General features: G+C 38.0%; 1 protein-coding gene and 1 long non-coding RNA gene across 2 annotated transcripts; one reads left to right on the plus strand and one right to left on the minus strand.

Moving 5' to 3' along the window:
• The first annotated feature begins 31,161 nt into the window (after nt 1-31,161).
• Nucleotides 31,162-213,422, plus strand: cntfr (ciliary neurotrophic factor receptor). The gene is made up of 9 exons (XM_084401446.1): nt 31,162-31,367; nt 93,536-93,617; nt 127,541-127,774; nt 162,939-163,056; nt 167,920-168,086; nt 170,559-170,722; nt 202,601-202,790; nt 207,054-207,171; nt 212,246-213,422. Coding segments are annotated over exons 2-9 (1,074 nt in total). The 5' UTR covers nt 31,162-31,367; the 3' UTR covers nt 212,247-213,422.
• A 36,801-nt stretch (nt 213,423-250,223) lies between these two features.
• Nucleotides 250,224-250,935, minus strand: LOC311284646. Its single transcript, XR_014626255.1, has 3 exons — nt 250,863-250,935; nt 250,613-250,783; nt 250,224-250,315 (listed from the first exon to the last, which is right to left on the minus strand). It is a non-coding gene; the product is annotated as an uncharacterized lncRNA (long non-coding RNA).
• Nucleotides 250,936-271,307: the final 20,372 nt, after the last annotated feature.

Below are 271,307 nucleotides of genomic sequence, written 5' to 3' on the forward strand. Positions count from 1 at the left end.
GCCCGCCACCTCCCCAGCTCCTCCTTGTTGTGTATAACGTGGCATTTGTGTTCTGTTATCGTTGCTGCTCTGTTCATATGGGGGAATAGTCAGCTCTCCCAGTCCTAAACTGTGTGAGCGTTCCCTAATGCTGCTGCTATTTCATGGTGCTCATGAAAGGTCAGAGGACTCCCTGAACAGAGCCATACCGCCAAATTTAATTCAGAATTATCAACTTGAATTGCAATTTATTCAATAAAAATTTACTAAATCATTTTTATTGTCATGTATGTCCTTGACTTAATGGACCTGACAGAACTTTCATTTGTGACTTTTGAGCAATTGGTGGCGCTATATAGTTTGAGTGTCAGAGCCCAATAAGTATGACAAATTTCACCAAGAGTTTACTGTTTTTTTCCATGTGGAGTTAAACAGGAAGTAAATAGTACGTAAATATTTACAGTACTCTTGAATTCTGTGCTCTCACCTGTAGATTCATCTAGACGCTCATTGCTTCGTTCCTGAGGCTAAATTAGTGTGTTGTTGTTTATCTAAAATATTCTGATAATGAACACTTTTTATTGCACAAATCCTTGATCCTCAGTGCGAACATAAAACTGCAGCAATTTATTATTCATAACCATATGCGGCAAAACCTGCTGGCCTCTTAAAATCTAAGGCCCTTTCAGCATCTCAAGAGGAACTATTTTATTATCTTTGCATTGCAAGCTTGGAGGTCTCTGCAAAAGGGAAACTGCAGTGATTTAACACTGTGCCCCCAAACAGTCTGGAAAAATGCTTTCCAAGATATTTGTTCACCACATAAGAGTGAAAACAAATGTAATTCAATTTGGAAAGAGATAACAGGTTGATTTATAATTGTTCCTAACACTGGGTCACACTGGTAATTCGCTCAGTCTTAAAAACTGAATAATGGCTTCAAAGAGAATGAAACATCTAAAGAGCATGATTATGTTTTTAGACAATGAATAATCTTAGGATAAATTGTTCTCCAAGAAAATCCTTGGCATAACAATGTTGTCCTGTTCTCCGATTGGTTACTCTTGTCCACAGCAGCCCAACTGAATGTTAAAAAGTTAAAAATGTGATTTTAAACACAGTGGGCTGTGTTTTCCAAAGGCCAAGAGAGGCCAGTGTTATAAGCAGGCGCTACAAAAAGGCGCCTCACATGACTGCCTAATCCTCAACATGCATACAAAAAAATGTGTGTTGCTCCTCAAGGCAATTATGCATATGCATGAATGCCCAAGGCAAAATGTAGCTTTCTTCCATGTAGAACAGCCAATGAATGTGGACCAGATTTTCTCAAATAGTGATGTTTTTATTTTATTTTTTGATCTCCAGTGGTTGCTGGATAACGAATGAATAATACTCATTGTGAAAAATTTTAGCGCTGCCCCTTGACATTTAACACGCTGTTGTATTTGAATATGCTGGAATAGTCAGAACTGTTCATACTTTTAATTCCAGTGGTACTGGTGGATTTCTGCGGGAAATTCGAGCATGTCTTTGGGTTATTACGTCGCTGTCACATGTCAGTGTTTGTTTGGACTTTCAGTTTGAGTTTTGATTGGTTCCTGTTCTCCTTTGTTCTTTCCCCACCACTCCTTTGTATCCATGGTTACTTCCATTATCAGTTCAGTTTTGTCTCCTGTTTAGTCATCATTGTCATTTGTATCACCTGTGTTCTGTTAATCATCTATGTTTGTATTTAAGTTCCATCTGTTCAGTCAGTCTTTGTCCGATCTACGTCGTATTAAGTATGTGTGAACCTTCTGCCTGTCTTCTATGTACCTGTGTGATTTATGTTGTGAGTAAAAGTTTGCATTGGAACTTTTGACTCTTCTTTGTCTTCTTATGCCTGCACCACACTGTGATAGTCACATCTGTACACATAAAGAAGGTGTCTCGGCTAGTAGGTTATATTGCGTGTGAGGATGTTGGAGGTGGAGATTTATAGCCTTTTCTCACAGCACTTGATATAATTAAACTTATCAATTTGATGGCGGATCCAGAAAGGTTCAAATGACAAGAGACTTTGGACTTCGGAGTGGCTACAGAAAAAAAGAGACTGCAACCGGCCCATGTGAAAACAAGGATAAATATCGGAAGGGCATTAAATGTAGTCACGCAATGCTGATGTTGTTAACATTAACAATTTGAGAACAAAGTATAATTTGCACGGTTTGACGTGATATGATAAACGATCGTTAGATTTAATCAGCGCGATTTACTGCGATTTTTTATTTTTATTTTTTATTTTTTTTTTTATTAGTTGGTCAGAACAAAAGTGGATGTTATTTACTTGTTCAGATTACATTTTCTGGTGAAAATTCTTATGTTGGTCATACTTCCAAAAAGTAGAATCTGTGATTGCGAATGACAGGATCCACGCCGGCGCAGTGACTGACAGCCGCACATTCTCCTCAAAACACTGGATTCATCCGCGCTGTGCCGTGCCGACGCACAACCCACGTAAAGTTGATCATTCCGCGAATAATTGCACTTGCAAGTTTCGGACAGCGATGGCGACAAAGAGGAAAAACTACGGACTGCAGCTTTAAGTAAATACAACCTCAGATGAACAAAACACATGACATATTACACCGTTATTATTTATTTAACAAAAATAAAGCCAAAATAGAGAAGCCACAAACTAAGTACACGCTATGATTCAGCTGCTTGTAGAGCCACTTGAGGCAGCAATAACTTGAAGTAATAATTTTCTATATGACTTTCTTAGTATCTCACATGAGCCCCTTTCACACAGAGATTCCGGAAAATACACGGATAAAGTGACACGGGATTTGACCCGGGTTCATTTGATTTTGGTTCATTCACACTGCCAGTGATTTTCCGGAATCAGAGAGTGCGTTCACACACAACACGTAAAAATCCTGTAAAGACACGTGACATACGTGACATGTAATGTCTCAGCAGTGTCTTAAGTTTGCTTATGAGCTGCAATTTCTCTCATGAGAAACCACACTTGATCATAAACTTGCGCATTTACGTACCGTTTCACAGCTGGCGAACGATCCCGGCTTCACTGACGATGGCGTCATCACTACGACACGCCATTATTACGGCTTTTGTTCACACAGCGTGCGTTCCGGGACTGAACACGGTAATGTTACTAGGTCCTCAACCCGGCATCGATGCCGGCATCATTCCCGGGTCGTGTTTGCATTCACACAGAAGGCGTTCTGGCAATATCATCGCGCTGTGTGAAAGGGGCTATGGAGGAATGGAGGAATTTTGGCTCTTCTTTACAATGTTGTTTCAGTTCATTGAGGTTTGCAGGCATTTGTTTATGCACTGCTCTCTTCAGGTCCTGCCACAGCATTTCAATTGGGTAGAGGTTTGGACTTTGCAACACCTTGATTCTTGTCCTTTTCAGCGATTCTGTTGTAGATTTGCTGGTGTGCTTGTGATAATTTTCCTGTTGAATGACTCAATTTCGGCCAAGCTTTAGTTGTCGGACAGATGGCCTCAAATTTGACTCTAGAATATTTTGGTATACAGAGGAGTTTGTGGTCGACTCAATGACTGCAAGTTGCCCAGGTCCTGTGGCTGCAAAACAAGCCCAAATCATCACCCCTCCACCAGCGTGATGGACAGTTGGTGTGAGTTGTTTAGTTTTCGCCTAACTTGGCACTGTGCATTATGGCCTAAGCCGTGCTGCCATGTTCTTTTTAGAGAGAACACGCTTTCTCATGGCAACCCTTCCAAACATGCCATACTTGTCCAGTCTTTTTCTAATTGTACTGCCATGAACTTTACCATTTAACATGCCAACTGAGGCCTGTAGAGTCTGAGATGTAGCTCTTGGGTTTTTAGCAGTTTCTCTGAGCATTGCACAGTCTGACCTCGGGGTGAATTTGCTGGGCCGTCCATTCTTGGGAAGATTGGCAGCTGTCTAGAATGTTTTCCACTTGTGAATAATCTTCCTCACTGTAGAATGATGGACTTCATATTGTTTGCAAAATGGCTCTATAACCCTTCCCAAATTGGTGGCACCAACAATTGCTTCTCTAAGATCATTGCTGATGTCCTTCCTCCTTGGCATTGTGTCAACACACACCTGATCAGCAAAACTTCTGCTTTTATTGAGCTGATCAAACTTTCTGATGATCAATTAATCAAAGGCTTTTGATTAGCAGCGTATGACTGCTACTTACCCACTTAATTCCTATGGAAACAGTAAGAGTCTTGCGTTTGTTACCCATGGCTTCTCCATTTTAGCCTAGTTTCTGTTAAATGAATAACGACACAGTGTAATATGTAATGTTTTGTTGTTCTGAGGTTATATTTACCTAATTTTAAGACCTGCCAAGGACCAGATTATTTGTTTTTGTATTATGTCCTGATATGTAAAGCCATAGAATTCATTAGGGTGTCCTTTCTTTTTTCACATGACTAGTTAGGGTTTGGGATAGTTTTGTCTAAAGTACTGGTACTTTGGTACCAGGTTGATATTGAAATTGTGAAATTGTCCTTCTGCAGTCTTGCTTCAGTATACCAAGTTCTGTGAAGTGGAACTCTGTCAAGTTTAACTTTCTTACAAGAGAGATGTCATTTTTAGACAGAAATTACCAAGACTCAGAACCCAGAAACTTTTTTTCCCCAAAGTGCCATCCAGCCTGCTGAGAAAAACAACATCTCCAATGGAGAATAAGGTTACTAAGAGCTGTATTTAAGGCCAGAGGGACTAACATGCCTTCATCCATCAGAGCAATGCACAGGTGTCACACTGGAGATGGTCAGTATGTACCTTCATCTCCCACCTCCTCTGGTTCACTCTGTCCTTTTCTCACTCTGATGATGTGTTCTTCTCCTGTGTTCTGCTGTTCTTCAGCAGCGGGACATTGCAGGAAAAAAAGTGATAACAGCTAGAGAAATGGAAACTCAGAAATACCTTTCAACTGAGTTTTTCTGTTGTTGTTGTTTTTAATAGTCTTTTATTAGTGAAAAATCCAGCAAACACTGAGTGAAATGAGCTCAGATTAAAAGTATGTTCTATATTAGGCTTATTCCAAATGTTTAGAAATTCACATTGTATTTCATTAAATTAAATAATAAAAGGGTAAAGGACAGTGATGTTTTTTCAATGTAAGTATCAGTTTATTAAAAAAGTAGAATGCTTTATAACACAAAACATTGTTACACTGTTTGTCACAAATATAATGTTAACATATTGTAACATAGTGTAACCTTGCAATAATAATTACAATAGAAGTCTGTATGCATATTTCCACAGCTTTAATATTGCACAGATCATATAACCTCACATTTAGCCACAAGTGTCACGTCTTATTTAAAAGTTTGGATTGTTAAATAACTGGCCAAACATATTTCTACAATTCTTTTGATTACAGCAATAATTAATCTGGTTACAATCATATGCACAAAATGTACAATGAATTAAATGTGCAAAAAAAATACTTGATTACATTTTGTTAAACAAACAAAAAACATTCCTCATATATTTATTGTTAATTACAGACCCCATAATTCACCCAAGTTGCAGTGCACAGATTAATGTGACTATACTGAGAATAAAACATGCATTTACACGCTCTGTCATTCTGTATTAACTGCTGTTGCACTGTCTAGGGTTATTTGTGACTACAAAATATTTGTATTTGAAAGATATCACATTCAAATGCAGGTGGCTGTACAATCAATACCAGTCTGAGCCATGGAGAATCATTTTTAATTTAAGAAAGAAAAAAATATATATCTGTCACTTTTTCAATGCAAGTGTATATTATCTTCTTAAAGTTATTGAAAACAGATAAAAGTTTAAACCCAAGGGCATTGTTTGTTACGGACCCATGGAGACAGAAAATGTATGACCGCTTTCAAATTTAATCAATCTTCTTATATTTCTGCATCCTCTTATCTCTAAAAGCGTTTCCCTTGAATTAAACTGAAAATGAGTTCATGGCAGTTTTACAACAGAGTTCTTTCTAGGCCACATAATGGTGTTTAAAAAGATTTGAGGTGCCAACTGTCTGCACTTAAGCCTGAATATAGACCGAAATTTCACTTTAGCTCAATTGAACGCTTTCCCATTCTTTGTAAATAAATAGCATCCAGATGGGATGTATTTTCTTCCTTTAAAAAAATGGGGTTTATAAATCTCTGACCTCAATATCCATTGATGTATAGGAGAAAAGCAACTTGAGTGAATGATTTTGCTTTTTGACTTTTACTTTAACAGAGCATTTTAATTAACTAATCATGCAGTTTATATGTATTAAGATAGATTTACTCTGTCAGTCATCATGTTTCGAGGTGCCAAAACCCACAAAACTCTAAATTTCAATTAATCCCAGAGCACATACAGTAGAAGTGGCCACAGCTAAACCTGGCAAGAGACCTGCCTTACTTTCCCAGCCAAAAATGCTCATAACGGCCTCTAACCCTACACTTAGTTTAATTGAAAAATTAGAGAGCAGTTCTGTTTTTCAAATGCATTCAAATAATGTTCTTCCTTATGAGTTCCCTTTGTACGACCACTGCTTGCACACATGGTTTTACTAGTAAAACATGGCTAACAGAGGATAGCACATGACTCTTATTGAGGGTTTGGTGGGACATTTAAGATGTGCATGTGTAGGATCCTGACCTCCGTCCCTGCCACCCACAACCAAAGCATCATTGCATTTAAGGAGGTCTGTAATATCCGGGAAATTTTTCGGGTACCAAAAGCTATCCGTTAGCACTTGGATTCATGTGATTGGTAGATGCGTGACTGGAGTGCTGACGGATGGATGGATGGATGAATGAATGGACTGACAGACAGACAAACAAATAAATATTTTTTAAATAAGTTTTCTCAACCAATTTTTTCTTAAAAAGAGATTTTTCTTTCATTTAAAGCGTAATTCTCGCCAAAATGCAACCTAGGGTCTTTTTGTTAAAGGGATAGTTCACCCAAAAATGAAAATTCTGTCAGTAATTACTCACCCTCATGTTGTTCCAACCGCGTAAGACCTTCGTTCATCTTCGGAACACAAATTAAGATATTTTTGATGAAATACGAGTGCTGGATCACTTCTCCATAGGCTGCTAGGTGGCCCAAACTTGCTGGCCCAGAAAAGTTATTAAAGAGATCGTTAATATAGTCCAAGTGACTACAGTGGTTCAATCTTAAGTATATCAAGCGACGAGAATACTTTTTGTGCGCAAAAACAAACAAAAATAACGACTTTATTCCACTATTCATTTCCTTCTCTCTGGGCCTCGTAGTGTTTTTGCGCTGCGCGTCTGTGTTATACGTCATCACGCACCACACACATGACCAGCATCGGCCAATAGTGAGCCTACGTGGTGACGTGTAACACAGACGCGCTGCGCAAAAACACTACGCGAACCAACTAGAGGTCCAGAGAGAAGGAAATGAATAGTGGAATAAAGTTGTTATTTTTGTTTGTTTTTGCACACAAAAAGTATTCTCGTCGCTTGATATACTTAAGATTGAACCACTGTAGTCACTTGGACTATATTAACGATCTCTTTAATAACTTTTCTGGGCCAGCAAGTTTGGGCCACCTAGCAGCCTATGGAGAAGTGATCCAGCACTCAGATTTCATCAAAAATATCTTAATTTGTGTTCCGAAGATGAACGAAGGTCTTACGCGGTTGGAACAACATGAGGGTGAGTAATTACTGACAGAATTTTCATTTTTGGGTGAACTATCCCTTTAATCTACCTGAGGATAATTAGGATGGAAACGCCACTTTTAAGTTTGACCGTATTTTCATTTTCGGTCAAATTGCCTTTTTAATGGGAGTGTTTGGGGCACGACAATGATAGCATCAAAAATCGCTTTTTTTAAAACACTAAGAAGGCTCGACACAACGTGAAACTCTACTCGAAGTATCACCAGAGGCTCTACACATGAACTCCAGCATTGAGAACTTTGTTTGTGTACACAGAGTTCCATTTTGTCCGTCAAAAATAGTCGATCTCCGAATGCAACGTAACAGGGAGGAGAGTAAAGATGGAAAGCTCCTAAAGCGTATTTCCATATAAATTCACGGATAATTTGTTGTTTTGTCGTTAGTGAAAATCAATATTGACCTTGTATTTGACAAAGGATCCTCATATAAGAAACAATACTAAAATTCAAAGTCAGTTCATTTGCATTCGGAGATGCCGGCGGACGGAAACAACAACAGCTACAGTGAGTTGTTCAAAATCTTTCTTTTTAGTAAACTCTGTGTACACAAACAATGTTCTCCATGCTCGAATTCATGTGTAGAGCCTCTGGTGATACTTCCAGCAAAGTTTCATGTTGTGTCGAGCCTTCTTAGTGTTTTAAAAATAGCGATTTTGATGCTATCATAGTCGTGCCCCTATTACTCCCATTCAAAAGGCAATTTGACCGAAAACACAAATACGGCCAAACTTAAAAGTGGCGTTTCCATCCTAATTATGCTTTAATTATGCTACGAAAGTTTGCCTCGGGTAGATTAACAAAAAGACCCCAGGTTGCATTCTGGCGAGAGTTATGCTTTAAAAAGAAGTGTACATCATACATTTTTTCTATTGATTATTGAATATATTAATTACATTTTAACATTTTGGAAAAGCATTCTTCCCCCATGGTCCATAAAATGAAAGTAGATTAAAAAAACAACAAAAACATTTTTTTTTAAATAATAATTATAATAATGGCAATGTTATCAAAAATATATTTAATTCCATTGCTATTACATGTCAGGCACTGAACTGAAATGTAGAACACATTCTCAATTCAATTCTCAATGACACACAACCCTGCTTCAAAACAACCTTGTTGCATGGAGTCAATGCTACCCAAATATTCACAGTCACAAGACAAATTCAAGTCAAAGAAGTCTGAGATTGGATTCATATGCTTTGCAAACTTTAGGAAGGGAAGTCAGTCTACTTATAAAAAATATGGCTCAAGTCTTTGGTAGATCTGATCTTCAAGAGCAGTTTGTATGCATTTATCTCTCCTGCCTGTCCGCCCCCTGCTTTTCAGTTGAGGTTAGGCCTGTGTTTTATCTCGGACCAAACTTTAAATATTTTCAGACACAAGTCTCTTCCTTACCCGTCTTCCTTTCGGCAAACGCATGCCACAGAATGTGTGAAGTTCAGCAGTTGCAGACTTCAAGTTTATATATTTGTATTCCACTAACCTCTTCAAAGATAAATTCTGTCCACATCCGCTTCTGATATTTCCTCATTGTTTGGATGAAATGCATGACCATCCGAGATCCTAGTTCATCTTAAGGAAAAACACTGCAGCCCAGTTGGTGTCACCAATAGAAGAACTGCTCCAACTAAATGTATTCCATTTACGTCAAACAGCCAAGCGTGAAGTTGTGTGCTTTAATCATGATGACAGAAAAAAGGTCTGAGAATTCTCCCTTTTTGGCTGCCTGAGATGAAGACATGCAATTAAAACAATGGAGAAAGCCAATTAGTGAGCAGACACCTTCCAGGGTGTGATGACCTTCAGAATTGTACCGAGCAAGAACAATGTACTGAAATGTTCAGAGCACAAAAAAAAAAAAAAAAAAAGCGCATCACTATTACTGTTGCTCATAGTTAGCATTATAGTATTGAAAAACCCTAGTAACCATCTAGCAACACCCTGGTAATCACCTCAAATATTCCAGCGAACCCTCAAAAAAAAATCTTAGCAACAATTTACAATCCACAATGCCTCAGTAACCACTATCAACATTATCAACTTTACCAACATCCTAGTAACCACCCTTAAAATCCTAGCAACACCCTAGCCACCATCCGAACACGCAGTGACCACCTAGTACCACGCTACCAACCCCCTAGCAACTACCCAGGGCTGCGTTTCTTAAAAGCATTGTGAGCCAAGTTGATTGTAGAGACCACTGGTGGCAATGGTTTCATAATCTACTTAGGTTTACAATGCTTTTGGGAAACGCAGTCCAAGAAATCCAACCGACCACTGAGAAAAACCATTGCAACCACTTAGCATTATAGTATAAAAACACTTAGCATTATAGTATAAAAACCCTAGCAAGTACCTAACCTCAGTAAGCCCCCTGGATATTCTACCTTCCAGAAAATGCAACACCTTAGCATTCACCCAGATGACTGTAGCCACCAGCTAGAATATCCTAGCATCTAATAGTGCATCAGTGACCACTACCCAGATAATCCTAGCAACTATCCAGGAGTTTCTAATGACCCTGAATACCTTGATTAGCTGGTTCAAGTGTGTTTAATTGTGGTTGGAGCTTGCTGGAAGGTGTCACTCCAGGATCAGGATTGGACAACACTGGGCTAGTACCACCCTGCCAACAACCTAGCAACTACCCAGAAAATCCTAGCAACCACATTGAACACCGTAGCAAACACCTAGATCACTCTAGCAACTGGCAAGGAATACTTTAGCAACCATTTTGAAAATCTTAGCAGCTACCCAGGAAATCTTTCTACACTACACCCTATCAATCATCCATAACAATCTAATGACCATCTAGCCACACATTTCCAATGGTCTATCAATTTACCCTCCACTGGGAGTTTGATTTACAGGCAATCTGACCAATCATGATGCCAAATACACCATTTTGTCCAACAAACAAACCATACATTATTAGAGTTAGTAGGTTAAAGTCAGCGGACTTGAACTTGAAAAATGGTGTGTATGTTGAAACAACATACCTTCTGATGTTCATTCATATTTATTTTGTGCTATAAGAGTGAAGAGTAAGAGATGATCGGTTCACATGGTGCTTGAATTGAGGTGCTACAGCGACCTGTCACGACACATTAAAGAGACACAAAATGGTATTTATTGTTTGAATTTCATAAAAAAATGAAAATTGAACAGCTGAGATTTTGTTTCATACCAAAAGTAAACCTGCTCACTCTTGTCTTTCAGTGCGTTGTCAGTGTCCTCTTTGCTCCACAATGTAATTTTCACTGCTGTGTGGCCTGAGAGTGCCATGGCTTGTCGGACAACAGTCGCTAAAGGGGGGTGGGTCTATGCGAAGGATCAATTACCCAGAAATTATCCTACTAACTGTGTGGCAATGCCCCAGAATGCATTCAGTCAGAACAGAAAGAATACGCAAGAATCACCTGGTTGAACACCCAGAATACCACACCATTGTGGCAGTTTTGCACTGGCAAGCATCACTTGCATTTTCTTCAGAAAAGATCAAAATCTGTTTGATCAATTACAATTGCTATTCTTGGCTTTGTGACAACTCTTTGTAAAATGTCTGTGTAATTAACAAAAACCTTAAACAATACCCTGTGAAAGTCGTGAGACAGCTACTCTTTTTACCTTGGCTAATGAATGTCAGCCTATATGGTTAATTATTTTTCCCAATCTAATTGGAAACTTAATTGACAAAGGATTAGCCATGGGAAGGAAATAATTGCCTTAGCGGATACATACAGAAGTTAGTCTGAAAGCAATTCTGTTCTGTGTCAGCCCCCTGACAAAGATTTATTTCATATTCTGTGTTAACAAGAATTTAATCTTTTACAGCAGCTTCTCAAGATGGGCTCACCGCTATTAAAAATACTCGTCAAAACTTGATTATTTCCACTAAAGCAGATCAAGGGAAAGATATCACCACGTTCAGACATATCGCAAGCCAGAAATGCTCTGAAATGTTCTTCAAAGTTCTTAGAATGATCTATAACGTCAAAAGTGGTGTGATGTTTCATAATGTGTCTGTACATTCACATAAATGATTTGCAGATTATAAAAGCATACAGTACGTGTAGCACATATGGAAAGCAGACTGTGCTGCCCTACCATATGCGTATGTAGGCCACCCTTTGTGTCCTGTGACTGGTTTGAAATGCACTTAAAGTGTCAACTAACCCTGAAAGAAGTGATTACTAAAGAAAGTTTCATTGCTTGGTCTGGTTGCACTTTCCATAGGGTTGTGTGAGCGGTTGTTTTATCTAGAGGTCCACCTGGGATGTTGCAGCTCATTTGGATGAATCTTGGGAACGTCGTGTTTGGCCCACATAAAGAGTCTCTTGTTCCTCCATAGTTTCCTCACTGTTCTTTTGAAATACGATCTCATCATCACATGCCTTAATGTGTCTCATGTATATCTTCATTTGACTGTGGAACTTCACATTTAGCAATTCTTCAACAGTCTTTTCACAGGTTGCCTAACTTCAATGAGCCACTTTGTAACTTCCAGGTTTAGCCTTCAAAAATATACAGTATATAAACCTGAAACCTGCAGAGTGTTAAAGTCCTGGTGCTACCGGTTAATCTTTGTACATGTTATATAATTCACTACTAGCAGCAGGAGAGTTAAATACACATTCATCTGTTTGGTTTGGGATCTGATTTTTTCGTATTTGTTGGGGCTCGGACTTTGATAAGATAATATTGTTTCTTCCCCAAATAAATAATGTGGTGATCGGTTACAATTACATTAATTCTTGCTATCGCAAGTTTGTGAAATCCTGAAAGGACTGATCCATATGGAACATTTCTTTTCTAATTCTGTCCTTGCAACCCTAGACCTCTAGCTTGATTTCAGCCTGTTCTCACTGCATTTGGTCATCTCTGATGGTCTCAAAAACCTCATCTAGGCACTTTTGAGATTCTAGCAGACTGAAGTCTGCCACTTTAGTGACCTCCTCTCGAATCTGGTCAAATGGTCTCAGAAAATGCTGGTTTCTCTTCTTATGCTCTTTCATTTCTTCCCGATTTACAGGCTTTGACTCAACAAGATGCTCAATGGCGGTTGTGTTTTGATTCGCAAAAATTTCAAGGTTGAAATCTTCCTTGATTGAATCTATGTTCAACACCTAGCTAACAGGAAATCTGAAAAGCTGAATTTCAACAAAAGCTTCTCCCTTTGCACAAAAGGATTCAGCTCACTCTTCAGCAAAGTCAGGCATTAGAATCATGCATGACTTTGCTGAAGAGTGAGCTGTATCTTTTTCATTAAATGCCAAATGGTACTTTTAGGCAACAAACATTTAAGATGTTCCTAATAAATTACATATATTTATTTGAGTTTGCCAACAAATTGTAGAGCAAAAAACTTGTATTTGTTTATTCAAAGTCATCCCTTCACATTTGACCATTGTATTGCATCTCATATGCATCATGTGAAGAAATTAGTTTGTTAACCAATAATATTTAACGCATTAAACACCTTTTTTACCTAGAGCTACTGTGTATATCACTCCCCCATAGAGGCCAAACGTTAACCTTAGTTTATGTGACGTGGAATAAATCTTGTAGTGGATATATCGACAATATCTTGACAATATTTGCAATATAGCATAGGCTCTTGTATTATATATTGCTTATATAAAAAAGTGTGTCTAAATTGAATCTAATATCATAAATGTACAGTAACTTGACATGTTGTTAATGTGAATATGTTGTTAGTATTGATACTTTGGCTTCAAAGAATACTTTCTACTGTTCAGAATTATTTGCTTTAAAAGAGATAGATCAAAATGCTTATAGAATGCCAACTGACTAAGTAGCATATCCTGACATTTTGCTCTCCTTTGTATAAACTGTCCTTATCAGAATTGAAAGGTTAACATTCAGAGTCAAAACTGTCACATTGTAAATGCACTTACCTGGTAGCCAGAAAGTCAATAAATTTGCTGAAGACATTTGCATACATTAATCTTTCTCTCTCATCATCCAAGGACATGGTGCATAAACATAATTTTGAGTGATTTCCACTGGGTAAAACCTCATTGTCTCTGTCTGACATTGTAGGAGTGAGGTTTTGTTGTTGTTTATTGTTGTCGTTTCTTTGCTCTCCTTGAAATGAACAAGAGCAGCGTCTGTCACATACAGAGCGCATGGATGCCAAGAGAAGCTTTTTGCCGTGTTTGGATGCAAGATTTCTCCAATGATTTGCCTTTTATAGTAGGGCAGAAACGTAAAGTTGACATAAACCAGACTTAAAGATTTGGTAGTACTTTTCTTAGCAACTGGGCATGTGATTCGAATGGATGATAACATGCGCAAAACATTGAGGAACTGAGCCATATGTAGGAACCAGAATGCAGAGACTTTTTGAGGCTTTTGTGCTCTTGCGATTGGGCCAATAAGCAGCCTAGTAACAGCACAGCAATGCACCGAAATGCACTCAGATCAGCCTAGCAACTGCATAGCAATGCCATAGTCATTAGCATAATTTCTTCAGAAAATGTGCAAGTCGTCTAGTCTCTTTAAAACTTTCAGGTGGCACAGATGGACATGGGGTTTATGAAGCAAATTATTACGCTCAAACTGGACAATCCTAACACATTTCGGATGGTTTTGATACACCTGAAAGATATTTATATGGTATTTGATAATATTCTCCCTGTAAAAAACGGCTTCAGTACCCAGCTCTGTTTAACTAGATTGGAATTTGTTATGATCACTCAATTCATAGACAGACGTTATTGAGCCATCACCAGATGGTGCAGGGAATCAAGGTGAAGTGGACGCGTGCCCAGCCATATCCAGGCAAGTCTGTTCTAGCCTTCGGGCATAATATGGCTCATATAAAGGGGAAGCTGAATAAAGTCCTGTCCATGGATGAAACCTAATCCGTGACTAAATTATGGCCTGCCATCGGTGACTATCCATTGAACACATTTTTGCTCTGAGCTCTCGTTTAATCTTTGTCTGGGAAACAAGCCTCAAAGTAAGATGAACTACCTCATTTTGGAGATAGTGTTGTATCTAAAAGTTTTGATCTTGATCCAAGGTCACTAAAATGTCCCTTTATTTAGATAAAGTTGTTTTTCCCTGAGAATGAATGCAGCGTTTCCCACACCAGTGCTGAGATTACCCATCAATCATCACTATCTTAATATACGATGTATGCTTTGTTCTATATATATGATGGAATATCATGCTGTCAAGATTCAAGGCTAGGGAATTAGTTTGAGTGTTTTCTAGCCAGACTTTCCAATAGTTTGCCCAACAACTAAACTAGAGGTCTCAAACTGACTTCAAATTGGTCTCAAGGTCAAATTGACTTAGATAGTTTTAAGTATTACGTTGTGCCCTTAAATCCAGCCTGCAAAGAATTATTTACTTTAGTTTGCTTTGGATTTTAATGAAACACAGTAGTCCAGGGTTCTGCAACTCTGTTTCTTGGCAAGATTTTTGAATGTTTCTGAAAGAAGTGTCTTATGCTCACCTTTTATTTGATCAAAAATACAGTAAAAACAGATGATGTGATTTAAAGGATATGTTTTCTATGTGAATATATTATAAAATATAATTTATTCCTGTTATCAAAGCTGAATTTTCAGCAACATCACTCCAGTCTTCAGTGTCACATGATCCTTCAGAAATCAGTATAATATGATGATTTGATGCTTGTGAGAAAGTGAACCTCACTTCTCACTGTTACGCACTCCCGCATTGACTGTGAATGGCGTTACACGCGAGAGCGGGAGAGACTCTGGACATTTGCACACGCACACGCACACACATACACCCGCACGCTCCTTTATAAACATGATGCCTTGCTTAGGCTAATTGTGTTATTTTGTGAAGGTGTATGGATGGCTAATGAACACAGTTGTGTTTAAAGAGAAGGCTGGCGCGGGGCTATGCGCCATTAACGCATTCGCGTTGATTTGTTTGTAGAGCGGTTAGTCCGCGATTTCATTCACAACACTCAAATCTAATTTGTCACTGCTTATAACTTCCTACTTTACCACCTCCATGACATGTAGTGCGGTACCCACTAGTTCATGTCCCATTTACTCCCTGTTTCTGTCTAAAATCCTAGTTAATTCATACATATTACAACTCACGCATTTCCTGCATCCCGGTCCGGTTCGACTGCTCCTATGCGGATGCGCGCGCCGCTGTAGGGGCGGTATTTATCCCTGTCACAGGGCAGAGGGTGCAGAGCATTGTTCACAGGGGTGTTTGTTTGTAATAATGTTTTGTATGTATATGTGTGGTGTGAATAGGTGGTGTAAATGTTGTATAAAATGGTAGTGATATGATGATAATATTTTGTTTTCATGTAATGTTTATTTTCTACTTAGCTTATAGCTTATTTATGGCCTTAGGCTAAAGATAATACCCTGATTGTTGGTATGGTCCAATTGGCCCTGAATGGGCCAATTTGGCTTAATGCTTTGGCCTATTTAAGAGGGCCTCATTCTGCATTAGGGAGAGTGAGGGTGAGTACTAGCTTGCTGTGAGGCTATGTACAAAGTGTTTGCTACTGTTGTTGAAAACTTGAAGCATTGTGCTATTTTGATTTATTTTTGATTATTTTGGTTTCTTGACTTCTGAGTTAAAATCGAAATAAACTTTATTATATTTTTGGAACAATTGAGCTCTGGTAACGTATTTTCCACCTCCACCATCTAAAGCCAGTGAGCCTACACATCCCAATGCATTGGGGTGACGCTCGGTGCCTCACAATGCTCAAGAAACATTTCTAATTATTAGCAATGTTGAAAACAGTTGTGCTGCTTCAAATTTTTATGGCAACCGTGATACATGTATTAAATTAATAGAAAATTATTCAGATGTATTCAGAATGTATTCAGAATGTATTTACATCCTTGGTAAATAAAATAATAAATTAAGGCAAGGCAAGTTTATTTATATAGCACATTTCAGTGCTTTACAGAAAGGAATTTAAATAATCACAAAATAAAAGCAAGGAAAATTAAAACAGTTGAAACACAATGAATTAAAAGAGTAAAAAGATGATACATAGATAAACTTCTCATCTGGAAAACCACCAGTGTATCATATTTTTCACAACTCCCAGTTTTACTGTGAGATTTTCCCATGGTGATTATACTGTGTCTGTGGTGATCTTTCGGCGCGCCTAAGAAATCTATTGGACGTCTCCGATGGACCCGATTTTCCCCTTAAATCGGACAAGAGCTCTAGGACTGACTCACGGGGTAACCTCGGGTTCACTGCCCCATCAGGCCGCACCCCAAAAACCCATTTGTTTGTAAGCTCTAGGAATGGATTCAATCCAGTCCGCACATAACAGAACCTCGAGTTTAATCACGTCAGACTCACCACAGACCCAGGCCATCAGCATGGTTTCATCTCTCTTACTCAATTCTCAGTGCCATTTAAGTTCAGTTTAGAATAAAAAGGTAATTCAGTAAATATACAGCTAAACAGAAGTGTTTTGAGTCTGGATTTGAATGTTACTACTGTAGGAGCACATCTGATCTCTTCTGGAAGCTGGTTCCAGCTGTGGCTGGCATAGTAGCTAAAAGCGGACTCGCCACGCTTAGAGTGAACCCTTGGTATTTATGATCTGAGTGATCTGTTAGGTTTATATTTAGTGTGCATATCTGCAATGCACTGAGGTCCTAGGCCATTGATTGATTTATATACCAGTAATAATACTTTAAAATCGATCCTAAATATTAAACAATATTAAACAATATTACTGACCCCAAACTTTTTGAACGGTAGTGTACTTTATTATTTTTTTGGACATGTTGCACAACTACTCCAGCCACTTTATTTTGCCTGACTGAAAAAAAAAGATTATTATTTTTTTTTGTAAATTTATCAACATGTATTAAAATACATGTGCATTTAAGTTTACATTACGGCCCAACAAAGCCACCCTTGAAAGTCAAATCTGTAATAAAAAGTCAATTAGATTCCCCTTATTTATTATGTAAGGGATAATAATGTACAGTGTCTCAAGTCCATCCATCTCTTCAGTCCCAGGCTGTGTCCGAAATCACCCCTATACCCTTAAATAGGGCACAATTTGAGGGAATCAGCCATTTTTAGTGGTGTCCGAAACCATAGTTGACGTTATTGAGTGCACCCATTCAATCCCATAATGCACCGCAATAATGAGTATACAACCGATGGATGCTCAACGGCTATAGAGAATACCCATAATGCACTGTGAGAGTCGCATGCCGAATGAATTCCCACGTCTCGCCAGAAGATGGCTGTCACAGCTGAATCATCCATCCATCCATTTTCTTAATTGTTTAATTTAGGTTTATACATGCTAGTTTCCATGACAGAGTTCAAGATATATCTTTTCATCTTACTACTGGAGCGCAAAAGCCCTTCCGCCACATTCAGTGTCCGAATTCACTCACTCATTTTCATTCACTCCTTCAAGTGAACTATATTAGTGGAGTAATATAGGGAATAGTGAATGAGGGTATAGGGAGCCTACCACTCGTTCCCAATCCCCAGAATACTAACCACCTGCCCCTGCCATTTCCAATTAAGGACTCGTATGTATACCAGTGCTGCACCTGAAATCGCATACTTCTCTACTAGGTGAAAAACTGTATGTGACTAAGGCTATGTTTACACGGAAACGATCTGAAGAGAAAACGCAAAAGTGGCGTTGCGTTATCACTTTTTATTCTGCGTTTAGACGAGCGTTATGGGGGGGGAATCTGTGTGCATATGGTGACGCAAAAGTGTGTGAAATTCGATGTAGTATGCACTCCAGGCGGCTAGGTGGCAATGTGAGCGTGTACGCGATGAGAGCCACCGTGAGCAGATCGGTGCCTTCACTGTCTAGCAGACTTTTGCGTTTTTACCCTTTAGACGGGAACGCGACGGTGGAGCGTTTTTAAGATTTCCACTCTGGAGGGTGGTTTCACTTTTTTGCGTTTTTAAGCCCCAAAAACGCTGATAAAGGCACATCTGATAAAATTATTTTTACGTTTTCACCCGCGAGCGTTCTCGTGTAAACAGGGCCTAAAGAAGTATGACCGAAATCACAGTACTCATAAATGAGTATGCAAAAGTACTCGGATGACCTACTTCTTCTGGCAGGATTCTGAGGTGTGCATACGATGAAGACTTTACTATCCCATGAGGCCACAGGAGAGGATTTGTGAATGGCAGTGAAGCGACGTAACTGACGCTGGTAAATCACATGATAATGACAACATGGCGGATGTAGTATGTCCATATTACATTTATTCTACATACACATACTTTTTTAGCAGTCGTGAAGTAATTCCTTATTCAAAATAAGTACCTACTCAAGAGAGTATGCGATTTCGGACACAGCCTAGCTCTCACACTCCCATTATTGTCTGGTCTTGTCGCTCACCCCTGAGAAGGACTTACAAGACAACCTGCCTGTTCGCTATTCATCCGTTCACCCAGCTCCCGCAGCAGAATCCTCTCCAGCCCGATTACCTGTGGAAAAGATACAAAGACTTTATATTCGCAATTTACTATTACGCAAAGTTTTGAAAACGGGTTTCAAAGTGCGAATCTCTGAAGATGATGATGTCATGCTCATGCGTATTACGTGTTCAGTCTATAGTGTTTCATCGCCATCTAATGGCCTGGCAGCAGAATACAGGGTTTTTTATTAGTTTTCACGGATCCGTGTGAAAGGGATCATTTTGACAATGTCTTGTTGTCGTTTTGTCTGTACGCGGAAAACTCAAAGGAAAAACTTCTCCATTTTAAGCATACACTGTAAACCCGAATAAGTTGGCAAAACTCAAAAAAATGAAGGCAATCAGTTGCCTCAAATTTTTTAAGTTACAAAATTCAAAGTTTAAGTAAATAGAACTGGCAGATTTACTTATACATTTTAATTGTTCTTAACTTAAAATGTTTAAGTACACTAATTTATACATTTAACTTAAAACTTTAATGCAATCTCAATGTGAACACTTTTATTAGTATAAACTTAGCTAGCTTTAACAAGCTAGTTTGCTAACATACTAATTTGTTAACATGTGAACAATAGTATGTTATACAGCAGCACTTGCTGTATGAGTGCAGAAATATAAAGGTTTTATTTGCTCTCAAATCAAGCTGCATGTCACCATGATGGTAACTATCCTAAAACCAACATTAACAGAAATTCTTCTAAATTAGCATAACAAAACATTAATCACTACTAAATCTCCCACTTAACATTAATCTTGCACAAAAAAACCCATTATATAACACTTAATTTTAGCATTTACTCTCCCAGCCGAAATAGACATCCCAGCCGTTTCAGTTAAACTTAAGTTCGTCTAAATTAAAAGAAATCATTTCATAAAACTCAAAACAATGAAAACAGTTCAGTTTACTTAAAATATATCAGTTCTGTGAACTTGAAAGAAAAATAAAGTGCTAAATACTCATAAAAGTTAATCTGACTGAACTAATTAGTTTAATTTAAGTTTGTCCTACTCAAACCAATTAATTATTTTGAGCGTTAGGGTTTACAGTGTATCGTTGTTGTGTAAACACCCTTAAAATAAGATCAACTTTAGTTAAAGGGTTCTTCTGTGGAACATAAAAGAATATACTTTGACAAAAGTGTTTTAAGTCAATGGTAACCAAATCCAGAATCATTTCAATCGACCACTGAGACACAAGATGCCGCCGGTTGCTTTGTATGAAAGTGTGTGTCGGTCGTGTGGAATGAAAGACTCAGATGAGTCACCAATCGGGGTTAAGTATTCCAGAGCCATGTAAAAAAGAAACTATAACATTTCTGTCATAAATCCAGTTACTGTTACTACAGCAAAACCATGATCATTTGTATTTGTAATTATTTAAAAGCTTGTATTTTATGTTGGTGGATGGTACAGTGTTCTCTGCTCTTGTCTGCGTCTCCGTTGTCGTTTATAATGCTGAGGATATCTAACTGTATGAGATGTCTGACCTCTTCCATAGTGCTTTAAAGCAGAATATTCTGTGGAGAATTGGGTCAGATACAGATTGTGATCTCTGTCGCCTTGTTGACTTGTGCAAATGATCTGCTCTGCAATATCCTGTATCCTGCAGTTCTCGAGGAATACAATCTCAGGCATCAGTAGATCACTGAACATGCAGAGCAGGATGCCGACTATGAGTCGTTACGTAACTCTGAAAAGGGCTGTCATGCATCGATAGCTGTTAACTTTCAGAATGTACATGTATGGCTGCAAAATCCATTCGACGAAATTGATGAAGTACACCACCTGTCTAATGGCCCTCAGGTTAGCCTTTGGGATCCCTGAAGTAGACAAACACCTCTCAGTGGGAATTCTCTTAACATGCCAGTCTTCAAAGTTCCTGAACTACATGGAAAAAAAATATTGTTTTCCCTCGTGGTGAAGATTTTTTATGATGCAACACTGCTGAAACACCAGTACGAGTTTAAAGGTGCACCCTATCAAAGTTGTGGATAAGTGTGTTTGCTGACTGATGCTCTTGTCATAACAAGCCGACAACATGAACAGAAATGCGGTGTGATGTGCCCTGTGCGATTACACAAGCTTTTTTTACTGAAGAGTTCAAAGCGTTCACCTTGAAATCGACACGAGGTTTGACAGACAACGCATACTATAAAAGTGACAAAGTGTCAAAATGACGGTTTCATCAGAAAGTTTAGTTGCGATGTTCTTTAGTGAAGTGTCATAGTTCATTCAGTGTTGGCGGTGTTGGTTTAGAAGAAAGTAAATGATCCTTGCACATGATTATTATTATTATTTTTTAAATTCATGTCCCCTCCCCATAATCCCCCTCCCTCTTGCAGCATCTCTTCTCTTCTCTCATGATGTGTTTACTCGCGTGAGGGGCGGGACAGTGACCTGTCACTCACATGAGATCCACCAATAGCGAACCACAACTATCCAATCAATTCCCCACGGACAAAAATCAAATCCCGCCGTACATTTATTATTGTTTAAGAAGCAGTTTCACTCTGATATACGTCATAATAGAGAAGAAAAGACTATCACAACTTCCATTTCATGCAATTTAAAAACACATATATCCATGTCACCATTATATTGTGTTTAGTTCACTTTTAGTTTGCATTTCTTCAGTTCCTGTTTTCCTTGTGTTATCCATTACTGTGGTCACCGTCACAATGAGTTAATCTAGATCAGCTGTGTAACCTTCATTATCTCGTTTGTGCTTGCCTTATAAGTTGTACCCGTTCCTTCACTGCTTGTCCTATCACCGTTATATTTAGTTGTGTTTGCCATTGCCTTTCAGAGGTATTGGAATTAAACTTTGAGTTTTCTGAACTGGATCTGTCTGTCTTTGTCTTCCCGCCTGAAACGCAACGTGACAATCCACATCTATTTAGAAAACAGATAATGTAAATTTCCATTTCATGCCGACTTTAATCCTAACCGTGCCACAAAACTAGTCCCAAAAGAGTTCACCCCAAAAAACGAATTTTGTTATGAAGAGATCCAATTGCTTTATATGATGAACAAATATGATTTAGGCTTTATTTACATCCAAACGATGATTGACACATACAGAACATTAGATATGTTAAACACGGAAGCTCAAATGTGCTTGCGTGATATCTGATATGCAATAACCAATGACGTTTGTTCTAGCGTGTGACTCACTCACGAGCTTCCGTATGGTGTTTAACATATGTAATGAAAAATGTGTGTGTTTATATTTTTAGGTGAAGCATCCCTTTAAATTTCATTGCATTACATATAAGTATCAAACCAAGTGGCATTTGCAAACAAACAATGCTCAAACTTTGATAAGAACTACCTTTTTTATACACTATTATTTCAAACCAATTGGTCTCAAAGTAATTAAAAGTCGGTTCTCCTCAAGTTCGCGGAGGTGACTTGGCAGAATATAAATGTCACAATTATATTCAGTTTAGTTTGGTTTTCTGTCCTTGTGTTCATCTCCTGTCTGCATGTCTGACGTGTTGCTATGGTTTCTGATTTAATTGTATTACCCTGTTCAGCTGAGTTCACCTCGTTAACCTGTGTATTTAAGTTCCTGTGTTTGAATCTTCATTTGTCCGGTATCGTCCATGTTACGTGGTCGTACTACTTTGCCTACCTGCCTTTATCTAAGTTTGTTCTTTGAATTTTACTATTAAAGACTAATTAGTATCTTTTTATCTTTTATTGTCGTGCTTTGTACTTCCACGAGTGTGACAATAACAACCACTGTAGTTCATTATATTAACAATGAACTGTGACCAAAGTCCTTTTAGGCAAGTCGTGCCACTCGGCCGCCATCTTGGCAACGCCTCCGGGCAGCTATTTCGGACTAACAAGACCAGGCTCCTATCTAAATGAATGGGCAGAGAGTCAGAACTGCACTTTAACTGGTCACCGGGACATAAAAACTGCATGTATAGAAACAGCAGTAAAATATGATAAAAATCGCTGAAAAAGTTTGATGACTTTGCCCCCAAAATAAGGTTTAAAACGCCTTTTTCCCCACAGGTTATACTTTTACTACGCATGCGCAAGAGTTTACGACACCAACTTCATTTACGTCTCTATCCAGAATGCCGGTGTTGTGCAATATTCAATGTCAATATTGTTCTCCATTATTTAAATATAAGCAGGTTTGCACTTTATCAGTAATAACAATGTATTGTATAGATCAGTTGTTTTAACTATTCATTCAAATTAATCGGTTCAAAGGAGTCATTAGTTCACGAATTGGACGTGTCATACGGTTGTGTGATTATCCCAGCAGTTAGGACATGGACATCCCACAAGGTTAGTGTCAACACAGAAAACATAACTGTTTCACTGGAACAATCACTGGATAGGTTTTTTCGTTTATTTAGAGAGTAATTTTATGTCAGCTGAATGTGCGGAACGCATTTCAGAGAAGATCAGGCAACGTATTTTAGCACAATTCACACCCAGCGGTAATTCAGGAAAAATCTCTGAATGCGCCACATGAAACTTTGGTCTTCCGACCTTTTACCATCATGTTGTTTTATTTTGATTAATATGCATGCGGGAGAGAGAGCAAGACAGCGCTTAATTTGGAGACGGTGAAGTCTTGTTTACACTTTCGCCTGGCTCCGAAGAGAGAGAGAGAGAGAGAGAGAGAGAGTGCGCGACCGGGGCGCTCTCTCTCTCTCTGCTTGTTCTTTCAGTTAAATATGCGCCCTGTCACAAGTGCAGCAGTTCATCTACATTACTCACCGATCAAATAAGACATATTTTGTGTCTTTTACTTAGAATGTAAGGTAACATATTTGTGGTCGATATAAAATGCTTTAACTACGCTGGTAGTCCGGTGCCTTCGCGTTGTTATCACCCTCTTCCATGTGGATTCCATCTGATCTTGCACACACCACAACTCGCTGTCGCCAAATCGTCTCCGCTGTCGCAAAACCTCAACTGTGCGCATGCGTCAGTGGAACCAGACGATAGGCTTAAATGTTTCCCGGCTTGACTGTTAAAAGCATATGATTGGCTTTCCAGCGGGAGGGGCGGGACATGTGCATACAACCGCCATCTTTGCCGTTACAGGTTTTCCTTATATAGTTGTATTGAGGTTTGAGGAAGTGGCATGTCTCTTATATAAATTGTCTCTGACTGTGACACTCTAGTTTAGAGTCCATTTCTCACTATTAACTAGTTCCTTATTAGCATGCAAATGACTAAGATCAGTAGCGAACCGTGACTTTTGAACCTTGGCCCTCTCACCCCCTTCCCTCGTCATAAACTCAGCCTAGCTTACCATGTTCTCTTCTATAATACTGCATGTTACCTTTGACAAGAAATACCACAATCATACATCAGAGTGAGCGTAAGAATTATCACCAAAATCATCATTACCAATCACAGAGCTGAAAGCATTAGGCGGAAAGATCCTAATATGGAGAAAGCGGACGTCTACACTACACAATCTCGGCAGATTTGAGGAGTTTGTTTCCTCAGAAAGATTTAGATGTTTATTGTCAAATTATAAATTCCCAAAATAACATTAGAACTGATTTTATTAAAAAAGTTTTTCCTTTTTAAACTATTATTTAAAAGTTTGTAAATATTATTTTACAATAGTTTAGGCCTTCTCTGAGGGCCCTGCGGTTTTCCTCTAACTAGGATATTGGCTGTTTAATAGACTTATAAAGCACATATTAATGTCTTATTCTGCATGACCATATTCTACATCCCTAATACTACCTTACTAACTATTAATAAGCCGTAATTAGGAGTTTCTTGAGGCAAAAGTTGTAGTTAACAGTTAATAAAGAGAATTTGACCCTAATCTAAAGTGTGACAAGCTCCACAAAGTTTACAAAGACTACTCTTGAGTTTTTTATGTTTCTTATTTTGGAACCAAACTAATTTCATTTTGTATTATTTATTTCTTTTTATTATTGAAAATTGTACTTGTGCTAAATTGCCACTATAAATGCCACTTGTTTTTGTATTTTGTTAAAATCTTAATTCAGGGCTCCAGACTAACTTTTCTACTGGTTGCACTGGTGCTACCAACTTTCTCAGTTGGTCGCACCAGCATATGATTTGGTCGCACCTTTTTTTTCTTTCTACATGCCATGGGATTAATCAATGCATGCTGATGAATAGTGGTCTTAATCTGCATATCCTAGTTTTGCACTGATGTAAAAAGACTGGACCTCATGTTAGCAAAATGTTTTAATCTTTTAACTATTAAACTTTTAAAAAACTATTAAAAAAACATGTATGTTCTTTAATGTTTGATTATAATTTTACTGTCTTCACATAGGGATGGGAATTGATAAGATTTTATCAATATCAATGCCACTGACGATTCTGATTATCGATCCGATTCTTAAACGATTCTCTTATTGATTCTTGATAGCACTGTGTGGAAAAATATAGTCATATGCTTTTAAAAAAAACAAGTGGTTTTATTTATTTTAAAGCTTAAGCTTGAGTAAGCAAACTGTACTTTTTATGTAATTTATGTAATAAATAGAACCTTATTGTAAAGTGTTACTGATTAGTTATACACCGATTCAGACGTCTCCTGAGTTCACTGTTGGAAAGATCAGTTGTTTTAACCATTCATTAAAATGAATCGGTTCAAAGGAGTCATTAGTTCGCGCATTGGACGTGTCATTCGCGTTGTGTGATTATCCCAGCAGTTAGGACATGGACATCCAAGATTTGTGTCAACACAGAAAACATTTCATCACTGGATAGTTTTTTTCGTTTAATAAAAGTGTTGTTTTATGTCAGCTGAATGTCCGGAACGCTTTTCAGAGAAGATAAGGCAACTTATTTAGCACAATTCACACCCAGCGGTAATTAAAAAAAAAAAAAAAAGAAATCTCCAAATGCTCCACATGAAACTTTGGTCTTCCGACCTTTTACCACCGTGTCGATTTATTTTGATTAATATGTGCGAGGGAGAGAGAGCAAGACAGCGCTTAGTTTGGAGACGTTGAAGTCTTGTTTACACTTTCGCCTGGCTCCGAAGAGAGAGAAAGTGCGCGCGCGCGCGACCGGGTCTCTCTCTTTCTGCTCGTTCTTTCAGTTAAACATGCGCCCTGTCACAAGCGTTTATATACTGTCTATGGTCACAAGCGCAGCAGTTCATCTACATTACTCACCGATCAAATAAGACTTTGGCGGGACAAAAATTCACTTTGGCGGGCGCTAAAACAAGTTCAATCCAGGAAAATGCATGCGTGAATTTAACTGAGTAGTACATGACCATGCACTCGCACAAATGCGACCACATAAAATTTTAACTCGCACATTCTAAAAAAATGGTCGCATATTGTATCTTAAGTGTCCAAAAAACTGTACGCTTTGGGGCCACTGTACTATATATCTGAGCAAAACCATATTCCTTTCTAGCCCTGAGCATTTCACTTTGGTTGTGTTAAGAAGTAATTACAATTTTAGGTTTCCTTAATAAAAGTAGTTGTCTGTTGTGTAATCACACATCCCCATATTTGCTGGCCATTCCGGGCGTCTGAAATACGCCTCAGGGAATATATCTGCCTGTGATCTTACTCTTCTCTGAAGTTCTTATAAGTAACAAACAGCCTCAGACAGCTTTCAGTCCACTCAGTGTCCATGAACCTGAGGCAAGTCTCTACAGGATTCCTCGCTAATATTAGCATTTTCATATCACAAATACAATATGCTATGATGAGACATGCATAAAAAATAGCACTAATCAAACGAGCACTCAGACACACTGAGGGGAAGGTTAGAGCATTCACGTCCAGTTACACGTGTTCAGTGTTTCACTGAGAGGTTTTGTGTAGCTAGAGAGTAGGCCTACATTTGAAATTCTGTCTGCAAATATTACAATGGTTTCATTGCTGTCGGTTACATTTTAACGGGCAAGCATTCAGTCATTGTAAGTTAATGTAAAAAGGCTGAAATTATCGATGAATCAAAGTTTGAATGGAGTTTGCATGTTGAATGGTTTGGGCTGAACTAACTGCAGCAGTTTAATACTTCGGGTTGGAGGTTTAGAGCAAACCCTAATCTGGATGTACAGTGTAATTGAAAGCGGTGTAATTACCTCCAGGGAAGTTCGCCAACATCTATTATCAACTGAACAAAAAATAACTATTGTGATTATTATAATCTCTTACTCTTTTGTCATTTCTCACCAAACTTGCTATAATTAGCATATCCTGAAAGTAGAGATCTGAGGCTGGGCGAACAAAGACCCAGTTCGTGAATCGCTTGTACTTAATCGACCAGATGCGGTGCAGTTTTGACACAGGCTCCTTTTAGAACTCACAAACATCAACACACAACAAGGATTCACAACTAATCAGCGAGAATACCTTTAACTCTGTACCATTAAAGTCAGAAACCAGTAAGTATATTGGTAACACTTTATTTCCATCCATCCATCCATGAAATGTTGAATTTTCCATATCCATCCTTCCATCCATCCATGAAATGTAACATTTTCCATATCCATCCATCCATGAAGTGTTGAATTTTAAATATCTATCCATCCATCATCCATGAAATGTTGAATTTTCCATATCCATCCATCCATCCATCCATCCATCCATGAAATGTTGAATTTTCCATATCCATCCATCCTTCCATCCTTCCATCCATCCATGAAATGTAACATTTTCCATATCCATCCATCCATGAAGTGTTGAATTTTAAATATCTATCCATCCATCATCCATGAAATGTTGAATTTTCCATATCCATCCATCCATGAAGTGTTGCATTTTAAATATCTATCCATCCATCCATCCATCCATCCATCCATCCATGAAATGTTGAATTTTCCATATCTATCCATCCTTCCATCCATCCATGAAATGTAACATTTTCCATATCCATCCATCCATGAAGTGTTGAATTTTAAATATCTATCCATCCATCCATGAAATGTTGAATTTCCCATATCTATCCATCCTTCCATCCATCCATGAAATGTTGCATTTTCCATATCCATCCATCCATCCATCCATCCATCCATCCATGAAATGTTGAATTTTCCATATCCATCCATCCATGAAGTGTTGCATTTTAAATATCTATCCATCCATCCATCCATCCATCCATCCATCCATCCATGAAATGTTGAATTTTCCATATCTATCCATCCTTCCATCCATCCATGAAATGTAACATTTTCCATATCCATCCATCCATGAAGTGTTGAATTTTAAATATCTATCCATCCATCCATGAAATGTTGAATTTCCCATATCTATCCATCCTTCCATCCATCCATGAAATGTTGCATTTTCCATATCCATCCATCCATCCATCCATCCATCCATGAAATGTTGAATTTTCCATATCCATCCATCCATCCATCCATCCATGAAATGTTGAATTTTCCATATCTATCCATCCTTCCATCCATCCATGAAATGTAAAATTTTCCATATCCATCCATCCATGAAGTGTTGAATTTTCCATATCTATCCATCCATCCATCCATCCACAAAATGTTGAATTTTCCATATCCATCCATCCATCCATGAAATGTTGAATTTTCCATATCTATCCATCCTTCCATCCATGAAATGTTGAATTTTCCATATCCATCCATCCATCCATGAAATGTTGCATTTTCCATATCTATCCATCCATCCATCCACCCATCCATCCATGAAATGTTGAATTTTCCATATCCATCCATCCATCCATGAAATGTTGAATTTTAAATATCTATCCATCCATCCATCCATGAAATGTTGAATTTTCCATATCTATCCATCCTTCCATCCATCCATGAAATGTTGAATTTTCCATATCCATCCATCCTTCCATCCATCCATGAAGTGTTGAATTTTAAATATCTATCCATCCATCCATCCATGAAATGTTGAATTTTCCATATCTATCCATCCTTCCATCCTTCCATGAAATGTAACATTTTCCATATCCATCCATCCATCCATGAAATGTTGAATTTTCCATATCCATCCATCTATCCATCCATCCTTCCATCCATCCATCCTTGAATTGTTGAATTTTCCATATCTATCCATATATGAATAAATGTACTGCTGATCTGTTAAGCATCCTCTAATGTTCATCAATGACTTAAGCTGCATTCCAAATGAAACACTATGCACTATGTACTCATCTGTGTAGTGTATGAATTTTATTAGGTTATTTTGTCACTTAACATCAGAGTCTGATGCCCCTCCCCGTACACTATGTAATTAAAGCTGCGCCAGTTGAGTGACAGTCCACACTTGTTTTTTTTATTTTTTATTTAGTGCATCATCCGGGTATTTAAAGTTCACTTTTTCGGAATTTTCAGTGTGAACACACTACTCACACTACTTAAAAACATCATAGAATAGTGCATAAGTATGCGAATTGGGACGCATTTTTGGCATTAAATATAAAGTAACTGACCCCCAATTTCTATCATTTTATGATATTTCAGTATTTGAGCTGCTGAATCCAAAACTGGTTTGGCCTCTGAACCAAAACAACAGTAATTCCTGTTATCACTTAACAGTATCACTGTACTTCAGCTCATCTTCTAACTTTACACTGTGACGGAATGATCCTGCAGTGCATTGTGGGTAGTCTCCCCCACTGACTGAATGGTGAACAGACTGATAGGAGGGCTAGTAGTGACTTTGCTTTTCTGTGGAGCAGCTCATGTTTAATGCACAGCCCCGCTGAGCTCTGAGTATTGATTTGTAAATGCACGCCGTGTGTTTATCCGGCTAAGATTCTCACCATTGTTTCAGGAGGCACATTTGCATAGAAGCAAGAGCCCAGGAGAGAGAGAGAGAGGGGGGAGCATAAACTGGTGATGAGCTGTAGTTCAAATGTGGTTTAAAGGAATAAAAAATAAAAAAAAACCGAGAGGGGAGAAAAGAGAGAGACAGAAGAAGGAAGTGAGGTAAAAGGTTTAGAGGCTAATGATTGTGATTGGTGGAAATATTCATTCATTCATTCGGTCATTCCTTTTTGTTTTCTATTGTTTACTATTTGGTGTATGGGTGGTCTGTTTGTTATGTCTGGTATAGTTGTTTATATTTGGTGTATGCTGATTGTTGTGTTTCATGTGCAGTGTTTGTTATGCTGAATTTGGGGTTTGTTGTTTTTATGTTTGGTGTTCTGCATGTCGAGTATGCTTTGTTTGTTGTGTTTGGGGTACACTGTTTTTTAAACTGTGTTTAGGGTTATATTTGGTGTTTGTTTTTAGTTATTTGCTTCATCTTAAGGACCCTTTGCTTTTTAGTTTGAAGATAGAAGCATCAAACGGCCAAAGGGGATCTTTACAAACATTTAAAACATTATCTTTAGAAACATTTACATTTATTATAACTATATGTTTACAACAAGCAATTCATCTTAAACAACCCAGATAGGAGGCGTCAGTCGGGAAGTATTTAGCATTTTAAAATGCCATAACCACAAACCTATGCCTAAAATGTTCCTAGTAAATGCCAAGTGGAAGGAAATATGGCTAATGAGATCTCTTTTGCATCTCAATAGTTTCTCCTGGACAATGATGTGATTAAGGAGAGATCAAATTGAGACTTTTGCTGATTTTCCTCCTGTAAAAAAAAAAAGAAAAAAAGAAAAACAATTCAGCCAGGATCTCAACAGCTGAGCTCTGTCTCTTTTTAATCAAATTGTTCCTTCATGTTTGTCTATTTGTGTCTCCTACACAAATTGTAGGTGAAAACTTTTAAGATAAAGTGTACAATTAAATAACGCATAACCAAAAACCCCATCAAGTCTCCTGAGCTTATAGAAATTCCCTTTGGGTGGTTGCATTTGTGTTTTTGTCTGGGTATTGCAAGCATATGTCATTGCGCGCGTGTGTGTGTCTCTGGCAGCGCACACTTCCTGCAACAGTGGCTAGGGGGTGCATGTGGACAGAAGAAGCCACACTAATATATTCCTCACTGGCTGCTGTGAGCTGGTCACATGGGGAGCCAGTGCGAGTTTAAAAGTGCTTTGGTTTCCCTTCAGCCAGTGCAGTGTGAGCCTTTGCTTGAGACGCACACACATACACACACACTACTACACGCCTTTGCCTACAGAACAGCAACTTTCTGTACTGGAGCTTCTCTGATATACACACACACATTTTCACATCTGTGTGCAGCTATAGAGGACAAGACACAGACATTAAGGAGCAGAGGAAGATAAGGCTAGAGACGGAAGCAAACGCTTTTAAGTAAGTACCTTGATTGTATCTCTTCTTTATAAACTGTCAGTCATTTTTTAATGGGAGAGTTTTGTTGCATGCGGTGCAATTTGATTTTGTGCTTTGAAGGACAAGAAAGACATGCAAAGATGGACAGATTGTTTTGTTAGCTATTTTGGAGCTGGCTGGGATCAACAAATGATTGGCAAATGTCACCTAATGGATTATTTCCTGGTCGCTTGAGGTTGAACCTGGTTGTCACAGCGTTCTAGCCTCAGCGTCCCCGGCTCTCTGCACGTGTTAGAAGGATGCGAGCGTGTTAGACAGCCGCGCACCATACGAGAAATGTGATTCATGCAGCCTCACTCCGGGAAGAGGAGGCAAACAAAGTGCATGGACAGAGAGGGAGACGGGGGTGAGGATCAGGGTACGGAGGGAATGGGAGAGAAAGACAGGCGACCGAGTGAAAGTGGAGAGGCTTTGAAAAGCCCTGACACTAGGCAGACAATTAGCCCCGGCTTCTGTTATCTGTGCCTTTTCTGTAGCCGCTGCCCTGAAGGCGCGGGTCAAGGGAAGAGCTGACCCAGTGTCAACACTCCTGCATGGAAGCCATTATCAGGACCTGATTGATTAGTTTTAGCGGAAATCTCCTCATCTCCTCCTCCTTCGCCTGCTTGGGCTGCCGCTTTTTTTTGTTCTTTGGCTGGGGTTTGTATCTTGCTGGTTTCCCTGGGTTTACTTTCTTCATCTGTCTCTTGGACTTTCGTTATGGGCAAATCTCATGGAAACTTGTCTGGGTAACTTTTAGTTTAAAAAAAAAAAATCAACACAAATATTTTGAATGAAGAACCATTTTGCATTATTATAAATTTTTTTTTAAATGTATTTATTTTATTCATTATTATTGCTCCTGGACAATTTAAATTGTCATGTGTGGCAATTTTTTGCTTGAGGGTCTGTCGATCTATTTTGGATTTACATGTGTATATATATAAGTATAAGCAATGGCTCACTATATATTATATAATTCTTGATGACTCTACAGTCATATATACAAAAAGTTTGCAATGCATTTTTTTATGAAAAAAAAGTGTCACAAAGCAAAAAGTCTTACAATCAAAAGATACATTTAATTTAGCAAAATCGAATGTCTTATTACTGACGTTGAAATATGACCTGGACACATTCTTGACAAGTTCCATGAGATTCACCCTTCTTCTGCACATCTACTGCTCGTTTTGACTTATTGGGAAGCGACATCCATTTATTGGTGGGCTAAAACTCTTTATCTGTAACACAGGAACATGCTGCGGGGGTAAACCTCTTTCTCTTTGGTTTTAAAGACTCTGCCCTCCTCACATTAGCTCAAAGGGGGGTCAGCTTAAATCCGGCAGGGTTGACACTGCCTTAATGACGCCCTGTTTCATGCCTTATTGAAAGCGGTGACTGAATGGCTGCCGGACACCTACTTTTCTTTTTAAACGAGGGTCTCTGCTTTCTCTGTGCAGCGTTTCAGTTCGTAAAGCCTTCACTAAAGGGGCTCTCGCTGTCATCTGAGCAGCCTATAGCTTGGCACCTGGTTTTAGTTTGACTCCATCCACACCAACACAGTAAAAGAGCAACACGTGCTGGTCCGGGGATATAGTGTGGATGTAAAAAAAAACCTTGCGGGCTCAATAAAAGAGCTAAAGTGAGGTGCAAGCGCTACATTATAGGCTTAATTGAACTAATACTGTCCTATTGGCATATTGAGGTCTTGGAGAAGCAGTACATCTTTAGGTCTGGATTCACGGTTGGGATTCCTCTCGCGGGGTGTGATTCGAGACCCCATGCTCGCGTTCTTCGCTCTAATCTCTCCGTCTTGCCCCGGAGCAGTGTTTATGATTCAAACAGAAGAAAAGTAAAATAACACCAGCATAATATTTCCCTTAACATCCTTACCCCTTGGATAAACATCCTTAAACAGATGTCAGAAAGCAGGCTGATCACAGACAACGGGGGCTGCCGATGCTTTCTTCCCCAACATACACAAATTCTACAAATTAGAAGCTGGTACTTGAGGAATCCGCCAAGAAAACACTTCCCAGTCCGTGCTGCTGCTCCTGTGTTTGAAGCCAGGACCACACTGAGATGAAATAGTCTGTAATTTTTATGAACTGAATTGTTAAACTGCTGTGGTGCGTTGGTAATTCAATGCTTATTCAATTATGATTTGATTGATTTATCAATTTCATTTGACTGGGATTTTTAAGCATGGTCTTTTATGCAGTAAATAAGAATTTTCAAGATGATCAGCTATGTTATTTTCTTGACTCTTCCAATTTAGCCCTTCACTGAGCTAACTAATGTGATGTTGCCATCATTTGATAGAGAGAATGTGGATGGTGATTGGCGACAAACCCATGCGCTGCATTAGTATTCATTAAAATGCATTTAATTGCAAGAAATCTTGTTTTGACTTCCACATCAGAGACATTTATATTCATATCACTTTATACAGAGATTGGACTAGATTTGCATTTCCTGAAAGAGATAATGCTTTTGCAAGGCAGTAAAGCCCAAAGTACATTTTGGTTTTCACCCAAAGGCACGTGAATTGTGATTTTCTAAATGTGTGTATATGTGCATTCGGCACATGAGCCTTGAATTTTTTTGTTGTTGCACTAATTAGTTGGTCCACATGGTGGCGACGATGACTCGACCATTATTTTACATTTGAAAAAGTAACAGAAGAGACGGAACAACAACGAACTACTGGAGAACGCAACAACAATAGATGCCCACGACACACCCAAATAAAGAAATACACGCAACTCTAGTTGTGTACATACATTTGTATCACTTATAACTTCTAGAGGGAAATAACGCAGACACTGGAAAAAAGTTACACTTTTCAGTGCGCACGTGTCGACCACCTGTGCTATCAGATTGGAAGGCTATGCGTTCGGCTGAACGCATACTCTGAACATTAGCGAACCAAGTATACTTTGGTCTTAAAATTTAGTTTTACATAAAATTAGGTTTATGAATGAAAATGAAACGATGAGATGTTTTCTGCTGGCTGTGGAATATAATTAATTCACAGTGACACCATCTTTGCAAGTGAAGGTGACGATATATAAATGCAAGAAAAAAAGACCAATCACAATTCCCTATGCAAATACATGTAGAAAAGGGACCAATAGGAACATGATATGCAAATCAGTTGCATTAAAATTGCACATCTTAGGGTACGTTTACACAACAACGATATGCTTAAAACGGAGAAGTTTTTCCTTTGAGTTTTCCACGTACAAACGAAACCATTGTCCAAACGGACCCCGTTCACACGGATCCTCGAAAACGACTAAAAACGCTGTATTCTGCTGCCAGGCCATTAGATGGCGATGAAACACTATAGACTGAACACATAATACGCATGTACATGACATCATAGTATTCAGAAATTCACGTTTTTGTTGTTTACATGGAGACTGTTTTCAAAAACAGTTTTTGGGGGTGGTGTGGCGCAATGGATAAGACACATGCCTTTGGTGTGAGAGACCCGGGTTCGAATCCACTGTGAGACACCAATGTGTCCCTGAGCAAGACACTTAACCCCTAGTTGCTCCAGAGGCGTGCGACCTCTGACATATATAGCAATTGTAAGTCGCTTTGGATAAAAGCGTCAGCTAAATGAATAAATGTAAATGTAAATGTAAAAACGTGCACTTTGAAACCCGTTTTCAAAACTTTGCGTTTTCAGGCACCCAAAACACCGTTGTCGTGTAAATGAATGGCCAAAACGCATAAAAAGTTGTACTTTTTTAGTTGAATACGGTGTTGTGTAAACAGCCCCTAAGCCTGAAATGATCTACAACACAAAGTTTGGATTGAGTGATTAAGTAGTTCAGATTGAAATGGTATCAGAAACATTATAATTATGGTTCTGAGTTAAGACCAATGTGCATACAGGTTATTTTAATCATAAAAGTGTCTTTGCACCTTGATGCTCTGATTTGTTGTGTCTGCCTTGGTATGGAAATTGTATATTATGTGCTATAGATGGATGCATCTGCATGCCAACCTCAGATCAAACTATCCCTGCTAGTATGGACGGTCTAATACATTGACTGCACCCCACCCTGATGCTCCTCCCCCCAAAGGAGTCTTCTAGATTTGCCTCTACTTTAAACTAATGAATCCCCAGGCTGCATGAAATCTATTATTCAGCCTTTTTTACCCTGTTCACAAAACATCCTCTATTACCCAGTTTTGCTTTTCACTATACGTGGATCATAACTAACCCGGTTAACTCAAGCATATGAGGCTATACGTCTACACAAATCCAGATACATTTGAAAGCACATCTTTTTCACTTATGTTCGGCCTTCAGTCCACACAGAGACTGCGTTTTTGTCCTTTGAAAACTGAGCTTTTGGTTTTTTTTCAGTTTTCAACATTTTAGTCTTGATGAGGAACATGCTAGTGTGGACATAAACGTCATTTTCAAAAGTATCCGAATTAATGTAGATGTATCTTAACAGGAAGAGAGCCATTGAGGAGAGGACCAAGGTTAAGACCTTGGTCCTCTCCTCAATGGCTCTCTTCCTGTTCAGTGGCAATGAAGATATTTTCATGGGGTATCATGACAAATCCAGTACCTCCATCCCAAACTCTATTTAAAGAGACATCTAGACCCTTGCTAATTAAACACTGAATATACATTTGTTATTTACAGGCTGAAGGCCAGAAGTGTGTCTGCTTGTCTTTGAAAGGTCAATGAGTTTGCCGTTGCCTTGAACGTAACTCTGGTTTCTGAACTTCCGAGTTTAATTTACTGACCACCTCTATCACTTTTGCACCTGTAGATAAAGATTTAAACCAGGCAAAATTGTCCAAGGTCAGGGCACAAGGGTAACCCGTACCTCTAGGCACAGTGAAAAATACCGGATGACCAGGAAATAAAGTAACCTAAATAACAACCCTCGAATACCACCAAGCGAAGAGCAACCCAGAAAAATGCTGGAGCTCTTCTTTGGCCACAACGCAAGCTTTTAATCTATTAACTGCTGATCCTTAAACTCTAATCAATGCAGGCTTTTATATTTCCATTAAACGAGAAAGGGAAATGAATAAATAAATCATGCCGTCAGAGTGCCCAGCCTCCTTCACTTGGAAAACCATCACAGACGGACCTCTTCTTAGCGTGTGCATTGCAAATCGTGTTAGCGCTCTGGGGCAGAGTTATTTACCCAATTTCCCTCCATCCCCTTAGCTTTTTATGGTATGTCTGCATTATTAGTGCCTCTGCTTTTGATAGCAAGCACACTGGTTTATTAAGGGAAGGGGGGTGCAGACTTTTTGGACAAGGGGGGAGGCATTGTGTTGACTGGGAAACGTTAACTGCATTAGCATTCCCTATTTGGCCTCTGATTGGAGTGGACTGGGGAAAATGCCAAGGTACATTTCTCTGTTTACGCCCCTGCATGGGTTACTATGAGTCCTGGCACTTATTCAAGGTTGAGGGCCTCTGGACACGCCACATTTGTGTTGCCTTAGACCTGAATGTCCTACGCAAGCAGCTTGGTTCCTCTTGCGAATTCATCAAACCTCATGCATAACCTGTTGATGGCATGGTGAACCTCATGTGAATGACATTTACGTGTGAGAGTGATAAAGAAACGTGGATAAATGTGAATGTACAGAGGTTGACGTCTGCTAAATTTGTCGAGAAGGATGACACTGTTAAAAAGGAGGCACGACATGAAGCAGAGTTTACGTTGTTTGAGGGTGCCAATTTCTTCAAACACATCTGATCATTCATATATATATATAATGTGTATGTGTGTGTGTGTATATTGCACATTACATTTAGTTTCCTCCTCAACAAGGTTGCAAATTGTGTTTTTAAAATGCTGTTCAAGTACCACCATATGTCTTAACAATGAACAACACTATTAAGCTGTCTTAATGGCAAGAACACACTGTTTAATATTGCATGTCTACCCTTTCGTTCTGCAGCTTTTCAAACGGCAAACCTGAGCGATTAGATATTGTGAAATCCGTTTAAAATAATCTCCTCTTCTTATTCTTAACTTAACGTGCCAAGCTAACTTGTATTGTCACCTGCAAGCATGATTAGATTTAGAGTGTTTAAAAGGCTTTTAATTGAAAACGGTGGCTTTATTAACAGTGCTGTGAAGCCCCGCAGGTGGACTCAATCTGCCCTGTAATCCTAGCAGTCTGGGTGTGATACGATTGTTTTCACTAAGCATACTGAATTAGCTGTGCTCCCCGCTGCCCACAGCTGCTAGCGCCTGCATCTAGGAGCTGTTTCCTTCAAGAGAAATACTTTCATCTCATTAATGTGGCTTAATAGTTGCGGCTGCTATGGAAAATTGCATAGATTCCTTGAATGACCTTTTAAAGGAGTCGTATCAAATTTTCCTTGATCCATTGAGGTGAAGAAGTTCATTGTACTGTGAAAACATACTGTGACTTTAAAAAAAAAAAAAAAAAAAAAATCCATTCCAAAAGACTATTAGTTTATTTGCAAGTTGTAAAGGTTTATTATTAGAGGTCATTGATTTAAAAAAAGAAAAAAAAAGGGCTTATTATTATTATTATTATTAATATTATTATATAAAAACAGCTCATTTCATAAAAAATTTAAATAAAAAATAAAAATGCAATATTAGTTATTCTATTAAGTTGACGTTCTCTCAGTTGGTAAGGTTAGGGTTAGGGTTAGGGTTAGGGTTAGAGTTAGGGCTGCACGATTATGACAAAAATCATAATTGCCGATTATTCCCTTGAAATTGTAATTGCGATTATTAATTACGATTATCACAATTTACATTGAATATATATATATATATATAAATATATATATATAGGCATATTATTATACATGTTTACTTAAAAATTGTGAACACACACATACACACACTGTCCCCCTTTACTTAACCTAGACATAAATTGTAAGAATATGACTAATAGTAAAGACTACTAAAAAATAAATATTAGGCCTATGCTAAGCTATTAAATATCAGTCCCAAACTGGCTTTTGTTAATACAATGTTGGTATGAGCCACTACAGTCTTTTAAACATATTAAAAAATAACACAAAGTGAAAATAAAGTGGCATTTTGGGGTTAATATTGAAACGACAGTTACCATGGTGAAAACACAATACTAACAAGAACTGTTAATGAAACATAGAAACTGCTCCTGGTGAATAGAATGAAAATCATACCTGCATGCAAATCCTCCTCAGCTAACACACGACGTACCAGTAACGTGATTTATTGGTATTTTACTTTTATTTCATGACTTACTAATTTACAACGTAACAACGTTGCATGCTCGTAGTTTCCTTTGCACTTTATATACAGTGAAGCGATACACGGCGCGCGCCTCCGCCTTTGCGCGTGCAATTGAAGAGTGTGCGCTACGAGTACAGTATAACGGCTGACAGGACAGGAACGTCCGTTTTTCTGAGGTGAAATACTTTTTATTTCAGAGTATACATATACGTCACTGCCTGGTAGTTCCCATTGTGCTGGGTTTTCTGAAGTAGTTGTGATTCGCCTCTCATAACATAACATGCTCTAAACACGCGCACGCAGAGTTTTTTTTTTTTTTTTTTTTTTCGTAATCGCGGCTTTGAACGATTACGTAATCGTGGCATCCGTAATCGTAATCGCGATTAGAAATTCGATTAATTGTGCAGCCCTAGTTAGAGTTACCCTCCGTAACACTTCAGAGGTTCAGAAACCCTTGTTATTAGTGACACCGGTGGCCGTTTAGTGAACTGCAGCCACTCACTGCAAAGTTATTTTTCGTTCTTTGTAAGAAGTAAGAGAGGCTCTCGGGAGCGCGCATAACCATCACATTTTAGATTTTCCTGGCAAAAACGTCCCGAGTTTTTTTTTTGTTTCAAGCTCACACATTGGCATAAATAGTGATTAGTAATACATGACAATTCTTACATACCACCTTTAAGATGTTGTTAGCTGTTTGCATATTAGTTCCATCATAAGTTTGTTATTTAATGTTTTAGTAGCCTACCTTCATAAAGAGTTGCTTGACACACAAAAATGCGCAGATATATATTGAACTGAATTGCTCTGAATCGGAAACAAGCAATTATTTCAACTTTTCAGGCTTGGCACAAGTATAATCAATGGCATCAAAACACAGCATATGGATGATGTACAGTACTGCCGATATGTCTGTCATGTCAGGATGTCTCTGAGAGAGCCGAGGTGTCCAGGTGGCTTAACTGCCTACTTAATGAGCACCAAATGACTATATCTCATCACCAGATGGCAAATGTTATAAGAACGTCATTTACTTTGAATCTGTCTTTGCTGCGTTTTTTTAGAAATAATTGGACTGTGATTACAGTGAAATGTCATGCTGAGTACCCTAACATCATCAGGCTGACGATATTTGAAAAAACGAGGACCCCCTGCTGTTTGCTCATTAGGGGTTTTATCTAACTAGCATGGCGCTATAGGGCCAGAATGATTTTTTAAAAGACAAAAAATGTGCATATAAAATAATTGTAAATCTGTCTTCATTCTGTGATCAGTTGTTTAATATTACGTAGTACAATAATATACATCAATGACAGGGTGCCATGATGCACATCTTATGCATTATTCCTTGTTGTGCGAGCCAGAGAGCAGATATTAACATTCTATTAGGTTGTTTGATGATGAATCGCAAACTCTGTAGTGACACACACCTTCACTTAGAGGTTTAATACAGTCCGTTCAGTAAAACATACACTTGGCCTTGGTCCCACCAGCCATTTTTTAAAATTATATATCACTATTTTACACATTTCAGAGTAGTAGGAAAGTTAAACCTATGAAAACCAATGCGGATATGGAAAAATATATAGGAACCAAAAATGCTCAGATTATAGTAAAGGCCCACACAAAGAACTATAACTATATTAGTGTTCACACCAACATATATTGTTCAGTTAATTGTAAGTGCACGCTGCAGTTTTGTCGTTTGTCTCTTTAAATTCTCATGCGTCATTTTAAAGCAGGATGGATTCTGATTGGCTGTTCATTTTTTTTTTTATCGTTCAGTAGCTGAAAAAAATCCTTTCCCACTATATTGTTTCTCTGTGCCGTCATCGTTATAGTTTTGGTGTGGACTCTGCTGCATTCTTAGAATGATTTTTAGAACCATATCTTTATTGTTATAGTTAATCGTCCTTGGTGTGAACGGCCCTGAATTTGTTAATTAATTCATTTAAATATTAGTTTTGTAAAGAAATGTAAATGTAGGCACAATTTTAGTGCCCTTTCGAGGGAACATCAATGCCACATCATGGTTTTCACCATGTTTTGTCCCATTCACACAGATATGTTTTCTATAAAACTAACTTTGCATATTTAGGCATAACCTAAACATTTTTAGATCAAAAGGTGTTTAAGATTGTGAGAAACAAACTCACTCAAGTGTGTTCACACTTTTGACTGGTTGTGTTTTTTTTTTTTTTTTTTTATCAAAAGATAGAAGTTTTTTAAGGTTTAAATCACATTAATAAAACAATCAATTTGAAGTATTAATTTAAAATTAAAATTAGCAACATAATTCATAAATTAAAGAAAATAATAGAATAGAAGGCAGTACAATAGAAATACAGAAAGACACATTTTAGAAAAATAAATAGTTTTTGAGTGTTTCAGATGTGTTTTAAAGCTGGTTGAAAATGTGTAAATATTATTTAAATATTACACTAATACTAACAAAATATGTAAATATCAGAAAGTGTTGCATATATTTTTTATTTTATTTTTTTATGTAAATTTCCTTGTTCTGAAAAAAGATCCACCCAGATCCACCAATCAGAAAAAAAAAAAAAAAAAAAAAAGTTCAGCAACGACTGCCCACTTTAATGAAGCAATGCAAGTGACAAAATAATTAAGTTGGTCTATTTGTACTCTCAAAAAATAAATAAAAAATAATAATAATATTTTTTGCAGAAAGACTGTTGAGCTGGATGTTCATCATCTTTTAAAATAGTTACTGTGTCTTTCACTGCAAACTCTATTAATTCTTAGCCTCTTTGAACTTTGGACTGAACAAAATAAATGATTATTTACTGTTTCATCTCATCTTAATCACCATAATGAAGTAGGGCAGTATGATTGGAAGTAGTTAATCTGCTTAGAGAAATGCTCTCCTCTACGTCTCTATAGTCATAATTATTCCTCGTTCATTCCGTTGGGAGGCAGTTTCCTTAAGACGTTCATTAATTATGACACAAACCATAACTCTTATCTCGTAAATAGTTCCCCCACACGTTCACGCTGATTTCCTGTTTCTAAAATGAGCTTAACACAGGTGGCGGTGCGAATCCGGGGTGAATTTATAGCCGTCTTGCAAAACCTGCACTTGTCCTTTTTATGTCTCCCAAAATAATAAGGCATCCTGATTAAGTAGCGAGTGGTGAAGATAGCGAGGAACAAATGCGCTAATGGCCGCTGGAAATAAAACAGTTGACAAGGCTGCATGTAATTTAAGCGGTTTGACGGCTTAGGTGCTAGTGTTGTGGGAAATATAACAGCGGATAATTTACCTGGGACAGAGTGAAGCCAAGATTTAAACCTTGTGTAAACAGTTAGAAGTGTCTTTGAACAAAACCCATCAGTCTTTTTCCTCTAGATAAAGACGCAAAGACAGTTACAAGTCCTTCAGGGGAAGTTTCATACACAACCATTCAAATGACACAACTAATTAATTCGTATTTTTGGCCAGCTTTATATACAGCCAAAATACATTTTCAGAATCAGATTTGTCTTGATTAAAATGTGGTCATCATTTACTCAATCGACTTCCACAGTATTTTTTTCCCTTCTTTTGAAATCAGTGGCTACCGTCACCTGTCTGGTTACCAACGTTCTTCAAAATATCTTATTTTATGTTCAAAAGCAGAAAGAAACTTGATTTGGAACAACATCCTTTTTTTATCCCTTTAATATTAAGGTCATAAGGCTGTTTTTTCTTGCTTATTTTCCCATAAACCTCATTGAAAACTCACATAAAGCAAAATGTGTACCAACTTAAAAACAGTTTACATGCACAATTACAACGTGGTTACTAGTACCAGTTTGCAATGATTCTTTAATTGATACATTGCAAATATTCTGGATTTAAAGAAAGTCCTGATTCATTTAAATCCCATTCATGTCCATTCATCCCATAAATATAATTTCATCACGACTTGACAAGTCCGCCTGTTCAAAGCTAGTGACAAATGAACCTTGATGTGGAATGGCACACAAATATATAAACAAGGAATCATGCTAACGTTAAAGGAACAGCTGGTTAGCATGCTACATTTGGAAAAACCTGTAGTAACGTAATTGTCAAGAGCTTGATTTTCCCCACTCAACGTCTCGGGCTCTCAGGTAATCAACCGCACATTCAACACATGCGAGTTATGATGCAAAAACTGATTAGACTAATTAAGACTAACAACTGCTCTATGAACGAATGTTTCATTCCAGTCCCTCGTCTGATTTGTTATGGTAATGCTCACATTTAGGCTGTGTTTCAAAAACTAGTGAACTGCATAGGCAGCATTTGAAGTCGTCACAGGTACCAGGTCCAACCCCAATGTAAATGCAGTTTCAAAAGGTAGGGAACTGAAAATAAATAAATAAAATGATTGGATCAGTCCACAAATTAGAATATGCAGGATGTATTCCATATGATGTTTGTCCAATTTGCATTGAAATCATAAACACAGCTATTCTAAATCAGTTTTTGAGGTAAAAAAACAAACAATAATTGCCTTTTATAGTGTGATAAGATGCATTCATTTATTACATTTTACAATCATTTACTCTACCGGTCAAAAGTTTGGAGTTTTATTCATTATTATTTTTACTTTTATTCAGCAAGGACACATTAAGTTGATCAAAAGTTGACAGTAAAGATATTCATAATGTTACTAAATATTTCTATTTCAAATAAAAGTTGTTCTTTTGAACATTTCAATCCATCAAAGAGTCACTGTTTCTAGAGAAATATTAATCAGCACAACTGTTTTCAGTATTGATAATAATAATAAATGTTTCTTGAGCATCAAATCATCATATTAGAATGATTTCTGAAGGATCATGTGACACTGAAGACACACGAAGCCGGAGCTTTCCCAATCCGATGTTTTCTTTTCCCCCTCGTTCTAAAAAAAAATCCCGTAAACACAGCTTCGTCTCAAGAAATATCTGCGTACACACGAAACCACTGAAACCGATTCAAAACGATGTAGTATACATGCCAGACCAGTATGTGGCGCTGTAATTCTGCCACAGAGATACACTAAAAGTGGAGAAGAAAACTAAAACTGAAAACGTTTTCTTTAATGTTCTTAGGCCTACAGACAGTACAGAGAAATTTAACGTCGGAGCCGAATTTGAGCGAACGCCGTTTTACCGGTTATGTGTTTATCGAATAATAATCAAATAATTCCCAGCGATCATCGAATATTATTTTTACTTGAAATGCCCATCCCTACAAAATATGAAATGTCTTAATCAGGCAACAGACAAGCATCATAGCATAAGAAATACATATAAAGAAGTAAAATAAAGCAAAAAAAAATTAATAAAAATACATTCAAGTAAATAATAAATAAAGAAATAAAAGAGGCTCAGTAGCTTCTGCAGAACGGATTGGCTGTTTACACACGATTTTTACTCGAGATTTATTTTCCAAAAATAGTGGTTTCAGTCTCCCACAGCGGCGGATCCGTCTGGACGAAACGCTGATACGATAAAAAAAATTTACGTATACAGCCAAACGCGTCTCCGTGTGGACAGGGCTTAAATTACATTTGACTATGTATGCAAATAGTAAACTGTTACTTTCAATTGTAATAATATTTCACAATATTACAGGTTTTACTTTATTTTTGATTAAAAAAAATGCAGCCTTGGTGAGCAGAAGAGACTTCTTTCAAAAACATGAATTTTATATAGACTATATATTCATTACATAATAGTATATTAAAGTATTGTATATAATATTAATAATACAACATTTTCTGGTCAAATTATTATTTCCTTATGGATAATTCCAAAACTCAATTGAGGATGTCGTATGAAGGTATACGTGTACTTCATTCAACACCAAAAAATGTTTTAATTAATAAAACAGATTCATTTCCACCCTGAATCGACATTTGTTTCTCATTTTGGCAAGAGCTATGTGTGTTTATATTCAGAGCTTAGAGTATTAGTTTAGTAACATGCTAAGACTTAGTAAAGTCAATTGTGAGTGGATTAGTGTGTGTGTGTGTGTGTGTGTGTGTGTTGCATATCAGTCCCTTTATGAGGTTCAGTTGGGATGTTGCCTATAGGCAACAGACATCAAGGCTTTCTAAGTTTTGGAACAGAGTCCTCAAATTGTGCTAAGCTGACATATTAATATGCATTTTTGGCACTTAGATTGTCTACATGATACACCTGTTATGCATTACTTAAAGCATCAACGCTTCACTACCAAAATCAGCTTAAAACAAAGTTTAGGGCATGTAAATGACAAGTTTGGCCTAGTTAACATTGCGACGCTCTTAGCATGGAGGATGAGAGACGGAGGAGGTGCAGACGTCGTACTTTGCTCTTAAACCTGCTTCACCTCTAGGGTACTGGAAAGACATCAACACGGTTTTGAAGATGGGATTGAGGGATTTTGTTATCCTCTGACAGATTTGTTTGATATCAAATTTTGCTGCATGGTCTAATCAGATAGATAAACTCACAGCTGTTGAAATATGCATCATATATTGATTTGTTTTTTTTTTTAAATATAGATGGAGTTTTTGGGAGCGTGCTCATTAATCCTGCTACTTATACAACTAGGGCTGCTCTATCTATCTATCTATCTATCTATCTATCTATCTATCTATCTATCTATCTATCTATCTATCTATCTATCTATCTATCTCTATCTATCTATCTATCTATCTGTCTGTCTGTCATCTATCTGTCTGTCTATCTATCTATCTGTCTGTCTGTCTGTCTATCTATCTATCTATCTATCTGTCTGTCATCTATCTGTCTGTCTATCTATCTATCTGTCTGTCTGTCATCTATCTGTCTGTCTGTCTGTCTGTCTGTCTATCTATCTATCTATCTATCTATCTATCTATCTATCTATCTATCTATCTATCTATCTATCTATCTATCTATCTATCTATCTATCTATCTATCTATCTATCTATCTATCTATCTGTCTGTCTGTCTGTCTGTCTGTCATCTATCTGTCTGTCTATCTATCTATCTATCTATCTATCTATCTATCTATCTATCTATCTGTCTATCTGTCTGTCTGTCTGTCTGTCTGTCTGTCTGTCTGTCATCTATCTATCTATCTATCTATCTATCTATCTATCTATCTGTCTGTCTGTCTGTCTGTCTGTCTGTCTGTCTGTCTGTCATCTATCTGTCTGTCTATCTATCTATATATCTATCTATCTGTCTGTCATCTATCTGTCTGTCTATCTGTCTGTCTGTCTGACTGTCTGTCTATCTATCTATCTATCTATCTATCTATCTATCTATCTATCTATCTATCTATCTATCTATCTATCTATCTATCTATCTATCTATCTATCTATCTGTCTGTCTGTCTGTCTGTCTGTCTGTCTGTCTGTCTGTCTGTCTGTCTATCTATCTATCTGTCTGTCTGTCTGTCATCTATCTGTCTATCTATCTATCTATCTATCTATCTATCTATCTATCTATCTATCTATCTATCTATCTATCTGTCTGTCTGTCTGTCTGTCTGTCTGTCTGTCTGTCTGTCTGTCATCTATCTATCTATCTATCTATCTATCTATCTATCTATCTATCTATCTATCTATCTATCTATCTATCTATCTATCTATCTATCTATCTATCTATCTATCTATCTATCTATCTATCTATCTATCTATCTATCTATCTATCTATCTATCTATCAAAAACGTTAAACCTTCATAAAGTGCTGCTTACTTTAGCTTACCTTTAACAATTCTGGTGTTGCTCCTGAAACCTCAATCCCCATTTTCTTCTGCTCCTGTGTCAAAGGAGGCACTTTGAACTTCAGTTGCATCCAATGCAGGAACCTTCCGTTACCGACGGCAAAGCCAAACATGTTTACCGCTTTCCACATCTCACATGTGAACTCTTGAAGCAAGGTTAGATGTTCTCAGCAGAGCAGGAGGCAGCACTGACAAACTATGATAAATTAGTTGTTTACTGACATTTTATGCTGGCTGAGGATGGCGTTTAGGGAGGAGATATGTGTTAATGAGAAGAAAATAAGTCATGGAGGTATGCTCACATTGATAAGACAAAGTCAAAAGAGCACATGAAGGAAGATGATGATTAGGTCACACCACAAACTACTAGAATATGCGAGATATATCCCACATAATGTTTATTCATATGATGTTTATCTTGTCCTAGATTGCATCAGATTTAATGGCTCAATCGGTAAAGTGTGTGTCATTTACAGTTTTATTAGATGCTTTTTAAACTTTTTGTACGATTTTAAAATTCATATTGGATAAATGATGTGTTTTAGTAACGTAAAAATAAGTGATGTATTGATTGTTCAACATTAAGTCATTTTTATATTGCTTGTCATTTTTTTGTGCCAGCTTCCAAGCTCCAAGTCTGAGGTGCAAGTGTAGATCTGGACTTGACCGATTAAAACCACTTTAGAGAATGCAGTGCTAGCAGATTAAATAGCATTTTAATGCACTTTGTAATGATCTTGTATTGGGCACCTCCTCTGCCTACATCTCATATGCCCTTAAAATCCCCTTACTGAGCAGATACTCCGCTGTCTGAGTCTTCATTTGTGCGTCGACCATATAGTGGGTGGGGAGTGCTTTGTCTAGATGAAGGACATTGCTGACAGCCTCATATTTTGCTGTCCTTGTAAACACTGACCAATCGAAAAACACCAGAGCGTGACACCTTTATCAAGCCAGTAGCACAACTACAGAAAACGACTGAAAAACTACCATTTATAGCAGCAAATAAAGGCAGCGCACATATATCACTTAAAGTATAACGACATATAGTCAAAATAGCCGTATTAAAAGAAAACCAATCAGAGTCTCTGTCACGGCGCCAATGTAATTAATGTGCCAGCGTCGGCATAGAGCTGTTACTGAAGATCAGTATTAGCTGTCTCATTAGCATTTTAAATAAGATTGAGATTAGTTACATTGGCAAAATAATGTGGTTACCAGTGCAAGTTTGGGGCCAATTTGGGCATTTTCCCATCTCCATCCAATTAGATCTTTGACACTCACAGTTCTTCTCTATTTCACAGAGAGCAATTAAATGTTGAGTTGAAGCTTTAGAGAATAATGGGGAAAGGAGCACGAAGCTTATTTAGCTTGCTCAAAGAATGACAGTGGAGCTAATGAAGAAGAGAATAAGAGGCGACAGAGATGAGCAGCTAAATAGTTTGGCCTGAAAAAGGTGTCACTTAATATCACCGAACAAGCCCGTTTGGTTCCCATTCCATTTAGCTTATGCTTGGATGCAGAATTAATGGAAAATGCAAAAAAAAAGTGAAAACATGTCGCAAAATATCACATTAAATTAATTTAAACCTGTAGTTGACCCTTTCGCTAAACTCTTTCTGACCAATCATACCTTATCAAGGTATTTATTGTGTTGTAAAGTGTTTTGTATTTATTGAATTCTGATGATTGAATATTGGGTTTTGATGTTCTGTGAAGGTATGAAGGGAATATTGTAAGTTCAGTAAGTTAAACTCGATCGACAGCACTCATGGCATAATGTTGAGTGCCATTAAAGTAATTAAAGTCCACTATGTTCCACTTTCAAATTGTATAATATATATATATATATATATATATATATATATATAAATATATATATATATATATATATATATATATATATATATATATATATATATATATATATATATATATATATATATATGAAGAGTTCAGATGCAAAAGCCTCTAAGTGCCATCTGGAATTTTCTTCTAGAATGATCATTTTTATCAAGCTCGTATATTTAAGTTCAGTAATTTCACTTAAATAGCAATGAAAATTACCTATTAATTGTCATTTAAGTGAAATTACTGAACTTAAATATACAAGCTTGATAAAAATGACCATTCTAGAAGAAATTTTCAGATGGCACTTAAAGGCTTTTGCATCTGAACTCTTCATATATATATATATATATATATATATATATATATATATATATATATGTACTATATAATAAGCCAATGCATTAGTGTTAAATCACTTTCTAATCTTTCCTGTTTGCATAAAAGTGCACAGCATTATCAGCATTAAATGACTGTATATATAAATTTATTGAGCTTTACAGCTCAAATAATGCACAGTTTAAAAAAAATTATTAATGTAAGTGTTTTTATAAAATTACAGATTTCTGCTTTTAAATCATTCAAAAGTTGCTTCACATAACCTTGAATCTTTTTTAAAGCATTTTTTCATAGTTTATCAACATTATGTCACACTTGCTGTTGATTGAGCTTAAAGGAGAACTCCGGTCAATTTTAACATTGAGCTCATTTTTTTGTACATTTGGAGTGCTGTCAATACAGAGAACAACGACAAAAATCGCATAGGTTTAGTACCTATGATCACGCGCGTGAACTCGACAATCGATTACTATGGCCTTCCACCGAAAACAGGATGTAAACAAAGGTATGAGCGCTGGCTGAATTAACTTCATTTTTATTAATATCTCTAACATCTACTGCAGTCAGATCCACTCGTGTTCACTCGGAAGGAATCACTCACATTTTCTGTGCACTTGTAATGACACTTAAAGGATGTTAAGAGCCTAAAAGCAGGTTTAGTACTTGCCCCATTGAAGTCAATAGGGTGCAAATTTTAAAAATAGAATAACTCAGTGTAGGCAACACCGATTTTTGTCGTTGTTCTCTGTATTGACAGCACTCCAAATGTACAAAAAAATGAGCTCAATGTTAAAATTGACCGGAGTTCTCCTTTAATATGTATTGAACGTGGCATATTTCTTTAACTTCACAATACATGCCCATCTAAATATTATGTGACCTACTAGAAAATGTAGCTCCTTTGATGTCACAAATTGCAACTGCTGACCAAAAATGTCAAAATAAATGACCGTATGTTAAAGTCTGTCTCATCCAAAGCAAATCATCAAAGTAGCTAATATCTGGCGTTAGAGATTCGTCTGGTAACATATTAGGTAAATATCACATAGCATCAAAAAAGCTTCAACCTCAGGATCAAACACAGCGCAACTTGGCAACCATTTTACATCATCAGGCTTCTTTTTGAAAGATCTTAACTTTAATCTGAGTCAGAATGTTACTGAGTTAACATACGGCACAGGAAAGGTCAAATGCCCCAGCATCCCTCAGTGCACAGATGTTTAGCGCAATTGCATTTTTCACCCACCGCTGCTGCATAATCTCTGCTGATCATAGACTTGGCATCTACCTGTACACTCATTAATTGATTCCCACCGGTTCGCCTCAACAGCCATGACCTAACTGACATTGCATCGGCCTGTAAATGGTCCTATTAAATCAGGAGATCTCGTAAACTTGCCGAGCAGGGATGTCTTGCTCAGGGCAGGTCAGCATTGGCTATCAATTATATGTCCAGATGACCTTCTCTGGCCTTACAGTGGGATGACTGCTGACCAGACAGTCACACAAGTAAGTGTCTGGTTCAAAGCACACAGGGATTTCCTGTTTAACAAAATGGATTTAGCAATCAGCTTGTGTTTAGCCTTGCACAGGTCATATGTGTATACAACTGATCCCATGGTCTTCCATTATTGATTATGTGGCCTTGAATGATGATGTATGTAATTCCCAACATGTCAGCCTATTGCTAAGCATTAAATGTCTGCGCTACAAACATGACTGATACATAAAATCATGTGTCTTGTTGAGGGACTATTACTTTTCAAGGTGATTGGACTTAAAATTAGTGTCTGGTGGACGATAAAGTGGGCAATCTCATAAACTTGAGCTGGAATGAGCTAGTAAGCAACTTCCCAACAACATCATCTAGTTACACTGCAAAAACCATCTGGAACACCCAAAGCAATGCCTGGCAACTGCCCATAACACAATATAAACCACACAGCAATCCCTTAGTAACCAACTAGAACATCCTAGCAACCGCCTACTTCTCTACCATAATCTGTTATCAGAGGTGACTGTGTCAAAGTAATATCCATATGTTAGAAATGGACAGTAATACAAATATGCATGCAATAGCATATGGTGTGGATGAGTCAAAGCTGGCCTTAGGGATCTGTGTAGAGGACTTGTCTGGTTCGCATGGTCTTTGCTGAGGATCTGCGCCAATGGTTGTCGTGTCGACGAGGTCAATAATTAAACCCTCTGGGTTTTTTTCAGAATTTAGTAGTAGGAAATTACTGGTCAGTTTTTTATTTCGGCTATGACTTTTTTTTTTTCGTCTTTTTTTTTTTAATGTTTCGTTAGGCCGCGAAGAAATATAGAGCTGAGTATCATCAGTGTAACAGTGAAAACTATAGGCATGTTTTCTAATGATATCTTCCAAGAGTGGCATGTACAGGGTGATAAGCAATGGTCCTAGTACTGAGCCTTGTGGTACCCATACTGAACTTGTGATTGATCTGATAACTCTTTGTTTACTGCTACAAATTAATAACAGTCAGATAAGTATGATTCAAACCTACCCAAAACAGCCTAGCAACAATCTAGGACACTAGCAACCACGTACCAAACTATGTCCTTGAAACCACATACCATCCAACACTAACACATGCTAAGCAAGAGCACGTAGATCACCCTAGTTACACAGTAAAAACCACCCATGACACAATATCAACCACATAGAAATCCTCTAGAAACCACATAGAACACTTTAGAAACTACCCAGAACACCACAGCAATCACATAGAAACAATCCAGATTCCATTGCAACCACCTAACAACACCCCACCAACTGCTTAGCAACCACTTACAGTAGTTATACCACAAGAACCATCCAGGACACCCTAGAAAACACATGGCAACAACCCAGAACCATATCAACCACATGACAATCACCTAGCAACCACCTAGAACACCTTATTAATCACATACAAATACGAATGCCTAGAAACCACCCAGCACACCCTAGCAACCTAATACAGTAAGTAAGATCCTGCGTGAAATGCACTGATTGGACCAATAAATCACTTTATTATTTGATTGGTTCAATGGATTTTTTTCTTATTTTTTTCTTATTCAATTCAGTGAATATCACACTAAAAACTCAACTACTTGCCAATCTACTTGCATATTTGGCATTTACCACAAGAGAACACTGTTGTGTGTCACACAGCACTGAGCTGTCAAAAGACAGCGTAAAAGTGTTTGCCAGCCGGTCCATCTGTCTGTTTCAGGTGTCAACCAATCCATTTCTGTTCTGTTGTTGTTTGTGAAATAGTGTCTTTGTCCAAGAAGAAAATAAAAAGATTTCTGAAATGTTTGCAGAAGTGCTCATGCGGAAGAGCGCAGCTGGTGACACCCCGCAAGGTGAGTGTCTGGTTGCGTCTCTGCAGAGCTGAGTATTCCAGAACGCCGGACATATCAGCGCCTCCTCCCAGTCTCTCTGCACTAAGCACTTTCACCTGCTTTACAGTTATATCAGCGACAGTGACACAGTGATATGTGTGGTCCAACATCCATTAAAATGTGTTTACTTCAATGTCAAAAAAAAAAACAAAAAAAAAAGGTAAACCGTGCCCTGGCAGAAATGCGCTCTGAGCTGTTTCTGTCTCTCTCTCTTGCCAAACATGAGCCGGCAGGGACAAATGCATTTCCTGCCCGATGCTCGGTGCATACTGAATGACCGCAGCTGATCGAATAAATAAATAAATAAATAAATAAATGGTATTTTACCAGAGTGACCAACAGATTGGTTAAACATAAAATGCATTATATGTGTACTAAATAGAGGTGTTTGTGTGTTTTGGTCATCCCACCCAACTCTAGTTGCTAGGTAAGACACAATCTTGGACCTTGTTATGTCTTTTGAAACATAAGTATGCAAACATATTTCCAAACCATGTTCTCAAAATATGATGGCATTAACATAAACCGAACTCTGCTGGGTCGTTTCGTTCACGGACCACCAGACAGTGTTGATATTTGCAGCTGGTGGTGAGAGGAAGATTGTCGTTACATGGTTGTCTACAAGCCAGAATCATGTGATGTCATGCTCGCATTTGTTTGGCTGTGTTGCTATGTCTGTTGCCTTGGCAAGTGATGAAAGCACTTAAACAGAGTATTGCGTTTCCTGAAATGAGAGGAATGACAGTGACGGCCGGCTGCTACGAGAGCCGTTCTGTGTGCTCGCTTTGTAACCAGAGCAGACCGCATGTTGCAGACCTTTAACACGTGTTTTTCTGGGATTGATAAGGCTCGGTGTCATTCGTACACATTTTTAAGATGGTTGTGTTTAAGTCACGTTCGTAGATTTTGATTTTGAACCCATAGTCCCAATGAACATTCGCAAACACTTTTGTGTTTTTGTCTCAAGCTGTGGTTAGAGGCACTGTTTTTTGTTACTATGAAGTGGACGCCAATTACATACGTTAATGTGGATTGAACAATTAATTGACACTAATTGTGATCTTGATATATTGATGAACCAAAGGTGTGAACGTTACTATTGTTTCAGCTATCCAACAGTTCATCGTTGTTGAGTTGTTGAATGGGAACGCTGTTGTAACTATGGTCGCAAGGTTTGTTGTTACCAATATAGTTCAATGGAACTTGCGACCATAGTTGGCTAATGGTGCTTTTTGGAAACGCACCCCAAAACTAGATTGTTCTGTTGTTCTGAACTAGTTAGATTGTTCTGGTTTGATCATTTCAACCCAATCTCACGAGAAATCGAGGTGGAGATTTCGTATGAATTTTTAAATAAACTTTTTGTCCATACGTTTCCGTACGATTCACATTGTACAGAAACGTTTTTTTTTTTTTTTTATCATACCTGATTTGCACCTTCATGCTTAATTTTTTTCTAAAAATGTTACTTTTCAACATAAATCTCATCGTACGGAAATGTAGGATTGTTTATTTTTGGTTTGGAAAAAAGTAAGCATGAAGGTGTTGAATTTACGATTTCATTCGCAATAGCAATTCGCCAAAACGTAAAATAGTTAATAGTTACGTGTGATGGATCATTTTACAAGGATTTTAGATATTTGGCTGGAAGATCAGGTGGATGATGAACTAAACCAGATAAACACCACCTTGACCAGCTAGTTTAACCAATTTTATTTCAGCAGGGTTGTTTACAACGAGGGTAAACATAATTTTTGTGACAAAATTGTGTTTTAAAGATTCGCACTTTGCATTGTATCATTTCCATCCATGAGAAAATGGCTAGTTGTTGTTAGCTGGGAAAGTCTGAGAGTCCGTTTAAACTGGTCACACACTGGCCTGCGTGATTCATTTCTTTGACTCCATCTGGCTCTGTTGGTTTACGGTGTTCTAGCATGTAATCTACAACATCCCTGACCAGATAGCCCTTCTGTCCCGAGCTGTGATACACAGTGTAATCCATCCTCTTGCTCTTGTCTCGGTCGCTTTAGTCAGTTTAAGCACTCTCCCCGCTGCCATGACTAATTCCCCCGAATGACACGGCAAAGTTTGCCGGGGGTCTTTGTAGGTCTTTGCCGTGCAGGGGGACGTATCAGAGGAAAAGGAGACAGGGATAATATACACTTGCTTGATTGTATCCTGCTTATCTGCTTTACACCAACCTGCTCTTATAACATGTCCAGAAATGCCACTTAAAAAGTTGAATGTGGAAAAAAAAAAAAAATAATAATAATAATAATAATAATGTTATAGAGTTTTAGAGTCTAGGTAGAGTTTTATTCAATTTTTAATTTCATTTTTATATTGTCCTTTTATTATTTTAAATAATAAAATAAAATGTAAAATAAAACAAAAACAAAACAAAAATAAATTAAAATAAATATTAGGTGATGTTAATGGTGTTTTATTCAATATTTAATTTAATTTTATATTTTAGTTATTTTGATATTATTGTTTATATTTTATATAATGAATCAAATATTAAAATAAATGAATATATTTTAATAAAAATGTATATAAATTAAATAAAAATAACAAAATTAAACAAAACAAATTAAATGTTTTTCTTATTTTATTTATATTGTAATAAAATACAACTAAATATAAAATAAAACTAAACAAAAATAAGTAAATAATAAAATAAATTAGAATTAAACTATACTATTGCTAATGGTGGTGTTTTATTAGATATTTAATTTAATTTTGTATTTAATTTTATTTTTATATTCTTTTATTATTGAAAATAGTCAAATAAAATATAAAATGTAACAAGCAACATAAGTAATTTTGTAGAAATACATAATAAAATAAAATAATGTGATGTTAATGGTGTTTTATTCAATATTTAATTTAATCATTTATTTCATTTTAATATGATTTTTTATATTTTAAATAATGAAACTAAGTTTAAAATAAAATATAAAAAAACTAATATTAAATTAAATGAAAATAACAATATATATATGTGTATATATATATATATATTTTTTTTTTTATATATATATATTCCTATTTTATTTATATTTTAATAAAATATAAAATAAATTGAATTCAATTCAATTAAGTGATAAAACTTCCATCATTAACATCTACTGTAACACAGAGACTGAAAAAAATTCAGACCTGAGACAGTTAAGGAATATGCATTAAGTATTAATAAGCATATGCAATGAGAAATGTTCAGTGTGGTGTGTGTAATTCTGAATATTGAGTCACCATTACAAAGATAGAACCTGTACGTACCGCAGTCCATCACACGTAAGTAAAGAGCTAAAAATACCTCCTGGAAATAATGCAAATACGGTTGGATTTATTTAAGCATAATCATCAGTCTTATGCGGTCATGCTGCGTTGACCATTTGAGTTGTCTTTCGGACCATCTGCTCTGCAGTCTGCTAACGGTTGTAAGTCTGCTGTTGTACACGGCCATCCTACATGTCTCTGTCTCATGTTTAATAGTGGTCACTAATCTTTCTAAGGCTATGGTCATCTCTCTGGCTCTCTTTAGTGGGGTAAGAATCGCTCATGCCACATCAGAGCTTGTGAGATAAGCAGAACATGTCATTGTATGATATCTGATCTCTTGAGCACTTACTGTACATGCGTCTGTCGTAGGAAAAGTGCGTCTGAGATTCAAGCTTAAGTGTTTTGGCCTGGACAGATTAGGATGTAGAATTCTGGCTGCAAGGGCATATTCATACAAATATATGCATTCTTAATAGCAACGGATATTTTTTTTTTTTTTTTTTTTTTTTGATACATGTTTTGTTGAATAATGTAGAAATGTATTATTTTAATGGTAAAGATGTAATGAGAATGTTTATGGCACATTCGGTAAAGAAATCTGATATCTAAGAATTGTTATAGTAAACAAGTAAAGGACATTCATTGTTTTGATTTAAATTTTTAGAAGTTAAAAAAGACAATATAAGGAGTTTAAATATATCTATAATATTTTAAGTATATGATTATACATGTATCTATTATAAATACATATTTTGAATGAATTTAGATTTTTTTATTTATTTTTTTTATTTTTCATTTGATTTGGTTTTATATACTATTTAATATATTGTATTAAATAATATTATACATTATATTTATATAAGATATATTAATATAATATGTACGGTACATTAATTGTTTTGATTATTTTTTATTATATACTTTGTTTTAATTTATATTTTATTGAAAGAAAATAATATACATAAAATATAAGTTATTTTATTTTATGCTATGCTATGCTATGCTTGCTAATATTAGGAGCATTTGTTAATAAAGTAAATTTAAAATACTTTTTTACAATATTTTTTTTTTTACATTTTTAAACCACAGAAGTCTTTATTTATATATATATTTATATATATATATATATATATATATATATATATATATATATATATATATATATATATATATATATATATATATATATATATTATCAGTGCTTTATTATACATTACAGGGTTTGTAAACTTGCATTAGTATACAGTAACAATTTCATTTTGAATGTGCAGGTATAAACATATTAATCAGCCTGTTTAGTAAAAAAATGTCTTGCTTACCATATTACAGCTACATTGGCCTATTTGGCATCATGTTTTAGTATCCTGAGACTTGTGCTGTTAACCCATTTTTACAAGAATCAGCCATAATAAGTATGCTGCCTTCTGGTTATCAAAAAATAATAAAACAATGCAGTTTTAAAATGAGTTTAGGCTTTTCATAAATATTAGCGGTTTCCTCGACCAGGTGAGTGCTGTGATTTTGCCATCGCCCTTTAAACAACAGGTAACACAACCTCTATCCTTCAGGCAGAGCTGGCTCATGGTAGATAAACTGAATCACCAAATGCTAGTCAGACATGCCAGTCTATTTGTGCTGACAGGCTGTTTATTATTCCGTGACCTGTATTAATACCAACCGCGGTCACATTGAGAATCATCAAGGAAAACGGTAACAATTTTAAATCTCTGATTACTAAGCTGTCAGGCGCTGGGACAGAGAACTGGAGACGGATATCAACGCCAGGAGAATATTAATAATAAAGTGGCGTTCAGGGGGCATTGCTATGGGTGTCAAGGAGGCGCTTTGTCTTTCTCGTTCCCTCTTCCCCCCCTCTTTGACCATCTATCTGCCCAATAGTCAGAGCGATCCTGCGTTTATTCTTTTGTCGGTTAATATTACAGGCGCAAGGTCAGGTCTGTTTGTAAGCACGCTCCTGCTGGAGTTTGATATTGATTTTAATCAAAGCTGCGCGGCTTGTCACCTCCTCACCTCAGAAACGTCCTGTGTCAGGGTTCGTATTTCACGCTTGGAAAGTTTTTTTAATTGATTGCAATTAAAACCAGCGGGATGGTGCCGTTGTGTCCTGAGCACTCGTGACTAATTACAAGGTGGAGGAGAGAGAGAGAAAACCTACTTATCCTTTTGATCCCTTATAAATAGAACGTCACATCATAGAAACGTGAATTTGTGCTTTTGGAATTGTATATTTAACACAATTATATATTTTTACAGCTGTATAGTCCGTGCATATTGGTTGGAATTACACAAGCTGGAAACATCAGAAGCTAAACTGTCATGTGTATGTCAATTATTTACACACACACACACACACACGCACACACACACACACACACACACACACTTTAGAATAATTCAAGTTTTTAATGTTTATTTCTTATATGCTCACCAATTGATGCTTTTATTACAATAAAAATGTATAAAAAAAAAAATTGTATACCATTCAAAATTGTGGGGTAAATAAGAGCACAAACAAACAAACAAACAAACAAACAAACAAACAAACAAATAAAGTTTTATTCAGGAGTGATGCATTAACTGATCAAAAGGGACAGTAAATACATTTATAACGTTACAAAATATTCCTTTTTTTTTCTTTTCTTTTTACTTTCTGAATCCTGAAAGAAATGTATCATGGTTTCCACAAACAAACAAACAAACAAACAAACAAACAAACAAACAAACAAATAAATAAATACATACATACATACATACATTTTAATTGCAATATATCATAATATTCCTGTTTTTACTGTATTTTTTTATCAAATCAACACAGCATTGAGCAAACGAGACTTCTTTCAAAAACATTAAAAAAATCATGATTATATATATTATCAATATTATAGAATTGTTAGTAATCAATTCACACATGAATCAATGTATTACAGTTGGATGTTAAAAATAACGTGTGCAGGAATAGCTGTGCAGTGTGTCAGAGAACGTCCACAATGGGCGATTTACATAGACATACAGCAACTAAAAGCGATTGGATTGAACTCAACCCTAAGGGTTCTTTTGTTTTGTCACGCAGCGTCCTGCGATCAATGCGGCCGACGTCAGTAGGTCTGCTCCTCCGATGAGGAATCGAACCAGACACCAGATATGGAGAGATGGAGAGAGAGAGAGAGAGAGAGAGAGGGGGGAAAAGCACTCACTTCCATTATCTCAGTCTACTCCTTTACACAGTAATTCCATTCCCTTGATAACGCATGCTGCCAATTCCCAAGGGACATCCTGGCATGTGTAGGATCCCCAGTGCTTCACCAGATCTCCCATAATGTTAACAATTACAAGACTAGCGCGTCTGGCTGGAACCAGCCTCTCTCTCTCTGCATGCCACCCAGCAGCCTATAGCCTGTGTGTGATTGTCAGAGGAATCAGTCACCAGATATGATACATTTCACATTAGAATGGAATGGAATAGAATAGAATAGAATGGAATGGAATGGAATGGAATGGAATAGAATAGAATAGAATAGAATAGAATAGAATAGAATAGAATAGAATAGAATAGAATAGAATAAAATAACGTAAAATATTTAAATGAAATAAATAAACTGTTTACAATACAAATAAAATGTATACAAAAAATACTTTTCGGGAAACAAATGTGGAAATAAGTTATTATTATTATTATTATTATAATTACACATTCAGTAACGAAATAACATTTTAAATGATCATTGTAGTAAACAAGTGTTACAATTTAATAGATTTTGATTTTAAAATATTGCAGTTTTTGACAACGTTAATGACAGATACGGTTCTATATATTTAAAGTATAAATTTACATTTATAATACAATAATAATAACAAACAATATATCTTTCCGATAATCGTATTTACAAATTGTGTTGTTTTGGTTTGATTATTTTTGCAGATTTTTAAAGACATTTTAATGACAGTTATAATTCTAAATATATGTTTCAAGTCAATTAATATTCACAGTAAATTGAATAAATAATAACAATAATAATATACTGGTAAAAAAAAATAAACTTTCATTTGAATATTTTGGAGATTTGAATGACAGTTAAAATTCGAAACATATATGTTTCAAAAAAATAAATATTCACAGTAAATTATCAATAATAATAATATAGCCTACTGGTAAAAAAATAAATAAAAATTGTTTTCATTTTAATATTTAGCAGATTTTTTCTCCAAGTCAATTTTAGTGACAGTTGAAATTATAAATTTATGTTTAAAAGTAAATACATATTCAGAGTAATTTTACTACCACTACTGATAATAATAATTACAGTACAAAATGTCCAGAGCACTGCTACCAATAACAATACAAAAATGAAACACCTCAGAACTAAAATTTGTAAACAAAAATCCATCTCTTGCTTGCGTCACGGGTCTTGCTCTGTCGTGCTATAGTGATATCCAGTGGAGTCTCAGCAGCCGTGTGTCTTCTGACTGTGGGGGGTTTGAAACGCTCCACGTTTATTGATCAGAAACGTCCCCTCTGTCCACAAGTCTAGACTACAGTCATTTTATTTCCTCTTGGGGGTGAAAAGGAAATATCAATTCAAGGACTGAAATTGGTTTAAAGCTACCATAAAGTTTATTTGCACATATGTACATATGTTCTATATGGTTTTGATGGACATGTATTGATCCAGTGACAGTGACTTGGAAACATATACTACACTTTAAAATGTATAAATATGATAGCATTATAAAAAAAAAAATATATATATATATATATATATATATATATGAAATGAAAGTGCAATGAGTGATTGTAATTTTTTATTTATTTGACTGCTTTTCAAAATACATAATTTCAAACAGCTTAACAGAAAATGCATGTTTGTACTTTATATTATATTATATTATATTATATTATATTATATTATATTATATTATATTATATTATATTGTTTAAAAGTGTGACATTTAGAAAATAGTCACACATTAATTGACAACTCTCTCTCTCTCTCTCTCTCTCTCTCTCTCTCTCTCTCTCTCTCTCTGTAAGAAAAACTCATTGTAAAGGAAATTCTAAGCGATCACCTCCTCTCCGTATTCTCCTCGGAGAACAGCTAGCCTCTGCTCTCTCCCTTTCATCCGCCTCGGCACATCACAAACACCATGAGCAGCAGCAATGTGATCCTATGCATTATTTTTTAAAAATACATACCAGAGAGGAGAGCACACAAGGAAGTCATTTACTTTGAGCGTCTGAGCTGGACTCACTGATGTCTGCTGGACCCCTCAAGTGATTTGCTTTCTCCGATTTCTCTCTCTCTCTTTCACTCTCATTCTTTCTCTCACTCTGTCTCCATTTCGCTTGATTCTTGCCATGTGTGAGCTCTGACACCTTCCTACATGAGAACAGCTGGAGAAAAACTGAAGCCTCGCCTCTCAGATGCTGTGATTTACCGCCACGAGCGCTGGCAAAATTGCAAAACAGCATTCGCGCAACATGTCATGTCATCTATGGAAGATGTGATGACATTCGAATGGAGGTGCCAATGATTGTCTTGCAGGTTTAATCTTGTCATCTTTCACTGGATATGTATTTGATATTATAGAGTCTAGCAGTTTTAGTGGTGCTCGTTCAGGCAAACATCCGTTTCTCTATTGCTCATACTTTGAGTAAGAACTTGAACAAACCTCTAAGCATACGAAATGAAACTTCAGTCCCACAGTGTTTGTGTCACAGACATGATACAATACCTCAAATAAAACAGCTTGTTTATGACTATTGCTTGGCGAACTAGCAAAAGAAAGTCTCATAGACTTACATTGAATTAGGGACATATTTAGAGACCAATCAAACACTTGGAGGTGGGCTGGACTCTTGAGTTTGCCAGTACAACCACCCAGACACCATTGCAACATGCTGAAAAACGTCCAGAGGACCGTAGCAATGTTTTGGGAACCTGTCACAACACCCTAGTATTGTGGAGGTGAGTTTAGCAAGGCAAGTGTAACTGGTCATACTCACTCTGCTCCTAGAGGGATTCGAACCAGCGGTAACCGTTTTTTTTTTAAGGACTCTAAAGACCGTAGCCACCAGTGTGCCTTTTGAGGTAAGGGGAGTGAGGTTACCTGCACAGCTTTTACTTGCTGGCCTCTGTTACACTTATCCCCCCCTAAACCTCATTCACATCCGGGTCACGGCACCAATATAACTGCTCATACTCCACTCCAAGAGGGACTAACATGGACACTAACAAGACACCAGTGGCGTCAAGACAAAAGACAGTCCCACATATTTTCATTCATTCCTGTGCAATTATGCTCAAGTATCACAACAAAGCACATCTATACACACCTTAAATGATCTACTGAAGAGCAGATCAGACCAAGTCTTACCTTGTGATGATCTTGATTTCATTTTATTCAAAAGGCAATCATTCCATTAAGGAGGAGCATCAGTTTCTTAACTTGGAAAAGTCCGTAACAAGCTCCTCCAAATTTAGGCACTTCACAACTGAACGTTCAACAGCCTTCAGCATCAGGTCATTTAATATGTTATCAGTCGTGGTGGTCCATAAGTAATCGTACATTTTATGCAGTGGATATTGGCAATGTCACATGAATCTTGAACTATGTAATCAATTCCAAAAAGCAACAGGTAATGTGTAGCCTACATCAAGATGTTAGGTCTGGCAACTCACCATAGACACGGCTCAATCCGAGGGGCGGGATAAACGGCTGTCTTTCAAATTCCCTCTGCACGCAATAGGATAGCTCTACAACCAACCAGAGCGCTTTCCCACCAGCGGAGCTAGTTGATAGATTAAACTTTTGCCGTATCTGGTCAGCAAAATTTCGAACACATCTTCCTTTTTTAAGAATGACTTAAGTGCCGTTCTTTGTTCTTTTCTCAAAGAAAAGATTAACTCCAAGTGCCAAAGCCAAAGCCGATTCGAAAAACCGTTGTTCACCAGCAGCAGCAGCTCTTCTTTGTTTTCAAGTAGCAGGGAATTCATGCGGAACCGTCACAACTCTGTCGTCATTATGTTAAGCCCGCCCACCGACTCTATACACGATGTGATTGGCCTGACCAGAGTTTGTTTTTTCCAGCTCGAAAGTCAACGGAGAGTTGCTAGACTACCCTGGCTGCAAAATAAAATTTGCTCCCGCTAGGGTGCGTCTAGATTTCTAGGCTAGGTAATGTGTTCAGTCTTTGAAGAGCTGTCAAACCGCTCACATCATTCTCATCTTTTAGCTCAGTGTCTAGAAAGACTTTAGTTTTGATCTGTCTTGGAAGCAATGTGTCACCACTGTGCTTGTCATATTGTTTGGCAAACTTTTCAATCGAACTTGCATTCAAAAAAATTGGGAGATGAGCAATTAAATGCCTGGGCAACATCACTAGAAGCATCGATTAAACTCACTGTTGAAGCGATCAAGTACTTCAAAGTACAGCCTTTTTTCATGATAATCTGGGCTGTCGGTTGTTGGCCTTTGGCCACCGCTTGACCCTACTATACAACCTGCTAATGCTCTGGGCACATTCCTTATTCGAGTAGGCCGTGGGGGAGGAGGGGTAAAGACATCCCCGCTTCTGTGCCAAATGCCCTCGCCTCACTGAATGTGTTCTGCCACTCAGCATCTGACCTCAACATCTCCAGCTGATGTTTCGTACTTTTGATAAGGATTGCAGCTGTTGTGATAGAAATGCCTACTTCTTGAAGTTGTTCAGACAACCCATAAGTCAATTTTAAGTCTTTCTCTAGAACATGCAGGCATTCAACAGTGAGTTGTTCAAGTGCGCTCCAAGTTCAAAACTTTCTGTCCAAGTCGCTTCTGCGCCTGCATGAAAGGCATGCATCTGGTATTGTTGTTTGCACTTGTGTTTGTACTTTGTACAATGCTCAGGAATTTCACTTACAGAATTCACGAGCACAAGATTGAATCGATGTGCGTAACTGGATGTAAACAGCGTATGCCACTTCTTGACGTATAATAGCCTGTACTCCACGCACGTTTCCTCACATAACCCCTGCCCAATGCACATATGGAGGTTAAAACCTTCATTATTAGTCTTTTGTTTCATCCACTAGAAATTGAGAAATATTGTGCTTCCTTAACTTCAGATATTATTTTGTTTTAATTTTTCTCCAGTAACACTAATCATATTGTTCTGAGACTCTGGGGATGAATAGTTTTTGTACCTGTGATCCAATTTGATTTTCAGGTCTTTGCTATTTGATGCAACATTATCCAAAATTTCCAGGAAATGGACCTTATTGTCACCACAATCTTTCTCATTGTGATCAAGGAATGAGTTGCTGTCATCCTAAAAATATTTTGACGTATGCTGTTTTCTTGTACCTACAACAGTCTTTTGGCATCAATTTGACTGTCAATGGACTCCTTACATCCACAGCCCTGAACTCATTCCATGCTAATACAGCATTTCTGTTTCTTGCTGTCATTGTGCTCCAGAAGATTCTTTCGCATATTTTTCCAACATCTGTATCCATGGTTGATGTAAACACGTCAAGCCCTTGTCTGTCCCCAGCAACAGTTGAAACCCCAATGAAATGGCGACATGCAAAATAAAAAATAGCATCCCGTGACACTGAATATTCCACCCAGTCATAGTTTTTATATACACCGGCATTGAAAGTCTTCCGTTTGTAAAGAGGAACTGTGTTGTCTGTTGTATTTGCACTGATGTTAGCTCTTTGCAGGAATGTCGTGACGTCATGGGACTGGTAGTTGATTCATGGGGGACCTTCTCTGAGGTTTCGAAGCTAGTGCTGACTCTCACCTCTCCTGGCATAAGGATTTCGGCGTCACACAAAGGGGATGTTTCGCTGCAGATGGGGTTTAAAAGCTAGCGCTGACAGTCACATCTGAATCGGATGATGTTGTACAGCTGTCGCTTGCAGTCTTTTTCATGAACTATGCATCTAGTAATACTTCTTTTCTTTTCATTTTATTTATTCAGTCCTCATCTATAGCTACTACATATTCACCTCACTTCCAATCTGGCATGCAATGGTGGAGTAATAACACTGTAATCATGCAATACAAATATATTACTTTGCACTGACCTGACCAGGCTGCCAAGGTATGAAAGCCGCCATACCCAATTGACGCCCCTACAACTCTTAACACAATCAAGCTGCTGTATAAATGTATTTAAATTTGGAATGAAAGTCCTTATGCTCATTTGCATTTTAAATTAGTTGAAGTACAACAAATAGATAGATTCTTGTTCTGTAAATTAGTGAAAGCACAGCAAGTACATTCTTGTTCTGTATTAACACACATTCTTTTGGGACTGAGGTGATGCAGATATATTTGAAACTGCCTTGCTGCCACCCTTTGTTCCATCAGGACAGTAATTGTCTTTGTTGTCTTAAGGGACTGCGTTTATCTGTGCTCTTAAAATTCAGTCATTGTCTGATCCCCAGTTGCACTGAAAAATGAGCTGGTATACTAAACTGACATTGTGCCGATGGACGTTCCACTTCAATTTATCTTCAAGAGAAGGGACAGTGAGAGTAGAGTCAGGTTTTAAGCACATTTGGCCAGCGGCTGCATCTAGCTTAGTGTGCAGTGCTTAAGCTGAAAATGTGAAAGAAATCCATTACGGCAAGGTTTAGGAACAGTAAGATGCGTGGCATTGCCGCTGTCAGTTTGAAGAGTCCCTTCAGTCTCTTTTGAGAGGGTTCAAAGACTCCAGCCATGGGTTTCACTAAAACTTTTGATGATATAGACAAAAGGTTAGTGTTCATTAAACCTGTAACTGGAACCAATTAAATGACAAAATGAAAAGGATGATTCTATTTTTCTTTTTTAAGGTGCTCGTGTCATTTTTACAATGTTCATTTGAGCAGCCTGACCAGCCTGATGGAGCAAGATTGGCTTTAGTAATCGTATGAGGTTTAGGCAAGGCTATCTGTTTGTCTGACCAAAGGCCGATTAAGGTTAGTGTTCATGAGGCCTGTTAGGGAAAGGTCATTATCTTTGCAGCTCCACTTTGCAGCACAGAATAGTAACTAGTAAAATGTTGTCACTTCACCATTAAATTTCTTGAGGTAAGTACTTAACATTTAAATAGATACTTGAAAAATGTAAATGTTAGTTTAGTATTATTGTGAGCAGTGTTGGGAGTAACTCATTACAAGTAACTTAAGTTACATAATCAGATTACTTTTTCATGTAACTAGTAAAGTAACACATTACTTTTAAATTCACAAAAAAATATTTGTCATTTTTTTAATAAGTTACTTTGTTTTTCCGTGTATTGACTGACGGCTCTTCTGTGCACATGTTAGGAGAAACCTTGAGTTAAGTGCAGAGGCGTTGTGTGCGCTGTGTGTGAACTAAATGGTTATTGTAGTTCTAGACTAAATGTGAACATTCATTTACTCATCTCACTTGCACAAAAACAGATTATGTGTTCCTCAAAATGAATAAAAACAGTGACATTCAATCTCAGAATATTATGCAGACATGCAATAATTAAACGTTATATTACACAAATACACTTTATGCATTTAATATCACTTTATTAAGCAATGTCTTTGCCTCTGACCTTCGATGATCCAGTTCAACCATAATATATATATAAAAAATGACTTCAGATAAACATCACATTTGTGTTTCTTTTTTTTCCTTTTTTTTTTTGCATTGCATTTGCATTTCCTTCAGCTTGAGGCTTTTTCATTTCAATTTTGGTGTGAAAGCTTTTACATTTGTAAAACCAAAACAAGCAAGTCAAAACCCAGGTTAGAAAAAGTAACACAAAAATAACTTTACACACTACTTTCCATAAAAAGTAACGTAAGTAATGCAATTTTTTTATTACTTTTAAAAGTAACTTTCCCAAACACTGATTGTGAGTTTAAAAAAAATGACACATGTAATAACTATAATAACTCATTAATAACATTACACAATGCTAAACATTAGTAGTTAACTTAAATATGAATATATATTAAATTATGAATCAATATAATTATGATTTAAAGTATTTTTGATGTTTCCAAATAACCTTTAAAAAAACTTTTTTTTTTAATAAAAGACACTGAACACTGAAAACACTGGAATTGAAATTATCAATTAGAAACGGTAATAAAAGTGATGATTTTAGGGAATTTGCTTTAGATAAACATTTCATCAGTGCATAAATCGTAATTTGAATGTGTATCTGCAAGAAAAGAAGTGGATAATACAAATCTTAAATGAGACAAAATTAAAATTTCGAATGAGAAAAATGTCCTCTTTTCTCACATCTTCTCTCTCTCTCTCTCTCTCTCTCTCTCTCTCTCTCTCTCTCTCTCTCTCTCTCTCTCTCTCTCTCTCTCTCTCTCTCTCTCTCTCTCTCTCTCTCTCTGTGTGTGTGTGTGTGTGACTGATACTGGCTCTCTCGGGAGTCTCCGCACTGAACTTGAGCAATTTCAAACATTAATTACTTAAGTGCTGCTCCCTGAGGGCTGGAGTCTCACTCCACTATTTGTTTTTCTTTCCAGTGCATTTTTTTTCTCTTTCTCTCTATGTCACTATCCTTGACTATGATGTTTGGTGCCAGCATGACCACCATGACAGTCCCTTGCTTTCATGGAAATAAGCACTGCTATTAGTAGCCTAATAAAAAAGTATTTACTATAATTTTCTAGTCAGTGTGATTAAGGCAAATATGTTCATATGTTATCAAGAAAGGAGAGAAGAAAGAGAGAAAGAGAGAGAGAGCAAATTATCAGAACATAATGACTAATTATTAGGCAAGTTGGAACTCGATCTACACCCCGCCCTGTCTAAAAAGAGTCCGTTTAAGTGATAGTTGAGCAAAGTAAATGAACATTCTGTCATCACGACCCTCATGCCATTCCAAACCTCTATGACTTATTTCTTCTGAAGATAAATAAACAGTCATACGAGTTTGGAATGCCATCAGAAGTAACAACACATTCTTGTTTGTATTTATGTGATCATGCTGAACATTACGAAATTAGACAAATTCTAGCAAGGACTTTAATACTATTAGGAGCCATAAAAGCCGCATTTTAAAGATAATGCAAAAATATGGCATTTCCTTTGACTGAACAAAAATAGTTACGGGAAACAATCCCGCGTTTGTTGCATTAATAACCAAAAATCAGGTTATGCTGACAGGCTAGTGGCCAGGGAAAGTTGAATACTAATGGATTTGACCATTTCAGTCATGTGGTGGTTAGGGATGATTCACAATCATTCAATTATTTCACTACATTCAATTCATCTTTGCTCTATGAAAACATATGTGCAGTATTGCAGGAAACCACATCATGATGATATCTGAGACTTCTCTGACAACAAAGGACAAATCTCGAAAGAACTTTATGACAGATATGGAAGTCGATTTGAGAGGACAATTTACAATGCCTTAAGCATTGTGGTTGTATCCATCATATCTGTCCAAGATGTCTTCTATTTAGAGAACTGGCATCATAGCAGAAGTAGTTGTGAATGGGGTTCTTTGAGGATATAAGAGGTCAGAAACGTGCTTGTGGAGAGAGAGACTTTCTCTGATGTCCTTTGTCTGGATGTCTCTGATCCTCTGGCAATGTGTCCGGACATTAGTGCCGTCCGTGACCCCCCTCATACTCTCTCGATCCTGTTGCTACGCGTCATTAAACTTGAGAGGCTGCCTGCAAACTGAACACGCGCGGAGGGCATGATGTAGATGGTCGTTTGGCCGAATGTCTGTGTGTGTGTGTGTGTGCTATGAATTTGACTGTGTACTTGACTGTGTGTGTTTGCCTGTGAAGCCGGAAGTAACACGATAAGCATGATAACTAGACATGAGCCGGAGACTTTTAAAGAATAAAGGGGAGAAATTGTAACACTCAACGTAGTGACTGTAGGAAACACCTTTCAAATTAAAAAGGTCAATCGTTTTACGACCTTCAGCTTTAGATTAGCGTGGGCCAGATAGACCCTGCTGGTAGATGTTGTTACTACACCATTTGACAACAAAAAAATATTTCGGATATTTTTTTATTCGATTTGATTTCTTTATGTATTTTTTGCAAGCAGCATTCACTACCGTTCAAAAGTTTAGGTTTTATGGTTTTGAATGAAGTCTCAAATACAGTAAAATCAGTAATATTCTGAAACATTATTACAATTGAAAATAACTGTTTTCTATATGAATGTCCCTTGGTGTCCCTTGTGTAGTCATTAGTCCCAGGCCTGTGCAGGGGAACGGGACCAGGACTAATGACTAGACAAGGGACAACCTGTGAACAATGAAACAATGAACCAATGACAACATGACACATCAGCTTGTCTGGAACACATGGCAGGATCACATGACTATAACAGGTAATCACGTGACAACGGAAAACATGACAAAGACATGAGACATGACCAAAACAAGATATACCTAAACTGTAATTTATTCCTGTGATCAAAGCTGAATTTTCAGCATCATTACTCCAGTCTTCAGTGTCACATGATCCTTCAGAAATCATTCTAATATGCTGATTTGATGCTCAATAAATATTCCTTATTATTGTCCATGTTGAAAAAGTGTGCTGCTTAATATTTTTGTGGAAAAACATAATCATTTTTTAAAGATTCTTTGATGAATAAAAATAACAACATTTATTTTACAATGTAAAAGTCGTTACTGCCACTTTTGATCAATCTAATGCTTCATTGTTAAATAAAAGTTCAGTATTATTTACAGGCTCACTTTTGATCTGAAGTCTATATATCACACAATGCAGATATTTTAAGTTTTTTTTTCTCTAAAATGCTCTTAAAAGTATGAAAAAAATATATATTTTTTTCTAGGTAATATAGGCCTCCTTGGAAAAAACTGACAAATGCATATTTTATGCATAGAATATACATTTTATGGAAATACCAGTAGGAGATTAAGAACAGTAACAGTAGGATTCAAAAAGTAAAAACCCCATTCAGGTTTGTTAAGCCATTTATTAAATACTGAAGAAGTCTTCTTTCAGTCTTAAACTTAGAAATTGTACCTATTTTAATATTTTGCATTGCACTTCCTATAAAGAAAATTAATATATCCGATGTTGCTGAATAAGCGCGTGGTCAATGTTGCAATCTTATTAGTCCTCTGTCACTGACTTATTAAACAATAAATATCAGTGATCTTTTGCTGCATTCCAACAGAAATGCAGAAAACAGCATTATAGTTTTATGTCGGCAGTAAAATAAATAAATAAATCGAAAAGATCTTGGTGGAATAACAAACATGTCTTTGTTTTTTTTTTTAAGCACATGACCCTTAAGTTATACCCATTCATCTCTCTATTCCAAGTGCATTTTCATCTATTTCTCCTTTGTGAACCACAACATGACTGCTGTCTCCCTTTGCCCCACATGCTTGTTCCAGTCATATCTGCACCTCCACCACCAGAACTTCCAAATCCAGAAAACTCTGACCTGCTCCCTGGATGTATTTCTCCTCCCAAACCCTCTTAGCGCTCCCCCTCTCCTCCTCCTGAGGAGGAAAAGCCTTGCTGTCAAGTAAAACACAACTGACACTATCAATAATCGATTCCAAGGCACTGTAAAAACTGTCTTGCCCTGCACACATGATATGATCTGCCGTGTAGATGAGTTGGTGTGGGAAAAGGTGTAAGAGAGGGTGATGTTGCATTGCAATCAGCTATTAAGTCTATGATACAAGGGTAAAATGTATTTGCATTGTGCTGTTTACAAAAGAAAACAGAACTATGGAATATCACATCATTTAAACAGGATAGCCATGAGATCTCTTTGGGGAAAATAGCACATCCATCATTCTGCTAGTTGTCTTTTAACATGAAGATTTAAGTTCCAATTACTCAATTCTAATATTTAGTAAGACATCCTAATAATATTGTCCGCACCCAGAAAGAGCACAACAAACTATGCAGCAACATAAAGTTAAGTCATCCTAATGTAATGACCCTCTCAGTTTGAGCCTTGCTTTCGATTTTATGCCCACTTGATTAAGATATCCTTTCTACCGTACAGTCCGCAGACACTGGACGCCTGCCTCGGCTCACCAGCATCAGCCGTTAGGACAGCTCCACGCGCCGACCAGTAAACAAGTCTGACACACACGTCTGTCAACCAGATAGGGGACGACAGCTCCTTCAAATCGAGACCGAGCTGGCTCGTGAAAAAATGCTGTGCAGTTAAGCAATCCACTTTGTACATCAGCAGTTCCTTTACATCGCATTTGCATTAGGGTTGCCATGAATTAAAAGCGGGGAGTTGATAATATGAAGAGGGTTAAACCAAGGAAGTTTATTATAGCTGGAGAAAGCCATCCATTACCATTCCCATTCATCTCGATGACAGCTGCTCCAGGCACACCGGAAGTACGCGACCTGCTTACTGCCATCTTTGCTCATGGGCAAATCACTCACAGGTGAATTACGATGTGAAAAAGCAGTCGTCGGAGAAATACTCAAGTTCACACTTTAAATAAAATCGATCACTGGCAAAACATCTAGTATAATGTAAGGAAATAGTTGCGACTTATATCTTGCTTGATAAAAAAAGTTTGCAAGTTCTTTCGTTACCAATAGTTGTCGACCATAGTTGGCTAACAGAAACGCACCCCTGGATGGCTAGTTTAGCTAGCTATGAACACTTTCTCTTCTGAGAACCCTGAAATGGGGCAAGGGTTCATAAAGAAAGATGCTTTTATCTTCAAGAATGGTGTAGTGCATGTACCTGCAGAGGCTCTTTGGCCCCTCCAAACCCTCATCCCTTGGGTTGGGTTAAACTGGTTCCCAATGTTCTCTTAAGTGGCTAATATGCTAATTGTCCTTTGATATTCATCCAGGAAGGAGTTAGCTAGATAAATAACTATGTGCAATAAAGATTATGCTTTACCCAGGCAAAATATTAAATCCCTGCCTGGTAAAAAGAAAATATGTGAAATCAAATAAACAGCCTTTGGAATGATTCTGTCACCCCTAATTATCCGTACCAGAGACTTTCCCTCATCCATACAAGGTGGATTGTCCTTGAAAGTTTGCAAAAGCTATTTTCACACCAGAACACTCCACAACCAAGAATAAACGAATAGGTTTTCTGCACTCAAGTGGAGAGGAAATGTTCAATTTCTTATAAAATTGGAAAGTAACCCTTGTCTCCACATTGTACGGTTCAGTTTGCCACGTTTTGTGACTTGGCATCACATCCAACCAGAAATGTCACATCTCGGCGCAACTGCAATATGCAGTATATCTGCGTGAATACAAGAACTCGGTATGCGCAAAAGCGGTACCCTTTCCACCAGATGCCTGGTTTTAATGTCTCATGGCTCGCTCCAGTGTAAAAGGTCATCAGACCCTTCAGCTGAATTCATTTCTGGAAAAGGTCTCGGTTAGGGCCAAACACGGTGGAGGAAATCCAAGGGATAAGGTTAGCACAAAGGCAGCCAAAAGTGGAATGACATATCGTCTGTGTTATTCCTCCTGTTATCCAGAAGTAGATCCATATTTGGTAGGGAATATAATAGAGGTTTGCTTACGAGGACATGAACCCAACCTGTGTCAGAGATCAAGCTTAAAACAGCTTAGGAATTTTTGTCCTGTAAATATGTGCTACTTTATTTTAAGCCGTTTACTTAGAAGCAAGTATTAAAAAGTTAATACTAACTGTGTAAACTTCAGATTACCATAGTAAGCCCATCAAGGACACCAATACCAAATGCTGCTTTTCCCTTCAAAGAACCCTTGCCAGTCTTAATTTAAGTCGGAACAATTTCATCAGCTCTCAGTTGAAGCTGAATGTAATGCAGTACACCTCGCCTTATCTTTGTGCTTTTTGATATTGAACATTTCTTCTACACAGAGGCTTGATCTGATATCTCTGATCCTTGAACCCGGTGTAGTTTGATGCGGCACTGGACAGAACTGAGATAAAAGAATGTCCAGTGCCTTAAACAATAAAACCAGTATCTCTGAAAGCTGTGAAACTACAACTTGTCTTTAGTCTAGCCCACAAGTGTTTAATCTTCCTGTAGAGATTAGTTCCAACACGAATTAAGCACAGTGAACCACATAATAAATGTCTTCAGGATTTACCACCCCACATCCGGATGTCTACTTCTCTTAAATAGTATGTGAAAAGCAGTGTGTGAACTGTGTAGTATGTCCAAAATCATTGCATTCATGAAATAATAGGCGGACAGTACCTGAATGGCCTCATGCTTCCGCCGAGACTCTGATGTGTGCATCCACCAAAAGGCACGTCGACCCATAAGGCCAGGTAAGAAGGCTACACTGTCAAAAAATGAGCAAAAATTATACCTGTAGGGGTACAACAACTTGTCACTTTGACAGTACCCTTACAGTACCTTACATACTCCTTAAAGGTGCATGTTAGTACCTTAGAGTAGTAATATGTACCCTAATGTAGGCTACAACTAGAAAACTTGGAACCTTTTAGGTGTAAATAGGGGTACTGCCCCAGTGACATGCTGTTATACCCCTAAAGGTAATATTTCTGATGTGAAAAAAGAGTGAAGAGAAGCGACTCAATTGTCATAACATGACAGATGTCTGAATTATGTTCATACTACACACATGCATACTTTCGAGAACATACTTTTTAATGGTCCTTCATAAGTCCTTCATTAAATCTAGGACCGATTGTGACAGAATGCAGTTTTGGATGCAACTCTAGAAACTTCCAGGCAGGTGTGTTGGAGCAGGTTGTACACTCCGCAAGTAGGTGACCCACCAGGAAAAGTTGACTGAAGCCCCCTGGTCTAATTATTTTCCTCACAGGGCCGGATCATAGTCTCTCGAGGCCTCTGGGCCTGAGGGCACCTGGGGACAGCTAATGTTGTATGAGCTCTGGGGTCAGCCTGCATTTTATATGCCAAAGGACCCAAAGTATGTGCCCAATTTAGATAGTTTGGCAAAAGTCTGGTCCATAATCTAGTCCTGTTACCGTAGGAGATGTGAATATTTCATGCATTCACAAATTTTATTTAGATTCGCTCACTTATTTCATTGACATATTGTGACCTTTAAACAAACTTATTATGTTACACTTACTACCTGACAGGCTAGTCTGAGATGTACAACTCACCCATTCAGCTGTAGAATAGTGGGGGAGAAACAGGGTATACTGACACCCAATTTAAACTATCACACTTCAGGGATGGTAATTAAAATCACATTATCACAAACAAAACATCTGGAATCCCACCACCTATGAATGCTGGGAGCCTGGATTCGGGATCAGAATTATTTCAAAGTCAAAGATTATATTGTTGAAAGAAGCTGCCACTAACAACACACTACTCTTACTGTCGACAGTTGAAGGTTTTCCTCCTTTGAAGACAATGTTAAAGGTGTAGGTGAAAGTTTATTTTGCAATTGGAAACAGGACCGCTTCACATATCCTGTCTGTTGTGTTGTGCACTGGCGTAAGTCTACTTTCAAAGCTACTGTAAAACAAGACAGCTCCATGAAACAGGATTTTATTCTGTTTTGTACACAAATGGAGTAGTTTTGTGCCATTAAGTTCAAAGGAAAGCAAGCCCAGAGAAGAGAGTGCCATCAATCAGTCTAATGCATCTGGGAGAAAATGTGTATCCAGACAATGCACAAGATGCTAAATTTGATATATAATGGTTGTCTTAGACTTTTGCTTTCTGAGATTCGCGGGGTCTTGTGTGTATGTCATCAGTCTTCCAAGTTTGTCGCAAGTGCTGTCTGCTCTAGGTTATTCTAGAGTAAGTCTTCCTAGTCCTTATTCTCAGAAACCTTGCATATGTTGTTTCTCCTTAATTCGTGCCAGCTGCAAGCATGCGGCTGTTCATATCTGCAAATATTCTGTGCATCCCATTGCATAATTCAGGGTTAATGTGTCGATTGCCATGTCACGCATGCCAGGTGCGCCTAGCCAATTTCAAATTCAACTCAAGCAGTTGTTGTGGACTATTCTGCATTATCTCCTTACCGCAAAATATCCCAATACATTTCAACAAGCAAGCAAATTATGGTGGTTAAAATGTAAGCCACACATTGGAACAAACTGCCTTGCATGTCATTGAAGGCGATCGCTTCACAGCGGAATAGTTTCATCTAGATGGGTTGCTTGTGGATTCTTCTGGCATGGGGGATGCATGGACGGCTGCCTATTTCCTGCCAAGCACGGCGCTGCCATTGGTTCCATGTCTCCCCTTTCCAGAATGTTCTCTGTGACATTACTTCCTAATGAGCGTGTCAATTAGACTTAGGTGAAAGCTCCAGATGGCTGTTGTATGGTCAGGACTGTGTGTTGATACAATAGCAGTCCAGATGCATGGGCTCATGTACAGGAGATGAGAGATGCCAGGACTGCAAGTTGTTTTTATCCCAGTAGATGGATGTCTTGTGTGAAGTGTACCATCGTCACTATCATCTAAGATAGATACATTTAGTAATTAGAAGGGTTGGGAATTGAGAACAAGTCCTTATCCTAGACATGGTTAATGGTTCTTGAACATCTGCATTCTTCTACAGGTAAAATAAATGTTTTAGATGAGTTGTATTTGTTGTCTTGAATGTGATGAGAGAGAAAGACTGGCTGCTGTGAAATAATACAGAGACAATGAAAAGTCATACATCTGCACACATCTTTCTGTTGCATTGGCCTCTCTGGTCTCATGATCATCATGACAAGTGTAGTCCGATTCACGAGCAAATGACTCTTATGAGTCGATTTGTTTTAATAAATGACACTCAATATAATCTGTCTAAAGCATATCAGTCACTCCTAATGAATCAGTCAGGGCTGCGTTTCCCAAAAGCTTCGTAAGCCTAAGTTGATCTCAGAACAATTGCCACCAATGGTCTCTTCGATCAACTTAGGCTTACGATGCTTTTGGGAAACGCGGCCCAAAACAGTTAGTGAATTTCCTGACTCTGTCTCAGTCTTGACTTTTAGTTTTTTCACACAAACTCAAATCTGGTGCTTCCACAAAAGTACTAAATCAATCATTAATGGTATTGTACCGAAAATGGAATCGTTAAACCGAATCGTTAATTTATTTTCGACTCCTACGATTCATATCCCTACCTACTAATTAGTCATTCAGCTGATGTGTTAACCGAATAAACACTTATTATTTATCAAAGGGACAGTCACTAAGGAGTGACCTGAGTTTAAGTATCTTGATCAAGGACATAATGGTGATACAGTTAGAGAGCCAGATAGTTAGCTTCTAAGCTTTAATGTTAATGCAGATGGCACGCAATCATTTTTAACTGCAGATTTTTTTTACAACGATTATGACTTTAGGGAATGTTAATAAGTGTTATAGTCAGGTTGTCTTGGTAATTAAATGGTGGTAGATGCTATTGCACTATTGTGCTGTTAAGTTGACTAATTATCTAAGCAGAGCTCAAACAGACATCAGTGAAATCGCATGAGCAGGTTTCATCTGGCCCGTGATTTGATTTGCCTCTCTGACAGAGCGTAAAGACAATGCTCAAGGAAAATACATTTTGCTGCTTGCCGCTTACTCTAATTTAACAAAGCTAAGAGTTGTTTTTTGTACTCTTCTTCAGAGATATCTCAAATGACCCCAGATTAAACTACAGAACATGGCCTCCGGTTGTCAGAAATAAAACATTAGAAGACATCTGGGCTCAGTGTGTGTGTTGTGGTTTCAATACAATTTCCCATTGCATTTAGTGAAACAGGAGAAGATAACTGAACCAAAACATACATATAAATGGAGAATTTGTTTTAATTGCATTACTTGGAATGCTATGATGACCTCATCTAACACATTTTCAGGGACACGGTGAGACAAGTATAGCACATTAGCCATTATGGTGGTTTACGTAAAACACTGAATTATAGTGCTATTAATTTACACAATATTCTTTTTTTTAGATTATCAGTAGAAACTAAATTCCATTTGAAAGCATTTCCGGAGCTCAAGTGCAATCAATTGAAAATTTTAAACAATTTTTTTTTTACTTTTTTGGTGAAAAAGCTCAGGCAAAGCACTGCTTTTTAAGAGCATCCCATATATTCCGTGCTAGAATTGGTTGAATGGCTCAATAGAGTAATTTATTTATTTCCCCTCTTACTTTTAACTTAATTAGTTTGGTCAAACAGTTTCCTTCCGAAGACCTTTTTTCGCAGTTAATCCCCCTCAGTTATTGTTCCAGACTGCTAGTCCCGACTGAAGTTGCTGGGCTGTTCACGTCTTAAATTAATTCAGTCCCCCATGTCTTTAATCCACTGCTTCCCATGCTCCTTTGTTGCATACATTTATTTAACGCCTACCATTTCACTGGGGCTGGTTAAAGAGCGGTCTAGCCACAGCGGCTCTTTGATTGTTTTGTAAATCTAGAGCGCACAAACATGGGAGGCCGGCCCAATGTGGCTGTAAACACGTTTCTAGCACTCCCCCGTCACGTGCTACCTTCCGTCGCTGGTCATCTTCCCTTGCTTCATTTTGCCCCAGCATTAACTTACAATGACTTGCAGAATATATGCCCTGTAAACCTGTAATTGCTTTCCTCGTCTCTGGTCCCAAGTGGTCCTTTATGCCGAAGGATCCATCTCTCACTCCCATTTAAAGGAGGGTTCCCTTTCATCCGTGCCTGGGATGTGTAATGATAATATGAAACCGGATTTAGCCTCGGTCTCTCTGAGTGCTGTCTTGGCAGCGGCTGCCTCCCTTACTGTTTTTATTGATGATGCTCTCTATGTATCACGGGTCTCATATCACCCATGGGCTGTCCTCTAATATGCCTGAGTGTAAACCAAGCCTCTTGTGAGAGTAAAGGTCATAACTCAAAGGGTTATTTAATAATGCAGCAAAGGGACTTGCATTTACCAAAGCACAGCTATAAGAAACTTTACTAGGCACCATTCTGGGTCATTTCTTTGATGTGAACAATCACGGCTTTTGAGAATCCTGTTTAAAAATATTTTATTTTTGTGTGACATTTTGCATCTATTCTCAGTGAAAAAGAAGTACACTAGCATGCTTTTTAAAAGAGTACACTGAAAAAAATTTGGAGTAGGATTTACTTGAAAAAAGCTTGCTAAGTTTTTTCACTCAGAAAATGCTAGTAAATTTACAAAGTTTGCCAAGTAAAAACCTAAACATATTTATGAGTAGTTTTAATTAGAAATCTTTAAGTTAAATTTACTTGGAATATGGAATTAAGTAAACTTTACTTAACCTAGTTAAACGAAAGTAACAAAGAAAATAAGTAATTTTAACTTGGCTAGTAAAAGGTTGATTAATATCGATTTAGTTGAAATTTCCTTTGCATTACATTTCACTCAAACAATAATATCGAATTATACCAGTCATTTATAGTATGTGCTTTACTTAGATTATCTAAGTAATTTATACTACATTATGTCAGATGTTAAGCCTCATGTGAATGCAAAGACCTCAATACTTGGTAGACAATACACAATGACGGTAACATTTGATGGAACATTTTTGTGTTTGAATGTGTCATTTTGAGCAGAAAATTTACTCGGAATGTCACAAAATGACAACAAAAGCAATGATAAAACAGTGTAAATACAGCTGGAAAACAGTGAAAAATGAACCTCATTAATTATTCAAGGTCCAATGCATGATGGGAACCCCAGTATCAGAAAAGTTGAGTAATTTTTACTTAATTTTATTGAGTTGATATTTACGCTATCATTTCTACTCGCTTGAATTAAGTACTGATATGGAATTTACTTAGTTTTTTTTTTATTTTTGCCTGAACTAACTTTTTCATGTAAATTACATTGTTTTTTTTCAGTAGTATTTACTTCACCAAAAAATCATTTTTTACAGTGTACTTACTACAGAAATAATTTACTTTAATGGAAAATACTTAAGTGTGAACTGAATGTAATGTTTTTAACACATTGCATGTTATTTAAAATTAAATGAAAATGTATTACAGTTAAAATTTATATTGAATGCAACTTCAGAGCGCTTTTTGACCCACAGGTACATTTTTATATGTAATTTCATAATAACATATGTTTAAAGTGTACTGCCGAATGTACAGTCTTGTCAAGCATTTATGGTAAATTAAATATATATTTTAATGTGATTGAAACTTGTATGCCATGGATTTATAATTACACATTTGTAATAAAGTTGCAATTTAGTACATTTAAAAAATTAAACGTAACTTTAAATGTAATATCAAATAACGCTCTACAATTAAAAATGTTGACTTATTGTGCATTTATTGGGGTGCATTGTTCGAAGCTAAATAATCTTTCTTCGTAGTCTTTTATCAAAACAACTTCCGCCTCTTATCCTTTTTGGCTTATGTTGCGAACATCTCTTGCTATTCAACTTCTCTCTTCCGTCCATCTGGCTTCATTCTGGTAGCTCCTCCCAACATTTGTCTCATTTCATGCCTTGCTTTCCCTCAGTAAAATGGGTTGCAAACAGCATGTCATGTCTCTAAACCAAAAGCCATCTTATAAACAATCAGGCTATTTCGAGGCAAGGTTCATTCATGCAAAGCTGTGTACCGTTGCAGCACATTGAACTGATTTGTACGAATTAAAAATGACTCATGTGCCAATAGCAGAAAATCATTTTGTTTTTTTTTGTTTTTTGACAGGCAGACATCTTCAGCTCACAGGGTCTTAATTTGGTGTACATAGTAAAGGCCATTATTGTGTCTGCTCCAATACAATCTTCCATTTAACAAAGGTACTTTGCAAGTGGAGACCTTTCTCTGAAACTTGTCAGAATGATGAATGGTGCGCGACATGATCTGAAAAAGATCAAGGGCTTCGTTTGTCTGAAAGGCAGGGATGCAAAAGGCAGGGGCTTGCTGTCTAATCCTTGAAAAGCCGGCATGAAATCTGGATCTCGATTGGCTTCGCCTGCCTTTATTCTAAATGCATGGAGGAAAGTTGACGGTTCTACCTTTATAATCCACCTCACAGATCACGCAAGCAAGAATTTCCCCTGTCATTCATCAAATATATATATATGCAACAGCTGAGAATTAAAATCTGTTTCTTTGCATAATTAGACTGTACATTAGTTGTTGTATGGGAAAATGTACTTATTTAGCTGCTTAATGAGTTGTATGCTAATCTTCCGTAGTACATTATGGAATTCCACCGTGTAAATAGAACAGGGACATATTAATCTCAAAATTGATTAAAATGTCATTTAAATTCCTCATTTAGGCTTACATCTGAGCCAAGTTCAATCAGCTCTGTGTGAGAGATGTGTGGTTAAAACTTAATGTTGTTGATAGTTCTACCTGTGTTGAAATTGATGTCATAATTTGCTCGAAGTCCCTCAGGATGTCTGTGAAAGAGTAATTAAAGACTGAATTACCCGCAAATCCCTCCTAAAGAATCTTCTTTTCCCTCTGTAATGGCTTTTTGTTTTTTTGTTTGGCATATGATCCATCTCTGATTGATTTTATATCGTTACCAGACCAAATCCAGATATTTAAAGGGTTAGTTCACCCAAAAAAGAAAAATCTCTCATCAATTACTCATCATCATGTCGTGCCAAACCCGTAAGACCTTCATACATCTTCGAAACACAAATTAAGATAATTTAATGAAATTTGAGAGGTTTCTATCCCTCCATTGACAGTTTACGCAATTACAACTTTGATGCTTAAAAAAATGAATAAAGAGATTGTAAAACTCATTTGAATTGAGTGGTTTAGTCCACATTTTCTGAAGAAACACAATTCCTTTATATGATGAACAGCTTTAATGTAGGCTTTTATTCACATATAAACATTCATCAATGCACATATCAGATATGGTAAATTGAAGCTCAAGTATGCTTGCTTGATGTGTGAGAACCAATGAGGTTCGTTCTCATGTTACGCAGCACGTTTGAGCTTCAGCAAAAAAAGAAAGAAAAAAGATTGGTTTGTTCTTGTGCGCCAAGCAAGTACAGTTGAGCTTCTCTTTATATTCCTCCCAGACCAAACTCAATGTGAAAATGTTACAAGGCTCAACAGGCCGAGATATAGTGAAAGTCAGGGTGAGAGACCTGTGCTCACTTGTCTATCTCTTTCTATTCCCTTAGCTCACACCTTTGGATCAATCCAGAATCCACATGACAGGAGCATTCGATCCATCTTAGAGTTCAACGAGCTCTCCTTACATCCCAGGCCTTGATAAAAACATAACTTCCACCCTTATAAAAAGAAAGCAGGCTTCCTTACTTCCTTCACTCCACAGTTTTAGCCTGTACTATATCGATCAGTTGATCAAGTTGAAAAACTTGAACTTTGTTAATTTGAACTTTTTGTTCATAATATTGTATCCTGCTTTTATTAAAAAGTAATAAACTAGATTTTCTGTAGAACTTGTCACCTGAATGCTAAGGTGGGAGTTTGCCAGGGCAATGGTAGGGTGTCCATGGTCATTTCTAGATGCTTTAATTCTTCTCTTTTCTGCCCAATTTCTAAGACTGCATCATGTTTGCTACCTCATTGAGAAGTTGCGATCGGGATTTGCCAAGTGAAATAAAACTAGTTTAGACTATGTCAATAATAATTAGAGGAGTAATCTCTGTTTAGGTGAGAGCACTGCCTTAATACGTTTTCTTTCTCAGCAAATCACTTGCTGTTCATTACAGCGTCTATTTAGAAAGAGTTGTGATTTACCAAATCACATATTGAAAATAAGTCTCGGATTTTATAGGTTTAACACATTTGTGCAATAGGGAGTTAAGTTCAGATGCAAGATTATGATGATGGTGAAGTCAATGAATTATAATAGGGATGTTTTCTCTCCATTACAGTATGTCCACACATCTTGCTGTACTTTTTTAAACCATTAATAATCATTATTTTGGCAGATTATTAACATTCTGCTCTGTAAACTGAAAATATGTAGTTGTTGCCTTAAAGAGCTATCTTTGATCCGACCTGTTATAACTTTCAATAACTAAATGTAATGTTTTTTTTTTTTTTTTTTTTTACTTCAATAAATTCATTCATTCATTGGTAATATTAAGTTAGCTGACAGAACATGATTTACAGTGCGGATAGCATAAAGACGACAAAGAATAAACAGCCAATCAAATAAAAACACTGAGTTCGCTCTGTACCTCTGCACTCACAGAAATTGCAATTCTCTTTATAAATAAATGTTTATAGTTATGCAATACAGTCAAGAGTCACCAGCTTTAAGCCAGGATACGAAGCAAAATGCATGCATTCCCTCTTCCTCCCCCCTCTTCCGCTTTCTGTAGCTGTAAACCATGTTCAGAGGGATCGATACTCTCTCCGATAGAGCAGCTAATGCACTGTGAGCTGATTTTGCTCAACATGACAGCAGCAGCTCTGCTTGTGTGCTGTGTTTATTACTGACCAAACAGGAAGAACGAGGAAAAGGGTTATTCGGATATTCTTGGCTTTCTGACAGTAATGGCTGAAATGTTAGACAATCAGGGTAAACAAATATAACAGAGCTGTTCGGTTATTATAATATTTACATACCTTGTAATCAATGTCATTTCCGCATGGTTGGTAATTGTATCAAAAAAAGCTATTTAAAAATCATTATTCAGAACTAAGTTATTCTGTGAATTGAACATGTTGTACCTTAAGCATCAGTATTTTGCTGTTAATGATATAAGCGATACCTAATCAATGCCTCTTGGATTTCTCTTAGAGAAGGACTAATCCCCACCTCAAACCATCAAAATGCTAATATCCTTTCTGTTTGAAATGCTAGGAGCTTTCGCTCTCTCTAATTTTCCTATTCTGAAAAAGACCTTTCTGAGTAACATGAGAGAGCGAGAGAGATCAATAACTCACTGAAGCTCATTATTTATTATCCTACAGGCTGAAGGCAGCCGAGGAGAGGTGGTGTAAGGATTAGCTAGCATGGCTATCCCTGCCAAACATAGTCAATAGATACACAAAAGTGGCCCCAGAAATAAACTCCATTATCCCCTCCCTATTAGTATGCTATTAGCAATTATAGATTTTGCTGAGTTGCATCCCTCTGGGTTGAATGCAAACATGCCAGGCGCCTTGTCTGAGTTCAATCATAATATGCATGGCAGAACGTGATCACAGGAGCGGTCTGAAACTCCCTAAAGTCAACAGAGCTTTGTGGCAAAAATATCAATATTAATGATATCACTTTTTTAGTGAGATATGTAGTCATTTCAAATTTGGATTCCCCAGAATTGTATGGAATGGTTGTTAATAAATGGGCGACTACACAACCGGCATGACTTTGAGAGCAATGACAATAAGAGTCAGCGGATCAATAACCTAATTCTAAGTTTTTTAGACAGGCCTTCTTCAATATGTGTGAAATGAAATTGTCAATTGCACTCTGGTGAGCCGGAGCTCAGCTGGAGTGGGCATATTAAGTCAAACACCTGTCACTTGGGGAGGCTTTGTACTCAAAAGAGGAAGGTTATTATGCAGCATGACTGAGTCAAAGGGACAGGAGGACTTTGAGACATGAGCCGGGTCTCTTTTTCCTCAGAGGAAGAGCTGTAAGTGTCTATTGAATCAACTTTTAATATGTGCCAGTGACTGACTTTAAGGTTTCTTTGTGCTGAAGTGTTCTTTACTTTCAGAATATATCTGCACTGTAGCCTCCTCTCTTCCGGAAGCAAGACTGCTCAGTAAATGTATATCATGTTTCTGACCCATTGGTCGTTACAGCAACAGTTTCATTGAAGGCAGACATAGTAGTTCACTCTACTGTAACATCCAACACAGCAAAGAGGTTGCTGATGAATATCTTTGTGTGTTGAGTCAGGAGTTGCCCATCAAGGTGAAAAGACCCACAGCAGTTGCACTCAGTGATGCAAGAGAGTTGTCTGTCTCTGTCAGCACAAATCGATGGACTCTGTAAGAGCGAAAAGTGCACACACACCGATTTCCAGGTTGGTGGTGTAATTGTGTTGAATTAGGAGGATGTTGTTTGTGATCCCTGGACTGTGTGAAATGAAATCTGAAATGAAACTCAAAATGACACCCACAGAAGAATTGAACATTCTTCAATTACTGTTCACGAAGACCATACACAATGGCTTGAAAAACAATTTATTTCACTTACGCAAGCTTTGCCTCTGTTCCAAATGGTGACCTCGGCTCTTTTGGCCCACATTTGACTCCACACTGGAATGATGTAATGTTGCATGGACTGTTGGGTATCACCGTGAAGTCAGGACCAGTGCTATCTTCACAATAGGGTGCACTGTTGGTGCACCCAATGTGTAACAGAAGCACTGGTAGTCACTCTTTTGAACCGTAAATTGTTAACTGGGACACCCATTTATCTTGATGACCTCTTGGACACAAAGACAAAAACAAAGGCCACAAGTTTACATCAAGTGCATCATTTTGGTCATGGCCTTTGTCTGAGGCATAATTTGACCAACACTTTTAAATGTTTCACTGAACTTTTATCACCGTTAGTTGAAACAACAAGAGGGACTTTTCATTTGAAAACAAATGGTCCTTTCCTCCATCTTACAAGGCTAAAAAACTTTTCAGAGTGAAGGAAAGTGACCAACCACCTCAGTGGATTATTCTCCCCATGTGTAATTTAGGTATCTGGCAGGGATAGACGATGTGAGCATGGACTGGCTTTAATTGATTGTATGACTAATGAGCACTGAGAGGAGAAGGAAGCTGGGAATAGAATCCTAATCACGCTGTCAGACTGGTGATGAGACGAGCTCCTCACCAGGGTCCTGCCTTACAGCTCACACAAGGCCCCTGGGCACATTTCCAATGGTTTCAGCTAGCTGTAGGACACCAGCCTCAGGGGTGTGCACATTAAGGTGTGCAAACAGAGAGTTCATCAAAAAGAGTCTAATATATACTTGTACAGATTACACCAGAGTGTCTACACAGTCACCTAACATTCTAGCAACAACAATTACTCATTTGTTTCGTGGCACAGTGGTTTTCAACTGATGGGTTGCAGCCCAGGAATAGGATGTAGAGTGGATAGGGTGGCAATAAAGGTAATATGTATGAGCAAATTTATCTGTCACTTGAGGGAAACTTATCAAAATAGGTAGGGGCCAACATGGACAGGTTATGTGAATGACCTACATATTTAAAAACCTTGAGCAAACCTACACAAAGTCGAAGAAAATAAACCCCTGACTGTGGGTTTACTTGCAATAAACGTGGTTTGTGCTGACCCCGATGTTGGGTCACCACTTGACGTCAATGTAAAATTTGGGCCCTGACGCAAAACCAACTGAGAACAACTGATTTAGCTGACACTTTATTTGAAGCTACTTTAGTACACGTATTAGGGACTTGGGTTACATTTGTCAGTTATGGACGCAATGGTAATGGAACCGTGCAGGGTTGGATACGTCAACCATTCACTTACCAGCTCACATCTGTTGTGGAAATTCTTTTCTCAACTTCAAATCAATAATTGTAAGACAGTAGGATTACAAAGGTTAACAAAGATCAGCTTTATTTCTTGCAAGAAATTGGCTGTTCACATACAGAGCGCATCTGATATGAGAAGGCCTCGACTTCTCCTTTTCGCCCAGCTTATATACACGAAACACATCCTGGTTCTCAAAAGATCTCCTTAGTTACCTCAAAAGGCAACATCTTTCGTTCGAGATCTCTGGTCTAACATAACTTATATCTAGACAGAACAATATCATGCCTACATACAAGTTCCTGTTTTTAGCTGCAGCTTTTCACACATTTTGCTTATATCTCTATTTTCTATCAAAGCTGCGCACATACTTTTCACACTTGAATTACAACAATAGGTCACTTGAGTACCCATAGTCTCTTTGCTACCCAAAACATTTTGTTCCTGCAAGCTTATATGATTATATTTCTTTAAATGCTTATGAGTAAAAATAAATGTTCAACGTTAACACAAGTTGCACACATCTGAAAGTAAAAAACACATCTAAATGTAAAATTTCTATCACACATCTTCAGCCACCCCAGCCTGTGTTGTACAGTTGTTTATTGTAATTTTTTTTTTTTTTTCTCGTAAATTAGACCTATACTAAAAGGTTCACTCTGTGGTGTATTCTTGCCTTTCTGATCGTCTGAAAGAAAGAAATACATTGTCCCCGAACTGAGCAAGTGGTGAGGTTTCATGGTTGACATTGGCAAGGCCCATGGACATAAATGATCTGAGAAGGACCAAGCCACTGTGGTATTTTGGTCTGAAGAACTCTCCGAAGCAAATAAATCCTTTGTGAATGGGCAGAAAAATGTCCTGCCTTCAGGACTAACCACCTGTCAGTCTCTCTTTCTCTTATTTCTTTCTCCTCTTCTCATTGAAGCCCAAGAGATCCTCACATTGTGACTTTTCTACATTTCTTGCTTGGTGTGTCACGCCAGAAGAGCATAGTAAACAGTTGGCTGCAGTTTTGGTAGTTTGTCTGAGGAACAGATGTTGCTTTTGCGCAGTGGTGGCAGAGGCAAACCCCCGGTAGCACCACAGGGCATTTCTGACGGCAGTTGCCAGCTGGAACCTTTGAACCCGAACTATCTGAATGGCTGACTCTGTCAAACATCTGTTTCCTTCCCAAGCACTGTTATTTTTGCTTATAGACCTTGCAACATTGACAAATTAACCTTTTTCACCTGTGGCCATGGGTGATGTGGTAAGCATAAATACTATCCAATCACAACAATGATGTGCGATGGAAAGGTGGAGCATTAAAATGCATTCTGCTTTTTCATTGGACATTCGGTTGACTGATAATGAACTGTGATCCATGGATCTTCCAAAAGTATTTGGAGATTGAAAGTGCTGCATTCGTCTCTGATTCTGAGGGGAGAAAGAGAGAAACAGAGTGTCCTTATACCATTAGCCCGGACTCTGCATGACAGATGTCCTCTTTAGACCAGTAAACCAATAGAAAAAGGATAATTACATCACAAGTCACAGATCACTGAGTCACTGTCAAGAGACCTTCTACTGCTCCTGCTAAGCTAAGAGTTTCTAAAGACCAAGACATTTTGGGCCCACAAACATTAGCAGGGGGAATATCTGCAGACCTTTTTCATTCCCAAAAATGAGATTGAAGTTTATGACTTCACTTGATGATATCAAAATTATTTTTATAGTCAGTCTACTCAGTGAGTGGTACGTTCTAGTTATTTAGGTCCTACTGCTCTAAAGAGTGAGATCTCCTCAGTAATATATGTCCAAATCTCCAATACAATGTCCCTTTTTGCTTCTCAGATTTCCTAATTCACTCCTTAAATTATCTTTGAAGTAAGCCTTAACAGTTGCTCTTTTGTTAACTTGTTAGTTAAATGATGTAAACAACACTATCCTTATCCATAACCTCAGAACCTTATAGAGGGTAAAAGCATCCTGTGTGCATTCCGTTGTAGGGTGTCTGCTTATTTAGTCTCTCTGTAATGTCCCAATTGGCTCGGTGCGGTTAGCACACAGGGTGGCCGGGGTAAGGACCAGGGGCCTCATTTATAAAACTGTGCGTATAAACCTTACTAAAAGTGTACGTACGCACAAAAGCCAAAAATGGCGTACGCAAAAAAATATTCAGACTTATAAAACCGTGCGTACGCCAGTACCTGCGCAGAATTCACTTTATAAATCCCAGTCAGCGGAAGATTGTGCGTACATGCGTCTCCACCCGAAATAACCATATATGGAGCTTACAACGCCTAGTTTTACTATGCAGATCCTCATCTACATATCATTTGCATATGATTATTCATCCACGTGATAACTTAAACGTTATCACGTGGATGAATAATCATATGCAAATGATATAAACGGTACAAGAAACATTACATTAATACAAATCAAGTAGTTATCCTTGCCTTGTTTTTGAATAGCCTACATAAATCAAATAGTGTAAAATACATTTCAGAGAAAGTTTTTCTCAATCTTTTCCACTTGCCGAATTGTATTTTTAATTGATTTATATTTTTAATGGAAACAGATAGGCCTTGGGCATTATTTGCACGAAACTATTTTCTCAGACAATCTGGTATTATCATGATAAGCAATTATCTCTGTGGTTAAAACATTAAAACGCAGCACGCCACAGGAAAAGTGTTCAAAAACAATCGCATCCACAACAAATATTTCTATTGATTGAATTGAATATAAAATGTTTTTGTAACTTTTCAGTATGATTTCATGTTTAAGTGTTTAACTCCATAATTTGAATGGCATATTTAATCTAAATGTTTATATCAGAAGTAAAACATAGTTTAAATCATTATTTCATTTATTTAAACTGCGTCAGTTTCACTAAACGGCCCAACGCGCTCGCTGGCGCGGACATAAGAAGGAATGGATATTTGCTTCAAGTGACAGGCTTGGTGAGGGAAATTATATTTGTATTATCTTTCTGTATTATGTTTAATTTTAATTCTAAATTCTAAAAGTGACCAAAAAGACATTTAACTCCAACTCACCATCGGTGTCGCCAAACTGCTCCGTCTCCAAAATGTGCGTACGCATGGGTCAGAGTTTGCGTGCAGGTGCGCATATTTTCACGTCAAGTTTTTCTTCATAAATCCCACCTTTTGCGCAGGAACTGGCGTACGCATGTTTTCAGCCCCGTTTTGTGCGTACGCAAGCTTTATAAATGAGGCCCCAGGCCCGTAGTAGGAAGGGTCTAACATAAAGAGAGTGCTTTTAGCTCCCACATAGCTCGGTTTATAGCTAGCCGAGTCTCACTTCAATAACTCATTTAGAATATGAACTGCATATTTAGTGCAGAGAGGGATTGTGGGTAAATACCAACAGCATGCTGTTTGCAGTGGGGCTTTCTGCTTGCATTTGCACAAGGGCTGATACATGTCATGCAGATGAGTAATGGCAGAGCAGAATGGTGTAAAATCGCACTAAATAATCTGTATCACAGCCTATAAACCAATTCTGTTGATGGCCTGCGTTTTCACATTGGATAATATAGTCATAAAGCACTTCTTTAAAGACACTGACTGATGAATATTCATTGCATAGGTCCATCTGCACTATTTTATCATAAAATTGTTAAAGGTGCCATATGCGTGATAAACTCTTCGTGCTGCATGCTTTAAAATGCAGCTGTGCATAATTTGGCATGAGGGACACAATGGGTTCCTAATTAGATTGCAAAAAGAGAGTGCTAAAAATCTAGTTTAAAACAAATCTGCCAAGTTTTTTGAAATGTGCTCTTTGTATTCATGTTGGTTTCGTATGATTTTGAAAACCATGTACAGTGTGTCAAATTTTTTTTTTTTTTTTTTTATATTTTTCAAGATATTTTTTTCTTACAAATATAATTTATAAATTTCTTTACACTTTTGGGGAGTCACACCCCATGACATTTTATAACCTGTCAAATTGATAGGTTATTGACCTTCACACAGAGGATGTGACGGTTTTACCACATGACTTTGGTCACACCATGGACAGAACTTATTAACTCTTTCCCCACCAGCGTTTTTTATTTTTTATTTTTTTTATTCACTGCAAGCGTTATTGACCATTTTCACAAAAATGTCATGGCACCCAGAATATTTTCTTGTATGAATATCTGAATAAGCAATATATCAAAAGAAAGAACAGACCCTCTGCTTTTAAACAAACAAACAAACAAATAAAACACTTTTTATTCTAGCTTCATGTATTCTTTTTTTTTTTTATCAACACTTGAATATGGGTAAGTTTCATTAAAAAAAGCAACGTTCTGAGCAAAAAGAAAATCGCGATTTTGTCAAAGACTGATGATCAAACAGATGGAGTAGGTCGAGTCCATCACCCCCAAAGCTTCACAGTCCTATAGCTCGTCCTGGGTCGTCATTTCAGTCAGTAGCATTAGGCAGTTTTGATTTATATACTGTTTAACATGGAAAGCCAGCATTTTATCACAAATGGCGGGGAAAGAGTTGATAGTAATAAGCAGTGAGTATTTAAGCTATGAGAAATGTGTTGTATATAATTTGTTTTTCTCTCTCAGAGATGAATGATTTTGCCATGATTATGAGACTTCTTTTCAAGAATTTGAAAATATGACTTTTTTTCATTTTCATAGAAAGACAGTTGCATCAAGCTGAAATTGTTTACTTAATGGATCTTTTTTGAATATAATATAGTAAATACAATAAAAAATTATGACATGTATTTCTAACACTTTTTAAATAAACGTGCACTTTTTCCAACTGGTCTATGTGCAGTCCTGATAGCTTCATGTACATTTTCTCTTACATCACCTTAACAAACTTCCCCATTTGCATTTTAAGTGAACACAGGTGCCAGCCCTGTAGCACTAAAGCACTGATCCAGTATTGATTATTGTTTTTTTTTTTTTTTTTTTTTTTTTTTTTTTTATAACACCAGCACAGCTGCTTGAAGATCACAGCTCCACAGGCTTTGACAGGATTGACATTGTATTTGGCATGCAATTCGGGGTGATGTGACGGGTTTAAATGTCAGGGCTATTTGGCTGTATGTGTGCATGGCCGTGTGCCATGTGCGCTGTAGCATGGGTGCTAATCTGAGAGATCTGTGATACGACTGGATTGATGGAGGGAATTAGTGTCAGGGGGGTCTTGGATGCAAGACTTTAATTACAGGATATGACCTCAGAGTTTGTGTGTGTGTCAGTGGGAAGACTAGAGCCTTTGTGGAAAATTGATTGAGATTTTATCTTTGGATGTTCCGAGACATTTAGGGCTGAGTGATATATTGAATATTCATGATATATTTGTGATAATTTTGCTGGACATATAAAATTCGGCATCATCATGATTATCACAACGATTTAAATGCAAGCTTTTTATTTGGTCATTAAGATTCTTAAAGGCTGTTTCATTAGACTAGTTTCACAATCCTGGTCTTGTGACTATGATTATGACTGAATATGACTATGAACCAAGTTGCTTTAATGGAGTATCAGATTTGAACTGATTTGAAGTAGTAAAAGGGACATTAAGATTGGTAAAATCAAACCATTTTCATGAATCATTGTGTAATATAAATTGTTGCACATCTAAAAATGTTTGCTTTTTCTTTCTTGTGTTTCAATAGCAGTAAAAGCCAAATATGCATTATGCAAAATACACATAGTTGTTTTTTTATTGTGAGGTTATATATATATATATATATATATATATATATATATATATATATATATATATATATATTAAATGTATTATATTTAAACATTATTACAGCACATACCTGGTTCTGAAACTGATTATGCCAGTAGAAAACTTAATTTTGATTAAAAATAAATAAATACATAACTTCATAGATGTAATGGTGAGCTATTTAAGATAAATGCTTTATGTATCATCTTTGCAACTCTAGGGAGACTTCTAGAAAGCATTGATATGCTACTGAAGATTTTTTAGAGTTCACTGCCATTGGCACTGCTATTTGTATTCAACATGTAGACTAATCTCCATATCCTTTAGGCCACATTGATTCATATTGGAGAATGCTTTGGCAAGTGGAGATTTTTCTGAAGGGAAAGTAAAAAAAAAAACAGATAATAAAAAATATTTGCGATTTCCGTTCATCTGTCAGCGAAAGGTTTGGTGGGATTTTCCTGGCTGGTTCTATTTTGTGATACTTCATACCTTCTTTGCAAGTATTCAGTTCAGGCTTTCCAATTTAAATGCAAATTTTACAGGACATCACAAGGATCCTGAGATGGGTGCAAAAAATCATTCAGCACCAACGATAAATTATATATTTTAATTAACCAGTGAGAGAAATGCCTCTATTCAGCAGCAATGGCCATAAATAAGATATGAATAAATAAATAAGACAGGAGATAAAGGCGAGCAAAATGGGTCTCATTGAGCAACATTATTATAAAATCTGCAGAGCCATGGGATGTCATTAAGAGAAGGATCCTGAGCTGTCAGATATCAAATGCATTGTTCACGAGTTTGATGGGCTAAATGCTACTTATGGCCGCCAGAAAAGGAGGAATTCTGAAGAACTGACAGAGAGATACAATTTTAATTTCACTCCTGTCAGTCCCTTTTTTTTTTTTTTTTCTCGAGTGCTGGAATAAATATGAAGTGTCAGTCAACAGACTAAAGTATTTCTCTGCTTTACTCAAGAATCTCAACGGAATAGAGGAAAGCTTTGGTTTTTAAGTAGTGGTAATTGAAAAACCCAAAAGTGCACTTTCAAAATACTGAAAGTCGTTTTTGACATACTTTTAATTTGGGCATACTTACTAAGTTGAATGTGAAAGGGTCATCAACTGTATTCTGTAATGATATTACTCTATAAGTAGTGCTGGGCAGCAATATCTGAGTAATATCTGGACATATTCTTGATTTCAAAGAGTTTATTGTCATTCGAATGTAAATGATGACCTCATACAATGTTTATGATGAATTTTTGATGAACGACACACAGAGACAAACAAACGCAAAGACGTTATTCAGCGAGGATGTACAATATTGACTTTAGTCTAAGACATTGATCAAACAAAGAAAATAGTTTGCTATTTTGTCTTCACACTTGTGTGTATGTGAACCATGTGTTTAGTGAGTGACGAATGCTGGGTAAATACAGCATGTTGATAAAAGACACGCTAAGTATGCAGACGCATGAATCAGAACATAATAAGTAGCTGACAAAAAGCTAAATATCCACAATATTAAACACCCCCATCAATAAAAGCAAATATTATAGGCACATCACTCCCACATACATCTTCGGCACCAGCCAAGACGAGCACGTTCTTGCCAGCAAAAACAATCAAGAACTTTTGCTACAAGTGAGCTAGGTTCTCCGCAATTAGCAAGACAGTGTTGTGATTACAATGTTAAATATATAAATAAAGTGTGTATACATTTCCTTTAGCAAGTTAACCATCCTGATAACGGGGTGTGTTATAATTTCCTGTTTGACTTTAATGAATAACTACCGTTGGGATCATGGGAGACAATTAAAGTGTACAAAAAACCTTCTGCTTGTATTCCATCCATGGCTTTATGTGTGCATTCATTCAGTTTTTTTTTATAGTTCTTTTTTTATTCTTGGTTATGAATATTCCCTGTCTCACTCTGATGAATGCCTCTCTTTGTGCTTGTTTTAACTGTAGGCTCTTTTTAATGTTTTAAATGCTGGTGTGCTTAAGGAGACAAATTGATATCCTGACCCTACAATGTGTTGTCTTTGGTCTGGATTTCAAATGTTTCACTGTGAAATCTTCCCATGGGAAAGAAAATCACAAAAGGGGTCCTTGTTAATATCTCAATTATTTCTCCTGGACAAAACTGAGATTACATTGAGATCAAGTTTTGTTTAAGTCTCCTGCTTCTCAGATTTTCCCAGTAATCTCACATATGTCGCCTCTACGGTTCCAGAAGTGATCTTAGCAATGCCTCAAACTGATTTTCTAAGATATGAAAGTCTTTCATCAAATACAAATTGGTAATTATTAATTATTTTTGCAATTCCATTTGGTTCTGCTTGTAGTGCATACATTACACACTGTAACTTTAAATGAATCTGGAACTCCATTAAAGTGATTTCAGCAAACTTCCACTATTTTGCTTACTTCAACCACATGCCCTCCAAAGACATACTAGCAGCCAATGTCGTTCAAAAACCCATGAACATTTAAAATGATTGATAGGCCTAGAGTTTTTTCAGATTTAAGTTAAAGAAGTGTTCTGTTTTGCTGTTCACAGGATCTAGGGCTGTCACAGAGACAGTTATGATTGATCAGGAGACCTGTTTCAGTGATATATGTCAGGTAGTAGGAAAATCTCATGTGAGCGAATGTGTTTTTTGTGAATTTTGAAATAGCAATAATGATCAAACAACATTTCCCCTGGTTTAAAAAAAAAAAAAAAAAATGTGAATGGAGAGAGTGAGAAAAGATAGAGAGAGAGAGAAAAAAAGAGAAATAGAAGGCCAGATGAAGAGAGACTAAGGAGGTCTTTATGATGGTCAATCCTGGATCCAAACAGTCTGGCATTGTCTTTCCTTCTTCCTATTTCTCATCTAGGTCTGTCTATCCCACAGCCAGTTGGCCAGAGAGAATATCAGTCCCAGAGGGCATTGATTCCACTGATGAGACGCTATAAAGTAGGGAAGAGAAAGAGAGAGAGAGAGAGACGGAGATAGAGAGAAGTGGGGCGGGGAATCAGCAGGCAGATACATTGGAAGAAAGAAAACAAGTGAGAGAGTGAGAGAGAGGGGGAGGGAAGGAGGAAACTGTCCTCCTCATGCTGTCTTGGCATCGGTGCCACCCAGTTTCTCTCGGGCAGGCCAGAAGCCTCACGATCTACCTCTGTGTGTGTCTCTGCAGATGGCCAACATTGTGACGTCCTTCTGCTGTGTGGTGCTTGCAGCCGTGGTGGTGGTTTATGCCCAAAGGCGCAGCCAGCAAGGTAAGTCCACATTTTGGATACTTCCTCCATCTGTTGTGGATCTCCGGTGTCCGTGTTTGGTCAGGAACAAGACAATTTCTTAACAAAATCAGCTACATCTTTTGTAGATTAGGGATCAGTTTGTTCTTTTCTGGTTATGTGTCTTGACTTTCTTTTTACTTGTCACTTTCTTTGCGTCCCTCCTTCAGTCTGTCTGTTGGAGTGGAACAGAGAAGTCACATTGTGAGCAGAGGGTCAGTATCACCTGACTGTGGGGAGGGGTGTGTGTATGTGTCTGTGAATTCTGTTTAACGCATGGCCTGGCTGCTCGGAGACACAGAGGCTAGCCTGTTACTGTGTCAAAAACTAGAGCTCCAGAATAAAGCAATCCTCGGATTGTGTATGAATGTGTCTAAGTTTGGACCAGACATGTTATCTTGCTGACTGTGATGGGTTCTCTCATGCTTGGGTGAATAAGCAATTATGTTGTTTCTGCATTTCAATTCGTGTCATTTTGCAAGACCTTGGGGTGGAAGTGCTACCGAGGCATCCTTGTTATGTTGGAAGCTACTATAAAGCTATTGTCATTTTTTTTCAGTTATTACTCAAGCCAGAATATTATGCTGTTTCCTAACCAGGTGCAACTCAAGTTTCCATCAACAAGTAATTTGTCTGTCCGCAGAGAAGGCCAAAATGCTTCGCAACGCCACACAAGCTCAGCCAATCAGAACATATTTCATGGACCTTGCACACTAGAGAAAACTAAGGGTTTGATGGAAAGGAATGCGTATAATACATTTAAGGAGTTTGGAAAAAGTGACACAGTTTGAAACGAAGAAGGAAGAGCTAATTGGATTAACTGGCTTCACCAGAGTGCGTTGCAGCAAAAGTGTTTCTCAACTTTTGGTCACATGAAATAGAATCATTTTGCAAGACTCTTTGAGTTACCTATCAGTCAGTCACGTTCAACGTTACGTCAGACGTGATCTGACGAATTGGGATCTTGCCTGAGAGCCAAATTACCTTTGAGTGTAAACTGAACGAGCCAATGCACATTGATGTGCGAGATTTGCATCTCACACTTCGCCCCTCATGCTGAATCAGATTCCGAGTTGACAGCCATGCTTTCCTGGGCTGCTGTGCGCTCTGTCTTGATCTGAGCTTTCGTTGCTGGTGTCTGGGGGCGCAGCATGACGTGTAAATCGCCTTGCCCCACACCCCGTGCCTTTCTTGCCGGATGTGCATGAAGAACTTTGGCAGTATGGAAGCATATTTATGCCAACATCTGCATAAAAAGTATTTCCTCTTTCACTACCCTTGATGGTGGGGTGGTCAGGGGGTTTGTGGTGATTCCCCAGATGGAGTGTGCAGTTGCAGTGCCGCAGAGTGCTGCCACCTGGTGGGGTCATCCGCAAACCCATCCAGCACCTGTGAGAGAACAGTAGCTCTGGCTGCTGGGGCTTACAGTGTTGCTGGACTGACCACCTCTGCTCTGCATGCGATGGCCACCCTGCAACTCTACGAGGCCAGAGCACTTATAATGTACGAGGGTAGTTCTGAGCCGGGGTTGATGCAGGAACTGCCCACAGTGACTGACCATGATGAAAGTCAAAGTGCAGGTCCTCGGCCAGACGATGTCCACCTTGGTGATCCAGAAGCGCCCCCTGGCTAAAACTTGCAGAGGTGTGAGATGTGTTCATAATGCGCTCTCAATGCCCATCTCATAAGGTTGCCTTTTCGGCTATACTGTCGATGACTGTGCCCAGCAGTTCTCCGCAGTTCAGAAGCAGGCTGAGGCAATCAAGAGCTTGCCACGTGCTACCAGATCAGTCGTGGGCTGCTCGTCGCACAAGGGCGTCGGCCCTCTGCAGCAAAAACAAAACAAAAACTACTGCTCTACTGTGATGTCGAGCCCTCCGCAGGAAGACAATGCCACCCATCTCAGCCGCCATTATATCCTCCAAGCGGTCGGTGAAACACCACCCTGGAGATGGACGGAGCTTATCTTCCCCAGAGGAAGGCCGGATGGAAAATCTTTTGAGTTAAATTTTTGTTCGGCACGGTACCCAAAGTCTTCTACCTCTGGGTCCCAAGAGGGTGTGGATGGCAGTGTGCGACACTATGTCTTGCCACTCTCATACCCCTCTCCTATCGCCAGCGGGCAGCAGTGTGCGGTTCGAGGATGCTATGCCTTCTCACGCACCTCCTGCCCAACCGTGGAAAAAAACTTTAATGTCTTGATTCTCCCTTGACAAATACCGCTCCTGCACTTTGCGTTCGAGGGTCTGGTATACAAGGTCCTCCCCTTCGGGCACCTCAGCCAGCTGGGGCTTCAGGTCAACTGGGAAAAGAGAAAACTCTCCCCCGTGCAGAGTATCTCTTTTCTCGTTATGGAGCTGGACTCAGTCAGCCTGACAGCACACCTCACAGAGGAACGTGTTTGCTCTATGTTGAACTGCTTGAATTCACTCAAGAGCAGGACAGCGGCCCCACTGCAACTATTTCAGAGGCTCATTGGGCATATGACATCCGCAGCGGCAGTAACGACGCTCGGATTGCTTCATATGAGGCCGCTGCAGCACTTTCTTCACGGCCGAGTCCCGAGATGTGCATGGCACAAAGCCTGTGGTCGGACCCTATTTTTCTACGGGCAGGAGTTCCCCTAGAACAAGTGTCCAGGCATGGTGTTGTTTACATGGATGCCTCCGCCACTTGCTGGGGTGCCACTTACAATGGGCATGCAGTTTTGGGGGTTTGGACGGGACCCCAAATGCATTGGCACATCAACTGCCTCAAGTTGCAAGCAGTACGGCTTGCGCTGGGCCGCTTCAAAACGCTGCTACTAGGCAAGCATGTAATGGTCCGAACGGACAGAACTGCGGCCACTGCTTACATCAATCATCAAGTGTTGCTTCCTCCTGGGCGTTGTCGCACGGCGCCTCGCTGACAGATATATGTAGAGCTGCGGGTTAGGCAACACCCAACACTTTTGCCAGATTTTACAGTCTTTGTCTAGAGCCAGTGTTCTACCGTGTACTCGCCCCAAGTGGCCAGTGAACGCCGGGGACCCAATCGTTGTTTTGCTTGCTGCGCCATTCCCCTCCTATGGACCAGATATGTGCGCTTATCTTGCTCCTCAGTAAAGTTCCCCAGCTGGCGAACCCTGTTGAGTTCCTTCACAACCCTTGGCAGTTAGACGTGGCGGAGCAGCCGACGCCAGGCAACACTCGTAAGGAGCAACACTCGTAAGTACGCCCAATGGTTGACCCCTGTGCTAGGCGCCATATGTTGTGATCCCTACGGTGAACCTATATTTATATTCTTCCATGGTACGGCTCCCCTGTTGGCAAGCCCGTGGCTTTCCCTTGGCAGAGTCCGCTCTACCGTTCCTGCTGGTGTTGACTCCCCTCCCTAACTAAGCTGGAGCTACCTCAAAGAAATTCCATATGTTGCACTGCCCTAATGGCCAGTCCATATGTGTAATTTCCACATGATACCTCCCTACGGGCAGGATGTGGGTTCTATAGCGTCCCTTTCCGCCTGGAAAAGGCACGCTTTCCCAGTGTTATCCAATAATCTCACCGTATGGGTCATGCGGAACAGCAGTGATCGGCTTTCTCTGTGCAAAGCCCTGTCCTATCTTCACCCCAGTAGGTGTGGGGGATCAGGTGGCTTATGCGGAGCGCTGGAAGGAGCAGAAATAGTATTAATTCCCAATTCGTCAGATCACGTCTGATGTAACGTTGAACGTGACTGACTGATAGGGATCATCTCGGTTATGTTTGTACAATTCATGCAGTTACGATTACTGTACCACCGCTGAGCGGCCGGGTCAGGTTTGAGCACCCCTGATGTAGAATCTCAGCATCAAACTGTTCCTCATTTGTACTGTATAATGTACTTCAAGTCACTTATAATAAAAGTGGTTTCTAAATGACTACTTACTAAAAAAGGAATCCTGACCATATGCCAGTCAAAACTGCAGATGTAGCTTCAGTTGGGAACATGGTTTGAGAGTGATAAGGCATCTTCTTGGATGTCTAATGCTGTTGTCATCCCCCCCTCCGGCGGCCCACGTTTTGTTGAAGCGAGTCTCTCACTAAAGCTGATTACATCGCTATAATGCCTAGTCATTGGCATGTGTTTCTTTGGCAGGCTTGTAGCACTGATACGATGATGTCATAGTGGGATGACATCACCACGTCATCCATCAGCAGTGCTGCTTATCTGTTGCCACACTTGTTCTGATTGGTCAGCTGATCATGTTTAATCTAGACAGCAGTCATCACAAACACAAACCAAGTAATGCCATCTAAGCCTTTTGCATACACAGACACACACACGCACACACACTCAAAAGTGAATGCCAGTACACAAAGAGACTTGAGTACAGATGGACAAAAAAAAAAAAAATAATACACAGATGCAGAATTGAGAACAGTTTCATTACAATACACAAATATAGAGAAATGTGTGTTAATGTGATAATTAACTTTCTATTCACATGGTCACACAAGATTTGTGTTTAATGCATCATTAGTGTAGGTATACTTATTGTTGATATCTTTCAAAATTAACCATGACAAATGCAAAGAGTTTGTGACTTCATTAAAATGTTTCTTATTGACTAATTATAACTAAACTGGATTTGACATCTTGGAAAGTCTTTATCAGAATTCTGCAATTCATTTAATATTCATAGATTTAATATCATACCACTTTTTCTCAGCAGTTTTTCTGTCTGCAATTTTTCTGTCTGTTCGGGCAAAGCTTTATGCTGCCCCATATGTCTGTTCTTGTGACAAACTGTCAAAGCACCCTAATTCAGTTGCAGGTGGATCTCTTCTCATGACAGTGCAAATGTGAGTAATTGCATTAGAGTTTTGTAAACCTTCCAAGTTTGGTTAGTAAGCAGGGTCTGTTGCAAACCATAAGTCTTGAAGTTGAAGACCAAACAATGTTCCTAACAAAGATTTCAGGTCCATATAATCCTGTCAATCACAAGGATAAAGGTGTAAACCCTGATTTTGTGGGGGAAGGAAGTTCTGCATCAACATCTTTTGTTAGTCCATGAACAACATTCCAGGCTAACAAACATAGTTTTAACCCCATTTCTAAACAATAACTACCTAACCTAAAAGCAGATTGAAATGATTGGGTAACTAAGGCATGTACAAGGATAGCAGTGCTGTTTGTTGTCAAATAAGGACAAAGACGGTCAATGTTTCGCAAATAAAAATATGCAGCATGATTAATATTATTAATGTGAGCTTCAAAGGATAGGGTGTTATCAAGGACAACACCCATACTTTTAACCTGCATGGATGGCAAAACTATGGACTGGTCAATAGTGAGAGAGAAGCTATCAAATTTTGCCAGAGTAGATTGTGTACCTAGCAGGATCATTTCAGTTTTACCACTATTGAGTTTAAGGAAATTTTATGACAACCAGATTTTAATTTCAGCTAAGCAGCTGCACAGAGAAAGTGGAGGAAAAGCAGAAGTAGGCATGGAAACAGGGGTGAAGCTGGGGATTGTCAGCATAGCAGTGGAAATGAATACGGCACGTCCTAAAAATGTGTCCAAGGAGCAGTAAATAATAAATAAAAGATGGCCCAAGACTGAGCCTTGGGGAACACCAGTGTTAACTTGTAATGGCTTAGATCTGAAGTTGTACAAACTCATTGCGACCAGAAATATACAATCTAAACCAAGACAGGCAGGTTCCCATTACTCCAAGGGAGGCCAGTCTGTCTAGGAGGATGATTGTATCAAAGGCCGCACTCAGATCGAGCAAAATAGGTAAAGTCAGCTGACCAGAAGCCACTGCCGTTTTTAATAATTTTTGTTTTTGTTTTAGTTAACTTTTAGTATAATATAATAACCCTGCAGACAACCAAAGTAAACTTTTGACTTTCTGCACTCTTCTTGTACATCATGCAGTCCAGACCAAAATGTAATTTATTTTGAAAATAGATTCATATTACAATGAGTTTGCACATGTTGTACAGTACCAACACTGGAAAGATCCGTGATGTATTATTTTAAAGTGTTCTGTCATTAATTCTTCGATCACTCTGTTTACATGGAGGGGGCGGGGCTTATCATGAGTGAGCAATTCGCACCAGGAATCAGAGTGATTTAAGAAATTTAAGCGAGAACTCACGCTTAACTCTCAAACAAATTAAACAGTGTTTTGGTTAACAATTTATAATAAAGGTACATGAATAATCATGTACTAATACCTGAATTAACTTAACCTGAATTAAGTTACACTTAACATACACTTAACAGGAATAGGGTTTTATTTTATTTGGACATGTAAACTGCTGAAACAACAACAAATGTGGTGTCAATACACATTTGCAGAGAACAGTGGTAAGATTTTATCTAAATGGTATGTTTAATGGAATGTGAAGTAACTGGAAATGGTTTTAATTTGAAAATGAAAGATTTTGGAATGGTTATTTTAAGAAATTGGCTTGGCATCCACATGATACAATTAAATATATATATATATTTTTTCTTAATCTGACACCTTTGATTTCCAATTCCTTGTAACTGGTTAATAACGGACTGTCTTCGTTAAATACACATTTTAACAGAAATATAAATAAAGGGTAGAAGTGTAAGCAGTATAATTTTGAGCTGAAATAATAGACCGAGTCTAGAGATATTTTTAAGCTAGAACTAAGAATACTACCCAGCCCCATCCTTCCATCAGAAAAGATAGACAAAGCCTTGTTTTATGTCATCAGTCAGTGAGATTGAGTCAAGACAAGCCCATCTCTAACAATTTAATTATTCATGAGACCCTAAGTGAGAATGAGAGCAAATATATTTCTGAACATCCATTGTCCTGGTCAGTTCCAATCTGGCTCAGCGTGGAGAGGCTGTTGAATTCAATCAATCACTTGTTTGTCTCTAGTGGCCTAAAGGGCCTCATAATACACAAGTACCCTGTTTGATGACGGCATCTTGATCAAGTATAGCAATGTGGAATGAATAATGTTGGTGAATAATGTGTCTCATGTGCAGACGTGCTGGATTATAATGGAAAATGGACAGCTTTCAGATATTAGCATTTCGACATGCGTGATTTCAAAACCGGGATTAAGACTTTGTCTTTAGTTGGTAAGCTGTGACTGGATCAGACATTTCTCTGCTGGCGTTCTTTGGTAATGGAGAAATAATGTTGAAGCCGTCTACTAGCCATCTCCCCTAAATAGAAAAAAAGCAGCATCCCTTTGGAGTACAAGTGTGAATTTTATCAACAACTCCAAGTTCGGCTGTGTTAGAGGTGGTGAGAATATGTGCGTATTGCCTCCCTAGAGAATTTGCATGGATTTTGTGGCACAATTGCACATTAATGTTTACTTCAAGAGTGGTGACGTTAAAGCTAGAAAGTGTGAACTGTCTCTCATGCTCATACCTTGAATCAGCAGGGGGTGAAGAGAGAATGAAAGCGAATGCAGAGGCGATTTTCAAAGACGTCCTCGTTCGCAAAAAGAGCGTGTGAAAGAAGTCAGGTGCATGAACTTCTCACACTGTCAACACCCTTCAAAATACATATCTCTTTTACTACCATTTTCAATGTGCTCTAGCTCCGCTTCAAGGATTTATACTAAACACTGCTTACATTGGGTGTTAAATGATAAAGCCTTATTCAGGAAAACCAGCTTCAGCCTTACCATGTGCTTGCTGAACTGTTTACCTTCAAAGATGTGCAAAAATAAACGTCTCACTACAGTGTATAAATCATTCAAACTCTCCACTGTCAATAAAGAACCTTTTCCTGCATCAATCAATGCTCAAGATGTTCTCCTTGGAAATCCCAACACCGAAAGCATAAAATTGGCATGGCTACACACAGCGCTGAGGAAACAGCTGTTTTGTGTGCAGCTACAGATGTAGGCTGTGTACTTCCCTTCCGTAGTTGCACTGTTATCCTCTTTTAATTAAACTGTGGAAATGAGACAACAAAGGAGAATCTTATGAGTCCTGTCTAGGACATGTGTGTGGCATATTTCATTTCACCCTAATATCACAAGAAAAAAACAAGATGATGCTATGTTAAAAGAAAAATGTACAGTATGAAATATGTTTGTAATAATTGTATTTGTTTGTTTGGTTTTTAGTTGTGAAATACAGACATTATTCTTTATATTCTGAATGAATCTCACAAAAACATGTTCCTTAACAGGAGAGTTCACCAAAAATAGTCTACTGGTTGTTAACTCACCCTAATGTCGTTTTTTTTTCTGTGGATAATGAAGATATTTTGAGAAATGTCTTAGTTTTTATTTTATTAAATTTTTTAGATAGTCCATACAATGTAAGTCAATGGACACCAAATCAGTTTAGTTACTAAGAATCTTCATGATTTTTGTAATTTTTTTCAACTACCCCTTTAAAGGAGACCTGATATGTCCTTTTTCAAAGCCTTGATTTTGTTTTTGGGGTCTACTAGAACAGATTTTCATGCCTGAATGTTCAAAAAACTTTTCAAGAAAATTTTTCACATATTTGACAGTTGCGGCTCCTCATTTCTCAGTCTGTCAGTAACACTCTGTTTAGTTCCTGTCTCTATTAAGCCCCTCCTTTCGAAAAGCGCAATGTGCTCTGATTGGTCGGCTGGACCATTGTGTTGTGATTGTGATTTTTTTATTATTTTTTTATTATACATTTCAAATGATAAGCCAAATTTGAGGTCGATGGATGATAGGCGAACGTTCGGATTTCTTGAATTCTATGATTGTTTTACGCTGAAAGATTTGCTAGTTTAGAATTAGGCTGTTGGGTCAAAATTTTGCCTCCTGCCATTTTGGAATAACCTCTGTGTCCGGAGCATGTATAAAATGCCTTAAAATGCAGTTCTGGTTGGCTGCTCACTAGGTTTTGGAACAGGGCTTAAGTGTCCATCCCCTTGGTCATGAGCCAAATAGCATGGCCATTCTAGGATTTTGCGAGCTCGCTAATGGGGAATGTTTACTCGTGGGGGTCAGCATAGATCTTAATATGCATTCGGGCAGTGGGCTGGAAGTCTTAATGGACTCGCGCAATGCATTGCAGCTTCAGCGTTCCACTGTGTGTAAATTCATCTAATTGGCAAGGCAGAGTTGAACTCGGGATCAGACTGCTGGATTTGTGTTTGTTCAAGCGTGGTGTTCTTGTTCAGTACAGTGAACACTGCTTAACAAGAGAGAGTCTTAGTATTATTTCACCTTAGTGAGATCAGGAGAGTTTCCAAGAGATGAGGAGGTTTATTCTTGCAGTTTTCTGTAAATTATCATGTGAAGACTTAAAATCCGTAAGTGTTTCCCCTAGTTATCCTGCTTGTTAGTGTGTGTGTGTGTGTGTGTGTGTGTGTGTGTGTGTGTGTGTGTGTGTAGAAAAAAATCAGCTTTATAACTTTATAACATGGTCTTCAAAGGATATAATTATTTTCATTCACATTGTGGGTATACACTTTAAACTTTATTTAAAATTTAGAGTTCCCTTGGCGAAAGCCATCTAACTGTTCAGCTGGCAAAATGATCAAAGCTCTAACAGATAAAAAAAGCTCTGAAATGTTAATGAACTACATAAAGTAAAGTACACCCAATGCTGGGCTAGCAGTGGTCATGTTTGATTCACACAGCTCTTAATGATTGTGCCTGGAGAATAAAGGGCTACAACTGTGCCTAGATATGACTTGTTTGATTAGACTATACAATGAACTGCTAAATCTTTCCAAGAGGAAAAAAATCTCCTAACTTGTGTATAGATGAAGAGTATCAACTCTATTTTCGTGTTCATTATTCTCCTACCCCCTATAAACTCTTGGCAGCTTCCTTCGGTGAGTCTCTATGCAGCGCTGCACGCCTTGGCATTGGAATGTCTGCCCATTCCTCTTGGCAAAATAGCTTATCTGCCATCATGTTGGATGAAGACAGTTTGTGAACAGCAGTTTTTGAGTCATTGCACACATGCTCAATTGGACTAAAGTCTGGGCTTTTACTGGTTTGAGGCCACACCACTGTAGCTTTTGCCCAGTGTTGTGGGTCATCACCCTGATGGAGGATGTATAATCTTTCAATCCAAGGAGCTCTTGCAGATAGCGACACATTTTCCTTAGAGGATTTTTCCCGTCTTTACGGGTTTTCCAGCTCCTGCCAACGAGTAGCATCACAAAAACACAAAGCTCCCACCAGCATAAATCACTGTGGAGTTTTCCGAATGTGATGTGCTATCTTTGGTTTGTACCACTGAGGTCTCAAAGATCTTATTTTGGTCTCAAAGAACATGTAATCTTCCTCCAAATTGTTGAGACTCTCACATTCCTTTGGAATTCCTTTGCCTCACAGTTGACCAGCCTAGATGCAATATAAATAATATCAAATCAAATATACATTTTAAATAAATGAAATCAAATTTCATAGCCTGCATATTGAAAAGTGCTGGTATCAATCTTGCAACAGCATGACTGAGATCTTGGCAATGAAAGTTTGCTCCAAAGTAAAAGTTCAAATAGTCGCCACACCATCCTGCTGAGATCAAATTCAATCTTTATTGAATGTCTGTGTAATTTTACTATAGCAGCACATCAGAACATCTCCCAAGGCTACTTCACGGACTGTCCAGACAGCTGTTTAAATCACACACGCTTCCACACAGATGTTTTTGTTTGTGAATAGAAACCTAATGTTGGATGAAAGTCTTGCGTAGGACATGAGCAATACATTTCTGGTGTGGATGGAAGGCTTTCCTCTGTTATTTCCCTTTTGTTGGTTGTCTGTGTGTGCGTGCACCTTTAGTGCCAAATGAATGCCTATGTAGGAGATGCAAATGGGGAAATAAAAATATGAGATCTGAATTGCAACAGTGAAAAAGTGTGTGAAGGTGCCCATGCAGCGTTTCCATTACAGTATTGGGACAATCACTTGCATACAAAATAATAATGTTGCGGCAGTCCCTCTCTCCGTAATTGTACGTACAAATAAAACTGTGTGTGTGTGGTCCTGGTAAACCTTACATTATGGCAGTAGAAAATGTACCCACAAAGATGGCAATATCCAAAATCTCTGATCCTTGTGGGGACATTATTTTTTGGTCCCCAAAGTTTTCTGTGATGGGTTGGTTTGGGGTTAGTGGCATAGACAGAGTGTGAGTAAGTTTTCGGCAGAATAATAGCATGTTGGCGAGATTTGGTGTTTGAACTCTTGAGAGCGTCAAATGTTTCTTATTCATGTTTTTGCAGTGTTAAACAATGTAGCCAGTCACAAACATATCTGTTGATTTCTTGAACGCAATGGCCAATCAGACGGGTTTACGTTAGAGTAGAGTTTTTGTCCAAGAGTTCTGCACTCTCGCAAATCCTCTTGTTAACTTAAGAGATTCTTTGTGCAGATTTTCAGTGATTATAGGGAGCGCTCTTTCTAGGCCATCTATTCCATTCAGAATTTTAATAAAACTTTTGTTTTGCTGCATTAGGTAAGGCAGTGGTTATTTATTATTTGTATTGGTTGCCATTGGTATGCTTGATTTTCTGTTCAAATTATAGTTGGTTCAATAACAAAGTTATGCTGGGATGTGTTGGTTGTTACTAGGCAACATATAACTTGAAACCATTTCATGACTTGCTATATAAATGTGTTTTTAAAGAGGAAATGCATCTACTTAGACTTACCCTGGAGTTGGTTCACTCTAAGCCTATGGTCAGGGGATAGATTATAAAGTTTGTACAGTAAAATGTAAATCATTATGTCTATGGAAAGTTCTCATAAAATGTGCTAGTTAGGCAGACTACCTGTTTGTCCAACCAATGGACCAATAGTGTTTTGTCTCCACAGGTGCAGAAAAAAATTCACCTTTAAGTATAAATTGAATATTTTAGATAAAAATGGTAAAATGTTTTGTTTTTTTTTTGTGCCAAAAGCAGCACAAATTAATGTAGAATAGTAAAAGTAGTTGTTGTTTCCCAAATATTCTTACAGTAATAATAATACCGGGCATGTTCATTATCGTGATATATCACATTACCGTATCGGCACGTCTACAACTGATGAATATACTTATGGCTTACTCATAGTTGCCTTTGCACGTTACACTGCGAGAGGAGAAATATATTTTAAGACTAAAAATATTACACAATTCACAATAAGGTGCAAATCTGCCTAAACCTTTTGATCCCATATTGTTAAAGTGTATTACTGCTTTACTGCATGCACACGTACCCAAACAAACCTAACAAAACATTATAAGCAGGTCCCCAGATGCCAAAAAGAAGAGTATTAAAACAGATTTCAGAAATTTAATTCCTAGTGTCCTGAATAATCCACCAGGTATTTTTCAACCCCTGGTTGTGCATTCATTTTCCATATGCGTTTTTGTAATTGCATGATTATCTTTCCTCTGCCCTGCTCGAATATGAGTGTTTTTCCTGCTGTTGTACTCAGAGCACCACTTTAAAATATGCAGATTAACTACCTGTCATATGTCAAGTGGTATTACAGAAATGAAATATATGCAGAAGAGGTCCATATTTACAGTGTTGTACTATAAATCTAAAGTTGCAATTCCAGTACATTTTGTGCATGAAATGAATGAGACGACACTGACTAGCACTTGAACCCGAGCCATACACAAATAGAAATACTGCAAAGCTCTGGGAGTTCTTGCACAAGGAATGCTGCAATTGATTTGCTGTGATATTCTCTGTACTCTATGTTAGCTATCAGAGTAAGAAAAACACCCTCGTGCTCTGTCTGTAACCTTTTCAGCCAAACTGGCAAAAGTGATTCAAGCCTGGAAATTGATTCAAAGGACGGTGGAATTGTATTTCCAAACTCCAGCACCCTGAATGGATGGATACTGCTGCCTTAAACATGCTTGTTGGGCTAAAGAGATTTCTGAGACATTCAGACCTCTAGCAGGTAAAGCCAGTTCAGCTCAACCATTTCAGCAATAAGCCATCTGCTATCAACAAAGCTAAAGTAAAAGAGTTTGAGTTAACCAGCTAGACTTTCTTGGTCAATCAGATTTGCAAGTGATACACTGCTGGTCAACAAGCCTCAACATCTGAAATGTATTTTAAACAGCATTGCTGCGCTAGTCAGAGGACACACAAAAGTAAGAGGACACACGCACTTATCCAGTCGCGTCTGTTTCTGTTTATTTGTAGTCACAGGACAGTATGGTTTAAATCACATTTAGAAAGAATGATCATTTCTACAAATGTGCCACCAAAAATATGACCTGAGGAGCTTTAGCACTCTCTCCAGTGACAGTCCCAATACAGTTATATTTTCAGTCAGAGAAAGCTCTCGAAAAACCGGAGTTGCTTTATTTTATGACATATGCGGTGCTAAATATGGATATCAGACAGTCCGGTATAGAGTCGAGACGTACTGGCAGATAAAATAAAAACATGATTGTGATAGCCTATATGATTTGTCTGATTTATTCAAGCGGTCATATTTACCATGTTTTCTGTGCTAATGGTTAGCGCGCATAGTCTTTTGCATCGCATATAAATATTTTTGCCTTATACAGTGATCAGAATCCACATCGGATCACAAACATGAAAGTGAGTTTTGAGCTAAAATGATTTTAAAAGTCTTTAATGCTGATGTTAGCTGGTATGAAGTCATCCAGCGCTGCCGTCTCCAGACTCAGGTAAACTCCGCCTCTGTTCATAACCACTCCTCAAGGCCGAGATGGCCCGCTTTGGACCAAGGTATTCGGCGGGCCAAAAAACCCTGGCCGTTGGCCCCGAGGAAGCCCCGACGAGGCCCGATCAAGCCCTGGAAGTGATAGTGGAAACGCGGCAAGTGGCCTTGTCGGGCCAGTGATGCATTGTCAGTGAATCTTTAATTTGTTGATCATGTATGCTAGCGTTCAAGTGTTTGGAGTCTGTAAGATGTTTTTGAAATGAAAGATGAAAATTGAGAGATGGAATGGTTACACTTTATTTCGATAGTCCACTTTAGACATTGTAACTAACTTTGCATCTACATGTCAACTAACTCTCAGTTGAGTATTAGTAGACTGTTATGTGTTAAGGCCCTTTCACACCAAGAACGATAGGTGTATTAGCGTCCACACCAACACATGGAATTGTTCTGTTTATAAGCACAAGCTCAGCAATTTTATATTATGCCAGTTTAAATGCTCAAGCTCTTAAAGCATGATGGATTCTGACTGGCTGTCAATGTATTTAACGTTTATCAGCTAAAAAAAAAAACATTCTGAAAGTGATTTCAACTATATTGTTTCTTGGTGCCGTTATCATTATAGCTACTGTATGGTATGAATGATGTTTGTCACGTACTGCTCTGTGACACAAAGGCTGAGGATATAAATGCAGTTTTATTAGGGTAATCCAAATAACAGGCAGAAGGTCAAAACCACAGGGCAAACAATCCAGATAAGCAACAGAGTTCAAGACACAGGCAAACAGGGAAATCAGGGAAGAAAACAGGGAAGAAGATTGTGACCATAAAACAGGAACAGGGTAAAGCACTCAGAATTGCAGTATAACGCTAAACAAGACTGCACAAGTGACTGAGTTAACAAGGGTAATGACACATGGGTGGAAGTGATCAAACAATAATGAGTCTAGGCAATGGGTAATGGGAAGTGTAGTTTATGATGGGAAAGCCAAGGAAACGGGATGAGTGGCCTCTAGTGGAAACAGGAATGCACAGGAAAGAGTTTTGCTTTACAGGAATAGCCATTTCAAATTGTAATACTATTTCACAGTATTGCAGTTTTTACTAAATTTTTTGATCAAATGAATGTAGAATATTTTGGTGAACATAAGAGAGTTCTTTTTAAAACATAATCTTACCAAACCAAAACTTTTGAATGGCAGTGTTCTGCAAAAATTCTGCAAGTGCAATTGGTTTTTATGTGTTTGGAAAATCTGTGAAAAAGATTAAATCCAGCTAACACTGATGGTGTTTTAATGCCATATGCCATAATTTTTCAGCAAAGTGCTTCTGAATTTATGGCTGCCTTGGTGTTATATTACAGCTGTATATTTTTCAACTATTATTGTATGTTTTCTCTGTAAATGAAAGAATTATGAAGGGTGGAAAATGTGTGAAACATTAATAATCTGATCATTTTAATGTATAAATTATTTAAAACTACATACATTTAAAATGTATATCTGAAGCAGTTGAGAAAAAAAAATCTGAGCTAGACCAGGACTAAACCAGCACTAGCCACCATAAACATGGAAATACTATTCCAATCTGGCATTTTCCAGAAGAATGATCTAAATGGTCAGGCTTCCCTGTTTCCCAAACCATCCATTGTGGAAATCTCAACTAAGTAAAGTCTAGCTTGTTCAGCAGTCATTGTGTTCAACTCACGTCGTCTGTTTGGGACGCAGGTTCCTATTCAATTGTAGTCCCAATGATGAACCTTTAGCTAATCTATTAGTTTATTATTAAGGTATGAGTATCAATATAATGGTAGCATTTCCCGTACACTGGGTAGTCTTGAGGTGTGGTCAGTGTTTTAGATTGCTTGCCTGCAATGATCTAATGGGACTCAGGTCTTCCATACTGATGACAGTTGTTCTGGTGTCTTTTGTACTGCATAATGACCTTTCCATTATCTCACAGCATACCAATATTATTTTATACTAATTAACTAATTAATTCATGTCCTGAGGGGATGCTTAAGTAGCTCATTCAATCAGCATACCATTCTCTTGGTTTCTACCCCTGGGACACGATTTACTTCTGGATCCTTCTGACCATGTGACCATACCCATTCCAGCTTACTTGTCCTGTTTTGACCTGTCTTCAACTTGTCACCCATGTCCTCAAGCTCTCTGTCCATGCTTTATAGAACGGGACCTCTTAACATTTGTACGCACCTCCAGCTGTGCTACACCGTCTTGGTCTATTTGGGATTGTTGCTTTTCCAAGACCTTAATGACTTGAAGGTTAATGATGTGTCCATCTTCTTGCCAGGGCAGAGACTCCTTTCCTTCAGCAGGTTCTGCTTGTGGATTCTTCCTTTCAGGGCATTTTTGTTTTTACCAAGGATTTTCTCATATCCCGAAACAGTTTTGCCATGTATCTGTTGCCCTTGGTCTGCCCTCAAAGGTTTAAGCCCTAGGCTTTCTGGTGACATTGCCATTGTTAAAATACTGAGAATATAATAATAATCCAACAACAAAGACTTTTGAGTGTGCAGAAAAACCTTTCTGTGTTTTAATATTTGTGTCTGTTTGATTTTGCCTGTACTGCAAAGATAAATCCTTCATAAAAATCAAGCCTAACAATATATGTATATATTTTTTAATTGCCTCTTGAATGTTATTGCTCAGTGGTTGCTCTTTAATAGAATAAAGTAAAAAACAAATAAAAAATAAACACTTGATAAAATAGTTAAAGGGATAGCACACCCAAAAATGAAAGTTGTTACAATTTACTCATCCTCATGTTGTTCCAAACAAGTATGACTTTTTGTCTTCTTCTTTGGAACAAAAAAGTGAATATTTTGAAAAATGCCTGACTTTTTTCCCATGCCAGTGTTGGATGACAATTACACACAAAAAGTTTGGTGTCAATATATCAAATCTTTCAAGAGATACATCCACAAGATGATCTGACTTTAATTTTGAGAAAAATAGGATAAAGCATCAAGGATGAGTTTGAAAAATTGGGTTTTTCGGAACATTCTAAATGGTGGGAAAATTGATGAAAGTCGAATCAAGGAAAATATTTTGTGTCTAGCCCTCACGGTTCAAAAATTATTAGCGTAAACGTGAGTGTTGGCACTAAAGGGATTGAGTTAGAGTGTATGAGTTACACTCCAAAATTACTGTGATGTTGATGTTCAGACTGTCCTCTATCAGTGTACCAAATTTCATAACTTACCCGTAAGCAGTTCTATAGGCTGCCATAGACTCAAGAGAAGAAGAAGAAGAAGAAGAAGACTAACGATTACAATAGGTGTCTATGCACCTTGGTTGCTTGGCCCCTAATTATTTTAGATTAGTGTAAATTTAAAGCTTGAAGGAACAACAACACAAGCAAACCACGCACAACACCAGTAGCACAATGGTTTAAGAGTCCTAATTCGGATAAATCTCCACCTGCTGCAATGCAAGCGCAGGATGAGTTCAGTGTGGAGTGCACTGTCTCCTGAAGTCCTGAGTGGATCTCATGTTCAGTGATTCAGTGTTTGATTTCAGGTGATGGGGACTTATTATCTGAAACAGTGCAGGTTGGCTGCTTATCCTCTGGGGTGTATCGATCCAGCGAGCTCTCTGGGACAGCTAGACCATTCTATTCTTACTCATGCATTTACTCTATCTCTCTCTCTTCCTCTAGCCCTGTGCGTTCTGCCTTTGTGCTTTCTTCATCCTTGAGAGCATTATGTTACAACATTGACTGTGGAAAGCATCAGTGTGACAGCTCTTACTGTCAAGTCCTGAAGAACAATGCATACATTTAGAGATGCACCGGTCGACCAGCCTTCAATCAGTTTTTTTTTTTTTTTTTGTTATTGGGGTTGGGGTATATGAGGGTTTATATGAATGCGTCTCTGAAGGGAACTGACTGTCTTCAGAAAAGTTTTGATGGCAATTTATTTTCCTCTTCCCTCTGTTTAAATGCATATTAATGCGGTTTTTGCTCCTGTACCTTTAAGACTCTTTCAAGTAAATGACCTCTAGTATGATTGCCTAATTTCTGAAATTTCACTCCACAGCTTTTGATGCTGTTGGCTATTAATGTTGGCTATAAAATTAGGCAAAATTGTAAATGTCTTGATGATTTAATACAAATTTTGGTTTGAATAATAAGTTTGCTAAAGATTGTCATTTGACTAATAAAAGTGTTAAGATAGATGTTTGTAATATCTATAACATTTTAAGTTTTACAGGTTAGAATTTGTTTATTTTTACGTCAATTAATTAATTCATTTTTTTTGTATTTATTATTATTGGTTAATGTTCATTTCTGCATATAGTGTCCTATTTTTAGTGTCATTTTGTGCACAAAAGTTTGTGCACTGTACTATTTTGGTGCATATAAATGAAAATGCTGTAATAACTTTTTTTGTTAAACAGTTATTATTTAGTTTCAACTAGATTTTTACTAGATTTTAGGTTAAATATCTTAAATATATTTTGCTACTGAGTCTGTTTAGTTGAAAATAACCTGAAATTACCCATTTTTTTTTTACATTTCAGAGCAAATATCATGAAAAACCTACTTTTTGTAATGCTTTCCCAACCATATTAACTGCCAATGATAATGAGCAATTTCCTTGTAATGCATTTCTCATCTACTGATCTCAGAAATCGTTTTCGGGGAGAATAGCTTGCGTTTTTCACATTCCTTTGAATGCAACTTTGCAGCTGACTGATATAAGTGCGATTGTGTGGATTGTGTGTGTGTGTGTGTGTGTGTGTGTGTGTGTGTGTGTGTGTGTGTGTGTGTGTGTGTGTGTGTGTGTGTGTGTGTGTGTGTGTTTGGCCGTAAAAGCAAAGGGACACAAAAATGAATAAAACAGTGAAGTTGGCATCTTCTTCTCATGAATTGTTACTTTGATACAGTGGTGTACAGTTGATGCTATTTATGATGTTGTTCACAATGATGGAAACAATCACACCAAGTGTGAAAATACCCTGTGAGTGACTAACTGTTTTTCACACGTTTCCATTGCTTCCGTCTTTGCTGTTGACTCTCTATGAGCTCATTAAGCCGAACACATTAAATGAAGCATTTGTGATCCGTCTGGTGATAGTTTCTATTTCTGCCCTTCATTAATCCTTCAAAAGATGTTGACGGTGACAAAAAACATTCCCCAAACAACTTTGAGCTTTGCGCTCTGTTCACCAAGTATATCATCAAATTAGTTATGCGAGAAAGGCGTAACTCGATGCTGAACTTGATGAAAGTGCTTGACTTTCATTGTCTTATAATGCATTATTGAGGGGAAAAAAATGCTATTTGTGGTCCGTTGAGGATAAAAGCTGCTGACAAGTGGATTCATTGGAGAATTCAATGTGGGTTGCAGCTTGCAGCTTGTGCATGGGGTGTAAACGTGAGCGTTCTTGCAGAGTTGATTCTGAAAGCGTATGCAGGTGTGCTAATGTGTCAGTGACACTCATTGTTTTGTCTTAATTGCATTAATTTATTTAGAAAAAAAAAAACATAAAAAATTCAATAATGACTTGAAACCAGCTTTTCTATTTAATTTCCATATTACAATTCAGCCTAAAGATGTAATATTTGTATAAAGGTACTTTTTATCTTATCTTCTTGTTGAGATAATTACAAATTTACACATGCACATATTCAAACAGATACATTACAACTTTTACCTCACATTTTTGTAGTCATTACATTTAAAAGTTTCTTTGAAAATGGTATGTTATAATGTGAAATGTGATGGATTAAGAGAGGTTTGGTGCTGGTCAGGCTAAAAGACTAGTTTGGCCAAGGCTGGAAAACCAGCTTGAACCAATTGAGAGCACCAAACTTTCTGGAAGAGTGGTTTAAGTCGGGCAAGGCAAGCAGAAACTGTAAAAATAATAAAACTGTAAAAACAAAAAAATACTGTAAAAACGTCCATTTTGTCTGACAAACTTTTTTTTAAGGTTGAGTGGATTATTGAATGTAGAACAAGTTGACATTACTCAAAAATGTAAATACAATTTCAGATAATTAAGTGGCTGTTTATACACGACATCGTTTTCAACTAAAAACGTAAAACTGTTTTTTGCGTTTTGGCCGTTCGTTTACGTCAACGGCGTTTTCGGTGCCTGAAAATGTAAACTTTTGAAAACGTGTTTCAAAGTGCAAGTGTTTGAAAACGGTCTCCATGTAAACAGCAAGAAATGCGAATCTCTGAAGACGATGACGTCATGCACATGCGTGTAATGTGTTCAATCTATAGTGTTTCATCGCCATCTAATGGCCTGGCAACAGAATACAGCTTTTTTAGTCATTTTCGCGGATCCATGTGAACGGGGATCGTTCTGTACTCGGAAAACTCAAAGGAAAAACTTCTCCGTTTTAAGCGTATCGTTATCGTGTAAACGTACCTTTAGTGTGAGTATATCCAAGTTACTATATCCAACTCACAGGCTGCTGAGCATACTGGGGAATTATGATGACACACATTTGTTATTTGGAATTAATAGGTGCTTTTCTGTGAAGTTTTCTTCCATTTCAGTGAGTAAACAACTTCTAGCAGCGACTCTATATAACCCTTTCAGTTTGCTGATATACAAATCAAGAAAGTTCTACATTTTTGAGTTGGTAGAAATTATTATATTATTACAATTTTAAGTTGTTAAGTTGATACTGGTTGCCTCAAGTATTTTTTGAGCTTTCTTAACTTATTTTACAGTGCACAGCCAGAGCATTCTTTCTCTATTCAACTGAGTGCATCTGCTTGTTCAGCTTCAGCTGCCCCTATACCAGTCACTAAGGCATTCAAATTGAGCCCAGTGACCCAAATGATGACAACAAAAGTATGCATGCCATCTGTTTCAGACTCCATTTGATGCATCATGCCCCATTCACTACACCTACAAGCATAGAAACTCAGAGAAGCTCATCAGACTCTGTGTTGATAGTTGTATAATACACCCTCACTGTTTTTGTAACTCACTTTTTCTCATCACTTGCAGTTATAGGTGCGTTCTCCTCTAAAGACACTAAAGAACAGTCCTGTCCCTCAACTTTTCTGTTTTTCATTCCCATCTAGCCATGATAATTCATCAAAGTGAAGCTAGCATTGTGTTCACGTGAGGCCTAGCTTGAAAAGAGGGCATTGGCGTACGCAAAACAGAGAACCCACATATGTCAAATGGCAAAGTCTGGGCATTAATCTTCACGCCTCCATCTGCATGCACTCTCTAAGAGGTGTTTGTTGGAGAAATTGGGTCAGGAAATCCACAGTTGTTAGAATTAACCTTTGTTATCAGATCTCACTCCTCTCACAACTCAGAGTCAACTAAATGCAACTAATAGCTTTTTTTTTTTGTGTGTGCTATGATACCAATGCAAAACAATGAATATTGCTACAGAAACAAAACTGCAACTTTAGAGGTCAATAGCCATTCTCCAGACTGATAGATGATACAGGTTTTGCTAAGTATACACAATTAGCAGTTTCTAAATGAGCCTTCGAAGGTCACATTCCATGTCAAGTGCATATTAATATCTTTTATGTCGTATTTATGAATGTCATCACAATTAATGAACGTCGCTTGAATTATGCTCATCAGGAGATGCATAAAAGAAAATGTCCGTGATGTTTAAACACGCCATCATTCTGAGCCTTTGCTCCTCGAACTGCAATTTAGTTTTGAAATAAAGTACACTTTGAGAGAAATTTTGCAAAGATAATTACGTTTTAATATCACCATAAATGCCACGACTGTATATGTAGTCATAATATTAGTGCAATTACTGTACATGATCTAATGTCTCTGTTTGCATGTGTGGCAGCGGCGGTAAATCTACTGATAGATTGCCCTCTTAGATTCCAAGCTTCTTGTGTGTGTGCTCGGGTTGTGCACGATGAAGCAAACACTGAATTGAAATGGTTGTTTCCAAAAACTAATGCTTGCAATAAGTTTTAATTTCCTGTGTGGGTTAGCAGCTGTCTGGTGGCCCTTAAAACATAAGCTCAAAAATGAAACTCTTAAAATGTAATGATTACTTCCCCAAAAGAAGAGAGAAGTCAATTTAGGGGCTGTTTACACGACACTGTTTTCAACTAAAAACGTACAACTTTGTATGCGTTTTGGCCATTCGTTTACACGACAATGCCGTTTTGGGTGCCTGAAAATGCGAACTTTTGAAAAAATTGGGTTTTAAAGTCTCTGTATAAACAACAAAAACTTGAATCTGTGAAAACGATGACGTCATGCACATGCGTATCACATGTTCAGTCCATAGTGTTTCATCGCAGAATACAGCATTTTTAGTTTCGCCAGAATGGGGATCATTTTGACAATGGTGTCATCTGTACGCGGAAAACTTTAAGCATATTTAAGCACATTTAACCAAGCGTTTTAAGCATATCGTTGTCGTGTAAACGTACCCTTAGACATTTCTGAAAGTGTGAGAGACAATTCTTCCCAATTTTAACGATTGTGATGCCGTAGTGTGTAGTGCGTATCAATAAATGTTACCTATGTGTTGCACTTTGTCTGGGGTGTCCAATCCTGCTCATGGAAGGCCACTATTCTATAGAGTTTAGCTCCCGTCTGAACAATAATCAAGGTCTTCAGGATGAGAAGAAACTTCCAGGCAGGTGTGTTAGAACAAGTTGGAGCTAAACTCTGCAGGACATAGGACCACCAGGAGCAATTTTGGACACCCTTGCATCTGGTAGTCCTCAAATTTTCCTGCTCATGGCACACAGAAAAGATGAGGCAGAAATTGCAATGTCCTCTCATGCGGGACCAATCGAGATCAGAGCTGAAGGTGAGGAACTCAAAACTTAGTCATGCTTTACAGATGATGGGGTTGGACTTTGCTTGCAAAGGTGGCTGCAAGATCCTGCAATCTATCACCTAAAAAACACTATGCCACTGGAAACATTCTCTAGTTGGAGAAAGCAGCCGAATGCTCTTTTCTCAAACAGACCTGTTATTCCAGTGCCACTCACGAACAGGTCCTCCCTTTCCGGACAGATTAGCCCTGAGTGTTATCCAAACAAGACTTGCACGTTGTTTTCCTTGCGAGAGGCAGTGTCTGGTGAGTAGCGTGCCACCTGTGGGAGCAAGGAGAAGGGCCACTAAGCAGGGCAATCACGCCGGGATTACCCTGAGGTAACGGGAGAATTTGGGTGAAGTCACGGCAGCTTTTGGTTGTCCTGCAGTGAGAGGCTCCAACTCAGGGTGTGAGTTTAGGGAGGTGTTGGAGAAAGGAATTGGAGAGATGAATACAACGGAGGAAAAGTAAATGGAAAAGGAGGTGGGATAGATAACGGAAAAGCTCAAGAAAACACAAGAGCATAAGACTGTGTTATGAAAGGTTTTCTCATGGGGAGTAATAGTGTGGAATACAAAGCAGGCTTGTCACAGTAGAGTCTGTTGGGCTGCCAGAATGTGTACCCTTCGCAAACGAGAGCATCCCGTAGCAAACAGTTGCAGTTTCGTGTCTGCTGTCACTCCGCAAGCCTCAACTGCTCTCTCTAGAGAATCTGTAGTAAAGGTATAATAAGGTTTCAATCAAATGGCTTTGCATCAGAGATGAGTTGTAAACTCACAATCAATAGACACCTCAAAAGATGAGAATACTACAGAGAATTTGTCAAAACCATGTTATACATGTATCAGCCAAAACCTCAAATTAACAAGAAATTGTTACCAGATTTTAAAGACCACATACCACTTAGGATATTTTATTACATTTTGGTTTTCTCTCCTTTTTTTGTTGTCTTAATGGAAATATGTTTTAAAGCACTTTTTGTTCAACCCATGGGGAATTACAATAAATTACTATTAAAACTAATTTGAAAAGTAGGGATGTGTTAACATGACAACCATATAGTTGATCAATGTGGTCAACTGTTTAATTTGATCTTTATCTAAGCGAGGAATTAGTAGTGTGTATATATATATATATATATATATATATATATATATATATATATATATATATAGAATGATTTTTTTTCGTTCAACATATGTTTTGTTCTATTTAATATTGCAATGGATTTAGACATTTTTGTTTTTATATTATTAATATCTGGTTTCCAGCATAATTTATAATCTATTATAACACACATACATTTATTTTGATACACTCTTTCTATTCTCTCATTATAATCATCATTTTCGCTTTGTTATTACTTTCTAGATTACTAAATATTATGAACTTTGTTTTAATTAAATGAAATGAAAGTCTATTATAATCAAACCATTTTTTTTAAGACCATCAATTCAATTTCCACTGTATTCAAAAATTTTCCCCGAACAATATACATGTGTATCATCAGCAAAGACAGCTTTTTTTTTTAAATATATATTACAATATCATTCATTTATATACAGTACAAACAATATGGGGCCTAGCACCGAACCTTGAGGAACACCACAAGTGACTTTTATTAGATCCGATTTTGCATTATTTATTTGTACAAACTGATATCTATCATCAAGGTAACCTCTTAACCAAGATAGGGCTTTTCCTCTTATACCATCCTTCCACCATTTTCACTTTATACTCTCTCCTGTTTCATCATTAATAAGCCGTGATCAATAACTTTTTTTTTTTTTTTTAAGTCTAGGAACACCTCCACAGTGTATTCATTACCATCCATTGCAGTGGAAATCTCTTCTACCAGTTCCATCACTGCCATTGAGGCCGACCTATAGGCTCTAAAGCCATATGGATGTTCACTCAGTATTTTGTGTTTATCTGTAAAATTATCAAGCCTGCGCTCAAATCATCATTGTTGCATCATCATTTACACTGCAAACATGCAATGCAATGCTAAACTTGCAGTGTAGACAAGCTGTGAAACTGTCAGGATGTTAAATATTCCTCTGATAAGTCTTTAATTTCATCCCCTTTAAAGCAAAACTTCTACACCATCAAAGCAGTACTTTTGTTACAAATGCACCCTTTTCAACCAAAAAATCAAGACAATCACCATTAGACTTCAGATCGCCTGCTGTGAACAATGCTCTCATTATTATGCATAATGCATTTTTGTGAGGACAATGACAGCGCAATAAAATATTTTGGTTATATTGCCCTCAGTCCTGATGCATCTGATTGGTGCTTAATAAATGTAACCCTAAATCAGCCAAATTGTAGAGGTTGTCCTTGAGATTGACAAATGAAGTAGTGGTTTATACAACCTAGTCACTAATCAACTTTGAAAATCTTTTGTTTTTTCCTTCCCTTGTTTTCCCTTGTTCCCTTTTATGGGGAATATATAGGAATATTCTTGATTGTAGTTCACCATTTCATCCACTGGTCCAGAGAGAGCTGGTAAACACCTTGGTCAAAGGGATTTTTCTAATCAGAAAAAATGATTTGTCTTTCTTTCTGAGACATGCCTCGGCCTGACATGATAAATGATCTAAAAGTGCTACTTTGGCTGGCACACTGGCATCCTCTCAGAAATGCTTTGTGATCCCTTCAGCACCATAGCAAGGTTTTTAAATCAGAGTACATACTTTGCAGTCATCAAATTCCTGTCGCAAGAATTTCCCCTTTTGACATAAACATATCAGCATCTAAAAAAGACCCTTTGCGTCAGGATTGATTGGGGAAATGATAACAACGGCTGAGCAAATGGAGACAAATTACGGCAAGCGTTGTTGGTGCTCTGAGTGCCTGTCAAAACAGACGTAAAAAACGAGCAGCAGGATTCTTTCTGACCCTTACCGGAGCTCATTCCTTCCCTATTCCCTCCTGCTGCCACCCTGCGAGGAGAATGGGAACAGAGAAGGAGCGGTTGTTGGTTTTAGGCCTCAGTGTACTTCCTGTAAACTATGGGAGTGCTTTGTAATGACATCCAGGTATGTTTGCTCTTCATTTTGCACGGCTCATCTGTGATCAGCGCTGGAGGACGTGTGCTGGTGGAGATGGAGTAAGAGAGGGAGGCAGATTTCAATCCTTCCTGATGAGGAGGACAGGGGGCCGCAGACACAGGCCTGCCACGGGATGTTTACATTCCAGCAGCAAGGCCACGCAATTCCCTCATTCAAAGCAGAGCCGAGGTAGAGCGGCGGAATAAATGTGCAAGTAATCTGGGTATAAAGGAGTGTTTTCTCCAAGGGCCTGGGGCCAGTGCAGCAGGTTTGTGCCATCTACTTCATTCTGAGAATGAATTAGATATTAGAAAATAATTGCAGAGTCGCCAGACAGCAAAGTGCTCTTGAAACTTGATTTTATAATCTGTTTATTTCTGCCACAATATATTTTATTGTCCACATCAGTTGTTAGTCTGTGTTTACAAATATTTATAAGCTAGAGGACTTTATAACATGCCATTGGCACTACAGGAATAGCGTCAGTGACTTACCTGAAGACTCCAGAACATGTTCATCAGTCGATTGTGAATGCTTTTTGATTTGGCTTGTTACCATTGAGCATATCACTCTAGAATATCTTGGCCCAAGGTCATCCATCAAATATGAATGAAACCTTGGTTGGTGTATGTCTGTTTTTACACTGTGAATTTACACTGTGCTTATTGAGTTGGACTGCATAATTTTTGGCAAGCACATCTTGAGAAAATCTTAGTTGTACTGCAGTGTTTAGCCTATTTCTTTTTTCTTCCAAGCAATGATCTTCACAGAAGTAAATTAGAGTGCCCTGACATGAGACAATGTAATAAAGCAACAATAAATTAATCACATTTCTCCAGCTATGTCTGCATCAAGCTGAATTTGACACGCTTGGTTTTAGTGACTCGTCAGCGCAAAAATCTCATTGGTCCAAAATCTCAACAAAGATAGCCGTGGAAGTCAGCATTTCCAACTTCCCTCTTGGAAAAAATACAACAGAACATCACTTAACCTCTGACTTTCAACTTGGAAAGTGATTAGGAAATTCACAACTCCAATTTTGTTTTTCCCCAGATGCGCGAGTATATCATGCAAACATAAACATGACAGCACTCAGGTACACAGTGATCATTCACATTTTGGCACACAGAATGTATTCCTGGGCCTGTTTAGCAAAATGTTTGCAGTGATCCTCTGCAATTTGGCTACTGGGGAACAGTGTTGTGCAAGTTACTTCCAAACTGTAATACATTATACATTACTTGTTACTGTTATTTAAAAGTAATTCTTTACCTTACAATATTACTGTCTCAGAATTGTAATGCATTACATTACTCCAGTATTACTTTTGAGTTACTTTCACCAAAATAACTACAGAAGTAGAACTTAACATTCTAAAATGACTAGGGCTGTAACTATATGCGATATGAAACCACGACACTCAGATCCACGAACCTGTGTCACGGTGCGCGGTGTGAGAAGGCAGAATCACGACACACCCCTTCCCACTCCCAAAGTTATCCTTCCCGTCCAGATCCAAAGCTACCACATCTTTAAATTACTATTAGTATTATTTGAAATTAACATTATAAAATAGGTACCTACACCACAAAACTAGTTGAGAATAAATTCTTTAAAATTGGGCAATTCCAGCGTTATGGACGTGACATTTGCAGTAAAACCTTGAAATATAAATTCTCAGAAAATGCATTTAATACCAATATATTGAAACGTCTGTTTATATATCCATAGGCTATAATAAAGGAGTCCAGACATTAGAAAAATATCAGTCTACTCTACACACATGCGTTTTATATTTAATATGAGGGAAATAGACATGCATGCATGCGTGACACAAAAAATCTTTAACTTTTAGGTAGCAAAATATTTTTTAGTTACGGACATGACCGCTCTGAAAGCGGCACTAAAAGACTGCTTTAAAACTTTCACAGAGACCTCAAACAGAAAGCACAAAGCCTTTCTTTAAAGTGAATTTCGTTTTGTATTAATTGTATCTTAATTTTAATCAATGTTTCATCAACCAGTTGCCTGGATTTAATAAATAAGATATATAGTAGACAAGAGATACTCAGGACACGGAGGCGCCGGTAATGCACATACGTCCATCCCGCAAATGTAGGCTACAGTCTTCTTCTACCATATTCTCCCATTAACCGCTTTTCCACTGGCCAGCGCGAGCACAGAGACCGAAATCATGCCTCGCGGCACTCCTGTAAAACCTGCCCTAAACAGGCTTTTACTGGACTATGTCACACAAAGGTACACCAGCAAGAGGGAGATGAATGAAATAAATCGCCATACAAATATATCAGAAGCAGTCATTTAGTCGTTATTTACAAACTTGGACACCACACGCGATTATTGACTGACCACGAACAGCAAATAACTATATAGCATTTTTCATTTGTTAAATTTTGGATTAAAAGTGTGTTGTAACGCAAGCATTACTGAACATGTACCGAGTAAAATATTACTGAAAATGTATTAGTAATGCCTTACACTACTGCGTTACAACAAAAAGTAATAAGTTACTGTAATACATTACTTTTGTAACGCGTTACTCCCAACACTGCTGGGGAATCTTACAGTTGTTAAGCTAACAATAGCTTTGCTATTTTGTTTCCTTATATATAATCTTTCGAGTATCAGCACTTACAATATAATGGCCAATGGAACACCTTTATGATTGGAAGTAAGTGAATATAAATATCCCACATCAACTTTGCATGAAACGCAGCATTAAACATTAAGTATGTTCTGATTGGCTGTTGCATAAATACTTTCAGTGAAGACTTGACACTGGAAACACCCGGTTGATTGGGACACGGTGTAAGACTAGACCAACTCCCTGCATACTTCCCAATCACGATAATCACAGCATAGCATGAACACCACCATAGTAACATATGGTCCAATTGCTGCAATAGTCTTATGCTGCCATAACCATGTTCTTGATAGGCCGTCTTTTAATACTTGCATGATTCCTGAAATTCCCAACCTTGCACCAAATCAATGACATGAACACAGCAAGCGCAGCCCCATATATCTGCACAGCCTGTCAGCAGCAGCTAGATTTCCGCTCCACATGTGGAATGCTAAGGATGTATGTTACTGTGTATTAGCAAATGAGGTTGGGGGGGGTTGCTATTGCTGTGGAGTGCATATCTGAGATTAGGATCCAGTTCAGTCAGGGTTGCCTTTGTGTATTAGGGCTTTGGGTGCGAGTGGGATGGGGTGCTTTAATCTCCTCTGGTGCCGATTTGCATTGGAGCGTTGCCTCATGCTGCTCTCCATCACAAGGGGCTGTTGAGTTGTACATCCTGTTTCATCTCCTCTGGAAGGCTGCTCATGTGTCTGGGGAAACAAAGTGAGACTGAGTTTCTGTCAAAAGTTCCATTGTGCATTGAATTGGGAAAATAATAAGCCATTATTTTAAACAAATCAGAACGATGCAAGGCCCACATCATTACATCCTAGTATCTTTTTTTCTTCTGACTAGTGAGGATATTATGTAAAAAATAACAATGTAAAAAAAAATAACAATCTCTGTAAAATGTAGATATAGTGATGTTATAGAGATTTTAGAGTTGAAGGATATTGTTAGACATGACACTGAGCAGAATAATATGACCAAATGTTAAATAATGTTCTTATAGTTTCACACTGCATATAAACAGTATATATAGAATAACATGACCTGAATCTTGACCTGGAACAAAACGTTGTCCCCCTCTTATCAGTGGCCCTGTATGTGTGTATTATAATATTCATTGTGGGCTGTTTATGCTTTGTTCTCAAAAAATGCATCCATTAAAGATCAATTGATGACCTTTGTATAAAATTCAACTGGTGGGAGTAGAGCAGCGATTTTACATTGACTTTGAACGTGGCTCCAGCAGTGGATCAACCATTGGCTTTGAAGATGGTTTGAGCAATAGTTCCATCTCTAAAATTTGACTGGATAATCGTTCATTTTAGTTAGTATACTTAGTATATACCCATTTAGGGGTTTTCGTAGGTCACAAGCTAAAGCGAAACTTGTGTTGGTCTTCAACTAGATAGTCTTTGAAGCATGTGGTGCATCACGGGAGGTCTGGGAGGAGAGAGAAAAGCAGGAACAGCGCCAGTGGCTAGGAGTAAGCAAGCATCCCCCCTGACAAGTGTAAGAAAATAAACCAAGTAGCCAAACCCACATTCCCAATGTAGAGCGTCTAAGCCCAGGAGCCCAATGATGAAGCTGTCTGATCCATGTAGTATCAATCTGATACTTTTGTAATCCCATTGACCTTTGCAGACTATGGAGCATTTCATGACCTTTGTTTGTGTGAAAATCCCTCTGTGTTACAATATAATATCAGGGAGGGAAAACTTCCATATGCCGCAGTACTACCCAGCCCACCCGCAGCCTGGAGGCTTGAGTGTGATGAGTTCTTGTAAACTCTGGCAGCTCTGAAAGCATGCTGATGCCATGAAACCAAAGATGGAACGAAATATTCATGATTTGGAGGAATCAAATTGGAAATTTTAAGACTCAGGCAATGAAAGCCATTGACCTTTTTGAAAAATGGAGGTAATAAAAGTCTATTTTCAAGCGGGTTTATTCTGGTCAGTGATGGTTTGAAGCAGGTAAAGCTGGTTGGTGAAGTTTTGCTGGTTTAGTTAGTTAAGAACCCTCTTGAGACAGCAGCATACCAGCATCCCACACTGGCCACCAGTATCCCAAACTCGACAACTGTTTTTAGTAGGGACTGTCCTGCATGAAGCTTTTGTTTGCACTGTGTACTTTCACAAAACAATATTCTGAGATAGTGAGTTATAAATTGTAAGTTCCAATGTCTCTGTGAAAGTTTGAGAACAAAGGACACTCATTAACACAGACAGCTTCTGTTTGCCCAGCCAATTAACTGCTTTGTGCTTTTGCCGCATATTTCAGGAGGACAGCTGTTCCTCATCTAGCCAAGGAGTTCTAGTTGTCTGTCCGGTCCTCTATTGGCCAGTCTAGAATTCCCTCCACAAGCAACACTGCATATGTCCTGCTCATAAACCTTTAGCACTTCCATGTGGGTGTAAAGTCCCTCTCCTCTCATCTCTACATGACGCCTCCGCTAACCTCTGCAGCCAGTTTACATCTACATTATTAAGTGTCAGTTTGACAACTGCTTTAAACTCCAGCCATATTTTCCCCCTCCATTCTATTGCTTATGGGACCTTCAAACTCATTGCCCTTGAAACTGCACGTCCACTTGCATGTATTGGAAATTGTTTGGCTTGTGTAGTTGGGTTTGTTTAAAGCAATATGTTTGGAGTTTTTGACATGTTGAGCCATGAGGTTATTGTGGGTAGTGAAAGTTTAAGGGCAACTCCTGGAATCAAACTTGATGCTTTTTGGCACAAATGTTCTATCCTAAAGAGAAAAGGTGGTTATGGTGTAGCATTGAATTGCCAATTCTATGCCAACATGTGGCAAAATGAATCAAACCTAAGATCTGATAAGGCTGTGAAAGAAGTACCTGCTAATTGCATAATGGGAATCAGGCATTCTGAGCTATCGAAAGGGAGCAGATATGAGGAATTGTTCTTGGGCTTTGTTGTGTCGTGCCAATGCGCCAACCGTTCACTCGCCCTATCGCTGCCTTCCCGCAGCTTCAACAGATAAGCAGGCAGGAAACAAGAAATGGATTTATTTGATGCTCCGTAATAGCAAGGTCTGGAAGAAGTGGGCAGACAAGTGAGAGGCAACCCCTTAATGAGAATCCTCAAAGGGAACAAGGCAGAGGGCAAAGCAATGACTTCCATACTAAAGATATTTAGAGAGGAGATATTTCACAAGCTTGCACAACTGAGATTCCTCACAAAGCATCGTCTTCTGAGGGTTTCTCAAAAAAACTGAGCAATAAAATGACCTTTTCAGAAGTTCAGCAGGAATTCAGGCATTTACCCTCCTTGCAATTCTTTTTTTTTTTGTTATCTAACATATGTTTGAGGATGATAATCATGTTTGTTCAATGGACACAATTAAATCGGTTCAAAGAAATTGTGTGTATGGGGGGAGTTGTATTAAATATAAAACATTATGAATGCATGCAATACATTACATTTTAATTGAAAGTGAAGAGAATATAATTACCCCTTTTTTTAAACTGAAAGTGAAGAGAATATAATTACCCCATTTTAAAATTTGAAAAAATAAATAAAAAAATCTATAGAATGGTAATCTGGATGATGAAATCAGCAGACATTCAAGTTAATGGGGACATTCAAGACTGACGAAAGTGATGCCTAACTAATTCAAAAAAGTTATTCTGCTGCCATTCTTTAATAAAAAAAAAAAAAAAAGACAATATAACGTGTCCTGTTTGGGTTTAAAAGTGTGTTTTTGGTTTCTTGGCAGACATCAAATGAACTTATCTGCAGGAAAAGTTTCCCTGTAGCAACATCTAAGCTATCAAAGATATTAATATAATAGAATTACAATTGTGTCATTGCTTATAAGCTTATAAGTTATTATCTGTAAAGATAGAAACATGTTTTCTCTAAGCAGGAAATTTGCAGTCAAATTTGCGACTGCATGTCACGCTATCTACTGAACGTATCCTAATGGGCACGTCTGTGTTATAGCAAACAGTCGCCGCTGTCACCATCCTCCTCTCTTGAACGCAACAGCCTTTCTCTTTTCATTCTTCTCAGCACTGCTGCATCACAGGCTTTGACATCGGAGTAAATGTAAAATTCATGGATCTGGTTTGCCCAGAGCGTGTGGATTAAGCTACAGGGGTAGTTAGTCAGGTCAGTGGAAGAAAGAGAGATTGCTTTTTCCGACCCCTGTGCATTGTCGGAGTCACGACGTCGTAATGAAAGTCAAAGAGTAGCATTGATGTTTTCTCCGAGTTTTGTTTGTTTGCCTGTTTGTGTATTCTGAACCTTCTTTTTTCTTATGTTTCTTTCATTGTTGCAGCTGTCGCATGACGGCGGACATCTATAGGGCATTACTTGTGGTTGCGACATGAAGAAATGTATTTTCTTTTGATGTCAAAGCCCATAACAACATGCCTTAGGGTGTGAAAAAGATTTTGTAGAAAAACAACCACATCTTCCTTTTCTTGTGAAAAGCATGGAAATGACCGGTAACTGATTTTAAGTAGAACAATAAACAGACCTGCTTTTTTCTCACCTCAGGCAAACCAAAAACCAAATGTGTCTGATATTCTTAGCCAAAATACATTCATTCATTCAAAGATTTATTTTTTTTTCCCCACAATCTCATATAATCCAATGTGACAAACACAATCTTTCAAGAGACTCTCCTCACATTTTTTCGCACATGAACACAAACAACATGTCCTGTCCACCAGTGGAAAACACAACGGTCAAAGATGCGTGTACCGTGTAGATAGAAAGACAATGGAAATCAGCACAATAAAATACAAAAACATGATCTGTATTGGTCTTAAAAACATGTTGCTTCACATTTGAGACTAAAATAGATATGTGCAAACCTTAAAATGTATTTAGGAGCATGTGTGCAAATAAAAAAGTCTGCAGGACCTAAAAAAAGTTAAAAAGTTTCATGGTATTTAAGGTCATAAAAAGTCTTGGTAACACTTTACAATAAGGTTCACTAGTTAACATTAGTTAATGTATTAACTAACATGAACTAACTATGAGCAATCCATTTATCACTGTATTTGTCAGTCTTTGTTAACGTTAGTTCAAAATACAGCTGTTCGTTGTTAGTTCATGTTAGTTCACAGTGCATTAACTAATGTTAACAAGATTTTAATAAAGCATTAGTAAATGTTGAAATTAACATTAGCAAAGATTAATAAATGCTGTATACGTGCAGTTCGTTATTAGTTCATGTCAATGTAGTTAACTTATGTTAACTAACGAATCTTATTGTAAAGTGTTACCAAAGTCTTAAATATATTAAATTATATAAGAAACGTCTTAATTATCATTTTTAAGAGGTCTTAAATTTAGGGATGGAAAAACAGGAATGAAGATACAGTCTAATGTGATTATTAAACTTCAAAAGGCTATGATTTTCTTTAAATATGACACATTTCAAAGTAAAAATTCAGCACTGTTGCACATTATACAGATTAATTATGGCAATGTTTAGTTTGTGTTTACATTGTGATATGTTGTAGATGGTTGAAAGAGTGCATATTTGATCTCCCTCATCTTTTTGAATGAACAGCCTGCACCAGTAAAACATAGACATTTCAAAATAAGAGTCCCTCATTAAGGTTTTTTTCCCCTTCATATTTTGATTATGCAATAAAACACTGTAAACTCAATATTGATACATTTCCCTTATAGTTATTTAACTTCAACGTAGGAGCATGTGCTCCTTGGAAAAAGTAAATGTAAAGCCATGTGTTGCAATCATGATGACCTCAGGATGATTCTGTTTCCCCAGGTGCCAGGATCCAGTATGAAAGGATAGGAAGTGATGTCACTATGCAGTGCGGCTCGCTGGACAACGACGCTTCTGTATCGTGGAAGGTGAATGGCACGGACGTGAAGGCCCGTCGCCGAGAAGAAGGACCGCGGCTCATCCTGATGGAGGTGAACATGAGTAGCAACGGCTTATACAGCTGCTTCCAGAACCCTGACGGCCAGCGCCGCGACCAGATCAATCTCCGTGTCGGACGTAAGTAGTGACTGTTTATCCTGATTTCTTCTTCCTCATATTCACTACATCCTTCCCAGAACTTTGAATAACCCTGGACAGTGTTTACCCCGACTCTTCTTTTTGTAAACAAGCACTGCGGTCGTTTCTGCCACTTGCTAGCCGGTCATCTCATAAAGGCCAATAACCTCTTGTTTGGATGTCTCCACTGTGTATTTGAAGAGTGTAATTATTAACAACAAACGTCATTGTTTGACCCTGACCGCTCCTTGGTTCTCCTCCGGCCCCTGATCCCAAGCCTTGTCTTCTCCAGCAAGCAGCTGCTTCTATCTGTGTGGGAGTCACTGGGGTGCAAGTTTTACATCTTATCTACTTGTCGATGGGATTAAATTGTCGTATTGGATCTTTTTTATGAGGATATACAACATGATGTGAGAGAAGATAGTAAGCCTCGTCCAGATGTGCACAATACAACAGGGTCAGGGTAGGACTTCTGAGTGGCCCCCCCAAAAAAATTCAGGCATTCAATCACTCTAAGTTGTATATTAAATATCTGTATATCTGTATATTAAAGGGGTGCTTTATTATGATTTAACTTTTTTTAACTTTAGTTAGTGTGTAATGTTGCTGTTTGAGCATAAACTACATCTGCAAAGTTATGATGCTCAAAGTTCAAAGCAAAGGGAGATACTTTCTTTTACAGAAATCGTTTTTAAGGACTACAACAAACGGGTGGTAGGGACTACAATGAGCTTCTTCATGGGTTAGTGACATCCCTAACCCTAAAATGTACATAAACCCCACCTCTGGGAACACCGTTTATAGATTATCATGACAGAATATGCTAATCAATGATTAGAAGATGGTTAACTACACATCAGCTACATACGTAAATTCATCAACTAACCATTCAGAAATGTCCTGTTGCAGTCTACATGTCACTTCTTCTTGAGTCTCTCCATATTTGTCCGACTCCTGTTTGAACATGAAAGGCTAAAAGTTTTTGAAATGTTCAGTGCGTGTCTGTGATGTAATCTGCCAACACACGAGCTCTTGAAGCTCCGCCCTCTGTGCCGGGAGCAGCAGCTCATTTGCATTTAAAGGGACACACAAAAACACCGCGTTTTTGCTAACCCTCAAAAAGTGACAATTTTAACGTGCTATAAAAAATATCTATGGGTTATTTTGAGATAAAACTTCACATACACGCTCTGGGGACATCGGATACTTATTTTACATCTTGTGAAAAGGACATTATAGGACCCCTTTAAACATCAAATGTGTTCAGATAGGCTGTGCATGAACATTTAGAACAAACGTGGGTGACGTGTTAGACTTTGGTAGATTCTTGGTAGAATTGGTAGATTCTTTTCCGCAACTCCCATATAACCCCACAGCTAAATTATAAACTGCTATGCAGTAGCAAATGTGCAAAGCACTGCAATCAATATGATGTGACGAGATGCTACCCGTAACGCCGCCTGACAGCAATTTCATTGACTAATCAAATTAGTCGAATGAAGAGGGGAAAAGTGGAGATGAGTCCTCTTATGAGAACATGATGAGGAATGCACTTCATCACCCGCCTCTGCATACTTCCTCGGCCGCTGAAAATAACTGAACGAAATGTAAGCGACATCACGTGATTAATACAAATATTAATAAGGAATTTCATTTTACATGCATTACAAATGCAACATTTCATTGAGCATGATTGCGGTTTTTACTTGTCAAAAACTATGGCAAGTTTTTACTTTATTTCCATTTATTCTGTCTGTCTCTGCAAGAAGAAAGTGTGAAATTATCTTAAAGACTTAGCCACATGTCGTTCCAAACCTGTATCACTCTCAAACTAGTTTGGAAAGAAACAATGGTGAGTAAATGATGACAGAACTTAAAATTTGGCGTAAACCATCCCTTTAAGACATTAATCACACATGTCTCCGCTGTTTACTTCTGGTACCGTACTAACATCTGTTCCAGGTGATCTAAACACAAGTGTAGCCGAGACAGATTGCCGTTTACACCTGGTAGTAACATCTTAAATGTGTCTCATGTGATCAGATCTCATAACCACATACTCCACCTACTACGTCAGTGTGTTACTGCATTGTTGATAAAGCAAAAACTGTTAAAAAGTCAGCACATTGTGACACACCACATTTTGAGTGGGCTACAGGGTGTTTTCTGTTGAGCAGATGCCGTTAATTTAAACAAGCAAAGGTGTAAACAATATGTCATTGTGTGGCGTTGCTTCGCAAAAACAGATTGTGACCTTATGTCTGGTGGGCTAGTGGCCGTGTGGTCGCGCTTCCTCTCTCACAGCGGCTGGGTCATGGGCAAGACGGCTCAGCTAACAAGATAAGTTCTGCAGCTAAGTGTCTGAATGAGAATGGCATGGTCCCAATCCCACAGACAGGGAGAGGCTTCCTCCGCAAGTACGTCAAACACTCTGCCTATCTGTGGCAGGAGCGCTTGCCAGGAATTAGAGGGGAAGAATTGGGTCTGGCCATTTACAAGGATTCCTTCAGCTCCTCTAAACAGTCTTTAGTGGTCTGCCATAACCAAAACAGTTTGTGGGTCAACTTTCACTGAGAAACCATAGGAAATAAGTTATGATTTCCTTGATGATTACGCTGGTTTTGTTTGTGAGCGGATGGTTCAAGATAGCTACTGCTTTTTAATTTTTTTTTTTTTTTTATCTCTTTCTTCACCGTTGTGCTAGGGATCCATGCCTACAGTTAAATCCTCATTGTTACAATGCATATTAAATATTAATATGTTCTTATTGTCTGTTATTGTTGCACTGCACAGCATTTCTGCTTTCAGTGTGGGCCTGTAGCTGGAAACAAGAAAATGAAAGACAAGGAGTGAAATCCGTAAACATCACAAACTTGATTGCACCATGGCTCACAAGCACCATGGCTCAACGTCTCAAGCGCATTAACATCAATTATTGTCCACGACTCTGAATAGTCTTTGTGGACCATCTCTTCTTACCCACTAGTACCAGATCCAACACTTTTTAAGTTGCATTGAAAAGGAAGTAGCGACATTTCTTTTTATTAGGGATGCACCGAAATGAAAATTCTGGTCTGAAACCGAAACATCAGGATGCACTTGGCCGAAAAACCAAAACCAAAAATAAATTATAAATTAATAACCAAGTAATTAATTTAACTTATTTAATATCACTCAAATAGCTAAAACTGAGTTGTACAAATATTTAAATTGCACATAAGGCAGTTTTTATATCATATTTTTAATAACAGAATTGTTTCTACTCTGAAATAAACAATTAAACGACAATAAACTGTAATAACTTGTTTTCGTGACATATTTATTCAAACACATTAAATAATGAAGACATCACTAACAGGTTAAGTAAAAATATAATGAATAGAGGACTCTGTTACATATATTTACATATATGTGCATATATTTAGCAAAATGCTCTTCTCTGGAGGTATGGTTTTCTAACTAATAAGTTTATGGAGATTAGCTTTCTTGAGGTAAATGTAACGTTAAGTGACATTGTATAGCCTACAAGCCGATTACATGAGAATAGGATTCATTTCAGAAAGTTGTAATGTATCTTTTAATATACCTTCTGGTGTTCACCTATGTTTATTTTGTGCTGTAACTAGTAGTAAAGAGGAGATGAGATGATCGGTTCACGTGCGCTTGATCCACGGTGCCGCTTGAATTGAGGCGCTACAGCGATCTGTCATGCCGTATTAACTCTTTCCCTGGATATTTCCGGCTTTCCGCGTTTTCACTGTTATATGGTAGGGGCCGCTATGACACATCTTCTGAAAGAGTACTAAATCTCCTGATTAAAAGACATGTGAAGAAGCAGCAGAAACAAGTGATAGTATGTAGGCAAATGCATATGCAAAATAACGTGATCATCAACATTAAACAGTATATAAATCAAAACTGCCTAATGTTACTGAATGAAATGTCGACCCAGGGCGAGCTATAGGACTGTAAAGCTTTGGGGGTGTTGATGGACTCGATCTACTCCTGAGTTTTGATCATCGTTCTGAATCTGATCTGGATGTAGTCTTTGACAAAAACATATTTTTCTCTGCTTTTTGCTCAAAATGTTGCTTTTTTTATTAAACAACCCCACATTCAAGTGTTGATAAAAAAAGATTGCTTTAAGCTAGAATAAAAAATCATTTGTTTTGTTTTTGTTTTTTTGTTGTTCTCTGTTTTTTTCTTTTTATATGTTGCATGTTCAGATATTCATGCAACAAAATAATCTGTGAAAATGTTGTGAAAATGATCATGGGAACATTTTGCAATGATGGTGGGGAAAGAGTTAAAGAGTACCAAAACTGTTAATTTTGTAATCTTCAAAGAATCTTCAAGAATTCAAGGACCTTTAACAAGATCCACAACTACATTTCTTAAATGTGACCCGATTTTCTAGATGTCTTTTTTACATAATGTGCTAGATTGTAAATTGTGTAATGACTGAGTATATGAAACCCCATGATTTTGGAATAAATAATGAGCTCATCTATCATACTTTCATAAAGCTGTCTTGAAACACTCAGTATGATTAATACAGTCCTCTGTAGCATTATTGGTTGGCAGGAAATATGATGCATAAGCATAGCAAAGTTTACTAATAATACTAAACTTTTGTGAGCGTGTTTGCTACTTAAATTTGGTCTTTCATTTACTCCTTCTGAAAGTTGTCTAACCCAAATGTCTCACATTCACCAAATGTATCCATGAATTGAAATCACTGGCAGGTCAAATCCAACAGTTTGCCATTGCACAAAAAAACTAATGACTACCTACCAAGACAAAAACAAAAAAAAACTGTATTGGCCTTCACTGAAGCATAAAATAACACCTAAAGTAATTCCAGCCTAATGAGCATTTTCATAAAAAGTATAAGGGCATGAAAAACATATTCACCAGAAAGTCACCTCTTGTAAAGTTCAATACTTGCATCATCCTTTACCCTGCTGTTGATTTTCTGTTGCTTGTGTTCCGTCTCCATTTAGCTGTAAGAAACAAGAGAAAGCCATTAAAGTGGCATGTTTTGTCTGCCCTGGGAAAAAGCTGCTTTCCTGCAGGATAAAGTGCTGGGTCTACAGTAAGCAACGCTGAGGGTTCAGGCAGGACCACAAAGTATGCGAGGGTAAGCGAGCTGTGCCGTTGTCAGAGATAGCATGCTCGTGTTGGGCTGCTTTGCGGTGGTTGTCAGGGAGGAGGTTTGAGAGAAGACACACTGTATGTCGAGGTCATCTCTTCTTTGCTTGAGTGCTCACGATGCCGTAACTATTAAACTTTTATTATCTTACTGCAAGCAGAGGCAAACAAAAAGCATTAAACTAGTTCCCACAATGCTTGTGTGGCGTGAAACCTGGGGAAGATAACAAGAGATCATCAAAAAGTGATAAGAAGTTATTTTCTGGTATTCCAAAGATAATTTTCATTCATTCACCCTTGTGCCAATACAAACCTTTCTTTCTTCCAAGAAACACAAACAGGGATATTTTGAAGAACATCTGATTTGGTATTTCCATACAGTGAAAGCATATTGTGTCTCTGAAATGAAAGCCAAAGAAACACAATTAAGGCCCGTTCATGTCAAAGACAATAACTGTAATAACCATAATTATAAAGTTTGATTAATTGTTCTGATCCTATGAAAGTAGCGAAGTCCACGCACAGCTATAACAGATGAACAATATCACATTCAGAACGATGTTTTTTTTTTTCAGCTGAGGAACGATAAAAACAATGACAGCCAATCAGAATCCACAAGACATTTTAAAGAACGTGAGAATGTGGATGATAATATAGTTATTAATATAGTTAACTTTTTGTGGTTCTTACGATAGAATAGCATGAAAATGCAGCATTTTAAGATTCATGCATTTCAAAAAAGTGAAAATCAAATGCCTGGCTAACCTTAAACCTTCAAAGTAGTTCCATACCCAGTTTGAATTACTCTCATGCTTGCATATTTGTGCTCAACTAAAATTTCAACTATTAGGCAGATTCTGTGTCATTAGCAAAACATGAAAAATGACTTTCCTCTTCCCCCTAAGGGACAGGAAAAGAAAATTGCTTTCAACTACACACCCCCATTAAAAAAGTCTGAATTACCATGTTCTGATCATTGCTTTGGCCAAAAAAGTTTTTGGTCAATTTCTTTAAGAGATGGCCCCAGTTCTTATTTGTATTTTGTTAAGGCAGAACTCCTTTTCCCTGCCAGCTTTATTGTATGTGATTGATATTTTGTTTACCATTGGCGTCCTCTGGGATTGTGGAGAACGGGTCAGCCAAATGTAGAATACAGTAATTACATCAGAGCGGGAGAGAAAAGCTCTGCGAGACAAACCTAGATAAGACTCGCCAGCATGAGAGGCAAAAATTTGCTTCTGTTTTTAATGGTTTTCCAATCCTAGACTTCCCTCTGCAGAACGTCCTCAATAAAAAGAAAAACAACCTATTTTGACAATAAGTCGTGTAAATTGTGCATCATAATGTGAAAGAAAACTTTTGATGGTCCCTTCTGAACTTGCTGTTGACTATAATTAACTTTCTACATGTCAACTAACTCTGATTAGAGTATTAGTAGACTGTTTGCTTAATATTTGCTAACTCTTTATTTTGACGCTCCTCAACAGACATTATACTGACTGTAAGCAACTTTGAAACTACATGTCAACTTATTCTAACTCGAACCCTACCAGTCTACTAATACTCTACTAATACTCTAATGAGAGTTAGTCGACATGTAGGTGCAATGTTACTTATAGTCAACAGAATGTGTTAAAGGGACCATCAAAATAAAGTGAACCGAAAACGTATATTATTAAAAAATATATTTTTACAGAAGACAAATATTATAACAGTTTGAATTTGCTTAATTATGTGTTATTTTTTGTTGCTATGATCCTACAAAAAAAAAATAATAATCTGGATTCGTGGAGCACATTTCATTATCAGAATTGCTGCTGAAATTGTCCATGCTGATCAATTATCCAGGGCTTTACATTAAGCAGAAGTGAGAGGAAAAGGAAAGAGAATTATAGAGATGTGACGTGCTGAAGTTCTCTGCAGCAGATTTATGCCGTTTAGCAGCTTTTCTCATCCTTTGGGAGGAAGGATTGCTGAACTTTAGCTGTAATTTACAAGCTTCTTTCTCCAGGATTTCCTCTCTAATCAAATTTTCCCCATTCTTTCCATACTGTCTGCATGTTCTCAAGAGAAAGACAGATGCAGGAAGAAAAGGGAAAAAGAAAGAGAACATATTGCTAAATACTTACCCGTTCCAGACTATCTGTATATTTTAGCAAAGCTTTTCCATGTTATTCAGTGGGAATATGGTTACTGTCAAACATATTTTCAAACCTAAGATGGATGTGGGTCTGAAAAGCAAGAAAATCAATAAGTAATTTAAATTTTTTTTGTGGTTCATTTCCACAGTCATAACCTTATTCCCTAGTAACATAAAAGCGTTGTTATTTATAGCTGAAGTAGACAATGTCGATACATTTACATGAAGATTTCTGGATACCTTGGAATTGGAGTTGTGATTGTACTGGGGAATTGTGGTAGTAAGAAGATTAATAGAATAATGCATTGCAGAAGATGTAGCAGAAAAGCTAGTGTAAAATGAAACAAAAAGAAATCGACAACCATCTGCAAAACCTCCACCAAAAACATCTGCATCCACTCAGACCATCAGAATGTTTTCAGGACAGGCTCGAAAACAGTAGCTGAGCTTTAAACATTACATAACACACCCCGTGTGCCACCAAGATGAACCATGTCAGATTAGCGACTGCTTTAAGAGGGTCTGTACGTTCTTAACAGAGAAACATCGGCTCCAATGGACTTATGCCCTCTTTTTTCTTCAAACAAACAACAAGAACTCAGCCCCTCATAACCCACGCATAAGTACCCAGGCTAGATGAAAGAAAAAAAAAAATGACAAAACACAAGAGCTTCTTTCGGATGAGCCTGTTTTATTGCAGAATAACACATCACTATTGATCTTGGCTCGATTGGAATCCTAAAAGGTGGGCGCTCGCTTTTTTCCATCCACCGGCGTCAACATGGAGCGTGTCCCACATTGAGTGAGCTCATCACGCTGAAAACCTGGTGAAGCTGTTTATCTGTGAAGGCTTAACTTCAAAAGACAGCCCACACACATGCATGCAAACGAGAGGTTGGGGTTCTGTGTGTGTGTGTTTATACTGTATTTAGTGGAAGGTTCAGATACCTCAAGCACCTGTCACAGCTGAACATCTAGGAAATGCAAATAAACATACTACAGCAAATCCAAAGCTGATGATGTTATTATTTTTATTTTGTATTACTATATGACATTTCCAGTACAGATTTTTTTGGATTCTGTCTTGAATCAAAACTATTTCATTTCCTAAAGGCATTAACTTGTTCATTTGTTTAGTGCTTTTCAAAAGACTTTTCAGTCAGCTTCACGGGTAACAGACCCTTTCAGTTTCCCCAGTGAGCAAGCCAAAGATGAAAACCAAGCCAAAAAACATATTACTACCTAGCAAACATAAACTTACCAACCCATCCAATAACTCCTATGTACCCACCTTTGTATCTACCTTACCAACTGACCCACCTAGTGTGCCTACTCTGCATAAACCTAAGCTTATTCCCCCACCACCTACCCTACCTGCCAACATACCTACCCTACACATAAGGGGCTTTCACACTGGGTAGTTCTAGGAACTAGCCACCAGGGTGGTTCCCCGATAACTAATTGTTCCCTTAGGAAAATTTTCCTGGTTGCATTCGCACTGCCAGTAGGAACTCTGAAGTGAAGTAGGCCGCGCTTGTTGTTGTGACTTTTATTTTGACGGCGCGGCGGACCTTTATTTTGATGGCGCTGAGAACGCCAGAGCCTGAGCTCACAGTGCTCGCATTCTCTGTGTTCATTAGTTAAGATCTATCTAACAGTCCTGTCTTAATACGTTATTAGATAGAACTGTTATGCATAGAAAGTAGACAATAATGAAGAATTTATTAGCGTATTCCATGTGGTTGATGTCCAGTGTTGCTAGCTGAGCAGAAATACATAATCGTGTTTGGCTTGGTCCCCTCAAAGTTGCGTTGGATTTTCTCCTCAGCGTGAAGGTTAAGAGGCCTATCTATCACTGTTTTCCATGTTCGTAGAGTTAGTTTGTGGAGTAAATATATAGGCTATAATCTGTGTGTTTACACAGCTTTTTTTTTAAATGGCGGATGCTGGTATTTCACGTGCGTTTGGCCGATCAGCGAGTGCAGGTTTAGACCCGACTCTGAAATAGGAGATAAATTAGTTACCCCAAAAGGAGTTCCTAGAACTAAAATCGTTCCTAGTTCCTGCGGTGCGAACACGCCAAAAAACAGGTACTCCTGTCAATAGTTCTAGGAACTATGAAAAGGTTCCTTCGGGGCGAAAGCCTCTATACACATACCTACCCACCGACCTATTTACCCTACCCACTGACCTACCTGCCTGCTTCACACAAACCCCAACCACTAAATAAACTACCTGCTCTACCCCCTCTTACTTTCTACCCACACTATCCACTCACCCACATACCAACCTTACATAGCCTAACCTAATCTAATCCCCCACCCATGCACATGTGTACCTACCCTGCCCACTGAACTACATACTCCACATAAAAGCACCCACCTACCTCTCTGCCCTATACTGCCCATCTACCCTACCCCTCTCCCACATTTTCCTTTCCTAGCCCAACAATCTAACCTACCTACCAAAAGTTAACAATCCACCTATCAACTGACATACCCTATTGTACTGAATGCACCAACCGTCCTACCTAACATCCTATCAACTTAATGGCTCCACCCACCGAACTTCCTTACCAACCCCTCACAAAAAGAGAAACATTATTTGTTCCACAATTGAAAAAGGCAGTTGTACAATTGCAACTTATTCAGCCACAACGAATGGGCACAGGATAACCTTTCTTACACCCAACAGAGCCTTGAGCCAAATGTAACCACTTTGCACAAAAAGATGGCTGGCGGCCCCGTGTTTGATAATGCTTACATTGATCGCTTGTTTACAATAGCATTTTGTCAAGTAATAAGGTCAACCAATGCATTGTTTGAAAGATATGAGACTGCAGATTCGTCTTAGTACAAGCAGCATACAATCGATAACTTTGTGACAGTTTTGCTTTACCTATATTCTGTTGTGGGAATGTAATGTCTGCCAGAATAATGGTGACATTGACCTTTTTTTCCATGGGAAAAATCTAGTATACATTGTCCATAGTAAGGTCCTGACTCTCTATGGTCATTAAAAATCCCAGGATGTCTTTCGAAAAAATAGTAGGGATTTAACCCTGGCATCCTGGCCAAATTTGCCCATTGGCCTCTGTCCATCTTCATGGCCTCCTAATGATCCCCATGATTGGCTTCATCACTCTGTCTCCTCTCCACCAATAAGCTGGTGTGTGTTGGGCGTTCTGGCACAATATGGCTGCCGTCGCATCATCATCCAGGTGGATGCTGCACATTGGTGGTGCTTGAGGAGATTCCCCCCTTCCATATGTAAAGCACTTTAAGTGCAGAGAAAAGCTCTATATAAATGTAACAAATTGTTATTATTAATACCATTATTATTATATATATTATATATTATATATATCCAAATACAAGCAAACTGATAAAAAAAACTCTATAAAACTTCCATTGTTTACATCCTGAAATGTGCTTATCACAAGGGTGTAGTCCTGTTTATTCGATAGATTCTACCACACTATTCAATGAAATATAACTTATCAATGTATTTAGTAGAGTGTCTGGAATGGAATGAGAACAGCCCAGATTTCTGATGAAAACTGGCCACATAATTTTAAGAAAAGAGTGAAAGAGGAGAGGGACTTTTGGTGACGTTTGATTATGCATAGGCAAATATCTGATTATGATTATGCAATATCAAATATCTAATGGAAAAGTACTGTGATGTCATCTAACATGTAGCCTATGCAAAAACATATACACCCATGTGCGGATTTGCATATTCTTAAATAAGTGATAAATTCCTTACAAACATAACTTAAACACCCTGACATTATTCACCCACCTCTATCATGATCATATATTCTATAAGACAGTCTCTTGTCAACATTTTTGCTCTGATTAATTAACAATTTCAGAAAGACTCTGAACAAAAGCCACCTGCTTGCATCTAAATTGACAACAGAATGCGGCTTCCCAGAGGAAACATCTCATTCTGAGCAAGGTATAAGTGCCAGCACTCATTTCCTGTTCCCTGCAGTATGGCACATGCCTTGGGTGTGCCCTCTGCTCAAACTGGGAATTAAACAGCAGTAAAGTGTGTGCAGAGTAAGTTTGATTATAAGATATGGAAGGTCTAACAACTCCCACGCTGTGAAACACTCTTGAAATTCTTTTGAAGTTCAACAAGATAAAAGCAAGCTGTGAGAACTGTTTTCTCTGTGTAGCACTTTCTGTTTTTAAAAATCTTTAAAGACTCCATGAAATGCCTCAGTTGAACAATGGGTCAATAAACAATGAGTATATATGTTTTTTACTGGTATAATGTAAATTCTATTCCAACCATTTGAGGCGGGTCATTTAGAAGACCAACAGTCTTTTAAACATAGCCTATAGAAGCTTCTGTTTACATCATAGTCGTGAACCATGATTTGCTGCTAGCTATAGTTAATTGGAGGCAAGTGGCATTAGGAGGAGGGGCAATCTTATTCTTGAAGGCATTTTATTGGACAGAAACTTTGAATATGCCTTTGAGATCATCAGTATTGTTTTTTATCTGTATACTAGCTTATAGATGACTTCAGAGCTAACAGACAGTCCAAAGGTTCTCTGTAAAATAGTTCCAAAATGCATTTCCCTTTCATTGAATATGGAGTACAGCTGGATTAAATTATGAATAATTCAATTATTCAAGCTGCCCACCAATAAAAAATAAAAAAAAAACATACAGGTGTAGCGGCTAAGGCTCTTAGTGTTATTGCGTTTCCAAAAGGAAAAATGATTTCAGAGCATTTCCACTGGGAATATCTCTCGTCTCACCTCACTGCTTCATCAGAGATGGAATTATGGAACGCTGTGTCACACTCTAGCGACTCGCTATACAAGACCTCATTCACACACAAAAGATTAATCATGTGCGGAATACTAAACCGTTTAACAAATATAGTCTCTACAAATCCTAAATCTGGATTTAGAGCATTTCCAAGGGCCATCGTCGTAATCATAACCTAGTAGTCATTACACTAGTTCTCTCTATCAATTTGAATGCCGTTTGAGTTTAGAGGGCGTGATTTTCATTCCAATAAAAGGGGCCTTCATTTAGAGATGAAAAATAAACAGTGTTCATTATGATTAGGATCTTAGCCAAGTGTATAAATAATGTAGGAATAATGCTGTACGGTCTATCTCTACTCCCCCTAGAGGTCTTTCACCTCATATAATGAGGGCAGTGCTGCGCCCATACTGTGAATTATTAAAACCCAGAGCAATTACAAAAATTACACTACATGCAGTAGAAATGCTATTAACATGAGCTGTATTGGCACTGGCTTCCTCTGATTGTGTTTGAAATGTGCCAAGGTTGAGCAATTTCTGCACTTAAAGTGGCTCGCCAGTTAACTTTTGATTTCTTAGCAGGAATTATTCTTGTTCAATTTTTGGACTTGAACTCATAAACTGCATTTTGCACACCCTCGGTTCTTGTTAATCAGGTCATATGAGGATCTCTGTAGGAGGTATATGTCTAGGTATGTTGTCTAGGTAGGTTTGGAACAGTGCAATACCCGAATCTATGCACACTTTTAAGTGCAAGAAGAGGTCAACTTGATTTTGTCCTTGAATGGTTGCCATTTTCCTATGTCAAGACTTCCACGCTCAGCAGCTAGATTTGCACATTCTGTGGTTTGACCTAACATGTCTGTTTTAATGTGTTGGGGTTAGATTTCCAATGAAAATCTTGGGAGAGGGTTGCAAAACGAGGAAAGAATGTGTCTCTAATTTGTGTACAGTAACGGCATAAGGTTAGAGTTCCCTCTCTTCTGACACACGAACATGCATAAGCTCACTGTATATGGTTACGGAAAGCTTTAACGCAGTACTGGCAATTTTGATGAGTTGCTTTCGACTTGATGCCCAAGCTCTTAAAACGCAAAGTTCAAAGTACAGACACCCTCTTCAGCTTTTTCAGAATTACCTCAACATCCCACTCTGTAGTTAACCTCCTTCAGCTTGTTATTTTTCATGCTAAACGCCAGTATGCAGCTCAGAACAAGCAGTAATAAGTAGTTAGACGTTTCCTGAGTCTGTCTGGCTCCATGTGATCCAACCTCATAAACCAGCATGGAAGTCAAATCAGGTCCGGATGAAAGATGATAAACGCAGAGCCAACATGTAAGTGATCTATCTGAAATCTCGCCGTATCCACAGAGCGCGTGCAGAAATCCACCACGTTACAAGAGCAAGAGTGCTTATTTTCAGAGCGGAGCAGCTGAAACTATTGTTATTTTTAAGGCATTCCATTATGTTACATAATTTTCACAATCATAATCATTAAAACAAAGGCTGCCAATTGTTCCGTTAATCACCTTAACTGCTTATCAATTAGCAGGTAATTAAAAAAGCATTATTTGTGGCAGACAAAAACATTGAACAGACATTACAAAACATAGCTTAGAAATCTATTCATCGTTATTTCTTCATTTAACATCACTGGCCTGCAGTCCACAGCCAATCCATTTGGCCACATTTGGCCAAAAAACGTGTTTTGAGACCCTTTTGTCCTCGTTCCGGATTCTACAGACATGACTAATTATATTTAATGCTTAATCGCTTTTCTAACTAATCACACTTCATTAATTCTACCCTGTTTTACAGCCCTATTTAATCTGTCTATAACTTTCTAAAACATCCAGGTTATAAAATGCTCAAACAAACTCTTTATTTAAAAATCACTGGACTACATAAACAGAAGAGAAGGATACCGTCACGTCAGCTCGGACAAGCATACTATGTGGACAGCTTGGTAGTCATGTGACTTCTACTTGTGTGGAGATCATGTGACTTATGTGTATATTTGCCAGAGTTACTTGAAGATGGTGTTTGGATGAAAACAGAAACGTCTTGTCGTTTCTTTTTATGCAGTCCAGTGATTTGTTTGAACTGCCCTATTATTTTATGTTGACAAAATGTGGTTGGAATGTTTAAATGAAGGAATGTTTTGCCAAAAAAATGAAAAGAAATATGTCCCTGATCATCCATCCATCCAATGTTTTTTTTTTTTTTTTTACAGTATATCTAGAGTTTTTGTGCTTTGAAAGAAATCACACTTTGTCTAAATTTTTTGCATAAAAAACCTTACAAAAAAAAAAAAAAAAAAACCTTTACCTATTGATTGTACACCTCCAGCACAAGCAGACTCTGTGATATTCACAAGTGATTCAGTTGGAGATTTGATTAATTGCCATCAATAAATCCATCAATGCATGCCTGTGCGCTTAAGCTCAGTATACAAGTAAAGCACACACAGTGACTGTGAGTGTTTGTGTGTGTGTGTGTGTGTGTGTGTGTGCTTTAATTACTCTAGATTCAGGCTGTATTTTCATACAGCTAACTGTAAATTAGATCTATGAGGTTACAAGGGATACAAATTGGCTCAGTCTAAACAAACAGAGCTGGCAGGTTTGATTGGCAGCCGAGAACATAATTATGTGAAAGAGAAAAAACGGAAGAGCAATCGGCTGTCCTCTGCACACGAGCAATTCAATTAGTGGCCTTGTAACCAGAAGACAGTCCTAGAGTGTGAAGCCGTGAATGAATATTCATTATGTGAAAGTTCATTACGAAGACAATTATGAGGCAAGGACCTTGAAATAGAGTCTTTGTTTACCCGAATTATCAAATATACTGTATTGAGGGGGGCAGAAATCATCTTAGTTTAAGTAAAAGCAAGTTTTGTTTACTTATTACACCACAAAAATAAAATTGTAAAATGAGCATGTGTTTTGAATGCATGAGAACGGAACGTGTCACACGTTTCAATATTGACGGAAAGAGTAATTGGTGAGACTGACCAGTCAATGCAATGCTGTCGCCGCTTGGAGACAATTTAGAAAGTCACTCAAATCGAATGGAAGTTCACTGAGATTTTATCGCAAATTGCTTCGATTGCCCCCTGTTTGATCCTAATTTAGTTTTGCAGTTTCAAGGAGTTCTGTGACTGAACTCTTAGATGAAGCTTGACTTCATTTTACAGTTTACAAGCTAAGGTTTGACGTGTTAAGTAAATGACAAGTTTAGAAATAAAAGATTGAAGGAGTTTTACAGACTGTAAAGATGGAATTACAAGGCAATGAATATGAAAGAGTTTTATTGTTTAATAATATTATATTTGAAGTTTTGTGTTGTATTGAGTATTCTGCTGGCAAAGAATAGAACATAACGCATACTTGTGTTGTATGAAAAAAAAATATGTTTCACAGAAGAAAGAAAATAACGACACAAGGATGAGTTAGTGTTGACAGATTTTTTCCATCCTGCATGAAATTTAGAAGGAAATTATGGAAGCTTGTTGCCGCCACAGAATAAAAAAATAAAAAAGGTAATTGCGACTTTTTATCTCACAATTCTGACTTCTTTTTCTCACAATTGCGAGTTTACATCAGAATTGCGTGATATAAAGTCACAATTGTGTATAATAAAGTCAGGATTGTGGGAACTTATTTATTTATTTGGGCATATTTATATCTTGCAATTCTGACTTTATAACACAATTGAGAGATATAAAGTCATTATTTTTCTTTAGAATTGGGCTGTATGACTCGTAATTGCGAGTTTATATCTCACAATTCTGAGAAAAGATGTCTGAATTGCGAGATATAAACTCGCAATTGCGTGTTATAAAGTTTCTTGCAAGTGTGAGTTTATATCTCTCAATTCTGACTATAACACAATTGAAATTTTATATCTCGCAATTCTGACTTTATAACACAATTAAGATTGTATATCTCACAATTCTGACTTTATAACACAATTAAGATTGTATATCTCACAATTCTGACTTTATAACACAATTGAAAGTTATATCTCGCAATTCTGACTTTATAACACACAATTAAAATTGTATATCTCACAATTCTGACTTTATAACACAATTTAAATTTTATATCTCGCAATTCTGACTTTATAACACACAATTGCAAGATTATATCTTGCCATTCTGACTTTATAACACGCAAATGCGACTTTATATCACGCAATTCTGACTTTATTTCTCAGAATTGCAAGATATAAAGTCAGAATTGCGTGATATAAAGTAAACTCGCAATTGTGAGATAAAAACTCGCAATCATCTTTTAAAATGTTTTATTCTATGGCGGAAACAAGCTTCCATAGGACATTTAAAATATATATACTGTACATGGATACACAATAGAAAGCCAGAAATGCATGTGTCTGCTTAAATGTGATTTACTTTTGAAGCTTCACACTTTTAGGGTAAATTGTATGGTTGTACGACTGCAATTCTCAATTCTAAATCAGTTCTCTAGGAAGCACTGACATGTTAGTTATATTATATTCAAAAACACATGGCCATTAAATAAGCAAATATTTCTCAGTTTAACCTAATTAAAAATCCTATTTGTCAGACTTAAGTTTATTCAGATATAACCCCTCACTATGCTGTATATTCTGTTTCTCATTAGGGTTTGGCAGTGATCTAGCGAGGGAGTGATGATTATGTGGTCAGATTGTTTTCTCAATAGATCCTTGATGGTACTTTAATGGAGAAATTGTTCCGTGTGCTCATAATGTCTGTGATTAGGGAAATGGCAATAGACCCTTGACAATGGAGGAAGGAGGAAACCATTCAAGTATTGGCAATGTTGATGACATCATCATGCAATATACAAAGCACACACACATGCAAACATTAATCGGTCAGTGACCTTGGTACTTGCTATTTAGCAAATGCTGTTTGTCTGAAGTGACAGTAAAATCTATTAAGAGATGTTTCCCGGGGTTAAGTGGCTGCTCAGTGATAATAAAGCAAAACTGCAATCTCAATAATTATTCACTATGGAATCATGCAATCGTCGATAAACCTGAAACTATTGTGTTGTAAGCTGTCTGTGCTGCCATCCTCCCCTTGACCTTTGGGCAGTAGCAAAAACAGGAATAACTTTGCTTTTAAATCAATTTCTTTATCAGTATTTTTTATATATCAAAACATCCTGTTTTTTTAAGTACATGTAACTTATTTTTATTATTTTATATTCATTTTTAAACACAAATGTAATGAAAATGATTGGATTTCATAGTTAAAAATGAACTTGAATATAATTTATATAATATTATATAACTAAATATATTATGCAGTTGCTGCCCTCGTAATTTGGTCTTGAAAGAATATATATATATATTTTTTTTTTATTATTATTATTGTAAAACAAGACAAAAGTACTGATTGAGAACATGGCAGTCTAACTTTATTGCATGCACTTTATTAGACGACTTTCTTCCGTTCTGCATGCATGTATCTTCAAAGGCTTGACTGGGGCATTTAGTAAAATATGAGCACATGTGGACAGCATACAGTGTATATCATCAGGCAAACGCATGAATGATGAATATTTCATAAGATCTTATGTTACCCCACTCACAGCAATAACCTAGAATACAGAAACAGACTTTATTTTAGATGAAAGATACTAGTAGATAGAAACTTCTGCATGAAATATGACTCACAGTCCCAACGGTTTGTGCTGTGTTTTATCAGTGACAAATTTAAGACCTTAGAAGATTTCATTTAAAACTGGGATGACTTAATTAGTATAATGAAAAGGGAACTAGATTATCTTAGCAACACCAATTGGCAAACAAAATGCATTTGTTGTCTTGAATACAGTTAGGTCACATGAGGACACAACCCTGTTTAATTAAACATGTCTATGTAAAACCGAGCCGCTGCTTTTTCTGTGCTTAGCATGCGAAATCAGCCAATCAGTGGCGATGATGATCATAGGAAACATGAAAAGTATGTTTTCTTTTTGTTTAAGTTCTAAACCAACTTACTTACCATGATTTGGAACGACATTGAGTAAGTAATGCCATCATTTTCTTTATTCACATTTTTTCTTGACCTAAACCATTTCATGTTTGAACACAAGCAGATCTTTGAAGATCTTTGTCGTCTTTCCAAAACGTTTGCGGTCATTGTAGCCAACTATGTGGCAAAACCTGTCCTATCAGACTCAATGCTCGGACAAATCATGACGATTCCTGGCTGTGGCGAACATTCATGTCCTTTGGTAACGCTCCACAAAGGCATGGTGATGTGCGCTGAAAGGCTTCAGTCAGTGGTTGTCTTTTGGTGTCAGAAGAGAAGAAGAGCAACCAGAGGAAGCCACAGCATGGCAGAGCAGCGAGTGAATAAACCCGACTCTGCAGGACAGCATTCATGACTTCATCCCAACAGAACAGTACGCTCCATGTAGAGCTTCTCCAACATGTTGGTGATCATCTCCTTCTGGTTTCGTACCTCATTTCTTTCTGTTTGTTGCTCTTTGAATACATGGCGCCATTGATGTGGCTCTTTCTGAAAGCGAAGCCTTTTAAAAAACTTTTGTTTCTTTTATTTGCCCTTTCTCTCACTGTTTCTTTTCCAACCTAGGTTCATTGGAAAAACGTGCCTCTGTCTACTTCAAAAACGTACCTATACATACAATTCACTGCAGTTTCCAGCTGAAATGAACATGAGCACAGTAAAACACCAACAACTTCACACATATTATGATTACAGGGCAGATTAATAAAGATTTATTCACTATGTTATGAGCTCAAATCACTCTTGCCAAAATGCATTGTTTGTAAACGTAAACATTGTCATTTGCATCACATAACCAGCTCCATTATGGCTTTTCTACCAAAGTAAACTTGCCTCGTAGTTCACCTGGTACAGAAATGCACTTGCGATGTGCTTGGATTAGAGTCCCGTGAAACAAAAGTCATGACAAAAGAGCTCAAGACTTGTAGAAGCAAGTTAAAATGACATGGTTGCTTCTACAATTGTGTGTTTATCTGACATTTGCCTTTGTCAAAACTATTGGTAATAGTGTACAACAGTGATCCCAAGAGTTTTGCCATTCATTTGATACTAATTTCTACCCACCTTAATATAACTTAATATACTGTCATTCTCGACAATGCACCTTTGTAAAAGTGGGGATTTAGAACTCACTAGCTTGAAGAATATATAGACACAGACTGTGGATAGAGATCTATTTAAGACTCAAACTCTCTTTGATACACAAACATACCCTATGTGAGTTTTTCTTGATTTTAACGTTGATTATTTATTGTACGAGCAAGAATGCAATTTTTCCCAAATATCCATACGATCACAAATGTGGCATTGATTTTATACAACAGTTAAAAAAACAAAAAGGATAATACAATGTGATGTGCATTTTAAACCCAGTATTGTCAGTATAATTAACTAATGTTCCGACGAAGGCCTCAGCAGAACTGTTGTGTCTTCAAGCAACACACTGCTGTTTAGTTAGTGAACGAATCTGCAGCTTTGAACCAATTGGGAGAGTCTGGGCTGGGCTGAGTCTGGGCTTAAACTAAAAGGCTGAGTTTAGTTTAATATTTTAAAGTATCACTTCGTTTTTACCATCATTTCATAGTTCTCTGTTGATTTAAACATTATTTATGCCATTGTAATTGCCTCTGAGCAGCATTAAACAGTGTGTATCTAAATCTAAATGCTTGTGCCACTGCAATGCAAAGATGTTTTTTGTTGTTACTGATTTCATTTGATTGAAGTTGTTTTAGTTTAATGTAAATGTTGCCACAGGCACATTTCTCCATTTGACTTTCCAATTGTTTTATACATGTGTCATATTTGCAGTTATATTTAAATTTACCTGCCATCATGACAGACATTTTAAAATTACTTTTATAATTTTTTTGACATCGATTTCATATTTTTGCTTCAAAAACCAAGAAAAAGGTTGCTTAAGTATCGAACCGAAAAGAATGTGGGAGTGATTTTCACACTAGTGACTCTAGAAGGCGTTTTTGAAAGGAAAAGACTTCCATTATCAGGTGGAATTGTGGTTTTTGTAGCTTTGCACGCAATAATTAGCATTGTCACATTCCATCCCCATCCACAGACCAGAGCGGCGTCTTTTGATTCCCCCTGCACCCTCCCTCCATTCCTTGGCCCAAATTAGAATTGTTACACGCATTGAGAAGTTGCTTTTATGTGTGTGGAAAAGTAACAGAAGAAATGTGGTGAGGTAATCCCCTTTGCGCCTCATTCATTTAAGAGATGTCCGGCTACATTTAGTGCTTTCAGACAGACTTTTTCCTCCCATTCTCTGCCTAGTGCACAACACAATGACAAGCATATGCTCTGGAGTTTAAGTTTGAGAGCTCTCTGCATTAAATAAAACTGATCAGTAATAGTAGAAGTGTTTAGTTCAAAGTGTCAAGCTCTGTTAATGTGGGAAAACTGTGCTATTTTATTCATTTAGTAGACCGTTAACCATTGGCCTACCACATTATTAAAATCTGTGAGGTTTCATCTGCACAATGTCATTTTTTTAGTGTTTGGAATGTACACTAACGTACTCTAACATTGAGGTCAGGATGATTTTTGTTTAAATGTTTTTGAAAGAAGTCGTTTTGCTCAACAAAACAGTAATATTGAAATATTATTACAATTTAAATGAACTGTTTTAGTTTATTTCTGTAATTTCCAGTCTTAAGTGTCACATGATCCTTCAGAAATCATTCTAACATGTTGATTTGGTGTTTAAGAAATATTTCTTATTATCAGTGTTGAAAACAGTTTTGTTGCTTAATACAGTATATTTTTTTTAAGTTGTGAGACTGTTCAGGATTCTTTGATGAACAAAGTTCTACAGAACAATTTTGGGGGGCCAGTTGTAACATTATAAAAGTCATTACTGTCAGTTTTGATCAAAAAATGTAAAAATAATGATAACAAAACTCACTTTTGCACAACAGTATACATTTTATATATGAGAATTTGCTCTTTTTAAGATTGTTTTTACACAAAAATAGTCCTCAAACAAATTTTCAATACAAGTTGTCATATTGACAGCATATGTAAAATAATGTTGATTACCACAAATAATAATTTAGTATAATTTAGATAATTTAAGTTTCAACCATCAAAAAAATAAAAATACATTTACAGTAAGGCACTTACACTGGAAGTGAACAAGGCAATGCAAGTAACATTCAAATATGCTGTTACTTAAACATTATATGTGTTAACTTAAGACGAGTGATAAAAATCACTTCACATACAAATTTAGTCTGTCATGGTCAACTCCATGACCATGTAAAACCAGTAACTTTCACATGATTTGTGGACACCAGAAAAGTGTGTAAAAATAAACAAATACCTACGTCTACGTGCATGTCCTTAAAGGATTAGTTCACCCCAAAATGAAAATTTCCTAATAATTTACTCACCCCAATGCCATCCAAGATTTCCATGTCTTTCTTACCTCAGTGGGAGAGAAATTATGTTTTTTGAGGAAAACATTTCTGGATTTTTCTTCTAACAATGGACTTCATTGGTTCCCATCGTTTTTAAGTCCAAATCAATGCAGTTTCAAAAGTCTTTGAAGTGTTTAAACGGGCTGTACGCGATCACAGCTGAAGAAGAGGTTGTTATCTAGCGAAACGATAGGTCATTTAAAAAAAATATATATATAATTTATAGACTTTTTACCTTCAATAGTTCGGATTGAGCTGATCAACAAACGGACAGGGAACTACGTCATCACGTTGAAAGATCACGCCGGCGCCGGCAGAAGTACCGCCCCACTGTTTACAATGCGACCGTACGTAGGAGGATAGTTCAAATAGTATTGTTTGCTATATATATAGTAATAGTATTCAGTGAATATGAATAGTATATGAATAACATTCTGATGAATATGAATAGTAGTTCAAATAGTATTGCCGGCGCCGGCGTGACCTTTCAACGTGATGACGTAGTTCCCTGTCTGTTTGTTGATCAGCTCAATCCGAACTATTGAAGGTAAAAACTCTATAAATGAAAAAAAAAATATTTGAAAATGACCTATCGTGTCGCTAGATAACAACCTCTTCTTCAGCTGTGATCGCCCGTTTAAACACTTCAAAGACTTATGAAACTGCATTGGTTTGGACTTAAAAACGATGGAAACCAATGAAGTCTGTTGTTAGAAGAAAAATCCAGAAATGTTTTCCTCGAAAAACATAATTTCTCTCCCACTGAGGAAAGAAAGACATTGATATCTTGGACGGCATTGAGGTGAGTAAATTATTAGGAAATTTTCATTTTGGGGTGAACTAATCCTTTAATGGGTTTTGTGTCCGTGTACAGGAGCTAAATACTAATTTTGATTATGCTACCTTTCATTATTGCATCTGTTCAATATATTTGAACTTCACACATTTGGGACATTTGCTTGTATCATGTTGATAATCATTAACTCCTGATTAGCTGATTAGCTATTGCACTAATCAAACGCAAACTGGACCAATATCAATAATCTGTTACTGTTCAATAATCTGAATGTGTAATTGCTGCTCTTACATTGACTCCACGTGTGTTTTTGTTTGTTGTCCCAGGAATATGTAATCTCAACAGTGATTTAAGGTCAAACAAACAGCAGTAATGATTTCTGCTGAACTGTTTATCACTTGTTTGCTGTCTGCTTGTTTTTTGTATCTGAAGACTGGCGCCAGTTGCCCAGAATAAGACGTTGCTAAAACACAGGGGCACACAGCGACGAGATCATGCCATCAGATAAGTGTAAAGACAGTACAGGCGGTACGGCCCTGGGCACAGATTGGAAGAGCGCTTTGTAATCTCCTAATCCCATTAATTATTACATACCGTCATTATGGGGACCGACGTAATCCCCCACAAGAATCAATCCTTTCTGAGACACGACAGTGCTGAAATGAAAGCAAGCCCTTCGTTCTTCGTTCGTGATCTAGTTCAAGAACTAATATAAAGCATTGTGTCTTAAAACAACTATTTTCTGAGTTATTCCCATCTCTGAAGCTGTTTCTAGTTGTATCATTCAAGAATCAACATTTTAGGACTGGAAAAACTCTTATTTTTGCTAGTCTGACCTTTTAATAACCTCAAGACTAATAAAGATCAATGAAATAATGTACATAGCCTGAGGACAACATAACTAGAAATTGTAAGTGTTCTGAAAAATAAAGAACAGTTTCAATGGGGCATGTAACTCAATAATCTGAGTCTACTAACATTTATAAGGCACTTCTATCATTTGTTTGACAGTTATTACATATTAAATTTGCCACAAAAACAGTAATTGTGGTCACTGTTGTTGTATCCAAATTAAACTGCTTCACAGATGAGAAACAAAAAATGTAGGCCGAATAAATCATTTATAATAAACAATGCAACGTTCCATATAAAAAGGGAATTGTGGATTTGGATTTCATGGTAACAGATAGGTCATTCATCCTCAAACTTGTATGTCTTTTTCTTCTGTTAAACACAAAAGATATTTAGAAACATTTATTTTTTTCATACAATGAATGTGTTGTTTGGATCCAAATGTCCTTCAAAATATCTCTTTATTACCTGTATAAAGTTAAGAGTAAGAACCCTAACGGTCCAATTTTTTTTTTTTTTACATGAATAAAAACCTTATTGGGTGAATCTATAAAACTTAAATTATGATGTTACAGATGGTTTAGTCTTCTCTCCTGAGCCCCGTTAATTTTAAAACTTTATGGCCCACCTTAATGTGGAAAGCTGTTTTTATTTACTCTAGGATTAAAGGCAACTCTTTGAAAAGAGCTTTGTTACATGGGGAAGGGGTAATTGAAATAGCAATGCAACATTTAATAAAAGAAGCAAAATTTTGCTCAGAATAACAAGTTTGTATTTTATATATTGTGTCCTACTGTCTCTCTTGCTTCCCGGTAAACAATATTAGTTATGTGCCAGACACACAGAAGTGCAGAGGGGAATTTGGTTTGATTCCTGCCGAATCTTCAGTCTGCACAAAATTCTCTCTTGATGTTTCTTTCTCTTTTTCTTTTTTTTTTTTTCTTAAATTGCATTTTCCAATTTGTAAATGGACCAGATGTCTGCAAGTGAATCTGTCCAACTCTTCTGAGATGGAAGCCGACTGTCTGGAGAACCCAGGTGATTTGTTCTCATTGCGGACGTCGTTGCCATTAATTGAGACAGAGGACTCTGTGTCTGGCTAGCCCACAACTCCAGACCCTAATGAGAATTGCATATTTTGCCCAAATCGCATGCTGCCTTGCTGATCCAGACAGTCCTTAGCTTTGCGTGGGGTGAGGCAGACTGCAGTGGATTTAGTGCACTATTTTACCAGCACATGTTTTAAGACAATGAGTTGCTGGTTTAAGCGTTTAAGGCGTTAAAGCGTTGGTTGTTCTTGTATTCGTCTGTTTGACTTCAGGTATTAAAGTTTCAAGTTACCTTATTGCCAAATGTAACAGATACAAAATTGTAGTGTTCACGACGAAATATAAAAATGACACTAATGCGCACTATGCTACGCGATTAACGGTGTTAATTTTTTTTTTTGCATTTATTGTATTTGTTGTGTTTGTTGTAGATATCTTCCCATACAATTGCATGCTGTATGTGTTGACCAACCATTTGGACTGAAACATCCTCTCCTCCTTGAGATCCCCGGCAAACTCTTGAACTCATCAGGATAGAATGCCTGTATTTGTGAGGATAACATGCCTTGAATACAGATACAAGATGCCATAATCCATTCTTAACTTCTTCATATTTCATGTTCAGCTTATGAACGTCACTGGTGGTTGGCTGCCTTGTGTTCAAAAAGAGTTTTAAGCCCTGCTCAGAGATTACTATTTCATAACATTTTCAATAATTTTAGTGGTTATCAGTTGTTTGCTTACTTAAACTCATTTCCATATGCATTAGTCTTAAAAATGGCATATTGTCAGAATCCCTGCAAAGACAGCAACTGTGTTCTTAGTGGACTGTAGGTGCATGGAAGAGAGGATGCTTAACTTAAAAGGAAGTTTGGGTGCAAGGTGGCTGTGGTGGGGGTAAAACTCTCTGAAGTCAATTCATGGTCCAGTGAATCAATGGAATTCATTCTTTCTTACGCCCGGAGCACCCAAAGCAACCCTGGTACACATTCCCAAATGGCCACTGTCTCCCGGCTAAGGGTGTGATTTGTCATTTGGGACGGACCCCAGAATTCTTTGCAATCGAGAATGTAGACTAAGCACAGCATCCTCCGCTTTTTGCCCTTTGTGGGAGGGAATGTTTACATTGGGTCTGAAGCTGGCTTGAAAACCTTTACTTAACTTCATATCCTTTTTACAGAAATTACAGACATCTGTTGAACTGTGACTAATTTTCACTTGGCCCAAGCACGTTCCAAAGTTACAACAGAGTCCCAATATCTAATTATAAGCAGAGGGATAATTTATGCTGTCGTTGCGGTGCAGAAATTAGGTCCCTGATGTGATTCCTGCAGGGATTCTTGGCTTACCCATCAGAAATGTTAATCTGCCTGATATTTTCACAAGAACACCGCAGAAGAAAATGTCAGGAGAAACGGTAAATATTAAGGGGAACCATTCAACTTAACCTGTCATTTTCCTCTCAAAGAAAATTAGACTGAAATTAGAGAGCACTTTATGCTCCTGCTGCCCCCATTAGAACTATTTCCACCCATTTTTTTTTTAACCCTTGTATTTTAACTAGTCATCTGGCAAGTGTTTCTCGGCTGAAGCCATCTTTCTGAGGCAAACCACAACTCTGGGGTTGCCCTTGTAGTAATAGAATATGTATCCCACAGGTCAGAAGCCCTGGAGCAGTCAGACCTATTAAAATCCTGAGTGAAATCAAGGCATTCCATCTTTGGGGAGAAGTGTCCATCTAACAGACTGATAAATTAAGCTGTCAGGCATTGCTTGTGTCATGAATCCGCCTGACAAACACAACCATGAGGTTTGCAACCCATTTGCACGCCAACATTCGTAAGAACCGCCCATCCTTAAATGATTGCCTATAATGACCTTTCTGGGTTTCTTTTTCCACAACGAGATGAACTCTGCCATGCATTTAAAGCCTTGAATCTATTTCCAAACCCAGACTGGTATTTTGGACTAATCCTCTCACTAGGACTTATAATCCATGGTTTAAACTTTTAACTTTTAACAGTTACTAATTAAACACTGAGTGGTAAGTCCTGAGACCAACTTTGTGCCGGGATTAAATTTGCCAGACAGGAACTGAGCCGTCTACAAATACCAATGTGTCGTTGGGCTTTTTTGGCCAAATTACTTTCCTTGCGCGCATATTAGAAGCCATTACTTCACCTCACCTCACTGAAGATACATTTTAAACTCTTAGCAACCTTCTCCGTTATCTAGCGGACTGATGGGCCAAAACAGGATGAAAACAATCCTGCATACCCATGGGTTTCTGAAGCACCCATGTGCTGTTAAATTCCAATTGCTTTTGGGCCTGTCAGAGTAGATTACCTTGGTATTTTAAGCTGATTCACTCTCATCCCTGCTCGACCCACATGGCTTTAGATTGTCTAGGTGTACCAATTTTCAGCTCAATTGCTCAGTCTGCTCGCATAATAAGGAGGCTGCAGCCTCACTGTACACATCTGCAGGTGTCTAGAGTAGATCTAGGAGGCTAAAAATCTATAGGTTTATTGCCCTAAAGCCAGAGTGAGTCTAAGCAAAATCTCTGCTGTCATTTTCAGTGGATCAAACTCAACGGTCCGCGGTTTTCAGTCAAAGAAGGCTTTGCATGAGCAAATTCCTGACTGATCAGAAACAATGGCTAGTGATCAGCAGGGGTAGAGTGAATGTGGGCCAGTGTTTGAGCTTAGTGGTCTCAGGCAGAAACCCAACATCCTCCCCCTCATAACACCCATTTTCTCAGTCTTTAACCCCCAAACCACTGCCCCTCCTAACCCAAACCCTAATAGCTGGAGAAGGCTGAATGACAAAGGGAACAAACAGGCATGTAATGCCGCCCGTTCCTGGCGGATGACACGGGGGACAGGAATGTGAAGGGGCTGGAGGTAGAGGGGGGGGGCGTCAGGAAAAGGCAAGGAGCAAAGAGCCGACTGCCAGAGCCCACTGTCAGATTAGAGCCATTAGCATGACTGTGAAATGACAGGGAGCTCCGTCCACACAATGAACACCATTTATCCCCTGGCTTTCTTTGGAATATTAGACTTGCCGTCCACCATTACCCACCCTACTGTAGACTGGACCAAACTTCCCAGCTGTTCGCACACATTCATAAAAAAAGGGAAACTGAAGCACTGTTCTGAGGGATTTAGAGGGAATATTGGATTTTTTTGAACAGCTTGATGTTTCTTTGAGGTCTGTCCATCCTCACCGCTAGATAATCTTTGACTAATTGGAGAACTGTGAGACATTGGAGATGACATGGTCTGTGAGCTATAGCCTGATGCTTACCTTTAAAATATATATACACGACTTAGCTCTCCCATTCTGACCAACCGGGTTAGGCCAGTCTGTTTGGATTGTTTTTGCAAATTGCCAAGCAGACCAGCTGACCAGTCAGCAAAACCAGTTGAACACAAATTTAACCAGGTTGGTAGTTGATCTAGACTTGCTGACTATCAAATTGGCAAGTGTAGGAGATGTTCTTTTTTATGCTGGTATAAGCTATATTTCTTTAGCTAGTTTGTTTAATGCATATGTCATATTTTGGTGATTGCACCTTTCACTCTAGTTTTAAAGAGGCCCTTATTACCACTTGGAGAATGTTAGATGTTCTCATTCGTGTTAACTTTCACTTTTTTTTTTTTTTTTTTTTTTTTTTTCTTGGCTTTTGACTAATAATTTAGAGTTAGTGCAAACACATTGCCCAGTGCTCTCGATTAATAACACCCCTGTCAAGACCTATCTATTACAAATACAGACACTCTTGTTTCCCAGTAAGGCATGCATGATAATGATTGAACTCTACAAAACACACACACACAGAGAGATACATACAGTAAGAGATATTTAACTTCCCTTGCATTTCAGGGTATTGTTAAGATAGAACTAAGAAAAACTCCCAGGAAGAGACACTTTTCTCATGGAAGTCCACCTTGGCTCAAAGACCACCCAAACACTGCTCAGTTCAGGCTTTACTTTGTCCATGCTGTTGTCTACCAGGGCAATCCATTTACCTCTCCCACCCCTCCTTCATCCATCAGCCCGTCCCTCTTTGTTTTTCAACCACATGCTCAGCAATCATCAGTCTTCCTCCCCGCATTTCTGTCAAATTAGCCCCTCATGATGACCCACTTCAGAGGCTAATTCCCCCTTGATGACTCACGCCCCCTCCCTGTCCCCATCAGATATTTGTCTGCAGTATTGGGTTCTTTAACTTTGTAACTGAATGGAAGGAAGAGACAAAAAAAAATTGCCTGTGGACACAAGCTTCAAGTTTCAGGACACAAAATCACCATAACAATACTAGTTATCATATGATCATACAATATTATACTATAACTTTGTGTGATGAACATGCTAAAATGTAAGTTATTTTTCACTGTTAATCTTTCCATCCAGTGTGCTGTCAGTGAGGTGATCATGAGAACCATATCTGTCTGATTCATGACTACTGAATATTTTGGATTAATTGATTCACTGAAAAGATTTGACTCAAAAGATCAATGCTCACTCAAACACACAAATTAGAGCTAGAGTGAATGCCAAGGTTCTTAGTGCATAACATCTTAAATGTCTGTCTGTTCTTAACATATCATATGCTTTCAGAAGACATCATCATTGCACTATGGGGTCATAGCCCCAATAATACCTCAGTGGCCAGGATATTCTCAATAAATTCTCCTTTTGTGTTCCAAAAAAGAAAGTTATAAAACAAACCCTTTAAGAAGGGGTGTCCAATCCTATTCATGGAGGGCCACCTTCCAGGGGAGTTGAGCGCTAATCTTAATTAAACACACCTGAACAACTAATCTAGGTCTTCAGGATCACTAGAAACTTCCAGGCAGGGATGTTAAAGACTCTAAAGGAAAGTTGCCCTCTGATCGCAGGATTGAACAGCACTGCCTTTCAAGAAGGACACAGCGTGAGAAGTTTTCGTAATGCGTTCTGAATAGCAGATACCCAGGAACCTGTAAACCATGATTACAAATGTTTACTTTTAGGTCTAAAATGTTGACTGGTAAAATTCAGTGGCAGAAGTTTATTTTGTGTGCAAGACTTGAAAATGCAAAGACGGGGTCACAGAATGTAGTCCACTTTGTCAATTCCAACTTGTCCATTTTAAAATACTGCACTGTGAAGTATTCCTTAATCCTAAATCGGGATTCACTCTAGTGCTAGTTCACAGTTCCAACCCCTATCTGAGGAATTCCCTCCGGAGTGAATTACACTGAAGTGGATATGATATTAGACTGGTTGCTTTGGTCACAGAGGGCTAAAAGGGATGGCTGGTGGTAATGTAGATTTCTGGGAATGCTCCAAATGGTCTGAGCAATTGGTCTGGAAAGGTTTGTCTGTTGGTTTCCGTAGCATCACACAGCTCAGCAGTTAACAAGAGACAATTATAGCAACCAGTTTGAAAAGCTGCGGGGACTGTTACATATTAAACTAATTGCTTGTTGTTATATATTTAACCAGTAGCAACTGTATTACTTAATTATTGCTCATAGCTTCGGTTAGCTACAAGTCATGCTAAATTATTCTTTTCATGGGTAAGAAAATAGTCTAAATCTAGTGATTTGAAGCTGTTGAGAGCTGGTTTACATTATTAGACCACCCTGAACGAACACACGTTGAGTGAAAACAACGGCACCTACCCTGACAAAGCCTTTGAGACCAGGCTTTTTTTTAAACAAAGTATATACCGTGTTTTTCTACAGCTTTCACTGTTGTTAACCCCATAGACTGTTAACACTGCACAGTATATTACTCTCAGATTTACTGTCACCGTACCATGGTAGATGTTTGCCTGTGTGATGCTTTGAAATTATTCTGCTAAAGATTGCTGACTGGCCTTTTCCTCTCCCATTTGCTCAGCTCTGTCTATCTCTACGGTGTGTCGAAACATATGGTCAAGAGGAGAAATGTTTTACCAACAAAGCATAGCATGAATAAAGTGCTGCCTCGTTTTGCTCATGAAAGGGGGGCAAAGACAAACCCTGTCGCTAGCGTTCAGTTGATGCAGTACATACTCAGAGGAGATTGATGATTTATTGGCACTTGTGGGAGAACAATTCATTTAGCTGGTCTATAGCAGTGGTCTTCTATAGGCCTCACCCTCACTCCGATTCATGCACCTCTGTCGAGGATTTATGGGGCTTTTTTTATATTGGACTTTCGATTAGGATCCGAGGCATAAGATGAATTTGCATGCATGCACAGACGGAGCAAAGCTGTTCCTTGAAAAGATGCCAGCCAGGCACTTTCCGCACAGGACGAGCACTGTGACTAATTTATGATGATGGTTTTGCCTGTTTGAAGACCCCACCCCCCAAATCCTGATCTTCTAGACAAGATGCAAAAAATAAAGGCTCAATTTAGGTTAACCAAAATATAGAAAAATAATACGATTTGGAATTTGTAGATAAAGGCGAGCGCATCTTTAAAACACATCTTAAATCCTACAAAAAGCAAAAAATTAAATAAAATAAGTCCAAATGAACAAATATCCACGTTAAATGAAAATAACAATTGAAGAAAGTTGACTTCATTGAACAGTGTGGTGTAACATGCATAGATGAATTAAATATTTAGTAATAACTGTTTTATAACATATTTATAATACAGTAATAGAATATGCAAAGAAGATTCTAAAGAATTTATATAAAAAAATATTTATAAATGCTTGCATGGGCCAAGTGTTGCATATGTCGTTGATTTTTACAGGTCAAGTGTTGTATAGAGCACCCATTTGTTAAAGCAAATATTTAAAAATGCTTCGTGTATCACTGCAAAAGCAGCTGCATTAGACAACACATTTTTTTATTAAATAATTATGGCTATGCAAGCTTTCAAACACCCACAGCATGCTTCCAGATTGTGAACTTCTTGTCAGCTGTGTCTGACGGCACATTAGGTGCTGGGCTAGACAACATTAGGTGTTTCCTTTGACTGATCTCCACTTTTTTTTGCCGTTAGAGGTCTTCCATGCAACTCGAGCCCCTGTCCCCCTCCCCGCACTCCTCTCGCCGCTGCTTCCAATTGCCGAGCACATAGCACACATTCCAGACATGTCATGGAGGGGGGCTCAGAGCCAGCTCTGACAGATCAGCAGTTAGTGATGATAGCGGTGGTCGCCTGGGATTCTCTCGCTCGCCTTTCATGTGGCCTGGCGATTTGACATTTATCAAGTGACCCCTGCAACCATGTCTTTCATTGTGCTGGCCTTTTAATGGCCTCAGATTAGGGAGCAGACAGCCGACAATGCAGGGGGCCAATAGCACAGCCTTTCCTTTTGGGGTTTTGTATGACCAGCTGGATTTGTTGAGTGTGTGAAAGAGTTTACCTGATGCGTCTAGGGTCGTAGACTTGGTCAGAATTGCGCGTGATGCTTTCAGCACGTTGAGTGACAAGTAGGATTCGGATTTAAAAGTGGGGTTAAGGAATAAGCAGCCGAGGTCAAAGGCAAATGTTTTCGTCTGTTTCGTTTAAATTGCATCAATATATAAAAACAGGACTCCGGAAGGCAGAGAAGGATTTTTTTTCACCAGTAAGTGTATTTCGTCTGACAGCTAAATTGCACCTCTTCATTGACTTCTGCAATTATCAGCTTTTATTCCAAATAGTACTGAAGTTTCCCTTCTTGTACCAGGAGTTTGGAAGGTATCATTTGCTAGGCCTGTATATGATATGACAGCACTCTTAAGGGTTATGGCTGCATAAAGTGAGGTCTTGCTGACCAAACTGAGATCACAGAGGTTACTGGGCTTATCCCGCCCTAGTTTTTCACATTCTTGCACTCAAATGCAATCCAAATACAAAGGAGAGGCCTGAGAAATACAAGAAAAAGAATTTCTCAGTCATGCACATTAAATCAATCATACACATTATCAATATGTGAGGCAAACAATAATGACAGTTCCACAGTTCCAACTTTGCATAAAGCATTTTTGCTTTGACAGTGTGGTTTTAGGAAGAACTCCCTTAATATTCATTGGAAATGTGACGAAATGGGTAAAAATGAGACGAAATGAGACGAATCTCATAAAAACTGTAAAGAAAATAGCCAGGCCATAACCAGCCATGTAATCAATAGAAATAAATTAGAAATTGTGTTTGCTTTTTTTATTTTTTTTTATTGTGACATTATTTTCTTGATTAGTACTATGAAATAATACAAAGACGTGAAACTCACCGAGTGGTCAGGGGTGTTCACTGATATGCTCACACAAAAATCGCTGCAAAAGATGCTTTCCAACAGGTGTTTTACCATTCGTTGTAAAACTGTGGACCTATTTTTCCAAACGCCTCACACCCGTACATTCTTCCGTTGAGAGCTTGAATAATAGACACTCCAGCCCAGTTTCCGGCGGCGGAGTAATACCGTACCTCACAGCACATCCAATACAAGTCAATGGAGTTGGACAGAAACTACGATAAAACCTGTTGGAAATCATCTTTTGCAGCGATTTTTGTGTGAGCATATCAGTGAACACCCCTGACCACTCGGTGAGTTTCACGTCTTTGTAAACGAAAGTTTAATGCGTTTTAGGAAGGATTGTTCCAGTGCACCTATGCAGCCATTGTGGAGGTGGGGGGGTGCTACCACAGAAACCGAAAATTCTCGGGCCGGCAGCATGTGTCCAAATTTCAATCTTAACTGCTCTATTTCATCAGAAACGATCTGAAAACAGGGCTTTAAGTGTAAAATACCGACCTTGTCCTTTAAATTTTCCAGTAAAAAAAAAAAAAAAAACAGACCTTTCTTTGTGAGAAAACTCTCTCCCTCCAAACTCTGACATTTGAAATAATGTTCCCATTCGTTTCCTACAACGCTAGTGCAATCAAAATGGCTTAAGTGACACTTTTGTGTAGTTTCTCTACATCTCTGGCTCCTTTGGCACTGGTAGCCTAGATCAAATCACTTGTAAGGATGAACGTGGAGATATGTCTTTGTTGTTAATTCAACAACATTCTGTCCTACAAAAAGGGGGGGAACGAAAGAAAAAAGCATAAAGGAAACAATAGAAGTGTTGCTAGGTTGCAAATTCTCTCAGAAAAGCAACCTTCTTTTGTTTTGCCGCTTTCGCCTCTTTGAGATCTTCCACTGTGCGGATGGCCATGCACTTTCTTTTGGGAAGGGTGGGGAAGTGAAAGGGGAGGGTTCCGGTGTTTTTAGTAGCCAGGGATGAGGGTCCGTGAGCTGTCAGTGTGCCCATTTGTCCTGAGGGTGAGGAAGGCCTCCTGCAGGCCGAACTCTATGGAGGAATGCACTTCCTAAGGAGAAACTGTCTAAGCACTGAGTTAGCAGCTCATGGTTGGAATGTCAGGTCAAACACATCATGCTCTGGACCCCTCCTCTCCTCTAACAAGTGTGCTACTATATGTTCCCACACAGATCATTTCCAGCATCTCATTGTTGATATTTTAGTCTAGCAATGAATTATGTAACACCAGTCGGTTAATGTGTGGGTTGTGATTCCTGTTTACTTCTAAACAAAAGAGTAAAACTCAATTGGCAATTGATTCTTCATTGCGAACTAATGAATTGGACAAGATGTTTCACCCAAGTACCAAAATAAAATGTGTTTTCACAGCTGTCTATTTTCTACAATTCTATCCTGCTGTAATAAGCTCATCAAAATAAAATCTATTTGACGAAGGAAAAATGTGAAAGGGTCAACTGAGAGGTTATTGAAGGATGGGTTATTAGGCTATGTAATTTGTATTTGTTTGTACATTTTATCTTGTTTTATAGTAAAGATGTCTAAACATGATTTATGTACCTAAGAAGAAAAGGCTTGTTTTATATCTTGAATGCACGTGTAATTTGTCTTGTAGCACTGGTGGATTTTCTTCATTTGTATTTCACTTATTTATTCTCAAAAAAAAAAATTTTTAAATGTGGTGACAATCGATGGGTGTTCTTGGTGGTTGGTAGACTGTTACTATGTGGTTGCTGATTGGTCCAAATCAAAAGAGCCCACCCTCAAGTCTATCAACATATTCTAGTGTCTTTATTTGGGTTCCTAATTCAATGTACAGGTAAGTTTACTGGACATTTTTGTCCATTTTATCATCTGCCAAGTTGACCATCTAAAGTAATAGTACATAATTTGAGGTTACATTCAAGTCTGTTACACAGAAAAGGACAAAGTTCCAAATGTAGGTTAGGGTAATTTAGCAAGCACCACTTATAAGATTGCACAGAAAAAGTCTTAAAGTCCCTTTCAAATGTTCTTCAGTCAGTGCCTTTTATATTAGGCCTTAAGAGCTCTGCAGGTTCCCATAAGGGCAAAGATACAAAGATCCGCAGCAGAATCCTCCATCAGAAATCTCAAAGCCAGCCTCGTCGCAATCACGTAAGGAAAGAACCTGTGTGAGCTGACTGCTTAGTGCGATGTTTAGCGCAATCAAAGCTCATAGGGAAGCCCAGAGGTGAGCCTTAGAAGCGGTTTTGTTTCTTCTGGGCTCTAGTTTGTCAGGCCCCCGGGGGCCGATGGAGATGAGGAAGGAGAAGGCGGCGCTCGGCAGCCAACGGAGCTTAAATCACTCTCCATTTCACATACAGGAACACATGGGAAGGAGTAATAGTATGCGTAACCCTGGCAACCGGTCCAAGTCATCAGTTTCAATTCTTGCAGTGGTGGGCACGGTCCAGTGGCGCTGTAAGAAAGGACCCTAATCTGGAAGGAGGGCATGGGCGGTTATTACATTTCCTTTCCCACTTGATACTTGGAATGGGGGAGGTTCAAGGGGTTACACAGCCAAAGGAGCAGGGGATATCGTAAAAGCCTCCTGGGACTTGTATTTTGGGCCGCTGATTGATTTCTGAAGGTGTTGTAGCTGAGAAGGTACTTACATTTCCCCCCTTCTGCTTTTTTCACAGTTGTCCCGAAGGAACCGCAAGTGACGTGTCGATCAAACACCTACCCCAAAGGCTTCTACTGCAGTTGGCACCTTCAGCATCCGACGTTCATCCCTACGGACTTCGAAGTCAACGTCCAGTAAGATATTTTCTTGTCTGCCTTTCCTTTTGTTTGCAACTCCATCCGTCACCCCTCGCTTTCCGATCAGCCCCAACTTCCTTCTGCTTGCCTCTCGCTCCGTCTGTCATGTCATGCCCTCTCGTGTTCGGCAGAGGCTTTGAGACGCATTGAGCTCATCTGAATCAGTGATCTATGCGGTCAGACAGTGTCTGCTGAGAGCTGATTAGGCCTGTCTGACTCTGAGTGCTGGAACTCAAGGCAGTATAAGTGGACTCTCATCTGAAAGCCCCTGTGGATAACGCTGCACAGCTCCAGTTCTCTGTCTCTCAACCCCTCTTTCTCTCTCTCCTTCTGTCCACATCTGTCTGGACGACCATAAGGCAGCTTTATCCAAATGGGAAGCCTCTGAATCTACACTTTATGCACTACCTACTAGTTCTAATGATATTACTGATCTTAGTTTTAAGGCGAGACACTACAGGTGAATAGGGTAACAATTTTAAATAATAGATATCACCATGAAACTTCCTCAGTTGATTACTTACACAAGTATATAAAACATGTATTACAAGTTTTTTAAATGTTTATGTTTAATTATGCAAATTAGGCATTGTCTCATTAAATTTGAGTAATTTTGCATATATTTACGGTAGATAGATCTGAACATATGATAAAGCCAGGTGCAAAATTCTTTTTTCATTTTGTTTACACATAATTTCAGGATATATGCTTTCATTACCTAGGAAATCAAAATATACTGTCCATAGCCTTAAAAAATCGATTTTCGCCATATTTTTTTTAATTAAAATGTCACATAAATCAGGCCAGGAATGATTTATTAACAAATCCCTCTGAAAATATCTTCAGAATACTGCTAAGTGTATAACTGGAAAGTCTGGTGTACACAGGTGCTACATAGGCTGAGATGTTTGTACTGGAGAATGACAAAAAAATAATTTTGAGAAAACGGCATTTAAAGATTTAAATAGCTCTAAATGAGATTTCGTCATTAGCTTTAAATCCCCCTTTGGACATTCACGATTGGTTACTGATAGAAAGGAAATGCCCATATTTGGGTTAGCGTTGTGCAGGAGACTCAGAGCTTTACAACGATACCGGTCATGACAGACGGACAGGCCTTGACATTCACTTTTTTGCTCACTAGCCAATGTGGCTAGTGGTTTTCCAAAGTTACTAGCCACACAGCATTTTTACTTGCCACATTTTTGTTGTTGTGAAATTACCTAATAAAAGTTGACTATGGCGTGCTAAAATTTACTTGAACTAGATTTACAACCCTTTTAAATGTAAAACCACTGTACACACCCAAATCAAGACTACATAAATATATAACAATACAGGTCATTATCATTAGCTCTGATAAGGTTGTGTGTAAAGCTCCTTTTTTTTAAATAAAACCATGTATTATGTATTATATGTCGCCACATAGCTCCACCGGCATACAACGTAACTCCAGCAGGGCAGCTAGCTGTCTCTTCGTTTCTGTGTTGTCGGTCACTAGCGCGCAAGCGCAAGGCAACATTGTGTGGAGGTAATACTCATTAGGGCTGTCAAAATTGCTCAAAAATGACGTTTGAATATTCCCTCTAAAAAAACACATATACACGAACACGAACTATTCGAACATCTGGTTGCGCATTTTGTCAATGACGCGCATTACGTCAATAACAGGACAAATGAATACAAAGAGACATAACTACTTGTATAGGTAGTTTATTTAAGTTTAAACATATTTGACAACGTATTACCTACACAAAAACAAGTAAATCAACTAATGGCCAAGACCGCAGACCTCACTCTCGCTCGCTCGCTCACTCGCAGGCACTCTCTCTCTCTCTCTCGCCCTCACCCTCATGCCGCGGTCACACCAAACGCGAATAGAGCGTCTGGCGCGAGTGATTTCAATGTTAAGTCAATGTAAAGACGCGTTTACGCGCGTCTGGAGGTCTTGCGGCGCGAATGAGGCGTCACGGTCTCTGGGCATAACTGTTTAAATGAACAACAACAAAGCAAATGTTGAGTGCTGATCAAGAGTTTTGTGCAAGCAATTTAAGGTCGCGACTCTGATATAGCAGGCTTCATTCAGTGATTGAAACAAATCTTATTAACTTTAATTGAAGTTTTACAGTATATAGAACCGACATTGAAGCTCCGAGCGAGCTGTGCTGTGGTAAACATGGAAACGGTAAATAATCAAACCAGTGGAAGCCTGCAGTGCATGAAACTGCTTTATCTAACCTACCTTATTCATGCAATATCTATTCAGTCAGAACAGTAGCCTACACTTTAGTAATGTTTCTGTTTAACGTTAACGCTTCTTCCTATTACCTGTCCCTGACCCCTCAGGCAGCGCGCCCACTCACAAAGCAGACAGCCGCGCCTCTGCTACCGCGGGCGTTTTTCCACACTCGAATATTCATTTTCACAATACTCATGGGAGTTGTAGTGTCGTAGTGTCACACTTATTTCAGATGCCTTTTGAAAATACTACAATTATTCAACCCGCCAAAGTGGCTAGTTGGAGTGACTATGTTACCCGCCACAAGCAAAATCCACCTGCATTTGGCGGGTTGGCGAGTGTTAAGGTCAAGGCCTGCAGACGGAACTCGGCATGTCGTGTTGGAATGCAACTTCTTGGTAAATTTGGGAGAAACTTACTGCCGCAAGGAAACAAAATGTAATAAAATAAACATCTTAATGTATTTTTTCAACGTTTTCTTTATAGTAGCTTGAAAGAACACATATTGAAGGAGTAAACTAGCCCAAAATCTCAAAACTGACCATTGCATGAAAAATCTGTTTTTGCCTGCCGTGTCTCGCCTTAAATGGCTAAATATATGAATTCAATTATTTAAGGCTTTATAATAGTGTCCTGTATACTGGACATTTGAAACACATAAAATATTATATTGTTCTAATTTAAGAACACAGCTCATCGGAATCGTATGAACATATTTCCATATCTACGCCCATTCAACCATGTGCACGTCTGATCGTGGAAGCTAAGCAAGGTTTGACTTGGTTAATACTTGGATAGGAGACCAACTTGGAATATGTGAACCTGATTTCACCAAGTACAACATGGTCCTGGATCAACATCTTTGTTGATCATGGAACAACATTCCATTCAACCAATCAGATTTTAGGGACAATTTTTCAGTTTATGTCAAGTTTAGGCTTACAATCAGGCTTAGGTGTGTCTACATAAGTGTTATTCACCTATCATTTCCCTCTGATTTTAGGGATAAGTTATGGGCAGAGTTAAGTTTAAGGGTAGGGATAGGGTTAGGAATAAATTTTCGGACAGGAATGTTATTCCAGGATAAAAAAAAAAAAAAAAAGTCAAAATCACAGTGAACATGGGAATAACAGGTAATGTAAGCTAAGTCCTGCAAAGGATAAAATATTCATAAAAGCATAATTAAAAATGGAAGTTAATACCCTAATTAAACATTTCATTATAGTGTTGTAGCTTTTAAAAAAAATAAAAAATAGTTTAGCCAATATTTTTTTTAATAGTTTAGCCAATAGTTTAGATTTGTACTTGCCCTGCCAACATTTTCAATGGTCTCATCACAAGATAATTATTTCAGTTTTAATGGAATATATTTACATTTGTCAGCATGAAAAATTACACTACAGTTCGAAAGTTTGAGGTCAGTAAGATTTTTTTATTTATTTTTTGTGATACTTCAGCAAGGAATAAATTACTTTTTGAAATAAATTGCATGTTCACTCAAAATACTTTGGTAACAATTTATTTTACAGTGTCCTACACTTATAGTTACTTGTAATACCTATTAAATATACATGATTACATGCAACTGACCTTAAACCAAACCCTATTCCTAACTCTAACCCTACAGTAAGTACGTCGTAAATTAATATTACTCAAAACTTACATTAATAACACATGTACAAAGAAATATCTTGTTGAGCTGAGAAATGAATCACTCAAAACATTTTGAAAAATAGTTTTCAGTGGCTAATGTGTCAGATTTTACTAAAAAAAATTAGAAATACCCAACTGGCAATTAAAGTTGACTTTAAAAATAGCATTGACCTTGTTTCACCTCTATTAATAACAACTTAATAATCCATTAAGTGTCATAAATTGTGCAGTTTAGGTCATTATACAAGAACATAATGTCAGGACTAGACATTATCTACATGACAAGTGATTTATGTGAAAATAGGCAGCAAGGTTTGCGAAGTATAACCTCAATAAAGCTTCGTCAAAACCCAATAAATGATTTCTGCAATGCACATGCAGAGCTGATATCAGGAGGTTTAAAGGTCAGCTACAAGGCCTCTGCCCAGACGGTACCCTGGAGGCAAGCAAATGGCAGTGCCTAATTTAACATATCTGCTGCTCTTGTGCCATGCGGTACCACTGCAAAACATCAAAATGGAATAATAATGTTTGTTTCTTCAGGAAATTATGGACATTTATTCCATACAACAATAACTTAGTGTCTAAGTTCTAATTCTGTCATAATTTACTCACCCTCTTAACCTATATTAATTGCTTGCTTGTGCCAAACACAAAAGAAGATATTTTGAAGAATGTGGGTAACTAAACTGTTTCTAGTATGTGTTTATGTATACTATGGAAGTCAGTGGGGAGCAGCAACTGTTTGGTTACCCATATTCTTCAAAACATCTTCGTTTATGTTCAACAGAAGAAAGAATTTCATGCAGGTTTAGAACAACTTGTGGGTGAGTGAATGACATAATAATTTTATCTTGGCTGAACGATCCCTTTAAAAGACTAGTTTACCCAAGAATGTAAAATATGTTGTCTTTTACTGAGTAAACCAAGACTGCTTGAGAAGGTTACATTTTCTTACAATTTTTCAGACACAATCAGAGGCCCTTGGAGGTGACGAGGGATGAAGTTCATAAGAACAGGTGTCACGTCAAGTTTCCAGAACTTTTCTCCAGCTATCCTTACCGGGTCAACGTTACAGCAGTGAACTCGCTGGGTCGAAATTCCACCGCCATCAGCTTTGAGGAGTCTTCAATAGGTACAGTTTATATTACTAGTTCAGCATCTTGTTTGAAAAGCTTCTTTTTGTCATTCGACACAGGAAATGTTGTGTGTCGTTTAACCAACAGAACGCCATCATGAAGTCATTTACAAGTTGTTTTGTTTTGATGGAAACACATTAGAATGCTTGAAAAAAATAAATCATACCCAGAGTTGTTTAGAAAATTGCTATTCGTTATTAACCTTGGAGGATTTACTGGTGATGAGCAAACAGACCTGGACAAAACATCGAGCTCAGACTCTCTGGTATAGCCTACAATCACCTCCTTTACTGAAAGAACAACACCAAAGCAGACCAACAGAAGTGGAGAAAATATCTCTGATATATTGGTTGTTTGTTGGTGGCTTCTGGCAACTAAATAGAATACTTACATGCATGACTACATGTGTGCTTGATAGTAATAAAAATGCTAATGCCGTCTGGATCACTGGATTGACACCGAAAATATTTTCCCTCCGGTTCTAGTGTATATTTTATGGAAAATGGAATGCATTTCATGTGCGACAGCGATTGGATTTCATTTGAAAAAGCAACTTATGATTAGCATACATTTCAGTGACAAGTAGGGAACATATTGATGGAAGTATAAAATAAATAAATTGCCTTACAGTAGACCTAAAACATGCAGATCATTACATTTGGATCACAACTACAAAGAACATGAGAACTAAATGTAATGCTTTTTTTTTTTTTTTTTTTGCTACACTGCAAAAATATATTTTTTTAATCAGTATTTTTGTATGATTATTTTTTTTTTTGTATTAAAAATATTGAAATATATATTGATATATATGACTTATTTTTCCTACCCCATTGCTAAATAGTTTTTTCCTTGTTTTAAGCAAAAATATAACCCGATTTTAGTGAGGGTTTATGCTTAAAACAGGGTAAAAAAAAAATAATAAGAAAGAATATTTGCTTCTAAAGTGAGCAATTTATCTTGTCTACAGGATTTTTAGATATTTCACTGGGGAAATAGATTACTGATTGAGAAAATGAATTTTTTGAAGTCTAGCCCTCCCTCTTAGCATGCCAAGACGTAAAAATAAAAATTAGCATCCGAATAGCTGACATCTAAACAACATCAACAGTGTTTGAAAGTCGTAAAGAGTGTTTCGCTCAAGCCAGGTCAAGGCCTGAGCTATAAATCCTGAACCCACTATGTGTCTGCTATGAATAGTAAAGGGAACGGGGCTCAGAAACATCTCTTTGTCCTCGTGTGTATGTGTTTGTGTGTGAGTGAAGCTAAAACCGCAGAGCAAACAGAATGATCCTTGGATGCCGCAGCTTGAGAAGAAGAGAAAGGCCACTCTGTTGCTCTCTGCTTATTTCCCATAAACCTCAGGATCTCCTGATATTCAGGGGACGAAATGTCACAGTGTGGCTTCTTTAAAAGACGTGTGTGTTATGTCAAACTGATTTTCTGCTCAGAGGGACGAGCTGGGGATCATAAAGAGGAAATCTCAACACTATTCATCATTCATCTCTTTTTCCTTTGTAGTGTTTTGCTAGTGGCATTCGTCACGAGTGCTTCTTTCTGTTTAGCCATTAAAAATGTGTTCTTGTTGTACTGAGCCTTGTCAAAACTCATTTACCATTAGCATCTCAACATTTGAGGCAGTTTCACACTTCCAAACTATGTTAAATGAATAGTTCACAACTTTTCTTACTCTCATGACATTGCTAAACCGATATGATTTATTTAACTTACACGACTTCTAGGAAACACTAAATGAGAAATTTTGCACAATGTTCAAACTGTCCTTTTCCATGAAAGCATAGAAAAAAGACAAAGTACCTTAAAAGTAACCGAAACGTTTTCCAGATACTCATTAGACAAGACATTATATAGACACAATCTAAATTGGAGGTTTTCAGACAGGGTTTTATTCACATCATTCACCTGGTTTATATAAAATGTTATTCCTGAGAACATTGTTTCTTCTTTTTTCTAGATTTTGACAAGTTTTCCTGATAAGAGAAATCCAAAATCCCCTCTGTAAAAAAAAAAAAATAATAAAAATAATGGAGATGTATGCAAATTAATGCATATTTAATTAGATAATTTGCATACTTTAACAATATTTAAAAAAAAAAAATGTCTTAAAGTTAAAATGTGTGTTTCTTTCAGTAAACCATATATCATTGTGTGAGAAAAAGGATAAAATACATTTTTGCATTTTCAAACTAATTCTGTTACGAGATGCCCAAGAAAACATTTGGTGCCATTTGGTTCAATTACGTCAAACCTGGCGAGACGAGTTTTTATGTGACTCATTAGAATATGACCATATGTGAATACGATTTGAGAACTTTTCTCCATCTGTGTTCCACAGAAGAAGAAAATGAAATTCTGATGACAGAATTAATTTGATGGGATTCATTCCTTTCAAATATGATACCTTTGATAGGTCATGAGCTTACATCGACGTCTCTTTGGTCCAACAGTGAAACCTGACCCCCCTGAGAAGGTGGTGGCCAAACCCATAGCCAACAATGCACGAAGACTAGAGGTGACCTGGAACAGTCCCACTACGTGGCCCGATGTGGAGACCTTCCCGCTGAAGTACTTTCTACGCTACCGACCGCTCATCCGAGACCAGTGGCAGCACGTAAGTGTGGACCACCACTGCTGTAGCTTCTTGTCCATCTTCGTTGCATCTTTAACATTTATGCAGAGCACATATGCTGTGTGAACTCTAGATTATTAATGATAGCATTTTCATAAACCCGACCAGCTGGTATTTTGGGCAAGTCGGTCAAACAATGTAGTCTTGCTGGTTAACTAACAAGCTGCAACTAGTTTAAATATTTCAACAAGCCAGTTGTCTGTGGCTCAGCGTCCCACAAGCCAAGCACACCTTACTTGTTAGTGTGCAGAATATAACATATACTGGTGACATACATTTTCTGCAAGGTTTTGAGTAGAGTTGCAGACATGTGTCATTTTTTTTTTACAAGAATACAGCATCCTTTGGGGTCAAAGTGGGCTGGTGTGATTTGGTTCCATTGTCAGGTCTCTGCATGAGTCCAATTGTGTCCCTCATGCTCTACAGAATAAGACCAGACATGTTCTTTGGAAAATGATTTGCTCACTAAGACGTCAATCAGAGTTTTGAAGACAGCTGAGGTGATTCATAACCCATAGTTTAATTTGTTGCTATAGTGCTGAATGAGCGCACATTATACCAGCCAGTCAAATACTATTTCTTAAGAAGCCCCTTGGGATTCTTGTATTTATTCCTCTTACATATCAAGGCTGAAAGTAGATGTTGTGTCATGCTTATTTCCATTAAGCTCTTTAAGTAGATGTGCACATCTTACTCTATAATCTAGTTACTGCCTCGCACAAGAAAATTGAGTGTTTCAGACTACTTCAAATTGTTTAGTTTTTTTTTGTGAGAATTATGAAGTTAAACTACCTGCTCTGGATGAATGGGATGTGCAGTACAGAGGAGTGTTGTCATGATACAGGAATTTCTATCTTCAGCTTGAAAAATGTCAATATTCAGTACAATTTTTGATAGAATGGGGAATATTTCCACAACATTAAAGGCATAAAATCTGAACAGTATCTAAGTTATAATTGTGGGCCCAGGGCATGACATTAACACCCGCCAATCCACCAAATGTGGGTGGATTTCAGCAGCGGCGTTTTATATATAATACAGTATATGTATTTTTCAGTTGTAGTCTTTTAAAATGACATCTGAAAATAATAAACTGAGTCCAATGTAGTTGTCAAAAATATCGATTTCTCGCTCTCTCTCATCTCTCCGACAGCTAGTTACACACAAACCCGCCTCTCCTCACTCACTCGCTTAATTTGCTCCGGATGAATATTGTTGGTTACAGGGCTTGAATTTCGGCTTGAATACGGAATTATGTATTGCGCATAATTTTAATCATTCTTGCATATTTTATGCTCAAACATAAGTGTGCGCACATAAAGCAACCTCTCAGTACTGCATTTAGTTATTGTCCACTGCTTATTGCACTTAAACTGTCAAATACACACAAAATAATGTCAAAATGCCGGTTGGCGAGTATCCACATGAACACAGTCAGTTATGTTTTAAGTGAACGTAAACAGTTGAGAAAGAAAACGCACTTGTAACAGTATAATGGATCCATGTGTCAGGTCTTAAAGTTACAGCAGCCTAATATATCTGATACCAAATTCTAATATTACAAATATCTATATGGGAGGTTTTCCCCGTGGTATCGATGTCAAAATTTTGGCCAGTGAGCAAAAAAAGTTCATGTCAATACCTGATCGTGGCCATTTTAATTATTTTATTTTTTTATCAACTGAAACTCTGCTGTCTGAATTATTGAAATTCCGCAGGCAAAATGTATTGATTTCAATAGGAATTCACACAGGAATTTTTGCTCTCGTCTTCTATCTACCTGTACTTGCAAACACCAGCTAGTGTTGTGTGATCGTAGTCATGGAAGATGTCATACTTCACTACAGAACAAATCTCATCCCTCCTTACACAGAACCCAACTACTAAATTTCCAAAACAACTATTACTCAGTGCCGTACGAATCCTATTTGAGTTCCCTGAGACCACTACTCATCTGAAACAAACCATATCAGCCCGCACACAAGCTCATATCAGCTTGCAGCAAAGACCATATTGAGCTCCATCACGACAAGGTGGAAACCTCATCAGTCTTCTGCAGGGCCGCGTTTCAGCTGTGCCTCATATGTATACTCACGTAGTGCATCACGACGAGAGGGCTTCAGAGAGATGAAAGAGCCAGCTCGGCACGGGGAGCGTGGTGTAGGGAAGCCATTCATTCTGCTGAGGAATGAGAGGATGGCAGCTGGAACAGTCCTCGCTGAGCGATGGGTGCCTCAAAGCTGCCTGGGATCTGACGGCAAAATATGGCATGGAAACAATCAAGCGCTCGCAGCTAGCGGACAATGTCCCTGGGTTTAAAAAGAGGAGCTCTTTAAATATTAATAAACTAACTTCCTGTCGTATTTAGGTGCAGGTATACAAACATAACTCAGATTTTAATATCTCCGCTTTCTGTGTTCTCAGAGTTGTCTAGAAACGCATCTAAAGGCCCCCAATATCCTCACGGCAAAGTCCTTTTGCATTATTCTTTTAGGGGTAAAATGAAGTTTGAAATACCTTTGCAGTGATATACTGTTAGCAAGCATCCCCACACCGTCCAGCCTTTTGAGAGCGACGTTTATATGAATATGTAAATACTGTATGTGCTGTGCTTTCCTCTTAATAGCAATAGAAACACATCAAAACTGACAGCGGTGAGAAAACAGCAGTTAAGAAAGCATCTGATCATAGCGATGTGGATGTTTGCGCCAGCTCTGTGATTCAGTGATCCAGTCAAGTTACATCACATTTATTAATAAAGCAGTTTATACAATAGATTTCTTCAAAGCAACAAGCTTTACATTTAAACAGGAAAAAAGAACACCAGTGTCAGTGTCTCTTTCAACTAAAACTTCATTTTCTGCTACACTGAACAAAATTATAAACGCAACACTTTTGTTTTTGCCCCCATTTTTCATGAGCTGAACTCAAAGATCTAAGACTTTTTCTATGTACACAAAAGGCCTATTTCTCTCAAATATTGTTCACAAATCTGTCTAAATCTGTGTTAGTGAGCACTTCTCATTTGCTGAGATAATCCATCCACCTCACAGGTGTGGCATATCAAGATGCTAATTAGACAGCATGATTATTGCACAGGTGTGCCTTAGGCTGGCCACAATTAAAGGCCACTCTAAAATGTGCAGTTTTATCACACAGCACAATGCCACAGATGTCTCAAGTTTTGAGGGAGCGTGCAATTGGCATGCTGACTGCAGGAATGTCCACCAGAGTTGTTGCCCGTGAATCGAATGTTCATTTCTCTACCATAAGCCGTCTCCAAAGGTGTTTCAGAGGATTTGGCAGTACATCCAACCGGCCTCACAACTGCAGACCACGTGTAACCACACCAGCCCAGGGCCTCCACATCCAGCATCTTCACCTCCAAGATCATCTGAGACCAGCCATCCAGACAGCTACTGCAACAATCGGTTTGTATAACCAAAAATTTCTGCACAAACTGTCAGAAACCGTATCAGGGAAGCTCATCTGCATGCTCGTCGTCCTCATCGGGGTCTCGACCTGACTGCAGTTCGTCATTGTAACCGACTTGAGTGGGCAAATGCTCGCATTCGATGGCGTCTGGCACTTTGGATGAATCCCGGTTTTCACTGTACAGGGCAGATGGAAGACGTTCATGTCTTCGTGAATGCCTCATGTATGGCGTTGTGTAGATGAGCGGTTTGCTGATGTCAACGTTGTGGATCGAGTGGCCCATGGTGGCGGTGGGGTTATGGTATGGGCAGGCGTATGTTATGGACAACGAACACAGGTGCATTTTATTGATGGCATTTTGAATGCAGAGATACCGTGACGAGATCCTGAGGCCCATTATTGTGCCATTCATCCACGACCATCACCTCATGTTGCAGCATGATAATGCACAACTCCATGTTGCAAGATCTGTACACAATTCCTGGAAGCTGAAAACATCCCAGTTCTTGCATGGCCAGCATACTCACCGGACATGTCTCCCATTGAGCATGTTTGGGATGCTCTGGATCGGCACATACGACAGTGTGTTCCAGGTCCTGCCAATATCCAGCAACTTCGCACAGCCATTGAAGAGGAGTGGACCAACATTCCACAGGCCACAGTCAACAACCTGATCAACTCTATGCGAAGGAGATGTGTTGCACTTTGTGAGGCAAATGGTGGTCACACCAGATACTGACTGATTTTTGGACCCCACCAATACAGTAAAACTGCACATTTTAGAGTGGTCTTTTATTGTGGCCAGCCTAAGGCACACCTGTGCAATAATCATGCTGTCTAATCAGCATCTTGATATGCCACACCTGTGAGGTGGATGGATTATCTCGGCAAAGGAGAAGTGCTCACTAACACAGATTCAGACAAATTTGTGAACAATATTTGAGAGAAATAGGCCTTTTGTGTACATAGAAAAAGTCTTAGATCTTTGAGGTCAGCTCATGAAAAATGGGGGCAAAAACAATATTTTGTTCAGTGTATAAAGTGGCTCTCCAGTGTGTTCATGTTTTGTCTGACCTCGACAGACTCAACAGAGGAAATGAACCGGAGAAGATTTACACATCTAAGAAGGTGGAGCCTCTGAGCAGAAAAAAACTCCTAACAAACTTGATTTTGTCATTATTTTGTGTTATCACACCAGCAGGCACACTTTTTTTCTATTCTGTGCAGTGCAACTTTTTTTTTTCTTAACAATCTAGATTGCTATATAAATGAGGGTGACTTGACTTGACTTTGAGATCTACAGGTTTAGGTAGACAGGTAGGTAGGCACAAATTCAAAGTACTTTCATAGACAGTTAATTTTGGATTCATGATATAAATAGTCTGGTAATTAGGACTTAGCATTGTCTTTTTTTCTTTTTCCTTTTTCAGAGGAAAGGACAAAAAATAGTCAGCCATCTGTTCTGAAATCTCACATTATAGGAACACAGTGAGACCTCTAAATTAAGACTCATTTGGATTCTCTAACGACTGCTTTGGCACAGAATAATTTTAATAAATTACAGGAACAGTTCACCCTAAAATGATTCACCCTCATGTCATTCCAAACCTGTATGACTTTCTTCAGTGGAACACAAAAGAAGATATTTTGAAGAATGTTTCCAAAGTATCCAAAAATTCAAGTCATTGGGGTCCAAAACAACATTGGACCCCACTGAATTTCATTGTATGGATCAAACAATTTGTTTCCAAATAGCTTATTTTGTGTTCAACAGAAGAAAGAACTGCATATAGGTTCGGAACGATGTAAAGGTGAGTAAACGATTTAAATAATGACCCATTAAACATATCACAGCTATATTACAAGATCACAAAAACAAACTCTACTTACAAAATATCTAATCTGTACCACAAGTAATAGTTTGGCCTTTATGTATTTATTGAAACCTAACATTAGAAACAATTTTCAAAGCAAAATGTGTGGCCTCACATACGTAATTATATAGTAGAAATGTCATTTTTGTTGAACGGCTAAAATAAATGACTGGACTGAGAAATTCACTGGATCAATGTTTCTGCTTAGTTTTAATGATGGAGCTGAGATGAAGAGGCATATGGCGGAGCTTTAAAAAGCACTGACATTTAACGGACGACTCTAAGAGCAACGGAAGTGTGGAGTAATTATAAGAGAGATATGCATACATTCACACCCACTGAGGGATGATCTTTGAAAGTTTGCATTCCCTCAAAGGTGTTTGGGAAGAGATTATAAGATATTTACTGAAAGTGGGAATATATCGGTGACTTTCTCTTTTGAAATGATCCGTATTTTGAGAGGTGAATTCTTATTGGATGTTCTCTGCCTTTTATTTTGTACAATAATTGTATATGTGAAAATTTTCAAATTCCCTAATGAAGTTCATTTGTAAGTTGCTTTGTATAAAAAATGATGCGTAATTGATGATGCATTGCATGATGCATGATGGTATTCTCGGCAAACCCACAATATTCGAATAAAACAGTGGCAGAAGTTACGGTTATTATTTATTGGTAAATTAAACAAAGGGTTAATGCACTAATCGGAAATTAATTTATAAATCTAAAATGTTAGATTAACCAACTAATCAAAAAGATAATCAATTATTTGATTGAAAAATAATCGTTAGTTGCGGCCTTATAAAAAGCTTCTGCTAAAGGAATAAATGTAAACGTAAATGTGATTTATTTAGAACTAGATGATGTAGTTATAACATCTACCAGCAGGGGCTAAAAAGCTATGCTAACCTGCAAAAAGTTGACTAAGTTTAACCTAAGACTTTAAATATACATGGACGCTGTACTCATATTACTATGAAGGGGAGAGTTCGCAATATAAATTATAAATATAATCCAAATAAAAGAGCCAATCACCTATTCACCCGTCGCCTATCTGCCATTTTGTTCGACAAACGAACCAAACAGTAGAGTTAGTAGATTAACAATGGTGGACTTGAACTTAAAAATGGTGTGTATTGGTGTCTTTCCGCAGTTGAAACAATATAGCTTCTGATGTTCATTCATGTTTATACCTCTTCACTCCCATTTACGTGCAATTTTAATTATTATGATTATTTGCTATGTGGTTATTTTTATCTCCATTTTGTTTGCATACCCCACAGCAAAAATGCTGAACTCGTGTACAGTAGAGTCGGTCTGTTCCTGGCCATAGTTTAATCTACTTGCATCAAGTGTAAATCACACTTATATGGACGTATTGAAAGGTTATTCTGATGCCGCTGTAACTAGCTTTGCCTGTATATACGCTGTACCGAAGTCTTCTTTCCATCTCTGCATGAAGACACGGAGCAGAGACTGTGCAGCGACTTGAGTTGACATTATTTTATTAGAAATATTCAGAATAACGTCACAGAGTTCATTCATGAAGCTGAACAACACACAGCATCCGTATATAGGAGCGAACACATAGTGAGAGTGGTAATAATGCAATTAATGTGTTTACATGCCTGTTTATTGCGATAAAAATAGCCATACGGCACATAATTTATTTATGATCGTTTACTACGATTATGAGCTTAATCATATTTGTTGAATCGAAGTACTGTGTTTACATGAGGTAAAGTTTAATTGCAGTATTACCAAAATCCCATTATAATATCATTATGAGGGTACATGTAAACTGGCTCATTGATATGTGGCCTGAGAGCGCCATGGCGGACGGGTCTTTGCGACGGGTTAATTGGTAAAGTCAGTGCGTCACTGCAGCTGACCTTCGAAGCTCTGGTTAATATAGAAACAGTCAGTGGTCTGAGACGCGTGCTTTTTGTCATGATCCGAGCGTTTAGCATTTTCATTGGTGATTTAACATATGAAATTTAATTCTGCTTGGTGAATAGCTTTGGAGAATATGATGTTCCCCGTTCAAAGAGACAGGAGCTGAAGTAGCTGCCTGAGAGGCGTTTCAAAGATGGCCGCTGAAAGAAATGACTTGCCTGAAAGGGACTTTATTTATACCCAGGGATATTATAGTTAACTAAAACTAAAACTGAAACTAAGGGGGCGTTTACATGACACCGTTTTCAACCAAATACAGAAGTTTTGGGGGCCTGAAAATGCAAACTTTTCAAAAACGCGTTTCAAAGTGCAAGTTTTTGATAATGATACCATTATCATCTCTGTGTAAACTACAAAAATGAGAATTTGGGTAAACTGTGACGTCATATGCATGTGTATTATGTGTTCAGTCTTTAGGCACTTAGTGTTTCTTTGCACAGAGACATCGCCACCTACTGGCCTGGCATGAATAAGCGTTTTTAATAATTTTCACAGATCTGTGTGAACAGGGATCGTTTTGACAACGTTGTCGTCTGTACACAAAAACACAACGGAAAAACGTTTCTGTTTTTAGTACATCGTTGTCGTGTAAACACCCTAAAATACAAAAATATGTTACTTGAAATAAAATAAACGTTAACTGAAATAAAGTAAAATATTTTCACAAAGACTAAATGTATTTTATTTCAACTAGTTTCTCACGGCAACATTTCTCGTTTTAATTTAGTTCAACTTGATGTACTAAAATACAACTAAAGTAAAAATGAATAAAATTTTTTTTTGTTTTTTTTAATTATTAAATTAAAATAAATAAAAAAATATTTATTTTTATTATTATTAAAATGGAAAATATAAAAATAAAATCATTAATCATTAATCAAAACATTAATAAAATCTATAATAGTATCTCAATGACACTAAAATAACACTGGTTACACCTGCGCATTTAGTGCCCAGTTTGCTGGTGGTTAATGTATAAATTGCGGGTTTTGGCATGTTAATACTGTTGTTAATACCTACTGTTGTTAATACCTACTGTTTAGTTAATTTTCCCTTGGGTTAAAGATAAAAAGATAAGATGCAACGTTAAGCTTGCGCATGCATTTCATTAGCACACACATTTCAGAACAGGTGAAATCCTGTTAATTGCAAGTTATTCTGGAGAGAGATGTGAATGATAGATTGAAATAGATGCGAACGGCGAAAAGACACGAGACAGCTGTGAAATGACTGCATATGTTTCACGCTCTGTCTTTTGTCCAGGAAAGCAGCAGCATGGAGCATGAAAAAAAGAAAGGGGGCAGGGGTGGTGGAGGGGAATGGTGTGGTGGGCCATTTTTCTTCTTTGCCCCTTTCATTCCCAGAAATGATGTATTTAAACTGGAGCTTTAACAAGCCGCTGTGGTGCCACTCAGCCAAATGAGAAACAATCTGCTCTCGACCAGTGGGGGCTTCTGGGAGTCGCACAGAATGAATGTGCTGTTTTAGAGGCCAAGCTTCATAGAGCACCATCCAGTTTCAGGTGACTGATATGCGACTGTAGATCTAATGGGGTTTGGCCTACTGTTGCTTCGGGAAATCACAATGATGGACAAGACTAAAGCTAGAGAAGGAGTGCAGAGTGCCGAAACGGAGTAGGTTTAAAAGAACAAATGGAATTTGCATGAGATTTAGATCATTCTTTGACTGAAAATGGGTAGTAGAATAGCTAACCTTTTCACTGTTTGCATAAAGGTGGTCCACATTGTAGTTTATTCTAGCCGAGCGTCGCACACCAAGGTGTTAGGTTTTTGCTGGTTACCATAGCCTTGTTAGCGTATGCTAGTAGATGTCGTAACTACACCATCTGGTTTTTAAAAAAACACAACTTTTTCCATTTAAATCAATTAAAACATGTCTTGTGTAGTCTAGAGGAATGTTTAAAAAGCTGAGCATTCATTCAGAGGGGCTTTATACTGACTCCTGCTGGCATGGATGTAGAATTACTCAAAAGTATTTTGGTTACTGTTTATTAAACTGGGTGGTTAAGGGATCTCAATATCTCAATATCTCCGAACAGAACAAAAAAAAGGCATTTATTAGGTTACTGATATAACTTTAGTCTTCATCTCCTGAGAGTTCTTTCTATTCATCAAAGAATCCTGGGGGAAAATACATCACAGTTTTCACCAAAATATGAAGCAGCACAACTGTTTTCAACATTAATAATAATAATAAGAAATGTTTCTTGCGCATTAAATCATCATATTAGAATGATTTCTGAAGGATCATGTGACACTGAAGACTGCAGTAATGATGCTGAAAATGCAGCTTTGATCACAGGAATAAATTACATTTTAACATATATTCACATAGAAAACAGCTATTTTAAATTGTAATAATATTTCACAATATTACTGTATTTTTGATCAAATACAGTAAAAATTTCAAAAAACATAAAAAAAAAAATCGTAACAACCCTAAACTTTTGAACGGTATTGTATACTGGCATGTCTGCCCATTCATAATTAATAACTAAGTATTATTTCATGGACATGAACAAAATCGTGCTTGCTACTAAACGTAAATCCAGAATATCGTTCAAAGACAGTCCTGGCAAACTTCCTCTGAAACGCCTGGTTTCTTGTAAAGAAAACATTTGCTTTCACACCGCAATCTAACGTGTCCTTGAATGGTGCGAGTAACAGCATTCTCCTCTTTACATCTTCCTGTTTATGTGCAAAAGAATTGTTTTATTTTACATTCACGAATAAATTGCGAAACGATTTTCTTTAATATCTTATTTCATGAAGAAAACTGCAAGCATAAACAACAGCGCGGCCCAATAATTGCCTTGTTCTTATTTGTCCTTTGTTGTTCTCTTTTTGTAATGGAGAGATAGGTTCAAATAACAGTGCACTTATGCTGATTTATTGACTACTAGACCGTGTTTCATAGGACCCATTAGCCATTAGCGTGTGATGTCAGTTAGCAGTCGCAGTTATGATATCAGTCCACGGCTGGAAATGCAAACGCCAGTGAGTCACGGCTTTACTCCGGGGCAAATGAGAAGCCTGCTCGGTTGTGCGAATGTATGTATGCGAGCCATTATGAACTTTCGAAAGCACCTAGCCGAGACGTCAAGACATGGTGAATAGCACTAAGCAGCGGTGTGATCTCCTAAAATGTGTGTGTGTGTGTGTTTGGGGATGTATAAGTCTGGTTAAAGAATGCTCAGTCACGTTGTGGTGCGGCCCAGGGGCCGGCGTTTTGTTTGTCGAGGCGACAGAAGGTGGAACGCTATAATGACCTGTCCCTTCTCACCGTCCCGTCGGCCACAGCTTTCACACCCCTACAGATCTCTGCAGAAGCCAGGGTTTATCGTGCTGGAGTACGTCCCCCGTGACCTAGAAGACACACACATATAGGTTTACTTCATGCCAACGAAAACATCTGCTGAGAACATGACAATGTTTCCTTGTATTAGCATTTCTGTTGTCTGATTCCTTGTGTTATTTGATTTGATCTATCTTGAAACTGATTTTTGTATGCTGTTTGAATCACAGTTTAATGTGTTCTTCAGTGGTGAACCATTCCAACACCTTTCATATTTGAGTTAATTGTGAATATTGCACTACTAAATTAGCTGATAACATAAACGAGAAATGATGAATCTCATGAAACCGGTCCAGGTCACTTTTCACAGCAGAATCAAAAGAAGACAGTAATAATATATACATATATATATATATTTGTGTTGTGCCATAATTTGTTTTTGCAATTAAGCGCATTTCGCATTACTGTAGAATGTAATTGATATATTATTTATGTATGTGTATAAATTGATTAATTATTTATACTACTATTCAAAGGTATATATATATATATATATATATATATATATATATATATATATATATATATATATATATATATATATATATATATATATATATATATATATATATATATGTTTTTGAGTTTCTCACCAAGGCTGCATTTATGCACTGTGATCAAAAATACAGTAAAAACAGTAATACTGTGAATTATTATTAGAATTTAAAATAACTGTTTTCTATTGTAACATACTTTAAAATGTAATTTATTCCTGCAGCATCATTACTCCAGTCTTCAGTGTCACATGATCCTTCAGAAATCATTCTAATATGATGATTTGATGATCAAGAAACATTTATGATTATTGTTAAAAACAGTTTCTTCATTTTTCTTTCTTTGATGAACAGAAAGTTCAAAAGAACAGCATTTCTTAAAAAAAATTTTTTTGTTACATTATAAATATCTTTATAATTTATTGTGTCAATGGTAAATAAAAGTATTAATTTATTTTAAAAATCATACTGACCCATTTTTTATATATATATAAAGTGTTTATAAATCATTGTAATATTTGTTGCACTGCCTTAATTTATTTCGCCTTCAAACTTAAAGTAAATAAATTGTATCCACACAGAATGATTTCCATTAGTGTATCACAGTAATGCGAATATAATGACAATCATAACTGAGGTATAATAAAAAAGAAATAATGATAATATGCCATTCATAGGTTGTGTAAATTCTGTAGCGATTCCGACCAGAAGAATGTGCAGGTCACTGTATTTCACGCAGTTTCAGGCTTTTAAGCTTCAAAAAGGATCCAAAAGCACCATAAAAGGATCATAAAATGCTACAACATGTGCACTATAATCTAAGTTGTCATCTTAAATGAATAGGTTAATCTGATTCACAAAACTGGTCTGAGTGATTTACTGATGAATTAGACTGATCTGTTCACTGACTCAATGATCCGATCACAACAGCTAAAAGCCCACTGGAGAACGAGATTGGACTTTTTCGACACAAATCTTTTTGCGTGACTTGAAAGTTGTAATGTAGTGTGCGAGTCTCACGAACTACATTTATGACACTTTTATGTCCGTTTTTGAAGCTTCATTCCCCATTCCACAGCATAGTCTTGAGTATTTCTTTTGCGTTCCGCTCAAGAAAGAAAGTCATAGGGGATTGAAACAACATGAGGGTGAATAAATGATGACAGAGTTTGAACTATCCCTTCAAATCAGCTCTGTGTTTTTTTTATCAGTTTCAGTCCTCTTGAGGATTGTCAAATTTCACGCGGTCTTACGCAGAAAGAACAGCCGTTGTCGTTGTCTCGCTTACCATGTGCTTATTTCCCCACAATCCCCTTCTTTCTTTCATTCATTCACCCCTTGATTTCTCTCTCCCCTTCCCTGACACGCTGCATTCCCCGTCTCCCCTCCGGCCGCCCCGCGTTTAATGGCCTTTTGTGCATCTGCCAAAAGAGTCTCTCATCCTCCAGCCCGCACTTAGATTGATCAATAGCGGCGGCATTGCAGTACCATTAGCATGGTAAAGGATATTAGCGGGAGAAAAAGGGGGTATTCACCCATCTTTCATGAAAGTCCCGTGCTCCACCCCCGTCTGCGACACTCGTCCTGTGGGCAGATACACACCAATCAAACATGTATGCATCTCTTGGCGCTGTTGCTCTTTTCATGAGACAAAACTCCAGCGCTTTTGTTATAATATTCAAGGTTACATTGCAAACGTAGTGAGGGGAATTCACTTCATTTTAGCACTCAAGTTCGCTGTATTGTTAATCATAGGTGTTACTTCTGCTAGATTCTGAAAAAGCGCTGAACTAAAAGTCACAGGCTGACCACAGATGGGCAACTGAATAGAAATGAGAAACCATATTATACACATTTACAAATATATACTGTATATCATTTATATGTCTAGCTTCAAATCATCTGCAACAGTGCAAAATGCATAAAATAGCATCAAAATTATTCATTTGAAGTACTATTATTAGAAATCTTACTGACCCCAAATACTTTTTATTGAAGCTCTATATATACAGTTGTAATCGAAATGATTCAACCCCCATTTTAAATCAGGTTTTTTTGGCAAAATGTACAGACTTACAGCTGTTTGCAATGAGCAAATCAAACAAATAATTGAAATAGCTCAGCACAACAATTATTCATTCAAAGTCATTAAAGTTGCATTTTCAGTTGAATTTGCGGAAACCACTTGGAAGATCTGTTGTGTTGAACTATTTTAATGACTTTTGTTTGATTAGTTCATTTCAAACAGCTGCAAGTCTGTAGATTTTGCCAGTAAACCTGATTTGCAATGGGGGTTGAATAATTTTGATTTCAACTGTACACATACATACACTTTTACACATACTTTTTTTACAAATAGTAATATATGAATTATTAAATGTTAATTTTAAAGCAACCAAAAGTCATTTACTGATCCCAAATATTAATGAATGAAAAAAATATGTGTGGTCAGTAAGATTTTTAATAATAGTGCTTCAAATTAATACTTGTATGCATTTTTGCACATTATTTTTTACAAATAGTTATGTATTCATGTTCATTTTAAAGCACACAAAAGTTATTTATTAAGTTATGTGTATATATATAAAAACTTTTTTTTTTTTTTTTACTTTAACACTTTGACACAATATCATGGGAATTTGTAACTTTTATGAATATGTACGATCTCTTCTGTATGCCATTGAACTGTATGATCTGCTTACACCCAGTGATGGTTAGGTTTAGGGGTGGACAATTTTTTTTTTTTTTTTTTTACAAATCACATCCATTGCCACCATCTAATAAATTTTGGGTTTTTTTTCATGAGAATCCAAAGGTGTGGTCACATTTATCATTGTTCGATGAATTTTCACAGACAAAATCTAAAATGTGTAATAGATTTCCATACTCAATTTTGGATTTCGATTTTAAACCCATTACAAAATCTGTACGGCTACATCTTGCAAGTGTTTGCTATCTGAAATCCAATTCAATGTACCTTCATATCTTTACACCCTTCTCAGTCCAGTATTCTGTCAGTTTTTGGTAACTTTATTCTAAGGTGACAAACCAAACCCTACCCCATAACCCTATAGTAAGTACATTGAGTAAATTAATATTACTAAGTACCTATTTGTATAATTACACTGTAACAACATCACCTTAAAATAAAGTGTAACCGAGTTTTTCTCTAATGTATTTAGAGCATTTCTTGATCATCCCAGGTCTGTTTTAGTCTGTCTCTCACACACACACACACACACACACACACACACACACACACGCACTTCCATGCATGTGACGCTCCAGGCTCTGCCCAACACAGGCTCATATCACTGGCTGTAATTGCCCCATCACAGCCCTGACATCAGTGATGCTGGACTTCTGATTATTTCAGAGACAAGTGATATTACGCATCATTATCTATCATCAGGATGGTGATGGCACTAGTGTGTGAATGGACACACATTCATATACACACGGGTAAGTGCTGATGGGTCTAGCTCTCGAGCCATTCCTCCTCAGTGCTGGGTTTAATACATTTACACCCAAAACCATTAGTCTCTCTCCACAAACATTCTCTCCTTGTACCTTTACTCCTCTATTAAAGACACAACCGTGTTATCATGAAACTACTTAGAAAAATTATTCTTCTTCTTCTTCGTCGTCTTCTTCTTCTTATTGTTGTTGTTGTTGTTGTTATTATGAATGAAGTATGATGCATGTCAGGCATAATATACAGTCAGTTGGTAAATACATGTGGAAAATTCATTTGGAAGTTAAAATTCTTTAATAAAAGGGTGCCAATAAATATGGCTAACGTATTTTGGAGAAAAGCATTTGTTTTTTGAAAAGCACATGTGATTTGTTTCCATGGCGACACGTCATATCTGTCACGTGACACACCGCAGCCACAATAACACTGTATGACTTTTTTATTCAAAATATTCACAAACTTGCTTACCATGTCATCAAATATCTGATAGTCCGATTCTTAAAAATGTGTAAGTGAGTGTGTTTGGTCGTTGACAATAACGTGAGATGGGCGCCGCCATGTTTGTTTGCGCCGCTGTTCAGAGAGTCCTGTCAGTCATCAGTTTCTCCAGAAATACATGTAAGAAAGCGGCCGGTGAACTGTGAGAAGAATAGAGTAAACTTTATAGTTACTTCCACTATGTTTGTCTGATATGAATAACACGTACCCTAACCCTAACACATGTCTGCAAATTATATTTGAATAGATTGTTATTGCTGCTTCCACAGACATCAGTGTGTATTTTACAAACTCCAAATGTATTGTTTCACTAGTGCTTATGTGTATTTAAATATCTGAAACCTAAAATAAACATTATGAGGTTGAAAACACTGAATAGTTGTGATATATGACAGCGCTGAGCTCGTCCGTCTCTGGCTCAGTGCCAACCAACGCACGAAAGCACAGTTTGAATCTGGCAGTTGTGTCACGTCACTGAACATTATAAATCCCATATTCTCAGGGGCACAGAAATAAAAATCCCATATATGGGACCGTGCCGCTCAGAAGGTTAAACATTTCATTTGTAACCATGAATATAAAAATGAAACTGAGGGGGCACAAATCATGTGTGTGCCCCCTCGTGGCGCCGGGCCTGACATTACATATATACATACACACACGTGCACTCATACATACCAACATACACTCACACACACACACACCCACACACACACATACATACATACATATATACAGTACACACATACATACACACGCATACATACAGTACATACATATATACATACATACACACACATGCACTCATACATATAACATACACTCACACACACACACACACACACACACACACATACATACATTCATATATACAGTACACACATACATACACACGCATACATACAGTACATACATACACACACACACACACACACACACACACACACACATGCATACATACACACATGCATTCATACATACAGTACACACATACAGTACACACATACATATGCACGCACGCATGCATACATACACACAGTACATACATATGCTCACATAAACACATACAGTACATACATACATACATTCATACACACACACACACATACATACACACACACACACACACACACACACACATGCATACATACATATACACATACACATACACATACAGTACATACATACATACATTCATACACACACACACACACACACACAGACACATACATACATACATACACACATACAGTACATACATACATACATACACACATACAGTACATACATATGCAAACATACATTCATTCATACACACACACACACACACACACACACACACACATACATACATACATACATACACACATACAGTACATAGATACATACATACACACATACATACATACACACACACACACACACACATACATACATACATACATACATACATACATACATACATACACACACACACACACACACACACACATACATACATACATACATACATACATATGCATACATATGTACACACACATGTATACAGGGCCTAAAATGAACATTCGCCAAGCAGCAAATGCGAGTAAAAAATGCGAGTTCATTTTTTTTATTCTAACAATGCAGTGTTGTGACAACGTGAACAAACGTGAACGTCGCTCTGTAAAGTTGACGGGTCAGTGCTTCATCATCACAAAAGTGTCAGCCTTTCCAATGTAAATATATACCTCTTCAGTCATCCTTGCATGTCTCTCCTATTGCATTATAGTGCATTAGACATTAAAATTCACCTCTGACAGCTTGAACACTATGATTAAGTAGTTTGTTCAGCTCTAAGGTTATTTTTCCTTGGGCGCTGTACGCTGTTTCTTGATACTCAGAGCATGGAGATCGAAAAATGCACCTTGGCTCCATCTCTGCCGCCCATATTGATTCTCAGATCAGCCGGGGCATCCTTGAGATGTCGATGGATAAAGGTTTGTGTATTCACATGTCTTATTCAGTGTCACAGCCCCCTAAGGACTATTATCTTATGATCTGAAACTGCACAGCGTGGGGAACATCTGTCTGGGGCACTGTGCGCTGTATTAGTGTGTGTGAGAGAGACAGAAAGAGATGCTCTCAAAATACAAATTCAACTACAAAATACACATTTGATACAAAAATAGACTATAGAGGGTATGCGTGTGACATCACCGTCTGGCCGGAGTGTCTGACATCACTAACCCTAAAATTTACATAAACCCCGCCCTAGGGTTGCGCGATATGCTCCATTTTCATATCGTCCTATCGTCAGCCTGTGAGATCGGCGATACACGATATTATCGTGAGGGGGGCGGGGCTTACTTATTTGATTATTTACTTGCTTATTTACTCATCAATTTGCTTGTTTTATTACTTCGTTTTAAATGAGAATCTTTTTCTATTTTGCTAGCAAAGGTGGAGTGTTTATTAATAGGCTAAATCAGGTTGTTTCCTGGTATAGTGAGGTAAAAAAAAAATCCTAATCATTCTTGTATCTGACCATTCTTGTATATTTCAACATGTCAGCGGGAAATTTACGGACACACATGATCCCCTCATGCCGTTACTGATGCAGCATTTTGACTGTAGGCTGCTTCTGCACGATATCATGAGAACACGTTTTAATTTATTGGGTCAAGAAAGAGTCGGAGTCTGCGATATGTCCTCCTACCAGTGCTCTCTCTGTCTGGATGCACTTCACTTATGCGCACCGCACTTCAATAAACCGAAATAACGCGGGTTTTAAATGCCGGGAGAAATCAGAGGCAAAAATCTAAAAGTCGATCGGTACTTACTTATGACTTGACTCTGATAAAGGAAAATGGGTTAATCCGTTTACATGACCACATGCATTGTCAGTTTATTCAGCATAATCGAGTTAATAACGTGCATGTAAATGCGATCATTCCCTGAAAACGAAAGCAGAAACGGACTGCGCTTTCACTGCATTAACTGCGCGTTCTCTCAGAGACGACGGTGGATATAACGGTAGGCTACAGCATCTTAATTTACTGGCTTAATATTTCTCTTGTGGACTTACATTATTGACAGTGAAAAAAATAGAAGAATATTTCTTGTTAAACAAGTTTGAAGTTGCTTGTGATTTTCACAGGCAGAGTTTCACAGATGCTTCGTGTAGCCTACTAAAGACTTTATTAGGCCTAGGCGGCCTATATAATTTTATTGATATTATTATTATAATTAATATTTTGTAATTGTACTGTTTTTAGTGTTTTTACTGTCATTAAATATTTTGTTAATGTGCTATGGAAACAAAATACTGACGAACAACGATGCCGCGTCTTCATCTTGGCTCTGTATAAGAATGATGCGTCTGTTAAAACAAGCACTCTTGGCAATTTGTGAATGGATCACCTTGCAATTCAATTTCGTTGTGGGATGTAATTTTTTTCTGTTTTAAAAATATTTTCTTTGAGGAGTCCTCATACGCGCGCGTCGGTGACGTTGCATGTGTGGTTATGTGATGTCGCAAGTGTGGTTATGTGGTGAGATGTCGTTATGAATTTAGGCAAGGCAAATATAATTGTAACTATACTAGCTTCATAATAATAATAATAATGATTTAATACATTAATAGGAAAACGAGCCAATTATCGTATTGATATCGTCAAAGGCATCTGCCATCGGCGATATCTCTGTCTATCGTCGATACACGATACTATCGTCTATCGGCACAACCCTACCCCGCCCCCGGAACACGATTTATAGATTATCATGACAGAATATGACTAGAAGATAACTACACATCAGCTCCATAAATTCATCAATAACCATTCAGAAATGTTGTCTACATGTTGTCACTTCTTCTTGAGTCTCTCTGTCTTTGTCTGACTCTGGTTTGAACATAAAAGGCTAAAAGTTTTTGAAATGTTCAGTGCATGTCTGTGTGAGTGCAAGCTCTTGAAGCTCCGCCCTCTGTGCTGGGAGCGGTTGCTCATTTGCATTTAAAGGGAAAGACACAAAAACGGTGCGTTTTTGCTAACCCTCAAAAAGTGACAAATTTAACATGCTATATAAACATATCTGTGGGGTATTTTGAGCTAAAACTTCACATACACACTCTGGGGACATCAAAAACGTATTTTACATCTTGTGAAAAGGGCATTATACCACCCCTTTAAATATCTATCATCGTATATTCTGTATAATTGGATAAAACTGTATAAAAAAAACTATACAAGTTTTAGGGCTGGACAATATGATGATATATATATATATAACAGTGATATAAGTGATCACATGGATTTAGACCTACCTATATTGTATTTATATAAAGTGTCCACAGGCAAATGTGCTTCATGTATTTCCCCAGTGTCGAAATCAGGCACATATAATTATCAGGAAACATGATTCTTGGCTGCATGTCAATATCCATGGATCAGTGGATCTTTGGTAAGCTGTAAGGAACGCTATATCGAGTCCAACCGTTTGTTTAAACTGATAATCATTCGTTTTACTCACGTTTTCGCAGTTTCTTCTATTAAATCCAGTCACTCAGCAGATCTTTTGCCACTCCGGCGGGAAAGTGACGTAAATCCATACTCTCTATACAAATAAGGAGGCAAAAACACCTCTCCAGCTGTGGAGCAAATGGGATATTTGCCAGTACTTTTATTTGAAATATAATTGATTAAAACTAGGGCTGTAAATTTAATTTTGAATAATTAATTCATCATAGAATATTATATAATACAGTTAGTTACTAATCTAATTATATTAAATGAGCGATTTACACAGTACTTGAGCTCATATTTGTTTTCTTCTCCCAACGTTTTTGACGGACACTGCCTCCAGCGCCTCCCCAGGTTCTGCGTTTACACGTATGTATTTTTCGATTATGGCGGTCTATCTTCCTTTGTTGACATTCAACCCATTAAAGAAACACATCTCATTAGCGACTGCTTTGCATGAGTCCCACTTAAATAGCATAAGACGGTTCACGCACTCACCACAGGTGATGAATTCCTGCAGTTTCACACAGTCAGTTCTTCGTGATAAACGCTAAGGTGTTTCCACTACCTTTGATATTAATTGCACCGCTGTTGGCTGGGCATCAAAAGGGGTCTAGAACCGTGGACAATTATCTATTAAACCTTGTTGGTCAGCAGTAGTGATCCCGCAGAAAGGGGACTGAGGGAATAGCTCTCATTAGCTTGAGTGGCAGAACCTGCGCTGCTCAGCCTCCTTTATCCCGTCAGTAGAAAGTCAAACGTGAATTTTGGAAGTGGCACGTAATTGCTTTTTCTCTCCACAACAGTAGACACGCTCTCCAACTGGGCTGCCTGCCGTATTTATATCCCCTGACGGGAGGGCGAGGAGGAGTAGACGGCGCTATTCACTCAAATGAGAGTTTCCTTATCTACTGTAGCCTTAAGTATGCTAATGGTCCCTTGCATGTGTATGTGACTTGTGTTTGTCTAAAGAAGCGGCTCTCAAGTGGAATTCAAGTGGCAACCCATAATTGTGCACAATTATTAACATGACATGCACTTGGTATTGACCATTTTGGTTTCTAAGAACAACAGAAGACATGGGAAGCATATTCTATGAAAACCCATTTACACCTTAGAGTAAAAAAAAAAAATTTCAATGGCATTTGCAACTTTATATCCAGTCTGGTCTCATTCTTTATACGAGGTATTAGTACATAACATTTACCGGTACTAAACGTTAGCTACATTTTTGTACGTTTGGATAGATGCTGAAATGTACAATTTGGAGGTATTGACAACATTTAAAACGTGAACATTATTACATATTTACAGCTAAGGAAATGTGAAATAATTATGAATCTTTAATATATCATATACACTCACCTAAAGGATTATTAGGAACACCATACTAATACTGTGTTTGACCCCCTTTCGCCTTCAGAACTGCCTTAATTCTACGTGGCATTGATTCAACAAGGTGCTGAAAGCATTCTTTAGAAATGTTGGCCCATATTGATAGGATAGCATCTTGCAGTTGGAGATTTGTGGGATGCACATCCAGGGCACGAAGCTCCCGTTCCACCACATCCCAAAGATGCTCTATTGGGTTGAGATCTGGTGACTGTGGGGGCCATTTTAGTACAGTGAACTCATTGTCATGTTCAAGAAACCAATTTGAAATAATTCGAGCTTTGTGACATGGTGCATTATCCTGCTGGAAGTAGCCATCAGAGGATGGGTACATGGTGGTCATAAAGGGATGGACATGGTCAGAAACAATGCTCAGGTAGGCCGTGGCATTTAAACGATGCCCATTTGGCACTAAGGGGCCTAAAGTGTGCCAAGAAAACATCCCCCACACCATTACACCACCACCACCAGCCTGCACAGTGGTAACAAGGCATGATGGATCCATGTTCTCATTCTGTTTACGCCAAATTCTGACTCTACCATCTGAATGTCTCAACAGAAATCGAGACTCATCAGACCAGGCAACATTTTTCCAGTCTTCAACTGTCCAATTTTGGTGAGCTCGTGCAAATTGTAGCCTCTTTTTCCTATTTGTAGTGGAGATGAGTGGTACCCGGTGGGGTCTTCTGCTGTTGTAGCCCATCCGCCTCAAGGTTGTGCGTGTTGTGGCTTCACAAATGCTTTGCTGCATACCTCGGTTGTAACGAGTGGTTATTTCAGTCAAAGTTGCTCTTCTATCAGCTTGAATCAGTCGGCCCATTCTCCTCTGACCTCTAGCATCAACAAGGCATTTTCGCCCACAGGACTGCCACATACTGGATGTTTTTCCCTTTTCACACCATTCTTTGTAAACCCTAGAAATGGTTGTGCGTGAAAATCCCAGTAACTGAGCAGATTGTGAAATACTCAGACCGGCCCGTCTGGCACCAACAACCATGCCACGCTCAAAATTGCTTAAATCACCTTTCTTTCCCATTCTGACATTCAGTTTGGAGTTCAGGAGATTGTCTTGACCAGGACCACACCCCTAAATGCATTGAAGCAACTGCCATGTGATTGGTTGATTAGATAATTGCATTAATGAGAAATTGAACAGGTGTTCCTAATAATCCTTTAGGTGAGTGTAGATGTTTGTATAGTTGCATCTTTGCCATTTTATAGATACATTTTAGATCCCTGCCGTAACGTGTCGTAACGCTTCTTGATGCGTCTATTTTTTTATTCATATCGAGAGCGGGATTTGACAATTTGACGTTTTCGGTCGCTGTTGAGATGAAGATCGCTGAATAAAGGCTGGGAATTTTGGTCTGTTCTCGTATGGATACTAAAGATTAGCAGCGCAAGATTAAAATGTATTACTTTTGTGAATTTATAATGTGTTTTATGGTTCTATTATCATCCACAGCATATAAACCACATTTAATAAATGCAATTGAAAACCCATGAACACACAAAATACATGATTTAAATACTTATAAATAAAGATTTGTTCGATTTGTACGTCTGTAAAGTTGAGAATATGTAAATAATTTATGTTTTAGATGCTGTCAATACGTCAGTATTGCGAGTTTCAGTGTATATGCAAGTACAAGTAAATGTACATGTGGTAGAACCACATACTTGTTATATCTCATTGTTACATTGTTATATCTCACATTTGTGACTATATCTAACAGTTTGACTTTAAACCTTGCGGTATGACTTTATATCTCTCTTACAACTTCATATTTTGCAATGTGACTTTATATCTTGTAATGTGACTATATATGTCTCACAATGGGATTTTAACTGTTGCAGTCAATTGTGACTATATTTCACAATGTTAAATCTCATAGTGTGACTTTATATCTAATAATGTAATGTGATTTTACATCTCAAAATGTGACGTACTCTCACACTAACTTTATATCTGCGACTTTGTATTTCATGATGTGACTGTGTCTTGTAATGTGACTTTATAGCTCAAAATGTGAATATTTTTTCACAAGTGTGATTTTCTCACAATATTTCGTTGCATGGCATTATATCTAGACATTTTTATATCTCACAATAATAATATTTCTTTATACATCACAATGTGACTTTAAATCTCGCTATTTGACTATATCTCACAGTATGATATGTTGCAGTGAATTTAAATCTCGCTATGTGACTTAATATGTCACATTATCACTCATTATGACTTTTTCATTTTAAACTTTACACACAATTTACCTCACCTTTTCATTTTCTACCCTGAGGTAAAAACAGGCTTCCATTGGTTTCCTCTTCCTTTTTGCCTATGATTTATCATTAGTTTCCTTTTATTTGTATCTTTAGCATTCTTTCCCCCGCCTGACCCTATCAGAACAGATCTGTGACCCATTTTTTTGGGTTTCGTCCCACCAGTTTAGAACTATTGATCTCAAAGTTTTAAAAAAGCATTTGTAAAAGTTGCCTTTTTTTCCGCTAGGATACTCATATTGAATTGTCCTTGGATACACAACGGCAAGTAAAAAGCCCAAGAATTTCAGGCCCCAATAAAAGAATCCACATCCCTTAAAGCCATGATTTCCATACCAAAAGCCTTAAGTCAGGACAGGGTGACAGGATTCTGAAGGGAGAAAAGGGTCACCATGCCCTCCCTTATGTAATCTCTCAAGAATGTTCAAATCTCCCGTTCCTCCGGGCCTCCCCTCGGCTCACTGTATAGGCTAAGCTGTTTTCGACAGCCATCTTTGATGCTAAGATGAAAATACTGTAGATAATACACAATGAGCGGAAGATCTGAGCGCTGCTCCTTTGAGCACCTTTTAGAAATGGGATGAATTTATAATGTCCCCGCTGATATAGCTCAACAGATGAAGAAGGTGCTATTGTGTAGCTTCCAATGCCAGAGGAAACTTGAAAGCAATCACATGCAATTAATAGATCAAGAGACGATGTTATACTTGGAGAATTATCAAGCATTATATCGAGGCTTTTGAGGAGTAACAAAATATCGGGAACTGTTACAACACTGTTCATTTATAGGGATAGTTTCCCACAAAATGAAAATTCTGTCATCATTTGCTTCCAAACCTGAGAAATTTTTCACAATATCTTATTTTATGTTCCACAGATAAGTCAATATTAAAAATAACGTAGGTCAAATATCAATATTAACTATGTTAATTAGAATTTTGACATCGTTTGCTTCCAAACCTGAGGGTTTTTTTTCGTCTTATTTTATGTTCCACAGATAAGTCAATATTAACTACGTTAATTAGAATTTTGCGCAAATAATGATTCACGTAAATTCATTAATTACTTCTGTAATTAGTGAATAATACTGGAATATGATTTATAAACCCTTCAATCTTTGCTTTAAGCTATGCCATATACTGTAGCTACATTAATAGAACCTTTCCATTGCACAAAAGGTTCTTGATAGTGGAAAACATTTTCTTTAGATTATTAAAATAATCTTCTCACAAAAAAAAAGGGTTATTTTTGAGAATTGTTCACTGAAAGATTCTTTGTGGAACCAAAAATGGTTCTCCTATGGCACCACTGTGAAAACTGTGTGCACAGATACGCAAACAGATTATAAAATGTCCATAAAAAAAATGTAATGCAGTCATTTATATTCAGATAAAATGACTTTGAGCTTATAATGAAAATCCTAAAAGATGAAAACACTTGAAAAAAAAAATTGCACTGGATAATGAAACCATGAAACCAGACACAAAGTAAACAGACATTAGAATCTATTAAACAAAGTCATTGTTTTTTTTTTTTTTTTTTTTTTTTTGTCTCTCTTGTTTTGTCCATTCAGGGGTTATATCAATTATTTATTTATTGAGATGCTGTTCAGATCTCGTGCATATTTCATAAGTGCTCATGTTGCATGAATAGCAAAAGACAAATGGGACACTGCGTTTGTACTTTGCGTGAATTTGGCGACTTGGAACCGTGGACTTCGACCCCTGAGGGAAGCTTGTGTTTACTCGGGGATTAAACTGAATTGGACCACATTAGCACTCCTTTTATTGAGCTAGTCTTTAACTGTTCTTTTGGCATTTCGCTTGCCATTCCCTAATTCTTTGTTTACGGATTACATCCTATAGAACACGGCAGTATTTGCATTCAGTTAAACAAAAAAAAAAAAAAAAAAAAACGGAATGGAATGACTTTAATCGGTTGGCTAGTTTATTCCCATCTGTTCCTCCAAAATCTGCATGTATTCTTGGAACGGCACAAACACTTCCCTCAGTGTGCATTCCAAACCATCATTAAAAGCAATTCAGGTTAATGCACATACTTAGGGAACCACAATTTCTAAATCAGTTACTTTGAGAATTAACACTGTTTGTTGACACTCTCAGTGATGTGAGCCGCCGTTTGGAGAAGATGGGCGTTGGATCTGGAAGCCGTTAGCTGGAATTAGTCTTCAATGATCTGTGATACTAAGTTTGAACGCTTCCTCTAGACTTCCTGTAGTGATGTCAATGGACACATCAAGAAAAAGAGAGGGTTGTATCTGACAAAATGAGGGAAGTTGTAAGTGCTAATGAAATTAGTCCTTCAAATGTAATGCTCAAGTGTCCAGATACAGCCACACATTTCCTTTTCAAGGCTGGAGCCTTTGAAGATAAAAAGCTGAATTAAAGTGCCGTAATGAGTCGCTCCGCACTCGGTTTTGGCTCAGGAAATGGAAGTGTAATGTTTTTTTGTTTTTTTTTATCTGGTGCTGTGGAGGAATAGCATATCTGAGAGCATATTTTGGTGAGTGAGAACTTGTTAACACTCCAATCATGTCAAAAAGGCCATTTGTAGACTTAAATCTGGTGCTGTATGAACCTTTTGACCGGGCCACAGACATCCAATATTTACTTTTTTAAATTATAATTGGTAGCACTAAGGTTCCGTTTTTAACATTATTTAAAGGAATAGTTCACTTCAAAATGAAAATTCTATCATGAGTTTCTTTCTTCTGCTGAAAGATGATATTTGGAAGAATATGGATAACTAAACAGTTGATTAACTCCATTGATTTCCATAGTATTTTTTGAAAGTCAGTGGGGTCCATCAACTGTCTGGTTACCCATATTCTTCAAAATATCTTCTTTTGTATTCAGCAGAAGAAAGAAATTCATACAGGTTTGAAACAACTTGAGGGTGAGTAAATGATGACAACATTTTCATTTTGAAATGAACTATTCATTTAACTGCATTAACATGAACTAACAATGACATACACTTCTAAAGCATCTTAATGTTAATTTCAACATTTACTAATACATTATTAAAATCAAAAGTTGTATTTGTTATTATTATTTAATGGACCTGAGCTAACAGCTAACTTAGAAAGATTGATGACAAATGTATTCCTCATTGCAGGTTAATGCATTAACTAACGTTAGCTAATGGGGATCTTACTGTAAAGTTTTATCAAATTATTAAAATCATTTCCTGTATGCATTATTTAAGGTCAGACCATTTCCAAGTCATTAAAAAGACCATCAGTTGCAGTGTACTTACCAGACCATACTAAATACGGTAACACTTTATTTTACAGTGTACTTGTTACATATGTTACATGTTACCCAGTAAATTATGCATAAATACATGCAACTAACCCTAACCCTATACATGTAGTTGATTAATATTACTCAGTACTTAAATATATAATTACACTGTAACAATGACACCTTAAAATAAAGTATAACCCTAAATACTTGTGAATGCAGCTTCCAGTTTCAGCCTCAAAGGTTCTGCAAGGTCAGGGTTTAAAATTTCAATAATGGAAGAGTCTGAAATATATATCTGACAAAATGACGGCAAACAAGGAATTTTAAAAGAATGTGTTCCCATCCTGAACACTGTAAACAACTACTAACACTTTTGAAAGAAAACTGTCTAAAATCGTACTTGCACCTGTTTGGCCTTGTACGCTTCCACTGATATATCATCAACAGAAGCTGTTTACAGCCTTTGGTGTTTGGTCAAGCCGGCATCAGGTGGGGAGCGCCGCACTCCACTACCGTCAGCTTTAAGCACAGCTGGGCTGGAGGCGCGAATGACGGGAAGTGGGCAGAGTATATCTCAGCATGGTGGCAGTAATCAGCCAACAGTGACTGCTGGGAGTCTGGCAGATCCATTTGCTGCTCAGTTGCCTAACATGCAAGTCAGAAATCTTCAGTTATTTTCTATATCTTAGTTGGAATTGCTTATGAGTGCTTTATACCAAAAAATGTCAGCGTAGTTGCAGTGGGGTTCAAAATATGCTGAATAGTAATCATGTAGTGATTTTTCATGTTCATTCCACTGTAGCTTATATTAAAATCCCAATGTTCTAATATTTATATAATAAGTATCTATAATATCCTACATATCCAAGTAATGATGATTATTCTAAACAGTAACAGTTTCTATAAAGCCTTTAAATATAAATGTTAGAAATGCATTATTAAGCATTTATAAAGCCTCATAATCAGTTCTGAGTTCTAATATATAATTGTAATCCATAATAATTACATGCATTAAAACATATGACCACACCACTTTTGTGTGTTATACAATGCACAATATTTCTAATAAGTCTATTATTATTTATATTATAGTATAAATAATATACTGTAGTATTTATTAATATTTGGAATTAGCTTTTTATTTGTCAGTTTTCATTTTGATTTTGGTTTAAGGTTGAGTCATTTTGTTATGTGCTTTTTGTAATTTGTATTTTTATTAAAAAAATAAAATAATTTTTAAATAAAATAATAAAAAATGGGGGGGGTATTCTATATAGCTTAATTTATTTTTATTACAGTTTTAGGTTTAGTCATTTTAGTACTTCATTATTTCAGTTAGTTGCCAAAGCAGCATTTGTGCTTTTCTTTTTTTCTTTTGCGTTTAAGGTGTTCATCTAATATTCATATTTTATCTTATTTCAATTATCAGAAACAATTTTCAATTGTTTTTAGTTTCAGTTACTAATAACACCTAGAAGCAAAAAGCCTACACAGAAATCACAGCCAATGTGAATGTGTTAAAGTCAACATGAAATGGAGTTCGCAACCAGTGTAGAAGTAGGGGAGGATTTAATTATCGGAATCATCGGAAATTAGTGTATGATGTTTATCTTTGGAATAACATGTACAAATAAATAATTCAAGAAACATGGTATTATGAAAGTAAATAGCATCAATTTTGATGTCAACATTTGACTTTAATGTTTAATATACTGTACATGCAGTTACATGTGGATTTTGGACCAAATAAATGTCATTTTAGGTGGGGCTACTCAGTGTAGCGCCACACAAATAGAAACCAATGGGCTGGTTGGGACAAAAGCTCAGATTTACATGGAAATATAGCTTTTATCTTGTCTCATATATACCCAGTGTGCAGCTGTTTCATTGTCTCACTGATTGCAATACACAATGTTAGAGAGAAATCCTCTTCTCGTTGTTCCGATGACACAACTTACACCTAATCTCATTTATGAGCTTTGGCCGCACTGAACGAGGCCCAGAATACAGTGAGGCGTCTGGGATTGTCGAGGCGTAGCCATGTATGAGGGTCAGAGAGTATTTGGTACATAATGATACGGCTATATAAATAGCTCTCTCTAATATTATGTCTCAGACTATTCTTTATATCCGTCTTCCTCTCCCCTCTCCCTCTCCCTCTCCCTCTCCCTCTCCCTCTCCCTCCCTCTCCCTCCTCCCTCTCTCTCTCTCTCTCTCTCTCTCTCTCTCTCTCTCTCTCTCTCTCTCTCTCTCTCTCTCTCTCTCTCTCTCTCTCTCTCTCTCTCTCTCTCTCTCTCTCTCTCTCTCTCTCTCTCTCTCTCTCTCTCTCTCTCTCTCTCTCTCTCTCTCTCTCTCTCTCTCTCTGTCTGTGTGTGCACCATGTGCAATGTTACCTGATCCAGAAAAAGACAAACAGGAATCTGTTGATCAATTTTTTTTTAGCCTTTAAAGTTTGATTTTGGGCAGGAATTTCCATGAACTTGTTATTTGAAACGATGGTAGTGTTTTATTTGTGGATTTATAGCCTAATGTCTTAAAAGTACAGGGGTTACAAAGGACATTTTGACTCCCGCTACCATTTCGGGAGTTGACAGCTTGGCAGCAAAATGGCAGCAATTGTGAAATGGTTTGTGTAACAGAATAACAGGTGGAATCAGACATTAAATATGCATTGACCTTTCTTTGAATGGCTAAAACTATTGTTTTAAAGCAACCTTGCAAATCAAATCAGCTGATGTATGTAATTGACCAAACTGAATTGCAAAAAAATAATTGTTTCCTGACACATTTCTCAGACACTCTCCGTCTGCCATTGTTGAAACACACGCCATTGGTTGAGGGTTTAGTTGGTAGATGCCGTAACTACACCATTATATCTCCAATGGCGCCCATTTAAAAGTAGCCAAGAGAAATTGTCGTCAGCCACTTTTCCACCATCGGACCAAGCAGTTCTAAGAACGTTAACGGTTCCCGTTATTATACACTAGAGTTTGGTTCAACAAGGCACAATTACAGACCCTTCTTGGGTTTGGTCGGGAATTCTCAACACGGCTGGCTAACCGTGCTGAACAATACTGGTCGAATGTGTAGCGCCGTCGTCACTCATTTGAGCGATGGAAACATCACATCACAAACACAAGTTAGTAATAGAAATACCTGATCATCCTCCATAATGCAGTCACTATTTACATCTCATACAATATGTAAACTCTTGTGTTAACAAGGCAACGACTGCCACATTTGTATTACATTCCAAAGAGCTCCGTTATCAGCCCCACAGTGGAAAACAAAACCATATCTGGGCCGGATCTGCGCGAAATGGAACGGTTAACCCGCGAGAACTGTTCGGCCCGATGGTGGAAAACGGCTGTTGAGGTGAATGGGAATTTGGTAAATGAAAAGCACACATTTGCAATTCAAGGGCAATATAAAAATATATATAAATATAGGACAATAGATGGACGAAACGCTGCAGTTTGATTATAATCGAATCAAACGCTTGACGGCCCAGGTGCTCAGTGGCCACTTTGTGGGAAAGCGCAGAGAACGTGGTTTAGTCTGAAATTAAAAGGATGCAGCTTTTGTTTTGTGGCTTTTGAGGAGCACTGGGGAAATGAGCAATGCTCTCTTTTCCAATTATGAAAGATAAAGTTCAATTAAAATGTAAATGCAGAGACTAACAGCCACACAGGCTGTGTTTGTCTACGCACACTAGATGGAAAGACTTGCAGACGGTGCTAGTGGAAATTCAATGAAGAAAAAAAGCTCTTTTGGTCTTTGTTCTGAGCAGCTCAGGTGCAGATGAGATATTCGCTGAGTCTCGAAGCAAACACACTCCAATTTTTCTGCTCACTCTTTCTCTGTGTTGTACACTTAGGAGACCTGGGAGGCAATGAAGTAATAGTAAATTCTTCTGAAAATATGCTCTGCATTTTATTGCAGTAGGATCTTGCTTTGTGGGCAAAGTTTGTTTCATTTCTACTAAGCATAAGTGCGAGAGGTCTGCGCACCGGTCAGAATTGAGCTGAGAATGCCTGTTACATTTTAATTGAATTCCTGAATTTGATTTGATTTTAAATGGAGGTAGCGAACTGCTGCAGATGGTATTTTAAATAACTCACTACGCATTTGTAAAATGCTGCTTTATAATTATATAAGTAAGCAGTAAGGTACGAGAGGCTGTGCTGTATCGTGAATAAGTCACGGCTGAAGGGCGTTGTTAGGCACAACGCAAATATTGGACTTTTCATATTGAAAGGACTGAACTTGTTGTGAACACAGAGAAGCAAGACGCAACTGACAAATGATTAGCGTGTCAGGGCACGGGAAAACCCTGTTAAAAGGTCAAGATATTGCAGCGGACATTCAAACTGATTTTTATTACGAATATAGGACTGACCTGAAGGAAAATGCTATATCTACTGTAAATGCAGGTACACTTGCTCACTCGATCTCTCACAATACGCTATAAGCTTCAATGAAAAATATCAATGAGAACATATGTTTACGTTGCTAAGAGTGGTTGCTATGGGGCGGTGTTGTGTAGTGATACATAGAACCATTTGGTGACGCGGTCATAGCCGTGTTTTATTGTGAATAAAACACTGCTATTGGCCATTCAGAATCAAAGACTGGAACTAACCATTTTATATTCAAACATTGTGTTATTAGTTGAGAAAATGTGCATCAGTGTACACCATCCTTTCTGTTATGTGACTATATTAAATATTCCTGTTATTCCAATTCAACATCTTGTGGGTCAAGGTCAATTTAATGCAAATACCAACTCGTGAATTGATAGTGAATTTCCCCTAGTCCTGCTGTATGACAGAAAAAGAGCGAGAAAAGCACAGATTGAGCAACTGCACATGCTTTCGAGTTCCAGACTGGAGCTTCGGTAGTGCAGGACAGGCCAGTGATGGATGCGCGGGATGAGTCACAGACGCTGGGCCGTCTCTGCCATCACTCATCTCCCTCCACAGGCCTCAGCTGCAGTGCATTAGTCAAATTCCCCCTCTCCTCAAAGACATGCACGGGACTTCCCAGTCTCTTTGCGCCCCCTCCTCTCTTGTGGTCAGGTGACCTTCTCAACCTCATTACCCTCAGACACCAAAGAGTCTACAGGTGGTCCTCATGTGTGTGGAAGTTCACCGCACCACACAAACAGGAAGGCCCCTCACCCACCCAATCTCTTTCACTACGAACACCTCAACATTCTTCATCGCATACATCTCATTTGTAATCATCTCAGCAGCACGCATCATTCCCACAAGTTCCATATCCCTGATTGGCTCTCTTGTTATTGATTGACAGGTGGAGCTCTCCGACAGCACCTCCCACACCATTACCGACGCTTACGCGGGGAAAGAGTACATCATCCAACTGGCGGCCAAGGACATGGAGATCGGCACTTGGAGCGACTGGAGCGTGGCGGTTCACGCCACCCCCTGGATGGAGGAACCCAAACCCATAACCTCCACCACTGAGAGCGACGTTATCCCAGGTATGCATGAGCTGTCAACCGTATGCCTACTCTCCTATTCACCGCAATGACAGTTGTGTCTGCCTCCGTGATCTCTGTTCTCTCATAAAACAATAATAGTGACTGATAATGGGGAGACAGTGTCTATAGCCCTGCATCTCACAGTCACGCTGCCCTCTGTTGTCAGAGAGGTTTAACAACAAATGAATAGTTGATGCACTCTGAGGTTAATGATGAATTAACATCAGGTTCTGTTAAGTTTATGAATAAAAATTCTAAAGTAGATGCCATATTTAATCGGACACCAGCAAAACCCCTTGAGGGACACATATGTCTGTTCAATATGAACTCAAAATCAACCCTACCTCAAATGCCAAGTTATCCGAAAGAAAACAAAATGGGATACATTGATATTCTCTAACTTGGCCTTTAGCCTCCATATCTCAGTCAAAAAGCTTTTAAAAAACTGGGAGTTGTCCTTTATAATCCACTTTAAAGGTTTGGATTCTGCTTGGACTCACTTTTGACCATCCAATCTTTCCTGATGGATTTAATCATGACTTTTCTCACTGAAAATTATGTTTTACCGTGAAATGATGGAATGATATTAGTAAATGGATTTGGAATACCACTTCATCGTAATACCCACAAGTTTTTTTGTCAGTCATGTCTCCCCAGTTGAGCTATGAAGGCTCAGGTTTTTAACTGGACAATGTATTTCACGAATTCTACCACTATCCCATCGTTCACATTTGAGGTGTCGCAATATACCGTATTGACGAAAACTGTGGTATTTAAGGAATTAAATATTCATGATATGTTAATGCTACAGAGTGGTGGGCAATTTTTACTCCATTAAGTTATCTGTACCTTTCCTCAAATACTTGATTTGTGTACTTCGCCCACCACTGATACGACATATATGATTTAAAAAATAATCCTGCGCCAATTTGTTGACTCTCCAACACAGTAGATGGCGGTATTGCACCTTAACACTGGTCGCCACCTGTCATAAAATGGACAACCTGATCTTACAGGAAAATGTAACTATGTAACGAGGTGGAAATGTTGTATATGATCTGTATGATGTGAATCGTACAAAAATGTTCAATCACTAGAAAAACTATATGAATTAGCCACCAATTTTCCAAAATGTAAAATAGTCACAAATGGTGTGATCGGGGCCTTATGGTTTCAAACTCTCTCTCTACCTCCCTACACTTGTATCATTGGCCAAAAAAATTATCGTGACAGCCCTAATTAAGGAAGGAGTCTAATCGTATGGCCTGTTATCAAAAGTAGTGTCACTAACTGTGCCCCAGTTTTAGTTTTGCCACGTTTAGGATTTATGAATACTGGTACAACAGCCATTTTGGGACGGACAAAGAGAATCTTGTCTTGAAGACCCTTGTGATAGTCTAAGCACATTTTGTTTTATAAATAGCACTGACAACTTTATGACTGTTATTAGAAGTAATATCTAGTGACGGCTGCCCTGCCCGGTTTGATCCAGCAGACGGCATTGAGTTTCTATAAACTGTTCTTGGAACGGAGGAAGGAATCAAGAAGTCAGCAGAAATGCATGCTAGTTGTGTGAGCCGTGTGTCTAAAACTCTCTCTCTAAAAGCTTTCTTTCTTTTCTCCTGGGTAAAACAGGAGAACGTCCTTGTAATAATTCATCCATTGCCTCATGTTAGTTCAGCATTTTATATGCTTAATTTGAGATGAGAGTCATTGTGCGAGACAGGTCTTCCTACTTTATCTGAGATGTTTTCTAGGGAGTCATTTCACACATCGTCACACTGCACAAATAATACAGTAAACAAGCGATATTGAAACAATAACTAATATCTACTTAGACTTGTGACATTCACAATTGCACAACATGAATACGTTCAAACGGTAGTGGAGCAGATGTTTAGTTAACTGAACATATTGTTCTAACACTATTGTATTGTGAGTTACAATTAAAAAGTTTATTTTATTAAGTTGAATGTCTCATGTTACCAGGCTTTTGACTCTTGGTTCAAAATCTGGTCCAGTTATTGGGCCAGGACCCGTCCAATACAACAGGAAGAGACTGCCTAACTGATATGTAAAGTGACAAGTCACAGTTTGGAGTTTCAAATGAGTTTTCCTCCATGGTTTCCAATATCTATAATTATTTTCATTTTCAGAATTTTTTTTTACATTTAATGTCTATACATCATCAATCAAAAGTGGTTTAGCTTAATAACATTATTTCCTTTCACCATAAAGCTAACCTTTTGGCCACACCTGCCAATGACCAGTGACTTAAGAAAATTTACCGGCCATAAATATTTTTTTATAGCCATTTTAATCCTTAAAAGAAATGTACAAAAGTTATTCAGTCAAGAGCAGTGAGTGATTTTTCTTTGTCTTTTGTGGTTTGAATCAAATTAAAAACACAGAAAACGTGTGTGTATCAGTATATTGGATATGTGCATTAGCTCTTAAAGTGACAGCGATATTTCTGCTCTTGTCACTTTAAGAGCTAATGCACAGATCCAATATACTGATACACATGCGTTTTCTTTCTCAACTGTTTAAGGCGAGACACGGCAGGCAAAAACATCGGGGGGGTTTTTACTGGTTAATTTTGAGATTTTGGGATATTTGTCTTCAATAACATGTCTTCTTTTAGACTTGTGCTGAAAAAAAGTCCGAAATACACATTTAGGTCTTTATTTATAGATTTCTCATAAATTCAACAAAAGTTGGCGTTCTTAATCAACGTGCTGCTCCTCGATCGCTTGTCATCAGAAGCACCGTTAGGAAGCTCTCTCTCCTGTACAATCCTGTCGGATCCAAATATGGTCATTTCCTTTTCATCAGCAACCAATCGTGAAAGTAAAAGGGCTGAATGCGCAATCTCATTGGCTGATGATAAATCTTTAAAGCCCGTTTTCTCAAAATGACTTTTCTCTCATACTCCAAGTCCGAAATCTCCACTTCAGTAGCACCTATACACCAAACGTTCCAGTCTTGTACCTATAGTTATATTATGAAGACATTCACAGAGGGATTTGTAAATATATTATTCCTAGCCCGATTTATATAACATTTTATTCCCAAAAACATGGTGAAAATCATTTTCTGTATTTTCTGATTTACAGGATAACAAAAGTAGATATCCATAAATCCCTCTGTAATTTTTTTCCCATCTAATATGTGAACACAATGAAAAAAAAAAAATTTAACCTGGCTTTATCCAATACTCAGATTTTTTTAAATATATGCAAATGAGCGCATATTTAATTAGATATAGCCTAATTTGCATATTTAAACCTTAAATTACAGAAAACTTGTAATACATTTTTTTCTCAACTGGGAAAGTTTCATGGTGATATCTGCTAGCTAAAAATGTTACCCTATTCACCTGTAGTGTCTCGCCTTAAAGGTGCATTGTGTGATTTTTAGCGGCATCTAGTGGTGAGATTTGCGAATTGCACCCGTTCAATAATTCGCGGCCTTTCCTTGAAATTTCAAACTCGAATGAGAGGCTACGGTGGCCGACGTAGGAAGCCGCGTCTTTTTCTGCTGCTTCTCATTCAAGTTAGTGATGAAACGCGCTCTGTAGCGCTGTCTGTTCGCTGTCGGCTACGGTAGAAACATGACGTCACGATATGTCGACCTTCATAGAAGGGGGTGGCCGCGGTTATGTACATATAAATGACTCATTCTAAGGTAATAAAAACATAACGGTTCATTAAGTAAGGTCTTTATACACCACTGAAAACATAGTTACGGATCTTATATTGCATTTCTGTCAATAGATCCTCAGAAATATCACACATTGCACCTTTAAGTTAACGTAAGACATAACTGACAATGTTTACAAGGATACATGTCAAGACAGGCATTTTGACATAATTTTGTTTGAATATATCTTTTCAAGCACAGGAAGATGTGAAAGAGAGCTCAATTCGCTATTTGCACGCTGTCTGAGACGCTGATTTCTGGGCACGTCCCATACAGCGTGCGAGAAACGAATTGAGTTCCCTTTCGTGTCTTCTTGCACTTTCTTGGCAATGCAGCACTTTTTTTCCAACAAAAACGTAAAAAAATAATAATAATACATATAATAATATATTTAAAACATGCTAATTGTATTCAAGTCATTGTATGTATGAATTTCATTTTTATTGTATTTTTGAAGAAATGAATAGATAGTCATCCACCCATGCAGTATATAGTGCTTGAACCAAGGACATACAAACCCTTTCCTGTTAAAAAAGTGACCATTTTCTTCTTCCCTGGCAGAAACCACCCCTGGTCCGCCTTCGGCCGCACCGCGAGTGGGTAAACCCACAGCGGCCTGCTCCACCCTTCTCTGGTCAACCCACCTGCTCCTGGCCTGCGTCCTGCTGTCCATCATGTGGTATGTGACATCATTGCAATGCTATTTCCAGAATGAACATCTCATTCCCTGTTCTAATGTGAGAAAGGATCACAAGCTTTCAATGAAACAATTGAACAATGCCTGAGGTATTAACAATGAGCAATGTGCGAACATAATGTGCAAGCATTTATAAATCATAAGAGGCTTACAGTACCACTTTATTTATGCAGATGGACTACAAAATACATATGTGGATACATAATGACAATACACTTGAGACACCAATAACTAACTATTAGCTGAAGCCAGGGCCGGCGCTAGCTATAGGCAGAGCAGGCGATTGCCTAGGGCCTCGGGCTTTGAGGAGGGGCCTCCATAAACGTAACATCCCCTATATATATAGTCCACCAGTCAAGACGGACAGAAATACGAGCCTCATTGTTCATTGGATATTGTTGAATTGTCACTCATCTGCAGTTAAACCAATTAATGTTTCCGTTTCAAAGCGGGTGCCGGCTTCTGAACGTTTGTGTAACGAACGCATCCATCAGGTGCTGCGAAGCAAACGCCTAATAGGCACGCAAAGAAGCACAGCTCGTAATGCAGGGGTGTGAGTTGTCGTCATCTATTTTGGAGTGATTGCAATGTATTCTAAATATAAACTTGTACTGTAGATCAGCGCCATTTCTGGAAAAATCATTCACCTCTTTATTACGAGTTTAAAAGAGCGCGAGCGTCATTAACGTGCCCAGACGCGACGCTTTGAATTTGCCCGTACAAGGAATAACATCGCGTCGGGAGCTGACTAGTAAAAAAGCTACAAAAGTAAAAGACAAGACGTTTGTATTCAAAGTTAAAAAGCCAACACACTACAGCATTTTTAAATGTTTCAAATAAAGGATCTCATATCTATGGGTCTATCTTCTAAATTCTGCTGATGAGTTTAGAATTTTTTTTCTTTTCTGCTCAGTAGCATCATGTCTTTCTCTTCCACTTGATTTGTGTATAGCATATTTAAGGTAACAATGCAATACATAATATCATAATATCTGCAGTCAATATTGATTAAATGGGAGGGAAAAATCCTGCCCATACCGCAGCTATGAAAAAAAATGATTATGTTCATCTACTGAAGTGGTATTCTGGAACTGTGAATAAATTTAATAAAACAGCAAAATAACAACAACAACAATAACATCTTCATTAAACAAAAAAGAGATTACCTTAGATAAAGTTTGATTAATATGTAGCCTACATACAGTACCGGTAAAAAGTCTGGACCCATTTTAATGTTTAAAGTTTCATATTATGCTCTACAAGCCTGCATTTATTTGATCAAAAATACAGAAAAACAAACAAACAAAAAACAGGAATATTCAGCAAGGATGAGTTAAATATATAAAAAGTGATAGTGAAGACTTTTTTAAAACAACTTTTTAAAAATAAAAAAATCCTGAAAAACAATTTCACAGGTTATAAAATAAATATTAAGCACAATTTCTAACATTTGATAATAAATCAGAATATTAAAGTTTTCTGAAAGATCACGTGACACTAAATTCAGCTTTGCATCACAGAAATATATTTTAAAGTATAGTAAAATAGAAAACCATTATTTAATAATATTTCACTATATTATTTTTCTGTATTTTTGATCAAATAAATCCAGGCTTGATGAGCATAAGAGACTTCTTTCAAAAACATTAAAAATAGTAATTTGTCCAAACTCATGCCTACTGTATAAGTAAAAATATACTAAATTTAAAATTAAATGTTGTATAAATAAAAAGGTTAGGAATCATATTTGTTTCAAGTGTTTTTTATTGGGGGTGGGGGGCCTCCAACATGAATTTTGCCTAGGGCCTCCTAATGTCTAGAACCGGCCCTGGCTGAAGCCAATGCACATAGTTTATTAAAGAGATATTGTAACTCCGTGAGTAACTAAAGTTGTGTTATGTTCGCCTCATCGTTGGAGTTGGAGTCTTGTTTTTGTGGTCATGGTCTTGAGACCTCTATAGACCACATCAAATAAAATAAACAACCTTGGTCTAGGTCTGATCAGTCAATGTCCAAAACGAAAAATATTCAAATTAGTCTTAAGGTGCGCTCACAAAATGTTGCAGGCAAAAGGGTCCATTGTCAATAGTGTAGTTATATATGAAGCACAGCTCACACAGAAGTCACTTTTAAACCATGCAGCTTTCTGTTGGTCAACATGGCGAATCCATGTGACCAACTTGAACCGCTAGCGAATTCTGTGTGGGGAAATAATTTGCCCTCATGTGAAATTCCCTATTGCATGGATTCCATTTGAAATGACAAGATTTCACCCGCGAAAATTGGCTGAACAATGCTTGATCTCAAACAGTACCACAGTCTATTTCCAAGGTACTAATAGTGATACTTAACTTCACCACTAGCTGGTGCTGTATCTTCACCATTACAGAGAATTCAGAAGAATGCCTATTCAACCACTTTACTAAGGGCCCTTTTTTAGCGATCTAAGCGCATGGTCTAAAGCACACGGTTCAAGCGCACTTAGGTTGTGTCCGAATCCACTTTTGCTAGTTTAACGAGGGGAAAAATGTTTGGTGCGCCCGGCGCATGGTCCCTATTCTCTTAATGAGTAATGGGTGTGTTTTGGGCGTAACGTGCAATAAGCCAATCAAGAGTCTCATCTCCCATTTCCTTTAAAAGCCAGTTGCGCTCGCAACCAGTTAGACTCCTTTGACCATAAGCATGGACAGATCCCTTGCACATGCGCTGTTGTACATGGACTGTACTGATGATGAAAATTACGTCAATCAGACAGTTTGCGAGCCGGAATGTGAAGTATGCTTTCGGCTTTAGTATTGATCAATCTGGTATTGATCTGGGTCTTAGGAGGTCTGGTCTGGGTATTGGTAGTGTGGTAGTGATGTAGGTAATTAAGGGGTCTGGTTTTGTTCTGGGTCTTAAAGGGTCTGGTATTGAACTTGGTCTCATGGGTCTGGTATTGATTTAGGTCTTAGTCTAGTTTTGAGTCTTGGAGGTTGTGGTCTTAAGTCCACTCAGGCGTTAACATCATTCACATGGCCACAGTCCTTGCAGAGCGTGATTTTGTATCACTCTCGGTAGTCAAATGTTCTACACTTAATGAACGGACTACTGAATGAGTTCCAGTCTCAAACCAAACTCAAAAGACTATTGGGCCTTTTTGTAATTATGTGAAATTGAACATTCTTAGACACAATTGCAGTGTGGTCAGCCCTCTTTCATCTGGGAAAAACTAGAGATTGTTGACAGCGGGTTAGAATACAGGGCAGCGACTAGAGACTCAGTGGCTCATTAGACCAGCACATTCCACCCAGAACCCCTGAGAAACGGAGGGACGGACCGTTTACTGATGCTTACAGCCATATAAACCTCATCGATCCCCTGCAGGAGTCAGAAAGCAGGGGGAGATAGCCGAGTAACAAGCCAGAGATTCATTAGCTCTCGGGCCATATGTTTACAGCATGCCTGTTATCTCAAACTCAGCAACACAGTATAACGAGCCTATCTCTAATTAAAGCAAGCTCATGCATGGAGCCGGAAGGCAGGAGGAAGTGTATGATAGCGCCTCAGGGGTAGGATGTGCTCGCCCTCCCGAGACGGCCACGCACCCGCACAAATACCTTCGCCTTATACCTGCACACTGAGCCGTTCTGAGCAAGATTTAATTGGTCAGTCTGTAATAAGCCAAGACAAAATTAAAGGCAACATCACGGGTGGCTGCTCACCAATTACAACTTCCCACTGGCATGAAGTGGGAGCCATTTGGATATTGCTCTCATTGGCCCCTGTTTGTTCTCATTTGCAATACTGTGTCGGTAATTTATGCTGTAGTAGGCTGACCGCTGTATAGAAGTGCTCAGTTGGGGAATGTTTTCGAATTCGGTTAAGGAGTTCACTAGATTGATTTTGGGTCATATATATACACACACAGTCGAACCAAAATGTATTCAGACACCGTCAACATTTCTCGCATTATCACAGTTTATTCGCTATAGTTTAGAAAATTGTTATAAAATATGACAAGAACTCAGAGTTATAAAATCAGTTGATACTTCATTGGTTTTGGCCATCCTTCTGTTTGACTGTCTCACAAATGAATGAGGTTGAATATCTGTCAGCTGTTAAATTTAAGTACACAATTAGATAATACCAATTTAGGTCAACCAATTACCAAGCAATTCTTAATTTTGTTCAGTCTGTGGTGTAAAAAGGTCACATTAGCAATTAAAACACTTCAGCAAAACATGGTCAGGTCAAAGTGTCGGAATAATTTTAGGTCCCAAATTTTTATACATTTTACTGGTAGTCACTGTATGAAGAATTTTTGGGTATAATATGTCACAGTTTACTTTATTTTGCTGTCCTCACTTGCATTATAGTGTCCTGTCTATGTATATATATATATATATATACACACACACATAGTCAAACCAAAAATTATTCAGACACCAGATATAATTTTTGATCTTTTTTTTTAATATATACTGTATATATATATATTGATTGATTGATTGATTGATTGATTGATTGATTGATTGATTGATTGATTGATTGAAGTTTATTTCGAGCAATAAAAAAGAAAATAATATATATATACATATATATTAACACAATATAAAAAAAACATATAACAGTTTATCTCCCATATACATACATACACACATATACACATACATATATATACACCTACATACACACAAATACATTGCAAATAATAACTTTACACATACACATATATATACACACACACACATATACACACACACATGTGTACCTGTACACACACACATTACAATTTTGATACACATATCCACATACATTATTTACACTAATAATAGTTGTATAGTAAAATAGTAAAAGTATAACTTATTTAAAGAAGTATAACTTATATATATATATATATATATATATATATATATATATATATATATATATATATATATATATATATACACACACACACTCGTATCTTGGCCCTTAAGTGAATGAATGACAAACAAATGCATTACACAATTCATTAAATTCCATAAATACTTCAGCACGAATCTAACATATATTTTCTTTTCTTTGTTTTCAGATGTGTAAGCTTCATTCCTGTGAAAAAAACAAACAAATGAGGAGTCTTCTATTTCTATTTTGCACATGTTAATAGATATCGTGCATTGATAATTTAATTCAAGTTCTTTTTCTCACGAAAGAAAAAAAGACCTAGAAAGATTAATAAATGCTGACAATTACAAAAGGAAGACAAAAGAACAATAAAGCATTTCAACATATCTGGCGATGACAGCTGATGGCAGACCAGACACAGACACAGGACCCGAACCCCAGGGGAGCAAAAGATTTGGGGACACGAGCCTCACCTGCCTGGCAGCACAAGAACAACACAAACAAAATGCATTCATCTCATCTTTGTTTGTCATACAAGATTTTTCCATCCATTTCGATCTTTCAAACTGTTCCGAGGACTGAAAAAGCTCATTTTGTGTAACATTGATTCCCACGACATACAGCTAACTCATCATGCCAAAGACTTGGACTGTTTTTCTTTTTTCCCCATGATCCCTAGCTTCCCCAAACCTGTGTCTGTAAGGAATTGGAACTGGCAGTACAAAATCTTCCCAAGCTTCAAAGACTGAGGAGTAACACATTTATTTTGAAGGCCATCATTTGATATCTGTTGTATTCCTTTAGTTTTCCTCTTTTTTTCTTTTAAAATGTTTTTTATTTTTTTTTTGGGCCCGTGAACACAGATGAGTTGAAACTGTAAATAACAAAATTGGTTTGGACTGTTCTGGACCACCTTTTGTAACAGGAAGAACAATGTGCCGTGTCAGACCATCTGAAGATTAAGCACCATTCGGAACCATATTTTCATTCTTCGACTATTTGCCTTTCACCATCTGTTTTTAGCAGACTTTTCTAGTCAGTATCACAGTTTAATACTACCTTCTTCAAGGACAATTGTTTCACTTTGTTTTTGGTTATCATTGAACAAAATATAATTTTAGAACCTTAGATTTCTTTTGTTGTTTATTTGTTTGTGTTTTTTTTTTTTTTTTTTTTAAACCATAATTGCTTAATTCTCCTTGATCATATTTTGTAAACTATGATATGTATCTTTAACATGAGAAAAGGTTTATTATTTAATAATGTATGTATTAGCTTTAGATTCTTGTAACCTGTATCTGGGTTCTTTTTATAGATGTATATAAAATGAGAAGTTGTTCATTAAATGTGACCATTTCACAATGAGTAGAACTTGTCAATCATTTTGTTCATGTCCGTCATTGAACGTGGTGCATTTCTCAAATGGTTTTACACTGGACATCAACAAGCGACCCAACACAATACCAAAATTGTTTACAAAATACTCCTTAAAACCTGTATTTAACTTTCTATTTATTTTACTTTGCATAGTTTTGTTCATGATTTCACGATGTAACCTCACTTTTATCAAGTGACAAATGAATTTGAAGAAAAGCAGCATAGCATTTAACATTATTTCCCCCTGCCGTCTGCAATTCCCATTGGAACCAACTCAATTTCATGAGAAAACATAACTATTTTACAAGGTGCTGATTTCATATGAACACGTATGTGCTCTGTACGATTAAGAAAAAACATGAAGGTCCACCCCTAAACTTGTCAGTGGGGTTCAAGCTAATTGAATAAAATGGTATAAGAATGTACAAATTCATACTAATTCACCAAAACGTACAATATTTATGAACGGTTTAGACCTGTGACCCACTTTTGGAACTGCTGATCTAATATAAGCCACCCTTCGCATTATTACAGAGTGTGGATAAGGTCTCATGATAAATGTTTTCCTTTGACTGAATGCACATGTGGAAGATGAGGTTGAAGATGATTACAGATGATGGCATTTGAAACGTTCAATTAAACCATGCTGGATCTCTGCAAAACACGTTCATCTATAAAATCATAAAACACACTGCAGTAGTTTATATACGTGTTACTTCTTTCTTCATATCTTTTCTATAGGCTGCAATTTGTGTTTGTGTACACTTGCAACTAACGTTATGTTAAAGTAATAGTTCCCCACAAACAGAATTTTTTTTATCATTTCCTCAACATATCGTTTCAAACCAATTACTATCTTCTAAAACAACAAAAAGCTCCACCAATAAGCTGGGCTCAGACTACAGGAGTTTTTAAATCCTTTAAATTATGAAATCTGGTTGCATCATGAACATTAGGATAATCTTTACTGATTGTCTTCTCTCAAATTTCAAACATACGCACACTTCAAGATTCGAAAATCATCTCAAACTACAAGATATTATTATGATTATCAGGCCAGAGGGAGCACCTCACATGATCTCATGCGGAAGCGGATGTAAACAAAATGTATATTGTTTGTTCTTTAGTGAGAACTGGAGGTTTTAATATCTGTTAAAGGGATAGTTCACCCACAAATGAAAATTAGCCCATGATTTACTTGCCTTCAAGTCATCCTATATGACATTCTTCTTTCAGACAAATATAATCGTAGTTATATAAAAAAATCTCCTGGCTCTTCCAAGCTTTATAATGACAGGATATTTTTTGAAGTCCATCAAAGAAGAAGAAGAAGAAGAAGAAGTTTTATTTATATAGCGCCTTTCCATAGCTCAAGGTCGCTTTACATTGTACATTACAATACATTTAAACCCCCACACATACAGTCACATAGGATACAGATAGTCACATTATCCAAAATGCATGTTATATAGATATGTTTTAACTGGGTCTTGAAAGTAGCCACAGATGAGGTATTACGTAGTGTAAGAGGTAGCAAATTCCATAATTTAGGAGCATTAACACTAAATGACCTTCCACCTACAGTAGACAGCCGGAAACGAGGGATGGACAATAAACCCAGTTCAGCTGATCTAAGGGACCGGGCAGGGTGGTAAGGGTAGAGTAGGTCAGACAGGTATTGGGGAGCAAGACCATTTAATGCTTTGAACGTTAAGAGCAATACCTTAAAGTGGATACGTGATGCCACAGGTAGCCAGTGAAGGTCATGAAGCAGAGGAGTAATGTGAGCAGAACGCCTAGTGGAGGTGAGAACTCTTGCTGCAGAGTTTTGAACATACTGTAATCTTGAAATAAGTTTTTTGGGAAGACCAAGAAATAAGGCATTGCAATAGTCCAGGCGTGATGTGATTAATGCATGAATTAATGTTTCCATTAAAATCCAAAGCGCATCCATCCATGATAAAAGTGCTCCACACGGCTCCGGGGGGTTTAATAAAGGTCTTCTGAAGTGAAGCAAAAGACCTTGACCTTGACGCACAACGTACTGATGAACGCGGAAGCGCTGAGGATAGAGCAAAACGAAAGACTCTTTTTTCTTATCCATAATTTCAATTTGTGTTGATTTAGAAGTTCTCCCGCTCTTCCTACTGATGGCACCTCTGACTGGCTCCATTTCGTGTCCTGACAAGGTTAATTGACCCAAAATTAAGGTTAAAACACTTAAGGTTAATTGGCGCCTCGTGCCACCCCTGTCAAGATGCGGCTCCGTGTCGCCCATACCCATCGTGTAGTGTCCTGTTTCTAGGCTCCAGTGCCAGTTTGGTTTTCTTTTATTTCCTCTCTGTCTCGCTGTTTAGACTGCATTTGCTCCTGCCCTGACTGGCTTTCTGCTCCTCAAGGACCAGTTTCTCTCACCCCATCCCTCGCCCACCAGTGATGTCCCAGCCAGATGCGTTGCCCGGCCTATAGCCTTTCCCATTATGTGTTCCTCCTGTTCTCCTGAAGGCCGCCTAGGAATTGAACTGCCTAACGCACTCTGCTGGGTTTTAAATATTTTTTGTTGACTGCTTTTGACCATTTGTGTGCTAATTATCTATAACTAAACAATTTTTTTGTTGTGCCTGCAACTGAATTTCATCCTGATCCTTGAAACAGATCTTCTTTTTGTCCGTACGGTTGTCGTACTCTTTTGAGGACACAGCCAGCGTTACACCAGCTTGTTTTGCGGTCGCCGTTTCATAACTTCTCTCATTCGCATCTGTCTCCTTGTAAACTTGTCTCTCATTGGGTATTGTGAAAGTACTGAGGTAATCATAGTCATAATCATCCTGATTTAAAATCCTAAATATCACATTTGTTTGATATTATCGGGGTGGCCCCCGATGTGACTGTGAGCGGATCGGAAGATCTATAAACGACCTCCCATTACCAGATAATCTAAGCCGAACATCGTAACTGACCAAGGTCCTGGACAACATTGAGCCCGACTTTGGGTAAGTAAAATATAAGTTGTGCACTATTTTCCAAGTCCTCTGAAGCCATACAAGAGATGGAATGAAATATCCATAGTGGAAGACAGTGACTGGATCTACAACCTTCAATGACACTCAGCTCATGAATATGGAAGTCTGTTCCCGCAACAGACTGAACAAATTAAAAAAAAATAATTTCGACTTCTCACAATTATGACTTTATTTCTCACAATTCCAAGTTTATATCTCACAATTCAGACTTGTTTCTCGGAATTACAAGTTACAACATAGTTCGGTCTTAATTTCGAGTCTCACGATGTTGAGTTTACATCTCGCACTTTGAACTTCTGTTCTCAGAATTACGACACACGTGCTGATACAGTTATTTCCCGCAATTTTGAGTTGATAACTCCCGTTTATCTCACAATTCTGACTTTTTTTTATCTGAATTCTGAGATTACATCTAGCAATTCTGACTTTCTAAATTGAGTTTATATTTCTCCATTCAGACTTGAGGGGGGAAAAAAGTCAGAACTGCAAGATATAAACTTGGAATTGCAAGAAATAAAGTTCAAATTGTAAAATAAAAATGGGCAATTAACCATGGCAGAAACAGCTTCTATATTGCGGTCTCAGTAAATTACCAAAACCAAACATTTTAATATGCAACACACTCTAGATAAGCAGTTGTCCATTCCAGTTCAGTTCACACAGCTGGGGTTTGCAGAAAATGCCCTAAAAATGTACAGGTGTGAATTTGGTAACAGAATTTGATTGTCACTCCTGTAAATAACTGAACTGTTTGTAAATGTAACGCATTAAGGACTCAAATACAGGACTAACAACCATGTTCTCCTATGTGAAAGTGGCCCAAAAGATTTGAAGCACTGTATTTGAGAGCTTCAGTGGAGAGGATAAAATTCTTCAAAATATTTATGTTTGTGTTCCAAAGAAAAAAAAAAAGTCATACAGGTTTGGAATGACATGAGGTTAAATGATGGCAAATCTTTTATTTTGGGTGAACCTTTCCTTTAAGGCACAGTAGCACCACAGCACTAGTGTACATGAAGTGAAAAAAAGAGAGCATTTCCTTATTTTCTTTCATACTTCTTCTAAGTTTGATCATGAACCACTGACATGAGAGTTACTATGTCAGGGAGAAACATAACTCTCCTTCAAGCATCAATCTCTCTCAGTCTGTACACCCGAAGGCATACTGTTGACTTACCCTTCACTTAAAGTCTTCTAAAGTCTAGACCCAAGAACCCTTATTAGCTGGCAGGAGAGAGGAGAAACTTACAGGAAAATCAATGGCTCACAGGCTTGCGGTCTCCAACGGCCATCTAGCCAGGCATTACGATGACTGATCGGTCATGCCAGGCCTGTAGCGTTCAGAGGTTTGGTTAGTTATGGAGGAGAGATTTGAGTTTTCTGACAGGCAGCTGCCAGGCCGGGATATTAAGGAGCTTTTTTAGCTTTTTAAAGTGTGTCGGTTGTTTCGCACAGAAGCACGTCTTTGACACAGCTGGTGCTCACTGTTGCCATCTTGATTGACAGATGAAATAGCACTGATTTGTTGTAAATGATTTGAATCAAGATTTCTGTGAGGGGAGCAGAAATTATTTATATTTTTCGAGAGAGGTTACACAGAGGCTGGGCACAAACTTTGCAATTTTAACAATGTTTTCACTCTCCACAAAGGCCTAAATGCATTTTTATCTTCACAGATGTGTCTGTTTCATTTTTAATGTAAAATTGAGACTGAGTTTTTAGGTTTTCATAAATTTTGCAGCTACTGAGGCAAATTAATTCCAATGATTACAAGTTATTCTTACAGCTTAAAACACATTGTAATTTGTTATTTCAGAAATAATTAAAAAACTTAATTCTTAATTTATGTTAACTCATAACATGCACCTGATGTTATATAGTGAATTGCATTATACTCCTTTAACATGAAACTGAATTCTCAACCAATTTGTGAATCTGGAGTGTAAAAAGCATGAAGGTTGCTAGTTTGAAGCAGTTTTAAAAGCTTGAAGTTTAAAGCTTTAAGGGTTTAAATTTGAAGGAGTTTTAAGTTTGACTCAGTTTTAAAATATATAAGTTTAAAGGTTTTAAGTCTCACAGACAAAGCATTTGCTATGCAGTTGCTAGGGTATTCTGGGTGGTTGCTAGGTTGTTGCTATGGGTGTTACTATGGAATTCGGGGTGGTTTTAAATCAGTAGTGCCCAATCCTGTTCCTGGAGATCTACCTACCTGCAGAGCTCAGATCCAACCCTGATCCAACACACATGTCTGTAATTAGCTGGTTCAGTTGTGTTTGATCAGGATTGGAGCTGAACTTTGCAGGAAGTTAGATCTCCAGGAACAGAAATGGGCACCCCTGTTTTAAATTAGTATTACACATATGTTGGCTTCTCAAGCCAAAATAAAAAAAAAATGTGCCGTATTGTTTCTTTTTACTTTGAAACAAGATATTTTGATCAACGTATTAGTAGTATATTTGTAAGTGTAGTATTTCAATAATTCTTAGGACTAAATTGGTCAAATAGTTTATAAAAGTTAGTTTATAAAAGAATACTTTTAAGTGTTGCTTAAGCGTAATCTTTGTAGTAGACAACTATTTTTTCTTCACTATTGCAACTATGCTACAATTGAACTTACAGGTAATTTAGTGTACAAGTGTAGTTAAGTTTACTGTTAGTTTACTAATTATATCCTTCTAGCTGAAACAAAAATTAAACACAACTATGACCAAGACTAATCAACATGAACCAATCATAAGACATAACTTATCAAGACTAACAAACAATGACAAGACTAGCGAAGGAAGGGGAACCAAGAACTAAAAGACAGGAACTAGACTAGATGCAACAAAATAAAAGACATGAACCAAAACATGAAACTTGTGCATATAAATCCATGCCACTTCGTGCCCTTTTGTTGTTGTCAGCCACTTTATTAGACAATGCTTCACATGGTTAAGATGCATTATGGGTGCACTCTGTCTACACCATTATATTAATGTACACAAAACATCTTGGTTACTGTTGTGACCTCTATTCCCTAATGGAGGGAACGAGACGTTGTGTCGAGACTGACACTAGGGGTGGCTCTTTTGAGCCCTTAACACCTCTGGCATATTCAGAAAAGACCAATTGGGCGAGTGGAATTTGCATGACAGCCACTCCCCCGGACATATGGTTATAAAAGGAAGCTCCACTCATTCAGGAGCTGAGACAGCATCGCAACCATTTCAGCTGGCAGTTCAGAGGTAAGGCAAGACTATAGGGTCCCCTAGTGTCAGTATCGACACGGTGTCTTGTTCCCTCCATCAGGGAATGGAGACATCCCCTACCTGTCAGTCACTTTGACGATGTGTCAAAACTAACACTAGGGGTCCCTATAGTAAGCACCACAACTAGCTGATCTGTGTTCTGAATTTTAACCCAGAGTCTTTCTATCTCAGGGGACTTGTCCTTGCAAGGGGAATATGTCACTTCAGCCGTAGATGGCATTCTCTTTTCTTTTTTTTTTCTTTTTTTGCTTGTTTTACTACAGCTGGAAACACCTGGTTGTTATGTTAGGGGAGTGTTTTCCTTCTTTGCCAAGAAAGGAACACTGCCGATATCACATCCTACCCAAAGGGAGGATAGTGTGTGGAGAGTACGTCATATGGACTCACCTAATGGGAAGTACTACATAGAGAAGAAGTCCCTGTTGTGGGCTCCACCTAAGGCACATTCAGTACTAAAGGCCATAGTGACTGGTGAAGGTTCACCGAAAGGGAAACTGAATAGTAGAAGGATACATCATATGGGATCACAGTTAGGGAATCAGCACATATGGAGCACTTAGCCCAAGTACAAGGGCTCACCTGTAAAAAGAGGCATACCACGAGTTCTGGGCCTGGTAGTGAAATCCTCCACAGAACTTGGCTACCAATGAGTGCTTGAAGGTACAAAAAGGCGTCCTGGGTTTGCCAGACATGGGGAACTCAGATGGACAACAAAGCCACATTATCATCTCAGAAAGGGGAAAAGGCACTGAATGCAAGCGTTACACCAGACCAGTTGTCGAGTTTTACCTATTAGTACCCAAGACTCGAGACAAAACTGGCTCTCTATGTGGAGATTATAGAATCTCGCAAAGGTGTTGGGTGTAGCCCAGCCCACAGCTCTGCAGATGTCTGCCATCAAGGCACCATTAGCTAAATCCGAAGAGGTAGAGGAAGTTCTCACTCCCAGTGGGCATGGTACGACTTGGGCTTGGCATTCTCGCCTTGTACTGAGGTGAAAAGAACACTGCTGTATCTGGGCATGTGCCTGACGAACTGGATCGCAAAGCCGAGCAGTTCTGATGAGCCAGCTTGACAGGTTGGAAAGCACTAGCCACCCATCCAAACTGCACCAGCAGCACCAATGTAACAATGTCTGGTGTACCCAGGGTGGGTAGCTCACAGTACGGTGGAGCAGAGGCTGCTACGTCGGGAGGACTTGCGTCCCTTAGAACTCGTGGCAAATGGTGTATCCGAAAAGTAACCTGCTCCGGAGGCCCGCGGTATAGGGGGTCGATGACGGTCGAGGAATTTGTGCTTCTTAGTATGTCATCACAATCACATGTCTCTCTGCACAGACCTGTTGCAACAGAAGGGCAGGGTGCGAAGTGCTTACATACCCTGAGGTTCTGGTGCGAATATTCAATGCCTGGCCATCGTGATGACGAGGGCCACAAGCATTGGGTGTTTGAGTATGACCCAGGGAAAGAGGACACTGCTATTTTGCTGGCCATGAAAGAGCTGTTGGCCTTCCGGCATGTGTCGAAAGAATATTAAAATGAAGTCCTTCCAACGGGAGTGAGGCCCCTCCTGGGGTGGGCAGGTCAGGTCCCTCTCCTCCTTTCTCTGGGTTGCCCGTCTCAGGGCCTTCAAAACCTTACAAGGGTGGCAGGGCCAGTGCAGCCTTCACAGGGTCGGGTCTAAAGGGCGAAGTGGAGCAACGCCTCCGTTTGCATCTTTACTGCAAAAAACTGCTGTGCAAAATCCTCAACATTCTCACCGAAAAGGCCACCTTGGGTGATGGGGGCGTCGAGAAAGCAAACATTCTTGGCATCCTGCATCTCCGCAAGGTTAAGCCAAGGTCAAGTGGTGCTCCTGAACCATGAGAATAGTCATCACCCGACCCAGAGCCTGCGCTGTGATCTTTGGAATAGTCAGTCGCTGAATGCAGTTCCTGCATAACCTATGGATCGGAACTACCCTGGTGCTGATCTTTCGATGCTTTGGCTTAGTAGAGTTACAGGATGGCCATCACATGCAAGGCGAAGGTGGCCTGACCAGCGGCATTGTAAGCCCTTGCTGTCAGAGACGAGGTAAACTTATATACCCTTGAAGGGAGCCTCATACGTTTCCTCCAGGTGGCAGTATTTTGTGGCCATAAATGCACTGCAATCGCACTCTCCACCTCTGGAACCTCTGTGGACCATCAAGGTTGTGAGGGCGGAGGAGCCAGCAAAGTGTGTTCTGCCAGAAAAAGGTGTCTTCCACAACTTTGTGATTTTCTCATGCACTTGCGGGAAGAAAGGAACCGGGGCAGAACGTGGCAGTGCATTGCGTTCCGACCCCAGGTCACCCTCGGGTGAACCGCCTAACTCAACTGGGGGACACAAGCGTGCTGAGGAATGGGAGACCTGTGGGGACTCACTCAACAGAAGCTCTCCCATTGTAACCCCCAGATCACCCTCAGTGCTTGCTGCCGAGGCCTCGTACCTAGAGATCAGTGGCGTGCAGTGGTGTTCTGAAATGAGGAGGCAAAGTCCTCACGGTCACATTTTCCTGGTTAAATATTAACTTGCTATACATAAAAAAATATATATAATTCTATTTTGGATTTTTAAAGGAGCTGTATGTAAGAAATGTATTTCAATTAATCATAAAATGGCCCTGATATGTCACTAGACATTAAGAAATCATGTTCATTTCAAATACTTATATCACTGACAACAGTGGTCCGGCCAGGATATTGTCATTTAAAAGGTGAAGTTGCAGCCCTCAACTGATGTTGATGTTGTCATGTTGTGTTTTGGCCTGATGCTCCACCTTCCACCTATCTACCAATCACGAAGTCAGTAGTGTTTCGGCATCTGGGTTGCCAGCTCAGCTCTAGTTACCACAGCTGCAGCTACAAACGTTCGTGCTGGATCCTGCAGCCTATCTGGCAACCTGGAGTCAGGGGGGAGGGGGAGGGGATACACCGCTCTACAGTAATTTGAAAGTGATTGCAGTACCAGTTTTGGCCACAATCTTACATACGGCTCCTTTAATATAATCAAGTTAATGTTTTAAGCATTTTTATATTTATTTCAAAATATAGACAGTAACAATTTAAACAATTTAGTTTATTTGGGAACTGATGTTAAGCTGTTCTTTTTAAGTCAACTTATTTTCAGAAAATCATTCATGCTCTGTAAACACTGGTCACAGACACAAACTATCTTTAATTTCTCCAAGCTGATTGCTTACCATTTCAAGTTTGATTTTGACATGATATAAAGTGGTGATATCTAAGGGGCTGAACTTTTTACTTACTTTTTAATTAGCTTTCCGATTCCCAAACGAGAAACACGTACGAATAGAGGCGGGATTTATTGCGTGAACCCATCATATCATTCATAACCTCTCTCAGCATGAGCATGGCTCATGCAATCAAGACAGTGGCCGTCCGAAGAAGAGAGAAATCGCTGCACCCAGAAGGACACGGACAGAAAGGCATCTTTATAAATACGTGATCTGTTGTGTAGCTCTTTCAGAGGAATTTGCTCTTTTTTCAATGAAATTACCTCTTTTAGACCACCACTGAAGCACCCAGGGGAATTCCCTGCACTTATCTGTGTACACTGAGAGAGACCATGAATGGAAAATCACTTCTCTTTTACCATAAGAGACACGGTGCTTCGGCTCCGAAGAACAAAGATGAATGAGTGGAGCATGCCAGCCTTGGTTTTTTGGGCTCCCAAGAGTGACCCCTAGTGTCAGTCTCAACACAACGTCTAAGTGACTGACAGATAGGAAACATCATTTTCCTTTAAATGCAACATCACTTTGAAATTATCACAGTGATGAAACTCTTTTTCAAGTTACAAATTTTTTCAACCTGTTCTTCCTCTGTCAAATGCTGAAAGTACTCAGGCTAAACCAGTCTGCTATTTTGACATCCTTTGTCAGGCCTAAAGTTTAAACCTCCGACAGCACGTTGGAAAAAATCAATAGACCATTGCATGCCTGTCTGCACCTCGTCCTGTCTAATGACAACCTCGACCTTTCAGAGGCGCTAACTATATGAATGACACCTAAAAACTGCAGGGCAAATTCAGTTTTGCCCCTCCCTCCATTTCCAGTAGGTTTGGGAATCCAGACGCAGATACAATGTCAATCTCCAGGAATAATCTCCCAGCTGATCTTTAATATTTGCTGCTCAGCACTGCGTGGCGTATATACTCATGGAATAGATATGATATTTACTTAGAGTAAATGTTAAATAAATCTCCATTTTAATATATTTTGGATAAGTTCAGTAAGTGTGTAGCAAAAGTTGACATTTAGATGTATGAATTAGTAATAAATGTTTCAACCCAATAAAATTAAGTGTAATTACTGATTTCAGTTTATAAGGAAAATCAAAGTGGTGCCTGCCAGTGTTGTTAATTGCACTTTGACAACTTTTAATCACTTTTTTTTTTCTAAAACACTGAAAATAGAGTAGAACTGTCAAAAAAATACTGTAAATCCCATTACAAAAAAATAAAATACAAATAATTTAATGGAATTGCCAATAAATAAACCTATGCAAATTTTGGGGCTATTTTTATTTATTTATCTTTCATTTCTAAAAATGAAAAAATAAAATGGAATATTCTGAAATATTCAGTATAATAAATACTCTTTTTCATACATATCTTTAAGAAACAATGTGCAAATTAAGACTTTGAAATGAGATAATGCATTATTTATTATTTGGCCTTACTGAAATATAAATTAGAAACATAAGTTTTAATTCTCATGTCTCATTGCCTAGAAATCAATTTAGGCAAAGAAAATAACTTACCCTACTCAGTTTACAATATTCACTTTACCTTACACAGTTTATAACTGTCATTGTTATAACAGTTTATGCATCATTATAACTATAACTCATACATTACTCATTAAGTGTACAAGGTACCAAACAGCAAATGTGGTAAACAGTATTACAAAGCAATTACTGCCATGCTGTGAAAACCACATCATACCAGTCTAGGGGCGCTAACACATTAGTGGGAAAATACATTTTAAGTTTGTGGAAAGAGCAGTGCAGTTTGACATCAAGTAGAAATATTGGATCTCCAACAGCCCAACATCAGTGTTCGTTTTGTAAATGTTATAATCCTCTTCAATAACTTGAGATTGCATGATGGGATGTCACTTTTGCAAACACTTGAACTTATGATGCACCTACCCCTTTTCTATTAAAAAATTAGCAGCATCAGTGAAAGTGCCATATTGTCACGGAATGAACAGGTTCAGACGAGATGTGAGTGACAATCTTTATTATAGACAGAAGTACGGAACCAGCTGTTAAGTAGTTGAGTTGAAAACTAGAAGGATACTGGAACTTAACTGAAGGATAATACTCTCTGATGCAGGTAGATGATGGCTGATGACTAGCGATAGACGGAGGACTGAAGAAGGCAGGAGAAGACGGGCTGAGGCTGACAATGAGGATAACACAGGTAAATATCATGGTGAGTAGCGAGATGAGTCTGAGTCTTAGTACAGACCAGACCATGGCTGTTTCTCAATTCCAAGAACGCAGAGAACGGACTTGTGTTCTCGTGGAGACCGGTCTTGACAAGCTTCCTTGGAAGAACGAACTCGGAACCGGCCGCAATGACTTCTGGGACACCAGGCGAGTACTAGCTCAAGTCTGCATTCGATGCATCCTCGGTATTAAAGGGATAGTTCACTTTGAAATTAATTTTTGATATGTTTTAGCTTACCTCAAGGGCATCCAAGATGTAGGTGTCTTTGTTTCCGCAGTAGTTTCAATTTTGATATTTTTAGGTCAAACCGTTCTTGTCTGTCAGTCATATAATGCAGGTCTGTGGTCACTGTCTCAAAACACAAGCACAGAGTCCAAATTACACAGGCGACATCTATGTATACATCTATACTCGCCCGCACCGTCAGATCATTTGGACGTGTGCTGTTTTCAAGAGATAACAACGATATAAATACTGTTCGTTTTCTCACACAAACCGCTCGTTTCGTGTCTTAGGCCATCAATGTGTACTTATGATGGGGAATTGTTTCATTTGGACGATGGGGAATTGTTTTAATTTGGACTCTGTGCTTGTGTTTTGAGACAGTGACCACAGACCTGCATTATATGACTGACAGACAAGAACGGTTTGACCTAAAAATATCAAAATTGAAACTACTGCGGAAACAAAGACATCTACATCTTGGATGCCCTTGAGGTAAGCTAAAACATATCAAAAATTAATTTCAAAGTGAACTATCCCTTTAAGAACACATCCGGGTTCTTCCATGCGTCCTCTGTACTTGCGTTCTTGAGAATTGGGTCTGAACTTCGACGGTTAATGATGACGTAAAACGAGAACACAAGGACGCAAGATCGCTCAAGAACGCATATTGAGAAACACCCCATGACTGAAGGATGAGTGCTGAATATAAAGGGGTGAGATGACGAGGTGCAGGTGGTGATGATAATTACTCAGGGGAGAGTGAGTGCAGGTGTGCCAAAGAGGATCCTGGGTAATGTAGTGCAGAGACAGATGGTGAAGAAGGTGGTGAATGTGACACATATGGTCATCAAGACGATTTTTGGAACCAAAAAGTTTCCAGCTGGACCCATATTTTCTGCCAGGTTAAGTTCTGGTCCACCAAATAGTAGTCCAGTTCTAAACCTGCTTGAACCAACTAGAAACAAACAAACAAACAAGCAAGCAAACAAACAAAAAACATACAATATGTTAAATATCTGAACCTAGCCCTGAGAAACCATATTTGGATTTCTTCATTGCATCTTCACTACACCTGTGGTAAGAATATAGAAAAATTGAAAAAGTTATTTTTTTTTATTAATGTAGCAGACACTTTTTGAGGTGACTTCGAAATCCTAAACAAAATAACAATAATTTGTGCAGTAATACCACAAACATATAATACAATTTGTTTGGATATTTTTTAGTGATTACTGATTACATACAATTCTATTTTTAAAAGCTAAAATGTTAAACAGATAAGATATAGCACAGATATAAGACTTTTCTACTGCCTCTCTGAAACCTGAAATGCTGCACACATTTTTAAACAATGCAGCCGGATTGTTAAAAAATGTGGATTTTACATAACCTATTGCATTAAGTTCAAAAATAAACTCTAATGAAGAAACTTCTCTGATTTTGTTGCAATGTTAGGGTATGTTTACATGATAACGATGTACTAAATAGTTTTTGCTTTGCATTTTTTTTTTTTTTTTTTCTCATACAGATGACAAGGTTGTCAAAACGGTCCTCGTTCACACAGATCTACAAAAATGACTAAAAACGCTGGATTATGCTTCCAGGCCAGTAGTTGGCAAGGCAAGGCAAGGCAAGTTTATTCATATAGCACATTTCATACACTATGGCAATTCAAAGTGCTTTACAGATTAAAACAAAATTAAAATAATCACAAAATAAAAGCAAGGAAAATTAAACCAGTTATAAAAGAAATTAAAAGAGATATATGATACAATGAATTAAAAGAGTAAAAAGATGATACATAGATAAACTTCTCATCTGTCGCAGTGCCATTGGCACAAATGGCACACAATTCTCAGTGCCATTTGAGTTCAGTTTAGAATCATACGGAGGAATACAGTGCAATCAGTCGGACATACAGTGGATACAGTTATAAAAGTATAAAAGGATACAGTATCATATTTTGCACAGCTGCTTGTTTTACTGTGAGATTTTCTCATGGTGATTAAACTGTGTCTGTGTTCTTTCCAACGTGCCTAAAAATCTATTGGACGTCTCCAATAGACCCAATTTTTCCCTAAAATTGAGCAGGAGGAGCTCTAGGACTGACTCACGGGTAACCTCGGGTTCACTGCCCCATCAGTCCGCACCCCACACAACCTCGAGTTTAATCACGTCAAACTCACCACAGACCCAGGCCATCAGCATGGTTTCATCTCTCTTACTCAATTCTCAGTGCCATTTAAGTTCAGTTTAGAATAAAAAGGAGGATGCAAAATAAAATACAGTGTAATCATTCGGACGAACAGTGGCACAGTGCTCATTCAGTAAATGCACAGCTAAACAGAAGTGTTTTGAGTCTGGATCTGAATGTGACTACTGTAGGAGCACATCTGATCTCCTCTGGAAGCTGTTCCAGCATAGTAGCTAAAAGCGGACTCGCCATGCTTAGAATGAACCCTTGGTATTTCCAGCTGATATGATCCTAATGATCTGAATGATCTGTTAGGTTTATATTCAGTGAGCATATCTGCAATGTATTGAGGTCCTAGGCCATTGACTGATTTATATACCAGTAATAATACTTTAAAATCAATCCTAAATTTAACTGGGAGCCAGTGTAAAGACCTGAGGACTGGTGTGATGTGTTCATATTTTCTGGCAGCAGCGTTCTGTACGAGCTGCAACTGTCTAATGGTCTTTTTGGGAAGTCCAGTGAGGAGTCCATTACAATAATCCACCCTGCTGGTGATGAAAGCATCATGGCGACTTGGCGATGTCACTTCATTAAAGAAACACTACACGTCTGCGCACATACGCATTCTTCTACAGAGCGGTGAAAACAAACAATAAAGATAGGTAAATAATGCATCTCTGCTGTGTTGGGGAAAGTTACTTTAAAAAAAATATGCATTACTTACTTATAGAAAGTAATGTGTTAAAGGGTTAGTTCACCCAAAAATGAAAATTCTGTCAGTAATTACTCACCCTCATGTTGTTCCAACCATGTAAGTCTTTCGTTCATCTTCGGAACACAAATTAAGATATTTTTGATGAAATCTGACAGAATTTTGACTCCTCCATAGGCTTCCAGTGTGACCGAAACTCACCGGCCCAGAATAGTTATTAAAACATCGTTAAAATAGTCCAAGTAACTACAGTGGCACTACATTAAGTTTATCATGCGACGAGAATACTTTTTGTGCGCAAAAACAAACAAAAATAACGACTTTATTCCACTTTTCATTTCCTTCTCTCTGGGCCTCGTAGTGTTTTTGCGCTGCGCGTCTGTGTTGTACGTCACACGCATCACACACATGACCGGCGTCGACCAATAGTGAGCCTACGTGGTGACGTGTAACACAGACGCGCTGCGCAAAAACACTACGCGAACCAACTAGACATCCAGAGAGAAGGAAATGAATAGTGGAATAAAGTCGTTATTTTTGTTTGTTTTTGCGCACAAAAAGTATTCTCGTCGCTTGATATACTTAAGATTGAGCCACTGGAGTCACTTGGACTATATTAACGATCTCTTTAATAACTTTTCTGGGCCAGCAAGTTTCGGTCACATGGAAGCCTATGGAGGAGTGAAACATGGCTCAGATTTCATCAAAAATATCTTAATTTGTGTTCCGAAGATGAACGAAGGTCTTACGCGGTTGGAACAACATGAGGGTGAGTAATTACTGACAGAATTTTAATTTTTGGGTGAACTAACCCTTTAAGTCACTTTTGTATTACTTTTTATCTTCTGGCCTTGCTTGTGTATTTTTTTTTTAAAACAACAGCAACAACCAAAAAAAAAAAAAAAAAAAAAAGGCCCTTTAAACCCAAACCTGAAATGAATGAGCCTAGGCTAAAGGAAATGTAAACTCACGTCTGTACAGTAGAGGGCGCAGCTCAAACTAACCTTTCAGATGTGCTGCCGCTCTGGATCGCAGAAGAACAGGACGCCGGAGACGAAAGTTCAACACTTACTTACAAAGTAAGTAACTCAGATATTTGAAATTTATTGACTGAACACGTAATACGCATGACATCACTGTTTCCACATATTCAAGTGTTTGTAATTTACACGAAGACGATAACGATGTCATTTTCAAAAACTTGCACTTTGAAACCCGTTTTCACAAGTTTGCATTTTCATGCCCCCAAAATGCTGTTGTTGTGTAAATGAACGGCCACAATGGACACAAAGTTTTGCAAAGTTGAAACGTGTCGTGTAAACCGCCCCATACGTAGTTTGTGGATCCTAGAATGCTGGAGACTTTCATCTGGCAGATGCCAGGCCAGCAGGTACACCCTATAAACTCTGTGCCCATCTGAAAGCTCTTCTTCATGCAGAGCCAACTGTTGGATACATTTCTGTCTCCATGCTGGGTGTTTAGTGGGGGTGTAATTCTTCAATTGTGTGCTTGTTTTAAATCTTTTGAAAGTTGGTAATGTATATCCTGTAACCCAGAAGGCATTAGAACAAATTATGAAACAAATGATTACAGGTATTTTCCCAGTACTAACTGTACTTTTGGAGCTCATTTATTTATTTATTTATTTTTGCAATGACAAATACCCAACTGCTATTATAGTGCTTTTTTGTGGATGTTTGAAGCCAATTCTCCGCAAGTTCACATACTGTATGTGTCCACACTCTATATGAAGTTCAAATCAGCTCAAACTTATAATTTACTTATATTTTTTCTGTCTGTGCATTTAAGCCATTTTGCCAGTTTCATATATACTAGCCTAACCCTATCTGTATATGAACTATTCATCTGTTGTAATGTAATGTTATTAAAATGACAATTATTTTCTATTTTCATATAATGCCTCTTTCTCACCAAATAAAAATCATACTTAGTACACAAGATATGACTCACAACTGATTCCAATAAAGTGTGTTGCAATACTCTAACATGCATTCAAAATACACAGAACATACAAATTGTGGGATCAAATATATATTCTACTTTTTATCAGAGGTGTAAAGAGTACCTGAAAACCACACTTGAGTAAAAGTACAGATATCTCACGGTGAAAAATTGCTTCATTACATTATGAAGTCATTACATTACAAGTTACACATCACCAGTTCCAATGCCACTTGAGTAAAAGTCTCAACGTATCTGATTTTAACAGTATTGAAGTGTTTTACTCGTACTGAATGTAGGCTGGAAGATGCACTAATGCTCAAAACCTGAGACATGCAAGTGAAAAGCAAGAAAGTTGATTTGTAAGGAGAACAATCACATTTATTTTCTAACAACAAAATTAAACGCCTCAAACTTGCAATAAATCAAGGGTGATAGCCTCTTTAAAGTCTACACACAAAAAGTCTCAGCTATGCTCAAGTGCTCAAAAAGGGCATAAGTAATCAATATCCAATATACCAAAGGTCTCTTCAGTATAACTTAAAATAAGTTAAGTAAAATAAATTAGTCAAAACCTACTTGCGCTGGATGTGCTGGTTTCGGCTGCAGTCGCGTCCTCGTCTCATATATGAAACACCTGCTAATGCACTCGCATTCACGTAAAGCAGCCATGTTGACCAGTTTGGGTGAGTGAGGGCAAAACACACAGATATAGTACCTTCAATGCCCTGTAGATGGCGATATCACTTCTACTCTAGCGGAAATAAACTGCTGCAAAAAAAGTTAGGTGCCATGCAAAATGTAAGGAGTAACTGCATCACTCATCACAAATGTACTGGAGTAAAGAGTACATATACTTATTCAAAAATGTAGTCAAGTAGAGAGTAAAAGTTGCTAATATCTTTAGAGTGTAAAAGTTGCTAATATATTTTTAGACTCTGTAAAACTAGCCAGAAAGATACTTAGGTGTAACTATTTACATTTACTCAAATACTTTAAACCACTGCTTTTTATCAATGCTTTTAGCTATTAATGAAATATTCACACATTTTAAATCAACATTTCTTTTATTATTATTATTACTGAGCTCATGGCATTGTGTGATTTCCATCTCTAAGAAGGATACATGTGATGCTGTCTTAGAATTTGGCCAAATGAGGTATCTTAGAAAGCAAAATAGCAATTGTCTACTGTATCATTTACTTATCTTAGAAAACTTAGCTTAGCAAGTATTGCATATCTCAGATTCAGAAGTCATAATTATGATGTGATTTGCAATTAAGTGATTTTTAGCTAACTGACCAAAAAACAGGAAGCCTTTTTAGCACAAAACGAATAGCGAAGAATACAGATTAGATGTGTATTTACTGCTTTATTTGTATTCTGCCATTTAGCCACAGGCTAGAACATGAACTGATTATATTTTGTCAGTTCATGCATTCTGTGGGTATTGAACCCATGACCTTGGGGGTGCTAGCGCCATAAGCTAATGTTTGAGCTAAAGTAATGTTCAGCTAAAGTGTTTTAAGCGCAAATGCAACTTCTCTTTTTTTTTTCCTAATCAGGTCATTAGGGTTTTATGATACATCTTATGTTGATAAATTAATGTGCATTTCACATGAGGATTTTTTTTTTTTTTTGTGAAACATAACGCCTATTCTATATCTATGTCCATCTTTTCTTTAATCCAGGATTGAGTTTGGGATTTGTCAATCAAAGAATCATCTTTGATTGACAAATCCCAAACTCAATCCTGGATTAAAGAGAGTCCAGACTTTCCCACTTGTAAACACGTCATTTTCATGTGCGCTCATCTTGTAAACACGATACTTCCGACGTGACTTAAGAGCAGTATGTTCTGCATCGGTTGAGCTTTCTTAAGCATCCGTATAGAGAACATCTGATGCACATCAAGTGTGAATCACACTGTGTAATCAGCAGCAGAGAGAGGAGAACCCCACGACCGCCCTGCTGACCTCCTGACAGATGATCCTGGCCCCCGTAGACGTCCCGGGACAGCTGAGAAGTGTGCTGTTCATCTTCCTCTGACTCTTGCACCTCCCAGCAGCAGAAGCGGAGCTTGATGAATTGGTTCTTTCCCAATGCGGATGAAGGCGGCCTCCTTTTATGGGCGGTATTGAGCGCCAAGTCTGGTCCGAGGAAGGAGGGGGGCCGGGTTAAGGTGGGAAGGTGCTAATTAATTTCAGTCTTGGCCAGGTGACCGGCTGGATTCCTGCTTAGCCAGACGCGAGCAGTGGCAAGCACTCCGGGGTCACGAGGGGGGGGGGCCAGACGACGGACAAGAAAAGGAGAGTTTCCTCCCCTTCTTCTTACTGAGACTGATTTACAGTCCACTCCATCAGCATGAACTGCATTTGGCATTCCCAGTCCTGCCAGAACGGCCCGGCGTACGGCTGTGATGTCTGTATCTGGTACCGGAGCGGAGACGGCGCTCAAGGGGCCGCGGTGAAGCCCGACACCTCACAGGCTGGGAGGGCCGCGGGGTGTCCCATGACAGTCTTCAAAGACTCTCCCTGGGCCAGGCGCACTATGACTGGCATTTTTATGACTTGGCAAAAAAAAGAGCCGCTGTCAAAAGAGGATATAGCACTCTTCTGTAAGGTTAGGTGTGCCTGATTCACGGTCACTGTCAGGGCCAAGACACAAATACTAGCTGCCACACTCCGACCCCAAAGCCGCATGTGTTGGCATATCCAACCCAGTCTAACAGAAAACACACCATATCCTGCTAAAGTGACGGGCCTACAAGCGCTATTCCGTTCTTTGGAAATACTCAGGCCTCAGGAATCTGAAGGAACTTTCTGGATTTTAAACTCTAAATATATTTATTCCCCCTCATCTCGGTCCATACCCATATGCTGTTAAAGGGTTAGTTCACCCAAAAATGAAAATAGCCTATGATTTGCTCACCCTCAAGTCATCCTAGGTGTAAATGACATTCTTCTTTCAGACGAATACAATCAGAGTTATATTAAAAAATGTCCTGGCTCTTCCAAGCTTTATAATGGCAGTGAATGGCCGTTTCTGTTTTGAAGTCTATAAAACTGCATCTATCCATCATAAAAGTGCATCTAGACATCATAAAAGTGCATCTATCCATCATAAAAGTGCATCTATACATCATAAAAGTGCATCATAAAAGTGCATCTATCCATCATTAAAGTGCTCCACACAGCTCCGGGGGGTTAATAAAGGCCTTCTGAAGCGAAGCGAAGCGTTCATGTAAGAAAAATATCCATATTTAAAACATTATTAACTAAAATAACTAGCTTCCGGCAGACGCCTACGCAAGTCGACTTACACCAAAAGAGTAACACTTGACGATGTATGACGTAGGAGTATCGTGAGCTTTGACGCTTCTCACGGTTCAAACAAACAGGACTGGGCAACAAAATCGAGCTCCTCCATCATCCCTCTTAAAAAATTCTCGTTTTAGACTTCGTGACTGGTGTTTTGTTTTGCTCTATCCTCAGCGCTTCTGCGTTCGTTAATATGTTGTGAGTCAGGTCAAGGGTCACTTTTTCGCCGTAAATCGATGCCGTCTGCCAGAAGCTATTAGTCGATACAATTTTAAATTTGGATATTTTTCTTACACGAACACATCGCTTTACTTCAGAAGGCCTTTATTAAACCCACCAGAGCAGTGTGGAGCACTTTAATCATGGATGGATGCGCTTTTATGGACTGGAAACGGCCATTCAGTGCCATTATAAAGCTTGGAAGAGCCAGGATATTTTTTAATATAACTCCGGATTGTATTGGTCTGAAAGAAGAAAGTCATATACACCTAGGATGGCTTGAGGGTGAATAAATCATGGGCTAACTTTCATTTTTGGGTGAACTATCCCTTCAAGAAGGCTCAGCGTCTCATTTGAGGGACAAGTACTGTTTTAAATAATTGTACAGTCGTTTTTCCCTACCAAATGATGACAGTTATGTCTTTCCAGTGCCAGAGTAGCCTGCAGAAAGTACAGTGAAAGCCCTGTATGCCATAATCAAACACAGTGCATCAGTATGGAAAATAAATTGGCGTGCAGAATTTTCATTTTGGGGTGAACGATCCCTGGGAAAGTTCAATAAAGCAGAGGGAGTCAAATGTTCCAAATGTCCGTGTCTGTCAGCAATATCAGACGATGCCTTAAAATGGATAATTTGCCGTGCAATTATATGACAGACGAGGTACTATGCTTGATTAACTTTGATTGCTGGTCCATTATCCAGAAAATAACAGCTGATGTGGCCATTAGAGAAGTTATGAGACACAGCTTTTCACCTTTTATTTTTATACATTTGAATCACATCTTTTAGACACCCTATAATTGTTGCTTGACGCATCAGAACTTAAAATGCAGTGGCTTATTTATTTATTTGTTTGTTATGTTCATGATTTATTCTTTTTTATTAGTTGGCAAATCACATTCACATTATCCAGCGTTCTCAGAGAAAGTTCCAGAGAGCATCGTTAGATGTGGACCCCTGTGTTACTAAAGTCAATATAATTTCATGGTTGGCGTGATATAACTAAATAAATTCCTAATAAATTACTGATCTTTATTCATAAGGCCCTTTTTTTGTCTATGAAGTTGGTCTTCAGACGCGGCTTGTTGCTCTTTATTAGTTGTGTGTTTTACTCTACTTGTCTGTGCCCATATAAAAGTGTGCCACTCACTTGAAGCAGTCATCATTAAATTTTACTGTCACTGTTACACTGTCTCCTCTATCCAAACATGTCTAAGTTAGTACCCAATAAAATCTGCTTCATAACATTCTCCAGGCGGACACTGACACCTAATGGTCATATACTGAAAATGCATCCATATAAAAAAAAAAAAAAAAACATATCTAACATATCTCTTATAAATGAATGGCATCAGTGCCCACAGAATATGGTTCAAAATCTGGGGGTAGCAGGAATTATAAATAATAATAATAATAATAATAATAATTTAAATCTGCAACCCCGTTGCCTATTTGGGTATATTTTAATATATATATATTTTTTTTTTCTAATTTGTGTTTATGCAATTTGTATGTTTATAATTGTCTTAATATTGTTTCTTAGTTATGTTCAGTATTAAAATCACACGTCCCAAATTTGAGTAACAATTGCCTAATAAAAATGGTAAACCTCATATAAAATAGAAACAATAGAAAAATTAAATGAACAAATAAATATATCTTAAAGGGGACATATCATGAAAATCTGACTTTTTGTTTAAGTGCTATAATCGGGTCCCCGGTGCATCAGCCAACCCAGGAAACGTGAAAAATGGCAACCCAGTAACTTTGTTTTTGGTGAGCCTTTCTCTGCAAGCGTGTTAAAAAATAAGCCGGTCATATTTTGCTCCCCTTCTGATGTAGTAATATTACCCTTAATCTGCACACCGCCATTTGTTTTTTTGCAAGCGGCAAAAGTGTAACCAGTTCTAACACAATGGCAAGTTCGAGCAAACCATGTAAACTGTTCTGTCGTTGCTGCACAGACGAGCACTGAACACTATTGACCAAAAAAATGTCACAGCTGTCTTATAAAGACCTCAGAACTGTGTCAACTTTTGTAAAAGTTAAACATGGCGGTACATGCAAGTCGATGCAATTAATCAATGTAACTCAGACAACAACTACATAAATGTGTCCACTAACCATTCAGAAACGTCCAGGTGCGTCTAAAAGTTGCAACCTCTACCTGAGTCTAAGGCTGCACTCGCTACTGGTTATTACTGAGATTTTGGATAAGATTCACATGTTTTGTTATTGACGAGTATCCGAAGCTCATGTAAATGATCGGCTCTCTTCTGAATGGGTGGGGAGCAGCAGCTCATTTGCATTTAAAGGGACACACACAAAAATGGGGCGTTTTTGCTCACACCCAAAAAGTGTCAATTTTAATATGCTATAAAAATTATCTGTGGCGTATTTTGTTCTGAAATTTCAGACACATTCTGGGGACACCATAGATTTACATTACATCTTGTGAAAAGGGGCATAATATGTCACCTTTAAAGTAAACACAGTACATCATTAAAGAAAGTGCGTTGGATTGACATGATTTAATCACTTACATTGGTTTAACAATAGAATCAGTTGTTTTAAGGGACTAAATAAAGTAGCTTCAAAGTGATTTTTGTGTGTGTCTTCCTAACATGATTTTTCTTTTTGGGGATTTGACGTGTTCCATTTCTCATATTACATATATTATTGTTGTTATTTTACAGAAAGTAATCATGTAAACATAATATAAAGTCCTGCTTATTGAATGTCACTGAATGTTTACATAGAGGAATTAGTACTGTGTCACCCAGATAACAAAACCTTTTCTACTCAAAAACCTTATATTGTAGTGAAAACTGTACCATTTTATGAAAACCGTGAACAATTATGTTCAATAACACTAACAACTTTCAGGATCAGTTACAGTATCATGCAATGAATTGTACAACAACTCTCAAATGTTAAACAATAACAACAGTTAACAAGAAAAAAATACCAGCAGAACTCTTCAACACTTCATGTGAACAACAATAACATGTAAAAAAAATAAAAATAATCTGAGCATATTAAAGATCAGATCCAGTAAGTTGTACACTGTAGAATTAATAGTACATAAACATGTAATGGCCAAATAATTACACCCATTATTTACCTGCATGCACGCACAATTTAGTAGTTTAGTCTGTTTCTAAAAGCAACAGCTTTGTTTGAGAGTTTGTCCCCATTCAGCTCCATGACTATTTTCTGTAGGAATTCAAAAGTATATCGAACATTGGCTGGGTAATTGAGGTTTGGGGCATAAATTAGACCGAAGAGTATAGCAACCGCAAATGGCACATCATCCAAATCTTGTAAACACTTTACAAGCTTATTTTTCAGGCTGGAGCAGCCAATACGCACGTGTAGTCATAAGGGTGCGTCTCAGATCACTGACTGTTCCTGTAATGAGTAGGATGTTATTTAGTCCAGCAGGTGGCAATAATGGATTGTATAAAGTTAAGTGCATTGGCTAAGGAAAGGGGTGAGAATTTGTAAATATGATGGGTGGTTCTACGTGGAATAAAGATGCTAGCACCAGCAATCACTTTCTCTTGATTTGCTGAATATTCAATAGAATATTATGATTAGATTAAAAGGTGCTCTAAGTCAGTGGTTCCCAAACCTGTCCTGGAGGACCACCAACACTGCACGTTTTCTTTTTCTCCCTAGTCAAACACACCTGATTCAACTCATCAGCTCATTAACCCATGTGATAATGAGCTGATGAGTTGAATCAGGTGTGTTTGACTAGGGAGAAAAAGAAAACGTGCAGTGTGGTCCTCCAGGACAGGTTTGGGAACCACTGCTCTAAGTGATGTTGGGTGACGTCACTTCTTGTTGACGTTTAAAGTATTGTCAAACAAAACTAGACCCTCCCTCCTCCTCATCCGTGCACTAACCCCCCAAACCCCACCCCCAAATCCTTCTTGTCGGTTATTGGGTGGAACAGTTTGTTATGTTTCGTGGTGCGGGTGAGTCCAGTTTGTTTTTCTTGCTGTTTGTGGAGCCTGGGCTGTCTACAGAGATCGCGTTTTTTTACAGTGTGTTCAGGGGACAGGCAGCTAGCGGATGGTGAGGAGATGTTTGCTGGATGTGACAAAAAAAAATGTTGGCCTAAAAAACGCGTGACATCGCTTAGAGCACCTTTAAACAAAGAGAAAGAAAATACCTGCAACAATTTACAGGGATCCTATCAACAAGATCCCTGGAGTCCCCGCTCTCACTCACAAGGCTTCAAAACTTCACACTTTTTAAAGTGAAAAAAAAGAAAAAAAAAAAGAAGAAGCATCTAGATCTTCAGGAGGGGGCAAAGACAAAACAAATAGCAAAATCAAAAAGCCACCAGGGTGGTTCCCCGAGAACTAATGGTTCCCTTAGGAACATTTTCCTGTTTGCATTTGCGCCGCCAGTAGGAACGGTGAAGTGACGTAAGCCGTGCTTGTTCTTGTGACTTTTATTTTGATGGCGTAGCAGACCTTTATTCTGATGCCGCTGATGAGCTCACAGTGCTTGCATTCTCCGTGTTCATTAGTTTACGATCTTTCTAACAGTCCTGTCTAGAACTTTTATGCATATAAAGTATACAGTAATGAAAAGGTATTAGCATATGCCGTGTGGTTGATGTCCAGTGTTGCTAGTGGAGCAGAAATACATAATCATGTTTCACTTGGTCCCCTCAAAGTTGCGTTGGATTTTCTCCTCAGCGTAAAGGTTAAGAGGCCCATCTATCACTGGTTTCGGCTGCTGGTGTTTCGCATGTGTTCGGCCAATCAGCGTCACTAACGTCACTGGTAGTTCCTATAGTACTGGTTTAGACCCGACTCTGAGCTAAATTAGTTTCTCCAAAAGGAGTTCCTAGAATTAAAATCGTTCCTAGTTCCTGCGTTGCGAACACGGCGAAATCCGGGTACTTCCGCCAATAGTTATGAAAAGGTACCTCCAGTGCGAAAGCCCCTTAATTTTGCAATCAGATAACAAACAAAAAGTACAGGGAAAAAAAGCTTCCCTCCCTGCTTAACATAAATAGCAGAAAACGGATTATAAAACAAAAAGGCATCAACCTCCCTACTATGCTCTGATTCAGCAATGATCAGGAGGGGCTAGCCAAACTTAACACAAGTGAATTGCAACTTAGAAAAATAGTCCTTTACAGCAAAGGTCTCATGTGCCGACTCTAACAACCACTATGTACACCATACTGAGTAAACAACAATAAACTCTGACAGCCATGAGAGAGAGGAGACTTTTATCCATAGTTCAGGAGGCTAAAGTACAGCAGCAATCACTCCCGTCACCGATCAAGTCACTCCTCATTAACAGCTCCACCTGTGAGAAATTACATGCCAGATGGAACTGGATTAAATATTCTTAATGTTCCAATCCCCAATGACTTCTGACCTGTAATGCAGCCTGAATCAAAATCATACACTGTTTGTTCATTGGCTAGATGAGAACTGGCCCACCGATTGAGCCTGGTTTTTCCAAAGTTTTTTTTTTAAATCCAAGCTGTGACCTGATGGAGTTTGGGTTCTTACCACTGTCACCTCTGGCTTGCTTAGTTGGGGACACTTAATATTCAACAATACTATTGATCTTCCTGCATTGACACCATTGTATGAGAACTGAACTGAGCTGGACAATGACATCACTGTTTTCTCCAGAGCTGTTGTATAGATAAATGAACTAAATTAATAACTAGTGATTTTTACAATGGAAATGAATCAACACTGAACTTACTTACTTAAACTCAGCCACTGCGTCTTCAGCGGTTCGGATTTAGGAACATCAGCATGACTGCTGTGTTCGTTATTACACCCAAGAACACCACAATCGCTTAGACGCCATTCTACTCAGTGCTCCAGCTATCAGCAATGAACGCTCAGGAGGGCGCGAGGGCGGGTCTGTGTTGAAACGCTGCTGTCACTCAACCATTGTGGGAGGGGCATCGATTTTGTGACGTCACAAAATCGAACAGCTTGATTCAGGAGAGGGGGAAACATATAAGAAGATTAAAAAAAAAACACTGGATGGATTTTTATAATTTTATGATGGTTGTGTACAGGCACTGCCAACACACATTTCAGTACAATCAACTTGTAAAAGTGCATGTACCATTATATGACCCCTTTAAGCTGGACAATGACACTATTTGCTTCTAGAGCTTCCATACAGCCAAAACAAACATTGTTGCATTATTTTTCAATAAGATGTATGCTATTGATAACAGGGAAAGCTAGTATGTTTGCTTAGCATACCGTCAAACACTACAATTTATGAGTTTAATATCATGTTTTGCTCCAAAATCACAAAACATGTCTGTCGTGTTTGAAATTACTTCTGTGGTTTCATGTTGCTTCTTAACACAGAGTGAGAATATATTATTTTATTAAATTCTATCATACAGGCTATGTTGATTAGCATTGCATTAAAGGGTTAGTTCACCCAAAAATGAAAATTAGCCCATGATTTACTCACCCTCAAGCCATCCTAGGTTTATATGACATTCTTCTTTCAGACAAATACAATCCGGAGTTATATAAAAAAAATGTCCTGGCTCTTCCAAGCTATATATATGCAGTTAATGGCTGGAAAAAATTGAAACCCAAAAAAGTGCATTCATTCATGATAAGAAAAATACTCCATATGGCTACAGTGGGTTAATAAAGGCCTTCAAATGCGAAGCCATGGGTTTTTGTAAGAAAGATACCCATATTTATAACTTTATAATCTAAAATAACTAGCTTCTGCCAGACAACCGTACGCATACTACGCAAATTGACTTGCGCCACTAGAGTAACCCGTGACACATGTATGGCGTAGGATGTAGGAGTATCGTAAGCTTATACGCCTCTCACGGTTTAAACAAATAGGGCTGTGCAACAAACTGAAGCTCCTCTTCTATTATATTCATTCGATTCACATGACGTCACTGTAGCTTTGCACCGCCATCTTTGCGACCGCGGCGGTCTCAGTAATGCCTGCAATATGTTGTGCAGTTGGCTGCAACAACAGCCGAAAGAGGAACCCTGAACTGGTATTTTATTCTATACCAAAAGAAGAGAGAAGAGAGAATCGAGAATCATTTATTTAAAAGACTTGAAGTCTCATGTTGGTTTGTGGTTAATTATATTTCCATTATAGCCTACTCTCAATGGCCAACAAAATCATTATAGACATATCGACAGATAATGTTTTGTCTTCATTTTATTGCTGGATCTGTTTAAATGCACTTTATCATGGTAAGTTAGTAAGATTTGGCGTTGTTTTGAATATAACTGTCTGTCTGTCTGTCTGTCTGTCTGTCTGTTAGTTAATACAGTTTAATACACTCTACCTAAATCTAATAAATATTTTTCTGAAGTTCATAAAGATATTGTCTTCGTCACATGCGCTTTAGATGTTATTTTGTGTAAGTAACGTTAACGTTAGCTCTGCAGACGATGCATAATCTCATGAAGGTGAGTAAATGTCGGAATTATCATTTTTGGAAGAACTAGTCCTTAATATGCATTTCAAGGCTGAGAATCTCAGCCTTGAAATGCATATTAAAGGACTAGTTCTTCCAAAAATGATAATTCCGACATTTACTCACCTTCATGTGCAGATCCTTAAGTTTACTTTCCGTGGAAGACAAAGGGACATTTTTGAACATGTAGCCTAATGGAGACTCTTCTTGTCGATGTAATGAAAGTGAATGAGTAACATTAGCCTACAGGGGGCTGTCACGCAAAAAAAAAAAAAAAAAAAAAAAAAAAATCATAAAAGTGATCTATATTAATATCGTTATTTATTCATATGATAGCTTTATGTGACGAACAAACTGCAATTTAAGTCGTTATATTATAATAACTGAGCTTACCTCTTGATAGCTTTTAATCGCAGCCGAATCATTCAAAAAAGATTCGACTCGAAAGATTCTTTCATTTCGATATTTGTGTGTGTTAAACCTTCTCTCTGTAATTGAACATCTGTTCTTTCGGACAGATATGGCAGTCTTTTATGATATTCGGCTGATGTCTCTGCCACTCTGGCTGTGCTGATGGACGGATTAGACAGATTCATTCATGCCAGCCGAACGGCTGCAGATTCATAGATTCATTCATGACATCGCCTCGACTCTCATGAACGCGCGCCAATGAAACGGACTAAAGAAAACTGGGGGTAAAAAATAAGGATCGGAGCCTAAAATAGAAATTTTCTCCAGGTATCTGTCTCTCTCTCTCATTCAAATGGGCAGTTTGGGCGGGCATACCGGGCGAGTCGGTCGCAAATATGGCGGCGTTCTATTTGTAGTGACGTAGGTGGCATCTATGAATAGAAATCCTCCAACATTTCTCTTTAAAATTGCAAATTCGCGACCAGGGTTTTGTTTTGCTCTTACTTCTGAGCTTCCACATTCGTCATCACATTGTGCGTCGGGGCAGGGGTTAGTCTTCTCATGGGCTAATTTTCCTTTTTGGGTGAACGATCCCTTTAAAGACATACATCATTCTTTATGAAAATACCTGAGATAGCTTGATGAACACAGATATATCATCGCTATCATATGTTTGTCTTCATGTTTCATCAGTCAAAACATCTCTATTTGCATGTCATTATATCCATATAAGGCATTTCCTGAAACACTTCGCTTTATCCTCCGCAGCCTCAACACAGCGCGTTAGAGAAGGGTCAGATTTTTGAACTTTACCAAGTTGCTCTCTCCCCATTGTTAAAGAAGGTTCTTGATGTTAAAGGAAACCGACTACCAAGCTCCGAATCACAAACCGGAGTCTTCGCTATAATTGGGTGAGGAAAAACCTTACCACAGGCCAGGTAATTTTCCAAGATTAAACTCTACAGGCAGTCTTGAGTATACCCCCACTTTTACAGGACCTAAAACTAGATCAGAGGTCAGAAACACAGCATGAAGGAGAACTTTTACATAGTTCAACTCGATTACAGGAACCAGCACATAAGTTTCTTTGTACGTCACATACGAAAAAGGTAATGTACTTTCCAGGATAAACGATTAAGCTGTCTCTGTGTCAGCTGTCTCAAAACAGAGATTGACTTCACAGTAGAATCAGGAGAAATTGACACACTACCCTTAAATACAAATAAGTAGTTGAGCTAGTCTGTTCCTCCAAAATATCTGCTGCCCAATGTAGTTGTCTTTAGGTCCACAGAAACAAGGAAGCATATGTTTCCCTCTGACATATTGAAACCGATGCATCACTACCTCGTCCACTACCCATCACTGATCATGAGGCATGGCCCACTTGTTCACTTATGGACATTGAGGTTTGAGAGCAAGCACTTATATTTCAAGCAATGTGTGAGGAGTCACCAGTTACTTCAGTCCTACATGAACTCCAGCTCCTTCTTTCCTCCAGTTTTGCAAGTGAAAGACTCCTCCCCTTACCATGTTGAGCTATATAGCAGTAAAGTACACAGTGCTGTTGAGGTGGGCTTGGTCATATCTGACTTTTTGTCCAAAGAAGTGAACTTTAGGGGAACTCTATATAAAAAGGGGTTCTTTATATGCCTTAAGAATGACGAGTCTCTGGAATTTGGACAACTTAACCATGTTCTGATGAAATAAAACAAAGATGTGCATGTTCTTCTGATGCCACACTCATCATCTTACATGTCAGAGTATGGGCTCCATAAAATTGGAGAAGCTGCAAGAGATATGGTTTGCATTCACGCCGATAAGTGTTTCAATTTTTATCCACTGCCAGCATACTGTCAGTTTGCAATGAAAGTAATATCCCGGAAGCATGGTGTTTTGGACCTCTAGCTACGTTTCATTTTCACTAATCATTTATTTCCACTTTTAGCCATGGATGATATAGCCACTCTTATTAAAAAAGCACTACCGGCGTGTAGCACACTGCAACCCATTTTGGCTGTCCTCCAAAACCTTGCGGTGGAAATAGTTGATGATATGAAGTTTGTCCAGAAAGATGACCTGGCAGGAGTGCTCAAACCCATTCAAGTAAGGAAGCTTCTTGCACATAAACAGTAAGACCTAATCCGTAATATGACAGATTAATGATGTTGCCACTAGTGGCATTTTAGGGCTACTATATGATATGAATATGATATGATATGAAAATATTTCACTTCCAAAAGATAGCTCTTGCTAACTCTCTTTTTAATTCCATTATTTGTAAATATTGATACAAAGGGCCTGTATTTGGAATATAAGTCGTATAAGTGTACTCATTCCACAAAGTTGTGTATTTGGTACAGTCAAAAATGTATCTCTGTTGAAGACTTACATTGATATATTTAACTGAATGTGTCTCTTTGCTTTTTAGGGGTCTTCTCAGCTTCAAGCCACTCAAACATGGAGGAATATTTCCCAGTCTTACCCCAAACTATTGTAACACCACCTCGGGTCAGTACAAGCCCAAGCTCAAGCCTACCTGTTACTTCACAAGGAACATTTTCAACACCAACCTCCTCTGTCTGTGACTGGCGCTACAATTTTAAAATCCCTTGGAACATGCTGCCAGCTGTTTTAAGGAAGAAATTAGAGAATCAGGAGCGGTCAAAAGACAGGGAATGAAGGAAACAATTAGTATAGTTTCAGGCAAAATCCTTGCCATTTGCAAAAAAAAAAACGTCAAAGAAGCACCTTAATGAAATTGCACGAAAGATGGTCATAGAATATCCAAAGTCTTTAAAAGACATGATAGAAGATGAAGTTGTTGGAAGTGCCCATGATTCTTAAACAAAACAACTTAAGCGCAGAATTGATAACTACAAGCCAAATGAAATGCTGGATAAGCACAACAGTACTCCTGCAGATGACAAGAACTGTTCCAGAAAATATGAAGAAACGTAAAGTCTCCAATGGCTGTATTGTGTTGGAGTCTGTGAGAAAAATAAATGAGATGAAAGAAAGGTACATGAAAAATGACAGGAATGAAAACCATGATAAAAGAGTTCATCTCGGATACATTTGTATCTTAGAGAAGTGACACAAGGTCTGGTAAGGACACACAGGTCCTTAAAGAAGAATGAAGAAAGACTTCGAACTTTTAACTGGTATCCATATTAATGAGGCATTTGAAGAGGCCATGATAACTAAATGTGCAAGAGTTCTTGACTACTTTCAATCTCTTCCAATGAAGAAGTTAGTCATAGTTGCAAAAGACAGAGCTTAAATCCAAATGAGTGGTGGACCCTTTGGGGCAGTGTTGATGCTACTATCAGACTTCAAAGAGGATCATTCAAAAATGTTCTACATCATCGACAAAACAGGTTGAGGCTGAGACCAAACATCTGCCACCCACACCATGCATTGTTGCATGTAGTAAGTGAGATTTGTCTGCCATATATGCAAATAGACACATTTAAAGTAGTGGATTTGCCACACAAGTCCAATATCTGCAGCAGCTTTCATGGTGGCAGCAGACCAGGAAGCGATAATTTACTACATTTTCAACATGCACTACCTAGTGGAACTCAGGCAGGGCCACGCTTGGAGTTTTTTAGGTAAATGTGCCCTAATTCTCTTCTGATTGGGAATGTTTTTAATTCTTTAAGATAGATTATTGTGTTTGTCTCTGTATTTTTATGCTGTGTTACTGTGAGTTGATGTTTTGTTGATATCTAACAGTGTTTGTATTTTGTACTACTCCTTTACCAACAGGTGCATATTTAAGATCAATCCTGACGAAGTTGAGCCAGTAATGCGTGTGAACCCAGTCCTGACTCTTATAACCCACATTTCTGAATTTGAATGTAGTTCTTGATTGGTGAGCTGCTTATTGTCACTTTGCATACTTCTACGCACATTATTTTACAATCATAGTACATACATTTTTGAAAAATGAACACTGAGCGTAGACGCATAGCACAAGTGGCACAAATGTAATTTACAATTTTATTTGGATTATTACATTTGGATTACTATATATCTCTCTACAGTGTAGTTCACAGAAATTAAATGATTAGTATAGGGCTGCAATGACGTGTCTGATTGCAACAACGTAGTCGACGTAATCGATTACAACTACATAAATTCATTGATTATCAGCTCCGATTATGCTGATAATAATAATTCATTACATTTATATAGCGCTTTTCTCGGCACTCAAAGCGCTTTACATGGAAGGCATGATAATCAGGCATTATGCCAAATATCCAGAGCGATTAAAAGTGTGAATCTTTTTTTAACCGAGGCCGAATAAAATGGTGCTCGGCACATGTTGTATAACTGAAATGGCGTACCACAGCAGCACAACGGGCTATGCATGAACATCTCAAAAGAAAACACCCTGGGGCTCTCCATACTCAAAATTATGAGACAGCGTAAGTATTTGAACTATTACAGTAATTTTTCACATGATACTAGAATACAGGCCATCCAGTATGTTATGCTTAATATTGTTGCGTTCATACAGCATTCTGTTTTTTAACGAGCTGCCTTGTGTACGAGCTATAAGGCGCGCTGAAACGAACTAGGTGCTCTCAGATGCTCATCTTGTCCAGTATTCTTGCCGTGCAAACCTGCTGCGGTCTGTTTATTAAATAACAGAAGAGAGAAAATCATTCACTGCTCTAACTTTAGCTTCAATAAGATATTTAAGTATATTTATTAGAGGGTAAATATACTTAAAGAGGGTAATATTAAATATATAAATATATATCAATATATTAAGAGGGTAACTTGGTACAAGAACCAACACATTTTTCTGTAACATGAAATTTGGGTTATTTAAAGAATAACCCCCCTTAAATGTCTCTCTAATACTGGTGCGTGTGTGTGTTTGTGAATGTGAGTGTGTAATCCTTTAAAGGAGCATGCGGTTGCAGTGAAGAAAAGTGAGCATACCAACATGCTGGGAACTAAGGCTTGCCCTGCGCTTTGATACAATATTTCCTGCTGTAGAAAACAGACGCTCTGATGGCGTGGATGTTGCTGGAACACACAGAAAGGACTTTGCCAGTGTTGGATAGCGTGCTGCCTTTTTTTCCCACCACAACAGTGGATTCTTCTTCTTGGACAGGATGTTCTCTAAAATACAATACATCTGCACTACTTGGGCATCTGCGGCTCCTCATCCTGCTGTGTTGGAGGCTCCATTTTCACTTAAGTTGGGCTGCCTCATTTTCTTTTTGGCAGCCAGTGCCATGGTTTGTACTGTGCTTTGGACCTTCAACACGTTGACAGCAGACAAGAACTTAAGTTTTCTAAACCTGGGATCCAGAGCAGCAGCGATTAGTACTGTGTTTGGAGATTCAGGTTGAAACACAGTCCTTGCCATCTTGTTGTGATCTGTTCTTTCACATGAGCTTGGTATGACTTGACTGGTGCAGTCTCAAAAGCTGAACTCTGAATGGACTTCTTAAGGCTTGGCACTATCTGTGGAAGGGCAGAGAGGGTAACATATTGTTGCCCTCTCAGAAACACTGTAGCTCCACTGAATGGCCCTGAATTAGCTCCTCAATCAGGTTCCACTGTTCAGGCATGAGATCAAGGTAGTGATGTTTTCCACACACTTGGAAATAGCTTGGCGGTTCTTCAGAGCACTTTGCACAACCTAGTTCAGGGTGTGACCTGCACATCACACAGATGCCCATCTATGCTTTTCTGCCAAAATCTTCACTGCAACATTAGCACCGTTGTCATGAATAACAGCTTTGATTTTCTCTGGTGGAATGTCGAATTTGGCAATAACATCTTCAAGCCACTCTGCAATATTTGCAGCTGTGTGTCTCTCTTCAAGGGGCATCGTCGTCAGGCTGTGGGACTCCTTTTCCCAATCCTCCCTAAGAAAGTGACACGTCACCCCCAGATACACCTCTTTAGCAACACTTGTCCAAATGTCGGTTTTGAGTGCAATGCTTTCAGTCTTCTTAAGGGTTTTCTTCAACTTGCCTTTAATTTCTTCATATATTTATTCTCCACAATTTTCATTAAGTAGGCTCTTGGAGGAAGCGTGTACCTGGGGTTGAAAGTGGAAATCATCCTCTGAAAGCTCACATCGTCCGTGTCTGTGACGATCATGTTTAAAATGCTGTTTGTAAACTTAGTTGCTTGCTCAGTTGAACAGGATGAAACTGTCTGCACGAAGCTGTCCATACAACTCTGATTTACTGAAGAAAAGGTAAAATAAAAAATTATTAGGGATATTCACAGTTCCCTTTCAATCGCTCCCGTTCCCTCCTTCAGGGAACAAGGGTTACATTAGTAACCGAGATATTTGTCTCCATTGTGTACACACAAAAAGTGGAACTATGCCCACAAGTCTGAAAACTCAAAGCTTCAACAAGACTCTGGGGGGGTATTCCAGAAAGCAGGTTATGTGACATACCCGGGTATGTTTAAGAGTAAGTAAGCGGATAACCTCAACTTTCGGTTCCAAAAACGGAGGTAACTTTCAGGGTGTGTTAGTAGTCATAGCAACTCACTCTCTGAACTTAACCTGCTCCGGAGCACGTTATGTTCCAGGGTTAGTTTGTTTCAGAGAGGTGACGGAGCATGGCGTGCCCTTTTGAAGACGATCCAGTGGATGTGGAAGCACAGATAATACGAAATCTTTTCCGCCGTGAGAGGGTGATACGACCACGTATCTATGTGTTTTCGTATCCAAATGAATATTTGCGGGAGCGTTACCGTTTTTCAAAAGAATCGTTAATTTATTTAACGAAGATTTTGAAACCATACATAGCAAACGTGACACATCGCGGATTAGCGCTTAACACAGAGCACATTTTGTGCATTGCCCTTCGCTTTTTTGCGACGGGGAGTTTTTTGCATACAATAGGCGATGCAGAGCATGTGGGAAAGGCAACTGTGTGTAGAGCTGTTCGTACAGTAGGCATTGCACTCAAGCGGTTCCTACACACTTTTGTGCAGTTGGCATAAACCACTGAGGGTCATTAAAGAGGAATTCCACAGAGTGGCGGGTTTGTCCGTTCTATGATATTCTATGACAGACTATTTTAGTTACATAGCACTACTTAATCTATCCATACTGTATACAGTCACAATAATTTTAAATGTTTCTAATTATATAACTTTCAATTTCAGGGTTCCCAAATGTGATTGGGTGCATTGATGGAACCCACATTCCCATTAAAGCTCCTTCAGTCAATGAAGGAGACTATGTTAATAGGAAGTCAGTCCATAGCATCAATGTGCAGGTGACAATAGATTTTTTGCTAAATTTTGTTTAAACCATTAAATCACCCTCATTACTGGTCCCCACTAACTAGGTAATATGTGATGCAACCCACCTCATCACTAATGTTGAAGCCAAATGGCCAGGGTCTGTACATGATGCCAGAATATTTAGGGAGTCATCATTGTGCCACAAATTTCAACAGGGTATGTTTTGCCTTACACAATGTTTTTTTTTTTTTTTTTTTTTTTTTTTTTTTAATGCAATTATACACTTTAACTACCTTTATAGGACACTTCAGTGGTTACTTGCTGGGGCACAGAGGGTACCCTTGTATGCCTATATGATGACACCCTACCCTGAACCTGAGCCTGGACCACAGGCACAATTCCACCTGGCCCACAGCAGAACACGGGTCAAGGTGGAAATGACCATAGGCATCCTGAAGGCAAGGTTTCAGTGCCTGCATGGGCTCAGGGTCAGCCCAGAAAGGTCATGTGACATCACCGCTGCTTGTGTTGTTCTTCACAACATTGCCACACTGAGAGGTGAGAAGGCCCCCCCTTCTCTTGATGAAGATGGCCAAGAGGAAGTAGACCAAAGAGATGGCAGGGTGGTACGAGACATGATTTGCCAAAATCACTTCAATTAAAACCAGTTAACAGTCAAGTGTTGTTCATTGTTTCTTTATTTCCTGTAACAAAAGACATTTGAATTTATTGCTTTAGATTTCATTCAACAACAAATGACAGATTAATGTTCACATACTGTTTCCCACCTTAAGCTGGTGCTCCAGCAATTCAATTTCAAGTCTGGCCTTTTTAAGGTTAAGCCTTTTCTCCTCCATTTGAAGCTGTATGAGGTCCATCTCCATGTCACTTTTTCTGATTTGCTTTTGAAGGTGGACCTTATACAGCTTGTTGGCAGGCAACTAGAAAGACAGAATAATTAAACATGACTGATAAAGTCTGTAATACAAACACAGACCAAATATTTAAATGAGGAAGGAGAACTGCAGAACATTTCTTACGCTGTGTGGAGGCAGATGGACCCTCATCTGTATTAAAATCTCCTGCCATATTCTGTAAAATGACAATGACAATTTATTTATTCTCTTATGTAAAAAAGGGGGAATGCATTCTATGCGTCATACCTCTACGGGCCTCCCCACATTTTCTGTTTCTGTCACAGCAGAAGTGGTCTCTTCATCGTCATCCTACAGTGAAAATAAGGAATGCTTGGTCTAGCAAACAGAAACCTAAAGACAATAATCACTTACAACTGTGACAGAGTGTGGTGTTGCAGGAGGATCCAATAATACAATGTGGCCATCAGCAACTGCAAGATAATTAAACCAATAAGATAATCATGCATATTCAATACTCAATGTATATTCTTAAACAAATACAACTAATAAAGAAGGACATTAGGAACATCTAAGAGTAATAGTAATAAGATTACAGTATACAGCATATGCAGTCAAAGCAGCATGCATACTGCACAAGTGAATCAAACTGTAAAATGCATTCAAAATGCCTTTTTTAAATGGTGACAGTGTTGATGATTTTCTTTATTAAAACTGACAAAAACAGTGAAAACATCAATAAATCATAAGTTTTAATATGGTACACCTACATTTTACTAAGCCACTTGTCTTGGTAGCTGAGTCTGACGAACTGCCCCCTGGAATCCCATCGACCACAGGTCGCCCTTTATTAAGGGACAGTGCCAGCTCCTCAGCTGGGGTGAGGGAAGGTGGAGGTGGACCCCCACCTGTTTTACGGGCCTCAGCCTTCTTTCTATTGGCTACATAGAAAACTAAATTACATTAAATACTAAATTACATGGCGTCAGTAACAAGTTTAGTAAGTTAAGAAAATATTACCTTGCTGGAGAATGTTTTTGTGTTTCATTTTGACTTGGCTCACACTTTTTCTGGCTCCAGATGGATTACACCTGATAAAACCAACATATTATTAGCCAATTATGTGCATTACTACTGTAATATTAAGAAATCTATGGAGGCCAACAAGTAAATACTTGTCTATTTTTACTACATGCCCCAAAGAATTTTTGCGTCACAATGAAAGGGGAAAATAGCCCATTTATAATTTTATAAACTCACGCATTTACTCTGTCCGTTATTTTTTGCCAAGCCAACTGTCTTTCTTTTGCTGATGCAGCAGTATTGCTTTTTTTTTAGCTATAATGGGCTTATAGTCTTCATAAGCAAGCATTAAAACCTCCAACTCAGTTTCACCTAAGTATGTAGCTCGCTTTTTTTCTCCCTGGGTTTCCATGGTGACTCCTGAAATCGGCGATCCATTGAAAATGTCTTTATGTACTCGCCGTGCGCGCGCATTAACTTTGGGTTACCAATAGGAGGTTGATTAAACTAACTCCTCACAGGTGTTTTGGAACCGACATACCCAGAGTAAGCAAGTTTGGGGTTAACCAACCAAGAGTTCAAGGTTTATCTGACGGTAAGTTAACCTTGCTTTCTGGAATACACCCCAGACTGCTAAACTTTAACTACAACCCAATTCTTTTCTCTCAATAGAAATGTTTAAATCACATTTTGCATATTTTGTTCATCTGGAAAAGACTGGCATTCATAAGGCCACAACCTAAATGAAGTTTTATGTAACAAAGTTCAGGAGGAGCACGTTCAGGTAATCAACCAATCAGCTCAAGAGGAAGCCGGTATAAATAAAGCTTTTCCTCACCTTCTGTCTCACGACAAATTTCTCAGCATCCCTCCACCACCCCATCACCTCACACTCGGCTGGGTCTACCCCAGTATAGGGGGGAGTACTCTGGGTTCGGGCAAAATTCCGAGCTCGGAGCCCTCCCCTGGACAGCAAGCCAAATACGCATAAATACTACATTATATTTCATGTACGTGTGAACTCGTGAATTACCAACTGGTCTCAGTCACATTTTACCTGTTCAATTGGCAAAACACTTCAATCATGTTTTAGAGCATAAAAGAGGACTGGCTAAAGTATATGTACATCGTAATAGCCTCGTGCACACCAGGACGATTATCGCACGTGCTTATCACGGACGTTTAACGCCTCGTACTAAAAAGCGTAAAAAGCGTACTTTTTTTTCTTTTTTTATTCGGGTTTGTTTGTTTGGTTTTATGGAGGAATTATGGATTATGGAGAGGAATTGCAGATCAAATAGGATTCGATGGTGAGTTTCATTTCACTTAATTTTTTTTCATGAGGGAGTGAATTTGCACATTCACGCGGTGCATCGCCAGTGAAAATCACTTGGTACGAACACAAAGACGCGACGAAAAAAGGCTCAAAAAACGCTGCCGATAAGTGTGCGTGATAATTGTCCTGGTGTGCATGAGGCTTAAGACTACTATATTTACCTGATATATTGCTTTCTGTGGTGTTTTTATGCATAACTGTGAGATAAGTGTGTGTGTGTGTGTGTGTGTGTGCGTGTGTGTGTGTGTCAAAGAGAGAGTGAGACTGTCAACATGAATGACACTTAGGCTTTCCCAAAACTTAGCTAACTTAGGGGCATCATAACTAGTCCTCATATTGATCTACGGTCTTAAATAGTCACTGCACATAGTCACATTCAACATTAATTTTTATGGGCATTCATTTCAACTAGCAATCATATTGATTTAGGCTAAATGCGAAGGCTACTGTTACCTTGTTTTGACTCCGCTCCGTGGACCTGATGCGTAGACTGGAAGTTTTCGGTTGAGATGCTGAAGCATTGGACTCGTACTGTTGTGGTACGCCTGTTCAATCTTACATTAAACACACTGTACAGAGTTTTCTTTCTGTTTTAGTATGAAATGATCCCAAACTTTGGAAACGTTCTGCTGTTTTCTTTGGCCTCAATCTTCTTCTAGCCCCTCGCTGTTTTCTCCGTTTCTCCATTTTTCATTCTGCAGCATCTTCTCTGTTTACATCACATGGTCCAGAGTTTAGCTGGGTGTGCGTCAGTAATAATGGTCTGTGGGGAAACACAGTGCTCTGTGTATAGTTAAATTGACTAAACGAAGCTTCGAGGCAAATCATTTGCCTCAATGATTTTTTGTATTCGAGTTACTCAAGGAATCGTTTCATCCGTAGACAAAACATTTCAAGACTCGCTTCTGTAAGTGCTGTTGTCAGTCTCAAACATTAATTGTGAACGCAGCCATAGTAAACACCTTTCCTCATAAGGCCTACACTGACTGCATAAATATGAACTTTTTGTGATAATAGTTATCCTTAGTTAAAAACTCATACATAGATTTCATGTTAAAATGTCACTGATATATATTATTTTTTGTTGTTTTGTTTCTCAGAAAGAGGCAAAGCTGTGGATTTGTTTATTTATTTATTTTTTCATAAAAAGGATGCCACTGAATGCACCCCCCACATGGTCGCTGGGCTTACTGATAGTATTCTCAACATGATTGTCAAGGATATGAGACCCCTTTCTATTGTAGACGATCAGGACTTCTGTGAGATGGTCAGCACATTTTGTCCAGAGTATACACTTGCCTCCTGGAACCACTTCACTACGTTGACGGAGAAGAAATATATGGAGACACAAAACAAATATCACTCTCACCACAGATGCATGGACAAGTATTGCCACTGAGGCATACTTAGGTGTCTCCTGCCATTTTATTAAGGATGACTGGGAGCTAAATTTATATAACCTGACCACAATGCCACTTGAAAAGCGTCATACAGCTGAAAATATTGCTGCTTGGGTGTAAAAAGCAGAGAAATTTAGCATATCCATGGTTAAAGTGTCCCTTTTTCTCTGGGCCAAGAGAATAAGACAAAAAAATGTCCTTATATGGTATAGATCTTCTTTCTGAATTAAAATAACAGCAAACCAGCAGAATGAAGTGTGAGTGATGTATAAAAAGGCATCCCACACTAGGCGGCAGAAAACTCTTGATGTCTGTATGTGAACGGCCCTCTTGCAAGAATAAGTTACTACAAAAGACAAGTGGGTTTGGTTTTCATTGCATTCTCACCATGAAATAGATCATTTCCGCAACAGGGCTCACACATCCTTGAGTCAACATCTCAAGCTCCTGTCTGAGACCTTTTCGTGTGCTCGTGAGCACACACTACACAACCGTGGAAGGTCCAGACACCCCTAGTGCGGCAGTGTTTTTTAGCAAGTACATAACCAGCCAGTGTTCAAAACGATCTGCTTGTCTTAGCTCGATTCAAAACGGTAAGCTTGTAATAATGTTTTTAATTCCAGTGGTACTGGTGGATTTCCACGGGAAATTCGAGCATGTCTTTGCATCATTACGTCACATCTGTACACATGAAGAAGGTGTTTCGGCTAGTAGGCGATGAGTGTGAGGATGTTGGAGGTGGAGATTTATAGCCTTTTCTCACAGCACTTGATATAATCAAACTTATCAATTTGATGGCAGATGCAGAAAAGTTCAAACGGCAATCACCAGTGACAACTGGAGATTCACTAGGGCTGGGTAAAAAATATAGATTTCTCGATTTTAATCGATTATCATTTTTACGAAACAATATCGATTCTTATATCCCAAGAATCGATTAGTCATCCTGTTTTCAGTTGATGAATGAATGGATCATTGTTGCGCGCATCCCATCCAATAAATCGCAATAATCTTTGTGCTTTGTTATTATTGATATGAAACAAAGTCTCAGATTTCAAATTACGTCCATTTTCTTACGAAATTCAAAAACATAATTACCGTTTTGGCGCTGTGGGGTGAGATCGCTCCAACGCAGCTCAGCTCAAGAGAAGCAACGGAAGCAACTCTTCCGCCTTAATAATACCAGTTACAGCGCAAAATAAACATGAATGAGCATCTGAAAGTGTGTTCAAAAATAGAGTAGGCTACAACTTATCGAAGTCCGTATCATGTGACATGGAGTCGCTCAATCAGTGTTTCAACCGTGCAAAGACGTTAGTAAACAATGTCATGTAACGTCACATTTACCTCAGAAAAAACATATCCAGTGACCATAAACTCATTAGTCAGCTAGAAAAGTTAACTCTAGAGCGGAGCATTTTGTTAAATATATGCACCATATTATATATTCATTAATTTTTAATGTTCTTCAATATTTAATACACAGGGTTCTCAAGTCTCACGCATTGGCCGTGAGACACACGCAATTCAACCAGTTCACACGCTCACACGCCACACCATGTATTTCTCACGCTGAAAAGGCAATGCCAACCAAGTTGTCCTGCAAGCTTTACACACACACACACCTTAATACTATGTCATTTGTTCACAATGTCCCACCACACAATAAATCATTATACCATTACGACTAGACACATTCAAAATGCAAAAAGATTTGTTTTTCCAAACTGTTTGGAGCAATTTGTTATATTTTTGTATATTTGTAATTTTGAAATATAACATTAAAGAGTATATTTGATGTGATTAATTGCTCTGTCATTTATCAGATTTACCAATTGTTATAATTTCAATTTGTGCTGGTTAATTATGAACAATGGGTAAAATTGGGGGGCGGGGACGGACGGGCGGGGGCGGGGCTCCATTAGGGCTCCTCCCCTAACCGCATGTGATCTCACTCCAAGCTTTTGATAAAACTTTTTTTTTTGAGAACCCTGGCTAAGGGATGCTTTGCGTTTAGGTGGTATTGAGACTGGAAGAACTCCTACAGTAAACTAATTCCGCATTGCACAAGGTGCAAACAACCTTAGTCTTGTCGAGGTTTCCATTGGGAAGCTTCTAGGGGTGTAACGGCTCACAAAATTCACTGTTCAGTTCGATACAGCAAAAAGAAAGAAATGCCAGAGATTTTTTTATTTTTTATTATTAAAACTAACATAATAAAGTATGATTTTTTTTTTACTTTGAGCAATGATGGAGCTATAATAGACTCTTCTTATGAGCATATAAAACAAAACAGCTCCTTGGAAAAAAATGAAATGTAGCCTAATATTGTAGTAGTTATAAACAAAGGTCTATTTTTAGTTCAGATTAACATTTGAGGGCAGCAATTTTATTCATAATGTCAAAATAAAACCAACGTAATGTTACTTGAAAGCATTATAGCCTACTATTCCTGCCAAACTTCCATGGTTGCAGTTAGTGTAAACAGTAACAGTTTACATGGATTACAGTAAATCCATGGTAAATGTTGCATCAGATCTGTGGACACTGGATAGTTCATTCATGGCACAATGTTTCTTCCTGGCTTCCACGCACTGTTTGATCCGTTAATAATGGAGAAATGTGAATGTTTCTCACTAGATCTCGCAGCAATGTTATTACTTAAGTGGCGAATTGAAATTATTTCTTCACTGGATCTCTTAGCGCTGTGTAGTAACAGTGTCGCATGATCAAGATCGGCTCACGCTGCTTTGGTCCAAACTGATAAACGGTCCGTCAACCACACAATAACGAGTAGCTCAGTTTGGTTCCGCTTACATTACGTTTGCCATTTGATGTCGGACAATGTTGTGGTCGCGCCAGCGTCTCTTACTTTATAAGCGCGCTTGCCACGCGCCTACATTTGAAAATAACAAAATTTTGGTCGGCAGGAAAAATGGTCCAACGAACCGTTCGGTTTGAAAATGCGTACCGAACACCGAACCGAAAGCCTCGTACCGAACGGTTCAATACGAATACGTGCACCGTTACACCCCTAGAAGCTTCTTAAAAATCATTTTTCCCTGAAGCAAACCCGGCGGCTTCATAGCTGCATCCATGTTAGCACGTCGTGTTTGATGAGGTAATTTCACAGTAGGCATACACACAGGTTCGAAGACTCGTTCTTGCCCCCTACAGTGCAATTCGGCTAGGTATACATCCGCGCTAAAATATCAAGGTGAAAGTCATCATAGCTTGCGTAGTATAGACACAGCTCCCAACCCAACTTTGAGAATAGATTAACGGCGATATTTTTTTTATCGCCCGATAAGAGTCTCACATTAACGCAGCATGTTAACGCCGATAACGGCCCACCACTAATAATTACATACATTATGATATATCAGTAAATATATTGTCACATATTTTTCAATATATGAAAAGCGGCAATTCCTGATGTATTATTCAATATATTGTAATATATTAAAGGGGTGGTAAAATGCCCTTTTCACAAGATATATATCTATGATGTCCCCAGAGTGTGTGTGTGAAGTTTTAGCGCAAAATACCCCACAGATATTTTTATATAGCAAGTTAAAGTTGTCACTTTTTGAGGGTTTGCAAAAACGCACCGTTTTGTGCCTGGCCCTTTAAATGCAAATGAGCTGCTGCAGAGGGCGGGGTTTCAAGAGCTTGTGTGTGTTAGCAGCTGCTATTATCTCACGCAGACACACTAAAATCTGTACATATGGGTATATGTACAGATGGCGGCACACATCCAATAATTCAGATTTTTGCTTCGGAGCCGAGTGGATGTTTCGGAATGAGCGATTACTCTTCCAGTCACCAACTACAGCGATAGCACTCTTACTGCTGTTATGACGCATTGCTGTGGTGTCTCATCTGTTTTTGGCCTGGTTAAGTGCAGCGTTTCCCCCCTAGGCGCTTCAGCATAAAAGTGCAGTTTTCCTAAAAGATTAAAAAGCGTTTTTTTAAAGATGCCTTTCTGCTTGTGTGTTTCTGTATGTGTTCGTTTCCTATCTTCTTTTGACGGCCATGATCACTGTGTCACATGTCTGGGCTAAGAGCGTGCTGTTGGATGTTTGTTTGCCTCTCAGGAATCCTCTCACTGCCAGCTCTTTTACTCCCTGACAGAGGCACGCCTTGGCACGGATGTGTTGGCACACCCTACACAAATACGCATTACCCCCATTAAGCCCGCTCACACAGACAGCAAGGTCAGGGAGGACGAGGAGCAGGTCTTGATGGTTGCACCTTCCTGGCCCACCCGGACTTGGTTTTCGGACCCGATGCTCCTCGCGACAGCCCCTCCTTGGAGAGTTCCCCTGAATAATTAATGCATCTCTCAAGTATTTTTAAACAACTTAGCATTGCCTTCTTCACTTATTACAAACTTTGACTTTATTTCTTTTGTACGTCTACAAAAGCTCTTAGTGAGAATTAAAAAAGGTTTAGCTCTAGTTAATGCTGATGTTTTATTGAACATATAATTTCATTTGAAGTCACCATTATGGTGATGAGTGTTTCCTTTAGTTGAGCACTTAAGTTAATTCTCTTTCAGCCACTGCAATAGTTCACTTATCACAACAGAATTCAAGTTATGAATTAATCTGTTTTTAAACTTACTTTGCTAAATTGAACCATCTAATAATATACAGTCATGTCAATTTACAAAGATCAATCCAAAACCAGACAATATTTAAAATAATGAGTTGAAATGACCAATATGGACACTTTGATTGTACTCAAAAATTTAATTTGAAATGGCTGAAAATATTTAACAGTGTATAAAATGTGTAGAGCTCTGGGTCCAGGACTGAAAACCATTGGTCTAGTGCAGTCTTTACGGCATGGGATTTGCTAAAATGTTAGTATAGTGTTTTATAAGATATTTCCAGAAGATGTCGCCATATAGCTGCTCAGACATCCCAATTCAACCAGGACCAGCAAAAAAAAAAAAAAAAAAAAAAAAATCTCTCAGATTCAAAACTATTACACAAACACACTTCTTTTAACTATATGACCAAAGTGTGATATACACATGTAATTGAAATGCTTGAAACAAATTCAAATGGGTAATGAATTCATAATTATCGATCATGAATGAAACATACTGCTATGTGTTTTAGGATTTGTAGATAGGCATAGTTCAAAATGAAATGTTGTTGTAGAACATTTCTGATTATTTAGACAAGCTTGAGTGCAGATTGTGATGTAATTTCAAAGAAACTAAACTGTTATGTTCTATGAAAATGAAACTGGACTGAAAAGTTAAGCTATAATGTATGATTAGCCAACAGTTTTTGTGATGTGTGCGTTTTCATTTTAGTGGCCACAACACCATTTGAAGATTAATATATATTGGGTAACATATTTGTGGGGATGTTGATGTGGTGAGACATCTGGTGCATCTGGTTTTCTTGCTCAGATTACAGACTAGAAACTTTACTTCTAAAATGTAGTGGAGGACAACAAGTTAAAGACTGTAAACACAAAAAAAGCATCATCTGGATTTTGATATGCTCTTATAAAATATCCAATCCATATAATATCTAAAAAATCACCTGTGCTCCAGTGATTGCTTCTTTTGTCAAGATGGAACATGTCCATAGTGTTTAACACTGGAAAATATCCATTGCCTTCTCCACTCTATGGTTTTAAAGATTAAAGGTTTTAGATTATTATTATTATCCACCACCACCAGGTCTGCCACTATACTTTTGAAATGGAAAAACAAAAATATTTGCTTAAGGGGGAGGGGCATTCTTGGAATAAATGAGATGTGAACACTTTAATAAGAAGTTACATAACACTAAAAGTGCATAAGAAAGGTGAGATTATGTAGAGGAATGATGTTACAGGCAACTTGTATAATTTCTGTAATTATTCTTATTTACTTTACTTATTGAAGTTAAAAAATAAGGAAATGCCTTAGTGATTTCAACAATCAGTGTGTTTATCATGATCAAAGCTGTTCACTGATTTTTTTCTCAGGTCATATTTTCTTTTCCCTTGGTTTTCTAAAGCTGATTAAAGGATAATCATTAGATTGTACTAGATAACGCAGCAAGCAACAAGTGACCTAGATATCACACTCCACAAACTAACAAGGTCATATCCATCTATGCATGTGTTATTTTTATTTGTACACTAGACTGAAAACAGGTATAAAATGATCTATTGAAAGATAGAAAGCTACAAAGCTGCTGGTTACATTACACGTGTCACCAATTCAGGTGTGTCAGAGCAAATTAGGATGTAAAATTTGACATTATGACTTCTTTTGGGCACTCAGTACTGCACTACAAATATTTTGCTTATAATTGTGCTTTTACTAAGTGTGTTACAATAATTTGTATTGCAGTGTAATGTAACAGGTACCTCTTTTAGAATAAGGTTTTTTTTTTTTTTGAAGAAATGTTTTATAAGGCACTCAGTTGTATGGTGGGGTAAGTGTTTTATGCATGCTGTGCTCTGTGTCCAGTACAAATTTCATCTGGGAAGTATATTTAAGACATTAAGTTTCTTGGTAACATTTTTAAAAAACTATATTAAGGATCCCTTAGAACATTTTCTAGGACAATTTTTTAAAAATATATAAAATTAAATAATAATTAAAAAAAAACAACAAAGGGAAATAACATCACACTAAACCAATTCCACATTATTGGAATTTATCCCTTCCAAAAGTTCATGGTGGGGCCGATGTAGGTACAATATGGGCTTGAAAAGTGTGCCCCTACATTGGCATTGTCCACGGAATCAATGTCGGGCCTATCTGAATTAGCCCCGTATGGACCCTATATGGGTTTGTCCATGTCACCTATGTCGTGCCTATCTGAAGTAGCCCTAGTATGGTCCCTGTCATGGGTTTGTCCATGAGATCCATATCAGCCCTATCTGAATTAGACCCAGTATGGTCCCTGTCATGGGTTTGTCCATGGCGCACCCCCCTCTCCTCCACTTAGACTGCAGTCACACCTTTTCCATTAAGAACAATATTTGACCCCTTTAATCGATTTTCCAGTTATTTTTTTTACCTTTATAAATTCCTTTATTAAATAAATATTGCTTTAAATAAAACAATGATCATTAAATATGCAAAGTGATACTTAAAATCGCCAGTAAGTGGTGGTAAGTCACTATCTTTATGAGTGAGTCATCGAGTCATTCATTCATTCAGTAACAAGCAAGTGGCTGTATTTATGATCGGATTATTGAATCTCACAATTCGTTCAAATTTCAAAGCCAGTCTACAAAAATTTGCTAGCCTGGCTAACGTCAGACCTCTTTCTCAATGAGATGTGGTCTGGGAACCACATGTTCATTTTCTCGTATTTGAGGCGTGGTTTACGAATGCCCAGAACCGTTTATTGGACGCTACAAATGTCTATCAAATGCTAAAATTTTAAATCATTGAATTTACTAAAAAAAAATATCGTAAGTGGTTCCACGCAATTGATTTTAGCTACATTTAAACAAATGCATTAAGCTGAACTTAGTTCAACGTAATGCATTTGTTTAAATGTAGCTAAAAATCAATTATGTGGATCCAATTAACATAATTTCTTTTAGTAAATTCAACTAGTCAATGAATCATTTTTTTCAGTGTAGGCGACATGTAGTCTTTCTCCTTATGTCTTTTCCACAACTGCTAGCCAAAGAATCATACCGAGTTTCTGTCAAACTCGTAACATGAAAAATTTAATAAAAAATTCACAGACAACATATGTTCACATTCATGGCACAATTCAAACGGGACCAGAAAATAATTATTTTCTCACATTCACTTGCATTGACGATTTTTCAACCTAGAGGTCCACTTGGGGTTTTACGGATGGGCGGGACTTACCAGCTCTATAGCCAATCGTTTCAATTATACCAGATGACGTGTGTAGAGCGAGAAAATTCGACGAGGAAGAAGACGAAATAAACTTGCGTTCAAAACTACTTAGAACACTATCTAAGGCTGCATCGAAAGGTAACTTCGCATCTGCTGCCATGTTGGATCCATAGATATAAACAAACTGCTTCGGTGTGTCGCATAGACGTCGTCATCGTCTTGCTGCTCCCTCCCCGTTCTGTGATTGGTCCCCTCGCTGAGGCGAAAATCTAGTCCATGGAATCCAGGCTGCCTAGCAGCGTGAATAAAATCGCGCTGCGCACAAGGCAGCATGGGGAAACCCAGGCTAGCTGTGTGCTGCAGTTCTGCTGTGGCTTTCGCTTCAAAATAGAGCAATAATAGCCTACTGACAATACTGTTTTAAATGTAGTACATCACTTAATGTTACCCTTTTGTTTGTTGAACTGTTGTATAAAATCAATGCCACATTTGAAATCGTGTGGATATTCGGGACACATTATTGCTCATATGATCAACATTAAAAACAATAACTCCCACAGGGTATGTTTTTGTATCGAAGAGAGTTTTAATCTTATATCAATGCAAAGTCTGTCTATATTTGTTCTTCATGCTAGTAAGTTGTAAATCCCAACTTTTACAAAGGTATTTTGTCGAGAACAGCACTATGTAGTGCGATTTGCTGGCTTTTGTGGATGCAGTCAGTTTTGACCGCGAAAGATGAGGAAATTTAATTGGACGTCATAGCCAAGCTGCTCCATTTTATTTTTAAGGTGAAATAGAATTAAATGAACTGAAAAATTGTTTTTTTTTTTACAGTCTGGTCACCCCACGTAGCCTACCTCAGTTTGAGAACCACTGCTGGATATCAGCCTGCATTTTGTTCGCATATTTAATCGCACAACTGCGCAAGCGGCTCGTGACAGAACACAGACCGACTGAATGACACTTTAATTAAAGTAGAACATCTCTACTTAAAGGAGCCTTATGTAAGATTGTGGCCAAAACTGGTACTGCAATCACTTTCAAATTACTGTAGAGCGGTGTATCCCCTCCCCCCTGACTCGAGGTTGCCAGATAGGCTGCAGGATCCAGCACGAACGTTTGTAGCTGCAGCTGTGGTAACTAGAGCTGAGCTGGCAACCCGGATGCCGAAACACTACTGACTTTGTGATTGGTAGATAGGTGGAGGGTGGAGCTTCAGGCCAAAACACAACATGACAACATCAACATCAGTTGAGGGCTGCAACTTCACTTTTTAAATGACAATATCCTGGCCGGACCACTGTTGTCAGTGATATAAGTATTTGAAATGAACATGATTTCTTAATGTCTAGTGACATATCAGGGCCATTTTATGATTAATTGAAATACATTTCTTACATACAGCTCCTTTAAGAATGAATGAAAGAGAGCGTGTGCGCTTGGTTGCCAGATACTATTGAAAAGACCGGGTAGTGTTCTCTTAACAGAAAACCTCTGACTAGGGGTTTAAATCGTTGAACTCTGGCAACCGTAAGCATAAACGCGTGTAAAAACATTCTGTAATGTGTTGTCTCCTCCTTTATTCGACAAAAAAACAAATGGTTTTGAGCAAGTTTTTATTTTTTAAACACATTTCACATTTTTTTCGTAAACAATATTGCATTGATATAGTCACAGTTATTGTTTAATGACGTGGGTGTCGTCTCTCATCCTCTTGTTTTAGTCAGAAAAAAAAAAAAAAAGGTCGTTAACGAACATTTTTCGTCATAGTTTTAGTTAACGAAATTAAAGGGTGGTTGATTATGATTTCACTTTTCTAACTTTAGTTAGTGTGTAATGTTGCTGTTTGATCATAAACAACATCTGCAAAGTTACAACGCTCAAAGTTCAGAGCAAAGGGAAATATTTGCTTATAAAGAAATTCCTTTTTAAGGACTTTTTTTTTGCCCTAGAAGGCCCGAGGTCCACCCACGGTATATGAAGTATACTCTCAGTAAACTACTAGTTTAGTAGTTTTATACTACAAGTTTTCTTTAAGTGAACTTAACATTATACTTATAGTTTACTATTTATATACAATTTTTGCACTTGCAGTAGGCCTATACTACTATGTTCAAATGTTATTTTTTATACTTGAAAAATACCTTTAACTCTACTTTAATTTTAAAAACCTTTTATTAGCGTCATGCATCCTTTTTTATCAACACTTGAATGACTAGCCTACACAAAAATTCAGATAAGCAGAATTAGAAACATATCTGTTTTATATCAATATTTTAATTATTTTGAAACTTAAAGTTTCATAAGACTGTATATGAAAAACGATGTAAAAAAAGTATATTTAATAGGCTACTCGATCAAAAGAGTTAACACAACTACAAGCCAAGTATACTTTGAATAATTAAACTTTTAAGTATATCTTGATCAAAAGATTGAGAACAAGTATAGGCCAAATATACTTGGACTTTTCTCTCAGTATAAGTCAAGTAAACTTAAGTGTAATTAAGTATATTTCTGAGAAGTATATAAAATGTAGACTGAAAGTATGCTTTCTTCTTTTTAGTTGAAAAGAAGTATACTAATAGAACACTTGAATAAACTTATTTTCCATGCTTATTTTATTTACTCTATAAGCTATTCCACCCGAAAGTTTGTTACTATATAAAGCTGAACATGTTAGTTTATACGACAGTGTGTAATATTATGTTTGAAAAAAAGTATTTAATAAGCTACTCAATCAAAATAGTAAACACAAGTACAAGCCAAGAATACTTAGAATACTTAATTATACTTTTAAGTATATCTCAATCAACAAGTAGAGGCCAAATATACTTAGACTTTTCTGTCAGTACAAGTCAAGTACACTTAAAGGGTTAGTTCACCCAAAAATGAAAATTCTGTCAGTAATTACTCACCCTCATGTTGTTCCAACCATGTAAGTCTTTCGTTCATCTTCGGAACACAAATTAAGATATTTTTGATGAAATCTGACAGAATTTTGACTCCTCCATAGGCTTCCAGTGTGACCGAAACTCACCGGCCCAGAATAGTTATTAAAACATCGTTAAAATAGTCCAAGTAACTACAGTGGCACTACATTAAGTTTATCATGCGATGACAATACTTTTTGTGCGCAAAAACAAACAAAAATAACGACTTTATTCCACTTTTCATTTCCTTCTCTCTGGGCCTCGTAGTGTTTTTGCGCTGCGCGTCTGTGTTGCACGTCATCACGCAATACACACATGACCGGCGTCGACCAATAGTGAGCCTACGTGGTGACGTGTAACACAGACGCGCTGCGCAAAAACACTACGCAAACCAACTAGAGGTCGAGAGAGAAGGAAATGAATAGTGGAATAAAGTCGTTATTTTTGTTTGTTTTTGCGCACAAAAAGTATTCTCGTCGCTTGATATACTTAAGATTGAGCCACTGGAGTCACTTGGACTATATTAACGATCTCTTTAATAACTTTTCTGGGCCAGCAAGTTTCGGTCACACTGGAAGCCTATGGAGGAGTGAAACATGGCTCAGATTTCATCAAAAATATCTTAATTTGTGTTCCGAAGATGAACGAAGGTCTTACGCGGTTGGAACAACATGAGGGTGAGTAATTACTGACAGAATTTTAATTTTTGGGTGAACTAACCCTTTAAGTGGGGGTGGTGTGGCGCAATGGATAAGACACATGCCTTTGGTGTGAGAGACCCGGGTTCGAATCCACTGTGAGACACCAATGTGTCCCTGAGCAAGACACTTAACCCCTAGTTGCTCCAGAGGCGTGCGACCTCTGACATATATAGCAATTGTAAGTCGCTTTGGATAAAAGCGTCAGCTAAATGAATAAATGTAAATGTAAGTGGAATTTGAAGTATATTTCAGAGAAGTACATAAAAAGTAGACTGAAAGTATACTTTCTTATTTTTAGTTTAAAAGAAGTATACTAATAGCACACTTGAATAAACTTCTTTTTCGTAAGGGTTGCTATGCCAATGAAGCTTATAGCTTGTTTTTTGGATTCATCTCTGTGGAGTATAGTTCAATTGTATTGATAATTTACAATTTTGCACTTATTTCATCTGTTAACTCTCACTCGTTCCTACTCAGTCATTACATGGCATCAGGTTGTGAGGAATAGGAGTTGGTATACATATTCAAGGGTGTGCAAAGATGGGTGGTGTTTATGATCAAATGTGGTGGGGCAGTCCCAGTCCAGCCCTGGTCGGGCCTAACTGAATTAGCCTCATTATGTGCTCTAAATGGGTTTGTCCACAGGTTCCATGTCAGGTCTTTCATAATGGGTCTAATAAAGATAGAGCTGACCAGATTCACATTTCAAGACATACACAATTAACAACTGCATACATAAAATGTAATACCTATGAGAAAACAAGCAATGCCTGTCCTAATCTACAAATGACACAAAACAGGTTGTGACAACTCTTTATCACATATAAAGATATATACCCTTTATCACATATCAAGGGTGTTGCTGCATGGCATAGCATAAACCTGTAGATTAATCATTTGTGGATTACACTTACTGTCCTGCCTCATCCAACTGCATTCTCCCTGCAGGAAGATTTCTGAAAAAGGGAAATGAGAGAGTGTGTTGAACATCGTGCCTGGGTGTTTTTATAAAGAGGCTAAAAAGCATCATTTATGCATTATAATGTATAATATATACAGGTTTCATAGAAAGTGTTGCTAAATATTCTGGAAACCACACCTAAAAATGAAAATAGATTGTTCTTGAAAAGTTGTGAAAACATCAAACCTCAAAACGTCAATATAGCATTTTTTATTATTATTACAAAACAAATCCAAACCAAACTCCAATGCTTGTGGAATGTTTTATTTTGAATCTGGACATCTGAATGACAAGCTTCAAAAACAGTGAAAACACAAAAATATAAACAAGGTCACATTACATTTCACTGGAAAACAAACACAGCTTACAATGGCAGATCTGTGCAAACAACAGGCAATTTTTCACAATTGCCAAACATTTCACTGGAGTTCTATTATTTCAACTCTGAATGGAAGAGCTTGTTGCCTGACTGGGCAAGTTTATGCTCAGGGAGTCTGACAAGAGGCATGTTTGCTGAGGTAAGACACTTTTACCTCATGGCAAATGATATCAGTAACTTTAAAAAAAAAGGTTATAGAAAATGAAATATGACAGTAAGTCAAGTCACCTTCATTTATATAGCGCTTTTAACAATATAGACTGTTTTAAAGCAGCTTTACACTGATAATAGGAAATTACAGTAACAGAGATTGTTTTGGCATTACAGCAGCTCTAGAATAAAATTATTGCCCAGCTAAAGTTAGTTTTGATCGATTCACTTCCATTGCAAAGATCATTAGTTATTAACTTAGGGGCCGCTTAGACGACACCGTTCTAACAGAAAACCCTTAGGATTAGGTTACTTTCAGTAAAGGTGGAATTAATTGAGATACCTAAAACCTGCAGGGGAATGTGCTGACAACATCATAAATGCCACTTCTGCAATGTGTGCAAAAACTCAAGCTTAATATGTTTATGATGTGTATTCAGTGCTCAACACTGTACATGAACCCATCATGTAGTATTGTTTCCATGGTGACAAACCACACCCAAAAATAAAATGGACAGAATTCATTAAAAAAGTATTATAATTTTAAGTCACCATGAAATCAAAATGGGCAATTCTTGTTTGATTTTTTTTTTTAATAGAATATTGCAGTTTCCATTTATTAGAGCACATCATTATTTTTTTATTTTTATTCATGTGCCTCACAACCTTGATGAAAATCACTTCCCCTCTTTCTTGCTGCATGCTCTTCTCTGATGATGTGTTTACTGGCGTGAGGGCGGGGCAACCTGTCACTCACATGAGATCCACCAATAGCAGACCACAACCGTCCAATCAAATCCAACCAATTCAAATCAAGTCCTGTCCGACATTTGTTTTTTGCCTTGTCGGATGCCTTGTCCAAATACTACGGTGGCCGAGAGAGCTCAACGCGCTGCAACTGAAGAAAACACATGCAAATAGAAAAAAACACCCGCAAATTAAGAAAACATCTTCATCAGTTTCACAACACATGTGTGCTCCAAATACTCACAACACAACCAAATACAGAAACGCGCTGCAAAAGTTCACAACACAACCAAATACAGAAACGCACTGCAAAAGTTCACAACACAAACAAATACAGAAACGCGCTGCAAATAGGACAGAACCAGAGCCCGTCTACGGAGAGCCTGCCCACTCCCTATTAAGTCCTATTGTACCGAATTTTGGTTGTAGTTCCACCAGAGTTCCACTGGGGGCGATCGCCCATGAGTGCAGAATGAATGGGAATCTATGGGGCTAGATGGCTAAATTTGTCTCTTTCACCCGATTGCCGTTGAGAAATCTCAGATTCGATAGTAGGTTTTGCAAGTTCAACATGGGTTATAGGTCGAAAGTTGAATGAACAAGTACTTATGTCCTTTTGATTTCTTACAGGTTGAGTTGTTGTTGCCCATAACACGCTAGCATTCTGCTAATGAACGCTGATTGGTCAGTGAAGGACTGATTATGACCAGATACCGCTTGATGGCATCGTGTCATCCGCAGCGGGACCAGAAACAAACAAAACAAAAACTCTTCTAGCACGTGTATTTACCTGTGTCAGCTGTGTTGTCGATGCCTCAAGAGAAAAGAAAGTGCAGAGCGCGAAAGCACCAAAGTGAGTGAAGGATTGCCGTAAAGCAGTATCTCTGGTCGTACGATGTGTATGACGTCATTGACACTTTAAAAGACTTTTTAAAGCAAATAAGTGACTCTAAAAAAGCTAACACCCAGCAATGTGTAATTTCTTTGCATCTCCTTTCGAATACAACATTCAAATTACTAGACAAAAAATTATATCCTGAGAAAAGTGGATTTTGAGGGGTATACTGCCATAGACCTCCATTCATTCTGCACTCGTCCTGTGAGCGCCCTCATATGGAATCAAAGTGGAACTGCAACCATTTCTGAAGCCGGAAGTGTACTGAGAGTGAAACTTCTCGCCTTATTAGACATTCTCTGACAGAACACAACGGAAATGTTTCCGGGGAACCCAATAAGTGACGGACGGACGGCTGGGACGTGCTTATTGCTCGTGAGCTTTACCTACTGTATGCCCTACTCTCTTAAAAGGGCAGACAGCAGAGCCCTTGAATTGGGCACTTTGGAGGGAGCGGGGCACTTGTGGGCCATTATGTAGATGAAGGGAGCAACGAAAGACAACGTAATTTCCTCATTATTTTCACCTGGGATGTTCCCATGACAACGCAGCGTGTGTCCATCAGCTCAATAGCTGTTCTTACCAGAAATATAGTATTATTGCTGTTAACATAACTGTAGCAAATAAATATACATTTTATACAACAACGTTTTTAAAATATGCGTTATATCTGTGTGTGAGTGTCTCAACTTTAAAACCTGCCATCTCATATTTGGACCCTAGCTGCATTCTAACATTTCTTATGAAACTTATTTTAACATAACATGACAAAATGTGTACAATGTAACTGATGTATAGATTAATGTCTTTCCCTCATGTTCTTTTTCTGTATCTTTTATTTATTTATTTATTTAGTCTTCAGCTCATTGTTCTCTTTAGTATTCTTATGACATTGAACATATTGTAAATACATTTTGTATATTGTATACAAAGTTGTATGTCATAAACGTGTCATCTCTGTATGTTTTGCAAAAAAATTTAATAATAATAAAAGTAGACAGCTGTAAGCACGTCCAGAGAATGTCTAATATGGCGAGAAGTTTCACTCTCAGTAAACTTCCGGCTTCTGAACTGGTTGCAGTTCCACTCTGATTCCATATGAGGGCGCTCTCAGGACGAGTGCAGAATGAATGGAGGTCTATGGCGGTATACCCCTCAAAATCCACTTTTCTCAGGATATAATTTTTTGTCTAATAATTTGAATGTTGTATTCGAAAGGAGATGCAAAGAAATGACACATTGCTGGATGTTAGATTTTTTAGAGTCAGTTATTTGCTTTAAAAAGTCTTTCAAAATGTCATTAGCAGAATGCTAGCGTGTTATGGGCAACAACAACTCAACCTGTAAGAACTCAAAAGGACATAAGTACTCGTTCATTCAACTTTCGACCTAAAACCCATGTTGAACTTGCAAAATCTACAATCAGATCTGAGATTTCTCAACGGCAATCGGGTGAAAGAGACAAATTTAGCCGTCTAGCCCCATAGACTCCCATTCATTTTGCACTCATGGCGATCGCCCCCAGTGGAACTCTGGTGGAACTACAACCAAAATTCGGTACAATAGGACTTAATAGGGAGTGGGCAGGCTCTCCGTAGACGGGCTCTGGCACGTCCCAGCCGGGTCCGTCACTTATTGGGTTCCCCGGCAACATTTCCGTTGTGTTCTGTTCTATTTGCAGTGCGTTTCTGTATTTGGTTGTGTTGTGAGTATTTGGAGCACACATGTGTTGTGAAACTGATGAAGATGTTTTCTTAATTTGCGGGTGTTTTTTTCTATTTGCATGTGTTTTCTTCAGTTGCAGCGCGTTGAGCTCTCTCGGCCACCGTAAAATACCCACACTTGCGGTCTATGCACTTGACCACTTGTCTACTTGCATGATGTATTTCCTCTATTTGGCCCAAGTGTTCAAGTAGGCGTAAAGACTGCAAGTGTGAGTAAAACTTTGATGGGACACACTCATAGTCTTTACAAGTGTTTTTTATTTCTTATATTTTCAATACTTTGCATTTAAAAATAAACTTCTGCATGTTTGTTCAGTAGTCGCTAACTAACAGAAAACACAAATTTAAAATTGTGGTTCTTCTAATTCAAGTTGCAAATGTTATACAACATAGTCCTACACACACCATACTCATATTTGCACTAATAAAATGTGCAACACTTTATGTTTTTACTATACCAAATTATTTGTATAATTCATTTAATACAGTGGAATGTTTTCCTCGACATCCCGTGATTTCGGGGCTCATGAGTTCCCGAACATAATGCATGATGGGATACGCTTAGCTTTGAAAACCGCTCCGAAGCGGTATTGGAAATAGTGTGGGTTTAGTGTGCATTAGGGCACTGCACTTTGTCATTTTTAAGACATGGGACAGTCTTGCGCTCTTACTTCCTGTCGTGTACACGCGCTCTCAAGTGGCCAAGACTGCAAGTATCTGGACAAGGCAGAAATACCCACACTTATATTTAATAGGCTATAATAAATAAAAGCTCTGCGAACACTTGCATTTTTTTGCAAGATCAAAAGTTCAAGTAGACAAGTGGTCAAGTGGTCAAGTGGACAAAGCATTTGTCTGAGAAGCAGTTTCACTACTGGGGTAAACGTCACAATAGAAAAAAAAGTTGGTAACACTTTACAATAAGGTTCATTAGTTAGCATTAATGTGTTAACTAACATGAACTAACAATGAGAAATACTTTTGTTACTGTATTAGTTAATCTTTGTTAATGCTAGTTAATTCACAGCCCATTAACTAATGTTAACAAATACAACCTTTGATTTTAATAATATATTAGTAAATGTTGAAAATTAATATGAACTAAAGATTAATAAATGCCGAAGAAGTATTCATTCTCAGTTCATGTTAACTAAGGATAGTTCACATATGTTAACTAATGAACCTTATTGTAAAGTGTTACCGAAAAGTCTATCATAACTTCCATTTCTTGTCTACTTTAAGAGTTTTAATATAGGCGTATGCATACGTGTGCATTATTAATAACGAGTGCTGGTATAATTTAGCATAATTTGTATAATTTAATTATAAACGCTACCAAAGTTTAATTGTAAGCTTAGTGGAGACTGTAATTA

The sequence above is a fragment of the Rutilus rutilus genome (genome assembly GCF_951802725.1).
Source record: "Rutilus rutilus genome assembly, chromosome: 25".
Taxonomy (NCBI): Eukaryota; Metazoa; Chordata; class Actinopteri; order Cypriniformes; family Leuciscidae; genus Rutilus; species Rutilus rutilus.

Excerpts from the sequence above, each read along its gene's own strand:
- cntfr (XM_084401446.1), top strand. The coding sequence starts at position 93,536 with ATGGCCAACATTGTGACGTCCTTCTGCTGTGTGGTGCTTGCAGCCGTG. Across the intron at positions 93,618-127,540 it reads CCAAAGGCGCAGCCAGCAAG|GTGCCAGGATCCAGTATGAA; the intron begins GTAAGTCCACAT and ends CTGTTTCCCCAG. Across the intron at positions 202,791-207,053 it reads TGAGAGCGACGTTATCCCAG|AAACCACCCCTGGTCCGCCT; the intron begins GTATGCATGAGC and ends CTTCCCTGGCAG.